Here is a 288,358-nt window from a genome sequence, read left to right on the forward strand (position 1 = left end):
TTCAGTTAGATTGTAATTGAGAATCAAGTGAGACCCAGAAAAGTAAAACTTCAGATGATGATTACCAAATTAAAGCAGAGAAAACAGTACAAAGAAACGCAATACTTAGATATAAAGTCAAGGAAGAAGGCTCGGGAGGACAAAATTGAAAGTACAAAAAGAAATGGCCACCAAAAATATTCGTTACTTTTGTTTTTCAAATTTTAAAGTGACTAAGTCACATGTTATAATCCAGGGAAAGAAAAGGAAAACGTGTGAGTAATAAAATATAAAATGCAGATGAGGACCAAGAAAGATTACAGAATGAGGCTAAAACAGAATAAAATGATAATAAAAGCTACACCAGCAAAAGTAAATATCATTGCACACGAAGCTAACATAAATAAAGTAAAACTTTTTTCAGGATTCTAACATATAAAATTTCAGAGATAATTTCAACTAGCCCTAGAAGAATGGCAAGGAAAAGCCACGGGTAGAAGAGGTAGCTACAACTTATATGAGGTACTTAGAATAGTCAAATTCATAGAGTCAGAAAGTACATTGGTAGATGCCAGGGGCTGGGGGGTGGCAGAGGAATGGGGAGTTAGTGTTTGATGGGAACAGAGTTTCAGTTTAGGAAGGTGAAAAATTCGGGAGATGGATGATGGTGAGAGTTGCACAACAATGTGAATGTACTTAGTGCCACTGAACTGTACAGTTAAATATGGTTAAAATAGTATGTTTTATATAATGTGACTTTTACCACAATAAAAAAAATTAAAAAAAAAGAGAAGTGGTAGATACATTGTTAAAATAGGAAAAGAATTTTTAAGTTAAATTGACAGCAAATATAGCTTAACCTGCCCTCTTAGCTTTGAGGATACAAGTAGTTATTCTACCTAGGGGTAGGATAAAGACCAGGCTTTATTTGAGCTTTATGGAGATTCTGTGTAGAGCATCACATTTAAATTAACCTGTTACTGAGCTGGAGGACTGTGCAACTTGGCACAAGGAAGTGGTGCTTTCCTTTGGCAGAACTGACATAGTGGAGAAAGTGCTGGCTTTGGAGTCAGTAGACAGGGTCCAGGAGTCCAGGTCTGCCACTTAGAAATGGTATGAATTTAGACAAATCATATTAATTATGGGGTTTAGTTTCTTCAAGGTTTTTAGTTAGATAAGACCATTTCTCCATTCCTTTTAAATTGAAGTTGATGGAAAAAGAACATATAAAAATAAAACACAAACTGCCCTTTCTCCTGTTCCTGGATCTGTACAACAGAAGTCAGGGGCTTAGTAAAGGGAAGTCTCCTAATTTCTCTTTTTTTCCCTTGACCTCTGATCCTAGTATTGACTCCAAGGCTAAATGCCAGGCGGGGAATTTCATAACAATTTGAAGGAATATTTTGTGAGATTCTGAGAGTCTTGCAATTCTGTTGAATCCTTCCTTAGAGATACGGCTGGGAAGCTTTGATACCAATGTGATTTATGCGCAATAATTATATTCACTCATTCATTCAGCAGAGGTCTTTTGAGAGCCTACCATATGCTGGGTGTGTGCTAGAGTGTATGGATACCAAGTAATAAAGCATCACTCTTGCTCCTGAAGAACTCATTATAATGAATTGAATATCATGTACTGCATTAGTGGAAATAAATATGATATCGTTGAACAACAACTTGGATGTTTTTATGAAGGACACTAAAAAATTAGTTACTTGACATCAACGTACTTGTTTTTCAATAACCACCACTTGCTGCATCTTTATGAATGTAATATGGCTTTTCATCAACTTTAAGATATCATTAGTTATTAGACACATCACCAGTGTAACAACTACTTTGTGGGCTAAGAAGAAACTGCCACATTTATATACACATTGATTTTCAGACATGTCTCAGTTTCTGAACTCTTAAAATATGAGAGAAATCTGATTTATAATTCAAGAAATAGAATGGGCCAACAAGTAATAAAATAGTTAACTCCTGTTTACTGTTTTGGAGATGAATAGGGCCCCAGATAACAAAAAAATAGCAAATTATCCTAAACCAGAAATAATAAATAATGCATTCCACCACCTACAGTAGTATAAGAAGGTATTTGACAATCATGACATATGCAGCCTCCCAAACAAATTACAAAACATTTGCAGAGATCTCATTTGTGAGGAGCTAGAAAGCAATGCAGCTTCCCCATGTCCACCTGTATAATTTATCACGGATACACATTCCCCACTGAATAGGCCAAAAGGTTATTGAACAGGCCAAGCTGAATTACTCCCCTTTCTACTCTAAATGAGAACTCAGATTTCTGAGAGTAGAAAGGGGAAGTATGGTGGGAGAAGATAGAACAAATATTGTTTCTTTTTAATGTATTATCTACACATTAAAGGTAATCGCAAGTCATAGGTGTAAGTAATTGAACTGAGGATGGTGGCAAGCTGCATAAGCAGCTGCAACTGTAAACAAGTCAGGGAAGTACATTTCCAAGCTGTTGCTTTGGAAATATTCACATCACTCCATGTACAGGTTGGTTAGATGTATTTGTTTTTTGTTTTTTTGTGTGTGTTTTACATAAATCACATTTCTTGCTCCTCTAAGAGTATAGCACACATGCAGTTACACATATTTACCTATCATGGGACTAAAGTGCATGCTCATACAATTTTTAAAACATGATAATTTCTTGAAAAACTAGGTTTCAAGTGATAGATGCAGTAAGCTTTGGGCCAAGTAGATGTAGAGATGGATCTTGGGTGCCAAACCTGATCTGGATAGCAAATTGTCTAGAGAAATTGCTGCCAAAAATATTTGTAGTAGGTCAGAATTTCTTCCTGTATAAACTTAAGGAAAAATTTTCTATATCAGGTATATTGTGTGCCATATGACTAAAATCATCTTGAAATAAGCTAATTTGTTTTAAAATATGTACATACTTAACATATTTTAACTTAATCAAAAGCCTGTGGGCTAGAATTATACTGTATCTGATTCTGTAGGATTTTTCTTGTATAAATCATTCATCCATTCATTCAGCTAAAATTTATGAAACATGGCAGGAAATAGGTGAGTAAAAACAATAAAGTATTATAATGAGTGCTCTTACTGTTATAAGCACATTAGTGCAAAGGGCTCTCCCAACTCAGCGTAGGGGAAGAGGTGCAGGGCAAGCTCCACAGAGGGGTGAGAACCATATAGCTTGATCTGGCCAGTGCATGATCAGATTAGAATGTGAAATTCTTTCAGGGAGGGTGTAGCTTCAGCAGATTCTCAAAGCAGCTAGCTGGTCCATGAACTGTTCGTTACAAGTCCCCAAAAAGATGAGCTTGCGCCAGCATTCAGAGCAATGCTTTGCTTCCTTCATTGAGCAAGAATGGCTACCCAAAAAAAGCCAGCTGAACTAAGCAGTATATTTAGTGACTTTCTGGTGCAAGCTCCTTATCTCCTTGTGGACAAGAAACAATTTGCAGACTGTCACCAGACTGGTGGCCACAATTTGAGTACCATTTGAGTAAGAAATACACTGGAAAATGGAAAGACTGGCTTCAGGGATTTAAGTGGGAGGTCATTAAATAGACTAAACTGAATTGGTGGGGTAGTATCAGGAGGAATGGGAAGAATGGAACTAATTCCTGAAATATTTAGGGGACAAATATACAGAACTTGGGGAATAATTGGAAAAGGGGTTGAAGGTAAGCTAGATAATGGTTGAGTATTTCAAAATTTCTGGCGTAGGCAACTGGTATTCATCAACATGGGTATACATGAAAACAATTTGGTGGCAAGATGATGGGTTCAGTTCTAAACATGCTGTGTATGAGATAAATGACTGTGGAAAACCTGGTAGATATTTGGAAATATGCATCAAGATCTCAAGCAAAAGGTCTTGACTGATAGATTTAAAAGCCAATTAATAGTATTAATAGTAAGTGAAGTCTTAGTTGTATATGAGATTACCCAGGGAGAATAAATAAAGTCAAAAGAGAAAAGAAGCCAGGATTGTATTTGGGGGACAACACTGATGGGTAGTCTGAAGAGGAAGAATCTTCAAGGACCAAGAAGAAGGAATGAAAAAGGTTAGAGAAAAATTAGGAGAGTGTTATTGGAGCCAGTGCTAGAAAGAGTTTCAAGAAGGAGAGAGCAACACAGTCAAACTCTTTGGGTAATGATTGCAAAGGTCATTGGATTTGAGAATTGTTCACTTATTCAACAGATATTTACTGAGTACCCATTTGGAATGTGCTAGATGCTAGAGATTCAATAATGAAGAACAAAAAATGGATCTGTTCTTTCATGGAATTTATAATCTTGTGGGGGAGAGAGACATTAATCAAAGAACTACTAAAATAAGTGTAAAATCATGACTCATACCTTAAAATTTTTTAATAGTTTATTTGAGCAAAAATTGATTTGAATTGGGCAGCATGAAACCAGAAGTGGTTAGGAGCACTCCACCAACAGGAGCTGTGAAAGAGGATTTTATAGAGAATAGGAAGAGGCAAAGTAAGGCAACTATTGATTGGTTAAAGCTTAAAGTCAGGTTGGCTGTTTGTGATTGTTTGCCCTTAGTGTTATGATTTCATAACCTTGAGGCATTTACAGGCTTAGAATTTGTTTTGCTTACAATTTGCTTTGTAGGCTGTCATGACATTAGAGCCACATCAGTCTAATGACCTCCTGGTTGAATTAATTTAACAATTCCTCCCTTTTGGTCATCCTCTCATATGTGAGAGATTGGCCAAAAATTTGGTATTAGTGTCAGTCTCAGTCACCATCAGAGTTAAATTGCTCGTCTCATTGTGAAACTCATAGGTTATGATGTCAGATCCCTGGAAGAATTATTTTTGCTGTTCATTTTGTTGCTCACTTTGTTTCTGTTTCTCCAAGTACAGTGAGACCATCTGATGTACTGCTGATGGCTGTGACATTTAAGACCACTGAGAAAACACAGTGCATCAGGGAGACTACAATGATAACTGTTAGGAAGATAATACCGAAAGGCTGAAGTGTACTTCTTAGCCAGGGCCGCTGTGAACCAAACCAGTTGGTATCAAATAAATCAAAGAATGTACCAGAAGGGGCATCAGCCTGTTTTAGCCAGGTAGCTTGTTTGTTGATTTCTTGTATTTGCTGCAATACCAGAAATGTTGATCCAGGTACAGCAGGAGGTATTGCTATAGCACAGACTCCTTCTTGTTCAGCCAATAAGTAATCTAAAGCAATTCTATTATCTAAAACCACCTTTGTAAGAAAATGAAGGACCTTGTTGTGTAGCTATAGCCTAAGCAGTAGATTCAGCTATAGTTGCCAGTATTAAGGAACATTTTCTTTCCATGTATTAACAGAGAGAAAAGGCAAAAAGAATAAAGGTTTCATACTGGAGATGAAGATCTTGATCTGTGATCCTGAGACAGCTGTCTACCACAAGATGCCATCTGATTTTGGGGAGGAACTTCCCCAATCAGTTTTAATTTTAGATCTTCAGCTGGTGTGCAATTCCGGGAGTCTGAATGAGCCTTTTGTAGTTGGGGGATGTGGACCCAAAGTTCAAGTCTGAGTAGTGAGGAAGACTTGGTATGGTTCCTTCCAAGGGAGTTCAAGGGAAGTCTTTGTTCTTAGTGATTCCAAATCAGAAGGGTGGGAGAAAATTGGAAACATTAGTTTGGAGAGTTTTCGCCAGATATTTGAGGAAACTAGAAGAATTCAGGATCCAGTATGGTTTACAGTTATGTAATAAAACCTCAAAGACAATGAACAGGACAAAAGATATGTTGTGTTATAATTTTATACTGAACATAATTTTTTCCTCTGTAATCACCCACATTGTCTTTCTTTTTTTAAAAAATTGGAGTATAATTGCTTCACAATGTTGTGTTAGTTTCCGCTGCACAGTGAAGTGAATCAGCCATACGCATACACACATCACCTCCCTCTTGGACCTCCCTCCCCCCACCATCCCACCCAACTAGGTCATCTCAGAGCATGGAGCTGAGCTCCCTGTGCTGTACAGCAGGTTCCCACTAGCTATCTATTTTACACATGGTGGTGTATTTATGTCAAACCTAATCTCTCAATTCATCCCACCCTCCCCTTTCACCCCCCACCCCCCATGTCCACACGTCCATTCTCTACATCTGCCTTTCTATTCCTGCCTTGCAAATAGGTTCATCTGTACCATTTTTCTAGATTCCACATATATGCGTTAATATGTGATATTTGTTTTTCTCTTTCTGACTTACTTCACTCTGTATGACAGACTCTAGGTCCATCTACATCTCTACAAATGACCCAATTTCATTTCTTTTTATGGCTGAGTAATATTCCATTATGTATATGTACCACATCTTCTTTATCCATTCATCTGTCGATGGACATTTAGGTTGTTTCCATGTCCTGGCTATTGTAAATAGTGCTGCAATGGACACTGGGGTACATGTGTCTTTTTGAATTATGTTTTTCTCAGGGTATATGCCCAGCAGTGGGATTGCTGGCTCATATGGTAGGTTTATTTTTAGTTTTTTAAGGAAGGAAACCATAAACAAGATGAAAAGACAACCCACAGAATGGGAGAAAATATTTGCGAATGAAGCAACAGACAAAGGATTAATCTCCAGAATATACAAACAGCTCATGCAGCTCAATATCAAAAAAGTAAACAACCCTCATTGTCTTTCAAAGATAATCACAGTGGGTCTAATTTCTTTGCAAAATAAGTCTAGTCTCTTTAAGTGGCCTGATTATTTACCTAAGTATCCAAGAACAGTGATTGATCATACAGGGTTTTTAAAAACCTGCTTTGCTGGAACTTTTCATAAGGAATCTTTAAGTTGAACTTTTAAAAGCCTTCCTAGGCTAAGAAACCAAGCCAAGAACTCACCATCAGACTTCACCTGGAATACCTATATTTTGGGGGTGAATTCCTCTCTTCTTGAGGTCTCCTAGGATATCCTGAGGTTCCTGGGCCTGCCAGGAAATGACCTTTCTTACTTACTTAGTAAGACTGCTAGGAACCCTGAAATTGAGGTACAAGGCTGGTTTTTCCAAGGAGCTTTTATTGGCTCCATAAAGTCAACTTTACTTCCTTAAAACTGTCTAGTCATATCTGATTTTATGCATAATTTCAAATGTGACAGTCAAAGCCTTGGTAATATAACCAATGTTTCCAACTGTGTCCTATTATAAGGAGAAGAGATTCTTACTGAACTTATAAAATTGCTATATTGCCATGAAAATAAGAATAATAAGTTTCTGAATTCTGGAGGGATCAAGTAGGGAGAAAATGTATGTTTCAATTCTGTTTAGAGATATATTTTATAAAATTAGTGTAAGTCATAGATAATTTAAGAGAAAAAGTTTTCCTTAAATCTAGAAAAATAAAACATTAAGGAACCAATAGTGTTTCAGAGAAAAAATTGTAAAAAAAATTATAATTATCATCATTCATTTATTCAATCCCGTATTATTAATTCTTGCTCTGCTTGAATCCAGTTTTCCCATTAGTTCTGGGAATTCTTACCCAGTTCAGTTTAATGATATTAAACTTATCAGAAGCCTATATTCTAGAGTACTTGTCACAGTCCTTTCCATGAATCTCTCTAAAGATGAATCACCTTTGCAAAAGCATCAGAGTAAAACAATAACTGTCTGTAAATGACAAAAAGACTTTAAAAAAGTGGCCACAGTCAAAAATCTGATGAGAATTCATTGATAAGGAAAATGTAGTTATTTCTATGACATACAATAATTTAGGATAATAATTGGACAAGGGGAGTATTGACAAATTTCTAGAAACTTTATAAACAATTTCTGGAATACAGAAAGTCCCCTACATATGAACCTTCAAGTTGCAAACTTTCAAAGATGCGAACGTGCATTCACATGTCCAACATATAAGTTAGTTCACGTGTCTGGCGTACGTTGTCATGTGCGTGCATCCTCTACAAGTGGTTGTGCTTTTGTGTACTTTATTGTACAGTACTGTATAGAGTACAGTAGTACAGTATCTTTATTTCAAGCCCAGGATCTCCAGAAGCAAGCGTGAAAGCAGTGGTGATGTAGCTGGTACTGCTAAGAAGCACCAAGCAATAATGATGGAGACAAAAGTGAAAATAATTGAGAGAGTGGAGTGAGGCAAAAAGACAGTAGATGTTGCTCATTCTTATAACATGAATCGTTCAACCATCAGCACGATTCTAAAGAAAAAGGACAAGATCATGGAACATGTGAAGTCTACTGTGCTGATGATGTGGACAGTAGTATCGAAGAAGCATGGAAAAGTGATAGAGGAGATGGAGAAACTTCTCAGTGTATGGATACAGGATCAGCATCAGCTTTGAGTCCCTCTCAGCTTAATGCTGATTCAAGAGAAAGTTAAAAGCCTTTATGAAGACTTGAAGAAGAAACATGGGGAAGAATCAGAGGATGCATCTTTTTTTTTTTTTTTTTTTTTTTTTTGCGGTACGCGGGCCTCTCACTGTTGTGGCCTCTCCCGTTGCGGAGCACAGGCTCCGGACGCGCAGGCTCAGCGGCCATGGCTCACGGGCCCAGCCGCTCCACGGCATGTGGGATCTTCCTGGACCGGGGCACGAACCCGTGTCCCCTGCATCGGCAGGCGGACTCCCAACCACTGCGCCACCAGGGAAGCCCAGGATGCATCTTTTAATGCCAGCCATGGCTGTTGTCATCGGTTCAAGGCTAGAGTTAACCTTCACAACATAAAAGTAAGTGGTGAGGCAGTGAGTGCAGATACGGTAGCTGCCCGGGAATTTCCTGAAACACTTTGAGAAATTACTGATGAAGGCGTGTATTTACCTGAGCTGGTTTTTAATGTGGATGAGACAGGACTGAACTGGAAGAGGATGCCGGACCGAAGTTACATCATTAAGGAGGAATAGATGATGCCAGGCTATAAAGCAGCAAAGAATAGTCTAACATAGTCTAACTCTGTTGTTTGGTGGCAATGCTTCCAGCGATATGAAGCTGAAGCCTTGCTTAGTTTATTATTCAGAGAACCCAAGAGCCCTTAAAAACATAGCCAAGGGCTCACTCCTTGTTTTGTGGAAGAGTAACCCCAAAGCCTGGGTTACACAGACAATTTTCCAGGACTGGTTTTTCCACCACTTTATTCCAGAGGTAGAGAAGTATTGCTTGGAGAAGGATGTCCCATTCAACATTTTTTGCTGCTCGAAAATGCTCTGGGCCACCCCCCATTCACCCATTCATGGATAACTTTCATCCCAACATCAAAGTAGTGTATCTGCTACCGAATATACATGGCTCATCCAACCTATGGACCAGGGAGTCATAGCGACTTCCAAGAAATATTATTTACGTCACACTTTTCATCAGACAGTAAAGGTGAGTGATGAATCAGGAACAACCTTGTGACAATTTTGGAAGAATTATAACATCTACAAGACCATAAAAAACATTGACTTTGCTTGGCATGAGGTTACGGCTGTCACCATGAATGGGGTTTGGAAGAACCTTTGCCTGCAGTTTGTTCACGATTTTTGTGGATTTGAGAAGGTGGATGAGGAGTCCAAAGAGGTTCTCAGCAACTTAGTGACCCTCAGCAAGAAGCTGGAGCTAGATCTGCAAGAGGACGACTTCATTGAACACCTTGCTGTGCAACACGAGGAGCTTGCTAATGAAGACCTGATGGAACTGGAGGCCGAGAGAAAGGACGAAGAGACACAAGAGGAAGAAGTAACTGAAGAACCAAAGAGATTCATGATGCAGGAAATGGCAAGGGAATTTTCTTTATTTGAGGGGGAACTGTTTTGAGGCACAGAACCCAAATGTAGTACAGTACACAAAGGTTGCAGCAGTCATTCAGAATGCAATCCAGTGCTTCTGTGTCATCTATGACAAGAAAAGAAGAGCCACTACCCAGACATCACTGGATCACTTTTTCAAGAGGGTAGATAGAATTGAATCCAGCAAGGAGACAGAAGCTATGCCATTGATGTCAGGCGTGAGTGAAATGGCAGCTTGCCCTCCAATTCCTATTGCTGATGATCCTTCAGCTCTACCATTTCCCACCTCTTCTCCCTCCTCCATTCAGTACCTCTTCTTGCCTGTTCACTCAACGCCAGCTCCTGTATGCCAGCTGTTGTACTGTATTACTGTACTTTTCAAGGTACTGTACTGTAAGATTAAAAATGTTTTCTTTATGTATTATTTGTGTGAGAAGTATTATAAACCTATTACAGTGCAGTACTGGATAGCCAATTGTGTTAGTTGGGTACCTAGGCTAACTTTGGTGGACTTACAAACGTGCTCTCGGAATGGGACTCGTTCGTAAGTAGGGGACTTACTGTATCTATATTAGGTACATATATCCATACACATAACCTAAGAAGGTTTATCATCACTTCTTATTTGACAGTGCTTCCCAAGTAATTTAACATACCAAATAAACTAATTAACATCTCTTTTTTACAAGGTGATAGACAAATCCTTTGAGATTTTCCAGGGGACCTCTGGGAAATCTCAGTTACTTTGAGATCAAAATGACTCCATTTAGAATTTGACTTGGGGAAGTTGTCAAAATGTCAAAATGTTTGAACATTTGACTAAATAGGATGTCAGATCATTATGAATGTACCTAATTATTTAACCAAAGTAACAGTAGAAGACTTTAAAGTCAAACAAAGAAGATTACATAGTTGTGAGCAAAACTTAGCTCTTTTAATATTGAGAAGACTAGATTTTCTTAAGTAATCAAAGACTTGACAAAGACAATGTGAAGCACAGTAAATTATTTTGGTAAGACACAAAATCTTTGCTTTCCAGGTGTATTACCCAAAAGATAAAAAAATGCCTTTCACAGTCTCTTACCAAGAGCAGACCGATAGTCCAAAATGACTTTGTCCTTTTAACAGAGAGAGAGAAAACCAAATTCTAATTTTGTACCAGTGTATTTTTGATATTAAAACTCATTCTTTAAAACTTAAATAAATTCATTCCAATTTTAGTTTGCTTGACCACAGATGAATTCTTTTTCCTAGATTCCTTTTCCATAAACCTTCTGAAACTTTAAAAATATCCATTCTTTTGTCCTATGTTTTTTCCTCTTTCTCATTCTGGAATAACTGATCATTCTACTTCCTTACCTACATTTCGTACACAGTTTCCTTTCACCCTTATTATTTCTAAGCAGTTTTAATTACATATATAGATTAGAATTCCTAACCCTTAGAATCCTTTATTCCTAGTGAAAACTAAGAAGTAAGCAATGGTGGACAGTCTGTTTCCCTAGCATTCTGTGGGTTGGCAAATTTATAAATGTATTTCACAATTTCTGGAAGTATATTCTTCCTCATAGTAAATTTTTTTTTTTTTTTTTTTTTTGCGGTACACGGGCCTCTCACTGTTGTGGCCTCTCCCATTGCAGAGCACAGGCTCCGGACGCGCAGGCTCAGTGGCCATGGCTCACGGGCCCAGCCGCTCCGTGGCATGTGGGATCCTCCCGGACTGGGGCACGAACCCATGTCCCCTGCATCGGCAGGCGGACTCTCAACCACTGCACCACCAGGGAAGCCCCTTATGGTAAAATTTTTAATGTGGCACAAAACATTTACTAATAGACCAAATAGAAAGTCAAAAGTAGAAAAACCTATTTTCAATCATTAATGTTTTAGTATTTTATCTTATTTAGAAATGATCTGAATATTCAATGAATATTGAATATTCATTTAGTTTATCTCAGTGTAACTTTAAGGTTTCAAAGTACCAAAAAGATTTTGGAAAATTTTAAAGTAAACATAACATAAAGCATAATTATTGTTGAAAAATTTATTTATAAACTTTTATCTTACATCTATTTAATTCACTTGTTCTTAACAATTATGTTTAGATTACTGTAAAAATTTCACAAGGCATTAAACAACTATCAATCATTTTAAGTTTTCATTCTTGCTGACAAATTCTGTGACAGAGGTGACATGAGCTTATTTGACTGTTAGTAAACCTTGGTAGAATAAAGTATTATATTTAATGCCACTGACTCTAAAGACATGCCTGTTTTAATTACACTAAGAAACTTAAACTAGCTTTTAGTTACTGAATATTATCCTAAATCACAGAACTTGAAAAACATTTGGGTTAGTTCCCATATTTCTGAGAGTATACTCAATTTATATAAATGCTTGTTTGTCTTTAAGCCAATTAAATAGAGCTCTTTACAAATTAATTTTGGCAATACCAAAATATAGCTGCAAATACGGTGCAACACACATTTCTGCCCAGCCATATTTTTGGGGCCCCCAACCTAATAGTTGCCAAACCAAGTTCTCAGGATACAAAACAAGACAAACAGGGAGGCAATAGCTGTCCCTGGGAGAGAAAGGATTGCTAATCAATGTTTTTGCCTGCCAGTCTGAATTTGGAAAGGAAGGGACAATGTGAAATTTTACCTTGCTTTTTTGACCAGGCACCACAGATAGAGATCTGGGAAAGCTGACTTTGGTAAGTATTCTTACCTTCTTCTGGCTTCTGCCAATTTTCCCAGGATCCCATCTGTAGGCTCTGGAGTGAGTGGGTTTGTCTCAGCAGGTCTCATTATGGTCACCAGAAACTGTAGGGGAGGAAAAATAATTTTCCCTCTACCCTTGATGGTGAGTACTTGGCTGAGACCCCTTTTTCTCTAGGATACCTCATAAATAGATAAGCTTATCTAGGTTAAAAGTTCTCCCCTGTAATTCAAGATTATCTTTGGTAAGGTTAACCTACTTGTTCAGCTTTAAAACAAAATTTTATTCACCTGTGGCCTCACACTGGATCCAGTCCAGCTTAAGTCAGACCCAGGCTGATCCTGGACCCAGACTGGTTTTATAAGCTGGACCCAGTCAGACTCAGGCTGATTCTGGACCAATCTGGAAAAAGAAATGCTCAATTAAAGTCTAAAAGCACATAACACAAAAGCTGTGGAGCTAGGTTCTAGGATCCAAGAGGGACTTACCCACAACCTCCAGAGGCAGCAAGAAAACAGTGAGGTCAAGGGGCTCCACAGATACCTATGTTTGGTTGCTGGTTGCTCCTGGCAGCTGTTGGTGGTGGGGAGGAGGAGGGGTCTCCTTTGGTTTCTCCTTCTAATACCAGAACTGTTAAAAGATACACTGAGGCATATTAAAAAAGATTGAGTTTATTTGAGCAAAAATTGATTTGAATCTGGGAGTGCCAAACCAGAATTGGTTTGGAGTGCTCCCACTCTGATAACTTCTATGAAGCAAAGATATATGGCGACTCTGATAAGAATAGGTTCAGGGGCTTCCCTGGTGGCACAGTGGTTGAGAGTCTGCCTGCAGATGCAGGGGACGCGGGTTCATGTGTTCCCACATGCCACGGAGCGGCTGGGCCCGTGAGCCATGGCCACTGAGCCTGCGCGTCCGGAGCCTGTGCCCCGCAACGGTAGAGGCCACGACAGTGAGAGGCCTGTGTACCGCAAAAAAAAAAAAAAAAGAATAGGTTCAGTGAAGAGGTAAAGAGAAAATTCAGATCAGTTAGTCCCTTCATTTATCTCCAGTTTTTTTATTGTTTGATAACTTCATTCCCAATTTTCCCTCAAGGATTTAAATTCCTTTGTAAGCAGAAATCTATAGCTTTTACTAGAAAAATAATGTTTTAACAAAAAGATCAGCCTCCTAAGATATCTTGAGTCTGTGATTCACCGCTTAACTAGTCAAGCAAACTTGGGATAACTGAGTCTTAAATTTTTGTTTATGGTTTTCATAGGGATTGATACAAATAATGCATTTGTAAGATAAATAGAACAGAACAAGTGTTGGTAGTTATTATTTTTGGAAGGTATTATTTTTGGAATTTATTATTTCCATGTGGTGTATGGAAATTTCACTGGACTTGGGTGTTAGGCTGAGTTATTTTGTTCTTGGTTCTATCACTAATGATACAAACTTCAGTAGTTTTTAAACTTCTTTTGCTCTTAATTTACTCTGTGAAATGGGAATAGCAGTACTTACCTAATAAACATGTAGAAAGTAGGAAAATGCTTGGTGATGCATCAAATATGGATTGGTAAATCGTACGCCAGCGTTAGCTTTTTCAGATTCTGGGTTCATAATTTGTAGGTGGTTGTTTCGGTTTAAAGAATGACAGATAACAGTTTGCACACCTTGCAGTGGACCTAAACTATCTAGGCAGGTAGCAGTTAAGGATCAAATCCTTGCTCACCTTTCCAATCTTGTTCTGGGCAATTTCCATAGTAGTTCCCTGGTTCCAGCTATAAGCAACTAGTTGTATTTTTCTTAATATTGCACCTGTGCTTCTGAATGTGCTATATATTCTGTGCAAAATGACTTTTCCTCTTTATTGCCCTGAATAACTCCTACTCATTCTTTACATTAAATTTAAAAGTCACTTCCTCAGGTATAACTAGGTGTGCCTCCTCGCAGCATTTACCATGTTGATATGAATTGTTGGTACCATTATCTCCTATACACAGGTGGTAACAAATACCTATTGTTTTAATGATTGTTTCATATTTAAACTGACCTCACCAGTAAGGTATGAAGGAGAAATAGTTTCTGTTTTGACTTTTCTATTTAAAATATGTCTGAGTTCTTATAATTACGAAATGTTATCAATTTGCATTACATAAGGAGCTTGCCAGTCTTGACTTTCTGACCTTTGGAAAATTTGGCACTTTCCATTTATTTAAGCAGACAAAGGGTCAGTCCTACCCTTTAGGGGTGAGCTTATTCCACAGTGGAGGAAATACCATTTATATTGAGAGCTGCATGGCTTGTTGGATACTTGGCTGGAATCATAAAAAAGGAGAATTCCTTAAGTGTCATTAAGCCCTGTAACTCTCTGTTATTGTTATCATCAGGTTTTCTGCCGAATGAGGAGATAACATTTGTATAGAAACATAAGGAAAAGGGACTCTTGACTAGGAGCCATCTGGAAATAAATAAGCAGACTTTGTTGCATGATTACAGTAGTGTAATGTCCTGTTTCTGCTCTGCAAGAAAATCTGAGTTGGATTTCCTGATGATGGCATGTGGCAGGGAGGATCCTACTGCAAATCTCTGCCCTGCATGGCTGTATCCAGAGTGGGCAGGGTGAAGTGCAAAAAGAACATGGAACTCAGCATCAGAGTTCGAATTCTGGGAGTTTGAATTCTCCTTCAGCCTGTAACAAAATATATGACTTGACTTTCTCAACCTCAGTTTCCTTATTTTGAAATGAGGTCAATGATGTCTGCTTCACTGGTTTGGGGTCAGGATTAAACACAATTATTTTACACAAATCAAGTGGTATGCAAGTGAAATAATTTTAATAGGGATCTCTTGAAAATGCAGTCATTTTAAGCTAAAGAAATTAATTTCTTGTGGTGAAATATTGGATTTTATTCCAGTTGGTGATAGTGGAGGGGGCTATGTTTGAGCAGACAATGCTTTCTCTCTACATTAAATCATACTACATGAGCAACATGATATAGTCAGTATAATGTTGTAGCAATGATGAGGATATAAGGTTGATTTGATTTATCATTAGATGTATACTATTTTTTCCTCTCTTCATTTTATAATTATTTTACTCCCAAAACTTTTGACATTTACATATAAAGATTAGACAATAAGAAAAAATATACAAATGTTTTTACATTATTATTTATAGCTTCTTTCATTGACTCTGTTTTTTGCCTTTGTGAAAAGATCAATTAATTTTAAAAAAGGACTAATGGGTTTTTTTAAGGAGTGGTAATAGCTAGAAATATCAATTTCATGAACTGATTCTCTAATCTCATTCTGCCTGTCGCTTATCTCTCAGCAAATGATTTGAATTGAGATAATAGAAGTATTGAGAGAAAGATAAGCAAGCAAAGTAAGCAGGTGAAAGAAGTTACAGATAGACAAGGATAGTTCCAACTAGACTTTAGCAGATGCAGGGAAAATCTTCCAAACATCTGGTAGTGAGTCTGGCAATGGGTATGGGGGTGGGTCACACGCAACCTGTGCCCTGGCAGCAGTTACCACAATGCATATGTAAATAAGCTTCAGAGAGCCAGTGGTGGCCTGGGGTGGGATAGATTTATGGGGCTTTGCTCTTTGGCTTAAATCAGAAAGACTTTTTTCCCCAATGCCTCATGTCTGAAATAAGCGTGTAGCTGGAATCTCAGTTTAGGCAAGGTGCAAGGATAAAGAGGAAGGGGGAAGAGGGGGTGGATGACCAAAATGAACTGGAGGCAGATGGATTGCTTAAGGGCCTTGAGGCATTTGAAAGAGTAAAATAGGAGGGAGGAGTGAAATAGGAGGGAGGATTAAAATGTGAGCTTGGAGAGCAGACTGGGATGGTGGTACGTTTGACAAACTATTCTGATGACAAAGTTCAGCTATAAGCTAAGCATATGGTTGATTTGGGCGGGACTGAACAAAAATTGCAGTAGATGAACTTTTTCTTTGCTGCTCTGTATTTCTTTTCCCCTGAATCTACATTTCTTTTTCTCCTTTCTTAACTTTCTTCTGGGCACAGCCCTATTGGTTAGGAAGAATTTATGTGGCAATTTCTTGTTGTGTCACTCTTCCGAGAAATACTCACCAGTTAAATATATTAATTAGTAGAACATATTGCTTAGATATTGGTTAGTTGCTTGTAATGGAGGTTGAAAACAACAAGGCTTTAAACAAGATAAAAATGTCCTTCTCTTTCTCCTAAAAGTCTGGGAAGGTATGGTAACTCTGCATACAGAGGCATCAGGGGTCTGTTTTTATCTATGTTGTTATTCCATTCTGAATGTTGCTCTCATTTGCTCAACACCTTGTCCACTTCCTGCCGGTGTGAAGAAGAAAAAAGAGGAAGATGAGGGCCTACTTTTTCCCCCTTTAAAGTCATGACCAGGAGGTTGCATTTGTATCCCATTGGTCCAGACTGGCTCATGTGGTTCCACTGGGATGCAAGGGAGACTGGAAAGAAGGTTTTGTTTTGTTTTTTTTCCTGAGTGCCTGTCTTAGCACCATAGCCACTTATTTCTTACAGTTCTAGAGGCTGGGAAGTCCAAGATCAAGGTACTGGAAGATTTAGCTCCTGGTGAGAGCTTTCTTCCTGGTTTGCAGGCAGTTACCATCTCCTGCATCCTCACAAAGTAGGGAAAGAGAGAGTAAGCTCTGGTTTCACTTCCTCTTCTTAGAAGGACACTAATCCTGTCATGAGAGCCCTGCCTTCATGACCTCATCTAAACTAATTACCTCCTAAATATCACATTTCCACATACCATCACACTGGGAATTAGGGCTTCAATATATTAATTTTGGGGGACATAAACATTCAGGCCATAAATGGTGCCTACTCTAGGCTAAAAATTGGGGATTCTATTTCAATAGAAAGGGAGAAGAGAGATTGAGTATAATTATCAGTTTCTGTAGCATTAGTTGAGAAGCCTAATGCTTAATGTAGGGTTTTTATGGAATTTTATTGAATTTAATTTCTAGAGTGGAGTAATATTCTAGGGTTTATTCCTTTATTCAACAAATATTTACTGAGTCTGGCAAGTACTAGGTATTGGAGATACATTGATGAGCAAAACACATTTTTTTTCCTTACGTTCATGAAACTTGCATTTGTAGTGGGGGTGAGAGAAATCTATAAAATAACCACACATATAAATATGTGTTGCAAGTGGTGGTAAGCGTTATAAAGGGAAAAATACTGAGAAATTGTATGAAGTTGTATAACAGGACAATCATCCAGCAGTTAGAAAAGAATTCCCTGGGTGAAATTTAAGCTGAGCTTCAAAGAATACAAACAGAGGGAAGAGCATTTTAGGCAAAGGAGACAGTGTATGCAAAGGCCCTGAGGTGGAAAAGAGCATGGATTATTTGAGGAATTTAAGGAGGAACATGACAACCGATGGAAAGAGGGATATGTGGTGAGGCTATAGACTTAGAAAAAGGCTAGGTTAGGCAGAGTTTCGTGGAAGCTATAGTAAAGATGTTGATTTTTATCTTAAGAACAATGTGAAACCATTATAATGTCTTTAGCTAGAATTGACATAATGAGATTTGCATTTGGGAAAGCCCACTCTGGTGGCCTGGGGAAGAATGGATCCCAGTGGATACAAAGACCAATTAGGAGGTTATTGGAGGGATCCAGGTGAGAGATAATGGCAGCTTGGAATTAAGCAGTGGCCGTGGTGATGGAGAGAAGTGGTATGTACGCAAGACATATTTAGGACATTAAAAAAAATCAACACATCTAGTGATACATTGGATACAGAGGATGTTGGAGAGTAGGAGTCAGATTTGACTTTTTGGTTTTAGGTTTAAGCAATTGGATGAATGGTGGTGCCATTCACTGACATCGGGATCATTGGAAAGGACTAGGTTTCAAGGGGAAGTTCATGAGTTTTGTTATGTTGAGCTTGAGGGCCTTTGAGATATTCACACAGATATCAGGAAAGCAGTTACGTGGCCATGAGTTCAGAGAGTGGTTTAGCTGGAGATATAAGTATATTTGGACAATATTAAAAAATGAGAGGTAATTGAGTCCCCTATCTTGTATGGTCCAGAGAAAGAAGAATGTCTAGGGAAGGACCTGGGGGAGCTAGAACATTTAAAGGCTGATTAGGAAGTGGATGAAACAGCAAAAGCAACTGAAATAGAAAGTGAGCAGAGAGGTAGGGGGCAAACTAGGAGCCTATGGTGTTGAGGAAGGCAAAGTAAGTGTTTTGAGAAGAAAGCGTTTGATGCTGGTGAGAAGTCTAATAAAGCAAGAGTTGAACATGGATGAACTTGGAGGACGTTACACTAAGTGAAATAAGTCAGGCAGAGAAAGACAAATACTGTATGATCTTGCTTATATGTGGAATCTTAAAAAAGGAAAAAAAGTTGAACGTATAGAAGCAGAGAATAGAAATATAGTTACCAGGGGCAGTGTGTGTGTGTGTGTGTGTGTGTGTGTGTGTGTGTGTGGAAATGGGGGAGAGATTGGTTAAAGGATACAAGTTTGCTGTTGCGTAGGATGAGTAAGTCCAGAGATCTAATGTGCAGGCATGATGAGTGTACTTAATAATACCTTACTGAACACTAAGAATATACTAAGAGAGTAGATTGCAGGTGCACTGAGCGCACACAAAAAGTGGTAATCATGTGAGGAGATGATATGTTAATTAGCTTGATTGTAGTCATCATTTCTGTCTGCATATGTGTGTCAGATCATCATGTTGCATACCTTAAATGTATACAATTTTTATTAAAAAAACCCCAAGAACTGAAAATGTCCTTTAGCAAAATAATTGTTAGTGACATTAGGGAGGAGTCCTTTTTGCATGAAAGCCACTGGATTGAGAAGTACCTTGAGGCGAGGAAAGAGAGACAGCAAGTTGGTACTCTAGGAGCAAATTGGGTTGATTTTTTAGCTTTAGGTCATGGTATCACCTATATTTGTGTACCTTTGTTTCCCTGATCTCAAACTCACTTCCCTTTTCTCTCATTGGTACCCATTTGTGTGAATTTGACTTTCAGCATTTATTCCAATTTTTGTACTTTTAATTACCAGTATGTTTATTCATGAAAAATATATTATTTTGAGGTTTTTTTTTTTTTTTGCATTACGCGGGCCTCTCACTGTTGTGGCCTCTCCCGTCGCAGAGCACAGGCTCAGGACGCGCAGACTCAGCGGCCGTGGCTCACGGGCCCAGCTGCTCTGCGGCATGTGGGATCTTCCCGGACCGGGGCACGAACCCGTGTCCCCTGCATCGGCAGGCGGACTCTCAACCACTGTGCCACCAGGGTAGCCCTATTTTGAGTTTTTTAAAAATTATCAAAATGCTGTTGTATTTTGTATATTTCTGTTTCTTGAATTTTTTTGCTCAGCCACTCAACATTATATTTTTCAACTCTATATATGTAGACTTAGTTTGCTTCTTTTCTTGGTGTATTATAGTCTATTTTGTGCATTATAGTCTATTTTATTTCAGTTTTTATTTTAAAGATGGAACTTTAGGTTGTTCTCAAGACTTTGATATCATAAATGATGATGTAGTAAACACTATTGTATGTGTTTATTGAATTATAGAGTATGCACTCAGTTTCATAAGATGTTGTTGAGTTACTCAGTAGAATGCCTGGCCAGGAGGTAGGGATCCAGCTGTGCGGGAGGATCCCTATTTCCTTATATGCTCTCCAAAATTTGATTCTGATATTTTGATTTGGGGTATTTAGTTTCTTTGATTTGTGGTGATATTATAATGGTGAATATCATGGAAGTAAATGACTAGATCTATATAGTGAAATTTAAGGAAAAAAGGAATATATGTGTTGTGATTCATTCCCAAGTATTTTAAAACAAAATTATTAAATTCTGACCAATTTTCCATGGTAACCTACATCTCTTTTTTTAAAAAAAAATTTTTTATTAAAAAATTTTTTTTATTGGAGTATAGTTGTCTTACAATGTTGTGTTATTTTCAGATGTACAGCAAAGTGAATCAGTTATACATACACATATATCCACTATTTTTCTTTATAGATTCTTTTCCCATATTGGCCACTACAGAGTATTGAGTGGAGTTCCCTGTGCTATACAGCATGTTCTTATTAGTTATCTATTTTATATATAGTAGTGTGTATACGTCAGTCCCAATCTCCCAATTTATCCCGCCCCACCCCCCTTATCCCCTGGTAACCATAAGTTTGTTTTCTACATCCGTGCCTCTACTTCTGTTTTGTAAATAAGTTCATTTGTACCCCCCCTTTTTTTAGATTCTACATACATGATATCATATGATCTTTGTCTTTCTGTATCTGACTTACTTCACTCAGTATGACAATCTCTAGGTCCATCCATGTTGCTGCAAATGGCATTCTTTCTTTTTTATTGCTGAGTAATATTTCCTTATATGCTCTCCAAAATTTGATTCTGATGTTTTGATTTGGGGCATTAATTTCTTTGATTTATGGTGATATTATAATGGTGAATATCATGGAAATAAATGATTAAATCTATATAGTGAGATTTAAGGAAAAAAGGAATATACATGTAATTAATTCCCAAGTATTTTATAACAAAATTATTAAATTCTGGCCAATTTTCCATGGTAACCTACATCTCTTTTTGCTTGGATTACTGTTCCCCCTTATTTAGTTTATGTGCTTAAAGAATCTAAGAACTATATAAAATATTTATAGAGAAATTAATAAAAAACCTATTCTTTAGAACGTAAATAAAATGAGCAATTACAAGTTAATAGTAGACTTTATCAAACTGTAAGAGTTATATTAAACTCTTAGTGAAAAGCTGCTCTTAGGAACTGTTTCCCAATTGTCTTTCTTTCAGCATTTTGAGTTGGCTGAGAAAACGTCTTGATATTTCTGAGAGCACTTTGAAGTGACAATAAACGTGTCACACAGTTCGCAGAAGTTTTAGAACTAAGAAAAATGAATAGGTAGATTATATTCTTTGTGTATCTTATATTTGGGTATCTTATATTTATTTTGCAGTAATACAAAATATTTAGTTGGTAATTGTATTGGCATTCATATAATTCTATAACTCCATCTCCCTGTCTTCCCAAATATGGATGGACATATTTCAAATCAAAGTACTTCAGTCCTGCTTAAATTCCACATTATCTATCAGAAGGTTGTTGCAGTTTACCGGGTCAAATTCAGGTTTCCACTACAAACAAATTTTTTTCCTTTTCCATTATGGTTTATTACAGTCTGGCACGGTGGTATGCCTGTAGTCCCAGCTACTCAGGAGGCTGAGGCAGGAGGATTGCTTGAGCCCAGTAGTTCTGGGCTGTAGTGCACTATGCCCTTCGGGTATCCGCACTAAGTTCAGCATCATTATGGTGACCTCCCAGGAGCGAGGGACCACCAGGTTGCCTAAGGAGGGGTGAACCAGCCCAGATCAGAAATGGGGCAGGTCAGAACTCCTGTGCTGATCCATTATGGTTTATTACAGGATATTAAATATAGTTCCCTGTGTTATACAGTAGGACCTTGTTTATCTATTTTATATATAGTAGTTTGCATCTGCTAATCCCAAACTCCTAATTTATCTCTCCCCCTTCCCCTTTGGTAACTGTAAGTTTATTTTCTGTGTTTGTGAGGCTGTTCTGTTTGTAACTAAGTTCCATTTGTGTCACATTTTAGATTCCACATATAACTGAGATCATGTGGTGTTTTTCATTTTCTTTCTGACTTCCTTCAATTAGTATGATATTCTCTGTGTCCATCCATGTTGCTGAAAATAGCATTATTTCATTCTTTTTTATGGCTGAGTAGTATTTCACTGTGTATATATACCACATCTTCTTTTTCCATTCATCTCTCGATGGACATTTAGGTTGCTTCCATGTCTTAGCTATTGTAAATAGTGCTGCTATGAACAGTGGGGTGCACGTATCTTTTTTTTTTTGAAGATAAAAAATATATTTTAAAAGAACAACAGTCAGGGTGGTACAAATAAAGCAAAGACTAAGATGATCATTAAACCTAATTATTCCAGTAAATATGTTAAAAATTGAGCAAACATTTCAATTATCAAAGAAAAATTGTCAGAGTGAATTTTCTTTTTAGGGTGCATGTATCTTTTTGAATTATAATTTTCTCCAGATATATGCCTAGGAATGGGATTGCTGGATCATATGGCAATTCTATTTTTAGTTTTTTAAGGAATCTCCATACTGTTCTCCATAGTAGCTACACCAATTTACATTCCCGCCAACAGTGTAGGAGTGTTCCCTTTTCTCCAGCTTTTGTTATTTGTAGACTTTTTAATCTCATGGCTATTCTGACCAGTGTGAGGTGGTACCTCATCTTTTCTTTAAACAGAATTTTAAAGAACTCTTCAAAAAGAAAATTTAGTCTTCAAGTGATTATTAAAAATAGCCAAACAAGCACATATAACTCATAGAGACAACTCTAAATAACTCAAAAGACTGTGGGTTGCTTGGCCACCAATCTTCCTTTACTAGAGGTTTGGGATACTATGATAGCCTAAGGACTTGATGCATATCTCAGCTTTTTTTTTCTTCTTCTGACTTTTTGGTCTTGATTCTTACTTTTTATTCCATTAGTTGACTGAGGAAATAATTATCTTTTAGGTTCTTTTAATGTCTAAGAAACAGAGACATTCTCAGATTACCTTACTTAATGGGGTTTATTGTAATGATACCCTGGGAAACAAGGATACAAGAAACAATTTTAACCAGCAAACATTCAGGCCTCAAGGAGACCACAATGTACTTTAGGATACAGTTCTTAGTAGCTGTGTCACCCTGAGGCTCAGAAACCCCAGAAACCTATTGCTCCGTATTCTGCACGTCACCATTAGGTTAACATTACTTGCTGTTTCTGCATCTACTACTCCTGACACTTCTCCCTGCCACCCTCTTTGTAAACACTAAGTTCAAACCTCCCCCCCAAATGGTGGTATAGTTAATCACCATCTATTTTAGAGTGCTTTCCTAGCCCCCACAGTGAGCTGAGTTCTCACGGAGATTACCTCCCAGTCTGTTAACCAGCCTCTAAATGGCACCCTCTGGGTCAGCTGCTCATTCCTTGTCCAGACATTGAGACCAAGGTATCAGGATACCTTATTTGTGAGTATGTGGACATGGAAGAACTTGAAGATTTCCTTGAGGTCGACAATATAATTAGAAGTACCTTACTCGACCAGACAAATAAAAATGATGTCTATTTTGTTAAACATATAGGAGAGACTTATACACTACATCTGCAGGCATTTCCATAGCCGAGATGACTATTCTAAGGGTTTCCTTCAAAGCTAGTGTGGCCAACTTGTCTTGTGTTTCTTGAGTGTTTCTGGGTTTGAGCACTGAAAGTTCCTCATCCTGAAATTCCTCTGTCCCAGGCAAACTGGGAGGTTGGTTACTCTAAAGTCAATTCCTTTTCCTTTTCTTTTTCCTTTACCTTCCTCTCTCCCTCCCTTTCTCCCTTCTTTCCTTCCTTCCACAAATATTTATTGAGTGCATGTTATGTCAATATCTGTGCTGGGTGGTGCAGAAATAGTGGTGAATGGAACAGATATATTTCATTTTCTTTTTGAATTTACAGTCTATGGTCGTAGATGGAACCTGACACACAGAATGCTGTGTGATGAAAGGCAAAGTGCAGGGTATCTTGGGAGGAGTAATGGGACCTGGGGGCATCTCCATTTGGTTTAGTGGGTACTGAGGAAACAACTGAGAACAAAACAGACAAGCTCTCCCTCTCGTGGATTGCATTCAAATCTGTGTATGTGTGAGTGTGTGGGTGGGGTGTTTGGGGAAGACAGTCAACAGGTAAACAAAGTGAGTTTTCTGAGAAAATAGAACCAGATGATGAGATCGTGACTTGGCAAGAGGTCAGGTGGCAAGGAAATTCTCTTTTAGAAGGTGACATTTTGGCTGAGACTTGCATGGCAAGAAGGAGGTAGCCATCCATAGTATGGGAATGGAAAGGAGGCTAGTGTCACTGGGGTTAGAGTAATGAGTGTTAGAAGATAAGGCCAAAGAAACAGGCAGAATCCATATCATTTAGGGTCTTGGGCTTTGTAGGCCATGGTAAGGAATTTTATTCTAGGGGTGATAGGGTAGGTTTTATGTAACCTGATCTCAATTCCAGGAATAGTTCCCTTCTTGAGTAAGAAGATTAAAGATTGAAGTAAGGTCCACTATAATATTTGAGCTAGAGGGATTAGGAGGTTGGTAGTGTCATTCAAGGTCACAGAGAATTTAAGAAGCGATAATTTATGGAGAAAGAAATTGTGTCATATTCAAGACGTGAAGTTTAAGAGAGGCAGTGAAGAATAAAAATTGCTGGCTAATAATTTTACTTTAAGACTGGTCTTTAAACTAATATTTGGAAGCCATTGTGCACTTGTACCAGTGGTTGAAGAGACGTGATCATATTTGTTTCCCAGAGCAGACAGTACAGAAAGAGGAAATCAAAGAACCTAGGATCATGTGAGAAGACAAGTCCAATTTTACTGTGTCAAATGTTTGTACTTTGTTTTTGAGACATACATAATGGCAAAAATATCTTGAGCTAAGTAAATAAATGCCCAATAACAACAGTTCACTTACTAAAACAGATTTTCAACCCCTATATAGACTAACTATAAACAATCCTTGCCTTATGGAACATGACTCGATTCTCAAACTTTTAAAGTAATGTTAATTGTCCATAGGAGCACACACTCCAGTTTTAACTTGGGCACTTACACAAAGTAGATGACTAGGGAGCATTTCAGAATGGGAAAGTTTTGGATGAGTCATTAAAGAAAACATGCAGGCTATGAATTTTATGGGAACATTGTAGACGGAAAACATGAGTCTAGTCTGGGTTAATTTGCTGCTTTTCTTTGAGCAGCCTATTTTTGGTAAAAAATTAAGTCTCTTAGCCAGAAAAATAAAACAGTTGGCGATATCTTCCATTTCATGTGCCCATGAATCAGAAGGACCCAGCTGATGCTCAACTCATCCTTGAGAAGGAGACTGACAAGGAAACAAATGAAGGAGAGAAAGTGGTAAGGGAAGAAAGAGGAGGGATCAGGGAAGAGACAAAGAATACGGATCCAAGGGTATGCAAAACTCATCGAAGATAGTCTTTACATGTTACTTTGAGAGGTAGGGTGAAGAGTAATGGACTAATTTTTGCCAGTATAAGCTAGGACAGTTGCAGAAAGGAATAAGAGGAAACCCTCACTTCCTGTGTTATGGTAACTGGTGCTCTGGGTCCAGTAAGGTGGATATGTTTTCCACTGTACAGATGAGATAGAGGAATGGTGGCATAACCTGTACAAAATTTCAGAGATAGTAAATATGAGAACCTGAATGAGTGCTACAGCAATCATGTGTTCCTAATTTTCCGGCAGGGTCATGATTTCAGATTTCTGCTCAGTGTTACCCTTAGGACATTTTTATTTGTGAAACCATGCGTGTCATCCTACTAGAAGCCATGTATTTTGGGTTCCCGTCCAGCACTCTTTCCTTTCACTTATTGCTGAAACCAAGAGCACAATTCCCACTAAGAGAAGAATCTCTGTGCTGTAAACTAAAACAAATCGTGCATTCCTTCTGGGACCATTGTCTTTGTTTTTCTTTTTTTTTTTTTTACTGTACTTACCACATTATCTCCCAGAGGGAGTCTGTCAGATTCTGTAACTTTGACACAAATTATTCCATAAGAGATTTACCCAAATGATATCTAAGAGAGAAGTGAAATTCTTTAACTGTTGGGGCGATTTACCCTTAAATTATGGGTGACCACTGGGCAACCTATTTGAGATAGCAACTTCTGTAATATGACTAAGCTATGGTCTTTAGAGAGGCATTTGTTTTACTAAAGCAATAAATATCATGGAAAAACAAATCAATGGTTTTGTATGGAAAAATAAGAGGAAGCATTTTATTTTACTGACTAAAACATTAGAACATTTTGGTGATGTAGATGAGAAAGATATGAGAAAATTTTAAGATTGGTGAAAAATTCAAATAGGTATAGACCATATTTGTGAATAGTAGGAAGTACCTTGTTTTGGATGTAGATAATAAGCAAAGTGAAGATCCTGAGTTATGAATAGTAAAAGGATTTGAAAGTTTAATAACTTCTAAATAAAGAGTGGACTAGTGGACAGATTCTCCACTCTTAAAAATAAGTCTTGCAGAGAATGTTTTATCTAATAAACTTTCCATTGGAAGCACAGGATGTCATGTAAGTTGGGGACAACTAAAAAGAGGTCTTATAGAGAATCTCTGATTCATAGAACTTTTTTGCTAGACAATGGCTGATTGGGTCTCACTTAGAGAACACTTCTTGAAGATCTTACTAGATAATGTAGGGAGTTGAAAATAATCTCAGAGGTGCCTCTGCCTTCATGAACTTTATAGTTAATGAGATACATATAAATATGAAGAGCTGATCAGTCTCTCTTTTACTCTTATCTCCCTCTACTTCCTGATTTCTATGTCATTTAGGCAAACTGTATTGTAGGCATATCTGTTTTACTGCACTTTGCTTTATTGCTCTTCACAGATATTGCATTTTTTTACAAATTGAAGGTTTGTGGCAACTCCGCATTGAACAAGTCTATCAGTGCCATTTTTCTAACAGCATTTGTTTACTTCATGCCTCTGTGCCACATTTTGGTAATTTTTGCAGTATTTCATTTTTTTCATTAATATTATATTTGTTATGGTGATCTGTGATTAGTGATCTTTGATGTCACTCTTGTAATTGTTTTTGGTGCTGTGAACTGTGCCCATATAAGTTGGTGAACTTAATCAATAAACGTGTGTTTTCTGACTGCTCCACCAATCAGCCCTTCCCTTCATCTCTCTCCCTCTTCTCTGGCCTCCCTATTACCTGAGACACAACAGTATTGAAATTAGGCCAATTAATAATCCTATAATGGCATCTAAGTGTTAAAGTGAAAGGAAGAGCTACATGTCTCTCATTTTAAATCAAAAGCTAGATATGATTAGGCTTACTGAGGAAGGCATGTCAAAAGCTGAGATAGGTCAAATGCTAGCCTCTTGCACCAAACAGTTAGCTAACTTGTGAATTCAAAGGAAAAGTTCTTGAAACTTAAATGTGCTATTCCAGTGAACACATGAATGATAAGAAAACAACACAGTTTTACTGCTGATATGGAGAAAGTTTCAGTGGTCTGGACAGAAGATCAAACCAGCCACAACATTGCTTAAGCCAAAACCTAATCCAGAGCTAGGCCCTAACTCTCTTCAATACTATGAAAGCTGAGAGAGGTGAGGAAGCTGAGAGAGGTGAGGAAGCTGTAGAAGAAAAGTTTGAAGCTAGCAGAAGGAAGTTGAATGAAGTAGAATGAAATTGAAGGAAAGAAGCCATCTTTATAACATAAAAGTGCAAGGTGCAGTAGGAAGTGCTGATGAAGAAGCTGCAGCAAGTTATCCAGAAGATCTAGCTAAGATCATTAATGAAGGTGCCTACACTAAACAATGAACTTTCAATGTAGACAAAACAGCCTTATATTGGAAGAAGATGCCATCTAAGACTTTCATAGCTAGAGAAGAGAAGGCAATGCCTGGCTTCAAAGCTTCAAAGGATAGGCTGACTCTCTTGTTAGGGGCTAATGCAGCTGGTGACTTTAAGTTGAAGCCAATGCTCATTTACCATTCTGAAAATCCTTGGGCCCTTAAAAATTATGCTAAATCTACTCTGCCTGTGCTCTATAAATGGAACTACAAAGCTTAGATGAGAGCCCATCTGTTTCCAACATGGTTTAAGAAATATTTTAAGCCCACTGTTGAGACGTACTGCTAAGAAAAAAAAAGATTCCTTTCACAACATTATTGCTCATTGACAATGCACCTGTTTACCCAAGAGCTCTGATGGAACTGTACAACAGGTTAATATTTTCATGCTTAATACAACATCCATTCTATAGCCCATAGATCAGTGAAAAATTTCAACTTTCAAATCTTATTATTGAAAAAATGCATTTTGTAAGGTTATAGTTGCCATTGATAGTGATTCCTCTGATGGATCTGGGCAAAGTAAGTTGAAAACCTGGAAAGGATTTATCATTCTAGATGCCATCAAGAACATTCATCATTCATGGAAAGTCAAAATATTACCATTAATAGGAGTTTGGAAGAAGTTGATTCCAACCCTCACAGATGACTTGGAAGTGTTCAGGACTTCAGTAGAAGTATCTGCAGATGTGGTGAAAATTGCCAAAGAACTAGAATTAAAAGTGGAACCTGAAGTGTGACTGAATTGCTGTACTATCATGATGAAACTTTAATGGATGAGGAGTTGCTTCTTATGGATGAGTAAAGAGGGTGGTATCTTGAGATGAAATTTATTCCTTGTGAAGATGCTTTGAAGATTTTTGAAATGACAACAAAGAATTTAGAATATTACATAAACTTAGTTAATAAAGCAGTGGCAGCTTTTGGGAGGACTGACTCCAATTTTGAAAGAAGTTCTGCTGTGGATAAGATGCTATCAAACAGCATCGTATACTACAGAGAAATTGTTCACAAAAGGAAGAGTCAGTTGATGGGGCAAACTCATTGCTGTCTTGTTTTAAGAAATCGTCACGGCCACCCTAACCTTCAGCCACCACCACCCTGATCAGTCAGCAGCCATCAACATCGAGGCAAGACCCTCCACTGGAAAAAAGATTATGACTTCCTCAAGGCTCAGATGATGATTAGCACTTTTTTTTTTCTTTTGCGGTACGCGGGCCTCTCTCTGTTGTGGCCTTTCCTGTTGCGGAGCACAGGCTCTGGACGCGCAGGCTCAGCGGCCATGGCTCACAGGCCCAGCCGCTCCGTGGCATGTGGGATCTTCCCAGACCGGGGCACGAACCCATGTCCCCTGCATCGGCAGGCGGACTCTCAACCACTGCGCCACCAGGGAAGCCCGATTAGACTTTTTAGCAATAAAGTACTTTAAACTAAAGTATGTACATTGTTTCTTTAGACATAATGCTATTTCACAATTAATAGACTACAGCATAGTCTAAATATGACTTTCATATACAATGGGAAACAAAAAATTTGTGTGATTTGCCTTTTATGATATTTGCTTTATTGTGGCAGTCTGGAACTGAACCTGCAATATCTCTGAGGTATGCCTGTATTCCCATTTCTACCAGATTCTAAACAGACTTGAACCTCCTTGTCTTTTCTCACACAGTTCTCACTTCTTAGAACACAGCTGCTTCCCTTGAGCTCTTTGTATCTAAATATTACCAGTCTTTCTAGAAATTAGACATTGGGGCACTGGAATCATTATCAGCCATTTTGTTAGTCACTAAGAACGATAACTGATGGAAGGGTGGAAAGGAGGATATGAGCAAGTGGTAGATATAACAAAAGAGACAACAGTGTTCTAGAAACTGATATTTGATGGAAAAGAGGGTGAGGAAAAGGTAGTGGAAATGGAAGATTTCCCTTTAGAAGAGGAAAGGCAATTGACAGGGAATTGCAGAAAAGTGGTTTGGGAACAATGTTTGGGAGGAAATGGGAACTTTTATAACAAGCCCCAGAATGGAGTATTTGATACTTGCTATATATAGCCATTGCCCTTGTGGTATCACTGGAAGGTGGCCTGGGTACATTTAAAGGTAGGTGGTGGTGGGCAGAAGACCTAAATAGACATTTCTCCAAAGAAGACATACAGATTGCCAACAAACACGTGAAGGATGCTCAACCTCACTAATCATTAGAGAAATGCAAATCAAAACTACAAGAGGTATCACCTCACACCGGTCAGAATGGCCATCAGCAAAAAAATCTACAGGGAGGAGCTTCAAGGTGGCGGAAGAGTAAGACTCGGAGATCACCTTCCTCTCCACAAATACATCAGAAATACATCTACACGCGAAACTACTCCTATAGAACACGTACTGAATGCTGGCAGAAGACCTCAGACCTCCCAAAAGGCAAGAAACTCCCCACGTATCTGGGTAGGCCATAAGAAAATCGAAAAAACAGAGACAAAAGAATAGGGATGGGACCTGCACCAGTGGGAGGGAGCTGTGAAGGAGGAAAGGTTTCCACACACTAGGAAGCCCCTTCGTGGGCGGAGACTGTGGGTGGCGGTGGGGGGAAGCTTTGGAGCCGCGGAAGAGAGCGCAGCAACAGGGGTGCAGAGGGCAAAGCAGGGAGATTCCCGCACAGAAGATTGGTGCCTACCAGTACTCACCAGCCTGAGAGGCTTGTCTGCTCACCCGCCGGGGCGTGCGGGGGCTGGGAACTGAGGCTCGGGCTTCGGAGGTCGGATCCCAGGGAGAGGACTGGGGTTGGCGGTGTGAACGCAGCCTGAAGGGGGCTAGTGCGCCACGGCTAGCTGGGAGGGAGTCTGGGAAAAGGTCTGGAGCTGCCGAAGAGGCAAGAGACTTTTTCTTGTCTGTTTCCTGGTGTGCGAGGAGAGGGGATTAAGAGCGCCGCTTAAAGGAGCTCCAGAGACAGGTGTGCGCCGCGGCTATCGGCGCAGACCCCAGAGATGGGCATGAGATGCTAAGGCTGCTGCTGCTGCCGCTAAGAAGCCTGTGTGCAAGCACAGGTCACTATCCACATCTCACCTCCCGGGAGCCTGTGCAGCCTGCCCCTGCCAGGGTCACGTGATCCAGGGACAACTTCCCCGGGAGAACGCACGGTGGCCTCAGGCTGGTGCAACGTCACACTGGCCTCTGCCTCCACAGTCTCGCCCCACATCCGTAGCCCTCCCTCCCCCCGCATGAGTTAGCCAGAGCCCCTGAATCAGCTGCTACTTTACCCCGTCCTGGCTGAGCGAAGAACAGATGCCCTCAGGTGACCTACACGCAGAGGCGTGTCCAAATCTGAAGCTGAACCCCGGGAGCTGTGCGAACAAAGAAGAGAAACGGGAATTTCTCCCAGCAGCCTCAGGAGCAGCGGATAAATCTCCACAATCAACTTGATGTACCTTGTATCAGTGGAATACCTGAGTAGAAAACGAATCGTCCCAAATTGAGGAGGTGGACTTTGGGAACAAAGATACATATATATTTTTTTCCCTTTTTCTCTTTTTATGTGTATGTGTGTGGTTCCCTGTGTGATTTTGTCTGTATAGCTTTGCTTTTACCATTTGTGCTAGGGTTCTGTATGTCTGGTTTTCTTTTTACTTAAAAATTTTTTTCTTCATAATTATTTTTTATTTTAATAACTTCATTTTATTTTATTTTACTTTATTTTATCTCCTTCCTTCCTTTCTTCCTCCCTCCCTCCCTCCCTTCCTTCCTTCCTTTCTATTTTTTCTCCCTTTTATTCTGAGCCGTGTGGATGAAAGGCTCTTGGTGCTCCAGCCAGGCATCAGGGCTGTGCCTCTGAGGTGGGAGAGCCAACTTCAGGACACTGGTCCACAAGAGACCTCCCAGCTCCACGTAATATCAAATGGCAAAAATCTCCCAGAGATCTCCATCTCAACGCCAAGACCCAGCTCCACTCAACGACCAGCAAGCTACAGTGCTGGACATCCTATGCCAAACAACTAGCAAGACAGGAACACAACCCCACCCATTAGCAGAGCGGCTGCCTAAAATCATAATAAGTCTACAGACACTCCAAAACACACCACCAGACGTGGACCTGCCCACCAGAAAGACAAGATCCAGCCTCATCCACCAGAACACAGGCACTAGTCCTCTCCAACAAGAAGCCTACACAACCCACTGACCAACCTTAGCCACTGGGGACAGACACCAAAAACAATGGGGATTACGAACCTGCAGCCTGCGAAAAGGAGACCCCAAACACAGTAAGTTAAGCAAAATGAGAAGACAGAAAAATGCACAGCAGATGAAGGAGCAAGGTAAAAACCCACCAGACCTAACAAATGAAGAGGAAAAAGGCAGTCTACCTGAAAAAGAATTCAGAATAATGATTGTAAACATGATCCAAAATCTTGGAAATAGAATAGAGAAAATACAAGAAATGTTTATCAAGGACCTAGAAGAACGAAAGAGCAAACAAACAATGATGAACAGCACAATAAATGAAATTTAAAATTCTCTAGAAGGGATCAATAGCAGAATAACTGAGGCAGAAGAATGGCTAAGTGACCTGGAAGATAAAATAGTGGAAATAACTACTGCAGAGCAGAATAAAGAAAAAAGAATGAAAAGAACTGAGGACAGTCTCAGAGACTTCTGGGACAACAGTAAAGGCACCAACATTCAAATTATAGGGGTCCGAGGAGAAGAAGAAGAGAAAAAGAAAGGGACTGAGAAAATATTTGAAGAGATTATAGTTGAAAACCTCCCTAATATGGGAAAGGAAATAGTTAATCAAGTCCAGGAAGCACAGAGAGTCCCATACAGGATAAAGCCAAGGAGAAACATGCCAATACACATATTAATCAAACTATCAAAAATTAAATACAAAGAAAAAATATTTAAAGCAGCAAGGGAAGAACAACAAATAACACACAAGGGAATCCCTATAAGGTTAACAGCTGATCTTTCAGCAGAAACTCTGCAAGCCATAAAGGAGTGGCAGGACATATTTAAAGTGATGAAGGAGAACAACCTACAACCAAGATTACTCTACCCAGCAAGGATCTCATTCAGATTTGATGGAGAAATTAAAACCTTTACAGACAAGCAAAAGCTAAGAGAATTCACCACCAAACCAGCTTTACAACAAATGCTAAAGGAACTTCTCTAGGGAGGAAACAGAAGAGAAGGAAAAGACCTACAATAACAAACCCAAAACAATTAAGAAAATTGGAATAGGAACATACATATTGATAATTACCTTAAATGTAAATGGATTAAATGCTCCAATCAAAAGATATAGACTGGCTGAATGGATACAAAAACAAGACCTGTATATATGCTGTCTACAAGAGACCCACTTCAGACCTAGGGACACATACAGACTGAAAGTGAGGGGATGGAAAAAGATATTGCATGTGAATGGAAATCAAAAGAAAGCTGGAGTAGCAATTCTCATATCAGACAAAGTAGACTTTAAAATAAAGACTATTACAAGAGACAAAGAAGGACACTACGTAATGATCAAGGGATCAATCCAAGAAGAAGATATAACAATTGTAAATATCAATGCACCCAACATAGGAGCACGTCAATACATAAGGTTAACGCTAACAGCCATAAAAGGGGAAATTGACAGTAACACAATCACAGTGGGAGACTTTAACACCCCACTTTCACCAATGGACAGATCATCCAAAATGAAAATGAATAAGGAAGCACAAGCTTTAAATGATACATTAAGCAAGATGGACTTAATGGATATTTATAGGACATTCCATCCCAAAACAACAGAATACACATTCTTCACAAGTGCTCATGGAACATTCTCTAGGATAGATCATATCTTGGGTAACAAATCAAGCCATGGTAAATTTAAGAAAATTGAAATCGTATCAAGTATCTTTTCCGACCACAACACTATGAGACTAGATATTACAGGAAAAAATCTGTAAAAAATACAAGCACATGGAGGCTAAACAATACACTACTTAATAACCAAGATATTACTGAAGAAATCAAAGAGGAAATCAAAAAATACCTAGAAACAAATGACAATGAAAACACGATGACCCAAAACCTATGGGATGCAGCAAAAGCAGTTCTAAAAGGGAAGTTTATAGCAATACAATCCTACCTTAAGAAGCAAGAAACAACTCAAATAAACAACCTAACCTTACATCTAAAGTAATTAGAGAAAGAACAAAAGAACCCCAATGTTAGCAGAAGGAAAGAAATCATAAAGATCAGATCAGAAATAAATGAAAAAGAAATGAAGGAAACAATACCAAAGATCAATAATATTTAAAGCTGGTTCTTTGAGAAGAGAAACAAAATTGATAAACCATTAGCCAGACTCATCAAGAAAGAAAGGGAGAAGACTCAAATCAATAGAATTAGAAATGAAAAAGGAGAAGTAACAACTGACACTGAAGAAATACAAAGGATCATGAGAGATTACTACAAGCAACTCTATGCCAATAAAATGGACAACCTGGAAGAAATGGACAAATTCTTAGAAATGCACAACCTTCCGAGACTGAACCAGGAAGAAATAGAAAATATGAAGAGACCAATCACAAGCACTGAATTTGAAACTGTGATTAGAAATCTTCCAACAGACAAAAGCCCAGGACCAGATGGCTTCACAGGCGAATTCTATCAAACATTTAGAGAAGAGCTAACACTAATCCTTCTCAAACTCTTCCAAAATATAGCAGAGGGAGGAACACTCCCAAACTCATTCTACGAGGCCACCATCACCCTGATACCAACACCAGACGAAGATGTCACAAAGGAAGAAAATTACAGGCCAATATCACTGATGAACATAGATGCAAAAATCCTTAACAAATACTAGCAAACAGAATCCAACAGCACATTAAAAGGATCATACACCATGATCAAGTGGAGTTTATCCCAGAAATGCAAGAATTCTTCAATATATGCAAATCAATCAATGTGATACACCATATTAACAGATTGAAGGAGAAAAACCATATGATCATCTCAGTCGATGCAGAGAAAGCTTTTGACAAAATTCAGCACCCATTTATGATGAAAAACCTGCAGAAAGTAGGCATAGAGTGAACTTTCCTCAACATAATAAAGGCCATATATGACAAACTCAGAGCCAACGTCGTCCTCAATTGTGAAAAACTGAAAGCATTTCCATTAAGATCAGGAACAAGACCAGGTTGCCCACTCTCACCACCATTATTCAACATAGTTATGGAAGTTTTAGCCACAGCAATTAGAGAAGAAAAAGAAATAAAAGGAATCCAAGTTGGAAAGGAAGAAGTAAAGCTGTCACTGTTTGAAGATGACATGATACTATACATAGAGAATCCCAATGATGCTACCAGAAAACTACTAGAGCTAATCAATGAATTTGGTAAAGTAGCAGGATACAAAATTAAGGCACAGAAATCTCTTGCATTCCTATACATTAATGATGAAAAATCTGAAAGTGAAATTAAGAAAACAGTCCCATTTACCATTGCATCAAAAGGAATAAAATATCTAGGAATAAACCTACCAAAGGAGACAAAAGACCTGTATGCAGAAAACTATAAGACACTGATGAAAGAAATTAAAGATGATACAAACAGATGGAGAGATATACCATGTTCGTGGATTGGAAGAATCAACATTGTGAAAATAGCTCTACTACCCAAAGCAATCTACAGATTCAATACAATCCCTATGAAACTAGCACTGGCATTTTTCATAGAACTAGAACAAAAAATGTCACAATTTATATGGAAATACAAAAGACCCCGAATAGCCAAAACAATCTTGAGAAAGAAAAACGGAGCTGGAGGAATCTGGCTCCCTGACTTCAGACTATACTACAAAGCTACAGTAATCAAGACAGTATGGTACTGGTACAAAAACAGAAATATAGATAAATGGAACAGGATAGAAAGCCCAGAGATAAACCCACACACATATGGTCACCTTATCTTTGATAAAGGATGCAAGAATATAAAATGGAGAAAAGACAGCCTCTTCAATAAGTGGTGCTGGGAAAACTGGACAGGTACATGTAAAAGTATGAAATTAGAGCACTCCCTAACACCATACACAAAAATAAACTCAAAATGGATTAAAGAGCTAAATGTAAGGCCAGACACTATCAAACTCTTAGAGGAAAACATAGGCAGAACACTCTATGACATCAATCACAGAAACATCCTTTTTGACCCACCTCCTAGAGAAATGGAAATAAAAACAAAAATAAACAAATGGGACCTAATGAAACTTAAAAGCTTTTTTTTTGCACAACAAAGGAAACCATAAACAAGACAAAAAGACAACCCTCAGAATGGGAGAAAATATTTGCAAATGAGGCAACTGACAAAGAATTAATCTCCAAAATTTACAAGCAGCTCATGCAGCTCAATATCAAAAAAACAAAGAACCCAATCCAAAAATGGGCAGAAGACCTAAATAGACATTTCTCCAAAGAAGATATACAGATTGCGAACAAACACGTGAAAGAATGCTCAACATCATTAATCATTGGAGTAATGCAAATCAAAACTACAATGAGATATCATCTCACACTGGTCAGAATGGCCGTCATCAAAAAATCTACAAACGATAAATGCTGGAGAGGGTGTGGAGATAAGGGAACACTCTTGCACTGTTGATGGGAATGTAAATTGATACAGCCACTGTGGAGAACAGTATGGATGATCCTTCAAAAACTAAAAACAGAACTACAGTACAACCCAGCAATCCCACTACTGGGCATATACCCTGAGAAAACCATAATTCAAAAAGAGTCATGTACCAAAATGTTCATTGCAGCTCTATTTACAATAGCCAGGACATGGAAGCAGCCTAAGTGTCCATTGAGAGATGAATGGATAAAGAAGATGTGGCACATATATACAATGGAATATTACTCAGCCATAAAAAGAAACGAAATTGAGTTATTTGTAGTGAGGTAGATGGATCTAGAGTCTGTCATACAGAGTGAAGTAAGTCAGAAAGAGAAAAACAAATACCGTATGCTGACACATATATATTGAATCTAAGAAAAAAAAAGGTCATGATAAGCTAGGGGCAAGAAGGGAATAAAGACACAGACCTACTAGAGAATGGACTTGAGGATATGGGGAGGCGGAAGGGTAAGCTGTGACAAAGTGAGAGAGTGGCATAGACATATATACACTACCAAATGTGAAATAGATAGCTAGTGGGAAGCAGACGCATAGCACAGGGAGATCAGCTTGGTGCTTTGTGACCACCTAGAGGGGTGGGATATGGAGGGTGGGAGGGAGGGAGATGCAAGAGGGAAGAGATATGGGAACATATGTATATGTATAACTGATTCACTTTGTTATAAAGCAGAAACTAACATGCCATTGTAAAGCAATTATACTCCAATAAAGATATTAAAAAAAAAAGGAGGTTAATATGAAAGAAGTTGTGACTGTGTTTTTAAGTATGAATATTTACTGGATTTGAAATCAGTGGGTTGTGAATTTCAGTACTGGCCCTGTCAGCTCATAGAGGTTCAGGGGTAGAAATTAAGATGTTAAAGTTTATTTCTTAATCTGTAAAATGAGGATAATGACACTTGCCAGACATTTCTCACTCTGTTGTCTTGATAGTCACATAATATGGTCATATTATGTATATATATATATGTTTCTTTAGAGTAAGGAATCATTAAAGTTAATGTAAACGTTGTTTAAATTCAACAATTACAATAAGTTTTTCTTAGAGAAGCTAGACTTTATCAGCACTAGAGTTCCAAGTGGAATGATGATATGCCTCCAAAGGAATGACCTCCTCCACTCAGGAAATCAGTGTTCCCTTCTCATATGAACTACTCTAGGTGAAATGGGTTTCAACAAAGTTGCCACAGGGAATTGAACCTTGGAATCCAATGAAAGATGGAAGGAGATTAAAATTAGTGGGGCCTTATGAGTTGTAATTGTTTCTAGACCTTGGGGTTTTCTTGTAACTGAACAAAAGAAAGAAAGAAAGAAAGAAAGAAAGAAAGAAAACAAAGACTTCTTTGTCTTTTTTTCTGTCAGTCATTAGATACCTGCTTCATTGTCCCATATTCAGACTGGTTATTTTATTGAGAATTGTTGCCAATGCTGTGTGCTGTGTTTAGGAAAAGGGTGCTAGAGGGGAGTAATTACAAGTACTTCTGGCCTTTCATCAAAACCCGGGAATCTTAAGTGACAGCTGTTTGAAGGACTTGTCATTCAATTCAGTGGTTTGAAATTCTGCCAGTGGTTAAAAAACCTGTGGTTCAAGAGTTTGCAGCCACTGCGGGCTGCAGAGCCTTACCAGAGCACTCACATTTCATCGGAAACCACCGTTTTGTTGAGCCACAAGGATGCAGGGCAGACATCCTGACCACGATGTTTATTTCTGGAGGGCAAAAATCACAATGGAAATTGGACCTGAGTCAAGCAGAAAATGATGTTTTCCCCTAAAATGTATAACATGCAGTTAGAAATGAAATGCCTGTATGTGTTTTTAGTCCACTGAGAAGATGTGGAAAGAGTTAGCACTGGAGGAGAGTGAGATATTCCTATATTACTCTTTCTTTCCTTCCTATTAGGTAGAGACGTCATTTCTACCTCAACCAATAATAATTAAATTTCTCTTTCATAGTGTTGCAGTAGATGCATGAGGGTTGAAAAGAAAGTAGGAAGTAAAGTACTTTCTAGCATTTGCAAATTAGTTGAGGAGTTACAGTAGATAAGGTACAAATTTGAGGCGATTCATAAGCCCCAGTGAGACTTGTAAGTATTGATTGAGTTCAGGAGAGCCTGAGAGTTAGGGAATGAACTCCCTCTAGTGAGATTCCTAATGAGTGGGTTTCTGGGAGAGAATGAGAATGTCACCAAACCCAAGCTGCAAGAGGTGGAGATAGCACCTCCCTGAACTAGTCCTTTAGAATCAGTCTGGTCCATCTCTCTTGTTTCCTTTATTTTGGTTGGCCTCTGCTTGGCTTTTTTTCTTGTTAGAATTGTAGTGCTCTCTGTATTAGAGGGCAAATATTTACTTATTATCCATTTTCCATGGATATAGTATTGCCTTTTGCTCTGGAAAATGGTTAAGATTATCTCGATGAGGTCTCTTTCATAGATAAATCTCTAATTTTAAAAAGTTTTAGAATATTATGCTAAAACCTCTTAAAACCATGATAGATAGATTTATTTATAATATATAAATTAAATAGAAATAAATAGTAAATAAAGAGATTGTTTCTTAGAACCTGTCCTATAGGCTAGGAGAAATTATGTGAAGTGTTCTTACCTCAATTTTATGCTATTGCAATTAAAACAAACATCAGATGGGTGTTGTGGAACTAATGTAAGATAAAAATATTTAAATATGAAAAAGCAAAATGCGTTAACCTATCTCATGTTTTATATCCTTCCTTGATGTCATCCAAATTTCCTATTGACAGGATTACATTGCCTTTATTTTAAACTTGGTGGTCAAGCAGAAAGCCTTTCCTATCAATGTCTGTCCTTGCTCCACCAATTTAAGAAGCCTGTTCTCTGAGAACAAAGGACATCCCGTTCAAAAAGTTGCCCCCTGTAACCCTAACCTGATACCTGTTTGCCTTTAAACCTTCCACAGTAGATCATTCCTCAAGCACACAAAGGCATCCCCTCTCCCAGCTCCACATTTATCAGCAGGAGAAAAGCAAACACCACCATTTCTCAGGTACACAGTGTCTCCACACCTATTACAGTTGAGGGCAGTGGTGACCTCACACTGGCCCAAACCACCCACGAGTAGCCTTTGATGTTACTGGAGCCTCATGTTTTTATACAGTCTAAACACCCTACGTTTGAACTGCAAGAGTCCTGTTTCCAACCATATTAGAAGTGATATCAAAGATGGTCACATTTTAATGGTCTTTCACTCTCAGAGAGAGCAACAGGCAAGGGAAAACTTGGTGAGGCTGTGTTTCTTCCCTTTTTTTTAACTCTCCTGCCCATCCATTCTCCACCTTTCCTTCCCCACAGTATCCATAGGCCACACGACTGTCATTGGAGGGATTGACTGGTTCTGGGAAAAGAAAAAGCCCTCAGGGAAAATGAACCCACTTCTTTTTACAAGTTAAAAAACCCTAAACTCCATGAGAGATAACTTTATGTGAACTTTTCCCAGCAGAGTAGGTAACAATCATTTTTGGGGTTAGGCACTTGGTGGATTTATATCAATAGCCCATTGGGAAAGTAGTCACAAGAGGATAATAATTAGCCAGTGGGCCAAGGAAGTCAGGAGTTCCAGATATAAGGCTGATGATCATTTGAGCAAGAAGAAAGTTTAGCAGTCATATTGTACAAGAAATTCATTTTATAGATGAGGATATTCTTGGTGTGATCAAATTATTTCAAGTGTAAGATGGTGTTGAAAGGCTCTGAGGAGCTATCTTTGATTATTATACACACACATAGGGGAATTAAATCTTATGTTCAGACACTTAACCATCATATTTGTTTACGGAATTATAATAGTAATAACACACACTTCCTATGTGATTATGTGTCTCATACTCTTCTAAGCACTTGATTTAATTCATTTTACCCTCATTAACTATGAGTTAGGTACTATTGTTATCATTTCAGTTTTTCAGATGGGATAACTGAGGCATAGAGAAGTTAAGTAACTAGCTCAAGGTCACCCAGGTAGGAAGTGGCAGAGACAGAATCCAAAGCCAGGCTTTGGGCTGCTGAGTCCATACACGTTATACTATGTCTCTGACAGTATCTTCCTGAGAAAGTCAAAAATAGAATTTTTTTTTGTTTCTCACCAGTTTTAAAATTGAAATGATTAGATTAATTTTTTTGAAAGAAAATGACACTTCTGTATTTGTGTTGCTCTTACTGTGTCAGCACGATATATATTCAGTTGATCAACCTCTATGTTTGCCTGCCAAGCAACAGTGCTCACTAGGAAGAAAACCCTTATGAAGCTTTGATTAAATTGTCCCATTTGTATACCTCTCTGGATGGAAAAATGGCTTTGGAAATTACTTTCTTTGAAATTGTTAGAACCTTTTGTTTACCAAACAGTGTACACTGTTAAAAGTAAAACTTGCTCTGTGTTCTAAAGTTTGGCCCAGTTGGTTAATCTTTCAGGAGTGTTGAAAACAGGGCTTTAATTAGCAATTTTATCAGTTAACCCAGTCACTCATCTCCAGTTCTTATCTGAATCCTTGGTAGTGCAGGCACTTAGGGACATCAGAAAAAGGCCGACTTGTCAGTGTGACAGTTGAGAGGACTTCTGTGGAGGGAAAAAGAAAGATCTCAGAAATGGACAGTATTAAATGGAATCTGATACCAATCCAAAAGAAATTATTTCACCAAAGGAAGTTATAATAGGAGTTGGTTTCTCTTGTATTTCTCTGTAATTCTCTATGGCATATCACCTTTGTTGTCAAGACAGAGTCAGTGGTCTTGTGTGATGTGAAGATGGGACCTAGAAAAGGAAATTTCTAAGTCAGTTAGTCACTGAGTTGAACATCACCCTGGAGTGGTTCTTCACTTTGCAGCACCAAAGGATTGTTGGGAAAATTAGCTCAGGGCTTGGAGAACTCAGTTTCCTGGTGAAAGTGAGAAAAATACCAATGACATGAAGTATATAAAAAGAATAATACATTGTGCCTTCTCTAATATAATCCAATCAAGGAGGCTTAGATCTTTTCTTAAACTCAACTTATTTTTCCTTGTGGTATTGTCTATTGATTGTGTTCCTGATTTACTGAACATCTTGTTTTTCCTGTATTTGCACTATATTAAAATGTATCACTACCTGGAAATAAATCTCTATTTCATAAGAAATGAAAAGCACTTAAGCTATAAAAAGAAGATCCATAATTTTATCATCCCAGCATGGGCCTGCTATCATTGCAACAGCAGAGCAAGTAACACACAAAAAAAATTCCATAAGGGATACACTGGAGCCAGGAGATATTTATGCTTGCCTAAGCAGTTCTGATGATTTGATAGTTGAAATGTTTATGCTTTTGTTCACTTAGATAACGTACTTAGGACATCTTTTTTAAACAACAGATAATCATAGTGGTGTACTAAGGGGGCTGACATAGTGGAAGTGGGTATCTGAGAATTATTAAAACAAACTTAGATGGTTGTAGTATAGGGTGACTATTTTTGGTGAAACAATTACTTAGCATTTCATGCTAAAAATGATAGTGTTTTAGATTTATTATAAAACTACAGAAAAACACATTTTTCTTCAGAAGCAGAAGGGTGGAACATTAGTTAGAACTTAAGGAAAATGTACTTTGTTCTTATTTTTCTTTTAGCCATGCTGAAAAGGTAAAATTGGTATATGACCTTATTTTATCTTTTGTTCTGTATTCTTTTTTCCTCTTTATTGTTTGATTTAATTTCAAAGTAGCTAAAAGTGCCAAAATCAAAGACCAGGTTAAATTTTCCCTGAAGGATATTGAATATCATGGTCATTATTCTAATAAAGAGAGGTTTGTTGAGCTGCTTTGATTTAAACAAGCTTGATAGCCCCTTTTCTGAGAAAGATGCCTCTTGCTTAAAGTTTTCTCACAGCGAAGCAAGAGAAATATCATGCCAATCTTTGAACTTGTAGCAAGCTGGAATCCTGCTGCCTTCACTTATTTATTGAGAATTATTAGCAAATAAAAAGCAAAACTTGGCTTAATAGGCTTTATTAGGCTGTTTTCTATAAGTAAACTCTAAAGGATATTTGAATTTCATACTTTATTAATTCCACTAATGGGACATTTGCAACACAATTCCTGACTATTCATGGGGCTAAAGATTTCTCAGAATTATAGGATAACTACAATAATTATATCATATATATATTATAGATACTATATATCATATAGTAATGTGTATATATGATTAATAATAACTTTAAGTAGTTAAATAAGTGAGTTCCAAGCATCTCTCTCCCTGACCATTAATTACCTCATAATTTCTCAGTTCATACCCTCTGGTACTCAGATACCTACATCTAACTGGGATCTATAATATGTTGTTCCATCATCTTTCATTGTTCCTCCCTAGTCTCATATCCCTCCTTTCCTCTTTAGCTGACTTACATTCTATCATTATAATCACTTACTTGCATATTACCTTCAACTCTTTGCCCCTTTCTTTGTTCTACTAACTTCTTGCCTGCTCTGATCCTGAGCAGCTGAACATAGCTGGAAAAACACTCATAAGCCAGCTGACTGGCCTCATTTGAAATCTATGACCACTAACCTCAAGTGAATCTCAGATGACCACAGTCTGTTTGCATGACCACAGTCTGTTTGCATTTCCCTAATCCATTCACTCTCTCCATCTCTTAGTAGAATTAGTGGTTCTCAACCAGGGGCGGTTTTGCCACCAGAGGACATTGGCAATATCTGGAGATATTTTTGGTTGTCATAACCTGGAAGAGGGAGTGCTACTGGCATCTCGTGGGTAGAGATAAGGGATGCTGCTAAACATCCTATGATACACAGACAACCCTCCCTGCCCCACAAAGAATTATCAACCGCTAAATATCTGTAGTGCTAAGGTTGAGAATCCCTGTGTAAAGCATTTAATATCTTTTCTCTCTTTAAACTTCCCGACACTCCCTCTAATCTGTACTTGCAACTGATTTTCCTTTTTCATCTGAGAAGAGCAATTTTAAGAGACTTGCTTAAGCACACACTGGCACATTTGCCCACCTTCCTGTATCTGTGCTTTCCTCCCTGTTACTAAGGATGGCTATCTCTGATCTTAGATAAGGCCAACCCCTCTAAATGTGTACTGGATCCCATTCCCTCTCCTCTTTTGAGGGACAGAGTGCCAGTAATTTTCCATTTTACGTCTTGACTTACCAATATCCCCCCTTGCAGTGGATCATTCCCATCAGCAAAATAATATGCTGATAGTATCTTCTATCTTAAAAATAACAAACCCCCCTAAATCTCTCTTGATTTCACATTCTCTTTTAGGGGCAGCATGGTCCCTAATTTTTCTTCTCTCATTCTCTCTCAAACCTGCTCCAACCAGATTTTCATCCCCTCCACTCCAGACAAACAGTTCTTATAAAAGTTACCAATCATGTGTCCACTGTTTAATCCAGTGATCATTTGTCTTCAGCTTTCTTGTGCCATCAATCAATGACTTTTTACACAGTCAATCATCCCTCTTTCTTGAAACCCTTTCTTCACTTGGCTTCAGGACACCACAGTCTCCTACTTTTCTTCCTCCTTCATGTATCTTTCCCCTCAGCTTCCTTTTTAGCAAATTATTGAACCTGAGGGGGTGGTTTGTGGGAACCTCTGACTTTGTAGCCAAGTTGGACAAAAGTATGGTAAGCTGAGGACTTGATATTGACCGCTGGTGCCTGAAGTGACGGTAGTCCTGTGGGACTGAGCTCTTAAACCTGTGGTATCTGACACTATCTCTGTATAGTTAATGTTAAATTGTAGGACACTTGGTTGGTGTCAGAGAGTTGGAGAATTGGTTGGTGTGAGGAAAAAGCCAATCATTTGGTATCAGGAGTGGGATTTTCTAGAACAGCCCTGGCTCATGGATGATGTTGAAGAAGCACTCTAATGGAGAGGACAGGGCCCAGAAGGGTTCCACAATAAGATGGAAACGGTTTATACCAGATTGAGCTACCAAAGGAATGCAAGGAGGATATAGGCATGAGTAGGGATCCTCTTTTTTCTAAGTATGAATTTGGAATTGTGTGAGGAGCAGCTGGATTCTATTGCCACTTGGATAGTGCCCTATAAACAACTCCCGACTGACCAACAGAGAGCTGTTTGGCTTATGGATGGTGGTTCCAAGGTGAATGGAAAACATCCCATTTAGAAGGCCACCACTCTGATAGAGGAAGGGAAAAATAAATCAGCTCAGTGGGATGCATTGCCTGGTCTTTTCTTAGCAGTGATGGAACAATTGAACAATGACAAAAGCCCCTACGTTTTGGTTTTTATTGACTCATGGGTGATGACCAATGGCTTGGCCTTATGGTCAGGCAAGAGGGAAGTGGACACCTGGTCTACTAAAGGAATGCTTTTATAGGACACAGCTCTATGGAAGTCACTATGGGAATTTGAGGGTTGTATTAAAGTAGGACATGTTGATACCCATCAGAAGAATCTTCTTCCAGGTTCAGAAGGTAGTTGGAAACACCAAGTAGACTTTTTGGTTCATTCTACTGAAGTGGTTCATTCTACTTGGATCCATAAACTGAGCAGACATGGTGGGGGAGACTGCAGTAATGCAGAGATAGGCTGAATCTGGGCATATTCCTCTTGCACCCTCTGAGGCACAAAGTGCCAACAAGAACTGTGCTGTTAGAGACTGCAGAGAGACAGAGATTGCAGATGGCTACGGGGAAGATTCCTAGGGGGAAGGCCTTGCACATAGCTGGCAAGTGTATTATCTTAGACCCATGCTGGTAGCCCCAGGAGGCTATAAATGGATCGTGACAGGAATAGACACTTACCCTATACCAGGCTTTGCATACTTTGTGATAGATGCAAATGCTCATTATACCATTAAAGGATTGGAATAGAAGGTACTGTACCAATTTGGGCTGCTGAGTTATATTTCTTCAGACTAAGCAACACATTTTACATCCCATAGTATCCAACAGTGTTCAAAGAGCTATCAAATCAAGTGGACATATCCTGTTGCATTTCATCCTCAGAATAATGATCTAATAGAGAATTGAAATAGGCCTTTGAAACATTTGCTGTCCTAAGTTAGGAGAGATATAGGCATAAAGGGCTGGTTCATATGCTTTCATGAGTCTGTGTTTACATTCATATGAGAGGGCCAAGGGTGAGTCCCCACTGGATAGATTCCCCTGGTTTTCTGAGGGATCTGAAGAAGATGAGGGTGAAGGAGGATGGTAGTGCGACTATACAGTTCTTCCCTTTATCACCTCAGCTTTCTCTTTTTTCTACCTGCTGCGGTGGTCCCAGGACCAGGGAAGCAAGCATAGATGATTGCAGGTGCCAGAAGCAGAGATGATTCCTAAGCAAGAGACTTGTAACTATACCTTTAAACTTTTATTCCAGAATTTCCAAGGGCTTGTTAGGATGGATTGTGCGTTCATCCCATCTGATAAAGTTGGGGCTGACAGGTGAATTCTACTATTATGTCTAAGGTTGGGACAGATCATTGGTTCTGTATCTGTGTATCCCTGCCCTATCTGAATGGGAGTGATCTGAGGGGAAAACACTTGCTAGACTAGTATTGCTGCCATATATCTGGACCAGCACTGTGGATGAACTTAATGTCCCTTCCAAAGGTGGAAATATTAGGGTAAACATAAATGACAAATGGAGAGAAGGAGAAATAATAGCTGTGGGTAAAGGAATGAATAAGTGGGTAATGCAATGAGGGAAGTCCAACATTATATTAATGCTTTGAAGGAAGCTCAGAACAAGGGAGTAATATCATTTCTTCGCACAATTGTACCTGTTGCCTGGAAGGGTAAAGCTATGTGTTTGCTGAGACCAGCCTTGCTTTGGAAAATTGAATGGTGCCATACAAACCTGAGAGGCATTGCTCTGGGAAACATTCTGGTCATATGAGATGATGATGAACTGGACCAAATGTTAATAACTAAGTGCATCTAATAATGTGCCAGTATCTTTTTTTTTTTTTTTTTTTGCGGTACGCGGGCCTCTCACCGCCGTGGCCTCTCCCGCTGCGGAGCACAGGCTCCAGACGCGCAGGCTCAGCGGCCATGGCTCACGGGCCCAGCCGCTCCGCGGCACGTGGGATCCCCCCTGGACCAGGGCACGAACCCGTGCTCCCTGCATCGGCAGGCGGACCCCCAACCACTGCGCCACCAGGGAAGCCCCTGTGCCAGTATCTTTTAACTTTCATTTTCAGGTTATATCTACTACAGAGGATATCATCTGGGAAGGAATTTCTGAGAACTGCTTTCTGTTGACACCTCAAAATGTGTAGAGTGTGGTTCCCAGCAAACTGATCCCTGCGTAACTATAAACAATGATGATCAAATGCTTAGAAAGGTCCCTGGCTATGATGGATAAAATACAATGGCAGCATGCCCAACACGCTACAGTATGCCAGGCACAAATACATGTCACCCTTGTTTTTGTGGATGGAAAGTGCAAAATAGGGAAAAACAGTGGGGACCTGATGGGATTAAAACAATGGCCGTCAAGTAGTAGATCTGCGTTCTCCTGGGCAATGGCCCCACGCTGAGGTGAAGAAGGCTGTGAGAGGTCTTATGGCATACTCAAACTAAGTTGCATCTAGCTGTGCCTACCACTCAACTAACTCTAGTGTGAGGGACCAAACATTCTGGAGTGCAAAACATGTATACTAACTGCACTTAGGCGTTTGGCACATAATGGCTACACGAGCATGATAGATTAAACAACACTGGCTCATAAGACAGAAAGAACCTTAGTGGAGATAGGTGCCGGTCTAGGTATCCTGGAACAAACTGAATTTGTTTTTAATGAGGAGCACCATTCAAAGGAAAAGGATTTATTAACTAGGATAAGCCTATCAGAGGGTGTTCTCTTTCGGAGGAAGGCAAAGGCTAGAAGTCAGCCTGGAAAGATGGGGATTTAGCAAAGTGGATCAATCAAACTCAGCATATAATGCTGAATGATTCTAGAACCCAGCATTGGGAAAAGGCCTGTATTTGACTATTTTAATACAAATGGAGGCTGAAGAGGCCATGGGACAATGGCCCTCAGTGCTAGCCAAATTTATATATATAGTCTTCCTCAGAGTAAACTTTTCAGTGTGGTATAAAACATGTTTACTAATAAACTCAAATATCTCTAGTTCTACTGTAAAAAAGAAGCCCAAGTGAATAAACCTATGCTCAATAATTAACATTTCAGTATTTTATTTTATTTGGAACTGATCTAGATAGTCAATGAATATCTATCATTTAACTGATCTCAGTAGAACTTTAAGGTTTCAAGCTACCAATAAGATTTTGGAAACTTTTTAAAGTTTATTTTTATTTATTTTTAACATCTTTATTGGAGTATAATTGCTTTACAATGGTGTGTTAGTTTCTGCTGTATAACAAAGTGAATCAGCTATACATATACATATATCCCCATATCTCCTCCCTATTGCATCTCCCTCCCACCCTCCCTATCCCACCCCTCTAGGTGGTCACAAAGCACTGAGCTGATCTCCCTGTGCTACGTGGCTGCTTCCCACTAGCTATCTATTTTACATTTGGTAGTATATATAAGTCCATGCCACTCTCTCACTTCATCCCAGCTTCACCTTCCCCCTCCCCGTGTCCTCAAGTCCATTCTCTAGGTCTGCGTCTTTATTCCTGTCCTGCCCCTAGGTTCTTCAGAACCATTTTTTTTTTTTGATTCCATTATATGTGTTAGCATACGGTATTTATTTTTCTTTCTGACTTACTTCATTCTATATGACACTCTCTAGGTCCATCCACCTCACTACAAATAAGTCAATTTTGTGGAAACTATTTTGAAGTAGACATACCATAAACCATAATTGTAATTGAAAATTTCATTTATAAATTTTATCTTACATCTATTTAATTCACTTGTTCTTAACAATTATGTTTAGATTAGTCATGAAAATTTCATGAGACATTAAACAGTTCATTATCATTTTAAGTTATCATTCTTGTTGACAAATTCTCTGACAGAGGTGACATGAGCTTATTTGACTGTTAGTAAATGTAGGTATAATAAAAGTATTATATTTAATGCTGATAACTCTAAAGGCATGCCTGTTTTAATTAAACCAACAAACATAAACTAGCTTTTATTTACTGAAGAATATCCTAGATCATGTGAACTTAATAAAACATTTGTGTTAGTTTTTATATTTCTGAGAGTACACTTGATTTATATAAATGCTTGTTTGTCTTTAATTCAATTAAATAGAACTCTTTATAAATTAATTTTGACAATACTGTTTGGAGGTAGAAAAAAATCACATTTATAATATACATACATAGACATACATAAACATACAGACAGGTGCAAACAGATCTTATAGCTTTTGTTTTAAAATTTTAGCCACAAGACAGGTATAATAATTCATAACTTACTAGTTTATAAAAGAACAGCTGGATCAAAATCATGTTTCTAGCAGATGGAATAAGTTTACCTTCTCAGATGGTGAAAGCTTTTACTAACATTTGTGGAAGAGACTTTTACGATTTTTTTAAGGCCTAGTTTTCAAAATAGGCTTTCCTTTTTTTTTTCTTTTCTCTCTTTCTGATAAGAATTAACTTGGTTCCTGGAGAAGACTGTGTAGAAAACTTACATCTCAAAAGATACAGAGAAAGAATGCAAATTCCACCAAGAGAGACTTTTGTTCCATAAGCCTAGATCTTTACAATAATTGCAAGCCTTTAAAATGAATAGGAAGGTTTTGAGATTGGTTAAAAAATAGGTGAATTTTGAAGTGTTTTTAGAGCCACACTTCTGTTCTTATAAAGATTAGATTTGTAAGATAAGTACGGTTGTTTTTAATTCCTCAAAGAATTGGGTTGCAAACTGCATGATTAAAGAGGCTGCTCCACCCATCCAACTACATTATTCAGTTTGCTTCTTTATATCAGGGAGAAGATCTTCAACTAAAATGGAAATCAGAAATTTCCCATGTTCTAGATTTAGAACTGTGTGTCTTTGGAATGTTTTAGTAAATCCTTCCATAAAGCCTCGAGAATGTTTTTCCTTCCCTCTGGGTACATGGGTTCATTTTAGCTTAGGGGAGAAAGCCTCAAAAAAAGTTCTTATCGGACTTTGAATATAAGCTTCTAATTTGGCCAACCTCTGACCATAGAACTACTTAAAAAAACCCAAAAATCTCATACATCTTGTCGGGTTTCAGCGGGGCCAAGCAGTAAATATTCCTGGCAGTGTTGAACACCACCTTGGCCACAAGAGGCATCCCCCCAAAAGGTGCAAAACATATCACCCTCCCAAAATCCAGAGTCACTCCCAAGGATAACTTAAAAAAAGAGACCCAGATCATTCCCCTTGAGAGCTGGCAACAGTCAGCAAGACACTAGCTGCAAATGGGAGTACTTTTCTAGCCACAAATGGGGTGCAACCCACATTTATGTCCAGCCATATTTTGGGGGCTCTCAACCTTATGGTTGCCAAGCCAAGTTCTCAGGACACAAAATGAGACAAACAAGAAGGCAGTAGCTGTTCCTGGTAGAGAAAGACTTGACAACCAGTGGGTACCTGAAAGCAAGTTCGCGAGTCACAATTCAAAGATTTAATTCTTAAAATTTTTTTTTTGCCTGCCAGTTTGAATTTGGAAAGAAAGGGACAATGTGAAATTTTACCTTTCTCTCTCAGCCAGGCACCACAGATGGAAATCTAGGACAGCTGACTTGGGTAAGAATTCTCACCCTTTACAGGTTTCTGCCAGTTTTCCCAGGATTCTGTCTGCAGGTTTCTGCCAGTTTTCCCAGGATTCTGTCCGCAGGTTCTGGAGCAAGTGGGGTGTCCCAGCAGGTCTTATCTTGGTACCAGAAATTATAGAGGAGGAAAAATAATTTTTCCTCTACGCTTTGTGGTGAATGCTTGGCTGAGACCCCTTTTTCTCTAGGGCGTCTCATGAATAGATAAACTTATTTGGCTTAAAAGTTCTCCACTGTGGCCACTTTAATTCAAGATTATTTTGGTAAGGTTAAACTGCTTGTTCAGCCTTAAAACAAAATTTTATTCACCTGAGGCCTCACACTGGACCCAGTCCAGCTTAAGTTGGACCTAGTCTGACCCTGGACCCAGTCCAACCCCAGACCCAATCTGGTTTTTAAGGCAGACCCAGTCTGGAAAAAGAAATGCTCAAATAAATTCTGAAAGCTCATAATGCAAAATCTGTAGAGCTAGGATCTGAGAGGAACTTTCCCATGACCTCCAGAAGCACCAAGAAACCCGCAGGCTTGAGGGGCTCAAAAGGTACCCACGCCTTTTCACTTATTGTTCTGGGAACCATGGGTCTCCTTCAATTCCCTCTTTTGACGCCGTTAAAGGATTAAACTGAGGCATATTAAAGTTTTTTTTTTTTTTACATCTTTATTGGAGTGTAATTGCTTTACAATGGTGTGTTAGTTTCTGCTTTATAACAAAGTGAATCAGTTATACATATACATATGTTCCCATATCTCTTCCCTCTTGCGTCTCCCTCCCTCCCACCCTCCTTATCCCACCCCTCCAGGCGGTCACAAAGTACCCAGCTGATCTCCCTGTGCTATGCGGCTGCTTCCCACTAGCTATCTACCTTACGTTTGGTAGGGTATTTATGTCCATGCCTCTCTCTCGCTTTGTCACAGCTTACCCTTCCCCCTCCCCATATCCTCAAGTCCATTCTCTAGTAGGTCTGTGTCTTTATTCCTGTCTTACCCCTAGGTTCTTCATGACATTTTTTTTTCTTAAATTCCATATATATGTGTTAGCATACGGTGTTTGTCTTTCTCTTTCTGACTTACTTCACTCTGTATGACAGACTCTAGGTCTATCCACCTCACTACAAATAACTCAATTTCGTTTCTTTTTATGGCTGAGTAATATTCCATTGTATATATGTGCCACATCTTCTTTATCCATTCATCCGATGATGGACACCCAGGTTGCTTCCATCTCCGGGCTACTGCAAATAGAGCTGCAATGAACATTTTGGTACATGACTCTTCCCGAATTATGGTTTTCTCAGGGTATATGCCCAGTAGTGGGATTGCTGGGTCACATGGTAGCTCTGTTTGTAATATTAAAGTTTTAAAGTTTATTTGAGCAAAGGTCAATTCGAATTATGCTGCAATCCATCTAGCAGGTGGAAAGGAGCTTTGAGGAGTTGTACAAAATGACTTTTATAGGCAGAAGGGAGTGGGAACAAGGAAGTTATACTAGGCAAAAGAGTGGGTTAGTTATAGCAAAGTGACTTTCCTTTGGGGGATGGCAAGAGTCTGTCAGGTAGACTACCTAACTAGTGCTGATCAGGTGATTCCTGATTGACGGGTTTAAGATTCCATTTCTGGGAGAGTCAAACTGTAATTAAGTCAAGTCTTGGTTTGGTGATATGGGGCTTAGCATAAGTGATTCCATTTTGGGCCTGTTGTCTTGTTTCTAACATTGACAACCGGTATCTGATGTGGGACAGTCTTGTGGGACTGAACCATCAAACCTGTGGAGTTTGATGCTAACTCTTGGTAGTTAGTGTCAGAATTGAATTGTAGGACACATACTTGGTGTTGGAAAGTAGGAGAACTGATTGGTGTGAGAAAAAAACCACTCACTCTGTGTCTGCCCAAACTCTAAACACTGACTGCTTCAGGCCTCAGCCCTAGATCTCTTCTCTGCCCTGTCTACACTGGCTCCTGATTAGAGAATACATTCAGTTTCATGACTTTAAATACATTCTTGAATCCCAGGTTTTGATTACCAGCCTGAATTTTATCGTCAATTTCAGACTCTTTTGTCCAGGTGTCTTCTTTATATGTTCACTTAGATGTCTAGTGCATATCTCAAACTTAGCATTTGTAAAACCAAACTCCTGTTCTTTCCTCCCCAAACTTCTCCTTTCATACTTTTTCTCACTAAATGATAAGTTCATTCTTCCTGCTGCCACAGCCAAAAACCTAGGTGTTATCCTTGTCTCCTTTTTTGTGATCTCACATTCTGCATCCAATCTATAAACAATTCCAATTAGCTCTGCCTTTAAAAACATCAGAATTTGGCAATGCCTCACCATCTTCATGGTACCATCCTGATCAAGCCACCATTATCTTTTACTTGGAATATGGCAAAATGCACAATATCGTTCACCTTTCTTTCACTCTTGCTGCCATCTATACAACAGTATAAACTTGAGGGGGCAGATAAATTAGGAGCTTGAGATTAACAGATATACACTACTATATATAAAATAAACAACAAGGTCCTACTGTATAGCACAAGGAATTATATTCAATATCTATAATAACATATAATGGAAAAAAATCTGAAAAAGAAATATATATATGTAACTGAATCACTTTGCTGTGCACCAGATTCTAACACAACACTGTAAATCAACTATACTTCAATAAAAAAGTAAAACCTTGAAATGATTTTCCCAGCAAGAGATCCTAAAATAAACAATGTAATATAATTATGACACAATGTTGGTTAAACACTTGATAATTATGTTTCTATACATATTATCCAGATCCTTATATGTGATTATTTTTAGATATGAGTATTTTTAAAAGACTATGAAAAATAAATATCAAAATTCAATTATGTCCATCAGAGGAAGCTATGGCACTAATAACCCATCTTAGTGTCTTTCTCTGCCTCTTTGTGAGAAGTGTGATTAACATGGAAAGCTTATGATATTTGGAATCAGTATTAGCTTTGAAATCTGTCTCTTCCACTTACTAACCATGTGATCTTCATCTATTCATTTTACTCCTCTTAGTTACTGTTTTTATAAAATGACTTGGCAGCATTTTTTTTGAAACTAGAAAAAATTTATCTTCCCGATTTAAATTACATCACCTTAAACGTTTTGAGATAGCTTCTATTTTCTCTCCTATTGCAGTTATGCACTATGCAAAATATAGTGCAACATTATCCACTTTCTTTTGAATTTATTGCGTGTGTCCATGGAGACGTTTACTAATCCCTACTCTCAAAAACTCCAAAAGGAGATTATGTTTACACTTTTAATAGAGAAAGTGAAAAAATAGATAGGGTTCAGTTAACTCAGTTGACTATATAGACGTTTTCTTTTGGAAGGGGGAAATTAAATAAACCTCACAATAAATAGATTTATATTTTATTTTTGACTTTACCATCATCAATTTAGGACAACGGAATGAATCATTTTGTATGCTAATAGAGGTCATAGAACAGTCATTGATTTGATACCAATGTCTGATGATTCACACCAGTCCTTTTATTCTGTAACCTTTTAAAGGACATTTATTAACTTTTGTAGGATATCTTTCTATGGGATGTGAGAAAGGTTTATCACATGGAACAAACTCAAAGAAAGATATTAACTTGTATGAGATTGAACAGCACAAAATCAGTGGTCCATTACTCAGAATGGCAGCTGTAGGTCAGCAAATAATTATAATGAAGAAATGATCTTTTTTATGATAATAGGATCTCACAAGTCTTTGGATCATATACTTGCAAAATTGAAAAATTGAAGTTATAAAAAATTAAAAATGGGAAGCGTCTTCGTTCAGCCTGATGTGAAAGGATGGTTGGTGTTTTCCTGCATTGTACCTTTTCTTACTGTTTCTTTAATAAATGAGACGAGAGGGCAAAAAAAAAAAAAAAGCGTGGTATAATCACAACTTGGAACACTATAGAGTCATTAAAAACTGTAATGTTGAAGGATTCTGTGAATACGGGAAATTGTTCACAATATGGTGGCAGATAAAAAGATTACATGACAATTTGTCGAATAGGGTATACTTTTTGTACATATATATCCTTATTTGTACATAAAAATGTTGAGAGCTTATTCTTGAGAGATGATGTATTTCTTAAGGTCATTGTAATTACCTCACTAATTTTACTGAATCAATTGTTGGCTAGGAGGCGTTCAGGGAAGTGTGGGGCTATTCTACATAGTCATTCAAGGATTCAGGCTGACATAGGTTCCACCATCTTTAACTCAGAGTTTCCAGTGTCCCCTGGACATTGACAGTCAATTGGCAGATGAGAAAAGAGGGAAAGTGGAAGATCTCTGGAGAGTTTTATGGGCCAGGCTAACAGTGGAGCAAATCACTTCTCCCACATTGGCCAGAACTCAGTTCTGTGGCCTCATCTGATTGTAAGAACGGTAGGCAATGTGGTCTGCCTGTATGCTCAGGAGAAAAAGGGTTTTGGTATATACAGAGCAGTCTTTGTCTCAGGTAAGATCCTGCGTAATCTGTATAGTCATTCCCATGCTTTACTCTGTTTTTAAGTGGTCACTGGCTTTCCATGACTCTGCTTAAGTCAGAGAGCAACACAGATCATCACTTGATTTTGTACTAATTTTCATTACTCTTTCCACCACCAGAACTTGAGGCTTGCAGCAGGGTTCTGTATGAAGGGACCTAGGGTCAACTTATTAATATTGCATTGGCCAACTCATACTCTGTTGTGTCAACCATTATTGCAATTTGAGTCAGTTTTGACAACTTACCACCAATCCCCTGAGCCTCATAAACTACAAGTCATCATAACAAATGACCACAAAAATAAAATGGCTAATTGCAGCCGCACAAGTTTTATATACTTGGCATTTAGTGCATAGTATCAATAGGTGTTAGTGGAATGCTCCTTGACTGACTGATAGTCTTCCTACATTTTTCAGAGTAGCGTACTTTCCTGTCCATAAGCTGAGAGCCCCTGGAAGGCAGAGACAATGCTCTTATTCTGTAAATCTGCTGGTATGTGTTTGTTTAATTAGTTTTTAGTCTCCTTCTGCCATACAGTGGGGAATATACCAGCTTTTATGGTTAAGGCCAAGTGGGAAGATCTCTAGGTTTAGAGGTAGAAGCTAAGCTTGGGAAATAATTGGCTCTCTGACAGGTCCATGGACTCAGTGTTCTTCACTACATCTTTTTTGGGTGATTTAGGCAAGTAATTTATCTTCTCTGTCCACGACTTCTTCATCTGTAAAATGAGGGTAATACTAATAACACCCTCTCTATCTCTGGTATCCCTGTAAAGATCAAATTATTCTTAGTTTTCACTTATAATTTTAAAGGATGTATGTGACATATTTAGACTTTAGATATATATGGGCTTTTACAGTATTCAATTAAATTCTGCTGGATAGTCTCCATTTATCTTTCTAGATCCATTCTCTAGTCTTCTCCATTTTTCCCTGTTACCTAGAAGGCTGATCGCTATGGATTATTGTCAGCTAGGCACTCCTGACCTATGGATTAAGCCAAAGGGAAGTGCCAACTAGAGATCGGACGGGTGGAAGAAAAAGAATTTGGAGTATTTACTCCACAGCTTCTTCTCTGCCGGGTTGTGGGTTGGCAGTGACTGTGTTCTTTCGCCAAAGGCCACAACTCCTGCCTGGTAGGTCTATTCTGCAGTTATAGCTTTCTCCATGTTCCTTTGATGGCTTTTCTCCCTTGCCTTTTCAAGCGTATGGGTGGTAGTGGTCTCAGGATTACTAACCTTTGGGTGTTTTTATCATCCCTTATAGTTGCCTTTACTCTGCCCACACCTTTGTTAAGTGGCCCTTCATTAATCTCAGATCATTCACACCTTTTGAGTGTGCCATCTGTATGCTGTTGTGGCTCTGACCTACATGTAATCCAAAGACATCTGTGCTGCATCACCACACTTAAGGAAATGATGGTGGTTAATCCATGAGCTGTAACAAGAGATTTCTTCGGAGATGGAAGTAATCTTCATGTTCCCCTGTATGCATTATGCAGAATCAACACAGGCCAAGCATATAAACAGAAAATTGAAACAAAATTCCTGACATTTAGGGCCTTGAAATTTCAGAGATGTCATCAACTGAGAAAAAAACAATGAAAGGGCATATACACACTGAGAAATTTCAGACACAAATTATTTACAAGTTGTGCAAATGTTGTGTATGCCCAATAATATAGGACATTACACATGCAACCACATTCACCTAGGTCAGCAACTAAGCAGAAGACCCTCTAATTCTCTCCTGCTTGGGAAACTTGTGGCCCCCTCCTCAAAGAAGTTGTGTTTTTCCTCTGAAGATTTCACCTCTGGTGTCCTTCAAGTGTTTCTCTGGTATAACACAGGGGTTTAATATATAATTAGGTTGACCCTACATCTCAGTTTGACTGAGACAGTTTCAGTTTAATTACGTACCAGCTTAATTATTAGTGGCACCCTTTTACATCTTAAAAGTGTTCCAGTTTGAATGATAAATTATATGGTCCCCCATGTATAATGATCCTTTACTGCTGTTTGTGGAGATCCTGGATATAAGCTGTGTGTAACCTGTGTAAATTTCAAATTCGCAGCCTCATTCTGCTGTACTGCTTCATTTACACGGACTCTTCTATGAGCATATGTGGCTCTTGGTTTGTTTCTGTTACTGGCTACCTAGATACGGTAGATTTAATTCTCTGCCCACTTAGTTTTGCTTTCTTGGCCTCCTGGTTTAGCTTTCAATTATAGGTTGAAATAGGCATTCTCTGTAGGTATTTCAACCTTATTTAAGTCCTGCATTCCTTTCTGAAGCAGCAAAGTTCTTTGTCTTTCTTAACAATAAGTCCTTTTCTGATAGTTTGAATAGCAGTAATTTTTTTTTTTCTTTTGTGGAAGTCATTCTGAATTGTTTTATTTCTTTGCTTTCTCCAACTCATTCTCTTCGACTTTAAATGAATCATGATACTTCTGGATATCTCTATGTACCAAGTAGAATTTCAGTTTCTTAGTTTTCAAGTTCTTCATGTTTTTGAACTCTATTTCTCTCTAAAAGGTCAACATTTCACTTTATTATTACATTCCCTGTGTCAAATCATAAGTATAGTTCTCCCACATTTTGCTCAGTATAAACATTCATAAATTAAACGCCCACATTACGTCATAATTGTGTCAACTCTGGGAGACGGTAGAATTTTTATTTTCCTTGGAACTTTGAGGAGAAGAGTTTTCCTCATGATACATCATTGAAGATTTCTGAAATATAAAACCATAGGCAGAATTTTATCTTTTGCAGTCACCACCACATAATCAGAGATAGGAAGCTTATTAAGGCTCTGAGATAGGATGCACAAAAGTTAAATAACCTGGCGACTGCATGGAATTTTCCCTCTAGCAAATAGTATTTGTTAAATAACCATCTAATTGTGAAACATTTATTATCTATAAAATGTTTCATGTTTTTAAAGATGGTGAATAGCATTAAAATATTTGCTGCTGTCATTTACTCTGGTTTGTATTTTTAAAATAGTTTAAGTCAAAACATTTATTTTGTCATTTGTTTATTCGTGTACTCATTCAGTCAAGAATTATTTATTGGGCACTTACTGTATATCAGGTATTGTGTTGGGCACTGAGGATGAAATGATGAATGAGAAAGCCACGGTCATTGCTCTCAGGGAGCTTACAGATGTGTGGAAAACAGTCCCTAATGAAAAGTGTGATAAGGGAAGTACATGTGTAAAAGTGCACCTAACTGAGAACTAGTGATCTATCAGACGAGGCTTCCTTCAGAAAAGTCTAGTCCAAGCTGGGCCTGAGAAATGAGTGTAAATTAGCCAGGACAGAAAAGGAGGGGGCTGGGAGAAGGAAAAGGGTGGAAAGTGTTAGAAGAAGAGAGGATAGCATGTGTCCATTGGTCAGGGAGAATAGGACACCTTCAGGGAACCAAATAGTCTGGCTGGAATGTAGAGTGTGAGAGGTGGCGAGAGGTAAGAATGAGGCTGGCGTGGAAGCAGGGGGCTCATAGGTTGTAAGCCAGAGGAGGAGTTAGGGCCTAATGGTGAGGGTAATGGGGACATATGAATAGTTTGACATCCAGAACCTTTGAGGATCTGGCCCAACATACTTTTCTGGGATATATTCCTACCATTTATCAATATGTGCTCCAGGGTTCAGACAAGTGGATCGTGGACTGTTGCTGTTTCGGGAAAATCCTCTTCCATCCATTTGCAGAGACTGTCTTCTCCATTCAACTTTCTTTGATTTCCACAGCTGGGAAATGCCTTCTTCCTGTTTTGAACTCCCAAAGCTCTGTGTACTTGTCTTATGAGGCTTACCCTATAGCTTTTCTTACGTTTATGGCATATCTTAGCTCTCTGCTAGATGATGTCTTGAGGATAAGGATTCATCGTATTCATCTGTCTGTATTTCTGAGAGTGACTGTCTAAGAATTACTGTGAATTTGTTTGGTCCATATTCATCTCCAGTGAATCCATTGCAGTTGGCAACATTCTAACTCACACAATCCGGATATTGGCCTTTTGGAATCTTCCTCCTCTTCTTCATCCTAGGTGTACTTGTAGCATCCTTGGTGTACAGGGAGCTAGTATGAACACTGCTACTCTGACCGCAGCGGAACAAAGGACAGACACCAGTGGCAATGATGCCTTTGGGGGACTGTGGCAGCAGATTGCTCTTCTGCTATTGCAGTGACTGGCCACATCACCTCCTTGAAATGGAACAGGAGGAGGAAAAATTGATGTAACATACAGACAGCAGGACTAGCAGGCAGCCCGCTAGATGAGGTCTGTGGACTCCTAGATTTTGGGAGGTGCTGGAAGGAGGTGCTGGAAGGAGATTAAAGTTTTTGTGGAACAGGTGGGAGTTAAGCTAGAGAAATATTTTTGTAGGGCTGCCTTTGTGTTTCACTTTTTACCCCAGGCTGGTATGAGTGGTAAACGTAAGTCACCTACATTATATTTCATTTGTTTCCTCAGATGTACATATAAACATCTTCTAGGAGTGGGGATCCTAATCCTGTGGGACTATTGAGCTGCATGGCTAGAGAAGTACAGGCACCATCCCTGGTGTGATTAGGAGCTGGGGGTACCTAGCAATATGCCATTGTAGACCTGCAGCTGGTCTGCAGCTCTAAACTGCCACCTCACATTAGGGGCCGTTGGAGGGTGGCACGAGTCTCTCTCCAGGGGTGATCTGGGTTCTGGGGTCCACGCAGTGTATTTGCAGCTCATGAAGTGGCAGACTCAGCCAGATTAGCCTCATTAGCGTTGAAGGGAGCACCAGTCATTTTCCAGACCTGATGGGGAGCTGGGGTCCAAATCGTTCAGTTGACCAGTTTTTATTGTTTTAAGCCCTTTGCCATTGCCAGTTTCCATTGAGCTTTGCAGGAGGCCAACCTTCCCTCTGGGAGGTAACCTGTAGGAGATGGATTTTTCACAAGTTTTCCCTTACTTCTCTCTCTTTCCAAACATGTGAAATTAAAGATGTTGAAAATGTTTTTTATTACCTTTTAATGTATGATTTAATTATTTTATTCTGCTGCACAATGCTTAGCTCTGTAGGAAGCACAATTGAGTTCTTAGTGTTTAACTTAAAAAACTTGTATTTTTTATGATGACAGAAAAAATGTTTTGTAGAAAAATTCAGATAATATAAAAGAAGAAAAACAGGGGCAATATTTTTCCATAGCTTTTTTTCCTCTCTCTAGAGAAAAGCATTAAAAAACTAAAAACAGAATTACCATATGACCCAGCAATCCCACTACTGGCATATACCCAGAAAAAAACATAATTCAAAAAGACACATGCACCCCAGTGTTCATTGCAGCACTATTTACAATAGCCAGGTCATGGAAGCAACCTAAATGCCCATCGACAGATGAATGGATAAAGAAGATGTGGCACATATATACAATGGAATATTACTCAGCCATAAAAAGGAATGAAATTGGTTCATTTGTAGAGATGTGGATGCATCTAGAGACTGTCATACAGAGTGAACTAAGTCAGAAAGAGAAAAACAAATATCGTATATTAATGCATATATGTGGAACCTAGAAAATGGTACAGATGAACCGGTTTGCAGGGCAGAAATTGAGACACAGAAGTAGAGAAAAAACGTATGGACACCAGCGGGGGAAGTGGCGGGTGGTGGTGGTGGTGGTGTGATGAATTGGGAGATTGGGATTGACATGTATACACTGATGTGTATAAAACAGATGACTAATAAGAACCTGCTGTATAAAAAAAAAGTGCAAATATATGGGTAACTTTGGAGAATATTAGGAGTTACTTTGATTAGATTAGTGAATTAGATTATTTATGGAATTAGATAAAAATTGTTCATAACCCCAAGCAAAGAAGGCTTACAGAAGTTATAGAACAGTTTTGGTGACAATAAGCTAAATGTTAACAGAATTGTAATGCACCTTAGAGAATTCTATCAAATGATAAACTTATTAACTAAGAAATGGTGTCTAAAGATCCAGAAAGCCCATATTGTCTGAGAAGTAATCATGTGACAAAGGTCACCATGAGATAATGACTCAGATCATGCTGGTAGTTTACCTGATGTAGTGCCCATTTTTATCTATGTTGGCTAAGGCTCTTCCCAGATAGGTCAGCTTAGCTGTAAAGAACCTCAGACTGAGGTTTTGATGTTCCATTTGGGGAGAAAGCACTTCACTGGGCACAAATGCTAAGTTAGCTTGTTGAGTCTTAATATTATTAATTAATGCTCCAAGGAGTTAATTCTCTTGTTTGAGTCAAGGAATTTTGGGGCAATTTGTGTTGGATACAATATATTGTTTGATAAAGTCGAATTAAAATAAATTTTAATATTTCTCTCTCCCATCACTGAGAGTTTTTAAGAAAACTGTAAGCCACAGAAAAAATACTGACTCCCAACTACCTAAAAGGAAAAATACATGAACGCAGGGAAGGAGTAGTTTGTTGGGAGAAGATGAGACGATTCTTCCGTAATATGTAGAGATATCAAAGCAGTGTTTTTGGATGGTAAAACTTGGTGATTGCCAAGCTTGTATGGCATATCACTGAGATGTAACATTTATTATTACCAACATTTTGCATGGGTTCTGGATAAACACATTGCCTTCAGAACTTGAAATCTAAATGAAACCACTTCCAAACACTGAAGAAATGATGGCTTTTAGGAGTGTCAAACTGATTCAAGATGAAGTGCCTGCAAAGAGCTTGTAATGAGCAATTTCAAAGTCACCTTCAAGATAAAAGTTTGTAATGGATAGGTAAGATATTTTAGATGCACAGTTTATTTTCTGAGAGGTTGACATCTGGTATGTGAATAGCTTCTTTTATGGAATGCAATATACAGAATTGAGTCAGTGTTCCATAAAAGATAATTTTAATATATCAGTGCCTTCAATTTTAGGCATTTTTATTATTATGCATCACATGCCTAACTAGGGATTGTAACTACAAAATATTTGAAGGATGATTTAGTTCTTTTTCATCACTTGGAGTCACAAGTGTGAATAGCAAATATTACTCTAGTATAGAACCAATAATGTCCTGAGAAACTGCTGAAGTAGGTAGTACTTAAAAAAAAAAAAAACTTCCTGGAAAAATTAGAATTTACAGCCCTTTTCTCTCATGTGTGTTACCGATGTGATTTCTCACTGTTGTCGTGGTTATAGTACTACTTCGAAATAACAGTTTTTCTGTGAGTCCTTTTTTTTTCCTGAAAGAACCCGAGAGTAATTCTGCCTCTTTTGAAGAACAAAATGTGTGTTTTTTGGCAATCGAAAAATGGGCAGAAGACCTTAATAGACATTTCTCCAAAGAAGACATACAGATGGCCAGTAAACACATGAAAAGATGCTCAACATCACTAATTATTAGAGAAATGCAAATCAAAACTACAATGAGGTACCACCTCACATCAGTCAGAAGGGCCATCATTAAAAAGTCTACAAATAACAAATGCTAGAGAGGGTGCAGAGAAAAGGGAACCCTCCTACACTGTTGGTGGGAATGTAAGTTGGTACAGTCACTATGGAAAATGGTATGGAGGTTCCTCAGAAAACTAAAAATAGAACTACCATATGACCCAGCAATCCAACTCCTGGGAGTATACCTGGAGATAACTATAGTTCAAAAAGATACATGCACCTCTATGTTCATAGCAGCACTGTTCATAATAGCCAAACCATGGAAATAACCTAATTGTCCATCGACAGATGAGTGGATAAAGAAGATGTGGTGTATATACGCAATGGAATACTACTCAGCCATAAAAGAGAATGGAATAATGCCATTTACAGCAACATGGATGCAACTAGAGACTATCATGATAAATGAAGTAAGTCAGGAAGAGAAAGACAAATACCATATGGTATCACTTATATGGGCATCTAAAATATGGCACAAATGAATCTACCTGAAAAACAGAAACAGACTCATAGACATAGAGAACAGACTAGTGGTTGCATGGGGGTGGGAGAGGGATGGACTGGGAGTTTGGGGTTGGTAGATGCAAACTATTACATTTAGAATGGATAAACAACAAGGTCCTAATCTATAGCACAGGGAACTATACTCAATATCCTGTGATAAACCATAATGGAAAAGCATATTAAAAGAAGAATGTCTGTTGTGTATAACTGAGTCACTTTGCTGTACAGCAGACATTGGCACAGCATCGTAAATCAACTTTACTTCAGTAAAAAAATGCATAGGTTTTTGGTACGTTTTGCTGTTTGAGGCCTTCCAAGTTCATGCATGTGTTCTGGTCAACTAAAGAGCAGCATGACATTAAAATAAATGAGTGTTTTCTTATTTACCTTTTCCAGGAAGAGCTTTTCTATAATTGCTTAGAAAATCTTAAAGAGGTTCTGTGCCTGCAATCCAACTGTTGATTTTTTGGCCATTTTCAGGTAAGTCCACAGAAAAGCGAAGATATTATTTGAACACTAAACTTATAATCTATTTCCAGTTTGTTGACATTGACAACTAGAAAGATTATTTGGAATTTTTGCTAAGTTGGTGGTATAAACAAACACAACTAACTGCTCTTAAACGTTATTTACATGGTAGTCTGTAAATCGCTGTCCCCTGTGATCATCAAATACTGTTAGATATCACTGGTACTTGCTTTATCTATGGTGTCTGAATAACATCATGACCAAATCTATTATTTCTCTTTTCTATATGGTGCAAATGCAATAATGGGTTTGAACCGAAATGTTTTGTTTCTTATTTCTCCTTGAGCAAGTAGTTCTGTTTAATTTTTTGCTTAGTAAAATGAATTTATTCTGGGTTCTTGAGTAACAGGTGATATCTGGGCCATGAAATTTGCTGGCTGTCACAGATCTGTCAATTCCAGTGTATCTTCCCTGCTGACACTCACCAAATCTCTGTAATGCCGTTATCAGCTCATTTTGATGTCTCTACATTACAAGTATTGTACCTGTAAGCGTTAATAACTCTTCTACTTCTGAAAAGTGCTGGTTTTGTTAGTGGGCATAGGCCCAAGGAAATGGATGGGAGGACAATTATATTTTAATAGAGGTTACAAGTGGGAAGTAATTTGAGCTTAAGTGACTGCCCAGGAGAGCTGGCTATGATGCTACATTTGCAGTGACACACAATCTGTTTGTGCCCTTCTATGATTCCATCCCTTTTCTTCTCTCAGGTAATTGTATTCCTGAATTTTGTGTTTCTTATTTTCATAAGAATTATACAGTTTATTGTATTTGTTTTGTGTGCTTCTGGATTTTGAATAGATGGAGTTATACTTTTGTAACTTGCTTTTATCAGTCAATATTATGTTCCTTGGATTCATGAATGATGATACAAGTAATCATAGTTTATTCATTTTTATTGCTGTATAATATTGTATTATATGAATATACAATTTGTAAATATATTTTGATTGATCTATTATATAAATTGGGTTGTTTCCTGCTTTTATTATTGTAAATAATGCTGCTATGAGTATTCTTGTACATATCTTCTGTTGTGTGCTAGTTTTACATGTGTGCTAGTTTCACATGTGTGCTAGTTTCACTAGGGCAGCATATTGTTGGGTCTTTTTTTTTTTAAATCCATTCAATCACTCTATGCCTTTTGATTGGAGACTTTAATTCATTCGCATTTCAAATAATTATTGATAGGTAAAGACTTACCAGTACCATTTTGTTAATTGTTTTCTTGCTATTTTGTAGTTCCTTTGTTCCTTTCCTTTGCGAATTGATGATTTTCTGATAGTAGTATACTTCGATTCCTTTATCTTGTGTGTATCTACTATAGCTTTTTGTTTTGTGGTACCTTGAAGTTACTTGAAATATCTTACTGATATAGCAGTCTATTTGAAGCTGATACCAACTTTGATTGCATACAAAAACTCTACCCTTTTGCCCTCCTCCCTGCATTTTATGTTTTTGGTGCCAAAATTTACATCTTTTTAGATTGTGTATCCATTAACAAATCATTGTAGCTACAGCTATTTTTAGTACTTTTGTCCTTTAACCTTTATACTAGAGTTAAGTGGTTAATAGACCGCCATTTTATAGTATTAGAGTATTCTAAATCTATTTACTTTGCCAGCGTGTTGTATATTTTCTATTTTCATACAATTTTATTTTTACTAATTAGCATCCTTTCATTTCAGCTTGGACAACTCCTTTCAGCATTTCTTGTATAGGCTGGTCTAGTGGTAATGAACCTCCTCAGCTTTTGTTTGTTTGGAAGTCTTTATCTTGCCTTCCTTCTTTATCTACCTCTTCCAGACTTTATGGACTGATCCCTAGGAAAAGACCTTCGCCAGCAGGTGGGGACATGCTGGAGTGTGCTGTGAGTCTTGTGGTGCTGGGCACCAAGTGCAAGAGTGTGTGGCGGCTCTGGTCCGGGGAGGAGTGATGTTCAGGCCACTGAACAACTGAGTGGTCCTTGGCACATGCTGTAGGGGTCCACAGTGGCTCTAAAGGCTGTTGGGGTCCTCACAGCACTTCCAGGTTCAGTGGCCAAGGATCAGGGCAGGCAGAAGTGGTAGTCAGTGCTGGTGGTGGGAAAACACTTGGCTGCAGGTACCAGCTCTGTATGGCAGGGGTTGTTGTAGACATACACATAGTAGTGGGGTCCAGGGCCAGCAGCAAGGGCCAGGGCCAGCTGCAGGTGCTATGGGGGCCCTTGTCATTGGCATGTACTTTTGTGGCTGCAGGGTCTCACCTCGTGCGCATGCATAGTAGTGCAGGCCTTTGATAGGAGACAGGGTCAGAGCTGAGCCCAGGGCAGGTGTGGGGACTCTGGCTGTCCATGTGCATTTCTGTGGCTGCAGGCTCTCACAGTGGAGGCTGGTGAGAGGAGTCAGGGAAGTGGCGTGCAAGTGCACAGTTGGAGGGGCTAGCCCCAAGCGTATGTATGGCAGTGGGGATCAGCCTTAGGGATCTAGGCTGGTGTCTTGTACTCACGCAGCTGCAGAGGCCTGAGCAAGCTGGTGTGGATTCCAGGATGCAGCAGAGGAGGGAGTAGGGAGGGACTCATGCAGTTAGCTGGCATCTTGTCTGCAAATACCTGTGGGGTGAAAATCGGTAAAACCTGCAGGGGGTCTGTGGTGACTTCTTCAGTGGTAAAAGCTGCTGGGGTCCTCTGCACAGCAAGCCACTGGGAATCTTGGTCACTCTTGCTGTATGGCTGATACCAGTATTCTCTGCTCTTTCTTCCTTGTTCCCAGTCATCTCGATAGTCTCAACTTTGCCAGTCTCTGCGTGGTGTGAAACCAAAGTGGGTCCTTTGCGTGGTGCCTTGAAAGGCTGGGGAAGCTGCTTGCTCACCCTGCTTGCTCTTTCCCAGCCAGGAGAAATCTTTCTAGTTGGGGAGTTCCCTCTTGGCTCTGAGCAGTGCCTGCCTGGGGAATGAGATGATATAGGCAGAATGAAGTTATTTTTCTTCCCCTTTTTGTGGGATTATTCTCAGTTTTGTTTTGTTGTTGTTGTTGCTGCTGAAATTTCTTAAGTGGACTTCTGAGCTGTCCCAGAGCTGCTTCTGTTTGTGGATAGATGTTTGTTGATCTTCGTGGGAGGACAGTGGCTAGGGTCTGCTACTTCACCATTTGGTGATGTCACTCCTTTCTGATTCTTGAATATGTCAGATTAGAGACACATTTCCATGGATAGTTGAAGTGATGTCCTCAGTATATTTATGTGGCAGTCTCAGTTTGCACTGAGGTAAGATCTGTCACACCTTACATTGTTGCTCACATCTTTCTAGCCTCTAGGAGTGGGTGATTCTCTTAGGAGAAATTATAGTCCAATATGCTTTCATTTGGCAGTTAATAGCTCATCAGCTACAGAATAAAAATTATTTGGTGTTAAGCCTTCCCAAATCAAAGCCATTTAGGCAGATTTTTCTTGGTCTTTGGCCATGCTTCAGTAGTTCTTAACTGCTAGAACTCCCTTATTGGATACTCCATTTCTTGGAAGGAGGAGAGAGAGAGAGAGTTAATTCTTCTTGTATATAAATGACTTTCAAGTCTGCCTTATATGTTCTGGCAGCCAATTTCTATATGAAAAAACCACAACTCTTAGTGTATCTATATACTCCAGTTGTTACCTTTATGTTGTTATAATTTGTCCCAGTATCTTAAAACAGGCTTTTAAATTTCTATAAAATCTCTTCAGCATTTGTTCTATAAAATATCAAAACTTCAATAGAAATTCTTCACATGGAATCGGGGCACATATATTTTAAATCATCTCAGGATTAAAAATCACTGTTCTTATGTGAAATATACAAGTTATTAAATGAAGGAATCACACCTTGGACATAGTCTGGATGATCGAAATCACAGCATCTCATATGCAGTTTTATAAAGTTGTAGGTTCATTGGATCAGATTGATATCTTGCTTTCAAATTGCAGACATGAGAAGTGGTTTTAAAAGTAAGAAAATATTTACTGTAAATATAGAAATAAAGGAATAAGAAAACCCCAGGCAGCTGCCGTGGCTCCTCACCTGGTCCCTCTTGAGAAACACAGGAAAAAGAAAAATGAGAGATGAGGACAGAGACTGGACGCAGCCCTAGGCTAGGATTTCCTAGTAAGTAAACAGCTTCTGACCTGAACTTGAAATTCTAGCATCTGTCTCTTGGAGAGAGACAAAAATATTAGAGTTCTGTAACATTTCCTTAGAGTTTCCCTAAATAGGCAGGCTCGCTCTAGTTTCAGGACCTCTGCACTAGTCAGTTCTCTGCCTTCCCACAGCTTGCCCACCTGGCACCTCCCTCTTACTCTTTATGTCTCACTTCAGACACCACTTCCTCCATGAGGCATTCCCTGATTACTGAAGAAAGTCTCCGTGTCCGTTCACCTAGGCTCCCAGTTCACGTTATATATACATCTAGTAACCGAATGCATTATTTCCATAGTGTTTTGCAGAGCTCTCTTTCCTTGAGTTTCTCCTCAAAATACAACAAAACAAACAAACCCCAAATCTGTTTTGTGGTCAAATAATTTTGGGAAACTCTGTGTTCTAGGCTCCTCTTACATATTTATTATACTCATTTGAGTACTGGTGGTCCTGAGAAGATATTCAGGGAAGAAATGTATTTTTATCTAACGTTTCCAGAATTAATTGACCATAAAACCTCTCTTTTGAGAAATATCTGCCTGCAGATTTCTCTGGAACGAGGTTGGGAAATGCTTTCTTATTGTCTTGTTATTTGTTTTCTTTGAACTGCCTCTCCACTAGATCATAATTAATGGTATCACCAGTGCTTGGTACAGTGCCTGGCACATAGTAGACTCTTAATGGAATTATTTTTGTTAGTTAAAAACATGGGAGAGAGAAAGGTAATGACTCCCATGTTTGAAGCTTGGGCAGCTAATACAGTTGTTTATTGTTATATAACAAACCACCCCAAAATTTAGTGGCATAAAACAATCTTTTTTTAAAAAAAATCCTCATGGTTTTTGTGGGTTTGTAATTCAGAAAGAGCACAGCGAGGACAACTCGCTTTTGCTTTTCAACGTCTGGGATCTTTGCTGGGACGATGCAAATAGCAAGGGGTGCCTCGAATGGCTGGGGGCTGGAAGGGCTATGCTGGAGGACCCACCTCTAAGATGACCTCTTCACTCACATGAGTGGCCAGAGCACCTACATGAGACCTCTCAAGCGTGATGGTCTTAGCATCATGGCTCAGCGTTCCAAGAACAAGTGTTTCCAGGAGCTAAGGCAGAAGCTGCAAGTTTTTTTTAGGACTCCCACTCAGAAATCTCAGGTATGTCAAAGAATTTACAGCCGTGCTTCAAACTGGCACAGCAACTGTGAGGATAGTGATGCCACTAATTGCCATAAGGGATTAGGGAGAAGAGAGTTTGCTGGGTACAAGAGAGTGTAAAACAATGTGTTTAAGTGTGAGGCACAGGTCAGCATCCAGGTGCAGATGTCTAGGGGAAGCCAGGGGGATGTATGTGGAGCTCAGGAGAGAGGTGGGAGTTGAAAATGAGGGTTAGGGTTTAGACCATGTAGGTTGATGCTGCAAGCGCAAATAAGATTCTTTAGGGAAAATTTTCAGCTTGGACATAGACCTGGTATTATGGACTGAATGTGTCTCTCCTCAAATTTGTGTTGAAATCCTAAAACACCCCCTAATGTGATGGTATTAGGATGGTATTAGCAGATGGGGCCTTTGGGAGGTGATTAGGTCATGAGGTGAAGCCTTCATAAATGGGATTAGTGTCCTTTTAAAGGAGACCCCAGAGAGCTCTCTTCTCTTCTTTTGGCCATGTGAGGATACAGTGAGAAGATGGCAGTCTGCAACAAAAAGAAGTCCTCACCAGAATTTGACCATGTTGGCACCCTGATCTTGACTTGTAGCTCCAGAACTGTGAGGAATAAATTTGTTGTTCATAAGCTATGCAGTCCATGGTATTTTGTTATAGAAGCCTGAACTCATGAAGGCACGTGGGTAATGCCAACATTTAAGGGAAAATTAGAGGAAAGTAAGCAGGGAAGGGAACTGAGAAGCTGCAGTGGAGGGAAGAGTAAAACAGCATGATCCTGGGAAGCCCAGAGAAGACAGAGTTCCAAGGGCAGGATGGTCAACAGGCCTCAGAGAAGTCAAGTAAGGAGGTCCAAGAAGTGGCTACTGGACTTGGTAATTACATAATTTGGTAAGACAGCGTTCAGTGAAGAGGGACGTGGGCCAGAGTTGGCAGTGGAGGGCAGCTGTTGAGTTGGGATGGGAGTTGGTGGTGGGAAGCTGGAGTGGGTGCCAGGGAGGATGCTCTGTTTTCACAGTTGGGCTGCATTCAGGTGGTGAGAGAGCTCCTTTCCGTACCCACAAAAGCCTTCCCTTGTGATTGCACTATGGAGTCACATGGCGCCTCATTCACAATTGTTAGAAATGTGTAAAAGTCATTGAATTGGGAAAAGCTTTCAGGAGTATAAGGCAGCCAGGGTGGATCACATAACAGCCCAAACATATGACACATCCCTAGATAAGCCTGAAGCCACAGCCAATAACAGTTCTGGAATCTGCCAGGGAGTAGCTGATGCAAGGAGCAAATACACTTCCTCTGTTTGGCCTCTGCTGGCTGCTGAGAAGGGCAGTTAGCCAAGTCCATTTTCCCAAAGGGTTAAGAGTCGTGTGGGCTCTGTTATTATGAAGATACATCTACATATGGGGAGTGAATAAGGACTGTTGGGACAGGGAAGTGTTTTGTCATCTTACACATTCTATTAGTCCTCTTGACATTTCCCTTTTAGGAATAGGCAAATACAGGCCTACCAGAGAAACAATTTTGATGTTCGATTTTTTTGATTCTGTGGGACTTGAATGTGACTGTTGGAAAAAATTTGTTACAACTGATAAATTGTGATTAAATGATTTAATATACCTAAAGCTCTTAGAATAGTGCCTGTTCTAAGAACAAACACCATATAAGTGTAAAATATTATTATTAATAATTTTTTATTACTTTATTATTGTGTTGCAGCATTTCATTATTATGTTGTAGCTTTAAATACAGGATTACAGTTTGAAGGAAATTCTTCTTCTCCTTTATCTTACATTTCATAGATAAGATAAATTTCATATTTTGGACTTTTTCAGGAAACATTATAAAGATGGAAGTAAAATTTCTTTAGCCCTAAGTGAAAGCAACATTACCAGAGAACGAAGTGATATGACGATCCACGTGTACTCAAAATAGAGTCCAAAATTGACAACTGAGTGGATATATTTAACCTAAGTGGATATTCTTTGTGGTTGGTGGGCTTTGATGCCAGTGACTTGTTTTTTGACCCTGAATATCGTACTTGAGAGGGAGTCCTTTTGGGAAAATCGGTGTGCTCAAGTGATACAATGTACAGATGTAAAGTGATCCGACTTGAAGGCCTATTGAAAATTAGGAGCCCCATTGTACACCTCCTATCTCTTTTGCTCTCTCATAGTGCGAGAATGCTAGAAGTTCAGGTCAGAAGCTGTTTACTTACTAGCAAATCCTAGCCTAGGGCCATGCCCAGGCTCTGTCCTGAGCTCTCATTTTTCTTTTTCCTGTGTTTCCCAAGAGGGGCCAGGTGAGGAGTCACGGCAGCTGGCTGGGGAGATACAGAGTGGGATCTATGGGGATTACTTTATTCCTTTATTCGTACTCTGAAAATGAAATCTTATCTACCAAAATCATCTCATGCTTGCACTTTTGAAAGCAGGATTCCAGTTTGATTCAATGCCTGCAAAATTTGATAGAAATCCACATTAAGCTGTGGATTAGATAGAAAAAAAGTGGAAGATGTGATTTCTGACTTCAAGAATTTCACAATATATTTTAGATATGAATGAAATTCATAGCCAACTATCTACATAAAACATATATACACTTAGAAACATGAAGTGTTTATTTTGAAATATAAGTTTTCTGATCAGAAAACAGTGGGACAATTTATATGAGTTTAGAAGGATGTTTTAGGAAGATGGAATAGACTATGGTGGAGTAAATGTGATGAATTAGTGACAAAGACTTGTTTTTATTTTCATTTATTTTTTTGAGGCAAGGAATAGTAACTTTATTCAGAAAGCTGGGTGTCAAAGAAGATAGTGGGCTAGTGCCCTAGAGTACCATCTTATTGGGGTCTGGAGACCAGTTTCTTTTATATTACAGAGAGGGGAAGAGGTGAGGAAGTAAAGTAAAAAGGCCATTAGTCTTGCAAAATATCTCCTCCCTTGGCCTGCATTGGGGAGGGGATGTGTTAATTTCTTCTTTTCTGTTGCTATTCACAGGTGGGCAGGGTCAGAATGTCTCCCTGTGAGCTGAACAAAGGCACTTTAGTTTAACATTCAGGCAGAGGGGCAGGGTTCCCTGTGGCAAGCCATTATGTATGCTTACAGCTATAGACAGCATCCTTTTAGTGATTATAATAACAAAAGCAACAAAAAGCAAAGGTAAAAGAAACAGATCCAACATGGAGTCAGATTTTGCTCTTCCCTGTTACAATTCCATACTGTTAATGACCATTCCCCAATCTTGTGGGGAAAAGACTTGTATTAAAAAATTGTCCCATTAGATAGAAATAGACTTCCAAAGTACTGTAGACAGAAGTAGTTGTGGGCAAACTGAAAAGGAGCATAAGTATGATTAGTCATCCCATAAGTGGGATCATTGGGCTTTTCTAGCACTTTTCTGAACCAAGGACTAGGTTGAAAGTGGTTATCAACTATAATAAGAAGGAATGCTGTGGCCTGACAGATATATGGACTTGTGCTTCTAGAGAACACAAGTAGGGTAGTCTCTGATGCTTAAGTAGAGAGGATTTAATTTATTCACAGGGAGAAGCACTGTGTTTTGCACACAGCAGGTGTCCTGTGAACGCTTATTGTTCACAGTGCAGTTCATGTCTGAATTTGCGAGGGTTTCATGGATCCTAAATTCCTGAAATGCTTTTTTTTTTCTTTTGCTGTTATTGCACTCTGACATTCAGTCACGTCTTGGATTTTCTTCAGACTGCACATGCATGCTTGAAAACCTCCTGGAGCTATAATGCTATGCCCAGATTGGGAAAATGTCATAGATATGTCTATTTCCTGTAGGCTGCTTAGGATAATATTGTCTGCAACAGGATTTTTGGGGCCTTAAATATCCATTCAGGTGATATGTCTATGAATATTGGTCCTCAGTAATTTTCAAAACTAGTGTCCCTTACCCTCTTTAGTGTTATGTCTAAAGTCAACTGTTTCTAAGCTCAGTTTTGTGGAATTTGGAACATAGTTAGTTTCTATGCAATTTTTATGTCTCTGGAACTCACATCCTTGTTGGTCTGGAGGCTAGAGTTTCTTTAGGAAATGAGGCAAGACCTATTGATGGTCAGAAAGCATTAATAGTAAACCCATCTGCTCAAGTCAAGTTTTGCCTGACAAGTCAAGTTTTGTCTGTAGTAAGATCAAATAAAATGCCAGATTATTTCTAATTTAATTTTTGATTATCTAAATCAATGGAGATGCACTAAGAGGTCAAGAAATGTTATGGGGGAAAATAAGCCCTCTCTCTTTCACACACACACTTACACATGTATATATACATTTGGAATTTGGTGACTCGACAATAATGGTTCATATTGAACTTCACATGTAAAACGTTCATTTAAATTAGCTAACACTAATGGTAACAATATTTTATGGGGGCAAAAAATTGTTTGGTGACCAATTAGATAATTTTTATTATCATAACAAACCACATACAAGATAGTAATATAAGATGCTGTATTCAGTTAATGGTCTTAAAAAAGGAATAAGTCTTTGATGTTCAGTGTAGTAGTTACTAGCTAATGTGGCTACTTAGCACTTGAAACATGGCAAGAATTTAAAATTTTGTTTGATTTTAATTATTTTAAATATAAATTAAAAAACTCATACACATTTCAGTCATTGGAAAACTTTTGTGAATGTTTGAAACAACTTGGGTATGTCAATTTACTTTTTGAATAAGTTCTATGAAGTCTAAATACAGAGCAAGTATTTCCTATAAAAATTTAGTATCTGAATTGAGATATGTTATATGTGTAAAATACATACTGGATTTTAGAAATGATACAAAAAGAATGTAAAATACCTCATTAATAACTGTATTGTATTGATTACTTATTGAAATGATAATATTTTACATAGTTGATTAGGGAAGCTTTCTCTGATAAGGTGAGAGTTGAGTAGAGATCTGAGAGGAAGGAGGGGGCAAGGCATACAGTTCTCTGCAAGAAGAGTGTTCCAGGGAAAGAGAACACCAAATGCAAAGTTGTGAGGTAGGACCATGCTTGGTATGCTCAAGGAATAGCAAGAGCCTCAGTCCACCATTAACTGGAGCAGAGTAAGTACAGAGGATCTGTACAAGAGATAAGTTCAGAAATGAAGCTATGCCAGGCCATGTAACATGCCATTATATAATTTAGGATTTTACTTTGAGTGAGATGGTAAGATACTGGAGGAATTTTAATAAAGCATTGACTTAATCTGACTTATATTTTAAAAGGATCACTCTGACTAGTATTTGAGATTTGATTTTATGGGACAAAGATGAATGCCGTTTAGGAGGATACAGCAATAATCCAGGTGAGAGATGATGCTGGCTAGGATCAGCATGATAGGGGTAGAGGTGATAAGAAGTGTTTGCATTCTGATAATTAAAACTAACAGGATTTGCTGATGTATTGAATATGAGGTGTGAGAGAAATAAAGGAGTCTAGGAAGACTTCAAGAATTTTGGCTTGAGCAACTGGAAAGATGGAGTTATAATTTACTGAGATGAGGAAGAATATGATCAGAACAGATTTTTTTGGGAGACAGAAATCAGGAGTTCTGTTTGGAGTATTTAGAGATTCCTGTTAGCCACCTATGGTGAGAAGTCAAGTAGACAGTAGACTATATGAGTCTGTAGTTCAGGGCACATATTCAGGCTGGAAGTAGATGGTGTCATTAGTAATATAGTTAGTATATAAAGCAAGGAACTGGATGAAGTTGCTAGGACATGAGTCTAGACAGAAAAGTAATTTGAGATCTGAGCTATGGGATGCACCAACATCTAACATTTACCGGCTGGGGAAATGAGTAACAAGCAAAGAGACTGAAAAGGAGTTGCCAGTGAGGTAGGAGGAAGACCAACAAAGGCGGCGTCCTGGGAGCCAAGTGCAAACAGTGTTTCAGGGAGGAGAGAGTGATCAAGAATTTAAAATACTGCTGTTAGGTCAGTAAGATGACTTGGCAAATGTTCATTTGATTTAGCAACCTGGAGGACACTAGTGGCTTTGACAAGAGTTATTTCTCTGGAGTTTTGAGGAAGGAAGACTAATTACAAAGTTCAGAAGGCAGTTTTGAGAAAAGAAAAGAAGATGGTGAGTATAGATACTTCCTTTGAGTTTTGCTGTAAAGGAAACAGAAAAATGAGATGAAATCTGGAAGAAGAAGATGTGGGGTCAGGGAAGATTTTGATTTTGTTTTGTTTTAAAGAGGAAGTGTAGGGCACCTGTGTGCAAATGCCAGTGACTCTCTGTGGCGTAGGAGAGAGGGGAGAATTGGGAGAATTGCTGGAGCAATATCACTGAGAAGCTGAGAGAGGATGGCATCTTGTGCACAAGTGGAAGAGATGGCCTTTGGGAGGAACAACTGTAGTACAGGAATAATATTAGATTCAATAAATTGATAGTATTGAATTGTTAGTAACCAATTTACCAAATTGTACCTCAGATTTTTTTCTTTTAAAAAGCATCCTTCAACACATCTTAACTCTCATTCTCACTCAGAGTAAGAAAAATGGAAAAATGAAACTGCAGTGAGATACCATTTTTCACCCATCAGGCTGGCAAAGATAAAAAAAAAGTTTGGTAGTATACTGTGTTGGACAAGTGTGGAGAAATTGTTACTCCCATACACTGGTGGTGGGAGCATAATTGGTACAGCCTATAAGGAGGGAAATTTGGTGATTATTTATCAAATTTACAAATGCAAAATACTTCTTGTAGAAATTGCACTGATAGCTTTTTCTGTAGATATACTTACCTACGTGGGAGATGGCACTTAATAGGAAAGGGTGGTGAATTAATATATTTATCAGTAGTGGATGATGTATGAATTGTGGTGTACCCATACAATGGAATTGGATACAGCTGTAAAACAGAAATATGGAAGTCCTTTATCTATTGATACAAAAAGATCTCTGGGAAGCCAGTTATGGAGCAGTATGTCCATTTGTGGAGCAGTATGTCCAGTTTGCTATCATTTGTGAAAAAATAATATACATATATGATTCATATACATGTATTTCCATATGTCTAAATATCTCTGGAAAGATCTGTAAAATATAGAAAATAATATTACATGGAAGATGCTGGCTAGTTCATTGTTCATATGATAATCCATTTTTAATGATGAGGTCTATTTTTGTAAAAGCAAAAGAAAAAAAAGGAAAGTATGAAAATTTTGAAAAGTCAACAATTTTATGACTTTAGCACTTTTGACCAACCAGTAGCTAAATATTTTGACTGTATACAGCTACCAATTTAAATCTGAAAAATCGAGAAATGAAAATACATATTATAATTAATGAATCAAAACAATCGATTTCACAGTTATTTTAAACAATACTAAGAATATTGTCATTTTTAGCTTTTGAGTAAAATATAATAAATTATAATTTTTTATAATAGATGGTATGCCCTTTAAAATATTTTAACAAATTATATATTAACCTAATTTATTATATCTAAATAACAGTGTATTCAAATACATTATTCTAAATATAATGTTAATAAAATATTAAATGCATTGGTGGATTTAGCATAGTTATTTAAACAATTTTAATATTTCTAAATTATCTAGAATTTCATTTTTTACAAGTACAATATTTTTCATTATTACTGCAGCATTACATCAAAAACAGGCTATATCATTGCTTGAAGAAAGTACAGTGTAATTCTTCCAACTTAACTCTCTTTTTTTAGTTCAGTTCTATTTCTTTCCGTTTCTAGGTGATTAAGACCTTGCTTTATTTTGTATATTTGACCTACATAAATACAAGGAAGTTATTGCCATTTAGTTTTTCCTGCAATTACTTAATTTGCCCCAATTTTTTTGCCTCCTTTTGTCTGGGGAATAGAGGCTGTACTATATAATGAATATGTCATAACAAATGCATGTTGAAATCATACCTGAGAATAATCCTTTTAGATTCCTTAAAGTGATATTATATAAACCTATGCTAAATATTTACACATTCTGGAATGTAGGATTCTGTTTTTCAGTGTTATTGACTGTACTTTCTAACACTTGTCAAGTAAACTCACTTCTAATGATCAACAAATGGTGTTAATTTCGAGATTTCTAACATAAAGTCTTGAAACACTAGAGTGTCTTTTGTTGGAACAAATACTAGTTGACAATTCAAAGACATATCTTTTTCTGAATGGTGTACTGTTAAGAGGAAATACTTGTGAACAAAAGGTGGAAATAACCGAACTGGGAATCAGGTATCACAGGTTGAGAACAAGAATATCGAATAGAATATATGGTCAAAGTCTAAGGACTTGAATGACAGCTCAAAGACAAGATGGGATTTCACCCACTTTCAAAACATTACTTTTGTGCTCAACTTTAAAGCACCGGCTGCTTTTTTTGAATTCATGTGATAGTCAATATTCAATACTCAAGCATATATATGAGCTTCCATTTACTCAAGGGTGGTAGAAGTATTCGTATTTTATTGGACTTCATTTAGCAACTAGATCCTTTTAAAAGATTCACATTTTCAGACGTATTTTAAAGATTAGTTCTTTATATATGTGTTATAAATATAATTTTATTTTTCCTCATTGAAAATACTATGATTATAAAATAGAACTATTATAGTCACATGTAATTAAAAAAAGTAATTAATCTACCTCTAAAAGCTAAGGTCAAGAAATACAAGCACCTGTTAATATGTTAATGCATGTAAATAATTCTAGCTGTGTAAGTTTGAAAATAGTCATAGGAATATTTTGTGCTCCTAGTTTATAATGGTGCTCTTCTAGCAAACTCATCTGTAATCATCTAAGTGATATTAATTAGGGCAATCTAGAGACCTGGGACACCCTTGCAATATTACTAGCAAAAAAATCTACTAGGCATTTCAAAGACATGAGTATTCTGAGTGGTGTTTTTGTGAAAGATAAATTATCACGTTATTTGGAAGCAAGTACCCAAGGAAATGATAAGATAAAATAATGTGAAATAGGGCAAAAGACTACAAGTTTGAAAGATATCTGAAAGGCACAATGTGGGGTAATTATGCCTTTTTAATTCTTTATTTTTTAAGAGTGGCAAATCAAACTAATCCATGATCTGGTAAGTAAAATGAGATGGCATGGGTTTGGGGTAGAAGCTGGCATAGGATTTTGGAGCTAAGGTCATTTTTAAAATAGGAATTTTATGTTCTAATATTAATAATGAGAATATCTGATCTATTTATGCTATAATGTATTTTGTTGGGTAAAGTTCCTTAGTTCCTTAGCCAGGAACATTTTGATTAGTTAAAAATCGTTTAAGGAGTGTGAATTTTATTTTTGGTATTTTGTTGAATAATTAGACTGTGAGAAAAGTTGGCTTAAATATAGTTTACCACAAAATTTTAAGAGAGAAAATGAAATAGGAAACTAATATAATCAGAGGTGTACTCAAAGTATTTATGCAAAGAGCTTTTTGGGGTTTCTTTTAAGGTGTATTAAAGTGAAAACAACCTTCTGTGACAAACTAGAAAATCCTAGCCATTACTTTATCTGAGTACATAAATTTCCATTTTAGCTTCTTAACATTCTCCTTGAAGAGAATTAGAATGGAATTGATTCAGGAAGAGAAACTCGTATTCAGTCTATAGGCTTACCAAAAAAGGCTACTGCTCCACTGGCTTTTGGAAGATATGACTTTTGGTATATATGTGTTTGTGAATTTTAGAGGGGAAAGGAAGAACCTTTGAGATCTTAGAGTCATTGGCTGTGAGAAGTAAACTTGTTAAACATTTACTATGCCTCATTTTGATAGGAGAAGTGAATGGAGTCCAGAGGGATTAAATCATTTTCTCATGGTCATGTAGCTAGTTAATGGAAGAGCTGGATTGTAACTTGGGCCTTCTAACTGCCTCCTGAGGTCGCGGTTCCTTCAGAGGATCACTCACATCTGCCTGCACCCTTGCATTCATGGGCCGTCACCAGTCTTGTGTCTTCACCATTTCCCATGTGGTCTGTTGCCTCAGTGAAATTTCTAGGATGTGTGTTTCAGACTTTGGGGTCCTGCCCTGTTGTGCCCTAAGTAAACTCAGTAAGCTGGCAGTGAGGTAGGAGGGTGAGGATAGATGGTCCTCTCGGCACCAATCTCCATCTATCCATTTGTAAATGAGAGTTCTTCCTTCCTGTTCCTACACCCTTCCCTCCAGTGGCTTGCATTGCACGCTCTTTTTTCCATTTTAAGACTGCTCCCACTCTTCATTTTAACTTGATGTCTTCTAGTAAAATGCGCCAGGTATTTTTTGGAGCAGGGGACTACAGAGTGATCATAGTTGAAATATGTCCTAGGACCCATATCTTACAAGTTTGCCCTATCTGTGAGACCAATATTTGCTTACATCCCATGCCCAAACTACCCCCACACATCTGTCAGGCTAATCTTCTTAAAGCACAGATTTCTCCAATGTTATTCTAATCCTTAAGAATATGAGTTTACTCTCTTTACTTATATAAGTAATTCCTTAGTTGGATGTTTAAGATTTTCCCCAATCTTTCTCCTAAGTTTTCAGTGTCATCTCTAGCCATTCATATTAATAAACACTCTACTGCAGTACCAGTGGTATTATTACTCACTGCCCATTCAATGAACTATGTTTTTCTTGCTCCTTTTATTAGGGCAAATTGGTGCCTGATGTTGAGAATGCCATGACAGGTGACTATTACTTACTAAAGTGGGCAATTAAGAAACCTGTCAGTATTACTAACACTATCGCCATTACTCTTATCATTTACCATCACAGGGTCATAAATATAACTCATAACTTACAGGTGCAGAGAAATATAATTTATTAATTTTTATCAGTAATTAATCTGGCTTCCTACTCAACTCTCCCCTAGGTAGCAGGGACCTCTGTCCTTGAGATCTCCTCCCCTCAAAATAACTACACTAAATGTTCAATTGTGTTTAAACCTTAGACCAGTTCTAATTTAACTACTTTATGTAGGTAATGTTCAATCTCTCTAAGATCAAATGCTCAGTCTGTTAGATGTTTTAATCTTCTACTATCCCTCCTGGCTCTTAAGATGGTATCTGATGGTATCTGGTGGGGGGTAGGGTGGTGGTGGAGAAGGGATGGATATGTCTGAGTGGAAAACTAGGGGTCCTTAAGCAAGGTATCCCTTGCTTCTCTGGTCTCTGTGTCAATGTCCCTTGCCCATATGGTTTGGTGCTTATTCTGCTTGAATTTGCAGCTAAAGTCAGCGACTGGTGTACTCCTTGGTACTTCCAGGCAAATTTAGTCATATCCATCTTATGATGGTGCCACAGACCTCTTTAGGCCCTTTCTGGGTATTGTACTTTGCAGCTGTTGATTCAGGGCTTTCTAATCCCCTAGTCTAAGAAAATTCCTTACTCAGATTCACCTCTCTTGGGTCCTGTCCCATCTATGCTACATGGAAAGATTGCTGAGGAAAACCACACTTCAGGATTTCCCTCTGTCTGACCAGAATATTTCATTTTCTTAACTTTTCAGGCCTTCTCTCTTGTGGTGGGACTTCCTGTACAGAGTCCCAGTTGGGAGTGTGGGCAAGAGGGCTTCCTGAGCTTCTCACAGGGCTAACTTCCTTATCTAATGCATCTTGCCTTTCTGGAGTAAAATTGGGGCCATGTCTCATCTAATGCTATATCTCTCCTACTGCTCTCTCTTTTTTCATACTGTGTATTTGTGCCCAGAGAGATTAGCCTTCCTCATGTCTTCTGACTTGTATGCATTTGTTGTCAACCACAGAGTAGCATGCCCTGTGACCTAGCCACTCTGCATTGTGGCTAGGCTCTATGAACCTGGCCCCAAGTTTGGTCCTGATATGGACTAGAGGAACTGTGATTATCTTTTCATACGTGGTCATCTCTCATTTCAGTTTCAACGTGTTTAAAAGAGAATGACCAGCTTTTCTTACCTCAAACTTGATTTATTTTCTTCATGCCCTATTTCTCTTGAGGACATTATAATTATACCTTGTAAGAAGCCTTTAGGTCCTTATTGTTCTCTAAATTACTCTGTACAAAATTAGCCTCTAGATTCACCTAGCTCTTTCTTTAAAATTCCATCTTTTCAATTTCCTTTATTGTACACAATCCTATTTTTGAACCTCAGGCCTCTTTCCCCTGCATATTTATTCTAGTTTCTTAATTAATTTTGCCACCTTCAGAATTCCTGTCTCTTAACCACCATCATCCAAACTGCCACACTGTCACACTGTCAGAATTATGAAATACAAATTTCCATTCTCAAGAATATTTGGTTGCCCATGGCCTGGGGATAAATCCATTTATTCGAAAAATATTTATTCAGGGTGTTTTATGTTGTAGCTGCCTTTTCAATAGCTGTTGTGTCTGTTACTTTCCTCTGCACCCGCAGTCACTGCTACTCTAATTGACACTAAATCATCTTCTGTCTGGATTACGACACTAGCCTCCTCTCTGGCTTCTCTGCTTTCCTCTTGCTCATCTCCAGTTGAGCAGCTATGGTAATTCTCCAAACAGCAGCTGTGGTAATCTTTTATTTGTTTAGCTTTCCTACATTATATTTCCTCAAGAAGTTGTCAAGAATTGGTTATCATTTATAGGTAGCTAATTTCCAAGTGTTAACAACTATAATAATATTTTCATTTTAAATACTTTAATTAAACTAATGAGTAATTTCAGGAAGTAGCATCTGTCATACAAATGGACTGGATGCGAGGAGGGGAATTTGTGGATGACTTTCTGGTTAAATGTTTAATATAGTGTTCTGTACTCACTCAGTTTGATTTAAAGTAGCACCATTCCAGGCACATTTCCTCCTAGACCGTCTCTCATATTCATATATTACACCTTGCCACTCTGTTACTGCTCCTTAGTGAACACTAGAAACTTTTTCATGCCACATTTGATTTGTGTTATTCACTAAACCTGGAATGCCCTACTAATTGCCACTGTTGAAATCAAACTAATATTTCAAGGTTTGAAAGGAATATTCTTCAAGACTTTCTTCTTCCTTTAAGTTGAAATTAATCACTTCTTCCATGGTGGCTCACAGTGCCTTAAAAAAAAAAACAACACTAGATTTTTGGAAACTTATATGATAGATTATGCGATGGTTAGATTGAAAGTCTGTATGTTGCCCTAGATTTGTAAGTTTAATCATTGAGGGAAGGCATCCTATCTTATCTTTGTGTCCTCCCCAAATCCCAGTTTCCTTTACTGAGTGCATTGCATGTTGCAGTGTTCAATAAACATTTGCTGTTTCTTCCATCTATTACCTATACAGAGGACCAGACATTTCATAATGGTGTCCAAATGTCCATCCGGTGGCTTCATATTTTGAGATCAGTTTTCTGGGTCATGATGATAAATGGCATAGAGGTGATTAAATATATGCTTGTTTTTCTTATTTGCTATTTTTTTCTCTTGGCTGACTGCTCATTTGTCTTTAATTTTAGGAAAGATGCTTTGTTAATTTTTCAGAAGTTCAACTTTCTGGAAAGCAAATCATAAAAAGGTTAGGTACGGAAAGTTTACAGCCATACGATCATCAACTGTAGTTTAATTGGTTTTGAAAAATGATTGCAGCACTTTTAATTTCCATAAAACCTTATGTAAAAAATAATTGTGCAGTCTAACCCATTTAATTGTAATTTTTAGGAATGAAGGCTCTTTTTGGTTTGTGATGATTACTGTTCATCTGTCTTGGCTCTTTAAGACTTGAAACAAAATTCAGAGCAGATCACACTCTGCAATTGGAATAGGAACTCAATGAATTGGTGTGATTTTAGGCGTGTCCAAAGGCTCCACTTTCCTTTATTGTTCCTAAAGTAACTCATTAGTTTAAGTTAAGATGTTTAAAATGCAAATATTATTATAGTTGTTAACACTTGAAAATTAGCTAACGAGAAATAATAACCAATCCTGTACAACTTCTTGAGGAAGTATAACATAAGGAAGATAAAATTTGAAGTAAAGTGAGAGTATTGTCTCAGAGAGGAATGCCCATCATTCTTTTTTAAAAAAATTTTATTTATTTATTTATTTATTTTTGGCTGCGTTGGGTCTGTTGCTGTGCACAGACTTTCTCTAGTTGTGGTGAGCGGGGCCTACTCTTTGTTGCAGTATGCAGGTTTCTCATTGCAGTGGCTTCTCTTGTTGCGGAGCACGGGCTCTAGGCTCGTGGGCTCAGTAGTTGTGACTTGCAGGCTCTAGTGTACAAGCTCAGTAGCGGTGGCACACGGGCTTAGTTGCTCCATAGCATGTGGGATCTTCCTGGACCAGGGCTCTAACACCATGTCAGCTACACTGGCAGGCGGATTCTTAACCACTGCGCCAACCAGGGAAGCCCATGTCCATCATTCTTAGTATGAGGCTTATAGGGAATGGGAGAAGGTAGTGTTGAAATAGAAAGCTAAGTAAAAAGGAAAAGAAAACAAAGAAGAAAAAGGGGAAGAGGAAGGGAACTGATATTTACTGAGTGCTTACAATATGCCTGAACTTGTCTGTGAGAGGAATGTGACATGCACATGGAGAAGAGCTGAGGCCAGCTAAACCCAAAGATATAAAAGAATAGTGAGGGATAATTCAAAAAGAGTCATGTGCCACAATGTTCACTGCAGCACTATTTACAATAGCCAGGTCATGGAAGCAACCTAAGTGTCCATTGATAGATGAATGGATAAAGAAGATGTGGCACATATATACAGTGGAATATTAGTCGTAAAAAGAAATGAAACTGAGTTATTTGTAGTGAAGTGGATGGACCTAGAGTCTGTCATACAGAGTGAAGTAAGTCAGAAAGAGAGAAAGAAATACCGTATGCTAACCCATATATATGGAATCTAAAAAAAAAAAGTGGTTTTGAAGAACCTAGGGGCAGGACAGGAATAAAGACACAGATGTAGAGAATGGACTTGAGGACAAGGGGAGGGGGAAGGGTAAGCTGAGACAAAGTGAGAGAGTGGCATGGACATGTATACACTACCAAATGTAAAATAGATAGCTAGTGGGAAGTAGCCACATAGCACAGGGAGATCAGCTCTGTGCTTTGTGACCACCTAGAGGGGTGGGATAGGGAGGGTGGGAGGGAGATGCAAGAGGGAGGGGATATGGGGATATATGTATACATATAGCTGATTCACTTTGTTATACAGCAGCAACTAACACAACAATGTAAAGCAATTATATCCACTAAAGATGTTAAAAAAAAAAAGTAAATTTTAATTAAAAAAAAAAAAAGTCAGGGAACAGCAGACCCTATCCAATTGACTGCTCCTGGCAGGTGGAAGAGTGAACCCAGTTGTGACCCAAGAAACCACTCAGTTGACCTGCTGACTTGTGAGCAATAATAAATGGTTGTTGTTTAATCCACTGAGTTTTGGGGTGATTTGTAACACAGCATTATTTTGGCAATAGATAACTTGCTACACACCAGACACTGTGATATGCACTGGAAATACAAAGATAAATAATAAATGGCACTGTCCTCAAGTTGTTCATTTTCTGGTGAGGGAGCCAACATCAATGAGATCACTGCTTAATAATAATAGTAATAATAGTGCTGTGAGAGTCAAGAAGGGATCACCCAGCCACCCAAGAGAGTGTGGAAAAAGAGGTGACATTTAAGCATGTTCTTGAAGAATGGGCAAGAATTTCCCATAAGGGGAAGAGAGGAGAACACTTGATGGAGGGCAAAGTATGTACAAAGAGCAGGAAGTATATCAAAGAAAAAGGCAAGAGGAGTTGTAGGAGACAGAGCTAGAGAGGTTGGTTGGACCCAAAGGGGATGTGTCTTGGGCACTTTTGGTATTCGGCTTACCGAGAAGTAAGCTTACCGAGTATCCAGGACACACATTTGTTTGTAATTGTTTCTAATTGTTCATAATAAATCCACTATGTATGTCCTTGAGTAAGCTGTGGTGAATTTGTCGCTTCTATGAATGCATCATTATTGATAGTAATAACAACAAATGAATATTATAAATAGTAATTATAACCAAAATCAATAGTATTAGGGTTATGGATTTACATATGAAGCAAAGAACAGATGGCCGTTAGTACTTGTACACAAATACATGTGACTTAAGAGGAAGAATTTAGTGAAAACCAGAAGGTGATACAGCAGTGGCTGACACTGCTGCTTTTGAGGACTACCTCTACCAGTTTGGCTTGAAAGTCCTCATAGGAAGGTAAAGTAAAGATTCTTTTGGATAGAGTACTAGTGTGCTTTTCCTACAATAAAATGCAGTCTTTCAGGATATATTAGGCCCTGAGGCAGGGGTCACAAAACAGTTCGTTGCATATTTTTCAGCAGTAGAACATCTCCCATTAATTATCCTTAAAAAGTTACAACAAAATTATTACAGGACAGCTTGAATGGTAGGAAGGAGCACTGCATAAAGATGTAGGCTGCTCAAACCACAAGTAAGTGGCTTTGGTTTTTCTCTTTTAAACACAGACCCAATTAAGTGAATTAATTCTAAAGAAACGTTGAAAACTAAAAGTGGCTTTAAAGTGGAAATATCTTTTGGTTTACTCATTTCACTTAACCTTCCTGTGGACAACAAATGCTAGTCTTTCATAAGCAGTTGTTAATTTTGGAATTTTACTAACTGTTTGTTCCCTTACTTAAAAAAGAAAAACTCTACAAATTCATAGTCTTATGTTTTTCACTTCTGTGTACTTCTTTCATTTGTTTCATTTTTTCTCTTTTTTTTCTAAAAACGTACAACTTTTGGTATAAGAATTTTTGTCTTTTGTTTTTGGTATCCTAGGATTCATATTTTTAAAGATTTATTTGCTTTTTGTTAGGTGGCTGGGTACAGTGGCGATGTTTTAGTCCAGGAGATGATGTATTTATTTGTTTTATCTATGTTTTTCCAAGAACTCAGGATACAAAGAACTTAAACACATAGCACTCCTTTAACACAACAAACAGTAGCAACAGAGGCAGGACTGGGGATAGGAAAGAAGAGAGAGATCATTTTAGCTTTCTTCATAGCACTTTGTTCTGTATTTTAATGTGGTAGCTGTTTAATTCTGTGGAGAGTTTAAAAATGCAATATATCTGGAGAATGCATAGAAGTTCAAGTCGTTCAATATTATTTATGTCTTTTTAAAAATAATAGTAGCAGCATGTACTTCAGACTCAAATTTTGACTTCTGTAGAATAAATTTAGTAAACTCATTGCTTTGCTTCCTTTTAAAAAACTTATCTTTTTTCTTTATATTTTGAGGAGACTTCTGGAGCAGCATATCAATGATAGAACCTAATAAAATCTTACCTTCAGGCAAACTTCTTGTATACAAAATCAGAGACCATAGTGCCAGGGCTTTCTATTAGTACCATCCATTTTGTTAGCATTTTTCCAATTTATCTTGCGTTACTAACTCTCAGCGTACTATGCCTATTGTAAATATTTAAGCATTACTGTTGACATAAAGATAATACTGACAAATTGAGTTAACATTTCTGTTGAGGATTACTGACCATGTGTAGCCCAGAACAACTTTAACACCCACACCAAATCCTATACTCAGGCCAAACTGTGTTTAGTCTACAATACAGTGCTGTTCCTCAAATGAATTTTTAGCTTTGATTTACACAAAACATGAAACAACCTTTCTTGCATCAATTAATTGTTTGACTTTCCTAATACATTTCCATTTTAACTAGATTATGTCTATATCAAAGGAAAAGGAACGTGTGCAAGATGTCAGTGTCTTGAGCACACATACCCCACCCATCATGGGGTCTTGTAACTTTCTGAGATCTGAATAAAAGGAATCTGGTTTCTCAGCAGTCTCACCTGAGGACTGTACCTCAGCTTTCACATTTGACTAGCTTGAACATTATTTAACTGGCTTTAATATCTTACTTGAAAGGAAAATAATTTGGAAAATTTTGTCTTGTGGAAGAATCCATGACTCATCAATAAAAACTAACCAAGTGAAGAAAAAAGACTAGCAAAAGATGAAATTCCTCTCATATCTATTGATATATTTCTGATACCTATTAAGAGATTTATTTCTCCAATTGCCTAATTTATTTCTCCTATTTGCTCCTATTGCCAGAAAATGGCCATTGTGAGGTTTAGTTGATAGTATATTACTCTTCATGTCAATCTGGGCTCCATATTTATAAGATACTCATCACTGTAAATGTATTTAGTGGGAAAGTTTTATAAAAAGAAATGCGATGGCATTCTCACATATCAGTTAATTATGGAAGCATTTTGGAATCCTGGCCTCTTCAGATGACAGTATGTTAATAAATTAGCATGAACAATTCTCTTTTCTGTTTTGATTAAATTCAGCTTTCCATAGAAAAGCATACTAATAGCAAATTGATGGAGATCAAAACATTAATTTGAGTCATTTCCTTTTTAATTCACTGGCTTATTTGAGGAAGTAGTAACAAAAGCCTGGTGACATCAGGAAGGCAAAATTATAATTTGGTTAAATTGCATCTTTCTTAATTACTTTGCAATTTAACGTCCCTCATTGCTTCAGTTCAGAGCCCCAGGACTCTATTTATAATTATAGCTTACTCTAAGAAGGAGAAAAGCTATACTCTTCAGCTTATTCTTATGAAATTATTTCTGCATCTACTAGTTTATATTTATTTCTTAGAAATTTCCCAAATGGCTGTTTAGGCAAAGGAAGCCCTCTCGTTATTGTTACCTTTTAATTTCTATATATTATAAGATATTTTCCTCAAAAGCCTATTTTAAGATCTGTTGTGTGAGGAAACATTTTTTTTTCTTAGCAAAATGTCATTGTTACAGAATTAAAATAAAAAATTTAAATACTTATCACAAGGATTTTATTTCCCGTGATAGAATGTTCCCTATCTGTGACACAGTGATCAAAATTAAAATGTACTGAGAAGATAAATACGAGCAAGATACCACATTTTGAAGTGTCTGATTAATGAAGCTGTTGGGAGCAATTTCCTATTGAGATGCTCTTCATAAAAGGAAACTCAATTTGAGAGAAACTCTAGAAATGTGATAGAGGTCTGTGAGGTCTAAGATGCCTAAGGTTCTAGTTTCATTAATTCCTTGGAGAGATCTGTAACCTTCTATTGGGAAGCAAATGGCTTTGTTGAGACTCAGGCTTCATGACATCAAATAGCTCTTACAAAACAACGGCGTTTTGAAGAAGCAGAAACAGATGGATTGAATTGCCTTTGAAACACAATAGGGTTTAAAAATGATGGGGAGAAAAAAATAACGCCAAATCCTCAACTTTTGTAAAAGAGTTTGAAACATTTCCCAGCCTCAGAGTGCTTGTCGTGTTCACTTATCAGAGTACATTGACAGAGGATCCTGCAGAACCCTACCTGTCTGTGAAAATGCCATACTTGAATCAGTTACTCAGATCCCATGATCTGCCTGACTAGGCCATAGATGTCACATTCCAAAAGAAATTATACTTGCACCTGATACTGAACTCCAGTTTTTCAAAGTCAAAAGTGAATGACTTTAGTAAATTTTTTATGGCTTTGTTTAATACAAAATGTGTGAATGGTTGATGTTTCTTTTTTTGGCTTTGAATTAGAGGAAGGACCAAAAAAGGATAATTTCCAAGGTACTTGGAGTTATTGATGACAAAGTAGAGAGACATCTCATATGGTGTTTTCAACAGTATCATAAGTAAGAAATGCTGTAAATGCAAATAAAAGAGTTGCAGGAGCAAAAAATTTGATAAATAATTTCTGATTATTTAGGTGGCTGATAAATGGAATTTCAGCAAGGCAGTGTCATGATTTAAGTTTAATTAAAGATTAGCTTAGCTATAATATATGACACATTGAATCTGGGTGAGGTAATGATGATGCCAGCAGCTAAAATTTACTGAGTTCTTATTAGTTGCTAATTATGGTGCTATGTCTTTTTATATGTGCATTATATCATCTCAACCTCTTGACAGTACTATGAAGAATTATTATTATTATTCCTACTTTACAGATGAGAAAATTGGAGTTTAAGAAGTTAAACTTGCTTAAGGCTACACAGTTTGGACAGTGCCAGTTCTGGAATTCAAGGCAGTATTTTCAACATTTTGCTATGGAGGAGTGTCTAGTATAATATATACAACTAAGATATTATAGTTATTAATCAAGACATGAAGGCACTAGAGATGAATAATGATGCACATTTGTAAGGAAATATTTATAGGAATGAATGAAATAAAGGAGTGGAAAAAAGATAATGTCAATATTTCAAGGTTGGATGACTGGGTGGAATGTGGTGCTTTAAATGCAGTGATGATGGTGGGGTGAATTGATTCAGACATAGAAGAGAAAAGATGATGGATTCTGATTTAGATTTGTAGATTTTTTTTTTTTTTTAGATTTTTAAAAGATTCTTACATTGAGTTTGAGGCAGTTGCAAGACATCACATGGAATGTCCAGTAGACAGAAAGAGAAAAGGGGGTTTCAGTTTAGAAGAGATGGTAGGCTTTGAGCTACAGAATATTGAGAAGGTAATGAAACTGTGGAAATAGATGAGCTCTGAGATGGAGGGAACATGAAAAGGGAAGAGTCAAGGACTAAAAACTGAACCTTACGGGATGCTGAGATACATATCTTTGATTTTTGTTTTAGGATATTCCTCAGGATTCAACATGGAGAAATAAATGGTAGAGGAGGAGTTTTAAGAGTTTCTTCATTGCATATAAGTGATCTTCTGCTAGAGTAGAGACATTGCTGTTCAACCTTTGTAAATACTTTTGTTTTTAATAATGATTGATACTATTATAACAACCTCTCCCATATGACATCAATTTATCTTGTATTTGTATAATTATGTTACTTTCTGTTTCCTTGTTTTAAAAGCTGAAGGAACATTTCCTACTTTTTCTCATTCATTTTCAAAGAGAGTTTACAGAGAAAGTGAAATGTGATGGAATCATGTTGAGCCATGATTATAGCTTCACTTATTCATTACAAAGCTTCCAATGTTTTCCTTATTGTCTGATGTAAGACAGAAAAACCACACCACGTTCTTTCTAACAGAATGATGACCACCATGATATTTCATTGAAACAAACGGCTTTCAGAAACTCTTCTAAAATGGAGCAATAGTGGGTCAAATGAACGTTTGGTTAATTATTTCTAAGTAGAATATATGCCAGTAATTTACACAGAACAGTGGTATGGGGTAGGAGAAAAAGTCAATAAATCTGAGCTGAGACTAAAGCTATCTGGGTTAACAACTATGTAACCCACAGCAATCTACCAAAATATTTCTGTCCTTCAACATTACTGCTAGAATTAATGAGCTGTCTCCATTTATTTTTCAGTTTTTGCAGTCTGTTGTGTTTATTTCTTCATTTTTGTGCCCATTATTTTAGTCTTTTGTTGGGGCTATTGTAATCTTATGCCTGGTCTTCTTTCCTCTTCTTTCAGTATTCTTTAATTCATTGGTTTATTGTTCCAGAGTAATATTTCTAAAATTTAGACCTGATCAGTTCACTCTCCTGTTTAAAGATCTATTATTTCCTAACAATTTATACCCAAATAAATTAGTATGGCATTCAACACTTTCCATTACCTGGTTTCAGCTAAATCCTCAGTCCTGTCTTTCTACTATTCTCCCTCATGTACCTGAATTCCTGCCAAGCTCTCTAAACACCAGTAATTTACAGCCTCTGGACTATAATTATCACAGAGCCAGCCTTCTTCATTCCCTTCTTCACACATGGGTTGTTTTTATGTGGAGAAACATCTATGAGAAGGTTTCTGGGAGGTTTTTAGCTTAGAGATGGTATACTTACCCAGTAGAATGTGAGATCCCTGAGAGAGCAGGAGCAATATCTTCTACATCTCTATCTTTCCAGTTCCTAGCACAGTTCTGGTTACATAGTAGATGCTTAATAAATACTGGTTAATATGAGCTTGTTTGTTTGTTTGTTTTTTACTAACCTAAGTCCCCAGAATCAGTGTGACAGCACAATACCAACAACAAGGACAGCGAGAGGCAAAGGACAAAACGGTCCTGATGGTTCAGAAGGATTTTAAGATTTTATCCTTTCAATAGGATTCTGGTCTGTTTTTGATCAGAGGTCAGGTATAGAATCAGTCAGGATCTCAGCAGAAAACAGATGTCGCAGTCAAAATGGCTTAATTGGAAAGAATTGGAGGGGACTGTGAACAGAGGTATGGATAGGGTTAAGGAAACCAACAAGGGATGAAGACATACCCAAAGACCAGCTATAGCAGGAAGCTGTTATTCCCTTTCAATTTATCAGAAGGAAGGATATGCCACAATGGGACTTGCCAGCATAATCCCTTGCAATGAAGTAATACTTGAACAGCTTTAGGGACTCTCCCGTCAACACTTACGTGCACTTGATAATTTCAAAGAAAACATTCAGAGAAGTCATGCTTTTGAGTGATGATTGTGGCAACTTTTCTTGCAGAAATGTTATTGTACAACAAAAGGCCTGCAGAAAGATTAAGAAAAAACATTCATTGGCCTGCAAAAAAGTTTCTATGATCTTTAAATTTTCATCAAATCTCCTAACCCCACTTTAACAGCTCCTAAGACATGTCAAGTCCTCTGAGCTCTTCTCGAGATTACGAGGTTTAAGAAGCTGTAGCTATACAGAAGTTTCTCTAAAAGTCTAACACAAGATAATGGAGAGGCAGAGGTTAATGGGTTGACTTTCAAGATTGACTTCTTTTAAGCTTCTGATCTCTGGGCTGAAAAACAGGAGATGGTGTTTATTTGACTTGTCTGTGCTGTGAGGTCAGTAAAACACCTAAATACATCTTATTTTTATTTATGAATTCCATTTCCTAAAAGCAATAAGATACTCATTCCCTACTGTGTGTTGGTAGGATATGACTGAATAGTTCAAGTGGCTAAATTGAGTTGGTTTGGAGCTTAGTGACTTATAACACTCATACCATCCATCAATTAAAGCAGGCCTGCCTGTCTGCTTGTAATTTGGCAAACAGCATTTTGTCTTCCAGAAGCACTTAGAAAAATTCTTCCCTCAAAACTAACAGATGAGGAAAAGTGTTTGATGGAATCAGCAAGGCAAGATACTTGCTCTGATTAGACAGCAGACACAAACTTGCTACTGGGGTGCATATTCCATGGTGATGGTCATTATTACATGTTGGGAGTGAAAAATGAAATAATCTACTCTGTCTCAGTTCCTGGCTGTAAAATGAATAAAAGATGTATGCTGGGAGAATAAAATAGATGGTGATTTCTACAGCATATTGAGTTTCTATGGGAGAAAGCTACTTCATAAATCCAAGCAAGGGTTTACATTCATTGTAATTCTATTTTTGTACCCAAGAATAAATTGTTTAATTGTTTAAACAATGTGATGGGGCCTAATCTTCTCTGTAGTATAAATCAGGTCACATCATTCCCCTGCTTACTTCTACCCTTGCTTCCTCTTGCAATTCACATAAAATCTAAAGGTCTTCATAGTGTCAACAAAACACTGAGTTGACTCTCCTACCTCTCCAGCACTGTTTCCTTCCCTGTCTTCCTCTGCTTGCAACACTTTAGTCATACTGGCCTCCCCCCTTTTCCTTGAGCTGGTTAAGGTCCTTTCCATCTTAGAGCCTTTGCTTGCATCACTTCTTACACCTGAAATCCTCTTCCCCCAGATCTTCATGAGCCTGACTCCTTATTTTCATTCAATTCCAGGTTCAAAGATCATCATCTCAAAGTAATTTTCCTTAACCACTTACTTTAATGTTGCTCTTGAGATACTCTTTCTTACGTTAGCTTCTTTTAGTACCTTCATAGTTCTTAAAATTACCTTACTGATTGATTAGTGTAATTGTTTATTGACCCCACTCTGTTGGAGGGTAAGCGCTGGAGAGCAGGAATCTTATTTGTCTTGCTCACTGCTATATCCCTGGTACCCAGAAGAATGGCTAGCATGTAGTTGGTGCTCAGTAAATAGTTTAGTTATTGAATGAATTACTGAAGGAATAGCTATCTCCCAGGAATTTAGCAAGTATGTAAAAATATTTTCTCCACTGACAACAACAAAAAAAGAGAATCACAATTCGGTAGTCCCTAACCAGTGTACACAAAGAAATAGAGCATTTAATAAGTTGGGTTATATTTTAAATTTGTAGGTTACTGTGAGTTGATTAAAAGATAAGCTTCTCAATTTTTAATAAGGTAACTTTATTTTAACCATAGTTCTATTAAGTCCTTAGATATATCAGTGAAGTCCATTTCATTAAAATAGAAAACATATTTCTAAATATTTTCTAGTAACATTGTAAAGTGGTTAATTTCTGAAATTAGATTAGCATTTTTCATATATATATATATATATATATCATCCAAGTTGACATAAGTGGCAATACTTGTGAAATGTTCCTTATACAATTACTTTTATTTTCAGTGAATTTTAAGGCTTGATTATTTTTGGGTTGAAAACTTCTGAAATCATATTTTAAAATGTCACTCTCATGAAATGTGAAACTCAGACTGACTGAAGTTTGCAATCTGTAGGTGTTTTATTTATTTTTTATACATCAGGTTCTTACTAGTTATCTATTTTATACATATTAGTATATATATGTCAGTCCCAATCTCTCAGGTCATCCCACCAGCCCCCCTTCCCCCCTTGGTGTCCATACATTTGTTCTCTGCATCTGTGTCTCTATTTCTGCCTTGCAAACCAGTTCATCTGTACCACTTTTCTAGATTACACATATATGCATTAGTATACGATATTTGTTTTTCTCTTTTTGACTCACTTCACTCTGTATGACAGTCTCTACATCTGTCCACATCTCTAAAAATGACCTGATTTCGTTCCTTTTTATGGCTGAGTAATATTCCATTGTATATATGTACCACATCTTCTTTATCTGTTGATGGGCATTTAGGTAGCTTCCATGACCTGGCTATTGTAAATAGTGCTGCAGTGAAATTTGAGGTACATGTGTCTTTTTGAATTATGGTTTTCTTTGGGTATATGCCCCATAGTGAGATTGCTGGCTCATATGGTAATTGTATTTTTAGTTTTTTAAGGAACCTCCATACTGGTCTCCATAGTGGGTATATCAATATCAATATATATTCCCACCAACAGTTCAAGAGGGTTCCCTTTTCTCCACATCCACTCCAGCATTTATTGTTTGTAGATTTTTTGATGATGGCCATTCTGACTGGTGTGAGGTGATACCTCATAGTAGTTTTGATTTGCATTCTCTAATAATTAGTGATGTTGAGCAGCTTTTCATGTGCTTCTTGGCCATCTGTATGTCTTCTTTGGAGAAATGTCTATTTAGGTCTTCTGCCCACTTTTGATTGGGTGGTTTGTTTTTTTAATATTGATCTGCATGAGCTGATTATATATTTTGGAGATTAATCCTTTGTCCATTGATTTGTTTGCAAATATTTTCTCCCATTCTGAGGGTTGATTTTTCATCTTGTTTATAGTTTCCTTTGCTATGCAAAAGCTTTTAAGTTTCATTAGATCCCATTTGTTTATTTTTGTTTTTATTTCCATTACTATAGGAGGTGGGTCAAAAAGGATCTTGCTGTGATTTATGTCATAGAGTGTTCTGCTTATGTTTTCCTTATGTCTGGCCTTACATTTAGGTCTCTAATCCATTTTGAGTTTACTTTTGTGTATGGTGTTAGGGAGTGTTCTAATTTCATTCTTTTACACGTAGCTGCCCAGTTTTCCCAGCACCAATTATTGAAGAGACTGTCTTTTTTCCATTGTATATTCTTGCCTCCTTTATCATAAATAAGGTGTCCATATGTGCGTGGGTTTATCTCTGGGCTTTTTATCCTGTTCCATTGATCTATATTTCTGTTTTTGTGCCGGTACCATACTGTCTTGATTACTGTAGCTTTGTAGTATAGTCTGAAGTTGGAGGCCTGATTCCTCCAGCTCCGTTTTTCTTTCTCAAGATTGCTTTGGCTATTCGGGATCTTTTGTGTTGCCATACAAATTGTGAAATTTTTTGTTCTAGTTCTGTGAAAAATGCCATTGGTAGTTTGATAGGGATTGCATTGAATCTGTGGATTGCTTTGTGTAGTATAGTCATTTTCACAATGTTGATTCTTCCAATCCACGAACATGGTATATTTCTCCATCTTTTTGTATCATCTTTAATTTCCTTCATCAGTGCCTTATAGTTTTCTGCATACAGGTCTTTTATCTCCTTAGGTAGATTTATTCCTAGGTATTTTATTCTTTTTGTTGCAGTGGTAAATGGGAGTGTTCCCTTAATTTATCTTTCAGATCTTTCATCATCAGTGTATAGGAATGCAAGTTGTATCCTGCAACTTTACCAAGTTGCAATGCAAGTTGTATCCTGCAACTTTACCAAGTTGCAATGCAAGTTGTATCCTGCAACTTTACCAAGTTCATTGATTAGCTCTAGTAGTTTTCTGGTAGCATCTTTAGGTTTCTCTATGTATAGTGTCATGTCATCTGCAAACAGTGACAGCTTTACTTCTTCTTTTCTGATTTGGATTCCTTTTATTTCTTTTTCTTCTCTGATTGCTGTGGCTAAAACTTCCAAATCTATGTTGAATAATAGTGGTGAGAGTGGACAACCTTGTCTTGTTCCTGATCTTAGAGGAAATGGTTTCAGTTTTTCACCAGTGAGAATGATGTTTGCTGTGGGTTTGTCATATATGGCCTTTATTATGTTGAGGTAAGTTCCCTCTATGCCTACTTTTGGAGAGTTTTTATCATAAATGGGTGTTGAATTTTGTAGAAAGCTTTTTCTGCATCTATTGAGATGATTGTATGGTTTTTCTCCTTCAATTTGTTAATATGGTGTATCACATTGATTGATTTGCATATATTGAAGAATCCTTGCATTCCTGGATAAACCCCACTTGATCACAGTGTATGTTGCTTTTAATGTGTGGTTGGATTCTGTTTGCTAGTATTTTTTTTTTATTCATTTATTTATTTATTTTTGGGTGTGTTGGGTCTTCATTTCTGTGCAAGGCCTTTCTCTAATTGCGGCGAGCTGGGGCCACTCTTCATCGCGGTGTGGATGCCTCTCACTGTTGCGGTCTCTCTTGTTGCGGAGCAAAGGCTCCAGACACACAGGCTCAGTAGTTGTGGCTCACGGGTCTAGCTGCTCTGTGGCATGTGGGATCTTCCCAGTCCAGGGCTCTAACGCATGTCCCCTGCCTTGGCAGGCAGATTCTCAACCACTCTGCCACCAGGGAACCCCTGTTTGTTAGTATTTTGTTGAGGATTTTTGCATCTGTGTTCATCAGTGATATTGGCTTGTAGTTTTCTTCTTTGTGACATCTTGGTCTACTTTTGGTATCAAGGTGATGGTAGCATTGTAGAATGAGTTTGGGAGTGTTCCTCCCTCTTCTATATTTTGGTAGAATTTGAGAAGGATAGGTGTTAACTTTCTCTAAATATCTGATTTCACATGTGAAGCCATCTGGTCCTGGACTTCTGTTTGTTGGAAGATTTTTAATCATAGTTTCAATTTCATTACTTGTGATTGGTCTGTTAATATTTTCTATTTCTTCCTGGTTCAGTGTCAGAGGTTGTGCTTTTTTCTAAGAATTTGTCCATTTCTTCCAGTTTGTCCATTTTATTGGCATAGAGTTGCTTGTAGTAATCTCTCATGATCCTTTGTATTTCTGTAGTATCAGTTGTTACTTCTCCTTTTTTATTTCTGATTCTATTGATTTGAGTCTTCTCACTTTTTTCTTGATGAGTCTGACTAATGGTTTATGAATTTTGTTTATCTTCTCAAGGAGCCAGCTTTCAGTTTTTTTGATCTTTGGTATTGTTTCCTTCATTTGTTTTTCATTTATTTCTGATCTTATGTTTATGCTTTCTTTCCTTCTGCAAACTTTGGGGTTTTTTGTCATTCTTTCTCTAATTGCTTTAGGTCTAAGGTTAGGTTGTATATTTGAGATGTTTCTTGTTTCTTGAGGTAGGATATTATTGCTATGTACTTCCCTCTTAGAACTGCTTTTGCTGCCTCCCATAGGTTTTGGGTCATCATGTTTTCATTGTCATTTGTTTCTAGGTATGTTTTGATTTCCTCTTTGATTTATTCAGTGATCTCTTCGTTATTTAGTAGTGTATTGTTTAGCCTCCATGTGTTTGTATTTTTTACAGATTTTTTTTCTTGTAATTGATATCTAGTCTCATAGTGTTGTGGTCGGAAAAGATACTTTATACTATTTCAATTTTGTCATATTTACCAAGGCTTAATTTGTGACCCAACATATGATCTCTCCTGGAGAATGTTCCATGAACCCTTGAGAAGAAAGTGTGTTCTGTTGTTTTTGGCTAGAATGTCCTATAAATGTCAATTAAATCCCATATTCTTTAATGTATCATTTAAAGCTTGTGTTTCCTTTTTATTTTCATTTTGGATGATCTGTCCATTGGTGAAAGTGGGGTGTTAAAGTCTCCCACTGTGATTGTGTTACTGTCAATTTCCCCTTTTATGGCTGTTAGCATTAACCTTATGTATTGAGGTGCTCCTATGTTGGATGCATTGATATTTACAATTGTTATATCTTCTTCTTGGATTGATCCCTTGATCATTACGTAGTGTCCTTCTTTGTCTCTTGTAATAGTCTTTATTTTAAAGTCTACTTTGTCTGATATGAGAATTGCTACTCCAGCTTTCTTTTGATTTCCATTTGCATGGAATATCTTTTTCTATCCTCTCACTTCCAGTCTGTATGTGACCCTATGTCTGAAGAGGGTCTCTTGTAGATAGCATTTATACAGGTCTTGTTTTTGTATCCATTCAGCCAGTTTATGTCTTTTGGTTGGAGCATTTAATCCATTTACATTTAAGGTAATTATCGATATGTATGTTCCTATTCCCATTTTCTTAATTGTTTTGGGTTTGTTATTGTAGGTGTTTTCCTTCTTTTGTGTTTCCTGCCTAGAGAAGTTCCTTTAGCATTTGTTGTAAAGCTGGTTTGGTGGTGCTGATTTCTCCTAGCTTTTCTGTGTCTGTAAAACTTTTAATTTCTCTGTCGAATCTGAATGAGATCCTTGCTGGGTAGAGTAATCTTGGTTATAGGTTTTTCCCTTTCATCACTTTAAATATGTCCTGCCACTCCTTTCTTCCTTGCAGAGTTTCTGCTGAAAGATCAGCTGTTAACCTTATGGGGATTCCCTTGTATGTTATTTGTCATTTTTCCCTTGCTGCTTTTAATATTTTTGCTTTGTATTTAATTTTTGATAGTTTGCTTAATATGTGTCTTGGTGTGTTTCTCCTTGGATTTTTCCTCTATGGGACTCTCTGCACTTTCTGGACTTGATTGACTATTTCCTTTCCCATATTAGGGAAGTGTTCAACTATAATCTCTTCAAAATTTTCTCAGTCCCTTTCTTTTTCTCTTCTTCTCTTGAGACCTCTATGATTTGAATGTTGGTGTATTTAATGTTGTCCCAGAAGTCTCTGAGAGTGTCCTCAATTGTTTTCATTTTTTTTCTTTATTCTGCTCAGTGGTAGTTATTTCCACTATTTTATCTTCCAGCTCACTTATCTGTTCTTCTTCCTCAGTTATTCTGCTATTGATTCCTCCTAGAGAATTTTTAGTTTTATTTATTGTGTTGTTCATGATTGTTTGTTTGCTGTTTAGTTCTTCTAGGTCCTTGTTAAACGTTTCTTGTATTTTCTCCATTCTATTTCTAAGATTTCTGATCATCTTTACTATCATTACTCTGAATTCTTTTTCAGGTAGACTGCCTATTTCCTCTTCATTTGTTTGGTGTTGTGGGTTTTAACCTTGCCCCTTCATCTGCTATGTGTTTCTCTGTCTTCTCATTTTGCTTAACGTACTGTGTTTGGGATCTCCTTTTCACAGGCTGCAGGTTCATAGTTCCCATTATTTTTGGTTTCTGCCCCCAGTGGGTAAGGTTGGTTCAGTGGGTTGTGTAGGCTTCCTGGTGGAGGGGGCAGGTGCCTGTGTTTTGGTGGATGAGGCTGGATCTTCTTTTTCTCGTTGGCAAGACTGTCTGGTGGTGTGTTTTGGGGTGTCTGTGACCTTCTTATGATTTTAAGCAGCCTCTTTGCTACTGAGTGGGGTTGTGTTCCTGTCTTGCCAGTTTTTTGGCATAGGGTGTCCAGCATTGTAGCTTGCTGGTCGTTGAGTGGAGCTGGGTCTTAGAGTTGAGATGGAAATCTCATAGGAGAGCTTTCACTGTTTGATATTACATGGAGCTGGGAGATCTCTTGTGGATGTCCTGAACTTGGCTCTCCTACCTCAGAGGCACAGGCTGGACACCTGGCCAGAGCACCAAGACCTTGTCAGCAACATGGCTCAGAATAAAAGGGAGAAAAAAAGAAAGAAAAAAAGTGTTATTAAAATAAAAAATGAAAAAATATTAAAAATAGAAAACAATTTTAAGAAAAAAAAAGATAGAAAGAAAGAGCAGCCAAACCAAAAAACAAATCTACCAGTGATAATCACAGCTAAAAACTACACTAAAAAAAACAACAGCAACAAAAAAACTGGACAGGCTGAACCCTAGGACAAATGGTAAAAGCAAAGCTATACAGACAAAATCACAGAAAGAAACGTACACATACACACTCACAAAAAGAGAAAAAAGAAAAGAAAAAAAAATATCTATATATATTAAAAAAAAGCAAGAGAGCAACCAAATTAATAAACAAATATACCAATGATAATAAAGTATAAATACTAAACTAAGATAAACATAAAACCAAAACCAAATTAGATGCAGAAAGCAAACCCCAAGTGTACAGTTGTTCCCAAAGTCCACTGCCTCGATTTTGGGATGATTCATTGTGTGTTTAAGTATTCCACAGATGCAGGTACATCAAGTTGACTGGAGATTTATTCAGCTGCTCCTGAGGCTGCTGGGAGAATTTTCCGTTTCTCTTCTTTGTTCGTACACCTCCTGGAATTCAGCTTTGGATTTGGCCCTGCCTCTGTGTGTAGGTCGCCTGAGGGCGTCTGTTCCCGCCCAGACAGGATGGGGTTAAAGGCGCAGCTGAGTAGGGGTGTCTGTCTTACTTAGGCCGCGGGGGAGGGAGGGGTATGGAATGCATGGTAAGCCTGCGCTGTGGCAGAGGCTGGTGTGACATTGCAACGGTCTGAGGGCTGCCGTGTATTCTCCTGGGGAAGTTGTCCCTGGATCACGGGACCCTGGCAGTGGCGCGCTGCACAGGCTCCCAGCAGGGGAGGTGTGGATAATGACCTGTGCTTGCACACAGGCTTCTTGGTGGCGGCAGCAGCGGCCTTAGCGTCTCATGCTCGTCTCTGGTGTCCGTGCTGATAGCCGCAGCTTGCGCCCGTCTCTGGAGCCCGTTTAGGCGGTGCTCTGAATCCCCTCTCCTCACAAACCCCGAAACAATGGTCTCTTGACTCTTAGGCAAGTCCCGAATTTTTCCCGGACTCCTTCCCGGCTAGCTGTGGCGCACTAACCCCTTCAGGCTGTGTTCATGCCGCCAACCCCAGTCCTCTCCCTGCGCTCCGAACGAAGCCCGAGCCTCAGCTCCCAGCCCCCGCCCACCCAGGCGGGTGAGCAGCCAAACCTCTCGGGCTGGTGAGTGCCGGTCGGCGCCGATCCTATGTGCGGGAATCTCTCCACTTTGCCCTCCGCACCCCTGTTGCTGCGCTCTCCTCCAAGGCTCCGAAGCTTACCCCGTCTGCCACCCGCAGTCTCCTCCCGCCAAGGGGCTTCCTAGGGTGTGGAAACTTTTCCTCCTTCACAGCTCCCTCCCACTGGTGCAGGTCTCGTTCCTATTCTTTTGTCTCTGTTTTTTCTTTTTTCTTTTCCCTACCCGGGTACATGGGGAGTTTCTTGCCTTTTGGGAGGTCTGAGGTCTTCTGCCAGCGTTCAGTAGGTGTTCTGTAGGAGTTGTTCCACATGTAGATGTATTTCTGATGTATTTGTGGGGAGGAAGGTGATCTCCATGTCTTACTCCTCTGCTGTCTTGAAGGTCTCCCCAGGAAACAATTTTCCATGTAGAGTTTGTGAGTCTGTTAGTCGCACTTATGAGTTAAAACAGTTTCTTTTTATAGTCATCATATACAACAATATATGGTATTTGGTTTTTAAAGATTTCCCTATTGCATTCATTCAACAAGTAATTTTAAGAAATTTTTTTGTTGTTCAAAATTTATTTGTGAGTAAAGCATAAATAAGCCATGTATGCTCATACAACAGTAAGAAAGATAAGACTTCTTTAAGAGTAATTATATTTTTATATATATATATTCAAGAGTAAGATACAGTCATTGATAAAAAACTGAGTTTGGTGCAGAATGCTATTTGCGTTTAGAAAAAGAAGAAAGGTATGTGTATGGAAATTTTAATGGAAGACGTGCTATTAAGCTGAGAGATGTGAAGTAGGACCCCTAGGAGAAAAGAATGACATAAATAAAAATGGAATAGACTTATATATACAACCAAACGTAAAATAGATAGCTAGTGGGAAGCAGCCGCATAGCACAGGGAGACCAGCTAGGTGCTTTGTGACCACCTAGAGGGGTGGGATAGGGAGGGTGGGAGGGAGACGCAAGAGGGAGGATATATGGGGACATATGTACATGTATAGCTGATTCACTATGTTATAAAGGAGAAACTAACACACCATTGTAAAGCAATTATACCCTAATAAAGATGTTAAAAAAATGGAATAGTGATAAAAAGAAAGATCCGCTTGGTGAAACATGGTTTCAGATTTGGGTAGGCTTAGGGAAATCCTGAGGGATAACTCAGAGGGCACTGAAATAAAGACAAGGAACCTTTACCTTTTAATAGCCAAAGGGAGCTCTTACTGCCTGTTCTCAGTCAGGAAGTGATAAATCCCAGTAGCAATGTGAAAGATAGGACATTATGAAGAAAATTCAGGCAGAAGGAGCCACTGACAGCCAATTTTAGTAGTCCAGGCATAAGGTGGTAAAGCACTAAATCAACTGGGGTGAAGTGAAGTAATCAGTGATTTGGTGTTTGATTGAATAGATAGATGAGGAAATGATGTGGTTCAAGAAGAGCCTGAGGAATCAAGCTTCTACAACAAGGAAAATTGTTCTACAATTACTAGTAATAAGGAAATCAAGGCCTGAGTTTGGACTGAGAGTGTATATGATAAGATGAACCAAGGTGTTAGCCAAATAATCTTCAGCATAAGTACTGAGTAAAGGTTTCTTTCTTTCCTTTTTCTTTTGGTGAGTGCTGTGGACAGTGGTGAAACTGTCTGTTATTTGGAACTTAGTCTTTGGGCTGAGACCCAGCTGGTCTGGAACTTTGTCTCAGAACCAGCCACTTCTTGCCTTAGAGCTTTTCTCTTAGTAGACTCAGAGTTGCATATTTTCCTAGACACCCACATCTGGGAGGTTAAATGGTATTGGTTTATCTGTTATTACAGAAAACTCCAGGTTTTTATTGACCAAGTTTTATCTTTATTTCTGTCTATATCTCAAATATCTATTTCATTACTATGGTTATCTTTCACTTAGTATAATTATTAGTGATATAAAGTCTATGCATGAATATATCTAGTATTTTGGATCATTTGATCAGTGTTTGTGAACATAGAATTGGCATTTATGAATTCACATGGATCTCTTAGAATTACCTTTTAGGGCAGGAAATTTCCATTCTTTTTCTTAACTCAAATAGGAATTTTTTTTTTTTTTTGCGGTACACGGGCCTCTCACTGTTGTGGCCTCTCCCATTGTGGAGCACAGGCTCAGCGACCATGGCTTATGGGCCTAGCCGCTCCGCGGCATGTGGGCTCTTCCTGGACCGGGGCATGAACCTGTGTCCCCTGCATCAGCAGGTGGACTCTCAACCACTGCACCACCAGGGAAGCCCTCAAATAGGAATTTTTAAAGTTAGATTTCTTGATCTGAAGCAATGTAATCCTTTTGGCTTATTGAGAACTAAGAAATGGGAGCAACTTAAAAACTGTAACTTTCCATGAGGTTTGTGCTCACTGAGAAAGAATCTGTTGGCTAATTTGGGAGAAAAGAATGTTTAAATAAGGAAGTTAGAAGTGAATCAAAAATAGCATTTGAATATGAGAAGCCAGAAATGCCCACTTTCTTTAGTTATGAAACTACTTCTATTGACTATAAAGAATTGTAAGCATGAATTATCATCATCAGTTGCATTGTATAGTCTATGCTAATAGTTTGTCAGTCTCCATATTTGGACCCGTTTTCTGCAGCAGTGTAAGTGTTCTGTAAATGCTGGAGAAATAGAAATCATTTCCCTTTCTCCTTCTATTCCTTTCCCTTCCTTCTTCTGTATCTAAGTGGAATGGTGAATAGTATTAACATCACTTATTGAGTTATTTAAATCAGATTAGATAGGGCTGGAATGAATACAATGATTATTTTCTTCTTTTAGTTGCTACTGAGTTTTGTATAGGGCTTTTATTTAAGGGAGCGCAGTTTATTCTTGATTGAAATACTGGAAGCATATCACATCTTACATGAAGTCTTGAAAAGGATTGAATTCTAGTGAGTCACAGCATTTTACTGCAAATCTCCAATTATATTGCTGTAGTAACATTATCATGAATGGTGTCATTTCCTAAGGAATTTTATGAATGCTTTAGTCTACATAGTGTTCAAAGACAAGCTGAGACCTTTCTTTCTCCATGAGGCCTTACTTAATAATTCCCGTCTATTCTATATTCTTTAGGTACTTTGAAAACCAGTGGTCTATATCATACCATTTCCCTTTTGATCATATATTTTATTTTATTCCTCTTTGAGCCCATGGCAGATTATCTCTAGGGGGACCCCCCCGTGATATGGGCCTCCTGATGTTCATGTCCTTGTATAATTTCCTCCTTTTGAGGGCAGGTAGAAATTGTGTCTTGCTAGTAACCAGTACAATATTATACAGGTGATCGGATGTTACTCCCTTGATTATGTTATACCACATCAAGCTCCGTCTGGCTTGCAGACTTCCTCTAGAGACTCTCTCTCTCTCCCTTTTTTTTTTTTTTTTTTGCGGTACGCGGGCCTCTCACTGTTGTGGCCTCTCCCGTTGCGGAGCGCAGGCTCAGCGGCCATGGCTAACGGGCCCAGCCCCTCCGCGGCATGTGGGATCTTCCTGGAACGGGGTACGAACCCATGTCCCCTGCATCCGCAGGCGGACTCTCAACCACTGCACCACCAGGGAAGCCCGAGACTCTCTCTTTTTAGCTGGCATTGAGGAAGTAAGTGGTCATGCTGGGAGGCACAGAGCTAGAGTAGCCTTTAAGAGCTGAGAGAGGCCTCCAGATGCTAGACAAGAAGCTAGTACCCTCACTCCTAGAACCACCAAAAAAATAAATACATTCTACTAACAGCCTGAGTGAGCCTGGGAAGAGATTCTTTCCCAGTCGAGATGAGAAGACAGTTAATTAACACCTTTGCAGTTGTGTGACCCTAGGCCAGAGGACCGAGTTAAACCATGAATGAACTCCTGACCCACAGAAACTGTGAGATAATAAATGTGTGTTTTTCTAAGTTGCTTAGTTTGTGGTAACTTGTTACACAGCAGTAGGTAACTGGATATGGGCATGACTTGTCTCCGAAACAAGGCTGAGAAAGATTTAAGGAGTAAAGCTATTGGTATCTCACACAATATCATGCCAAGTATCTAGTAGAGGACAGGCAAATACTTGTTAAATTTTTATTACAGAAAACTATTGAATGTATATAGACCTTTTGAGGACAGATAACCTGTAATATTCATCTTTGTGTCTTCTTTGCCTGGCAGGGATCTGAAACATAGTTGGCACTGAATATATATTGTGTCATAGTTCAGTCAGTGAGACATAACCACTATGAGTTATTGAATAAATCAGCAAATTATGACCCCTGTGGTTAAATATGACCCACTACCTATTTCTGTACAGATTTTAAGCTGAGTGTTTTTACATTTTTAAATGGTGGAAAAAATCAAAAGAATAGTATTTTATGGTATGGAAATGATATGAAATTCAAGTTTTAGTGTCTGTAAGTAAAGTGTTATTGGAATACAGCCACCCTCTTCATGAATGTGTCATCCATGAGTGTGTTCATGCTAAAAAGGCAGAGTTGTAGCTGCAAGACTGTCTGTGGTGCTTTTATCACTTCGCCCTGCTGCATAACACACTACAAATGGCAGTGATGCAGCTATAACTGCAGTGTTTCAACTGCCATGCATATTGCCAGACTGTGACATTTTACCTGTTTACTTATTTTTTATTATCAGTGCATACCTATTGTGTCAAAACAAGAAAGGTAGACTTTGAATGTTGCTCTTTCAAGGCACGGTGAAGTGTGAATTATTTTGTTGTTTCAGTAGATGGCCAAGCATTTTGTTTTCGTGAAATAACATGATAGCTGTGCTGGAAGAGCACAGTATATGTCAGCATTACCAGACTAAGTACTTATCACAATATTTCCAACTCCTAGAAATGCAAAGGAAAGAAAAATCAGATAATTTAAAATGGAATATCCATCACAGAAGAATTTGTTCACAAAAATAAAAAGTGAAAATGAGACTACAACCAAAGTAAGTTTCTGGGTTTCTCATTTGTTAGCAAAGCAAGGAAAGCTGTTTAAGAATAATGAGTTAATTAAACTGTGCTTGACTGTGGCAACCAAAGAAATGCATTCAGAGAAAATAAACTCATTTAAGACTATTAACCATTTGGTGAGAACAGTTGTTTGAAGAGTCGACGATATTGGAAGTAACATCAACAGCCAATTAAAAAACAAGGCAAATGAATAATTTTCCCTTGATGAATCAATAGATGTTACTGATACTACTCAGTTGTTGTTTCTTTTGAGGCAATGATGAATTTGAATTGACTGAAGAATTAGCCCCTATGAATAGTGTGTGTGGAACAACTACAAATGAGAATATTTTCAAAGAAGTTCAGAAAAAAATGAATTTAGTACAAGCTGAAGTGGAATCTGCTAAGATGTATTACTACTTATGGTGGTAAAATATGTGTGGAGCAGAAAAAGAATTAGTTGGACAAATGGGCAAAACCTATGAAAATTAAAGTTGTTTAAAGTCTATGGCTATTTATTCTATTATTCACCAGAGGCACTTTTGAATTTATTATGTGTCTTTGAACTGGTGTCATCAGTGGTAAACTTCATTAGCTCTTATAAACTTAACCATTATCAGTTCCATGAATTTTTGCCAGAAATGGAAGCTGAATATTCTAACTTTCCCTACCACAAAGCAATATAATGGCTTAGCAGTGGTAAAGTTTTACTGTGATTTTTCTGACCTCATGGAAGAGAGTGAAATTTTTCTGAAGAATTGCCCTCACCCAGTATTTTTTGCACACTGCATAGCTTTGAAAATTAGCCTTTGCTGAAGACTTGATAATGTTTCTTAATGAATTCAACCTAAAATTACAAAGGCAAAACAGCACTTATAAACTTATACTTCGGGTAAGACATTTGAATGTCAACTAATATTTTTTTCAATAATGAGTAATGTTAAACTACTTTATACACATAGGTGCTGTCAAAAGACAAGAATTGAGATCTTCATTCTTACACAACTTTGTAGCGGATGTATTTTCTAAGCCCAAACTATAGTTCTAGCAGCTCTTAAATTTCTTTTCCTGTGGTAAAATATATATACATAAAATTTATCATTTTAACCACTTTAAGTGTCCAATTCAGTGGCATTACATACATTCACAATGTTGTGCAACCATCATCACTGTCCATTTCTAGAATGTTTTTATCATCCCAAACAAACTGTTAAGAAAGAGCTCCCCATTTACTTCTCTCTCCAGCCCCTGACAACCTCTATTCTATTTTCTGCCTCTAAGAATTTGCCTATTCTAGGTACCTCATATACGTGGAATCATACAATATTTGTCCTTTTTTATCTGGTTCCTTTCACTTAACATAATGTTGTCAAGATTCATCCATGTTAGCACATATTAGAATTTCATTTCTTTTAAAAGATAAATAATATCTTATTGTTTATATATATATACCACATTTTGTTTATCCATCCATCTATAGACGTTTGGGCTGTTTCTACCTTTTGGTTATTGTGAAAAATGCTATTATGAACATTGGTGTACAAGTATCTGTTTGAGTCCCTACTTTTGCTTCCTTTGGATATACCAAAGGAAGTGAAATTGCTGGAGCATATGGTAATTCTATGCTTAACTTTTTGAGGAACTGCTGAACTGTTTTCTACAGTGGCTACATCATTTTATATTCCCACCAGCAGTAATAAACAAGGGATCCGATTTTGCCATATCCTTGCCAGTATTGTGTGTGTGTGTGTGTGTTTGTGTGTATATGGGTGTGAAGTAGTATCATATTGTGGTTTTGATTTGAATTTCCCTAATGGTTAGTGATGCTGAACATCTTTTCATGTACTTTTTATCCATTTGCATATCTTCTTGGGAGAATATCAAGTCCTTTGCTCATTTTTGAATTTGGATTGCGTTTTTCTGTTGTTGAGTTGTAGTTCTTTATATTAAATATTCCTTTCTCAGATATATGCCTTGCAAATACTTCCTCCCATTCCTTGCAAGCACATTTAGACCTTAATTCAAATGTAAAGGAAATTTCCATATTTCAAAATCCATTTAACCCAGCAAACCCAGGGGCTTCCATCTGTTCTTCAGCTGGAAGTAATTAATCTGCAATTTAATGACATGCTAAAGGGCAAATATCAAGAATAGACTTCTAGTAGACTCTTATAAATGCCTTATAAGTGTTGTAAGTGTTGGATATGCTCAAGTAATATTGTGTGCTCAGGGGGTAAGGAACAGTAACTTTGAATCCCAATTAAAAATAATGTTTTCCCCCACCAAAAAAAAAGAAATTTCATTCTTCTAATTAGTAGATAGGTATTATAAAAATTGTACTCAATTATGATTTTACTTTGTTATCAATAAAAATTGTGGAAATTTGTTTCTCTCTTGTTATATGAGTACCTATACAATATCCTTGATTTCATCTTTTGGCTTGCAAAGCCTAAAATATATGTTCTATAGCCCTTTACAGAAAAAATTTGCTAACGCCTGTCATAATAGATTTATTATAGGTATTAGGCCTTATATGATTGTTGGAAGAATTGGGAAAGTTAAGGTCTATGAGCGAAATTGGATGATCAGAGAAGAAAGCATCAGTTCATCTGAGAAATCAAACATGTTCAGATACTGAAATCATATTGCAAGGGAAGTCAAAACTATGTGGGGAGGAGGGAATGGTGCGTCTATGTAGATACCACTTCTGTGGTCCTACAGCAAGTATCTCGTGGTGTATCTGAGCTATAGTGTCAGTTGGGAGTGTAGTTGGGAGAGAAGCTGGATATCGGATGGAAAAGGGCAAAGACAATTTAGAAACCATGGGTACCTCTGAGTCCATCACTACATCTAACCACAGTGACCTTCAGAAAGTAAGGCTGCTGCCTCACTTCTGCCTTCTAAGTCTCATGCAGATTCCTTTTTTAGCCAATTGTAACTCAGGACCATATAGTTAAAAGGATTCTGGGACAAAAATTCCAGCTTAATCAAATTGACATTTATAAACATTTATATACCACATTATATACCACATTTATAAATGTGGTTTATAAACATTTATAAACCACAATATTGAATGATATTCAATATTGGAGAATGATCTAAGTTTTCAGTTAGACTATTTGAGTTAATATTCAGATCTCTTTATGATTCAGGCATTTTATTTTATTATTTATGTATAGAATAAATATTTTCCTTTAAAAATCAACCTTACTGAGATATATACAATAAATGAACTAATTTTACATGTATGTTTAGACGAGTTTGACCATATCTGTGTAACCACAACTCCACTCAAAATTTATAATGTTTCCATTAGTGCCAAAATTGTTTCTCATTCCCTTTGTAGTCAATTACTACTCCAGTAGATCTAGACAACTAGTGATGTATTTTATAGAACTACAGATAAGATTTTCTTCTTTTACAGTTTCATTCAAGTAGAATCATAGAGTATGTACACTTTTGTCTCTCTTCTTTTGCTAAGCATTTTGTTTTGGAGATATTACATCCATGTTACATGTATTTGTAGTTTGTTTCCTTTATGGCTGAATAATATTCCATGGTTTGAATAGACTACATTTTATCTATCCATTCACATGTTGTTGGACATTTGGATTGCTTCCAGTTTTGGACTATGAATATATGTTCAAGTCTTTTAGTAGATGTATGCTTTAATTTCTCTTGCTAAATATCGGGAGGGGAGTGTTTCATTCATATGGTTAACTTTTACTCTATAATCAACTGCCAAAATGTTCTCCAAAGTGAATATACCATTCTACATTTTATCATCAGTGTATGAGAGTTTCAGGTGCTCTATTTTCTTGGCACCACTTGTTGCTATCACTTAAAAATTTTTTTAACCTTCTAATGAGTGTGTAATGTTAGCTCACTGTGATTTTAATGTACAGCTTTCTGATGACCAATGATGATGAGGCATCTTTTCACATGGTTGTTGGCCATTTATATATATTTTCTAATGAAGAGTTTGTTCAAGTCTTTTGCCAAATGAAAATAAATTAGGCTGTCTATTTAACATTGAGTTATAAGAGTTCTTTTTTTTTTCTGGATACATATTCTTTGTCAGAAACACTGGAAGTATTTTTTCCCAGTTTTTGGCCTGCCTTTTCATAACGGCATATTTTGAAGAGTACGAGCTTTTTATTTGATAAAGCCCAGACTTTTGCTTTTTTTTTTCCCTATGGTTCATAGTGTGTCTTTGTGTGTGTGTGTGTGTGTGCGTGTGCGCATGCATGTGCATGCGCTTTTTGTTTTGTTTAAGAAATCTTTGATTACCTTAATATTTAAGAATATTTCCCCTTTTGGATTATTTTAGAAGTGTTATGATGTTTGGACTTTTATGCTTAGGTCAATGATCCGTTTTTTTAAACCTAATTTTTATGTATGGTATGAAGTAATGGTCAAGCTTCTCTCTTTTTTTTTTTTAATATGGCTATTCTATTGCTTTGGTATCAATTGTTGAAGAGAATACCTTCCCCCATTGAATTATTTTTGTATTTATTTGAAAATCCATTAGTCACATATCTGTAGATCTATTTATGAACTCTTTATTTAATGATCTATATGCCTATCTTTATGCCAATATTGAATTGCTCTGATTACTGTAGCGTGATAGTAACTCTTGAAATCAGGTAATGTAAACCTTCATCTTGGTTCTTTTTCAAAAATGCTTTGGTTTTTTAATTTCTTCTTTGCTTTCTTCAGTGATCCCTTGGTTATTTAGTAGCACATGTTTAGCCTCCATGTATTTGTTTTAAAATTTAAAAAAAAATTTTACTTTTAATTTAATTAATTAATTTATTTAACACCTTTATTGGAGTATAATTGCTTTACCATGTTGTGTTAGTTTCTGCTGTATAACGAAGTGAATCAGCTATATGTATACATATATCCTCATAAGCCCTCCCTCTTGTGTCTCCCTACCACCCTCCCTATCCCACCCCTCTAAGTGGTCACATAGCACACAGCTGACCTCCCTGTGCTAGGCGGCTGTTTCCCACTAGCTATCTATTTTACATTTGGTAGTGTATATATGTCCATGCCACTCTCTCATTTCGTCCCAGCTTACCCTTCTCCCTCCCCATGTCCTCAAGTCCATTCTCTATGTCTGCGTCTTTATTCCTGTCCTGCCCCTAGGTTCTTCAGAATCTTTTTTTTTTAAGATTCCATATATATGTGTCAGCATACGGTATATGTTTTTCTCTTTCTGACTTACTTCACTCTGTATGACAGACTCTAGGTCCATCCACCTCACTACAAATAACTCAATTTCATTTCTTTTTATGGCTAATATTCCATTGTATATATGTGCCACATCTTCTTTAACCATTCATCTGTTGATGGACACTTAGGTTGCTTCCATGTCCTGGCTATTGTAAATAGAGCTGCAATGAACATTGTGGTACAAGACTCTTTTTGAATTGTGGATTTTTCAGGCTATATGACCAGTTGTGGGATTGCTGGGCCATATGGTAGTTCTATTTTTAGTTTTTTAAGGAACTCCCCATACTGTTCTCCATAGTGGCTGTATCAATTTACTTCTCACCAACAGTGCAAGAGGGTTCCCTTTTCTGCACACCCTCTCCAGCATTTATTGTTTGTAGATTTTTTGATGATGGCCATTCTGACCGGTGTGAGGTGCTATCTCATTGTACTTTTTTTTTAATTTAAAAAATGTTTTAATTTAATTTTTTATTTTATATTCAAGGGATAGATATAATTCATTTTTTATTGAATTATAAAAATTATACAATTGACGTCTAACATTAGGTGTACAACATAACAATGATTTGATATCTGTATACAGTGGAAATGATCATCACAATAGGTCTAGTTAACATCTGTCACTATGAAACAGGCTGGGACCTGGGACCCTTTACTGTAGTGCTTGCACCTGGACAAACATCTCCTCAACTCCTCCAGCAACTGAATACAAAGAAACTATAAGGGACTAAAAATAACCACATGCATGAGCAGTTGGGGCAAGTTATAAGCAAGATACATAAAGGCCAAAACACAACTGCCACTTCTGAGGTTCCGGGAGCAAAAGCAGGGTAGAGCCCAAGGACCCTGATCGGTAACAACTACACATAGTTCCAAAGAACTTCTTTTTCTTGTAATGAGAACTTTTAAGGTCTACCCTCTTAGCAAATTTCAAATAATCAATACCATATTATTAACTAGTTGCCATGCTGTACATTACATCCCATGTCTTACTTATTTTACAACTGGAAGTTTGTATCTTTTGACCACCTTCATAGGCACCCATCTTCATGCTGTACTGTAATTATTTGTTACTTGTCTGAATCCCTTACTAAATTGTAACTTTCTAGAAAACAGAGACTGCCTTGTTCATCTTCATATCTCCTAACACCTTGAACAGTGGCTGGCACATACTTGGTATTTAATATTTGTCTGTGGAAGGGAGAAGGCTTGGAAGGAAGAGCAGAACAGGGGAGACACACGCACACACAACCAAATGAGAGGAGCAGTTGTGTAATGCAAATGGTGCTGGAGATCTGGGACCTAATTATGACTCTCCTGTGAGAATGAAAGTGGGCAGGACATCTGAACTTCCTGGGCCTCTGTATTATCATCTAGAAGACAAGGAATTTATAGCTTTAGGATTGTATGAGCTTTGAAGGAGGAAAATGCGTAGTTTAGGATTTGGGATTTTGTTATTTTTAATGTTTCTATGCAAAAAATAAAGCTAAAACTGGAGCAAAGATTAGATTATGTCAAAGGATGGAAAGAGGGGAAAAAGCAAGGAAGGAAGCAAGGCAGGAGGGAGGGAAGGAAGGAAGGAAGGAAGTAAGGAGGAGAGGGAGAGGGGAAGGAGGGAGGGGAAAGAGAGGGAGGAAAGAGGGAGAGAGGTTCATTACACAGTATTACCCAAATTTTCCAGTTAATTGAAACCTGGTTAAAAAGAATGTATGGTGTGAGGTGATTTTTTCTTGAGGTCATTAGCTCTAGCTTAATTTTGAACATGTAAATGAAAAATAATATAACTAACTTTATAAAACACTACTCATAAAAAAACAGAAAATTTGAGGACCCAGAGATTATATTCATGAGAATGCATAAGTAACTATACATCAAAGAAAGAATAAAGTCCATACTACATGGATTCCAAAACATTAACAGAAATGCGGGTGGGGGGATTCTGACTTATTATTGTTTTTTCCTTTTTTTTCCATCTTGATCTTTTGTTAGCACTTTTATGAATTCATCAGTTTTCCATTAGAGTTCTGAAAATGCTTATTCATTCACTTCAGCAGTATAGTCAGTTACCAGAAACCTGTACTTGTCAGAGTCTTTTCCATGAATTCCTTGAAGATGAAACCCTTTTATAGGAACATTTTTGCAAAAGCATCAGAGTACACCCAGAACTGTCTGTAAATGACAAAAGACTTAAAAATGACCACGGTTAAAGATTTGATGAAAGTTCATAATAATGCAATTGACAAGGAAATTTAGTTATTTCTGAGATATACATTTTAAAGTAATAACTAGAATTTTGACTTATAACATTATACCAGAACATATAAGATTTTTAAGAATTTCATGTAATGTCTGAAACATTTATATTAACATATTTCCATACAAATAACCCAAAGAAAGTTTAGTATTAGTTGTTTTGTTTGTTTGTTTGTTTTTTTATACTGCATGTTCTTATTAGTCATCAATTTTATACACATCAGTGTATACATGTCAATCCCAATTGCCCAATTCAGGACACCACCATCCCCACCCCACTGCGGATTTCCCCCCTTGGTGTCCATACGTCTGTTCTCTACATCAGTGTCTCAATTTCTGCCCTGCAAACCGGTTCACGTGTACCATTTTTCTAGGTTCCACATACATGCGTTAATATACGATATTTGTTTTTCTATTTCTGACTTACTTCACTCTCTATGACAGTCTCTACATCCATCCACATCTCAACAAATGACTCAATTTCATTCCTTTTTATGGTTGAGTAATATTCCATTGTATATATGTACCACATCTTCTTTATCCATTCGTCTGTCGGTGGGCATTTAGGTTGCTTCCATGACCTGGCTATTGAAAATAGTGCTTCAATGAACATTGGGGTGCGTGTGTCTTTTTTAATTGTGGTTTTCTCTGGGTATATGCCCAGTAGTGGGATTGCTGGATCATATGGTAATTCTATTTTTAGTTTTCTAAGGAACCTCCATACTGTTCTCCATAGTGGCTGTATCAATTTACATTCCCACCAACAGTGCAAGAGAGTTCCCTTTTCTCCACACCCTCTCCAGCATTTGTTGTTAGTAGATTTTCTGATGATGCCCATTCTAACTGGTGTGAGGTGATACCTCATGGTAGTTTTGATTTGCATTTCTCTAATAATTAGTGACGTTGAACAGCTTTTCATGTGCCTCTTGGCTATCTCTATGTCTTCTTTGGAGAAATGTCTATTTAGGTCTTCTGCCCATTGTTAGATTGGGTTGTTTGTTTCTTTAATATTGAGCTGCATGAGCTGTTTATATATTTTGGAGATAAATCCTTTGTCAGTTGATTCTTTTGCAAATATTTTCTCCCATTCTGAGGGTTGTCTTTTCGTCTTGTTTATGGTTTCCATTGCTGTGCAAAAGCTTTGAAGTTACATTAGGTCCCATTTGTTTATTTTTGTTTTTATTTCCATTACTCTAGGAGGTGGATCAAGAAAGATCATGCTGTGATTTATTGTCAAAGAGTGTTCTTCCTTTGTTTTCCTCTAAGAGTTTTATAGTGTCTGGTCTTACATTTAGGTCTCGAATCCATTTTGAGTTTATTTTTATGTATGATGTTAGGGAGTGTTCTAATTTCATTCTTTTGTATGTAGCTGTCCAGTTTTCCCAGCACCACTTATTGAAGAGACTTGCTTTTCTCCATTGTATATCTTTACCCCCATTGTCATAGATTAGTTGACCATAGGTGCGTGGGTTTATCTCTGGGCTTTCTATCTTGTTCCATTGATCTGTGTTTCTGTTTTTGTGCCAGTACCATATTATCTTGTTACTGTAGCTTTGTAGTATAGTCTGAAGTCAGGGAGTCTGATTCCTTCAGATCTGTTTTTTTACCTCAAGACTGCTTTGGCTATTCGGGGTCTTTGGTGTCTCCATACAAATTTTAAGATTTTTTGTTCTAGTTCTGTAAAAAATGCTATTGGTAATCTGATAGGGATTGCATTGAATCTGTGGATTGCTTTGGGTGGTATAGTCATTTTCACAATGTTGATTCTTCCAATCCAAGAACATTGTATATCTCTCCATCCGTTGGTATCATCTTTAATTTCTTTCATCAGTGTCTTATAGTTTTCTGCATACAGGTCTTTTGCCTCCCTAGGTAGGTTTATTCCTAGGTATTTTATTCTCTTTGTTGCAATGGTAATGGGAGTGTTTCCTTAATTTCTCTTTCAGATTTTTCATCATTAGTGTATAGGAATGCAAGAGATTTCTGTCCATTAATTTTGTATCCTGCAACTTTACCAAATTCATTGATTAGCTCTAGTAGTTTTCTGGTGGCATTTTTAGGATTCTCTATGTATAGTATCATGTCATCAGCATATAGTGGCAGTTTTATGTCTTGTTTTCCAATTTGTATTCCTTTTATTTCTTTTTCTTCTCGGATTGCCATGGCTAGCACTTCCAAAACTATGTTGAATAATAGTGGTGAGAGTGGACATCCTTTTCTCTTTCCTGATCTTAGAGGAAATGCTTTCAGTTTTTCACCATTGAGAATGATGTTTGCTGTGGGTTTGTCGTATATGGCCTTTATTATGTTGAGGTAGGTTCCCTCTTTGCCCACTTCTGGAAAGTTTTTATCATCAATGGGTGTTGAATTTTGTCAAAAGCTTTTTCTGCATGTATTGAGATGATCATATGGTTTTTATTCTTCAATTTGTTAATCTGGTGTATCACATTGATTGATTTGCGTATATGGAAGAATCCTTGCATTCCTGGGATAAATCCCACTTGATCGTGGTGTATGATCCTTTTAATGTGTTGTTGGATTCTGTTTGCTAGCATTTTGTTGAGGATTTTTGCATCTATATTCATCAGTGATACTGGTCTGTAGTTTTCTTTTTTTTGTAGTATCTTTATCTGGTTTTGGTATCAGGCTGATGGAGGCCTCATATAATGAGTTTGGGAGTGTTCCTTCCTCTGCAAGTTTTTGGAAGGGTTTGAGAAGGATGGGTGTTAGCTCTTCTCTAAATATTTGATAGAATTCATCTGTGAAGCCATCTGGTCCTGGACTTTTGTTTGTTGGAAGATGGTTAATCACACTTTCAATTTCATCACTTGTGATTGGTCTGTTCATATTTTCTGTTTCTTCCTGGTTCAGTCTTGGAAGGTAATACCTTTCTAAGAATTTGTCCATTTCTTCCAGGTTGTCTATTTTATTGGCATAGAGTTGCTTGTAGTAGTCTCGTAGGATGCTTTGTATTTCTGCGGTGTCTGTTGTAACTTCTCCTTTTTCATTTCTAATTTTATTGATTTGTGTCCTCTCCCTCTTTTTCTTGATGAGTCTGGCTAAAGGTTTATCAATTTTGTTTATCTTCTCAAAGAACCAGGTTTTAGTTTTATTGATTTTTGCTATTGTTTTCTTTGTTTCTATTTCATTTATTTCTGCTCTTTTTGATTTCTTTCCTTCTGCTAAATTTGGGTTTTGTTTGTTCTTCTTTTTCTAGTTCCTTTAGGTGTAAGGTTAGATTGTTTATTTGAGATTTTTCTTGTTTCTTGAGGTAGGCTTGTATAGCTATAAACTTCCCACTTAGAAGTGATTTTGCTTCATCCCATAGGTTTAGGATCGTCGTGTTTTCATTGAAATTTGTCTCTAGGTATTTTTTGATTTCCTCTTTGATTTCTTCAGTGATCTCTTGGTTATCTAGTAAAGTACTGTTTAGCCTCCATGTGTTTGTGTTTTTTTACGTTTTTTCCCTGTAATTCATTTCTAATCTCATAGCGTTGTGGTCAGAAAAGATGCTTGATCTGATTTCAATTTTCTTAAATTTACTGAGGCTTGATTTGTGACCCAAGATGTGATCTATCCTGGAGAATGTTCCATGCGCACTTGAGAAGAAAGTGTAGTTTGCTGTTTTTGGATGGAATGTCCTATAAATATCAATTAAATCTATCTGGTCTACTGTGTCATTTAAAGCTTGTTTCCTTATTTATTTTCATTTTGGATTATCTGTCCATTGGTGTAAGTGAGGTGTTAAAGTCCCGCACTATTATTGTGTTACCGTCTATTTCCTCTTTTATAGCTGTTAGCAGTTGCCTTATGTATTGAGGTGCTCCTTTGTTGGCTGCATATTTATTTATAGTTGTTATATCTTCTTTTTGGATTGATCCCTTGATCATTATGTAGTGTCCTTCCATGTCTCTTGTAACATTCTTTGTTTTAAAGTCTATTTTATCTGATATGAGTATTGCTACTCCAGGCTTCTTTTGATTTCCATTTGCATGGAATATCTTTTTCCATCCCCTTACTTTCAGTTGTATGTGTCCCTAGGTCTGATGGGTCTCTTGTAGATAGCATATATATGGGTCATATTTTTGTATCCATTCAGATAGTCTTTGTCTTTTGGTTGGATCATTTAATCCATTTACATTCAAGGTTATTATTGATATGTATGTTCCTATTACCATTTTCTTAATTGTTTTGGGTTTGTTTTGTGTGTCTTTTTGTTCTCTTGTGTTTCGCCCCTAGAAAAGTTTCTTTAGCATTTGTTGTAAAGTTGGTTTGGTGGTGCTGAATTCTCTTAGCTTTTGATTGTCTGAAAAGCTTTTGATTTCTCCACCAAATCTGAATGAGATCCTTGCTCGGTTGAGTAATCTTGGTTGTAGTTTTTTCCCTTTCATCACTTTAAGTATATTGCCTCTCCCTTCTGGCCTGCAGAGTTTCTGCTGAAAAATCAGCTGATAACCTTATGGGGATTCAAACAAATGACAAAGAAAACATGAAGACCCAAAACCTATGGGATGCAGCAAAAGCAGTTCTAAGAGGGATGTTTATAGCAATTCAATGTCACTTCAAGAAACAAGAAAAATCTCAAATAAACAATCTAACCCTACACTTAAAGCAACTAGAGAAAGAACAACAAAGAAAACCGAAAGTCAGTAGAAGGAAAGAAATCATAAAAATCAGAGCAGAATAAATGAAAAAGAAATGAAGGAAACGATAGCAAAGAACAATCAAACTAAAAGCTGGTTCTTTGAGAAAAGAAACAAAATTGATAATCCATTAGCCAGACTCATCAAGAAAAAGAGGGAGAGGACTCATATCAATAAAATTAGAAATGAAAAAGAAATTACAACAGACACTGCAGAAATACAAAGCATCCTACGAGACTACTACAAGCAACTCTATGCCAATAAAATGGACAACCTGGAAGAAACTGACAAATTCTTAGAAATGCACAACCTGCCAAGACTGAATCAGGAAGAAATAGAAAATATGAACAGACCAATCACAAGCACTGAATTTGAAACTGTGATTAAAAATCTTCCAACAAACAAAAGCCCAGGACCAGACGGTCTCACAGCCGAATTCTGTCAAACATTTAGAGAAGAGCTAACACCTATCCTTCTCAAACTCTTCCAAAATATAGCAGATGGAGGAACACTCCCAAACTCCTTCTATGAGGCCACCATCACCCTGATACCAAAACCAGACAAGGATGTCACAAAGAAAGAAAACTACAGGCCAATATCACTGATGAACATAGATGCAAAAATCCTCAACAAAATGCTAGAAAACAGAATCCAACAGCAGATTAAAAGGATCATACACCATGATCAATTGGGGTTTATTCCAGGAATGCAAGGATTCTTCAATATACGCAAATCAATCAACGTGATACACCATATTAACAAATTGAAGGAGAAAAACCATATGATCATCTCAATAGACGCAGAGAAAGCTTTTGACAAAATTCAACACCCATTTTTGATAAAAACCCTGCAGAAAGTACGCATAGAGGGAACGTTCCTCAACGTAATAAAGGCCATATATGACAAACCCACAGCCAACATCATCCTCAATGGTGAAAAACTGAAAGCATTTCCATTAAGATCAGGAACAAGACCAGGTTGCCCACTCTCACCACCATTATTCAACACAGTTATGGAAGTTTTAGCCACAGCAATCAGAGAAGAAAAAGAAATAAAAGGAATCCAAGTTGGAAAAGAAGAAATAAAGCTGTCACTGTTTGCAGATGACATGATACTATACATAGAGAACCCTAAGATGCTACCAGAGAACTACTAGAGCTAATTAATGAACTTGGTAAAGTAGCAGGATACAAAATTAAGGCACAGAAATCTCTTGCATTCCTATACACTAATGATGAAAAATCTGAAAGTGAAATTAAGAAAACAGCCCCATTTACCATTGCAACAAAAGGAATAAAATATCTAAGGATAAACCTACCAGAGGAGACAAAAGACCTGTATGCAGAAAACTATAAGACATTGATGAAAGAAATTAAAGGTGATACAAACAGATGGAGAGATATACCATGTTCGTGGATTGGAAGAATCAACATTGTGAAAATAACTCTACTACCCAAAGCCATCTACAGATTCAATGCAATCCCTATCAAACTACCATTGGCATTTTTCAGAGAAGTAGAACAAAAAATTTCAAAATTTGTATGGAAACACAAAAGACCCCGTATAGCCAAAGCAATCTTAGAACGAAAAACGGAGCTGGAGGAATCAGCCTCCCTGACTTCAGACTATACTACAAAGCTACAGTAATCAAAAGACGTATGGTACCGGCACAAAAACAGAAATTTAGATCAATGGAACAGAATAGAAAGCTGAGAGATAAACCCACGCACATATGGTCACCTTGTCTTTGATAAAGGAGGCAGGAATGTACAGTCGAGAAAGGACAGCCTCTTCATTACGTCGTACTGTGAAAACTGGACAGGTACATGTAAAAGTATGAGATTAGATCACTACCTAACACCATACAGAAAAATAAACTCAAAATGGATTAAAGACATAAATGTAAGGCCAGAAACTATCCAACTCTTAGAGGAAAACATAGGCAGAACACTCTATGACATAAATCACAGCAAGATCCTTTTTGACCCACCTCCTAGAGAAATGGAAATAAAATCAAAAATAAACAAATGGGACCTAATGAAACTTCAAAGATTTTGCACAGCAAAGAAAACCATAAACAAGACCAAAAGACAAGCCTCAGAATGGGAGAAAAAATTTGCAAATGAAGCAACTGGCAGAGGATTAATCTCCAAAATATACAAGCAGCTCATGCAGCTCAATAACAAAAAAACAAACAACCGAATCCAAAAATGGGCAGAAGACCCAAATAGACATTTCTCCAAAGAAGATATACAGACTGCCAACAAACACATGAAAGAATGCTCAACATCATTAATCATTAGAGAAATGCAAATCAAAACTACAATGAGATATCATCTCACACCAGTCAGAGTGGCCATCATCAAAAAATATATAAACAATAAATGCTGGAGAGGGTGTGGAGAAAAGGGAACACTCTTGCACTGCTGGTGGGAATGTGAATTGTTACAGCCCCTAAGGAGAACAGTATGGAGGTTCCTTAAAAAGCTACAAATAGAACTACCATATGACCCAGCAATCCCACTACTGGGCATATACCCTGAGAAAACCATAATTCAAAAAGAGTCATGTACCAAAATGTTCATTGCAGCTGTATTTACAATAGCTCGGAGATGGAAGCAACCTAAGTGTCCATCATCGGATGAATGGATAAAGATGTGGCACATATATACAATGGAATATTACTCAGCCATAAAAAGAAACAAAATTGAGCTATTTGTAATGAGGTGGATGGACCTAGAGTCTGTCATACAGAGTGAAGTAAGTCAGATAGAGAAAGACGAATACCATACGCTAACACAGGTATATGGAATTTAAGAAAAAAAAATGTCATGAAGAACCTAGGGGTAAGACAGGAATAAAGACACAGACCTACTAGAGAATGGACTTGAGGATATGGGGAGGGGGAAGGGTAAGGTGTGACAATGCGAGAGAGTGGCATGGACGTATATACACTACCAAACGTAAAATAGATAGCTATTGGGAAGCAGCCGCATAGCACAGGGAGATCAGCTCAGTGCTTTGTGATCACCTTGATGGGTGGGATAGGGAGGATGGGAAGGAGGGAGACGCAAGAGGGAAGAGATATGGGAACATGTGTGTATGTATACCTGATTCACTTTGTTGTAAAGCAGAAGCTAACACACCATTGTGGAGCAATTATTCTCCAATAAAGATGTAACGAAAAAAATCAAATAAAATAATGAACTATTAAAAAAAAACGAAAGAGAAAACAAATACTGTGTGATAATGCATAAATATGGAATCTAAAAATAAAATGGTACTGATGAACTTAATTGCAGGCCAGGAATAAAGATGTAGACATAGAGAATGGACTTGGTGATGTGGGGAGGGAGGGGGAAGCTGGGGTAAAGTGAGAGTAGCATCAACAGGTATACATTACCAAATGTAAAATATTTAGGTAGTGGGGAGCAGCAGCATAGCACAGGGAGATCAGTTCAGTGCTTTGTTATGACCTAGAGGGGTGGGGTAGGGAGGATGGGAGGGAGGCTCAAGAGGGAGGAGATATGTGGACATATGTATGCACATGGCTGATTCACTTTGGTGTAAACAGAAGCTAACACAGTATTGTGAAGCAAGTATACTCCAATAAAGACCTATTAAAAAAAAGACCGAATTGCTGTAACACATACACACACACAAATGCGTTGGTTGATTTAGGTATATTGCATTTGTATATAAATTATAGAATCAACTTTTAATTAGTATCAAAAAAACCCAACTATGGGGCTTCCCTGGTGGTGCAGTGGTTGACAGTCGGCCTGCCAATGCAGGGGACACAGGTTCGTGCCCCGGTCCGGGAAGATCCCACATGCCGCAGAGCGGCTGGGCCCGTGAGCCATGGCCGCTGAGCCTGCGCGTCGGGAGCCTGTGCTCCGCAACGGGAGAGGCCACAACAGTGAGAGGCCTGTGTACCGCAAAACGAAACAAAACAAAACAAAAAATTCCCAACTAAAACAAGTACTTACACCCCTCCAAAAAACCCAGCCAACTTTCCTGGAATGTTGAATGAGACTGTGCTGAATCTTCAGATCAATTTGTGAACTGACATCTTAACAGGCTTCAGTATTTAAATTCATGAACATGGTATATCTCTCCATTTATTTAGGTCTTCTTTAAGTTCTCTCAACAGTGTTTTGTCATTGTCAGTGTGCAGTTCTTGCACATATTTTCTGAAATTTGTACCTAAATATTTCAGGCATTTATGTGCTATTTTATATATATATTTCAAATTTTATTTCTCTATTTTTCTTTGTTAGTGTATGGAAACAAGTGATTTTTCTAGGTCGACCATGTATTCTGCCACCTTGCTAACTTTACTTATTAGTGCTAAGAACTCTTGTGAAGTTCTTTATAATTTTTGATGTATATGATCATGTCTCTGAATGGAGACAGTTATTAATTATTAAATGCAAATATTCAATTTACTTTTAATATAATTTTTTAATATTTTTAGGTTCAAATCTACAGTTTTCTTATTTTTTCTGTTGTTCTAAATGTTGTTTTTTTGTCTCTCTTTTCCTCCTTTACTGTCTTTTTATGGATTGAGTATACTTTCAGTTTTCCATTTTATCTCCTTTGTTGGCTAATTTAGATATACTTCTTTGTTCTTCTAATTTAATGGTTACTATAGGGTTTACATTGTGCATTTTTTAGTTATCACAATTTTCCAAATAATATTATACTATTTCTTAGGCATATGTTTTACAAATTATTTCTTTTAACATTATGTTTTACTTAACCATTTTTATTACTTTAATTAAAAAAGTTAAATATTAATTCTCTTTTTTAAATGAATTGCTCAGTCTTGCAGTGTTTTGCTTTTTTTTCGCTATTTGTCTTTGTGTGTGTATCTTGTATACATAATCACCTCTTGCTGTGGGTCTCTGTATTTTCTAGGATGAGTCACCATCATTCCTACCAGGCTTTGTCTAATCTCTTCCTGAAGGTCTGCAGATGTTAACTTGACCATCTTCTTTAGCAAGCTTATTTCATCATCTGCTTAGACTGTGAGGAAGTGGTATGCTAAGGATAATCTTCAGGCAGCCTGTATTTACTCCTTTTTATATAGAGGGTACCTACCCATTTTTATATTATATTATTTGTCTGCTCAATTGATTACCAATGAAGATGCTACTGGTTTCATTGATGGGGAGACCCTTGCAGGTTGGGCTACTTGTTTGAACTTGGTCCCTAAGGAACCTTGAGAAGGTTTCTCAAACTTTTTTAATGTTGGTCACAACACTATAAAATATTAGTTTTACCATATTCACTTCTGCTTAAGGAAAACCTTTCAGCTGATATAATCTTCAAAACAAAATGCCCCCATTCTCTTCCAAGGTAGCAACATAGGAGATTTTTCTGTTCTAACAGAAAAGTGTAATTTGTTTATGTGTAATTTGTTATTATGTGAATAGTGGTAATTTGGAAGAAGATAATGCTGGGTTAAATTAGTTCAACATTGTTGGAAAGTTGTTTTTCCTATAGACAACTTTTTTTTGGCTGCATTGGGTCTTCATTGCTGCATGTGGCCTTTCTCTAGTTGCAGTGAGCGGGGGCTACTCTTCATTGTGGTGCGTGCAATTCCCATTGCCGTGGCTTCTCTTGTTGTGGAGCATGGGCTCTAGGTGTGTGGGCTTCATTAGTTATGGTGCGTGGGCTCAGTAGTTGTGGCCTGTGGGCTCTAGAGCGCAGGCTCAGTAATTGTGGCGTATGGGCTTAGTTGCTCTGTGGCACATGGGAACTTCCAGGACCAGTGCTCCATCCCACGTTCTCTGTATTGGAAAGCAGATTCCTAACCACTGCACCACCAGAGAAACCCTCCTGTAGACATAACTTTTGCATTTTTGTATTTTACGTATTCTTTTCATCATGTGGTGAATAATTAATCTGCATGGTGTTTTTGTATTACTGTATTTGAATTTTAACACATTAGCTGGATAACCTTGGGATATAACTTAAATCCTCTGTGCCTTAGTTTCTTCATCACTAAAATGGGGGTGATGATAGCACCTACCCCTATCAGGTTGCTCTGGGGTTAAATGAATTATTATATATAATGTGTCTGAAAGAATGCCTGACCTACAATTACCACTCAATATGTGTTCATTGTTATTATCTACCTATTATTATTTTAGAAATATTATTTAATGTGCAAGAGAAGAGAAAATAGGGAAAAAAGACTAATCTACTGAGTTAAGGGAATAAAAATTATCAATAAAGGAATTTGGTGCATTATTTACCAGAAAGCACAGGAATTAAGAACATAATATTGTTTTGCTTAATGAAGAAAGTCTGTCACACCACATTTTAGACAACAATAACAACAACAACAACAGTGACCTAAAAACAAAGAATCCCTTTGGGAAGCTCCAGTTATTAATAGTTGAAAGTTAAGTTTGCTTTTTTTGAAACAACCCCTTTAGAAATATTTGATGTTCACTCATTTTCATTACAGTTACACAATTCGACATTTATTTGCTTTTTACAAACAATAGGAAAATAAGGTCTATTCAGTTTATACTTCTCTCTGTTTTGTATCAGTTCTTTCCTGTTTTCCTTTATTTGGAGTTTATAGTAAACTCATCAAATAACATCTTTATTGGTTTGCCACCACTTGTTTTGTTACATTTGTTCTTATTTTTCATATAAGAAGAGTTTTAGGCTACACATTTTAAGTTCATTCATTATAATAAATTTCCTCTTGTCTGGAGGATGTCTTTCTGGGTTTTACAACATTAACCTCTCATGATGAAGATGATGTAAATTCTCCTTTCCTCGTTACCAAATAAGAGATAATCTCAATATGAGACCGCCCAGTGTAATGACCAGATAATTAGTATAGTCTACTTGCATTTAATATTTTCATTTAATACGTTAAAGTTGTTTACTTGGATGTAATGATTAGTAGATTTTTGCTTAAAAATTATTACTCATAAAGAATGTACTTAAAATACCTACCTATAAATTTGGATTATAATTGATCATTAATTTATCCTCACTACTCTCAAGTGTAGATTTTTATACCTCTACAAATTGCAAAAAGTTTTGAGGATGCTAGCTGCTTGGACAGACCTGAATATAATGGAAACATTAAAAAAATGGGTTATGGTGGTGGTGTGATGAATTGGGCAATTGGGATTGACGTGTATATACTGATGTGTATAAAATTGATGACTAATAAGAATCTGCTGTATAAAAATAAATAAATAAATAAAATTCCCCCCCCCCCCAAAAAAAAAAGACAGTATGGTACTGACACAAAAGCAGAAATATAGAGCAATGGAACAGGATAGAAAGCCCAGAGATAAACCCACGCACATATGGTCCCCTTATCTTTCCTAAGGAGGCAAGAATATACAATGGAGAAAAGACAGCCCCTTCAATAAGTGGTGCTGGGAAAACTGTACAGCTTCATGGAAAAGAATGAAATTAGAACACTCCCTAACACCATACACAAAAGTAAACTCAAAATGGATTAAAGACTTAAATGTAAGGTCAGACACTATAAAACTCTTAGAGGAAAACATAGGCAGAACACTCCATGACATAAATCACAGCAAGATCCTTTTTGACCCACCTCCAAGGGAAATGGAAATAAAAACAAAAATAAACAAAGGAGACCTAATGAAACCTAAAAGCTTTTGCACAGCAAAGGAAACCATAAACAAGATGAAAAGACAACCCTCAGAATGGGAGAAAATATTTGCAAATGAAGCAAGTGACAAAGGATTAATCTCCGAAATTTACAAGCAGCTCATGCAGCTCAATATCAGAAAAAACAAACCAATCCAAAAATAGGCAGAAGACCTAAATAGACATTTCTCCAAAGAAGATATACAGATTGCCAAGGAACACATGAAAGAATGCTCAACATCATTAATCATTAGAGAAATGCAAATCAAAGCTACAGTGAGGTATCACCTCACACCGGTCAGAATGGCCATCATCCAAAGATCTACAAACATTAAATGTTGGAGAGGGTGTGGAGAAAAGGGAACCCTCTTGAACTGTTGGTGGGAATGTAAATTGATACAGCCACTATGGAGATTCCTTAAAAAACTAAAAGTAGAACTACCATATGACCCAGCAATCCCACTACTGGGCGTATACCCTGAGAAAACCATAATTCAAAAAGAGTCATGTATCACAATATTCATTGTAGCTCTATTTACAATAGCCAGGACATGGAAGCAACCTAAGTGCCCATCGACAGATGAATGGATAAAGAAGATGTGGCACATATGTACAATGGAATATTACTCAGCCATAAAAAGAAATGTAATTGAGTTATTTGTAGTGAAGTGGATGGACCTAGAGTCTGTCATACAGAGTGAAGTAAGTCAGAAAGAGAAAAACAAATACTGTATGCTAACACATATATATGGAATCTAAAAAAAAAAAAAGGTTCTGAAGAACCTAGGGGCAGGACAGGAATAAAGACACAGGTGAAGAGAATGGACTTGAGGACACCGGGAGGGGGAAGGTAAGCTGGGATGAAGTGAGAGAGTGGCATGGACATATATACACTACCAAAGGTAAAATAGATAGCTAGTGGGAAGTAGCCACATAGCACAGGGAGATCAGCTTGGTGCTTTGTGACCACCTAGAGGGGTGGGATAGCGAGGGTGGGAGGGAGAAGCAAGAGGGACTAGATATGGGTATATATGTATATGTATAGCTGATTCACTTTGTTATAAGGCAGAAACCAACACACCTTGTAAAGCAATTATACTCCAATAAAGGTGTAAAAAAAATGGGTTAAAGGATGTAATATAAATATTGAATTTGAGAGTTAGAAATGCTGAAAATTTTTACTGCATTGAGGTGTTCCATGTCAGCTCTGAACTTCCTAATAAATGAAATGTAAAGGTATTTATGAGAGACAAATATTTTTTCTGATGACATAGTCTAAGAGAAATTTACTACATGAAGTTATTTAGAGGCATTGATATTAGCAGAAATTTTGCTGAAGACAGAGAAATATTCATCATATCCATACATCATATTCCTACATCTCTCCCTACCTCCTGCTTGTTTGATAAAGTTTTAATAAAATGTAATCTATATATGGAAAAATATGTATGCACAAATCATAAGCATTAATAAGCTCAGTGAATTATTACAAAGTGAACACACCAGGTAATCAGCCCCAAGACCATCAAAAACCAGAATATTAACCAGTAGACCCCCACAGTTCCTATTGTGCCCCCTTGCATTCATGGTCCTCCTTCTCAAAATAATCACTCTTCTGAATTCTAATGGTATATATTAGTTTTTCCTGTGTGAACTTTCTATAAAAGGAATCAGGAAGTATGTAACCTCTGTGTCTGACATCTTCCTCTCAATATTATGTTTGTGAGATTCATCCATGTTTTTGAGTGTAGTTGTAGATCATTAATTGTCATTGCTGTGTAGTTTTCCATTATATGAATAAAACAGAATTCATTGGTGCATTTTACTGTTATTGGACCTATGGGTGGGTAGTTTCCAGTTTTTGGCTATTATGAGTAGTGCTGTTATGAACATTTCTGTAGGTGTCTTCTTGTGATACATGTATACATTTTTGTTGGGTATATATTTAAGAGTGGAATTGCTTTAATATAGCATATAATACCTTCAGTTTTAATACATACTGCCAAGGAGTTTTTCAATTTCCATTTCTGCCTGCAGTGTATAAAAGTTCCATTTGCTTCTCGTCCTTGCAAACCCTTGGTACTGACAGTCTTTAGCCCTTTTGGTAGGTATAAAGTAGTATCTTATGGTGATTTTAGTTTCTATTTCCCTGGTGACTAATAAAGTTGAATGTCTTTTTATACGTTTGTAAGCCATTTGGATGTTATCTTTTGTTAAGTGTCTGTTCAAATCTTGTACGTTTTTCTATTAAGTTATCTGATGTGGTCCTTTATTAGCAGTCAATTTGAGTCTAGGGCCACTGAAGGATCTTGAAGTATAGAAGGTCTATGTTCTTGATTGCAAAGCAAGACATATAGTTTAGATATGAGGCATAAATGCAGAAAAGTTAATATTTTATTTTGAATATTAAAGAGACTTATATAAGTTATTACCTAGTAGAGGGTCCATGTTACCTGGCACAGACTTGGACTGGAGAAATAACCATTCATAAGGACAACTCCATGCCAACAAGAATAGGTTGAGGCTTGGAAGAGGTAACTTCTCAAAGGGCTGCAAAATATGCTCCCCCAAGCAAATGAATTGGCTGTTGAGCGGAGTTTTCTTTTTTGCTATTTGTCTCAATACTGAAAATTGTCTGCCAAATGATGATTTTGGCAGAGATGACATGTAGGTATTGAAGTAGATTGAGACCAAGCCATGCAGTTTATTGAGGTTAAAAATGGCCTGAAGAGATAATCAGTTTTGATGCCATACAGCTTCCTGCTCTTAGCCTACAAATGGCTCTCATCTTTTTTACATTAAATGAATTAACATATGTTAAATGTGTAAAAGAGTACTTGGCACCTAGTAATCACTCAGTAAATTTTGATTGTTGTCATTATTATTATTACATTCTGCTATATTCTTCTATTGCACCTTTTGCTCTTTGGGAATAGTTTATATAACTTAACCTTCTAGTGCTGCTTTTGACATCTTGTAGGAAAGCATCTCTGATTGTGAGATGATGCGAGTCCCTCTTATCTTGCATCTGTTCCAGATCACATTTTCAAGACTCCCCACTATATAGGCAGGGATGGCATCTGCCTCTTCACTCTTGTACATGTAGCATTGAGCACAGTGCCTGGCCCTAACAGGGATCTGATACACGCTTGCTGAAGGTTTGCTACACTGCATCTCTTACTGTGATACCTGTTGCACTTGACATGTGCATGCATCTCATGGATTCAAGGCCCACATGGAGTGGGTTTGGAGAAACTTGGCAGAGTTGAAAAACTGTGGGTTTTTCAGGTGCATCTGACTTGAATCCCAGTTTATCCACTTTCCCTAGCTGTGAAACTTCAGAAAGATTACTTAAACCCTTGAAGCTTTGGTTTCTTCATCAGTTAGATATAAGTAAAGAATTGCAAACTCTAAAAGTTGCTATAAGGATTAGACATGACCTACCTAAAGGACCTAGTAAGTGCACACTCCTCAATAATTGGTACTTGTTACTATCTAATAACTGTCATTTTTGAATAACTCTAACCTCTGCTTTGATTTCCTTAGTTTCCTTTCTATTCCATACCCTTAAAATTTTTTTTCTGTGTTACTTCATTAAGGACTTGAAGCTCAAATGGCCACAATATATTATATGCAATGAAACCCTTTGGTTCTCTCTTTCTTATACAATTGTGCACCAGGAAATGGGACAATATTCATTAACATGACTGTACTGTCCTATCCTACAGGTCCCCCTCCCTATCTACCTAAGAGAGTCTTTTCTTGGCCAGTCAGGTCCCTGGATCTTTTGATGCAGAATCAGGACAACTGGTGATGAGGATGGGAAGGTGGCTGTAAATTACCCTGAATGTTACTTATTATATATATATATTAAGAACTTCTTTGTTGTGCTTTTAATAGTTTCATATATTTATAAATCTTGTTTCCTTAACAAAATTGTGAGAGTCTCATGAATCCAGTGACTATAATATATACATATACATATACATGGGTGTTAGTATATATACACACGTATACATATACATATACATATATTTGTATCATTCTCAGAGCTTGGAATCTTTGTAACAAGCATTCAAAAATACTTGCTAATTTAAAGTATTTAGAAATACACTTAGAGATTCTTTTCAGTAGAATGAAAAAATGTTGACCCTTACTTAGGGAGATAGTTTATCTCATGTAGAACTCACCGGATACCATTTTTCAGAATGTTTCAAACACTCTTTGGTTACTGTCAAGGATTCCAGAGCTAGATCTGAACACGGGAGGACAACTGCCAATCCTTTTTCCTACTTTCACTCTCCTGCCTTATTTAAAAAATACCCACCCCTGGGGAAATGTGCTTTTCAACTAGCAGGATGGAAGAAAACAATTTTGTATTTTTAGGTGTTTTTCCTATAGAAACTTGAATGAGATGGAAACATATTTCATTCGTTTATGACAAACCATTGAAAAAAACTTTTTTGGGGGTATGGGTATAACTGGAAATTTTATATTTTAAGTTGGACTAAGTAGTCATTTTGAATGAATGCCCCAAAAAACTCCCACCGAAAAACTACACAAAAGTCAATTAAACAACTGTGTAGTCCTTTCCTGCCTGAGGAGTCAGCTGTCTTGTGTTCTGTGGCTGACCTGTGCTGTTGTCCTGCTTTTCACAGTCACACACACTCTTTGCACAGTCAGCTGGCAGTGAGAAGAACAAGGCTACATCCCAAAGAAGGAAAACTACTAAGCAGGCTACTTAAGTTCCAGATTTTACTGCAAACCATGTGGTGATGTAATTCAGGGTCAGAATATCTCCCCAGAACCTGGGAGAAATCCAGGTAGCATGAAAGAGGACAGGGGTAGTAAATGACGCCCATCTGAGGGACCTCTCAGTTTGTCCCTATATAAAATTATAAAATTAGACCAAGAGCCATGGTAGTTGTGTAACTGTACAACCGTAGGGATTTTGTGGAAGGAGTGTTTACATTTTTACAATGTGGTCCTAATAATGGTATTTTCAGGATCCCCAGAGTCTTAGACATAATAATTCATTAGTACGGCTTGAACATGTCAATATTCTGGAGCCACTCCTCATAAAGTGCAAATATCTAGGACACAGTTTTAGATTACTATTTACTTTTCAAATTATAGAAGACAGTGCTAGAGGAAGAGAGTTACAGTTCTCACTTTGTCACTATTTTCAGTTGAGCAGGTAGTTTAGGAAATGGCATTCCAAATGAAATCTTCCATCACTTATTCTGCCAGCAATTGCTATTAGCAATTTGACTGACTGATATTCATGTTTTTCTAGCTTAAGCAGAAAAATTTAACAGTTCATATTATGGTAGGAAAAAAGGAGAATGAGCCCTGGTGAATCAGACTCCATAGGCCTTTGGAAGAAACACAGTGACTGGTGGAAGACACACCAAAAAGCCTAGGGGGCTACACAGAGGCACGAACCACGGACAGCCAAGCCATTTAAGGGAATGTACTAGCCACACTTTAAAATTAATTTTAAAATAAGGTGGATGCCAGCAGGCTTAACTTACATGAGATGAAGAATTTATGCATTTCAGTGACAGAAATCATATTAAGATGTATATAGAATTTTTTTTCCTATTTTTTTCTTGTATCATTTCTATATATGTATTACAGACATTTAGCTACTTCAGAAGTATAATTCCAAAATAATACCTTAAATGAAATCTAAAAATTTATTGCATTACATAGTTTGTGTACTCCCTTCCCCGCCCCCCCGCCCCGGAATTTTAGCCATCAATGCCTATGCTAGCACTGTAGATTTCTAATTATAGGGCATATATTATCTCAGAGTGACTAAAAACAGAGCCATCTAGTGGCAAGTAATCTGACTTATAGTCACGTGAATTCAATCTGCAGAAGCTGGGGCCAAGGATTTCAACTCATTATTCAGTTACTTGAATGTCATAGAAAACTGTATGTTAATATGGTATTTGAGCACTGTTTGGAGATATTTCCTATGAAATAAGATGTGGGAGCAATAAAAACATTGTTGCTGTGTTATACATGAGCTCTCTATAGGCTATTGGGAAATATTTGCTCAGTGTTGTTTATTTTGGAAATATTCATTTCAGTTAAAGGTTATGTTCTTAATCACTGTTGTATCTGGATTTTTTTCCTCATGACATAATAAGCCATTAGGCTCAATGAGGTTTATTTTTAATTTAAGTAGACAGAGACTTCAAAGAAAAGAGGGCAGGGTTGCAAGTGAGAAAAGATGGCCAAGTTGATACAAAAAGTAGCAAAACAGTGTAGGAAAATATCAACATGTTTTGCATAATCAATCACAGAAAATGTGTCAATAAGAGTGAGATCATCTTGAATAGGTACAAATGTAGCTGAAATAAATAATATAAGAAAATGCAGTATAACTCCTAAACTCAACCTATCTCTTAAAAGAAAACATTAAGAGGTAAACCTCTAGTGTCTGAAATTTTCTACAAAATACAATAAAGCAAAAATATTTATTATAGTAGGATATTTGCAATCCTAATATTTAGCCATCTGGAATTATTTTTAAAGGACCATACTATTAAATCTTTTGAAATAGAGAATTTTCCTTTTAATGGGAAATCTGTATTTGATTGTAAAGATGGAACACTGTGTCCTTGGCCCGGCTGTTCTTGAATTGTAGGCTTAACGTATAGTAGAGGCTGGGATTCCAGTAAATTTATTTCAGGCGTGAAAGCCTGGAGAAATAAATGCATACATGTGAATAGAGGAGTGTAACAATGTGATATCCACTTCTATTGTAATGAATTCCGTATAAGTGATGCCATTAGACTCCTCGTTTTGCTGTTACAATGCTGTGAGAATGGAGTTAAGTCAATGATGACTGTGATTACCTATTGGCAAATCAGACTGCGTAATGAGATGCAAAATAGCTCAGTGGCAAGTTTACACAATAAGACGGTCTGCCAAGGGACAGCATTTTGATTTTTTCAAGGAAAGAAAATCATGTACTATACTAAGATAACACGAATCTGTAATACATGGAACAGCTTTGAAAGGAGAATCAGAAGTTCAAATATAACTCTAATATTTTTTAAAGGAGACTCTATTTTTCTATTGAGAAGCTATTCAAGAGGTTAGTAAGTGATGGTCAATGCTGGTATATCTTCAGCTAAGCTTGACAGTTTTCAAGATAAATCAGAAAGGTGGCATAGGATTTATGAAAACTGTTAAGATGAATATTTGGTCTCTGGTCATTGAAAGTGTGGATATTCCCAGCTGTACCCACAGATAGTGCTTCTCCTCATAGCTTATGGCTGAAGTTCTGGGAAGGCTGAAGACTTCAGAGAAGATGCAATGGAAAGATGAAAAGTTGTGGATGAATTGTTGTTCGCATTTTCTCTGCCAGAAATCTCTAGAGATTTCATTCTTTTTCCCCTAGGATCCTTAACCTTCTAAATGACAGGTCTAAGTCTCTTCAGTTTTTATTTTATCAGTAACGTTAAACACTTGAAAAATCCTGGGGTAGCAGTTGAGACAATAGGAAGAATTTAAGGGATGGTATTTTAGGGGAGTCATGCATCTCTATGGTATGTGTGGAAATGAAGTTGAGCATTTCCTAATGACTGTCTGATTGATATTGGTAATTAAATTTTGATAGCTGTAATTTTAAGTTGGATTTTAACAAACTTAAGCTTGTTAAACTAAAGCTTGATGTTAACAAGCTTAACATTTTAAGCTTGTCTGTGGATAGGAAATGTTTGTAATGCTTTTCTAGTCCTCACCATTCTTACCAAACTTCTATGCACATTTTTTTTCTTTTCTTTTTTTTTTGGTATGCGGGCCTCTCACTGTTGTGGCCTCTCCCGTTGCGGAGCACAGGCTCCGGATGCGCAGGCTCAGCGGCCATGGCTCACGGGCCCAGCCACTCCGCGGCATGCGGGATCTTCCCGGACCAGGGCACGAACCCGCGTCCCCTGCATCGGCAGGCGGACTCTCAACCACTGCGCCACCAGGGAAGCCCCTATGCACATTTTAAAGTCATAGTATTATAGAATCATAAATAATCTTGTCTTACACACTGAGGTGCAGGAGCTAAGTAGCTTGTCTAATATCACACACATAGAAGATATAAATGTTTCTGACTAGAGGAGAAAAGTAGAAAAATAGCTATAGAGTTCCAAAAAATTTCAACATTCAAATAGTAGTTTTGTCAGAGACTTTACCTAGCATGATTTTAAAACTTCATTCACATAATCCAAATATTACTGGCTTAACTTTAAAAGTTCTGTTGTGTGGAAACCAGTCTGATATTTCAGAAATTCCAATATCGTGTTTAGGATTAAAACAGTCCCATCAAAAAGAATATAAGAGTAAATTAGAGAAGAGAATATCAGGGCTATTTTAGAATGAAATGTACATCTATAGTAATTATTTCAAATGTTTAATGCTTTAATTATTTAGAAATTTTAATGCTTATGATAACATTTCCTTACATGATGAAGCTATTTAGACAATGTAATATCTAGATGATAATCAAAATATTTTTAAATGTAAGATTTTTAAATATAATTTTTGCCATAAGAAGATAATCATCTCAAAATTCTGAAGTCTGAAATGGGTTTCACTGTGTGTCAGCAGGGCTGTATTCCTTCTGGAGGCCCTAGGGGAGAATCTGTTTCCTTGCCTTTTCCAGCTTCTAGAGGCTGCCCCACATTTCTTGACTTGAGGCTGGTCCCTTTCTCCCTCTTCAGAGCCAGCAATGACAGGATGAGTCCTTCTCACATTGAATGACTCTGACTCCTCTTCCTTCTTCCTGTCTCCTTCCAAGACCTTGTGATCATATTGAGCCCACGTGGAAAATACAGAATAATCTCCCTACTTCAAAGTCAGGTAATTAGCTACTAAACAACAAATGGATCACTGAGGAAGTCAAAGAGGAAATAAAAAAATACCTACAGACAAATGAAAACAAAAACATGATGATCCAAAACCTATGGGATGCAGCAAAAACAGTTTTAAGAGGGACGTTTATAGCAATACAACCTTACCTCAGAAAACAAGAAAAATCTCCAATAAATAACCTAACTTTACACCTAAAGGAACTAGAGAAAGAAGAACAAGGAAAACCCAAAGTTGGTAGAGGGAAAGAAATCGTAAAGATCAGAGCAGAAATCAGTGAAAAAGAGACTAAAAAACAATAGAAAAGATCAATGAAACTAAAAGCTGGTTCTTAAAAAAAAAAAAAAAAAGATAAACCTTTAGCCAGACTTAACAAGAGAAAAAAAAGAGAGAGGGCCCAAATCAGTAAAATCAGAAATGAAGAAGGAGGAGTTACAACTAACACCACAGAAAAACAAATGATCATATGAGACTACTGCAAGCAACTATAGGCCAATAAAATGGACAACCTAGAAGAAATGGACAAATTCTTAGAAAGGTACTATCTCCCAAGACTGAACCAGGAAGAAATAGAAAATGTTAACAGACCAGTACTGAATTTGAATCAATAATTTAAAAACTCCCAACAAACAAAAGTCCAGGACTATATGCCTTCACTGGTGAATTCTACCAAACATTCAAAGAAGAGATAACACCTATTCTTCTGAAACTCTTCCGAAAAATTGCAGAGGAAAGAACACTACTGAACTCATTCTATGAGGTCACCATCATCCTGATATCAAAATCAGACAAAGATATCACACAAAAAAGAAAATTATAGGCCAATATCACTGATGAACATAGATGCAAAAATCCTCAGCGAAATATTAGCAAATTGAATCTGACACTACATTAAAAGGATCATAACCATGAACAAGTGGGATTGATTCCAGGGTTGCAAGATTCAAAATTTGCAAATCAATCAATGTATTACACCACAGTAACACACTGAAGAATAAAAACCATATGATCATCTCAGTAGATGCAGAAAACGCTTTTAATAAAATTCAACATCCATTTATGAAAAAAACTCTCCAGAAAGTGGGCATAGAGGGAACTTAACTCAACACAATAAAGGTCATACATGACAAACCCACAGCTAACGTCATACTCAATGGTGTAAAGCTGAAAGTATTCCCTCTAAGATCACGAACAAAACAAGGATGTCTACTCTTGTCACTTTTATTCAACATATCAATAGTTTTGGAAGTCCTAGCCACAGTAATCAGAGAAGAAAAAGAAATAAAAGGAATCCAAATTGGAAAGGAAGAGGTAAAACTGTCACTCTTTGCAACTGACATGATACTATATGCAGAAAATCCTAAAGACACTACCAGAAAACTACTAGAGCTCATCAATGAATTTAGTAAAGTTGCAGGATATGAAATTAATATATAGAAATGTGTTGCATTTCTACACACTAACAATGAAATATCAGAAAGAGAAATTAAGGAAACAATCCCGTTTACCATAACATTAAAAAAAATACCTAGGAATAAACTTACCTCAGGAGGCAAAAGACCTGTACTCTGAAAATAATAAGACACTGATGAAAGAAATTGAAGACAACACAAATAGATGGAAAGATATACCATATTCTTGGATTGGAGGAATTGATATTGTTAAAATACTACTTAAGGCAATCTACAGATTCAATGCAGTTCCTATCAAAATACCAATGACATTTTTCACAGAACTAGAGCAAATAATTTAAAAATTTGTATGGAAACACAGAAGACCCTGAATAGCTAAAATAATCTTGAGAAAGAAGAACAGAGCTGGAGGAATCACACTCCCTGACTTCAGACCATACTACAAAGCTACAGTAATCAAAACAGTGTGGTACTGGCACAAAACCAGGCACATAGATCAATGGAACAGGACAGAGAGCCCCGAAATAAACCCACACATTTATGGTCAATTAATCTATGACAATGGAGGCAAGAATATATGAGGGAGGAAGACAGTCTCTTCAAAAAGTGGTGCTGGGAAAACTGGACAGCTACATGTAAAAGGATGAACTTAGAACATTCTCTAACGTCATATACAAAAATAAACTCAAAATGGATTAAAGAGCTAAATGTAAGACCAGATACTTTTAACACTCCTAGAGGACAACATAGGCAGAATACTCTGACATAAATCGAAGCAACAGTTTTTTGGATGTGTCTCTTAAAGTAAAGGAAATAAAAGCAAATATAAGCAAATGGGACCTAATTAAACTTAAAAGTTTTTGCACAGCAAAGGAAGCCACCCACAAAACAAAAAGACAACATACTGAATGGGAGAAAATATTTGCAAATGATATGACTGATAAGGGGTTAATATCCAAAATACATAAACAGCTCGTATAACTCAACATCAAAAAACCCCCAAAAATACCAATTAAAAAAATGGACAGAAGACTTGAATAGACATTTTTCCAAAGAACACATACAGATGGCCAAAAGGCACATGAAAAGATATTCAACATCACTAATCATCAGAGAAATGCAAATCAAAACCACAATGAGATATCACCTCACGCCTGTCAGAATAGCTATCATCAAAAAGTCTACAAATAACAAGTGTTGGTGAGGATGTGGAGAAAAAGGAACCCTTGTACACTGTGAGGGGAAATGTAAATTGGTGCAGCCACTGTGGAAAACAGTATGGCAGTTTCTGAAAAAACTGAGAATAGAACTACAATATGACCCAGCAATTCCAATCCTGGGTATATATCTGAAAAAACCAAAAACAGTAATTCAAAAGATACATGCACCTCAAATGTTCATAGCAGCATTATTTACAACTGCCAAGACATGGAAACAACCTAAGTGTCTGTCAACAGATGAATGGATAAAGAAGATGTGGTATGTATACAATGGAATACTACTCAGCCATAAAAAAATGAAATTGTGAAATTTGCAGGATGGACTTGGAGGGCATTATGCTAATTGAAATGAGTCGGACAGAGAAAGGCAAATACTGTATGATATCAGTTATATGTGGAATCTAAAAAATACAACAAACTAGTGAGTATGACAAAACAGAAACATACTCATAGATACAGAGGACAAACTAGTGGTTACCAGTGGGAGGGAGAGGGGCAACATAGGCTTGGGGGAATTGGAGGTACATACTATTATTGGGTGTAAGATAGACCCAAGGATGTATTGTACAACATGAGGAATATAGCCAATATTTTGTAATATTGTAATGGAAATATTATAATATTATAAATGGAAAGTAACCTTAAAAGTTGTAACCTTAAAAGTAGAAAATTAAAAAAATTATTATTATCAACTTAAGCTTTTCTAGTTAATGAGACACTATAAATTTCATTTGGGGAGCTGAGATGATGAAATATATGGTGAAAGGCTGTGTGTAGCTGGGTCAGTTATTAATTCAGAGGCATGTCAAATAAGAAATACTAATAAGGTAGGAGAAGAGATGAGTTGGGCTGGGTTCTGCTTGTGCTCCTAGGGGCAAATTGATCTGTTTGATCCATTGGGCCACTGCTAAGACTGGCCAGTATATTGCAAATCTGAATTACATCGCAAAGTTCATATTTTTTCTAAATCAATAGTTATAAAAATGCTACCTAAACATCATAAAATAGTTTTTTAAATGGAAGTAAAATTTTCTCTCATTTTGATAAGTGATATTGGTACTAACCCTTTTTTCTCCCTAGATGCTATAGATAAAAGGTAGAATGAAAGTGTGCAGTTGTATGATTTCAGTACTTCTTAACTTTGTAATTCAGTAGCTAACATGAGATCCTAGACTTGAATGTTGTCTCTTCTGCTTCTTCTGCCCAATTTACTTGATTATTTAACAAACTGACAGAGAGCCCAAGGCTTGATCACATCATGGAAAAGTGATAGGACTATAGTTGTATTTCAAAGTGGCATGAGACTTGCATTTACCAGGGCAGGAGAGAAAGTAGGAATTTAAAAAGTGATGGAAACTAAAAGAGGAAAAGGAAAACAAGATATATATATATATATATATATATATATATATATATATATATATATATATATATATATATGGCATATATTTTAAAAAGTGAGTAAAAACAAAAATGTGAAGATACTGCAAGCTGATATAGGTCAACAAAAACAATGGAGCAGAGAAAAAAGTCACAGAGGAAAATGAAAGTTAAACAGAAGTGCAGAAACTTAAGAGTTTGAGGAAAAACAGATGTAGGAGAAAAAAAAGTACAAACGCTCAACACTGGGCAATGCAAGAGTAAGTCCAGTAAAATGGTGGAGTAACTGTGAGCCAGAAACACAAGAAAGGTTAAAATAATGTTTGCTTTGCTTAGCCTTAATAACAGGAAAGGGACTTACTGCCTTCTTATAGTTTTTAATCCAAAAATAAAAATGTGTGACCAGTTCTACAAAGCCTAAGACAATAACAACCACTTGCCCTTAAAAATTTCTACTTACTCAAAAAAAACAGATAGTAAATATCGTCATTTGGAAGAGTTCTTTTGCAGTTATTACTATGATTATATGTTAATTACTATGTTAATATGAGTATGTTTTTTAAATGAGTAGAGATGAAAAATTTCAAATATGCAAAATTACCATGCAGTGTAATAACCCTGTTAAGAGATGGACACATATAGTTTGTCATGAAACTTGGTGAAGCACATTAATTGAGATGGATGCGAAGCAATGAGCCCTGTCTGCCTGGGCAAAGTAGAGATGTATCCTGCTTGCAGGAAGAGAGATGGATTAAATGACATTTTTGGGTCCCTTCTGGTCTTTAAGTGACCATTAAGATTACAATCTGCAAACACTCCATTTCCCAGCTGGTGGACCAATTAGTTCTTCTCTGCTTTGAAAATAAAGTTAACTTTCAATTATCTGCACTAATTAGGGAGAAGTGGTGTGGGATAGCTGAACCAAAATGGTGGAAAGTCCAAAAATAATTTTATTTTTCTTTGAAGGGGTTTTGTAGTTACATGTAAAGTGGTGTTTAGGAAGTTCTGAATATACACAGCTTTTCAGACAAAATGAAGTCTTTGGTATCAGTGACCTTCTATAACTTTATCCTCTTTTAGAGGCTAGTAGAGTGTTGCATGTATTTAAGAAATGTTTGTTGAGTTGAAATTGAAAACGCACTGCCAGACCTGACCACAGAGCTTCCCAATCTTGCATCATGATCAGTCTCTCTCCTGCTTCCCATTCCAAGTGGGGAATGAACTACAGTTGACCTTTGAAAGACATGGGGGTTGGGGTGCTGACCCTTCACAATGGAACATCCTAGTATAACTTTATAATTGGCCCCCCGAACCCACAGTTCCATATCTTTCAATTCAACCAACATGGATAATGTTTTACCATAGTATTTAGTTTTGAAAAATGTATAAGTGGACCTGCACAGTTCAAACCTGTGTTGTTCAAGGGTCAACTGTGTATTATTGCTCATGGATAGAACAGTGGTGGCTGAAAGTACAGTAATCTTCACTACCAGCATTTGGGCTTAAAAAAGTGACTTCTCCAGCTTTTGCTGTTCTTCAAACATGACAAACATGTACCTTCTTCAGTGTTTTTCTACTTATCACTCCTTCATTCTGGAAGGTTCTTTCCTTGGATATGTATATGGCTTTCAATTAACTCTTTAGGAATCTGTTCAAATGTCACCTTCTTTAAACTTCTTATATAATAGAATTATACACACCCCAGTCATTATCTCTTCATTTTATCTTTCTTTGTAACAAGTGTCATCTTCTGATTATCTGACATGCTGTTTACTGATTTGTTTGTTGTCTGTCTCCATACATTAGTATATGTTTTCTGAAGGCGAGAACTCTATTTTGATCACCTGTGTATCTTTAGTATGTAGAACAATATATGTACGTAATAGGTAATCAAATATCTGTATATATGAAGCAGAAGTGAAAAAGGTACCATTTATTAAACATGCTGCCTGCTTCCCACTTGCAAGGGACATGGGTGAGTCAATTAGGAGTGCTGCCCGTTATCTCCATGTTACAGCTGAGTAAACTGTGTACCAAAGACATTAAGGTTGAAGGCCATCTAGCTGAATTAGAAACCCCAAATCATATCTGTCTGGCTCCTAGGTGATAGGACATACTGTATAAATTTACTTTCTTGAAGGCTTTGGAGGGCATAAAAGTTTGGTGACGGAATCTGAGGAGCAGAGTGGGCAGAATGGCCCTAGGATGGTGTGAGGTAGCACGGCGAGAGGGAGAACCTTTGTGAAGCAGACATGCAAAAGTCATAGCCTAGGACATAGCAATGTTCATCATTCAGCAGGCTGAAGATAGAGGCAAAGCCATAACAAGGAAGTCTAATTATACAGTCCCAAGCCTGAGGTATCAGGTGAGGTCAAGATGCCTAGGGTAAAATAGGGCAATTCTAAGGCTGAAAATGATGCCAAGATACTAGGGGCCAGCTTCTCTGTGATGTGTGTGGCCTGTTGGTGAATTTGAAGGCTTATGGATGGCTTACAGCCAGATATAGAACTGTCAAAACACTCCTTTGTAGTATTAGCTCCCCATTCACTCAATGATTACTCCTATGGCCATCTGCCCGTCATGTAAACATATTGTTCTTTCATGTTGCTCTGCTGGCAGTAAAGGCCTATGCAACCCGTCTACCTGTGATTCCTAATGTGCAGAGTGGTGTTGCATCACTAAGTCTCATCTTGTTTACTTCTGGTTACCTGGCAGGGCTATATTATGACTGAGAACCTTTGCCTTTGTGGGCCCCTTCCTCCATAAAATATTAAAAATTATATTTTATGACTGTGTTGGTCTAAAGATGAATAAATTAATATTATATAGCAAAATTTTCTTTAACCTAAAAGTTTATTTTTTTTTTCTTCTGATTTTAAAAGAAATTAAAACATTTTTGTGGGGCCCTAAAAAGTGTTGTGGGTCTTAGGCACTGTGTCTACAGTGGGTAAGTAGTAAGGCAGCCTTGGTTTATGAGCTGCCTAGTTGCTTTAAATATAAAATAATCATGTGACATCCTTAGTTATGGTAACCCTTGGACTTTAAATGACCTGATCATGATTGAAACAAGTGCATATGGCGTTATCCTATCTAGCTACAGTCAATTTTTGTCAGCATAGGGTATCTAAAAATACCTACCGTGGTTCTCTCAGCTTTCTTAGAAAAAGGTGAAATATTAGTGCTTATTCCTGAAACCCATTAGATTGTGTAATACAATTTTAGTTCTCCTTATGTTTATGGCCCTACAGTGCCAGCAGAGTGATTGATAATTCCATGCAGGAAAACTAAGAAATTAAAGCTAAAAGATACTTTTTTTCCTGGAAAAGCTGGGAACCACCAAAATAAAGATTACTTAAGAAGATGTTCGAATTTCCTGAAATTGCTGGAAAGAGGTAGTATAGTTGTAGTAATAACAATAATGATAATTAATCGTCAGCATCATCCAACCACCATATGTTGAGTTCCTAATATGTTTCAAGCACTAAACTATTTAATGTATATTTTTTGTTTTAAAACAAATCAATCCTAACTGGTGGTTACTATTATCAATCCTCATTTGTGGGTGAGGATTATAGAGGTTAAATAACTTTTTCATTGTCTATGTTTGGGAAAACCAGGACTCAACTAATTTTATGTAATGCAAGCAACTATGCTTTTAGCCTCATTTATCTATTATTTCTCTATAGCTTCTTAGAGTTATAAGAGAGTTCCTTGGAACTTTGATAATTTTGATGCAGCCATGATGAGTTTGGTGGGAAAAACACCAACTAGAAGGGGTGCTTAATCGAGTAGATGCTTGGGAGCACTGAGGGGACTTGCTAAAAATGTGATTATTTGATTTGACCTCTGTCAAATAATTGTGGGTTCTCTGAGAAAGAGGAGGAATAAAATGTTTTCATTTCTCTCATTGCCTGAACTGTCTCCAAAACAATCTTTCTGGTAAAAAAGAAACTCATTTTTAAATTATTTTTTTTGGAAAGTATCACAAGAAACATTTGCCCTAATACATGGACAATTTTTATTTAGACAACATGTATTCACTGAGAGTCAATTATGAGCATGATGCTGTGCTAAACACGAAGGGGAATGCCTCCATTGCAGTAATATTATTATGCTCTAAATCTGCATTATTCAACAGACATATAATGTGAGCCACAAATGTAATTTAAAAATTCCTAGTAATCGCATAAAAAATGAAAAGAAACAAATGAAATTATTTTAATAATAAATTTAACCTAATATGCTATAATTTTGACATGTAATTAACATGAAAATTATTGATATATTTTACATTCTTTTTTTTGTATGAAGTCATCAAATTTTAGTGAATATTTTACATTCAGATCACATCACAATCAGAATGACAAATTTTCATTAGAAATACTTAAGATAAACTTGTATTTCATAAAATCAATACTTGCAAAAGTAGATTCATGTGCCAACATTGTTTCAAACATACTTGAAAGGTTTCTAATAGTTAAATTATCAATTAAAATTTAATTTAGATTAATTAAAATTAAATGAAAAACTTACTTTCTCAGTTGAACCAGTCACATTCCAAGTATTCGATACTCATTTGTTGTCAGTGGCTATTGCATTAGACAATGCACACCTTAGAAGTTCTATACAACATATGTAGTTTCAGTGAATCCCACTTACAGGGCTTATTCCATTTATTGATTGGCAATTTGCACACCAAAGCCATGTTCTGTATTCAGGGTTCCGACTATTCCAACCATTTGGTGTAAACTAGTTAGATAATTTTGTCCAATGTTTTATTTTGTGTCTGATTAGATAGCAAAAGATAGTTCAAAACAAACGCATCCATACTTAAAAACTATTACGTTTGTTTATTTATTTATTGTCTGAGTAGCTTGTGGGATCTTAGTTCCCTGAACAGGGATTGAACCTGGGCCACGGCAGTGAAAACATCAAGTCTTAACCCCTGGACTGCCAGGGATTTCCCTATTAAGTTTATTTTAACCTTACTTGAATCCTCTACATTTCCCCTCTCTTATCAGTCCTTATTGTTGCTACTTTCCACATTTAGAAACAGGAGAACATAGGTAGGGTTATGAATCAAAATAATTTTAGATACTTTTTTAATCACCCTCAGAATACTTTAAATGCCATTGGCAATCTCCAGTTATTAGCAGCATAAATATTATCCATTATTAGAAAGTGAAATAAGTGAAAACATTGTTTTCTTAGATATTATTCTTTTGGGCTTTGACAAATGCTATTTGTGGGTTCTTTGAGATGATGTTACTTATGAATGTGTTTGCCTTTTGATTAGTGCTTTTAATGACTAAAACTCCTGGATGGTATTCAAGATGGGAGGGATTCAAGGTTGTTGGAGGCTGAACATGGAATGCTGTGGTGTATAGGACGTCAGGCACTGGAAGGATAGTAACTGAATACGCAATATCAGTGTGCTGTATGGAACATTATATGTTGTACAATACTATAAATACAGGGGACAATAATGCAATGCTAATAGCATGAATAAACAATCTGAGACTAGTGTATGACTGATATGGTTTTCACTAGCTTCATTCATTAGCTCCAGTCAATCATTGACTTGACTTTAGTGTCTGATATTAGTTTACCCTTCGTTGGGAAGATTCTGTGTATTTGGATTGGTTGTAAGACATTTCAGCTTCCCAGTTAGGTCAAGGCATCCTGAAGTCATCCCAATTTATTGGAGGACTGCTAGAGGGATTACAGAATCAGTTCTATATTTTGCAGGAGCTGAATAAGACCAACAACAAATAAAAAAATTAAGACCAAGGACAAAAGAGCCTGATGACTTAGGCCTATGTGGTCTGAAACTTTGTGAATTTGGGTGGTACTCTGGGAAAAAAAAATGGCTGTGCCTTGCTGCTTTATATTCCTTGTCTTTTCAAGAATGGCAAATCTCAAACTAGGTAATTGGGGACATTTTTTCAGATAGAATTGGTATAGTATTATTGTTCCCACCACTCCCCCTTACCCTACTGCCTGACTATTGATGTCACTGTTGTGAGCACTATGAAACTTCTTAAATTACTCCCTGAAAGATCCACCTATTTATCTTGAAAGCCTAGCCTGAGTTTTCTGTCTTTGCTGGATGAAGGTATTTAACCTCTACCATAAGTCTTCTCTTTTTCTAAGCATTCCCTGGATAGCTTCAGTGTTTCTTGAGGGATTTGGAAGATCAGACTGCTTAGTGACCTAGCGTGTGTGTCATTCGCTTCTCCTATGAGAACTTTCAACTACTTCAGTTGTTTCACAGTCTTTGTTGATTTTAATATTATACTTTAATTTTTATATTAATGCATTCCTTGTAATAAGAGGTCTTTATTTTAATGGAAATAAGCAGAAAAAGCCAGAAAACATGGTGGTGGGAGTAGTTTCACTGCCTTTGGACACTCTGTGTCTCCATATCTAGAAAATGCAATGTTATCTGATTTTTAAGGATATAAAACTTTAATTTTCACTACTTTTTGGTAGAGGTGTTGGTTGATTGACACTCTACTATTAGTGCAAGACTTAAAGTTGTCCCTAAAATTGAGAAAGCGTGTAAGAGCAATGGTACCCAATGCATAAAGTCACAGAGGAATTCTCAGTATAACAGGATGCTACTAGATTTCTATAATTATAACATGAAATTTTAATTCTGGTTTCATGCACCCTTGTATAAATACCAGGAGGGTATCGTTATATAACATGCCCATGTACAAGTTATCAGAATACTAATATTTCTTAAAGGCTTGAAAATTAAATTTATTTAATTAAAAAAATTCCAAGTAGCAGAATATATCACCAAACCAAAAAAAAAAGACATATAATTAAGAAATTAAATGTGAAAAATTTCAATAAATTTGATATATAGATGCTATATCAACAAAGATACCAAGAATGTGAAATTAAGAAAAAGATGGAAGACTAAGTGAATGGATATTTATGAAGTGTAAGTTTTTCTTAATACCAAACCTGGAGAACCTATTAGAAAAGATTTTGAACATTACCTAAAGTCTATGAAAGTGCACTCTAATATAGAGATGCAAAGCAGAAAGTGAAAATATACTGACTGAAGTAAAGAGGAGGGAGTGCCAGTTTGTTTCATTTTGAGGAGGGTTATTCTTTTGAGCACTGAATTTTTATGCAGGAATTTTATCCAGTTTAAGCTATCTGTGATGGTAGGTTGCTCATGAGATTTCATCTGGATTTCCAAGAAAAAAAAGTACTTAACTTTTATGAGCATGGGCAGAGTGGAAATCTCTGTTCTTTATAAATTGAGTGAAGGGGCACAGACATCACTGTGGTTTAATTTTACCACATGACCATAACAACTACTGATGGGAGGGAAAGATTCTAGTAGAATTGGAAAAACCCACTGTAGCATTCCCAGCATCTGATAAGCTAATCATCATGGGGGATATTACCTCACATGCTGGCAGTGATGCTGAAATGTGCAGAAATATCATCAGAATTCATAGAATTGCAGAATAAAATTGAAGTGGTCTTTTTGTGTTTAGGAAATGTGCCCAAATCAATTTGAATTAACACCATCTTTAGCTTACACGTGAGAAAGAAAGGCTGTTTAAAGGCTTTTCAGTATGGCCTTTAAAAAATTGGGTGTTACTGTTTTATAATGGAGTGGGAAAGCAGTCTATATGTGACACTGAATATGAGATTGACCACTGCTTGATGTACCAAGTTCTTAGGTGTATGGGATGGAAGAACTGAATCAAGAGCAGATTTCTAAGACGTAGAGAAAACATTTTGTGAACATCCTGGAGGATAAAGACTTGGACAAAGCGATCTGAAATAACACTGTGAGTGGTATGTCACCATGAGAATATGTTTCTTTGAAAGATCTACCAAAAGATTACACACTATAAAGGCATTCAAATGAATGACTGTTGAGAATGTTTCTTCACCTGCTAAAGCAATGAGCTCTTTGGCAACATGTCATATCAGATCCAGATAGAAGGGACTCTTATGGCAGTCTGTATCGTACAAAAAAAAAAAAATCAAGGTGGTACCAAAGTTGAAGGGAAGCGATTTAGGAGAATGAAGATTATGAAGATTCTTGTGTTTTTTTAAATAAATTTATTTAGTTAGTTAGTTTTGGATGCGTTGTGTACTTTGTTGCTGCGTGTGCAGTTTCTCTAGTTGTGGTGAGCGGGGACTACTCTTCCTTGCGTTGCGCAGGCTTCTCATCGTGGTGGCTTCTCTTGTTGCGGAGCACGGGTTCTAGGCACGCGAGCTCCAGTAGTTGTGGCACACAGGCTTAATTGCTCCGTGACATGTGGGATCTTCCCGGAACAGGGCTCGAACCCATGTCCCCTGCATTGGCAGGCGGATTCTTAACCACTGCACCACCAGGGAAGTCCCTATGAAGATTCTTAATATTCAACTATATTAAGAGAGAAATAAAGGGCATTCATCAATCAATAAAGAGTGCAGATTGAGTCACCCTTATGAATAAGAAGTTCTGAGGAATGTCTTGATTTTCTCTGACATAAGAAGTTCTAAGAAAATGCCCCCAGATTTCAAGATAACAGATATCATTCAACACCAGATTTGAGAAAGTTGATTATATAATTTTTCAAAATTGTGGTAAAAAACACATAATATGAGATTTACCCTCTTAAGAAATTTTTAAGTGTACATTACAGCATCGTTAACTATAAGCATAATGTTATATAGCAGATCTCTAAAAATTTCTTATCTTGCATGACTGAAACTTTATACCCATTGAACAGCAACTCCTCTTTTCCCCCTCCCCTTAGCCTCTGGCAGAGACCATTCTACTCTTAGCTTCCATGAGTTTGACTATTTTAGATATCTCAAATAAGAAGAATTATGCAGTGTTATACTTCTATGACTGGCTTATTTTATTTAGCATAATGTCCTCAAGATTCATCTATGTTGTAGCGTATGACAGGATTTCCTACCTTGTATGGCTGAATTCCATATTGCCATCATATACGTACATATTCCCTTGTATGTATATACCACATTTTCTTTATCCATTCATATGTCGATGGCCATCTAGGTGGTTGTGAATAGTGCTACAATGTGAATAGTGCTGCAGTGAACATGGTTAAACACATATGTCTTTGAGGTCCTAATTTCAATTCTTTTGTATAAATACCCAGAAGTGGGATTGTTGGATCATATGATAGTTCTCTTTTTAATTTTTCAAGGAAACTCCATATTATTTTCCATAGAGACTGCACCATTTTACGTGTCCACCAACAGCACAAGGATTCCAGTTTCTCCAAATCCTCACCAACACTTGTTATTTTCTCTCTCTGTGTGCATGTGTTTAACTAATAGGCATCCTAACTTAGCTAATAGGCATCCTTCAAATACGCATTTGAAGAAATGTTTATTCAAGTCTTTTGCTCAGTTTTAATTGGGTCATTTGTTTTTCTGCTATTGCGTTGTAGGAGTTCCTTATATATTTTGGATATTAACCCTTTATTAGATATATGGTTTGCAAATATTTTCTCCCGTTCTGAAGATTGCATTTTTACTCTGTTGATTGTTTCTCTTGCTATGCAGAAGCTTTTTAGTTTGATGCAGTTGCACTTGTCTATTTTTGCTTTTGTCGACTGTGCTTTTGGTGTCATATCCAAGAAATCATTATCAAGATCAGTGTTGTGAAGATTTTCCCCTATGTTTTCATCTGGGAGTTTTATAGTTTCATTTTATAGTCTTACATTTAAATTTTTGAACTGCTTTTTGCATATGGTATAAGACAAGGGTTCAATTACATTGCTTTGCATGGGGATATCCAGTTTTCTCAAAATCATTTATTGAAGAGATTATCTTTTCTCCGTTGTGAATTCTTGACACCCTTGTTGAAGATCAGTTGACTGAATATGCATAGGTTTATTTCTGAGCTCTTTATAGTGTTCCATTGGTCTATATGTCTGTCTCTATGCCAGTATAATACTGTTTTAATTATTGTAGCTTTGAAATATGTTTTGAAATAAGGAAGTGTGATATTCTCAGCTTTGCTTTTCCATGTGGTTCCATGTGAATTCTCTGATGTTTTTAATTTCTGGAAAAGATGCTGTTGGGATTTTGATAGGGATTGTATTGAATCTGTAAATTACTTTAGGTAATGTGAACATTTTGACAATGTAAAATCTTCCAACCATGAACACAGGATGACTTTCCATTTATTTACATCTTCTTTAATTTCTTTCAGTAGTGTTCTTTTAGTTTTCAGTGTGCAAGTCCTTTGCTTCCTTATTAACTTTATTCCTATGTATGTTATTTTTTTGATGCTGTTGTAAATGAGGTTATTTTCTTGATTTCCTTTATAGATCATTTTTTATTAGTGTATAAAAATACAACTCATTTTGGTATGTTGATTTTGTATCCTAAAACTTTGCTGAATTCCTTTATTAGTTCTAACAGTGGTTTTTGTTTTTGTTTTTGGTGTGGAGTCTTTAGAGTTTTCTACATACAAAATTATGACGTCTTTGAACAGAAATAACTTTACTTCTTCCTTTCTGATTTGGATGGCTTTATTTCCTCTTCTTGCCTAATTGCTTTGGCTAGTATATTAAGTACTATATTGAATAGAAATGGCCTTATTCCTGATATTAGAGGAAAAGCATTTAGTTTTTCACTATTGAGTATGATGTTAGCTGTGGGCATTTCATATATAGCCTTTGTTATGTTGAGGTAATTTTCTTTTATTCCTAGTTTGTTGAGCATTTTTGTTATGAAAGGGTGTTGAATTTTTTCAAATGCTTTTTCTGCATCTGTTGAGATGATTATATAATTTTTATCCATTGTTCTGTTAATGTGGTTCATTAAATTGATTGATTTGTGTATGTTGAACCATCCTTGCCTCCCAGGGATAAATCCCACTTGATCAGGGTTTATAATCCTTTTAATGTGCTATTGAGATCAGTTTGCTAGTATTTTGTTAATGATTTTTGCATCTGTGTTCATCAGGGGTATTGTGAGCAGTTTTTTTTTTTAAATAAATTTACTTATTTATTTATTTATTTTTGGCTGCGTTGGTTCTTTGTTGCTGTGCGTGTGTTTTCTCTAGTTGTGGCAAGCGGGGGCTATTTTTCATTGTGGTGCACAGGCTTCTCATTGCGGTGGCTTCTCTTGTTGTGGAGCATGGGCTCCAGGCATGTGAGCTTCAGTAGTTGTGCCACATGGGCTCAGTAGTTGTGGCTCATGGGCTTAGTTGCTCCATGGCATGCAGGATCTTCCTGCACCAGGGCTTGAACCCGAGTCCTCTGCATTGACAGGTGGATTCTTAACCACTGTGCCACCAGGGAAGTCCCCAGTTCTTTTCTTATAGTGTCTTTGGCTTTCATACAGGGTAATGCTGGCCTCATAAAATGAGTTTGGGACTGTTCCTTCCTATATATTTTTTGGCAAAAGTTTGAAGATTGGCATTAATCCTTTTTTGAATGTTTGGTAGAGTATACTAATGAAACCATCTGATCCTGGGCTTTTCTTTGTTGGGAATTTTATGATTACTGATTAAATCCCCATACTAATTATAGGTCTATTCAGACTTTATATTCTTAACAATTTAGTTTTGGTAGGTTGTATGTTTCTAGGAATGTATCCATTTCTTTTAGGTTATCCAGTTTGTTGGCATATAGTTGTTCATAGTAGTCTTTTATAATCCCTTTTATTTCTGTGGCATCAGGTGTTATGTCTCTTCTTTCATTTCTGAATTCATTTATTTGAATCTTCTCTCTTTTTTCTTAGTCTAGCTAAGGTTTTGTCAGTTTTATTAATCTTTTAAAAAATCCAGCTTTTAGTTTTGTTAGTGTTTTTCTTTTTCCCTCTAATTTCTAGTCTTTTTATTTCTGCTTTAATCTGTTATTGCCTTCCTTCTGCTAACTTTGGGCTAATTTTGTTCTTTATCTTCCTCCTTGAGGTGTAAAGTTAGGCTGATTATTTGAGAACTTGCTTCTTTTTTAACTATGGGAATTTATTGCTGTAAACTTGCCTCTTATTACTGTCCCATAAGTTTTGGTATGTTGTATTTTTGTTTTCATTTTTCTCAAGATATTTTCTAATTTTCCTTTTGGTTTCTTCTTTGACTAACTGGTTATTCAAGCTTATGTTGTTTAATTTCTACATATTTGTGAATTTTCCACATTTCTTTCTGCTATTAATTTCTAGTTTCATTCTATTGTGATCAGAAAAGATACTTCATATGATTTCAATCTTCTTAAATTTGTTAAGACTTGTTTTGTGACCTAACATGTGATGTATCCTGGAAATTGTTCTGCATACACTTGAAAAGAATGTATATTCTCCTTCTGGGGGTGGAATGTTATATATATATCTGTTAGGTCCATTTGAGCTATAGTGGTGTTCAGGTCTTCTATTTTCTTATTGATCTTTTGTCTGGATGTTCTATTCATTAGTTAAAGTATAATTTGAAATCTTCTACTATTATTGTGTTTTTGTCTTTTTCTCCTTTGAGTTATGTCAATGTTTGCTTCATATATTTAGGCTGTCTGTTGTTGAGTGTTTCTATATAATTGTTCTATTTTCCTGGTGAATCAACACTTTTTATCATATAATGTCCTTTATCTCTTGTGACAGTTTTTGACCTAAGTCTATTTTGTTTGATGTAAGTATGACCAGCCCTGCTCTCTTTGGTTAATACTTGCATGGAATATCTTTTTCCATCTGTTTACTTTAGTCCCTTGCAAGCAGCATATTTTTGATCTTTTTTTTTAATCGATTCAGTTACCTGTGTCTTTTGATTGGAGAGATTAATAATTTACCTTTAAAGTAATTACTGATAGGGAATATTGCAAATTTCTTAATTGCTTTGTGTTCGCTATAGCTCTTTTGTTTCTTTTCATCTCTTGCTGTCTTTGTGTTTTGCTGATTTTTTGTGGTGATATACTTTGATTCCATTCTCATTTTCTTTTGTGTATCATCTGTAGGTGTTTTCTTTTTGGTTACCATGGGGCTTATATAAAACATCTTATAGGTACTACAGTGTATTTAAGCTGTTAACAACTTAAATTCAATTGCATATGTAACCCCTACACTTTTACCACTCCTCCTTTATATTATTTGTGTCACAAGCTACATATTTTCATATTGTGTATCTACTAACACATTTTTGTAGTTATAATAATATACCAGAATTAAAAGTGATTTACACACCATCATTGCAGTATTAGAGTAGTCTGTGTGTGTCTATAAATATTTACCTTTACCAGTGGGCTTTATACTTTCATATAATTTCATGTTGTTTACCATCTCTTTGTTTCAACTTGAAGGACTGCCTTTAGCATTTCCTATAAGGCAGATCTGGTGGTCATTAACTCCCTCAGCTTTCATTTATCTGAGAAAGTCTTTATCTTTCATTCATTTTAATGGACAGTTTTGCAGGATAGGTTATTTTTGGTTGGCAGTTTTTTCTTTTAGCACTTTGAGTATATCATCCCACTCCTTCTGGTCTCTAAGCCTTCTGCTGAGAAATCTGTTTATAGTGTTATTGGATTCCCCACCCCCCACCCCGGAGATGATTAGTTGCTGTTATGTTACTTCTTTGTTTTTGACTTCTGACAGTGTGATGCTAGGGTATCTTAGTGTAGGCTTATTTGAACTCCTTGTATTTGAGTCTGTTGTGCCCATTATCTTCCCCAGATTTGGGATGTTTTCAACCACTGTTTCTTTCAATAAGCTCTCTGCCTCTTTTCTATTTCTCTTTTTTTCCTTCTGGGGCCCCCATAATGTATATATTCATCCTCTTGATAGTGTCTCATAAGACCCTTAGACTTTCTTTATTCCTTTTCATTCTTTTCTCTTTTTGCTCCTCTGACTGGATAATTTCAGATGACTTGTCTTTGAATTCACTGATTCTTTCTTCTGTTTGATCCAGTTTGATACTCTATCTCCCTAGTGAAATTGTCAGTTCATTTATTGAATTCTTCAGCTCCTTGATTCTTTTTTACATTTTCTATCTCTTTGTTGAAATTCTAATTTTGTTCATGCATCATTTTCTTGAGCTCATTTAACATCTTTATGATGGTTATTTAAAATTCTTTGTTAAGAAATTCATATACCTCCATTTCTTTTGGGCCAGTTTCTGGATATTTATTTTGTACGTTTGATTGGCATTTCCCCCTGGTTTTTCATGTTCCATGTAATTCTGTGTTTGTATTCCTGAATTTAAATAAAGCCTCCTTTCCTAGTCTTTATGAACTGCCTTTTACCAGGGAAAGACCACAACCAACCAGCCTGGCTAGGCATTTTGGGACCTTTCAAACATTTTCTGTTGTTGTGTCTTTTCTAGACTTGTACATGTAGATACCTAATTAGAAATATTTGCCATTTTTTTCTAGACTTGTACATGTAGATACCTAATTAGAGATATTTGCCATTTTTTTCAGGGACTTGCAATCTCTTGTTCCTTTTGGTGTATGTCTAATATACCATGGGTCGTCTGGAGCAGTAGTACTCCACCCAGGTCTTCTTTATTCTCAAAAGCTTCAAGTTATTTAGAATATGCTGGATGCTAGTGCTCTGAGAAAGGTGAGACAGAAGCCAGTCCCGCAGATAGCCTCCTTGAAAAGTCAGAACATAATAAAAGCCATATATGACAAACCCACAGGCAATATCATTCTCAATGATGAAAAACTGAAACCATTTCCTCTAAGATCAAGAACAAGACAAGATTGCCCACTCTCACCACTATTATTCAACACAGTTGTGGAAGTTTTAGCCACAGAAATCAGAGAAGAAAAAGAAATAAAAGGAATCCAAATTGGAAAAGAAGAAGTAAAACTGTCACTGTTTGCAGATGACATGATACTGTACATAGAGAATCCAAAAGATGCTACCAGAAAACTACTAGAGCTAATCAATGATTTCGGTAAAGTAGCAGGATACAAAATTAATGCACAGAAATCCCTTGCATTCCTATACACTAATGATGAAAAACGTGAAAATCAAGGAAACACTCCCATTTACCACTGCAACCAAAAAGAATAAAATACCTAGGAATAAACCTACCTAAGGAGACAAAACACCTGTATGCAGAAAACTATAAGACATTGATGAAAGAAATTAAAGATGATACAAACAGATGGAGAGATATACCATGTTCTTGGGTTGGAAGAATCAACATTGTGAAAATGACTATACTACCCAAAACAATCTACAGATTCAATGCAATCCCTATCAAACTACTAATGGCATTTTTCACAGAACTAGAACAAAAAATTTCACAATTTGTATGGCAACACAGAAGACCCCGAATAACCAAAGCAATCGTGAAGAAGAAAAACAGAGCTGGAGGAATCAGGCTCCTGGACTTCAGACTATAGTACAAAGCTACAGTAAACAAGACAGTATGCTACTGGCACAAAAACAGAAATATAGATCAATAGAAAAGGATAGAATGCCCAGAGATAAACCCACGCACATATGGTCACCTTATTTTTGATAAAGGAGGCAAGAATATACAATAGAGAAAAGACAGTCTCTTCAATAAGTGTTGCTGGGAAAACTGGACAGCTGCATGTAAAAGAATGAAATTAGAACACTCCCTAACACCATACAGAAAAATAAACTCAAAATGGATTAAAGACCTAAATGTAAGGCCAGACACTATAAAACTTTTAGAGGAAAACATAGGCAGAACACTCTATGACATAAATCACAGCAAGATCCTTTTTGACCCACCTCTGAGAGAAATGGAAATAAAAACAAAAATAAAGAAATGGGACCTAATGAAACTTAAAAGCTTTTGCACAGCAAAGAAAACCATAAACAAGATGAAAAGACAACCCTCAGAATAGGAGAAAATATTTGCAAATGAAGCAACTGACAAAGGATTAATCTCCAAAATATACAAGCAGCTCATGCAGCTCAATATCAAAAAAACAAACAATCCAATCCAACAATGGGCAGAAGACCTAAATAGACATTTCTCCAAAGAAGTTAGATTGCCAACAAACACATGAAAGAATGCTCAACATCATTAATCATTAGAGAAATGCAAATCAAAAGTACAATGAGGTATCACCTCACACCGGTCAGAATGGCCATCATCCTAAAATCTAGAAACAATAAATGCTGGAGAGGGTGTGGAGATAAGGGAACTCTCTTGCACTGTTGGTGGGAATGTAAATTGATACAGCCACCATGGAGAACAGTATGGAGGTTCCTTAAAAAGCTAAAAATAGAACTACCATAGGACCCAACAATCCCACTACTGGGCATATACCCTGAGAAAACCATACTTCAAAAAGAGTCATTGTACCACAATGTTCATTGCAGCTCTATTTACAATAGCCAGGACATGGAAGCAACCTAAGTGTCCATTGCCAGATGAATGGATAAAGAAGATGTGGCACATATATACAATGGAATATTACTCAGCCATAAAAAGAAATGAAATTGAGTTATTTGTAGTGAGGTGGCTGGACCTAGAGTCTGTCATACAGAGTGAAGTAAGTCAGAAAGAGAAAAACAAATACTGTATGCTAACACATATATATGGAATCTAAAAAAAAAAAAAATGGTTCTGAAGAACGTAGGGAAAGGACAGGAATAAAGATGCAGACGTAGAGAATGGACTTGAGTACACGGAGATGGGTAAGGGTAAGCTGGGACGAAGTGAGATAGTGGCATGGACTTACATATACTACCAAATGTAAAATAGCTAGCTAGTGGGAAGGAGCCACATAGCACATGGAGATCAGCTCAGTGTTTTGTGACCACATAGAAGGGTGGCATAAGGAGGGTGGGAGGGAGATGTAAGAGGGAGGAGATATGGGGATATATGTATATGTATAGCTGATTCACTTTGTTATAAAGCAGAAACTAACACACCACTGTAAAACAATTATACTCCAATAAAGATGTTAAAAAAATACTGATTTCTTTTTCTGATTATAAAAGTAGAATGTATAGAAAAGTGTAAAGACAGAAACAGAAATCACCGAGATCCTATATTCTTGAGGTATACTGCCCAATACTGTAGTTGCTAGCTACGCGTGGGTATTGAGCGCTTGGAATGTGGCTAGTCTGAAATGAGAAGTGCTCTAAATGTAAAATATACATTAAATTTCAAAGACTTAGTATGAAATAAAAGCCCATTAATAGTTTTTTACACTGATTACATAGTACTGAAATACTTTGAATATTTTGGGTTAAAGTATATTATGAAAATTAATTTAACCTATTTCTTTTTACTTTTTAATGTGGATATTAGAAAATTAAAAATCACATATGTGGCTTGCACCATACTTCTACTGGGCAGTACTGATCTACAGGATATATGCCGAGCCCTTTTCCTATACATTTACAGAAATTAAAAATTGTGATTGTATCATACTTACTTTTTTATAACCTAATTTTTCATTTAATGAAATATCAAGACCATTTCTAATGCTGTTAAATGTTTTTCTATGACATCATTTTAAACTACTAAGCAGTATTCTATCACATTGGACATAGTATATTTATTTAACAAATTTCTTATTTTTGGACATCAAGGTTATTTCCAGTATTAACTCCACAATGAATACTACTGTATATAACTCTACTGCATCTCAGTTTACTTATTAGGAGATATTCCTAGAGGTGGAATCATTGTAAAGGTTTTAAACATGTTTAAGGCTTTTGATAACTATTGCTAAATTGCTCTACAGAAAAGCTGTATTTTATACGCCCAGTACCAATGTTTAAGAGAGCTCATTTCTCTTAGCTGTCTACTTCATTTTTGTTAAGGATTTCACTTAATTTCCGAGAAAGTGCTACATAATTTCATTTGAAAAACAAAGGTCTATTCTTTGTAAATAATTTTTATTTTCTGTGAAACTTTTAACCTACCTGAGGTTTAATTATTCTTAATTATTATGTTGTTGCTTAAAATTATTCTTGAGCTGCATCTTCTAAATGAATAATGAGTTAACTGTATACTTTTTAGGAGAACAACCAAGTATAATCTTGTAGAAAGGATTCCATCTGATGGTCACTAAAAAAATTTAAAATAACTGATTTTTCAGAGATAAAGTTTTGGCATCAAGCAACTACTTTCTTTGCTTTTTGTATCAGATCCAATCAGTGGTTAAGTTTTTTCTGTGCAGTTCAAAGCAAAAATGTCAGAAAAATCTTCTTCTGTTACGTGCAAAATAAGCAGATCTCCACTGGAGTTCATGGGCTGCTTGAGTGGTATTTACACCAGTGGGTTCATTGAATAGCAGAACATGCTGTTTATGTCATATCAAGCTTTGGCCAATCTGATAAACATGCCTAACAGTTCTGCTGTTTTAGTGACTCTGAGTTACTCTGGTCAACATTTCTCATACTCAAGACCAGAAGATACATCACAGGTGTGACTTGGCTTTCCAGTCCACTTTTCCTTATTGGTTTGCTTAGAGTTCCAGGCTTACAACTTGAGTACTGTGAGCCTCAGCTGGCAAACACCACAAGGTGGTGGTGGTACAGGCTGAACTCAATCATTACAGGATGAGAAGGGCAGGTGTGTGACAATCATTATTCTTGTTGGTTTTGATTTGTTTCTGACTGCCTTTATCAGTTCAGTGTTCCTGTTTATCTGGGGCACTTGGAATTGAAATTGCCCTTTTAAGGTAGGGATATGGGAAAAGGGATAATCTTTCTAAAACAAAGCACTGATGATGAAGTGGATTTTTAAAAAACATTGTGTTAACGTGTGTGTGTGTTTGTGCATGTGTATGATTTCAATGCACCAAGCTGTAATAGACTTAACTGGTTTGGGGTTTCCCAATGATTTTGTTGTGATTAGATGAGATGAACAAATATTTTAAAATACATTTTGGCCTCAGTGAAATTTTGCGATAGTAAACTTTAACAGGGAACTGAAGACTACGTGTGAAGAAAATTTTTGTTTATTTAAATCCCAGACACTGGCTGAAGATCCAGTACACAGAACAAGGCTGTCATATGCTTGCTTACCTAATTTGTAGTCCTTCATTGTCTTGTGACTTCTTTCTCCTACGAATTAATCTTGTCCATCTAGCTATGATTTTTCTCCATGTACGTTCCTTTCAAATGTGAGCTGATAACCAAAATCCAAGAGGGAAAAATGTGTGTCTAGTCTCCTTAGCTATTAGCATAGGAAAAACTAATTGAGGTTATGTGTAGGATAAAATTGGTGTTTATGTAGTAAAGAGCAGAGGGGTGGTAGAGTTTAATTAGCAAATAAGAAAACTTTCCATATGCTAGTAGAAGAGGACTCTTGTTGGTGATGTTGCAAGACTCATAATGTCAGAGCCTCTTGTTTTCTCCTTTTGCTTGTAAGTTGTTAACTATTTCTCCAGTTGAATCTTATGATGTAAGCACTTTTCTGGTATGATAAACATTGAAAATGTCTGGCCACAGGAGCCAATAATATTGGTAAAATCCATAAATGTATTAATTCTTGTATCCAATGCCCTTAAGAGTTTTTCTTTAGTATATATGTGGTAGGGAATGAGTAAACACAGTGGATATTTTTCACAAAGATGGCCAATAAATTTACACTAGCTGTGCTGAATTAAGTTTTAATAGAACAGAAAAATGTGATTACTTACATCATTTTAAATGGTGGAACAATTATAGAGTTAAGCATTTCTATATTAATTAATAAAATAGAGCAAAGACCCAAGAAACACTAGAAAATAAGTACATGAATGCGGACGAGGAAGATAGAGAATTTCTTCCCACTTTTATGAAAAAAATATAACAACAAATATTTTTTATGTCAATTGATTTATTTCATTGTATATCTTTAAGATTTTCAGATGAAATATATAACTTTTGTGATTCTGTCAAAACAGGGATATTATAGGGATTTTAAAGTGGAAATATTTTTCCTACTGCTTAACAAATGTAGTCTGGGCAACTTTTTGGTCTAATAACTAGATCCTGCTTTCTAGAAATCAGTGTTTCTCTTGGCTTACTTTTGTGATTCATCCATAACAATAGTAACTGGTCAATTAACCCAATACTTACTAAGTGCCAAACATTCACTCATTCATACATTTATCCAAAAAACACACACAGACATCCACCTTGTGCATAACACTCTTTTAACTTCAGTAAGGGATGCAATTAAAAACAAGTTATTTTGTGTCTCAGGGGAATTTATAGTCTCAGAGAGAGAGAAGACATTACAGCAAATGAATAACACTGAGCTAAGTGAAGCATTAGATCAGTGAGGGAGTTTAATGAGTATTCTGTAGAGGGAAGAGGGAGAAACCACTATGAGTTGTGTTAGTCTGAAAAAACTAGGTGAAAATGGAGGTGTGGTAATCATGAGCAGGTTTGCACAGCTTCCATACGTCTATAAATACTTTGGTTCTAGAATTCCTCTACTCCAGCTCTTTTATTTAACTGATGAAGAAATTGAGGCCCAAAGCACATAAGCTCAGCTGAGGTGCAGTTCGGTGGTGGCTGAGGTGGGGCTGGAACCCAGTTTCCCAGCCTGTTAGTCCAAGGTGCTTTCTATTAGAGCAGTTTAAGAGATGGGCTAGTGGACCACAACAGACCTTTGTTGTTAACTTCTCTTGTTGACAATCCTTTTGTCAGATTTTCAAAATTTTAGGTTTGAAGTTTATATTTTTGACTTATTCAAAACTGTGTTAGTATTTACTGGGAAGACATGATTATTTATGTGCCATTTTTCTGTACTAGGAAAGTGGTTTTCACTGAATGAATTTGCAACTTAGAGTAGCAATATGTGAAAGAAAATGTTTTGGGGTTTGTCAGCCCCCACCTTTATTCTTTACCTCTCATGGCCCTAGTGGCCTCCTTTTTTATTTCCTTCCATAAAGAAATCTTTCAACAGCTCTTACACATGCTGTATTTTCTTGACAAAGCCTACCAGGAAAGCAGTGTTTGAAAGGTTCAGTACTGCTTCCAATCTTAGGCTTTATCTTTGAAATTTTGCACACTAAGTTAAAATATTGCTACATTTGTGGCCTGGGATCCTCCCTGCTAATTCCATATGAAGCAAGAGTGCCAAAGAACTATTAGAACTCCCCTTGTGAATTTGCTTCGTGAGCAGTTCTGAACTTGGCGTTTTAATCTCTCCATCAGGATCAACGTGATCCTGTGTTAAAGCCAAGGTCAAGTGGGATAAGCAGTTGAACTTTCTCTGTCTTGCGTGGCTCGTTGAAACATGTAACCTTTATAGGCTTGGTTTCTGCTTTGGAGGGGAATCTGAAGTCCAGATGTTTCTTTCCTTCTTTTGAAAACCCTTTTCATTTTACTAGGCTTGGTGTCAGAAAAGCAATTGGGGGTAGATTAGGTAGGAGGTGGAAGGTCAGTGTTTCCTTTGCTAGTATTGCAAAATAAGAGGTTTTTGTGTTTGTTTATTTCTGTTTTCCTCCAGTTGGGCCACTGAGAGTAAGTCACTGACTCTGAAGACATAGATTTCCCTCATGTGTCAGCAGTGGCTAAGGAGTCAAGGTAAGTGAAGAAAAGATGGGCAGCAGCCATCTGATCCCTTTTGGTTGGCAGAAAATAAACCCTTAAGTAACCAGCTCCCACCTTTTAAGACTTTTTTCTCCAATGCAGTCAATGTAAATGACTCCCTTCTTCCACAAAATGCTCTAATTTTTTTGTTACTAAAAACCTATGAATAAAACAGTAGCTAAGCTGCTTTTCTCCTTCTAATGCAGTCCTATATTTTCTTAGATGAACCAACATGCATGCATTATCTTTAATTACAAGTGACATTTATGGCCAACTTTATAGGTCCTGTCATTTCACGTGGCTTACTAACAAGTCCCTTCAAATAACTGTCCTTTAACAACTTCAAGTGGTTGGGCTTCTGCTTCAGAACAGTGCATGGAACAGCCTATCCACTGGCCATATATTCAATTCTGACTATTTCTGCCTGAAGGTAGTAGTCTAAACCTCCAATTCATATGTTCTGTGAAGTCTATGAATAATGGTAAATAATTCCCTGGCTAATTTCATGAGCACAAAATAACTAAAAGAAACACAAACAAAAACTCAAAGAATGGAGGACACATATAAATATTCTAGAATTTTATGGTCAGGAAGTGACCCTTGCAATAAAATTACAAATTGTTGTTGGGTTCCATGACTAAGAATCACTGCCACATTTGGGGATAAAAATAAGTATGTGTGAATTCTTCTGTTAATCATTTCTTTTGTTTTGTCCTTGTCTAGTAGCCAAAATTAACTTTCTGTCCTTTTGTCACTAACTGGGGAGTACCGCTAACTCCTTGACAGAGTAGGTGGTATAATGTAGGTACTAGACAGAAGATGGGTTTTCAATTCTCATTGCACATTAGAATCACATGGTGAGCATTTAAGAAATATTGTTGTCTAGACTCCTCTTCCCAGGCTTCTGACTGAATTGGTCTGGTGCTGAGGGGGAAGGAAGGTGACACTGATTTCTTTTTAAAATATTTCCAAATGACTCTAATGGACCAAGGCTGAAAACCATGAGAGCTAAATGACAGAAAGGCTACTACCTATGTTAGGGCATTTCAACTGGAAAAGATAGATTCTCCTTTCAGAAAAAAACAAAGGAAAACAGTCATTCCTTTTTCATTATATATTCATAGTGAAATTTTCAACCTCCATAGTTACAGGTTGAAAATTTTTGATGGAATTAAAATTAAGCCTGTGTTTTATTCTTCATAACAAAAAGTGAATAGTGACATAGATAACTATTTCCATTAAGAGAGACTTTGCTTCTTAGGTCAAGTTTGCAAGTTATGATGAATTTATAGAAAATTTTTGTAAATGTGAACCAATAATCTTGCTTTTTATGCCTAATCTAATTTGAGCATTTACACTTTTTAAGTGTTCTTGAGTTGAGCATATAAATGTTTTCTGCTGTCATTTGAAATCGTGCATTTCTAGCTGGACTGTAAGCTCCTTGGAGGTGGTTTACTGTCTTTTTTTGTTTGTTTTTACTCTGCAATGTGTAGCACAGTTCTTGGTCCACAGTAAGCACTTAATATATACTTCTCAGTTGACTTTTCACACTGATGAAAAGAAGAATTAAATAGTCACTTGATACAAGATGGAGAACTAGTTCAGCTGATATTAGTTGAATATAGTCTTCATAAGACTGAAGACAAAGAAAAAGCTATGCTGAAATCTCATGGTAGATCTAAGTGCAGAGAGACAAAAAAGTCTAGGATAAGGTAATGAGCTGAAAAAGGTGCTAAAGAAGTACAAGAAATTCTGGAAGACACAATGGTGGAATTCACTGCTATGGAACAGAATAAAGAAAAAAGAATGAAAAGAAATGAAGACAGCCTAAGAGATCTCTGGGACAATATTAAACACAACAGCATTTGCATTGTAGGGGTACCAGAAGAAGAAGAAGAGAGAGAAAGGACCAGAGAAAATATTTGAGGAGATTATAGTCAAAAACTTCCCTAACATAGGGAAGGAAATAGCCACCCAAGTCCAGGAAATGCAGAGAGTCCCATACAGAATAAACCCAAGGAGAAACACACCAAGACACATAGTACTCAAATTGGCAAAAATTAAAGACAAAGAAAAATTATGAAAAGAAGCAAGGGAAAAATGACAAATAACATACAAGGGAACTCCCATAAGGTTAACAGCTGATTTCTCAGCAGAAACTCTACAAGCCAGAAGGGAGTGGCGTGATATACTTAAAGTGATGAAAGGGAAGAACCTACAACCAAGATTACTATATCTGGCAAGGATCTCATTCAGATTCGATGGAGAAATCAAAAGCTTTACAGACAAGCAAAAGCTAAAAGAATTCAGCACCACCAAACCAGCTCTACAACAAATGCTAAAGGAACTTCTCTAAGTAGGAAACACAAGAGAAGTAAAGGACCTACAAAAACAAATCCAAAACAATTAACAAAATGGTAATAGGAACATACGTATCGATAATTACACTAAACGTGAATGGATTAAATGCTCCAACCAAAAGACACAGGCTTGCTGAATGGATACAAAAACAAGATCCATATATATGCTGTAAACAAGAGACCCACTTCAGACCTAGGGACACATTCAGACTGAAAGTGAGGGGATGGAAAAAGATATTCCATGCAAATGGAAATCAAAAGAAATCTGGAGTAGCTATACTCATATCAGATAAAATAGACTTTAAAATAAAGAATGTTACAAAAGACAAGGAAGGACACTACATAATGATCAAGGGATCAATCCAAAAAGAAGATATAACAATTATAAATATATATGCAGCCAACATAGGAGCACCTCAATACATAAGGCAAATGCTAACAGCTATAAAAGAGGAAATCGACAGTAACACAATAATAGTGGGGGACTTTAACACCTCACTTATACCAATGGACAGATCATCCTAAATGAAAATAAATAAAGAAACAGAAGCTTTAAATGACACAATAGACCAGATAGATTTAATTGATATTTATAGGACATTCCATCCCAAAACAGCAGACTACACTTTCTTCTCAAGTGCGCACGGAACATTCTCCAGGATAGATCACATCTTGGGTCACAAATCAAGCCTCAGTAAATTTAAGAAAATTGAAGTCGTATCAAGCATCTTTTCTGATCACAGTGCTATGAGATTAGACATGAATTACAGGGAAAAAAACGTAAAAAACACAAACACACGGGGGCTTGGTTATTAAATAACCAAGAGATCACTGAAGAAATCAAAGAGGAAATAAAAAATACCTAGGGATAAATGACAACGAAAACATGACAATCCAAAAGCTATGGGATGCAGCAAAAGCAGTTCTAAGAGGGAAGTTTATAGCTATACAAGCCTACCTCAAGAAACAAGAAAAATCTCAAACAGTGTAACCTTACACTTAAAGGAACTAGAGAAAGACGAACAAACAAAATTCAAAGTTACTAGAAAGAAAGAAATCATAAGGATCAGAGCAGAAATAAATGAAACAGAAACAAAGAAAACAATAGCAAAGATCAATAAAACTAAAACCTGGTTCTTTGAGAAGATAAACAAAATTGATAAACCTTTAGCCAGACTCATCAAGAAAAAGAGGGAGAGGACTCAAATCAATAAAATTAGCAATGAAAAAGGAGAAGTTACAACAGACACCACAGAAATGCAAAGCATCCTACGAGAGTACTACAGGCAACTCTATGACAATAAAATGGACAACCTGGAAGAAATGGACAAATTCTTAGAAAGATATAACCTTCCAAGACTGAACCAGGAAGAAATAGAAAATATGAACAGACCAATCACAAGTAATGAAATTGAAACTGTGATTAAAAATCTTCCAACAAACAAAAGTCCAGGACCAGATGTCTTCACAGATGAATTCTATCAAACATTTAGAGAAGAGCTAACACCCATCCTTCTCAAAGTCTTCCAAAAAATTGCAGAGGAAGGAACACTCCCAACCTCATTCTATGAGGCCACTCTGACACCAAAACCAGACAAAGATACTACAAAAAAAAGAAAATTACAGACCAATATCACTGATGAATATAGATGCAAAAATCCTCAACAAAATACTAGCAAACAGAATCAAAGAACACATTAAAAGCATCATACACCATGGCCAAGTGGGATTTATCCCAGGGATGCAAGGATTTTTCAATATACACAAATCAATCAATGTGATACACCATATTGACAAATTGAAGAATAAAAACCATATGATCATCTCAATAGATGCAGAAAAAGCTTTTGACAAAATTCAGCATGGATTTATGATAAAAACTCTCCAGAAAGTGGGCATAGAGGGAAACTACCTCAACATAATAAAGGCCATATATGACAAACCCACAGCAAACATCATTCTTAATGGTGAAAAACTGAAAGCATTTCCTCTAAGATAAGGAACGAGACAAGGATATCCACTCTCGCCACTATTATTCAACATAGTTTTGGAAGTGCTAGCCATGGCAATCAGAGAAGAAAAAGAAATAAAAGGAATCCAAATTGGAATAGAAGAAGTAAAACTGTCACTGTTTGCAGATGACATGATACTATACATAGAGAGAGAATCCTAAAGATGCCACCAGAAAACTACTACAGCTAATCAATGAATTTGGTAAAGTTGCAGGACACAAAATTAATGGACAGAAATCTCTTGCATTCCTATACACTAATGATGAAAAATCTGAAAGAGAAATTAAGGAAACACTCCCATTTACCATTGCACTAAAAAGAATAAAATACCTAGGAATAAACCTACCTAGGGAGACAAAAGACCTGTATGCAGAAAACTATAAAACACTGATGTAATAAATTAAAGATGATACCAACAGATGGAGAGATATACCATGTTCTTGGATTGGAAGAATCAATGTTGTAAAAATGACTCTACTACCCAAAACAATCTACAGATTCAATGCAATCCTTATCAAATTACCAATGGCATTTTTTACGGAACTAGGACAAAAAATCTTAAAATTTGTATGGAGACACCAAAGACCCCGAATAACCAAAGCAGTCTTGAGGGAAAAAAATGGAGCTGGAGGAATCAGACTCCCTGGCTTCAGACTATACTATAAAGCTACAGTAATCAAGATAATATGGTACTGGCACAAAAACAGAAACATAGATCAATGGAACAAGATAGAAAGCCCAGAGATAAATCCACACACCTATGGTCAACTAATCTATGACAAGGGAGGCAAGGATATACAATGTAGAAAAGACAGTCTCTTCAATAAGTGGTGCTGGGAAAACTGGACAGCTACATGTAAAAGTAAGAAATTAGAACACTTCTTGACACCACTACACAAAAATAAACTCAAAATGGATTAGAGACCTAAACATAAGACCAGACACTATAAAACTCTTAGAGGAAAACATAGGAAGAACACTCTTTGACATAAATCACAGCAAGATCCTTTTTGACCCACCTCCTAGAGTAATGGAAATAAAAGCAATAATAAACAAATGGGACCTAATGAAACTCCAAAGCTTTTCACAGCAAAGGAAACCATAAAGAAGAGTAAAAGACAACCCTCAGAATGGGAGAAAATATTTGCAAACGAATGAACAGATAAAGGATTAATTTCCGAAATATATAAACAGCTCATGCAGCTCAATACTAAAAAAAAAAACCGTATCCGAAAAATGGGCAGAAGACCTAAATATACATTTCTCCAAAGAAGACATACAGATGGCCAAGAAGCACATGAAAAGCTGCTCAACATCACTAATTATTAGAGAAATGCAAATCAAAACTACAATGAGGTATCACCTCACAATAGTTAGAATGGGCATCATCAGAAAATCTACAAACAACAAATGCTGGAGAGGGTGTGGAGAAAAGGGAACCCTCTTGCACTGGTGATGGGAATGTAAATTGATACAGCCACTGTGGAGAACAGTATGGAGGTTCCTTAGAAAACTGAAAATAGAATTACCATATGATCCAGCAGTCCCACTACTGGGCATATACCCTGAGAAAAACATAATTCAAAAAGACACATGCACCCCAATGTTCATTGCAGCACTATTTACAATAGCCAGGTCATGGAAGCAACCTAAATGCTCATCAACAGACGAATGGATACAGAAGATGTGGTACATATATACAATGGAATATTACTCAGCCATAAAAAGGAATGAAATTGGGTCATTTGTTGAGATGTGGCTGTATCTAGAGACTGTCATACAGAGTGAAGTAAGTCAGAAAGAGAAAAACAAATATCGTATATTAATGCATATATGTGGAACCTAGAAAAATGGTACAGATGAACTGGTTTGCAGGGCAGAAATTGAGACACAGATGTAGAGAACAGACGTATGGACACCAAGGCGGGGAAAGCTGTGGGGGGTGGGGATGGTGGTGTGATGAATTGGGCGATTGAGATTGACATGATGTGTATAAAATTGATGACTAATAAGAACATGCTGTTTAAAATAAATAAATAAAATAAAATTAAAAAAAAACCTAATACTATCTTTTGGTTATTTGTATGGAACTATGTTAATATAAATGTTTCAGACATTACATGAAATTCTTAAAAATCTTATATGTTCTGGTATAATGTTATAAGTCATAATTCTAGTTATTACTTTAAAATGTATATCTCAGAAATAACTAAATTTCCTTGTCAATTGCATTATTATGAACTTTCATCAAATCTTTAACCGTGGTCATTTTTAAGTCTTTTGTCATTTACAGGCAGTTCTGGGTGTACTCTGATGCTTTTGCAAAAATGTTCCTATAAAAGGGTTTCATCTTCAAGGAATTCATGGAAAAGACTCTGACAAATACAGGTTTCTGGTAACTGACTATACTGCTGAACTGAATGAATAAGCATTTTCAGAACTCTAATGGGAAACTGATGAATTCATAAAAGTGCTAACAAAAGATCAAGATGAAAACAAAATTAATTACATGGGACTGAGTGAACTGATGAGGATGATTATAATTTTTGTGACTTTCTGTTTGAATAAAAAAAGAACCAACATACTATATATATATATATATATATATATATATATATATATATATATATATAAAAGAAATTCTAATAATTTCTTATTTACTTAGCCAGTTTTAAATGCAAACCTGTAGTCTTTGGCTGACTGTGAGCTATGGCAGTGTAGTCTGATGCCAAAAGCATGGGTTTTTGGATTCAGACACACTCAGGTTCAAATGCCATCCCTGCCATTCCCTAGCAATAGGATCTTGAACAAATTATTTAGTTTTTTTCAGATTCCATTTTATCATGTATAAATGAAGAACACAATCATACTGACCTTTTAGGACTATCAAGTGTTTTGAGGAGATAATGTACAGTACACATCCTAGGTGCCTAATATTATTTGGCCAAGATCACAGATTTCTAGAAAAGGCCATTGTGTGAAGGATCCAAGTGAACAGTTTTTTATGCATTTTCTGGGCATGCTCTGGCCACTCCCTCTCCCTGGGAAGGCTACATAGGTCAAAGCAGTAATTATTATAATTCAGCTTCTTATATTTGTACAGCAATAGCATGGTGTAGTGGAAAGAATGCAGGGATTAGTATCTGATACCCTAGGTTCAAGTCCCAGCTCTGACACTTATTGTTTCCTGTTCCCTTATCCGCCAAATAAGGGGTCCTAATTCTCTGTTGGTCCATCTCTTGAGGTTGCTATGGGCAATAGTGACAGAGCCAATGAGAAAGTAATTTCGCAATTGTACAGAGTTGCCCAAATGTAATTATAAAAAACAGAAAGCATTCCTATTCTTACAACTTAGAAAATCTATAAATAGAAGGGGTTACAGCCTAATCATTTAGTTTCAGTCCAGTGATGGTAAGCATTCCATTGAAGATACAGATGAGTAAGTGCCATTCAGTTTACTCTATTTTTAATCATGGAATTGGCCCTGGGAATAAACATGAAGCTCAAAAGTATCTTTAGCTGCATAAAACTAGATTCTACAAAAAATTAAAAAAATAATGTATGATCTTATAGATGTTAAAATTCTCACTTGGGCACAGTGACCCAGCAAATAATTTCTTTATTTGAAGGGCAATTACCTACCTTGTGGCTGACATGTTTATAAAGAAAACCCAAAGCATTTAGTTTCTGTTTGTTTTTGTTTAGGTTGGTTTTTCCATTGTCTTGCCCTGGGTCTAAAGAAAGCCTGCACATAATAGGAATGGCATGGAGCTATTTTAAAAAATGTGGCCAGAGGAGGAGCTAAAGCCTAAGAACTGCCACCGCAGAAATAAACAGTATCTACTTTTATGACTTGACTTTAGTAACAATGGGACCCACAGAACGCCTGCCACCCGCTACAGGCAGGGCATTACCACCCTTTGTTCCACTTTCTGCATTTATCCACCCACCAAACGTACCTATTGCCACATCTATTTCCCATGCCAGGAGCATTTACTTTTCTCCCAGTGTTCAAGTTTGGATATACTTCCTTTCTGGAGATATATCAAAGTCAGTCTCTAGCCTGACGTCTAGAGTACAGGAGAGTTTAGTCATAGCTTGGTCCAACTTCTGAACGACGATATTAAGCTTATGATTTCTGAAATGTTTACATTAGCTCTAGCCATGCCGTCTACTGCAATTGTTGACTCTAATACTGTTCCCTCCAGATGAGGGAACAAGTTCAGCAGCTGAGATTGTTTTGTGTTCTACTTGCAGATGTCCTTAAACTAATGAAAGCCAGAGTGTATTTCTTTCTCTGATCACATGATCAGAAAGCCAGGGTTGTTGGGGACATTCAGGAAAGCTTTACTTCTCAAGGTCAACAAATTACTGGGGGAAAATAATATGAGGCTTCGTTAGACATTGCCTCAGAAGATTTATGAGGCAACCTGCTTCCTTGGGTATATTTCAGAGGCCCCTCAAAGCCTTCTATGTGGAAAAGAGTGCTGTGTTTTAATAGCATCTGCTTTGCCATTACTTTTTAAACTGCAGTTTTCGGTATGTAAAACAAGCATCGAATTCAAGTAATTTTCAATCAGCTAAAAAGCTGCTTTATTTTCACAACAATTTTGGCTTTGTAGACATGGTTTTGGAACATACCCTGCCTGGTCTTAGAAATATGCATAGAAAGAACCTTGCTTCGTTTTTCCTTTTGTTTTCATTTGTTTAATATTATACTAATGGACAAGTTGGGGCAACTAAAGAGACAGAAAAAGCAGCAAATTAAGGGAAGGGTGATTTTAATTAACTAACTCTTTTTAAAGCTGCTGAAATCTGCCCCTTGGATTGGCAATGCTTCACCATTAGAACCAGACAGACCCTGAAAAAACTTTTTTTCTTTAGATTTTTTTTTTAAAGGAATGATCTTTTTACAAGGTTTTCCACATTGCCCTTGAGAGACAGGTATAGTTTCAGATCTTTACTTGAAGAAAAATATGTGAAGATATTTTTACATCTGCATGGGCCTTATTCCATGATAGAAAAAAATAATGCAATGGGAACCCTATGCATACAACAAAAACTATTTTTGACTTGTACACCATGGAAGCTGTGTGCTTTACTACAGGAGGATAATGCAGCTAAGGAATTTAGACAACAGTCTGAGGTTTGCTGTAATGTTCTTTGAAATGCAACTATCTAAAGATTTTTTTCTAATCTGCTAAGCTTGGATCTTTGAACATTCGAAGCCTGAGAAAAACCCATTTGATTCTTTTTACCATAGTATTATTAAAGAATATACATAGTATTATTAAAGAATATACAGTAGTCTTCTGTTTAGAACCCTATTTGGTATATCCAGCCATTAGATGTATTAAGCTTTTTCTATAAAACACTTTACTATTGTATTTTAATTTTGAACATATATGAGCTTCTCTTAGCCGTATAATAAATATATAGATAAATATGTATTCACCTGCCCTGCCAATGAAGCTATTGTTTCCCAAACTAAATGTCTTCACTTAAGAGAAACTTTATTAATAGTGGTGATAGCTGACATTTATTGAATACTTATTACAAGACAGAAGAGTGCTAGGCATTTTACATGCGGCAAAGAATGGCTGTTTTCTCCCATCCTGTTTCCTCTTCTTCCTGCCAAACCAACTAGTACATTTCCACCCTCATTTGTAATTAGGTGTGGCCATGTGAGTTAGTTCTTGCCAAGGGACTGTGAATAACAGTGGTGTGTCCCACTTCCGGGTCTACTCCATAAAATAGTCTCACATGTGATACTCTGTGCTCTTTCCTTTTCTGCTGGCTTGATGCAGAGAAGAACGATAATGTTAGAAGTGATGTGTTGAAAAGGGTATGGTTACAAGATGAAAAGAGCTTTGGTTCCAATACCCCTGTTTGAAATAGAGCCCCCTGATAATCAGGAATACCCTTTTGGGATTGTATGTGTGTGAGAAATAAATTTTTCTCATGTTAGAGTCATTATGTATTTGGACATTTATTTGTTGTAACAGCTAGCATTACTTTAACACATATATATTATTTAATTCTTTGCCCTTTGGGATAGGAATATTATTTTACCCATTTTATGGATGAAGAAGCTGGCTCATAGAGATTTTTAAAAATGACGACTCATTTAAAAATGATTTTTTAAAATGGAACATAGTTCCTAAATGGTAGAGCTAGGACTTGATCCAGATTCTGTTTATAGACGTCTCTTTCTTATGTTATAATTACCAGTAAGAAATAAGACAGTTCTGTAAGCTCCAAATCTTATACTTTGCACTACACAGTTACACGCACTTTAGGATTAAAAAAAATATTGTTTGCATACTAAGATTTCAATAAATTCCTGTATTCATCAACCTGTGTCTTTAGTTTGTAGGTTGTACTCAGCAAAATTTTTGTGATGATAATTGGGATAGTTTTTTCCAATGACAATTAAGATTTATTTAAGTTATATAACACTAATATTTTAGAGTAAAAAAAGTTAAAAGAAATTATATCACTAGAGTGTCATTATATGAAGGTTCATAATCAATACTATCAAATAATATGTCTATAGTGTGCATTTTTCAAAACACTTTTTTTAGTTTAAATTGTTAAAATCATTAACAGTAACTTTTGTTACTGCTTAATATTTTACTCAAGTTATTTTCACTGAACTATTTCATGGTTTCAATCATAGGAAATTTTCACAGTCATTTTAAATCTGATGAGGTCTGTAGTTTTAGATCCCTGTGTCTCATTGTCATTCAAGTGACTGGGCTCTCCCATATCTATCAAGGGATAGCATTGTAACTGCATCATGATGTTTGGATCATTGGAAAGGATGTTTTGAGCTGTTGCCATAATATATGCACAATCAAGTTAATAAGCACAGTAAATGCATCATAGGATAATATGGCTTTAAATGTAGAGACTTTGCATGTTTATTAAAAAAAAAAAAAAAAAAAAGAAGACAGAAGAACCAGTATCTGAAGTCTTGAAAGTTAAGCAAGTACATGCCCAAAGAGAAAAAGCCTACTGGTTAGTGGAAAAACTTGAACATCAATTATATTAACAGAAAGCATTCTCAAGGTCCAAAACAAGTAGCGAAGTACATGAAGGCATTGCAGAAGCTCACAATTTGTATAACAAAATACTTGAAATACCAGAGGAAATACACTTTTGCTATTGTTTTATAAAATAACATATTTATTCATGGTTAATAACTAATTACAACATTCCATGCGAAGGACCAAAATCCTTCATTTTCTTGTTGAAACCTGGGAATGGTTTCCATAATAAAAAATGAAAACAAAAATTACTTCTCAGTAACAGAATGATCAGTTTGTTTCACTGGAGAGTGTTGTTTGGCAGTTTTCTCTTTATCTAACTAAAGGACCCTGCTAATTCTCAACATTACCTGTTACTCTTGACCTCATCCCTGTAGGAGTAGAGTCTAGTTTTGGGGCCAAACCTCCTAGAGGAACACAGGTCCTACTCTTTTTACATAGAAAGTTCCATTTAGTTCTGGCAATGCAAGGCTTTCTGGTTCAAAGAGAAGAGTCTTATAAGACTTCTTGGACACCAAATAACTCTTACAAAACAGTATTTTGATGAATTAAGTGTAAATGAATCAGAAACATATGGATTAAATTTCCTTTGAAATATGCGTGCCTTTTCTGAATTAAGGGGGGAAATGTTTGGCAAAATGTATTTTGCTGAACCCAAAACACTAGGATAAAGCTCAGTGTTTTCCTGGACCCCCAAATTATGCTGGAGTCTCTTTTCTTTTAAAATTAATTCATGTTTAGGCTTAATACAGCTTATTTTTCAAAAATTGAAAATGGCTTTACGTTGACCTCTAATTACTTCTCTGGATTTGTGCTTTCTCTTGTTCTTGATAAAACCCCTGACACTTAGAAGTATGCATCCAACTATATGTTCATGTGTCATCAGACTTTCCATAGAAGAAATGCATTTTGCTTTCCTGTCAATAATTGTGTAATCTTTTGTTTTTCATTATTATTACTTTATGGCTCTTCACTTTTTTCCAAATTTTTATTTTTAAAATTTCCAAACATACACAAAAGCTGAAAGAACAGTGCAATTAATATCCATACTTCATTTATGTAAATACAGTATTTATGCTGCCACAGATACTTTCTCTCTCTCCCTTTTTTTATGAATTTTATTTTATTTTTTATACAGCAGGTTCTTATTAGTTATCTATTTTATGCATATTAGTGTATATATGTCAATCCCAATCTCCCAATTCATCCCACCACCCCCAACGTTTTCCCCCTTGGTGTCCATACATTTGTTCTCTACATCTGTGTCTGTATTTCTGCCTTGCAGACCAGTTCATCTGTACCATTTTTCTGGGTTCCACATATATGTGTTAATATATGATATTTGTTTTTATGACTTCACTCTGTATGACAGTCTCTAGGTCCATCCACATCTTATAATTGTGTAATCTTAAGTTTACATCTTATTCAAACTTAAAATTACTATGTAAGTTGTTTAGAATTTTCACCCATGCTATGGTCACTTGGAAAAGGCACAAACTAGAAAGACTTTTGAAGATGAAGAGTAAAGAGACGTCGGGCTCCCATTTTACAGAGATAAATGTAGTGACACCCAATGAGGAAGCTTGTGTGGTGAGGGTGGTTCTATACCTGTTCTGCTGCTGTGAAGAGTATGTCCACTCCTTTTCCACCTTCCTCATTTTGCCATGGTGATAGAGGAGGAAATGAGCTTAGTTTTTATTCCCTAAATTTCAGTATCCTTTTTACATCTTTGACTTAATTTACCTCTTTGAGTGAGCTTATGCTAAGAAGGGGCAGAAGAGTAAACACTTACACAGCTGAGCTGTGTGCATTGGCAGACAGCTATTCTTTTATCTGAGAATTCTAGATAAGGAATGCAGGACTTCTGACTTCCCCAGTCTGCTCTAGACACTCATTCTTTTCTTCACTAAACTATAAGCAAGAAAGTCTTCTTCATTTTCTCACTTAAACCAAACTTTCTCCCCTCAGGGTATTTGTTTGAATGACCCAGAAGTAAATTCAGTCAAAAACATGAAGGAGTTTAAGATAGTTAGCTGTTCTAGTTTTGAAAATTCCTGTTGCAAATACTTGTAAAAAATTGGAAAATTTTGATCTCAACACTTTTCCCATCATTTTCAAGGATGCAATAAATTAGAATTAGTTAACTATATAAGTTTCTAATTCATTTTCATGTTATACTTTTATTTTATAGGCTTTTAACTTCAGGACAAGTTTTAAGAGATTGTTTATTTTTTCTTAAAGACCATATCTGGAATTAGGTAAGCTGCCACTTGGTTAGTATTTTCCGAAGTGTGTTCTATAGAACATTATTTCTGTGAGATATTATGGATGTTAGGAGGAAAATTATGGTCAAATTATTTTAGGAAACTCTGGAGTAAACAAATTTGATCAGATTTCTTTTTGGAAGAATTCTTAGCAACTTTAATATGTTAATTTGTCTTGTAATTTTAAGAATAGGATGCAAGATGCAGAGTTTCTAGCATTTGTTTTTATTAAGGCAATTTTTTTAAGAGCAGTTTTATGCTCACAGCAAAATTGAGGGAAAGGTACAGAGATTTCTCATATACCCCCTGTTCCCAAAAAATACACAGCGTTTCCCATTATCAACCTCCCCCACCAGAGTGGTACGTTTGTTACAGTTGACGAACCTGCATTGACACATTATAAACACCCAAAGTCCATAGCTTACATTACGGTTACATTATGGTTTACATATGGTTGTATATTGTATGGGTTTGGAAAAATGTATAATGATATGTATCCATCATTATGGTACCATATAGAGTACTTTTCACTGCTCTAAAAATCCTCTATGCTCTACCTATTCATCTCTCCCCTACAATTCCTAGAAACCACTGATCTTTTTACTGTTTCCATGGTTTTGCCTTTTTCAGAATGTCATATAGTTGGAATCATGTTTTTTTATCCACTCTGACAATCTCTGTCTTTCAGCAGGTGCATTTGGACCATTGATCTGTAAGATGATTATTGATATAGTTGGATTAATATTTACCAGGTTTGTTACTACTTTCTATTTGTTCCCCTTGTTCTATTTTGGCCTTGCATTCTTTTTCTGTCTTTTGTGGTTTTAATTGAACATTTTAAATGATTCCATTTTCTCTCCTTTCTTACATATCAGTTATACCTTTTTTTCTTTTTTAAACTTTAATTGTTGCCCTAGTTTGCAATATAAAATTCCAACATCTCTGCTGTGTCTGGTTCTGACGCTTGCTCTCTCTCTTCAGGTTGTGATTTTGCCTTTCGCTATGCTTTGTGATTTTTCTTGATAGTCAGACAGGATGTGTCAGGTAAAAGGAACTGCTGTAAATAGGCCTTCAGTAACGTGATAGTGAGTTTGAGAGGAGGGCAAGTGTTCTATAGACCTGTGATTAGGTCTCAGTCTTTTAGTGACCCTATGTCTCTGAAATGTGAAATTTACAAGTGATTTTTTCTCCTCCCTTGGGTGAGACAGGATGGCAGAATGGGTGGTGGTGGGCGTTTTTCTTCTCCCACTTAGAAGGCTAGTGGAAGCTGGAGTCAGGTATTTCCCTTCTCTTAGGTCGTTTAGGCTCTGATAATACCCCAGCTGTGGTTAATTCTGGCTCTGGTTAACTGGTTTCCCCTGTGCGCAGGCCTTATTTAGAAGAACAGAGTGCTCTCACGTATCTCAGAAGTGGTTCTTTCTCTCTTCTGCTGGAAGCACAGGGAATTTTTCTCTGTGGAGAAGCGGTCGGTCTGGAGGTGATTCTCACAATATCATGGCTGCCTTCCTATGACTGGGTCTCCCTGAAGTTCTTAACTCTCAGAGTTGTCCACACGGAACCTCCAGCAACTCGTGAATTACATTTCGGATTTTTGTTCCTGTGGAGGTTTCTGCTCACGAATTTCTGCTCTGGTAAGTTGTGACTCCCCGTATTTGCTTGTCTCTCCAATACTGGGGCCAGCTGGTTTGCTCTGTGTCTTCCTCTCTTTTATGAATCTAAGAAGAGTTGTTGATTTTTCAGTCTGTTTAGCTTCTTACTTGTTGTTAGGATGGAGGGTTTCCAAAGTCCTTACATGCAGAACTGGGAACATTTGTAGCACTTTTTGAAAGATAGGCATTTGCTTTAAAAAAAAAAATCAAAAAAATTGGAAGTGGATCCTGAGATGACGTTAGGAGAACAAAAGATGTATTTATACCTGTGAAAGAAAAGGAGCAAAAATAGGATTGGGCAATGGGAACTCTCGGAATGTTAGGTATATCTGACAAAGTCTCTGCTAGCCCCATGGGAATTGGGGAGCAAGCCTTGCCCCTCAGCTTTTGTTTATAGTGTAAGAGTTGATATTCTTTATTTTGCATATGGTAACTGAATTGTTTCAACACCATTTGTTGAAAAGTTCATATATAGCCATTTGGCCTTGCCGTTTGTCATGTTGATTTCAACCCCAGCTTCTGGTGGTTAAGTACTCTCACTTGGCCTTAATTGCATGAGCCCCATCATCTCCATTGCTATCAACGAGCCAAATTCTGTTGTGGCGTCTCCTATCAACTCTGATGTGTAGAGGAGAGCCACTGTAAACTTCTTAATAATGATGGTGCCCCTCTAATTGGTGTATTCCTGATGGCTTTGATGAATAGTGTGCCCTCTGGGTCTTGTGGCATAGAATCCTCAGGTGGGTTGTCGGGCCTTATATAATATTAGACGTGGCCAATATGCCTGGTTCCCTAAGCCTTTTATTCCTTTCCTATACCATCTGCTATGGCAGTTCAGGCATTTTAACCTTGCTCAGCATGAGTTATCAGTTTCTCCAGGCTCCTGGAAACCACCCTTGCTGCTAATTTACACTACTTCCTAGGGCCCTTTCCAGAGCATTAAACCTGTATCCTGAGAGAGTGCGTTACATTAATTAACACTCAATGAATCCAGGCCTATTGTCCAGCCTCCTTGGTCAAACCTCCTCAAAACCCAGTCAAAGTTATTATTTCAGTCCCTGTTAGTACATGCTGGCTAATTCTTGCATGTCTTTTTGGAAATAGTCCCCTTTTCTCTCTTATCAGGTCCAGTTTGCCCAAACTGGATTATTGCTGCCACTTAATCCTATGTATTGGGGACTTGATGTAAGAAGAGGTGAGGAAAGATCCTCTGTTAGTAGGGCAGGGGCTTCTGCAGGTTATTCTTACTTTGGAGAAGTGCTAAATCTTGATAGGGAGGGCTAGGTTGCCACTGCAGGTTCTGGACTTAAGAGTAGTCTAGGGAAATAAAATCTTCACAAGCTTCCACCCAGCTGCTCACATTTCATGTGTCAGGGTCCCAGGTTTTCCCAATCAGGGTCCTCATTTAGGCATAACTGTTCTAGTTCACCTGAGCATTCAATCTTCTTTCAAACTGGTAGACTTACTATTAAAAATGTTTTTTGTTGTTGAATTATAGTTGATTTACAATGTTGTGTTAGTCTGGTGTACAGCAAAGTGATTCAGTTACATATGTGTGTATAGATGTGTATATGTGTGTATATATATTCTTTTTCATATTCTTTTATATTATGGTTTATTGGTTTATTATAGGATATTGGGTATAGTTCCCTGTGCTGTATATAGTAGGACCTTGTTTGTATCTGCTAATCCCAAACTCCTAATTTATCCCTCCCCCATCACCTTTCCTCTTTGGTAACCATAAGTTTGTTTTCTATCTGTAGCTCTTGCTGTTAAATCCCAAGTTTGGTCCTTTAGCTTTTCCTGTCCTCCCACTTCAGGAAAGAAGGGAATAAAGCCTTTGTAAGCTGCTAAAGATGCCCTATGGCCTTCCCATTCTGCTTTCAGTTGCTTGTTAATTGTCTTCAGCTTGTCATAATCTCTTACAGGAGTCAATGTAATTTAATAACTACTAGCCACTTCCATTGACTTTATGTGCATTCTGTCCCTATACTTTTCAAACCTCTGAATCATATCACACTGGCCAAAATGCTCTTGTTCAGAGAGTACATCTTCTCCACAGGTACACTTTTCCAAGTTTTAGCCATTGGGCCAATGCTTCGAGATGGGCGTACCTGTGCCATGCATATCACCTGGGCTGGGCCCTTATTGCTATCCGGTTAGTAAGTTTGCTATCCCATTAGTAAGTTATCTAGTCCCAAAGCCTCATTTTACTGACTGCTTTCTTGGACCACTAACTGTCTACTGTGTTACTTGGATTCTCTGAGAAACAGATGCTGAGCCGGACTTGGGATGTAACAAGTTTATTGGGGATTAATAGCTCTGAAAGTAAAAGGGAGAAAATAGCACTGGGCAGGGACAAATAGGATTACAATGCAAATTTGACAAGTCTCTCAGCCCAATGAAGCCTAAAGCAAAGATTGCTAGTTTTACAGGAGTCTTGCATTGCATATTACCATGGGTCCTTTACCATGGTCTTGCTCAGAATTTGTCTAATGCCACCTTGAGAAGGACATGACCTGGGTGCAAAAGCTGAGGCAGACATGAAGGAGCTGACTCCCTTAGACTGGCAGCTAACTGTATCCTTTTGTGCTGGATAAAGTGTTCCTTCTTGAAAAGGAGTGTGAGTAGCACATCTCCATGCCTCTCGTAAGATGTCTTGGTGGTCTAGCATTCTATAGGACACACTTTCATCCTGAACTCTAGGAATTCTAATTCTGCTAATTATAACAGTAAAAGCAACTTAGTAATGGAAAAGCATAATTACTGACAAATATTAGCACAATCTAGCAATATTTAGGTGCACAAGTTTAGGTACAACTAGATACTTTATCCCTACACTAAACTACTGTTTCCTATTCGAATTTCATAGCTGAAAGAAAACTGTCTCTCTCCCCCAACTTTGGAACTTAATGAGTCAAGAATCCTAGGTTTACTTGTGACTTCTGAAGATTCTCCATGTGGATGTTCTTAAATAGTGGTGTTTTTTACTCAGCTTTGTCTTTTCCTCACTTAAATGCTGGGGTAATTCTCTGTATTTATTACAGTACTTTCTTTTCTCTTCTGGCTTTGCAGAGAGAAATCATAATTGCTAGGTAATGATTGCGGGGGTTTGGTCATATTCCGTGGTATCTCACCAGGGACCCTCCAGAGAGTGCAGGACGATGGGAATTCTCTCCCATCCCAGCTAGGAGCCTGCAGGGGAACTTCCTCCTGACCATTCATTCTTTCAGCAGACATTGCTGAACATTTTGCCTCCCTAGCTTTTACCCCCCTCCCCCACTTTTAATGAAGAGCTTTTTTAACACTAATTTATATTTAATATACAGTTTCTTTCATAGAATGTTAAATTTTGCAACTTTCGTTTTCTGACATAGTTACTTTTAAAGCAATTATGACCTCTTTATAGGGAAAAATAAGCATCTAAAAGAAATCTAATTAGCATTTAGATTTTTGGGTTTCTTTTATTAAAACTGATGATTTTTGAACCTTTGAATTAATGACATCTTTGTGACCAGAAAAGGGCTGTACAAGGAAATAAGGAGCAATTCTGGATTTGGGCGGTGATTAGAAAGAAGAATGAAAATAAATACGAATTACAACATTTTGTTTTTCTCTTTGTACATGGATGTTTTCTAAGACAATAAAAAATAATGACTTCATAGCCAAAGGCAGAGTTTGATACCAAGTTGAGAATCATAAATACAGATGGGAATTTTGAAATGGGAATTGAGAATATTAAAGGAACTCGATAGTGTGTGCATGTATGTGATAACTTCTACCTTTGAACCTGCATTTTTAGAACTTCTTATCAAAGGGCATTTATTACAGCATTGGATTAGGTCATTGCAACTACTGGATCATTTTGTTTTCAATAAACGTCATCCATGTCAAAACAATTACTGTCCCACTTTTAAATTACTTTTAAAATGATTGGGAACAAAATTATTTTTCATGAAACCCTAGTAAAAAAGCTGATATGTATAGTTTTGTCCCACAGTTAAGAAAAATAAAAGATTAAGTACTGTACCGAATAACTATAGGAGAATTAGGATTAATAATAATTTCCTAGTTTGTATTTTTCCAAATAATCATGCTGCCTTTTAGAATTCTCATTGTATGTTCATTAATTTTTTCTAATTATTATTAAATAATTTCAGCTGTTGCAGATGTATTTAAATACTCAACATAATTTAAAGGGTAAGATGGAAGTTATTAACTAGTGATAGCTTGCTAGAGAAATACATATTTAACTTCTGTTTTTAAAAACACCTTTTTTGACCTGTTTAGACTTTGTGTAAAAATCACAAATACGGGTATTTAAATTTTAACCCTAACCTTAACGTAACCCTTAATATGATGTTATTGAAAATGTACCTTAATTGGTTATTCTATCCCATAAGTATTGACCTTTAGGTGTATAAAACATAATTTACCTCCTGTGCTTAAAGCGAGTGATCTAAATTATGGAATTCTATCTACTAGACATTAGAGAAAGGGGAAAAACTATGAGAGATTTTGGGGAATTCATAGCTTTCATTGTTATGGGAGTGTTCTATTTATCAAGGAAAACTATCACGCTCTTAGTATCCTAACAATTACCTTAATGCTGGATTTCTCAAAGCAACTGTGGAGATTGCTCTTTTCTGACGTTTTTGTGGGAACACATAATCTTCTAGGATATGAAGAAATGTAAATGTTTTTTATCATTGCATCCCCCTTTTCAGAGATAATGAATGTCATGGTAACTTATTTTCTAGAGAGCCCTCGATTAATATTTGAATAAATGGATTATTAGGTATCAATTTCTCTTTCCACACTTTTCCAGAATTTAAGGACTAAACATAGATAACTCAAACACCTCTGGTCTATAGATTTTTTTTTTATAGGTATAGGATAATTTCCTTGTCATTTTTATTAAGAGGAAATGCAGGATTTTGGGAAGATAGTGGAGGCTTTTTTTTGTTCATACTTTTTCTATTTTGCTTTTCTTGCCAGGGTCTGTGAGGCACTTCATGAGTTGTCATTTTACCATTAAACCAGAGACCAAGGAGGTACATATTTTATATGAACATGTTATGTCTAAAATTTATGTGGGTGGTATGAGTATTTCTGATGCCTAATTTATAGCTGAACTTTGAATCACACAATCCATAGCTTTTCACCATTGGTGGCTAACGGCTAAGGCTGTTTTCCCTATTTAGTACTTAATAATGAATAAGACTATCGCAAACAAATTTATTTGTGATGACGTTGCTGCCAAGAAGGTTGTTAATGACTACAGTGAAAGTATTTTTTGAAACCATTTTGTTTTTCAATAAAACACGAATGTAGTTTTGTACAGATTATCACTGTCTAATAGAACACAAATAATGATTCAACTTTTAATTTATGAAGTGGTAATTTATAAACTTTTACTACAAAAAATAGAAAATCAAAGGTTATAAGACACTAATAAACAGAATTTTGCATGGTTAGTAGTATGTGTGATGTATGTTGAAAATTTTAAAATAAAGGCTTAACTATTAATATTTTTACTTGGTGACATTTAATACTAGTACATAATTTTGCTTACTGTCTTAGGTGTCAATATGTTTATTAAATTTAACTTGAACCACAACAAATATAAAACACTTTGGATTTATCTTAACTTTTCCCATCATTTAAAATGTTGTCTTATAAAGCAGATTATATTGTGATTTATAATTTCTTTCTCCTCAGTATAACATTAATTGTATAATTCAATTTACATGAAATATGTTGCATTCATTCAAAAACTTTCTCTAATCTCTTTTTCTGCTTAGTAAGATCTCTGTAAATATTTATGAGTTTGCCCTTTAAAACAAAACAAAAAAGAAATTTTAAAATTCAAAGCAAAACACAACAAAAGAAACAAATTAGCAAAGTATTTTTTTATTGGCAAGAGATCTTTTTGTGAATATTTGGCTTAGGACACTATTGAAAGTTGCAACATTTTATTCTTCTGGGGCAAGGGCTTCCCTCTTCCTTCCTCCAAAGTAATTCTGGGTGCTGGTTCTGCTGTCTGTTTATTTTTATGCAGTGATGATAGCACATCTTTATGTTGACCAATCATTGACAAAAACCATTTTTAGGTAAACAGTGACAGTTGTGTTAGCAAATCTGTGTCTGTAAATTTAATCTATAATGGCAGTTTTTCTTTGTTACTATCTTCCAAATATCCCATGTGCTTTTTACTTTGTCCCACTCCCAAAGTGTAAATTACTTTAGTTCCTGAAATGACTGTAACCCTCTTGAGATGTGTTTATTCCATCAAATGCTAGGAGACAGGAATTCTTAGCTACTGTCCACTTATCCTATCCTCCAAGCTCCCAATTCTCACCTAACTTGATATTACCAATGTCTTTTTATACATGGCATTGCAACATACTGTCCCTTTTGGGAAAAATCAATTTAATCAATATCTCTGCTGATGTGTTAGCTTTATGTTGCATCAAGTCTAGAAATTATTTGGAGGTTTATTGACATGTTTAGTGATGTTGGCGTTTTGAAGGTGTATGTACGAAGTGCATGCTCAGTAGTAAAGAGATTTGCAAAAAGGAAGGAGCACATAAACATTTTGACTTTTACATTGTGCTTATTTAGGTTAGCATGAAAGACCAGAAACTGCAGTCATGTTGTTGACTAAGACCTGCTCTTTTAGAGTGGGGAACCTAAAATTGTTATGACTTAGGAGTAGTATATAGGCATTTGCCATTTATAAAAGATTTTCAACTTCATGAAGTGCTCTACCAATAGTTATTAAGCATTAAGAAGACTCCTGTAAGCAGTATTTTAGAATAGATGGGTTTTTCTCCTTTCTGAAACTCTTCAAGAATGTAAAAATGTAGAAGATAGAAAGATTTTAGATGTTTACCATATTTTAACTGATAGATAGTAACATTTATTTTTCATACATCATTATGTCCATTTTGAGCCGTCTCATCTCACTGGTATTATAAACATAGACTTTTTTTCCTACACCTATTGTAGTCTCTTAACTCCCTCTGCATTTTCTGGTATGTGTTGGCTCCTTTAATGATGTCCCATTTTGATTCCACAAAGTTTGACTTAATTTCAGGGCCTGAAGAATTGAGAACTCTTCTGATTCAGAGCTTCCTTCCTCTTCCACTCTGTCCCACAGTCATGCTCAGTGCAAGCTACACTAGTGGCTTGGGGTGCCTGTGCTTTTTCACAATGTGTAACCTTGCCCCCGTAACCTGCCCTACGTCTTTCCTGGCTTGTGTTTGTGGAGTGGGAGGAGAGGGACAGTTTTCTCCTTATGGGCTTTTGCTTGGTAATACCATTTATTTTCTTTGGTGGGTTGTGGCTGCTCTTTGGCATTTCTATCAGGCTGCTTGTGGCTTGATGTGACTGGACGGCAGTACCTCCAGCTCCGCTAATAAGGCACTCAACCTTGAGCAGCTTTGTAGATTTCATCGTCTTCGGTTACATCTTCCTATTAGCCCCCAGCTAGTGTTTCTGATTCAGGCACTGCTTTCCCCACCTTCAAAGTATACTGTCAGGCTTCAAGACTACAAAATCTGATTTACCCACTGGGCTCCAAGGCTGGGGTGTGGATGTATGCTGGCCATCTGTCCTCTATCAACATTGAAGGAATTACTAGTAACATTTTCCTAATAGTGTGCTGTAATGCCTGCATTATTTGACTAGGAAAAGTTATCAATCAGCACTTCACCCCTTTAATACTCTAAGATAAGGTAGGCACTAGAGAAGAGAGAGTGGCTACCTTAGAAAGTAATCACTTTAAAGAAAAGTACAGGAAAGGCAGTTAAGTATTCATTCTAACATATTCCTTTACTCCCTTTTGTTTTTTCCTGAAGTGATTTAAAAAAAAAAAATTCTATTTGAGCACTGTTTCCCAGAACTTTCCCAGTTTTTGTTCTCCACCCTGCTGAATTTGGCTTTTGCCTGATCTCTATAAGGTAGACAAGATCAGTTCTAAGAAAGTAGGGTCTATAAAAATGGCCACAGATTTTTTTATTAGCTCTTCTAAGCCAAATTCATCTTTATATAGATATCCAAACTTAGGTTTGCAAAGACATTAAGATTTGGAAAATATTACTAAATATGTGTGTCAGTAGGTATTATAGATGATGTAGGACTCATGAAGGATTCAGGTGTCTTTATTTTAATGCCTTTTTTTCCCCCTGAGTAAAAAACTTGAGAGATGATTGAACAGAGGAGTATTCAAGTCCACATAAATCCTATCTTACTAGAGACAACTTGTATTAACAACTCAAAATACATGGGGTTTTCTGTATGGAGGATGCATTTTTTTTCCCCTTATTGAGTTTTGTGGCATGAGGGCAAAAAAATAAAAGCTGGATGACTCAACGCTAGAATTCACCAAACCCAGCTATAGAGAAAGGTTCTATCCAGAGGAATCACATAGCCCAAGGCATATCCTTGGGGCTCACTTAGCAAGTTCATGGAAGTCTAGGACTAGGAGGCTGAGCATAAAGAATTAAAGGTGTGGTCTTCATCCAGAAATAGGATGGGAAGATGGCCATGGGCAGAAGTCATTGTATGGTAGGAAGTCTGCCAGGGTGGTCCAGCCCTAGAGAAGATTTAAACAGTGTGAAGGGTTCAGTTTTGCAGGGGGACCTGGGTAACAGGCATGCTAACTGAGGTCACCATGGAAGAGAAAAGAAAGCCAAAGTCCAATGGGACAATGAGTGAGTGAAGAGCACTTGTTCTGGGCCCATATATATGCCCAGGTAAGCCTTGGCCATGACATTTCCTCTGGGTCTGGTGAACAGGTATAAAGAGACCCCAGCGGTTCAAGTCTGTGAAATGTGACCTCATTCCTAGCCTGACTGGTATGTTGGACAACAGGTGGTAATATTATCCCTGTCCTTTTCATTATGGCCCTGAGACAAGGTTAGACCTAAGCCTACAGATGGGCTCATGGGGAAATCTAGATGAGAGGTAGGGAAGGCAGAGGGAGGAAAACAACCTGAGTTAAAAGGTGAAATTCTCTTCTTAGATTTTGGTTTCAGGGAATATAATTTTAGGATAAAAATGTTCACAGATGTCTGAAGTTGACCAAGGAGGTAAAACTTTATTTGGCCTTAGGATATAAGCTTAAATATTTCCTCATGGGAAAACAACTTCAGGTGAATACTCCTCGGTAACTGGAAGACAGTGGAAAGCAATAATTTAAAGCAATTACTCTGGTAGGAGTTCCTGTCACAACAATGAAGTTAGAAAAATGACATAATACATTGTTATCCAGTTATTGGTGGGTGAGGTCTGAGATGCATGGGCTATGCAAGAGTGAGCATACATAAGTAGGATTTTCTTAGTAACCATTTTAGCTGACTTTCATTTGTTTTCATCTTTAGTTGGTCAGTTCTTGGCTATAGATTTGTTAGAAAAATTTCCCTACAATTCAGTAGTATCAGTGTTCATCTATGTCATGAGAATCACAGATACATACTCTCTCCTTGTCTGTTTCATTAAATAACTATTTAACAATTTTTTCTATTTCCTTTAATTTTGTATCTATGAGATCATTGATGTTCACTAAACTTAATATGATAATCACTATGATGTATGTAAAGCAAATCATTATGCTGTACACAGTATACAGTGCTGTTTGTCAATTATATCAGTAAAACTGGAAGAAAAAATATTTAGATAACATGCATTTAGAGTGTTAATCCAGTATTAGTGTTATTATTCAAAGAAAATGATGAGGAAACTAAGTTAAAACTTAGTTTCAACATGAGCAATTTTTTAAGAAAAATAGGATGATGAATTTGAGGATGGTAATAAGAATATTTTTTAGTGTGTCCTGTCTGAAGAAATGGCTTTTAGATTTATAAGTGACAAATTGTTTTACTAATAAGTGTGTTTCGTTTGGTTTTAAAAAGAACAGGTACAGTCATCAAAATATTATTTCTGCCTTTTTGAAAAAAGTATGTTTGAACTTCCCCACCTTAAAAAACAAACCCAAATCTTGTAAACTACCAGATATTAACTATTTTAGGAGATTTGCAACATCTCCAATTTCATGCCATTATTTGAAGTCTTTTCTTCCCCCTAGATCCTACTTTATTTCACAGCACTGGGCTGTGAAAACTGCTTAAAACCAACAGGTTCACTTAATTGTTTTTGCCCACCTAAATTATCATTTGGAAAACCCTCAAACCAAAAGATTTGTTAGCTAATCCCTAGTTCCTTGTGATGATGGAGTCTTTCAAGTTTTAGAACATTACGTTAAATTTTGTAAGATAAATGGAAGGCAGATGTATATGTATTTGCCATCATGTTAATTAAGAAGGACGAACTAGAATTAAGAAATTCAGTTTTCTCAACCAATAATTGTTTTCTAAATTTAAAGAATTAATTAAAGAATTAATTTAATTTAAAGAATTAATTTAAAGAATTAATTTTATACCAACAAAATTCATGAGATCATGATGAAATATGAAATGGTGAACACCAAAGGTTAGGAAAAAGTTCCATTACATTAAGTTTGGAAGCAGAATTCTTGAATTAAAAACAAACAAAAAAGACTTTGCTCAGTGCCTGTTACCTCACAATGCCTAATTGCTCCTTGATCTGACTTCTGGAGGCTCTCAGGGAAGAGAAAGAACAAGGATTCAGAGATGGTGTGAGAGAGTTATACTGAACAATGTTTGGGGTTATAGGAGATAAGTCTTAATGGGTAGAAAAAGTTAAAATCTGTATTTGCTGATTTTTGCTAACTTAATTCAGTACTAGGTACAAGTAAACTTCAAAGTAAGCTTTTGGGTAGCTAGAAAAATCAGCATCTCTCTTTGATTAAAAAAACAAAAAACAAAAACTGTCATCAGAAAGAACGATAATAGTTTTAAGATTCAACTTAATTCACTAGAAAGCTTTTGTCTGTGATGTTTTATTATTAACTCAAGTGCTCAATACATGTTGTTGGGTAATAATTGGAAATTGAGAAATATTAGAAAATAATAAAATGTTCAAATTGTGGTTGTTCTTTAAAGTCTTCTGCCAAATACCTTTAGATTATATTGACTAGAGTTTAGAATTTCAAGTGGCCTCTTACGGGTTTTGTTGTTTTTGTTTGCTTGCTTTTTTTCTCTATAACAAAATTATTTAATTTTCCAATTATGTAATTATATTTATAGGATTCAAAATTCAGACTACAAAGTTCAGAAAACATTTACCTCTTCCTCCTGAACCTCAACCATTTCTCCTCTTCCCACAGGCAACCACTGTATTTCCTTTGATATATTTTGTGTATGTTATATACCATATACACACACTTTTCCCCCCCCTCATTTTTAGGTGAAATTGGTAGGATTCTATACTCTTATTAAGCTTAAAAAAATCTTGGAGATCTTTCCATATAAGAGCACCCTTATTAATTCTTATGGATGCCTATTATTCCATTGTATAAATATATAATTTATTTAACCAGTTTCTTATTTTTGTACATTTAGATTATTTCTAAACTTTTGCTGTCACAAAACATATAGCAGCAAATAATCTGCATATCATTTTTTTCTTTCTGTGTATACCTGTGAGATGTTCTTACAAGAAAAATTTCTGGTTTAAAAGATATGTACATTATAATATAATACATATTGCCTGTAGATGTACAAATTTACACTCCTATCCACAATTTTTGAGAGTAACTATTTGTGATAGTGTCTGAACTCAGTGAGGAAATGAAGTATTAATAATGTTGAGAAAACTGGGAAGCTTATGAAAAAAATTGGATGTAGATCTGGACTTTGAATTGTATGTCATTTATGTATTTGCTATTCATGGGTCTATGATCATGCACTTTAAATTATTTACATTATTTTATGTCTTAAATCTGATAGAGCTACTACCCTCTCCTAACTCTCCTTTTTCTGATTTTTCCAGACACTGTGTTTTTTAAAAATTTAAATTAACTTTAAAATCAGCTTGTCTATTCCCCCACACAAAATGTTGATGCTTTTATTTGAATTGCATTAGATTTATCAATTAGCAGAATTTGACATTTTATATGCTTGTTCAGGTATCCTGTGTTTTCAAGGAAATTTAATGTATCCTCATGGATATCTGTATGTTCCTTAAATTTTTTAAAGCTATTTTCTGTTGCTATTATAAATATGCCTTAACTTGCATTTTTCTTTTTTCATATAAACACTATGTGTATATACTAGTTTTGTACCATACAATCTTACTAATTGCCCATATCACCTGTGGTAGTTTTCAGCCACAGTAGTTTCAGTTTTTCAAGCCTGAATCTCTCAGGTTTTCAAGTTATCCAATGTCATCCACAATGGCAATCTTTTTAGTTGTTTCTGACTTTTTTTTTTAACTTGATGTTTTTCCATTAATTCAGTCAAACAATGATGAGAGTGGATATCATTCTTATTTCTGCCTTTAGTGGGAAAACATACTATTTCTCTATTAGATATGGTGCTGGTTTTGAGGTTGAGGTATAAAATCTTTCCATTCCTATTTTATTGATATCTAAAATATTTAATGATGTTGGATATATCAAATGCTTTTCCAGAATCTATAATGATAAGTATGTAATTTCCCCTGATATCTAATATTGAAACATCCTTACATTCTCCTTGGCTGTGTTTTATTTAATGTATGCAGGTTTTTGTTTCCTATTTTTAATTTACTTTTCATCAATATTTATATGATATTAGTCTGTAGCTTTGTGTGTGTGTGCATCTTTTGAGCTTTGACAGAGTTATTATTCACAATCTAATATGTTTTTCTTATTTTCTTGTGCTCTAAGTTTAAATGGCTTTGGAATTACTGGCTTTTTAAATGCTTCATGGACTACCCCAATGAAACCATGTGGAAATTAGTTCATTGAAGTTTTCTGTATTTTTCCATTGATAATTTGTCTATTTAGATTTACTGTGTTTTCTGGTGTCAGTTATTATAAATGGTATAATATTTTTTTTTGCAGAAAATCATCCATTTCATGCAGGCTTAAAAATATATTTACAACCACAAGGACATATCTCTTCACACCCATTAGGATGACTATTCTAAAACAGAAAATAAGAGTGTTGGAGAGGATATGGAGGAATTGGAACTCCATGCAATTTTGAACTGTTTCTTGATTCTCCCAATCCTTTATTCCTACCTTCTACCTGATATTATGTGCCCTTTCTCGATTGATTGATTTTTGCCTCACTGACTCCTATTAAATCTTTACACAACTTGGCTTAATTGTTATTCCCTTCAGGGAAATATCTGACTATCACCCATACCTGCTCTTGCTGCTTTTCTTTCTTTCTTTCTTTTTTTTTTTTTTTGCTGTACGCGGGCCTCTCCCGTTGCGGAGCACAGGCTCCGGACGTGTAGGCTTAGTGGCCATGGATCACGGGCCCAGCCGCTCCGCGGCATGTGGGATCTTCCCGGACCAGGGCACAAACCCGTGTCCTCTGCATCGGCAGGCGGACTCTCAACCACTGCGCCACAAGGGAAGCCCTGCTTTTCTTTATTTCTCTAATACTCAAGCATTACTTGCTATCAATGGACTTACCACCTTGCATAATAATAATTATTGTCACCAGGGGCTCTTCAGAGGCTAGATTCATGTTAGGAGTAACTTTTTACACCTAAATTTTAGAAAGTTCTTAATAAAATTTGTTAAAATAAACTCAGGCTTTTAATTCTTTATTATCCCCTTAAACTTAGGTTAGGAATGCTCCCAAGTTATGACTACTTGTGTCAACTCCTTTCTTATCCTGTGGGTACCACCTGAGGTTGAGTACTTATTACATTTCATTTGGACTCTTCAGAGCTCCATGCTCCAGCCTTCAGTCATTACCATAATCATACCTTCGTGCCGCATTAAAAAAAAAAAAATACAGTTCTTACTTTAAAAACCTTTACTACCTCCCTGTATGTAATGAAATGTGAACTCTGTAGCCTTATTTCAGGACAATTCCTCATTTGACCTGAATTTTGCAGCTCTATTTCCAAAGGATTTCTCCTCATTGATTCTATATCCCCATGCAACTTGAACTATTGTTTCCTTTAATGAATCCTGAACAACCCCACACTGCCCTACATTTGTATAAACTTTTCCCTTTCCTTAGGATGCCTTTGCAGTCATCTGTACTGACCAGTATCCCATCTATACTTCAAGCTCCAGTCCCAACACTATCCCCTATGTGTAACATCAATAAAGTCAGTAAGTGTCCCCAGCTTCCTTCCCAGTTCTCCTAATTTGCTCTTTTCTGAACATCTGCAGGGCTTTGTATTACTAGCATGGCATTTACTTCATTTCACCATGTATCATAGTTCATCATGTAAATGTCCATGTATCCTTTTGAACTGCTAATTCCTTAAGGACAGGAATTATTTTTCTCCTCATGTCACAAAAGATAATCAATATGTATTGGTTGTATCAATGAATAAAAATGATTAACAACTTTCCATTTTAGATTTATGTCCTATGTTTTTTCTTACCAACCTGAAGACAAAGTAGATTCTTTAACCCAGTATTTCCTTTTTTTCATCGCTGTCTAATTTCCTTAATAGAAGGTGGCTTGAACATAAGTGAGTATGAGTGTCCTTTTAAGGAAGAAATTTTTCAAATCATATCCTTTGCATCTAGGTCTTTTTGATTTTCTTAGTTTAAGTATTATATACATGTGAAATTTTCTGTTCTTTAGAAAGGTGAAGCCATGATTTTAGATACAAAGGGGTCTTTTCTCTATTTTTTCCAGATTTTCTATTTAAAATTTCTTTTAAAGTCCATTTCATCTGTTCCAAAAAATTTACTCAATTTGTTTGTTATAAAAATATTTCCCCAATATTGAACTTTGCTTTTGGACCAAAGTTACAAAATAGTCTGGAGAATGTGGGAAAGGAAATTCTTTAATTTCAGTGTTATTACTGTAAGCATGGTAGTAGAGTTAAAATGATCTGTTTCTTGGAATTTAAAAAATATTTTCCATGTATTTTTATGACTCTGTTATTCATTTAAAAATCCTTACATGTACTGATAGTCTCTATCAGCCAATAAGTATCTCTTTCTCCACAATCTGCCTAATCCCATTTGAGAGAAAAATAATTTTTCCAATGGGGTCAGTGATGAAATCAAATAACATGTTCTTGGTTATATGTAGAACCTCATCTTGGACTACTTATTCCTGTTCTTGGAATAGTTACTGAGGAATTATTTCCAGGTGAAACATTAAGGAATTACTTGTTTATCCATGCCCTTTATTTAAAGTGACTGAGTTTCCATCAGATCAATATACTAGATCCTTTTGACTTTAACACTGTAACATTAATTCCAACATTAAAATCAAAGTAATTTTATATATAGAATCTGTCTGCACCTGAAAAGTTTTCTGGAATCTCCTCCAGGAAAAGTAATGTAACTACTATCAATTGAATGCTTACCGTGTGCCGTGTTTAAGCCAACTGTCTTACACGTAATTAAATTAATTCTTAGATAGTAGTTCCTCCTTATCCATGGTTTTGCTTTCTTTGGTTTCAGTTACCTGTGGTCAGCCACAGTCTGTAAAACTATTGAATTGAAAACTACAGAAATAATTCAGAAGTTTTACATTGTGCGCCATTGTTAGTGGCATGATGAAATCATGCACCTTCCTGCCTCCATCCTGCTTGGGACAGACATCGTCTCTTTGATTAACTGAGATGGCCTCTGTCACAGTATCTCATGCAGTGCTTGGGTTCAAGGAACCCTTAATTTATATAATAATGGCCCCAAAGCACAAGAGTAGTGATAGTGGCAATTCAGATACACCAAAGAGAAGCCATAGAGTGCTTTATTTAAGTGAAAAGGTGAAAGTTCTCTACTTCATAAGAAGAAAAATTGTATGCCGATGTTGCTAAGATCTATGGTAAGAATGAATCTTCAATCCCTGAAAGTGTGTAAAAGGAAAAAAGAAATTCGTGCTAGTTTTGCTGTCTCACCTCAAACTGCAAAAGTTATGGCTATAGTGGGTGATAAGTGCTTTTGTTCAGATGCAAAAGGCATTACAGCTTTAAAATAAGATATTTTTATTTTGTGTTGAAGTGTAGTTGATCTACAATATTGTATTAGTTTCAGGTATCAGCAAAGTGATTCAGTTATACACATATAAATATTTTTTCCTGATTCTTCTTTGTTATAGGTTTTTATAAGATATTGAATATAGTTCCCTATGCTATAGTGTAAATCTTTGTTGTTTATTTTATATATAGTGGTGTGTATCTGTTAATCCCATACTCCTAATTCATTCCTCCCCCACTTTCCCCTTTGGTAACTATAAGTTTGTTTTCTTTGTCTATGAGTCTGTTTCTGTTTTGTAAATAAGTTCATTTGTATTTTCTAGATTCCACATGTAACTGATATCATATTATAGTCGTCTTTCTGGTGGACTTACTTCACTTAGTATGATAATTTCTAGGTTCACCCATGTTGCTGCAAATGGCAATATTTCATTCTTTTTATGGCTGAGTAATATTCCATGGTATATATATACCACATATTTTTCCTTTCATCTGTTGATGGACACTTAGGTTGCTTCCGTGTGTTGGCTAACACAATAATATATTTTGAGAGAGAGGCAGATTACATTCACATAACTTTTCTTACAGTGATTTGTTATAATTGTTCTATTATATTATCATTAATCTCTTGCTTTGCTTAATCTATAAATTTAAACTTCATCATAGGTATGTTTGTATAGGAAAAAACACAGCATATACAGGGTATAGGTCAAATAGGAAAGAACTGAAATAATTAGTGATATTCAGTCTTCCAAACCACAATACATCTGTTTATTTAGGCCTTCTTTAGTTTATCTTGGCAACGTTTTGTGGTTTTTAATGTACAGATTTTGTACATTAAATACTTTGTTAAAATGCATCCCTAAATATGTCATATTTTTAATGCTATTGGCAATAATTTTAAAATTTCAGTTGTTTGCTGCTAATATGTAAAAATACAATTGACTTTTGGTAGATTGACCTTTTTATACTGTGACCTTGCTAAATTCACGTATTAACTTTAGAATCTTTTCTGTAGGTTCCTTAGGATTTTCTGTGTTAGGCGTTGGCAAACTGTAGCCTACAGGTCAAATCCAACCTACTGTCTAATTTTGTTAAGTAAAGTTTTATTGGAACACAGCCATGCCCATTCATTTACATATCGTCTAGAATGTTAGAGTTCTGACTACAGTAATGGAATAGAATAGTCACAAAAGAAATCTGTGACCTATGGACATATTCATAGGGAATCTAGGGATTAGGGTATGGATTCTTAGGGGCTTACTTTTAGAATTTGGTTACCATAGATAGGATTGTGTTTAAATCTACTGTCTTGCTAGTTGCTGTTTATTTGTGCCATCTTTGTGTGTGCATTTCCATGTGTGCACATGTACACTTGTGTGTTTAACAGACTTTATATTTTATAGTAGTTTTAGGTTCACAGAAAAATTGAGCTGAAGGTACAGAGATTACTCCTTTATCTCCTGCACCCACACATGCATAGTCTCCCCATTATCAACATCCCTTACCAGAGTGGTAGATTCTTATAATTCACGAAGCTCCACTAATACTGATTAGTTACACTAATACTCTGGATAATTATCATCCAGAGTTCATAGTTTTACAGTAGGGTTCATTCTCGGTTTGTTAGGGTTCACTCTGGGTGCTTACTCAAGAATTTGCAGTATGTGACTTTAACTTATCACAGCCTACCTTCAAATAGTATGCTTTATGCAGAACACAAGAACCTAAGAACAATACATGTCCCGTGAATTTTATGTTAGGTGCTGGATTTCTTTGTATTTCTCTGATATTTTCAGGCTTTGTTGTGGGATGTTACTGGGTTGGTTGGAATCCCTTTTACCTTTTCAAGGCTTATTTTTATTATTTTCCAAAACATATTTGTCTAGAACAGACATTAGTTGAAGTTTAATTTGGTTCCATCCTAAGTCTTGAATTTCTTTTTGTGTGGTTTTCTTTTTGCACTTTCATTGAGATATTTTTCTATTGATTTGTCTTCAAATTCACTAATATAGTTTTCTGTTGTTTCTAGTTTGGTGTTAAGACTATATAATGCTTTCTTAAGTTCAGATAATATATTTTGTAATTCCAGAATGTCCATTTTACTTTTTTATAGATTTAAATCCACTATTAAAAATCTGTATTCTCTTATCCGTTTTGTCCATCTCTCAAATACATTAATCATAGTTATTTTACATTCTTCATCTGTTAACTACTTTCTGATTCTATTTTATCTGTCAATTATTAGACTTTAAAAATTCTTAACATTTAGTAATTTTTGATTGTATAACTAACATTGTGTGTATGTTCAAGATGCTCAGAATTATGTTCTAAAAAATGCTACATTTTGTTGTAGCAGGGAGTAAAATTGCTTTTGGATCACCTTTATTTTGCCAAGGTAGTTTTCAGCTTTGCAAGGGCAAGTCTGTTTCAGTTTTGCTCATGGCCCTTGTACCTAGGGGGAGATTTTTACTCCACATCCTAGAAAGTGGCGTATCTGGAATCTCAGTTGAATGCTCCAGTCTCTAACTCTTGTACCTGAACTCCATGGCCTTGGAAATCTTTGCTCTGATTGCCAGCATCCCAGTGACTATCTTGCTTGGGTTTCCAAAGCTTTTCCTTCCATAAGTGCATCTTAGAGGGTAACTAAGGGCAAGAGGGGAAATTTTACACACATTATTAGGGCTCCTTCTCTTTAGTTTTTTCTCTCCAGAACTCAGCCACTCCATTCCAGTTTTCTTGGCTGCCCTGAACTCTGTTTCTTCTGTCCAACAAGACTGTTGTCTTTACTTAGGCTCTATTTCCCTCAGCTGTGGTTTGGAAAATGCCCCGAGGAAGAAATCTGGGGTTTATGTGACGTTTATTTTGTTTGCCTCTTTTCTCTCAAGGACCATAGCCCTGCAGTGGCTGCTGTCCAGTGCCTGCAAACAGTTGTTATATATGTTTTGTCTAGATTTTCTACTTGTTTATAGCAAGAAGTTAAGTCCAATAATAGCTACTCCATTATGGATGAAACTAGACCATGACCATGTTATTTCTTTTTATTTCTCTTTGTACCATCTCTTGCTTTTAAGATACCTTTGTTCTACCATTTCAATGATCAAGACCTAATCAGGCCTTTATTTTCCCTTCAGTCATTCTTTGACTAGCTGCAAATGCTTTCTCCAAGTTTAGCTTCTGAGGCTACACTTTTTGTATGTAAGAAGTGTAAAAGGGATCACCTAACAAAGAACCTCTGTTTCATGGAAAAAGCTTGTGTTCTAGACTTGTGAGAATAGCCAGCTTTGATTTTTACTATTTCCGGCTACTTCTCCTTGTTAATCTACTGGCTTCTATTGGCTATGTTGAAGTCACTGGCTTCCTGGTTCCTACTTGAATTCCTAGCTTGCCAGATCTTATGTTATTAAACAGCAACTGAATCTTGTACAGAAACTGCCTCATCTTAGACTCGCACCTCTTCTGTCACCCTGTAGTGACCTCTGCTCTAATGTTAAACAGAAAATGAATACAGTTGGCGCTCCATATCTCTGGGTTCTGCATCTGCAGATTCACCAACTGAGAATCGAAAATGTTTAAAAAAATTTCTAGAAAATTCCAAAAAGTAAAACTTGATTGCTACACACCAACAACTATTTACATAGCATTTACATTGTAGTAGATATTATAAGTAATCTGGAGATGATTTGAAGCATGTATGGAAGGAAATGTGTAGCTTATATGCAAATACTACGCTCTGTCATATAAGCGACTTGAGCATCCTCAGATTTTGGTATATAAGGGCCATCCTGGAACTAATAACCTGTGGATACCGAGGGACAACTGTATTAGGTTGGAATTCATGTTGTAAATTGTACTCTTATCAGGTTATATATTTTTAAAAACAATATTTGCTTAGGCAATTTGGGCTATTAGAACAAAAATACCATAGATTGGGTGGCTTAAACAACAAACATTTATTGTCTCATAGTTCTAGTGGCTGGGAAGTCCAAGATCCATACGGGCAGATTCGGTGTCTGGTGAGAGCTCTGACTGTTTTGCAGACAACCATCTGTCATGTGTTTGCAGACAACCATCTGTCATGTGTCCTTACATGACAGATTTGTTTTCACTTGTGTCCCTTCTTACAAGGGCACTAATCCTCTTCATGAAGGCTCCATCCTCATGACCGAATCACTTCCTGAAGCCCCCACCCCCAAATACCATCACATTAGGGATTAGGGCTTCAACAACTGAATTTTGAACATTCAGTTCAGAGCTATATTTAAAATATATAAAAAATTAATCTTTTTTTTGCCTTGGTCATGGGTCTAGAATTCTACTTTTCTATTAACAAATTGTGGGGTGGGAGGGAGAAGCAAGAGGGAGGAGATATGGGGATATATGTATACATATAGCTGATTCACTTTGTTATACAGCAGAAGCTAACACACCTTTGTAAAGCAATTATACTCCAATAAAGACGTTAAAAAAAACAAAAAAAAACCCCACAAAAGAACAACAAAAAAACAACAAAAACCCCCAAATTGTGTAGATGAGTATTGAAAAATCATCTAAACTACTTGATGCTATGTAATTGCTAATATTTAGAAGAATATATGAAGATATAAATAGGAAAATAAATTTTTGTCTAATAGTGGATAGATGAGGGAAAATTATGGCTATTTACTATGTCATAGGAGAAATAAAACTAACAGGATGCATTCTAATTCAGCTACAACTATCTTAAAGGACAGATTACTTTAAATATTTAGTCATAAAGCCTGTGTCTATGTAATTTTTCTATTTCATTAAATCACCCTAAATAAATATAAATATGGGAAAATATGGGAAAGTTTCCAAATACAAAGGATGACAAGATTTTGGGGAAAGAGGAGCCATTCAAGAATGATGGTTCAAGGATATTTTTGGAACGTTTGATTCAAAACAACTTTCAACTTGTTTATTTTGTCTTTAGGTATTTTTCCACTAGTGCATTATAGAAGATGATGGATTCTAACAGAATTTAGATTGTGGTTCTTCTATCAACTTAAACAAATGTTTTCGAGTCATTTAACTTCTGTCACTTTGTTGGACATTTTTGACAAAGTTACAGAGAGAAATTCTGATTTCTCAAAACCCTTCTGAAATACAATATGGCTAAATTTTTACACTAAGTAAGAACAGTGTTTTTCCTTACTTTTTTTGATTTTGGACATGCATACTTAGAGTTTAGGTGTATGTTTAAAGACCCTGCCCTAACCAGAATTGAATGCTATTTTCTCTCCTCTCTGTTGTAATTTTTTTGTGTATTATGAAATGATAATTACATTTGTGAACTACAGTTCCAAATGTCCCAGTAGGGTGTTCCTTGCATTTTATTTTACATTAGAATAAAAAATAAATCCCTTTAATTTGGGAATATACATTCTTAGCATAATTAGATTGAGGTTCAGTTGAGCAGTTGTCTCTATTTTTGTAAAAGCATTAAAAATTGTTAATTAAAATTTCTCCCACTTAGAATTTTGTCTACCACCATATTCCTTCTATGTATGATTTGTCAAATTTTAAAGAAGGACTAGAAATATTTGGTTTCAGAAGATGTAGTAATTTGCTATAGCAAAGTACCACAAACTTGGTGGCTTAAAAAGAGAAATTTTATTAGTTCTGTGGGCGGGAAATCTTAGATCAAGGTGTCAGCAGAGTTGGTTCCTTTTGAGGGCTGTCAGAGAATATGTTTCATGCTTCTTTCCTAGTTTCTGGTGGTTTTCTGGTAATCGTTGGCATTCCTTGGCGTTTAGAAGCATCCCCCAATATGTGACACCTGTCACATTGGTTTACAGTCACTTTAATAACCTCATTTTAACTTAATTACCTCAGTAAAGACCCTACTTCCCAATAACCTCACATTTTGAGGTACTGAGGTTTAGGACTGTTGCATACAAATTTTGGTGGAACATAATTCAACTCATACCAGAAGGAATTTTAGAATATAGTTAATAACAGTATAGGCTTTGCTGAACAGTTTTCATTTTTTTCTTGTTCAGATATCAGGATACCATTTTGTGAATAGAGAGAACTCTGTAATGCTGTGTTCTTGAAAGACATATTGCTTCATCTAAAAGTTTAAGTATGTGAGGGCAGGGATGACACTTGTTTTCTTCTGTGCTCTATTTTTTTTTTTTAACATCTTCATTGGGGTATAATTGCTTTACAATGGTCTGTTAGTTTCTGGTTTATAACAAAGTGAATCAGTTATACGTATACATATGTTCCCGTATCTCTTCCCTCTTGCATCTCCCTCCCTCCCACCCTCTCTATCCCACCCCTCCAGGCGGTCACAAAGCACCGAGCTGATCTCCCTGTGCTATGCGTCTGCTTCCCACTAGCTATCTACCTTACGTTTGGTAGTGCATATATGTCCATGCCTCTCTCTCACTTTGTCACAGCTCACCCTTCCCCCTCCCCATATCCTCAAGTCCGTTTTCCAGTAGGTCTGTGTCTTTATTCCTGTCTTACCCTTAGGTTCTTCATGACATTTTTTCCCCCTCAAATTCCATATATATGTGTTAGCATACGGTATTTGTCTTTCTCTTTCTGACTTACTTCACTCTGTATGACAGACTCTAGGTCTATCCACCTCTTTACATATAGCTCTGTGCTCTATTTCTAAGACCTGACAAAGTCATAGTAAGTGCTTAATAAAAATTTGCTTAGTAACTAATTTTTTAAATACACAAAGAGGTATAGGGATGGAGGAGCTGTTATAAAATGTGAACTACCACAGAATGATTTAAAAAATGGATTGTTCTGTGGCATAATTAAAATTACCTTACTCCAGAAATTCTATCAACCAATTTTAATTGTCCAAAGTTTGACTTGTTTTAATTTTTTTAAAGAGAGAAATTATAACTTCAGTAAAGCACTAAGTACATTGTGGAATATTTGTATGTAGACTTCAATGCGAAAAAAAAGATAAAAAAGGAAACTGCCCTACAAATACTCATACAGATGTATACACAGAACTAGCCTACTCTCCCTCCCTCTCTCTTCTCTGTCTTCCTCCCTCTCTCTCCCTCCTCCCCCTCTCCCTCCCTCCCTTTCTCTCTCTCTCTCTCTCTCTCTCTCAGGTTGCCAGAAATCTTACTCACTGAATCTATTTGGGTGTATGGACCAATTCAAATGTCCTGTGCTCCTCTAGTTGGAATACTCTTTTCAGAAGGCTGTCCATCTACCACCAATCTGCTCTGCACTTTGATCTCTTGTCTGTGCTTCTAGCTTGGGAGAAGGGAAGGATTTATGAGGGATCTCCTATCTGGCTCCCTGTCATTGCAGCCACCATGGTTTAAGTAGTAGCAGTGACCAGAGGAAGCTATGCCAGAGTTAGGAGTCTGACAAGCACACAGAGGTCTAAATTAATAGGCACATGTGCCATGAGGCAGGGCTAGGAGGCCTGAACCCTAATTTGACATATGGCAGCTGTTGCACTTGCTTGCATATGTGTACATACACACTGCCTCTGTGTAAAGCCTAGAGTGTGTCTGCAAACTGGACTTTTAAAAATTAACAGCAACCTCATATCTATCTATGAGAGAAATGAGTCTTTGGTTTTGATTTGTTTTAAGGAAAAAAACCCTGACTTCAGTGAACCATTGGCAGAGAAAGATGATGCCATGAATGTGTGAATGAAGATAGGATGGTCTTCAATTGACATGCTGTTAAAAATGCATCAGCCTTGACCTGTTGGGCTGTTTGTGAACAATCTAGAAATTTCTGGGTTGTAACTGTATGTTTAACTCTGTGATTCATGAGAAAGCCAGATGGGAATCTGGTAACTCCTGATGACAATGGGTAGTTCTTCTGTTTCATTTTATAGTAGTGGGCTCTTTAGTAACCTACAAGTTGTTTTGTCTGTGAGATCCAAGCAACATAGAGCAAAAAGATGGATACACATACTCAAAAGCTTAATACTAAACAATGCTTACGGTCCTAATGTTTATGGGAAGCTCAAAAGGAAGGAAAGAAAATCTTAAATTTTTTTTAAAGATTGGCATCCAGGGTATAGGGGTATGAGTAGAGAAGTCTTTTTAAAGGGCAGCACAGTTTTAGACTCTGTGCTTAAATTTTCATGGCAGACTGGTTGAAAATGTAGCACTGCTCTTTATTTAACTATGGATATTTGACATTTTAAAGGACTGGGTGACAGAAGATTATTTTTTATGTAAAAATTGCCTCATTAAATGTGAACACTTTGCTAAGTGGCTTATCATGAAATTTGCCAAACCTCTGAAAAAGCAACAGTTCAAAATGAGGTTGAGAGAGACTAATTCTGACCAGGATGTCCTATTTTGTTGGTTCGGCTGCTTTGATTAAAACCTTCTGTGAGGCGATGGCCCTTGCGTGATAGGCCCAGATGCAAATTAAGACGACGACAGTTTGTTGACCTAATAAACAAAAAGCACAACAGCTCGGTAACTATAAACAGATACGGTTACTTCACTGCTTAGTTGAAACTGCACACACACACCCCCGCCCCCACCACCAACCAAGGAAAAAAAAACCTATTTCAGCAGTGGCTTCTTTTGGGCATATGTGAATCCCTTCATGGAAAGTTACAAAACCCCAGGCAATCCCACCTGTGAATGATTGTAGTATTTAACCCTGAGGTTAGTTCCTATAATGCTCATTTCATGAAAAGCCTCCCCCACCCCCATTTTTAGTGGTTAGTTTGCATAAAGCAAGCTCAAGACTGTAAGCCTGAAAAACCACAATTTTCCCAAACAGGCAGGATTTCCAGTGAAATAGTGTGAAAGCGACAGGGTTAACAGGTTAAACTCATTATTCAGACAAGCTGAAAGTCTCTGAGTATGATGGTATAGGCCACGATAACCTTGGAGTCCTCTGAGTTTTTGCACGTGACACATAATTGTATATGTGATTAGCATAGTCATTAATCTGTTTTTGGTATGCATATTCTACATTTATGTTTTAAAGCCCCCAATACCACCTTTGTCTCTGCATGAGACAATTTAAGTGAATTGCTGGTATGAGGACACTGTGGCATTCTCGGGGTCACAAGCTTGGCAATTTACTCAAGAAAAGTTGAACACAATGTTTTTTTCATTACCCTGTTTTTTTAAAACCATAGTTTTATACAAAACTGTTTAATTTGTCTTCTGATGGTATAATATTTACACCAGAAAGGTTGTAACGTTAAATGGTTGACTTTTCTAGCAACTTAAACACCTGGTTAGCATAAATCTTTTAATAGTAATGCCACTCCCTTAACTCCTTTGTTACCAGAAATTCTGAAAATCCCTTTGCTAAAGAGTTGGAGAGTGACTGGCCACATAAACCCCAAATATTGGATAGCCATGAGAATTAAGCAATACTGTTCATATTAGTACGCGACACTTTATAAGGAAGAAAATCAAGTTGTTTCTGGGCTTCAGGTTATTAATCTCATTGTCAAATAGTATGTTTAGCTTATGACTTCGTTTTCCTGTTTCTGAATCCCATATCCTAGTGCATTAATGATTTACATTCTTGGATGGAAGAAAATAGCTTTTTCTATTATCAAAAAAAAAAAAAAAAATCCAAAATAGTAAATATGGAAATGCAAGGAACAGGTAACACCTTGAAAAATCTTGCCTAGGGAAATAGTTACCTTGTGTGTAATGAATGCAAATGTATACAGAGTAGGTTGGAGTATGAATGTATTTTTTGTGTAGTCTGTATATAATGTTAATAAAATGCAATCAGTAGTTTTAGTATCTTAATGATGCTTATGTGCTCTATTGTAGAAATCACTTTTGGTTATAAAAGTTAAAAGGAATGAATGTTAATTGCATTCTGATAAAGGAGTTTAATGTTATGATTTTAAGCAGAATTACACTATGCAAGTGTATATAAAATATATATTGGCATAAATACTATCCAAGTATATATAAAACTGATAGACTATGCTATCATAGCATCCATAGTTTGATACATTTGTTCATCCATTCATTCATCTATTATACAAACGTTTAATGAGTATCTATTTTGTTTCCAGCACAGTCTGGGTTCTAGAGATGCCAGATACCTATCAAAGAGAGGTGGTCCAGTATACAACACAGAGAGCCTATTTGAAACTATGTAAGCCAACAACCCCAATCAAATGACCAAGAGAATCACCTCTTTTTGATTGATTCCCAATGCATATCTTAACGCTGACATAATTCCTAAGTGAAAACTTTCTCACACTTTTAGTTGCTGTATGTATTTTGTAAAAGATTTTAGTTGATTTAAACAACATATATTCAGAGCTTTCTCTATGCCAAGTATCATGGTGAGTGTTACAGTTCTTGGCCACAGGCTAAATTGAATATATCTTGTTAAAATCAACTTCCTTGGTCAGAAATATGCAGTTCTTTAAGTTTGCAGTTCTTGAAATAATTTGCTTGGTTAGACATTTGCAGTGTAATGAGGGCCATGAACATGTAAACAAATAGTTACAGTGTGATGTGAAAAGAGCTGTGACTGCTCTGTGAGCTTATGCCTGAAGGATATGGTAACCAGCTCTGTCTGAGGCTATTAAGGAAGACTTTAAACAGAAGGTGATTTTTGACCTGGGCTTTGAAAGCTGAGTGGAGGGCACGCGAGGCCAGAAGGGTTGGCAAGTACCAAGGCCCAAAGGCATGAAAGTAAGCAGCCAGTTTGGGCAGTTGTGGGTAGTTTGGTGTGATCTTAGTGGAGGTGGTATCCAAGAGAAGCGGGTGGGCAGCTATACTATTTCCCCCTGATAGTTAAGGGGCTGTCTCCTCAACCCACACTGTAATTCAATTTTTCCGAGTGCACCCAGTGCTATAAAGGGCCAGTAATGGTTAGATGGTACTCTCAGCTTCTAAATCAATGGAACTTTTGTCATGCTCCCTGTTCCCTGTTGGAAGTACTATTTTAAGTATCAACACTTTTTTTCATACTTGTAAATCTTTAAAGAGATGAAAAAACATAAAAAATTACAAATTTGTCATCTGATTGTTGAGAAGCATCACTCTCACTTCTATCTCTTGGTTTCCAGAGTCAAACAAGCTTGTTATGAGAGAATAATATTGGTGATTGGTCCAGATCATCTGTCTTATCCTACAGGGCCATATTCCAGCCTTGCAAGGCCATGTTTTCAGGCTGAAACCATAACCGAATCTTGTCCACCTGATTATTAAGAACTTTCTCTTCAAGGATTTTTTTTTTTGGGGGGGGGATATTCACCTAGCACACACTTTTATGCTTATTCTAAGAAATCCACCCACATAACACATTCTCAAACCTTCTTGTCAATAGTCTTCCAATGTTGTTTCTTTCATATCCTTGACTATTTTTTTAAACCTTTAGCTCCCAGCCAGAAATCCATGTAGACATGCTCTTCAAATTGTGTTGCTCTAAGTTCTGCCTTTCTCGGAGCCAGTTTTCAGCGGCACTATATCTCCACAGCAAGCCACTTGCAGCATCACAGATGCCTGGAAACTAGGTTTGAGAGTGTCCTCAGTTAATTGGTTATATGGGTCACCCTTTGAGGCTTTAAGTGTGAGCTGAATAATTGTGTTGCAGCGTTGGGCATATGGAGGGTATCAATGACCTGCTCCTAAAACCTACATCTAGCTGATTTAGTACATCTATTTGATGAAAGAATATTGTTGTACATACCTGATTTTGTGCTTAGGTTGTTCAGAAAAGACTGCTAGTTGTCTTCCCAGATTCATTCTCTCCCTTTTCCATATTATCAGTGTGTATCTGGGCACAAGGCTCCTTTTAACTAGGGAATATATTTCTTAGTGTCCTTTGCAGCTAATACAGCTGTGTGTCTAGGTTCTTGCTAATGGAATGTGAGTGAAAGTAATGTTTTATTTCACTTGCTTAAAAAGAAGTTGTTCGTCCTGGACTTTCTTTGCCACTTTTCATAGGCTGGCATGTGGGTATGTTGTTGAGCCAATTTTTGATGTAAATATGAGTATTTATACTTTGAGATAATAGAGAAACAAGATAGAACCTTCTAGAACAGAGCTACCTCTTGGATGTGGATCACTTCTAGGTGCCTCTGGACACCACTGGATAATTAAATGTAAGAGAAAATAAGCCACTTAATGTTAGGTTTCTTTGTTATAGCAGCTTGTACTGTACTGCACTGGATACATCATCCAACTTATTTTTGGCAGCTCTAATCCCCTGATCACTTAGTGTCTCATAGTAAGGCATTTGTATCCATCAGGGCCGAATGGTAAGTCAGAAGATGTTCTCAAAGGGAGACTACACAGTTGCTGAAATAATCACATTCTGAAGATGGCATGACTTTGCTCTAAAACCTTTAGAGACGTTGCTTCAGCTCAGGGTTTGCCACAGGCAGCAGTCACCATCTGATCTTCATCACACTGTAAGCACCGTTGGATAAGGAATCTGGGTTCTTTGTTGCAAGCCAGAAAAACTAGCACTGGCTAAGTTAAGTAGAAAATGAATGTATTTGAAAGATACTGGGTGAATCATGCAGAATTAAAGGGAAAATAAGGCTTGGAAAATGGGTAGGTGAGGCAGCAGATATCAAAACTGATATAGCTGTAGGAACACACTGGTTACAATGCCACTGTTTTCACTTCTGTTGCTGGACACTATTGGACATTTGATACTCTCACTGGCACTGAAGGCCACCACAGTGAGTCATCTTAAAAACTGTCCCAGCATCTTGGGTATCTGCCCATATCCTTTTATTTCCTGGGTTTGCTCAGACTGACCTCTGCCTGCTGGTATCTGCATCTTTTTGCCTAAGAGCTTTCTTTGAATCTACAAAGGCTGTTCAATTTGCAAGTGGCAGGCTGAAAGCACTAGTGAGTTAATATCCCTCAGCCCTCAAGCAAAGACTGATGAGAACTGGTGTACACACAAGCTTCCTCTCTTTTCAGGTTGAATTACTCTAATGTTTATTTTATACCGCTTGCCCAAGGAAATTGGCTCTGGTCACCATACAGTGGTAGCTGGCTTGATAATGCCCCATCACTGACTGCCTCTCCTTCCTTTGTTTCACCTCCCCTCTCTCCTACTGGTGTTCTTAAATTTTCCAAACAAACTATTGGCTCTTGAATCCTTGTCTCAGAGCCTGCTTCTGGTGGAACCCAACCTAAGATAGCACCACTCACTCAAAATTCAAATCCAAGGTAAGAATTTTTTACTAGCTGAACTCAAGCCAGATTTGGGAGGTGGGGCAGAATCAGATATGTATCAGATATAGGAGTTTCTGATACTTTTTGGCTTCCATAGAATGAGGTGGGTCCTTGTCTTATCCTATGACTCATAAAATGGAGAAATCTTCAAAATTTGGAAGGGACATGCGATACTGGGGATCAGAACCACTAGCTGTTTCAAACCTTACTATTTCTGGAATATTGCGGTATGCTTCTAATTTGTTTTGCTTTTTTCTTAAAGTAGAAGGAAGAGAGAAAGGGAAGGTTGAATTATGGAGAAAGGAGCCCCCAAATTAGATAACTAGCCACAACACCCAGTGCCAGCCCTTTGGCCAAACAACACCTTACCACACAATTATTTCAATTCAGTCACCTTAACTGAGAACAAGAAAGCCATTCCTTTGATCAGTTAATTTCCAAATATTGGACTACTAACATTTTTGTACTCTGATCAGAACAGCAAATTTCACAGATTGAGACAAATATGGCAAGTTTTTGAGAAAGTTGCTTAGAATTTTATGTGCCAAACAAGTCTTAGGAAATGCAGCGTTGGCATAAACACGGTTGACCCTTGAACAACAGGAATTTGAGCTGCACAGGTCCACTTATACATGTATTTTCTTCAATAGTGAATACCATAGTACTACACAATCTGAGGTTGGTTGGGCCAGCAGATGTGGAGGGCCCGCGGATTTTCAATTGTATGAAAGATTGGCCCCCCCCAACCCCTGAATTGTTCAAGGGTAAACTGTAGGTAAAATCTCCTCAAATTAATTTTAATGTTAGAACAAGCCTAATATTTCTCGTACATTTATCTATTTTTTTCTTTATCTTCCGTCATTTTTATTTGATTTAAGGCAATATCTGTTTATTTTATACCGCTGTGGTGTGAGTGTGTACAACTCTACTGCCAGGGAAGGGCAGGGGAAAGGCATCTGCCAGGGAAGGGTGACACCTTCTGACTGCCACATTATTTCCTCATCAGAGTCATAACAAATGTTCTATTCTCAATTCATGCCTTTCTTTGTCTTCTTTGCGGGGCAGTGGTAGGAAAGCTGCTCTAGCAAACTCCTTAAGCTAAATCTAGATTAAAATGGATGACTCGTTGGTATTACAGGAAGCAGTCTTCACCAATCCTTGTTATTTGGAATCTGCCCTAAGAAAATTGTTTGTGGGAGGTCTCAATGTGTGGGAGCTTCTAGCACCTCAAAAAATCACTTCCAGAACTTTATTTAGGCACCATCTTTCACCTGGTATTTATCTAAAACTGTTCCCTTCAGGAAAAGCAAGTCATTAAGAAGAAGATGGGAGTGGGAGGCACATACAGAGAACCATATGTGGGATGCATGTGTTTGGCATTCCTTTTGAACCAGGAGGAGCCAGAAACTCTAGCAAGCCTTACTTGTTTTTGATAGTTCTGTGTCTAAAATGTCATTAATTTATTCATTCATTCACTTTTATTTATTATAGAATGCCTGCCATGGCTTAGTCACTGTGTTAATTACTAAAAATACAAATAACAACAATAATCATCAGGTCATCCAGTTTTTCTCACATGAAACATCCACAGTGAGAGACAATAGTTTTTAAAGGTAATGTTATTATGTTTACATAATACTAGGTAAATGTTATTCTTAACATTCACATAGTAGAATGATCTTATTTTACATTTTTCAAACACTATTTCAACACTTTCCATGTTGACTAATAAATCATATAAATTTGAGGTGAGGAAAAAGAAATTAGAATTCTTTTCTCTCATTCTTCCACAACCTCCATCAACCCTAAAACCAATATCTTCTAATCTTTGTTTGCTTCACAATAGTAAGAAGAGAAGCAAAGGCAGGCAAGATGAAAGGGGAAGCAGAAGAGTCTTCCAAGAGGAATTTTCACGTGATGAGAGCAAGAACAAAAATACATTTGCCAAAGAAGATTAGCAATAGCACTCTCATTTCTATTTGGCCTCCAGTGAAGGAAGGCCATACTTAACATTACATAATTTTGGTAAATCTTTTGTGTTAGCTTAATAGGATTCAGTCTTTAATGAATGCTGCTCAAAATCTTGTAGAGATCTCTTTTCCCTCTGGCTTTCCTAAATATTGAACCCATTGCAAATGCCAGAGTTAATGCATGATTGCTGTTAGAGATTGAGGAACACATCCAAGTCTTCTCCAGTTGATTGAAAGAAGTAGATGGCTTCCACCTATGTGTTTGGAGGATAACTATACTCTTTGGTTAGTGATAATTCCTCTTCCTACTTGTTTTAATTTCTCATTTTGAAATAGTGAACCTCAGGTTGGCCTTGTAGAACTCATAGTGGAACAGAGTACACATAAATATTTACTTTTGTGCTATGCTATGGGCTCAGTGTTGGTGAGATTTTGGCAAGGTAGCTCTTGCTTATGAAGCCAATGAAAGACTTACGGAACATGTGCAAGAGCAAAGTCACGGGCTGAGTTCACTTTTGTCTTTCATACGAAATTTCCCTTTGGACTCTGAGAAGCTCAGGAAACTTGGGTTTATGGAGTTGGGCTACTGTGTGGAACTCAATTCCTCCTTGGAGTTTGTAGAAAAATTAAAAATTTGCCTCTGTGTAGAGAAAGCCATGTACCAAAATAAATCCATTTGGAAGCTTGATGCTACGTAGTTCCCTTTGGTTGCAAAAGATTTAAATCTGTGGCACCCTATTGTTTGTTTTCCTGTTTGGCATATCTTTTCCCTATTATGTCTGGTTTCTTAGATACATAATAACATGAGATAAAAATGATCCCTTCCAATCTGATTTTAATGAATAGAAAGGCACCTGCTTTGCATGTGTTTGTGTGGTGGCAAGGGGTGGGTATAAATTCTTTACTATGACTGTGGTCTCCAGTTACATCACATTTAACAAATAAAAACAATCTGCATCCTTGGCTCCTCCTGTTGGATGGCTGAGCAGATTCAATGGTGTTACACATTCAAAATTAACTGATCACAGTAAGTTGTTGTTATAAATTTTTAAAATTGAGTGATGGGGAGAAGTTTTGGAAAAGAGTTTTGAACTTGAACTAAGGCTTGATTATTCTTGAAAGTTTTTACTTCCTACTCCAGACAGTTGTATATTTTGATAAGATTTGAAAATGCCCTTGATTTCTTTGGGTAAAATACAATATAATTTTAACATCATTTTCTATTTTGCAATTGTTCTGTGAATTTTTGTGAATTCTATTGTCTTTATTTTGAAAAAAGTTGAAGTGAAAGGGTAAACCTCTGATTAAAGAATACATGATTAATACCAACTCAGATGTTCTAAGATAACAAATCTTGATTCTTTCCCCTACAAGTTACTTTGAATCACTTAATTTATTGATATTGATGCTATATATTTTATATTTTTAAAGGGAAGGTTGAAAATGCTCTATTTATAAATATGTCTCCAAGTGAACCAAGTCTGGGGAAATTTACTTTTAAAATCTTGGACAGGTGTATCTGACCTAAACTCAGCTAATTTCTATTTCTTATTAAATGTTATATTTAGGGTTGTTAGTGGTATTTGTTAGAATTTATAATCTAATAAAGGATCGGTTTTACCTTCCCTAAGTAATTCAACTTACCTCTGTCTTTATGTGCTTCATGTCACCAGCAGCTGAGTTTTCACAAACGTAGATAGATATTTTAAATCGTGTGATTTACCAATTTTGAAAAAAAGGAAAATATTTCTCATAAATCCTATAATAGTCATGAACTCAAATCTAAATGATGAGTTAATCATTTATGTATTACTGTTTATCAATATCATTCATTTTATAATAAAAATATTTGATAGAAATTCATGTAGGGCTAAGTTTTGTGGACTACACAAACACAGGTTTATATTTAAGAGTCCAGGCACGAATATAATTGGGTGGATCTGAAACAGAATAATTGTGTGTCTACTTCCTTTTACTTGTTTTAAAATTAGCTTATATTAAGTTGTATAAAAGCCTACAGTCTAAGTTGGAAAATAGGATGTATGATATAAAAATAGTTGTGGTTTGTTTTTCCAAACATATATAGCATGATGATGAAATTTTAGTTTAATATGAATATGATTTTTTTTTAGATAGATTTCTAGAGTTAACTTCTTTGGTTTAAAGGAAAGTATATTATCAGGGAAATATGTGGAAATGACTGTAGATTCAGCTGCATATATTAAGATATGTGCTAGGATCAGAGCAAATTGCTTTTCATAGTATTTGTCTTACTGCCTCAATAACCCAGTGGAGATGATAGCCCTGTTCTACAAATAATAAAACTGAGGCACGGTGAGGTCAAATCTCTCAAATGTTTTCCACTTCTCCATAGAAGCAAGTAGAGTGGTTGGAGGTAGGAAAATCCAAGTAGTGTTAAAAGGACCAGTACTTGATTAAAAAGATAAACACTAAGAGGTAATAGAAAGCTGATAACCCTCCATTAGGGTTTCAATTAGTCTCAGTGAGAACTAGCCATTCTCACTTCTGGTTGATTTTGGGACTCTTTGAAGAATCAGTAACTGTTTTGGATTCTCTTGATCCAGAGAAGCCTTCCAGAGTTCCTGGCCATAATCCCTGAAGTCCTTTTCTTGTTCTGGCCTAGAACACTGGACTAGGGATCTGCATCCCAGAGTGGGGAGGTCAAAGTCGTATTTCAAGTAGTGTTTGTGGATATATGACCTGCTGAGTGGGGACGTGTGAACCCAGATATCCAGGGCAGGTATCTGAATGGCTTGGAAACTTTTATGTGCTTTTTTTGACACAGCTTTTCCTCCCCATGATGTGCGTACAGTGTCTGGCCCTTGCTTACTTCTCTATCCTTCCAATTTACTGTTTGTTGGTTTCTCTTTGGGAAGTTGAATTTACTTGAATTCTGAGGAAAACCAACAATAATTTCCTGGCTGCTGTTGCCTGATAAATACTGTAGTTTTTGAGCTTTCACTTCACTGCATATTTCTGGGACAGTCTGCAAAAAGGACTCCTTTCTATGTTGCCATATATATATCTTTTAAATTAATTAATTTTTGGCTGCGTTGGGTCTTCATTGCTGCTCGCGGGCTTTCTCTAGTTGCAGTGAGCAGGGGCTACTCTTCGTTGCAGTGTGCGGGCTTCTCACTGTGGTGGCTTCTCTTGTTGTGGAGCATGGGCTCTGGGCAGGTGGGCTCAGTAGTTGTGGCTCGCAGGCTCCAGAGCACAGGCTCAGTAGTTGTGGTGCACGGGTTTAGATGCTCTGTGGCATATGGGATCTTCCTGGACCAGGACTAGAACCCGTGTCCCCTGCATTGGCAGGTGGATTCTTAACCACTGTGCCACCAAGGAAGTCCTAAGTTGCCATATTAAGAGAACTGCCTACATTCTTTTGCCATAAGGAAAGAATCACCAGAATGGGTTAGGCGAAACTTCCTTCAAAATAAACGCAATGTTGGTACTTTAAAAGATCCAATGGGGGTTCAACAATATACATAGCTTCAGTAAATTTTATACAAGGCAACGATTTCTGACTTTTATTATTGGTTCCTCTTTGCTATGTCGTCACTGTGCCAGATAAGAGGAGATGTGAACTCATCACACAAAACTTATTAGGAAGCTGAGTACTGTGTGAAATGCTTACACAGATTTTTCTCTTTAAATCTTTATTTAAAAACCATAAACATATTTACTATCTCCATTTTATAGATTAAAAAAATAAAACCTACAGAGGTTAAATATCTTTTCAAATCCCAATTTACATAGTGAATGAATAAATGTACCAGAAAATGAACCTAATTCTCTTTGTGGAAAAATTCATGATTTTCCCACTAAATTATACTACTGCTTTCTTATATCATTTATTCAAGAATACATATTCATTATTCTATGCCAGACACTATGCGGAATTGTAAGGATAGAGAAATGTTCAGTTATATATTTTTGAATGATAGATGAAAATTAAAAATTAATATAAACTATTATGACTGAAGGGAGGAGAGATCTTTTCTCATATAATAATACTCTGTCCAAATATAAGAATTTTACTATGCATTAAAACTTAATTGAGGCTTCCCTGGTAGCGCAGTGGCTGAGAGTCCGCCTGCCGATGCAGGGGACACAGGTTCGTGCCCGGTCCGGGAAGATCCCACATGCCGTGGAGCGGCTGCGCCCGTGAGCCATGGCCGCTGAGCCTGCGCGTCCGGAGCCTGTGCTCCGCAACGGGAGAGGCCACAACAGTGAGAGGCCCGAGTACCGCAAAAAAAAAAAAAAAAAAAAAAACTTAATTGATAGTAATGATTTGTGATGGATCACAAACGCTTCTCGCTGCACTCTTGTGGGCTAAGAGTATTTGATGTAGACTGCAATATAAGTAAGGATCTAGTTCATGTTAGAGATATTCATTTTCCAGACTATAATTATTTAAAATTAGAACTTCTGGGAGAGTTATATTCAAACTTGCTGCAAACAGGTTTGCATTCTGGTTAGGCAGAGAAACCCCATTCTTAATGGAGAGAGGGGTTGGGAAGTAGAACTCTAGGTGCTAGCTCCACACCAGTGGTTCTCATCTTTGAGCATGTCTCAGAATCCTACAGAGGGGTTGTTAAGACACAGATTTCTGGGCCCAACTCCTGAGATTTCTGATTCAATAAGTCTAGAGTGGGGCCTGAGAATTTACATTTCTAACAAGCTCCTGGGTGATACTGATGCCACTGCCCTGAGGACATACTTTGAGAACTACTGCTGTACATGAAAATATTGTCTTATTTTTTTCATACAGAATGGGCCAAAAAAAAAAAAAAAGGAATATTTGATATATTCCATGGGTCAGCTTATTCTGGAAACCATCAATTATTGCCTTGGCCTCACCTAAGAGAGCTGGTGATCTGTCAGCATAGGAATGAGGAGCTAGAGGACCCACAAGATGAATATCGATTATCTGTACAAAATTATTTTTAAATTAATTAGTTGAATTTTTAAATTTAATTTAGAGTTTGTTCATTTATGTGTTGACTAAAATAAAAGTAAACTGTAGAGGCCCTTGTTACATGAGAAAATGTAGAGAGTTAAATAAAAGTTATCCCTGTATTTTTTCATCACTTCTGAGTGATAGCTGATTGCATTAAAAATACTTTGAGGAAAGCAGGTGTCTTTGGGGTGATTTGGCGTGCATCTGTTGTGCAAAGGACATCTCATTTATCTTAAACAAAAGTGAACTCCAGAAAGAGAGAGACCTCTTCGTGTTGTAGAGGAGCAAATTGTGTTTTCTTGTACCTGGCATTTAATCCAACCATCAAGCCCAATGGGCGTGGGTTTCTCTAACTTGAGTGAAGTGATAACTAAACATTTCATCTTCAGACTTGAGTGTTTTGGTGTAACATAAAATGCACTCAGCCGAGACTCTAATCTATAGCATTCTGGTTTTTTTCCCCTTGATTTATGTTTAGTACTTTGTTAGAAGGTTCCCTTTTCATCTGATTCCACATGGATGCAATGTTTCCTGTCTCACAGCCAAAGTCAACCTTTTAAGGCCTACAGGGGTGTTGCAGGCATATAAGTTAACAAAGCAGAGAGAAGGCTGGAATCCAGGACCACCTGGATTGCCAGCAGCAGCTCTAGAACCACACAGGTTGGTCAGGGCCCAGAAGGTCAAATGAGGAGTACAAGGAGAAGAGCCTACAACACCCGAGAGCAGCAAAGCTTGTGGAAATAGCATTCCTTTAATGAAAGGCAAAAGGAGACTCAGTGTAATCAGTGTAGGTTAAACAGACCTGGAATATATTAGTCATGGATCTTTAAAAACAAAAAAATGGAGTGATTACACTACTTGGAAAAGATATTTCTGCAACTTCTAAAGCTTGGCGGCCTTAGGAGGTAAAGGGGCTAGTTCTTAAGACCAGAAATTTTATGCAAGTTTTTCTAAAAATTGTTACCTGTGCTAAGTGAGACTGGGATATTAAAACAGTGTTACGGGAGAGAGAGCCATGTATGAATCGGATTCAATCAAGTGGCCCTCTGGGTTTCTGTAATCATTTTCCTCTTATCGTTATGAAAGTTTATTGATAAAAAGCTAAATTATAAAAACCCTTCTGGCTTTTTGATTATGCTTATTAGATCTTTCCAACGTATCCAAAATTTCCAATGTGTGCTATGTATAATAGTTTATAAACAAAGTCTGTTATTGTTGATAAAGAATGAGACAGCAGATGCGTTCGATAAACAATTTTAACACTTTTGAGAAGAGAAAAGAACTTTCTGCAACAATAAAAATTAACAGCAACCAAAGAACAAAATTTTTGGATTCAATGGAAGTTGTGTGTAATTCATAAATTGTTTTGAGTCTACGTAATTTCCCCTAAAGAGTCACTTAATATTAAAAGAGAGATAATGCCTTCTCCTAATTTGTGTCACCACCCCTTCCCTACCCCAATCAAGAATCTTGGGATCAAAAAAGGAAAAAGAGAAAACTGGAATGTTTACTAAAATACAGTCCAAGAATTTGTAGGGTTTTACCAAAGGCAATGAAACTGTCAGCATGGTTCCTTATAAGTTTATTATGTATCTATGCACTGGCATGTGTTGTACATTTGTTGGAAAAAGTTCTCTAATATTCACTTTCAGGGTTCATTTGCTGTAAACATATGACCAGATGAAAAGTCAAAGTTTCATTAGCTGAACTGGACTTCTTGTTGGTCATCAGGTGTCAAGACTTTGCTCTTGACACCTTTAAGACTTTGCTCCCTCAACTGGTCATACAATTAGTGTTTTAAAAATTTCCAGACCATATGTATTTGTTTTTTTGTTTCCTCAAAGTCTCAAACTCCTTTTTAAGATGTCAGAATTTATGCTTAAGAATAAAGGATGTAACAGAATATAAGTGATTTTATTTTTTGAGCACTGCCAGGCTTAATCTACATTCCCTGCTCTGAGTTTCACTTTCTCTACCAGTCCAGTAGTCACTGAGGGAGTTGATATCTTCCCCAGAGATAACAGTTATAATGACAGTGGTCTTTAAACTCTGAATATTTATTAGTTTAAATATATCTTACTCTAGGCAAAAGTGGCAAGTAGGGGCTGTTCTTCCAGCAATCTTTTCTCCCCTCAGATATGTTTATACTACTTTATCACCAACTATTCCTTTTTTGTCTTCTAGGCTCATTACCTGGGTTTGATCTCCCTGGCCTAATACACTTAATAGACCAGGTCTTAGTTTTCATTTGGCCAAATCTATTGGCTTCATGCTGTTCTGTTCCCCTGTGTTGTTCCTTCTTGGCCTAGCCCTTCTCCTGGGACATGTGGGTGTCTAGGGTGCCATTCTCTTTTATTAATGTGCTACAGAGAGAAGGCTGGAGGATAGACACACTCTTAGTGTGTTCTCTGTAAAATATAAACTCTAGGAGAATAGGCTCCATAATATTAAAAAAATCACTCTCAGTGGAGAGAGAGCAAAGTATAACATGTTGTAGTTGTCCAAAAATATTAAATAAAATATCCTACTTGCTTGAGATAATGCAACTTACCTTTATATCTAATTCAGATGGCTATTTCAGTCTATTCAGACAGGATGGGGAGTGCCATGGAAGTGGCTTTCAGGTGGGATGAGGAGTAAATCAGACTGCCTAGCATCTTTTCCAAAGTATTTTAACTGTAGCCTGCTGATGATACCTAGAAATTATGCTGAGTTAGTGACTTTTTTTGGATTAAGGCACCCAATTCCTGTTCTTAGGAAGTCAAAAACTATGCTATGTTAACAAACACTAGAAGTAAAGCAAAAGAGAACATATGAGGTGCTATAGGTACGGGTAGTAGAGGGATCTCATCTAAGGGTCACGAAGGCCTCCTGGTGAAGACATGTCCAGACTGAGACCTGAAACATGAGCAGAAATTAACCAAGGGACTCAAAGAAACCCTGTACTCGTGAATCATAGAGGTCAAGGGGGCATACAGTTTGAGATGAAGCTGAAGAGTCCAAGATACACCAGCCTTGTGCAGGAGTCTATTTATCCTAAGGGAAATGGGGGAACAATTAAACTTCCAGCAGGGCTGTGGCATGATTAGATTTGCCTTTTTAAAAGCTATAGAATAGAGACAAGCCAATACATTGGTGCTGGCAGTCATAAACACTTTAATGCCAGTTAACAATTCTCTTCTATTAATATATACATTGAATTACTAAGAGGTAGCAACTACTGGGCATTGAGTGAAACTTACCTGAATGGTTGACTATGGGCTGACAGGGAACATCACAAGATATAAGATACATGGAAAGGAGAAGACATAGAATGATGTATTTGGAAGGAGAGAAAGAAGACCAAAGAAGATGCTTTCACATGCATGTGAAAATTTATTTCTCACATTCCATTTTGCAAAAAAGAAAACTGAAATTCAGAACAGTTGAGAGGGTAATTTGCCCAAGAGCATACAGCAAGTGGCAGAGTTGGAATTTTATTTTTTATTATTTTTTTACCATCTTTATTGGAGTATAATTGCTTTACAATGGTGTGTTAGTTTCTGCTTTATAACAAAGTGAATCAGTTATACATATACATATATCCCCATATCTCTTGCGTCTCCCACCCTCCCTATCCTACCCCTCTAGCTGGTCACAAAGCACCGAGCTGATCTCCGTGTGCTATGCGGCTGCTTCCCACTAGCTATCTATTTTACATTTGGTAATGTATATATGTCCATGCTATAGAGTTGGAATTTTAACTCAGATTCCCCTATTGTATGTTCAACTCTCTTTCCAATAGAAAAAAATCTTCTAACAGAGCATCTTGTTCTTAAGGAAGGAAATGTGTTAAAGTGAGTGGAGGTATACTTTAGTACGTCCTAAAGTATGATAGATGATAGAATTTACTTTTTATCATAATTCTGCCAATGACTAATCCTCAGTGAATGACAGGTGTCCAAAATCAAATGCTTCCATCCTAATGGGAAATCATGATATTCTCCAGTGGTTAGATGTTTGTATGATTTTCAAGCTAGGAAATACTTAACATTTCAGTGTTTTCCCCTTCCAGGGATCTTCCTATATAATACTAATGTACACTGCCAGCTGCTGAAACACATCCAAATTTTCTTTCTGTATTCAGCAAGGCTTTGTTTCTGAATTTATTTAAAAACTTGATTAGTCATTCATTATTTTGTTACTCATTTCACAAATATTTATTGAGTCTAATAAGTTCCAGGCACTGTTCAAAGTGCTGGAAAGTAGGAGTGAACAAAAAGAAAATTTTCTTTGCTCTCATTTGTCTAGTGAATATATATGTGATATATATATGTGTGTGTGTGTGTTTCTAACACATCTTTGCCAAACAATAGCAACCTTCAAATTGATTCAGACTTTCCACTTTTAAATTTCAAGGGTCTGCGTCCACCCTCCATTATTTGTCTCCAACTCCAGTTCTAGAATGTTGAGATTGGTAAACGAGTATATGCTATCAATGCATTTGGAATTGTAAATATTTTGATTCTTCCTTCATAGACTTTATTATTCCAAAGAGAAAAGTGAAGCTCTTTTTATTGATCAAGCACGCTATGGCCCTCTACACATATTTACCCTCTTGCTCTTCTTTGTGCAGTATTGTTCCCATACCCTTATTCTTTTTAAGCAACATTGGAGATATTTTCCTGTCCTATTTTTGTCTTTTTTATATGTGTTACTGACTCTGCATTTGTGGCATCGGTGATAAGGAATTCAAGCCAAATCTTGGAATTTGATGAAACATCTACTTTCTAAACCTCCTGAGTTCATTTTCAGGGAGCCAATATAATAATCTCAAATACCTGTGATTTAGATCAGAGGTTAAATATTCTTAAAGTATACTTATTATAGCCAAGATACTTTCAGTTAACCAAGATTGTGCTAGCTTGTAATGGTTTCAACCATTCTCTCACACCTAATTATCCACAGTGTGACATTTACCTCATTGTTATCAATTAGTCCATCAAACACCTATATTACATCCAGAAAAGAATGTTCAGATGTTGGGATAATGTTGAATTGACATATTTTATAGTACCTGACTCCAGCTACCTAAACAGTTTATTTTGGGGGGATCGGATTATGGTTTTTGTAGAAATAGGAGGCAACAAACAGAAATGATCCCTTGCCTTGTATTCATCGGTCAGTCACGTTTGTGATAGAGTGGTTTCTTCAAGTGCTAGTAAGCAAGGAGGGGATCACACAGATAACTAATGACTAGATTTCAGGCTGTCGGGAAAGTTCTAGATTGCTTGCTCCCATCGCTTCCATTGGTTGCTGATTGCTGCATTGATTGACATAACAAATGGGCAGGGAAGTCAGAAAGATTACCAGAGAATATTTTGGAAGAATGATACTTCCTTGCTTTCTACTTTTGCAGAAAAATTGTGCTAATATTTTGTTGGACTGGAAATTGAGGCCATATTCCTGATTACAGATTAAGAAAGGAAGTATCATCCAAGGCATTTAGAATGGCACCTATGTGGAAAGCAGAGCTTACAGACCCCTATATGGTGACCTGAGTTGCACATGATAATCTTGGCAAGTCTGCATCACGGTTTTATATAAGGGTAAGAAAATGTGTTTTATTTTTTTTCTTATTTCATTTCCCAAATTGAGCATTATCAACATTTTTATTTTTGATTTGCCTGTAGCAACACATTGGCCATGTATCCCTGAGGAATGCATGTCCTTGTACCAAGGTCTTTTTCCTGATATTAGAGAGTTCAATACATTTTACATGGAGTTGAGATTTTTTATTCCAGAGACACATTGTTTTAAATATATAGTTACAGAAGTTTATCTGCTTGTTTTCTAAAGATTTATGAAGTTTCCTAAAATTAATTTACAGAGTTCCCCTTCTACATACTGGGGGAAGGAGGAAGGGAAAGAATGAACATAACATTTTAAGAATGGAAACTTTCAGAGATGATCAAGATTTATTCCCATGAAGACTGACAATTGAACCTTTCATTAAGACTTGAGAGAGGGAGTGGTGGCATTTAAATCAAATTCAGCTTCCATGCCACTCTCTGGTAGCAAAATCCATAAGATCTCATGTAGAATACTGTGGCTGAATTGATGCGCCTGTCAGGGTGGGTCCTTTCTACTTCCACCACTCTTAATGAGCCTGGATCTCAGAGACAACGCTGCTAGGAAGGGCATAGCACTTTTGTGGTCTAGCACCTGTTCAGAGATGGGAAAGATCCTATGGCCAAGGCAGCTGTCCCAGAAGTAGGATCCCCAGGAAAACTTCTAGGGGACTACATCTAACTGATAAGCTTGGATTGTCTACATTTACTAGTATGGTCAATGGCCAGTGAAAAGGTTGCCGAGGGGACTGAAGCTTGGTCAATGAAAGTCTCTTTGAGGAGATTACTTAGGGTTTGTTTTCATAGAAGTGGGCAGTAAAAATTCGCTAAAACCCTGTTGACATAGTAAGGATATTTGTGTGATTCTTTACCTAGTGTTTACATATTTAAACTATCCTCTTCAGTTTCGGAATTAGTTGAGGTCAGTGCTCTTAGGTTTTTTTTTTTTTTAATATTTTAAGTAGGGAAATCTAGCAAATCTTATTACTGTCACATTGTATATACCTCTGTTCATTAAAATTTTCATGAATATTTCCATGTAGTTATATTTATGGAATGTTGCCAGTTGCATATTCCCCTTTTTTGGCACTCACAGAAACATTTGAATTAGGGGACAAGAGTTCAAGGCAAAACAACTCTGCTGGGAATTGAATTATCATAAAAGCTATAGTACACATATGTTAAACCTAAGTGCGACACTGCAGAAATATTGAGATTTCCTGGGTAAGGGCAGACTGAAAAACAATTCATCCCCTGGCAATTGCTGATCCTATATATCTTTTTCCACATAGACAGGCGAATCCTGGAGTTTCCCTTGTTTCTATATTTAGCTTGTTAGTTTACCCAGGACTCAAGAATGGGTGGTGAGTCTTGGAAAAGGTCAAGAAATCTCTCAGTCTCATCTTGGTTGAGTTGGTCTCTCTCCTTTATGCCACTGTTGTTCCTCCTTTTCTTGTAGCTCGATCTGGCTTATCTCTTGGAAACCATACATAGTTCATACAGTGGCCATGGCTTGATTAGCCTACTCGTAATAGGCTAATTTTGAAGCACAAAATCCTCTTCTATGGGATAGGAATTTTAATTACTAGAATGTCATTGTGGTCTTTATTATTATTGTTTTATTTTGTGTATGTAACCTAAAATAAGTGAAGTAATCATTCTGATATGGTTGCCTCAAACTCCAAGAAAGTTGTATTTTCTTTAAGAGGGATGGGCAAACTGGAGTGGGCACAGAGGATACCAGCGAAGATGGGCAGAGAACATGGCATCTTCTTTTGAGAACAGTGGAGGGAACAGGATGCAACTAGATGTTCACTTGCATTTATTTGAATGGTTTTCATGGAGAGATGCAACAAAAAGGTGACAAAGTGTGATTTGAATGTACATACAGAAGATATTTCTATTGGTTTGAATTGTTGAAGAATGGAAAAAATTGTCTTGAGAGAATGGCCTTAAATGAGTGGACACCTTCATTCATGCACATGCTGGGAAGCTGGCTGACCACTTGGCCAGATGCTACCAGTGAAATTGGTACATCCATTTGAGGTGGGGGGGACTAGATAACATCAAAGGTCCTTTCCAACTCTGAGATTGTATGGGATGATGATTCTGATGCTAGTAACTGAAACAAGGTATTAAGGGACCTGAAATATTTATTTTGTGAATGCTTAAAAGGTGCTCGGATGAACAGAACATCTAAGGCATTCATGAGTACCTGTCTGGAGCCAAATATTAGACAAACGGATCTTAAGGTTTCCTTGAAGAATATGATTGTGTCCTCTACTTAAAGGTGATTCTTTGGGTCAATATTTGTAAAATAAAAAGTTAGTCTTCAGACAGTACTTTTCACTCATGGTCATGAACAGCTTTCTTTTTGTCTAATGATGCTAGCTCATTCCTGTAGTTATGAGTCTTGCATTGCAGTCAACAGGATCATGAAATAAGCTCTTCCATATTTAGAAACTTCACACTACAGATTCACCTGTTCCTTCTTACCTAAACTACAGTAGTCCTATGGCTTGCAGTTGTGGTCTCTATTGCTAATTCATTCCTAAGAGAGATTGGTTGCCCATATATGTTTAATAGCCCTCATGATCATTCTGTACTCTATGTTGACTTCTAAGAATTATACAGTTCTCTCCAATTAAAAAAAATTTTTTTCTGGTAGCCATTCAAGCTAACTGTATTTTCTTAATTTCCAGATAAATTAAATATAATAAGTTCTTTTCATTTTTTGTAGGCATCTATATATTTTTAGGTAATTGGTATCTCCTTGCATTCTTTGTGAAACAAGATGCATTCTCCTTATGGTGTCCCAATGGAAAAATTAAAGCCAAATATTTAGGCAGTTAAAATACTCCCTCTAGTTGAGTTGTGACATTAAAAAATGCACATATATGAAAAAAATAAAAGTGCCTTGTAATAAAATGAATTCTCCATCTCTGTGCAAATGGCACTAGAGGAAACAACCCGACACAATCTATTTTCTTTGCTTACTGGTTTGTGAGCAGTTACAGTACCTTTGGAGAATTTCTTTTTTCTCTTTTCTCTTGATGTTTTACACTGTAACCATTTTTAATTTGCTAGATGTAGATCACATTTTGCATGGTTTTCAGTGGTCTTTTCAACCATTGGGAAGACTTCCTCAGTGATTGTACATTTTATTCAATTGTTTGCTTGATTATGTCTTCCTCTCCATTCTTCATGGGGAATTCCTATTAAATGGATGATGTTTAGACTTAGAGATCGCTGTAATCTCTCTCATATTTTCTATCTCTTGCTCTTTTAATGATATATTCTGGGAAAATCTATGTATGTGTAATAAGTACATATATGTGTATTAATGCTTAGAAATGAAAGAGGGAATCACAGCAATATGTTAGCAATAATTTGGAGTTATGGGAATGAAGAGGGACTTCAAATTTTACTCTATATTGTTTTATTTGAAATTGAAAAATAATGCATTTATGAATTGTCTATAACAAAAATTAGAAATATTTTAAAATATATACCAAAGAAACTAAGGAAAAAAGTCAAACCTACTGATTTTGTTGTTAAGATTATTTCTGATCTTATGTTTTTTTACTTAATATGACCATTTATGAAAAAGGTGCCTTAAAGTCTAATACAATGTATCTCTAATGTACTTGCTTTAAATAATTTAATGATATTTTGTTTGGATATATGTTTATAACATATATTCTTGGTATATTACATGCCCAGTGCTTAAAATGGTGTCTAGTATATATTAGGTGTCAATATATTTTTTACTGAATGTATGAGTAAATGGGTGAGATATCCAGAAATTTTCTATTTCTAAATCTTAAAATACATTGGGTTTCTTTTGTATTCTCTTTTATTTGGAGATTTGTTTAGAAGATTTTGACCTGAGGTAAAAATATGGGCCTAGGTACTCTGAAGGGTGTGGGTTCAACTGTTCCATAGTCCCTTCGTTAACAACTTTGCCAGCTCAAAACTTTGTAGCCTAATCTTACTCCTAGTTCTCATTGCCACTGATCTTGGCATCTTGGTCTGCTCATATGAGAATACTCATATTTGCCTGTCTTCAGCTTTTCCATCAATCTTGTTTCATCTGCTTTATATTTTCCAAACATTTCTCCATATTCTTGACTGTTGGTGGCATCCTTCTTGAGTGAACTCTATCAGTTGACTTGAATCAGAAATCCTGTTGAATCCTTTTCATCTGTACATTTAGGTTTTCCTTCACGTTAGGTGAAGCTTTTTTCTATTTGAATATTTTCTTCTATATGTTCTATTCAAGAAGAAAACTATCTGCATATTTCAACTCCACTGAGTATTTTCCATATAGATTATTTATTCTCACTTTATTTTTTTGTTCTTTTCTCTGCAATTTGAGTTTTTTCTCAAGTCTTTGGCACTGAATCTGACACCCATTCACTTTTCTCTTGTATTTTTTCTGCTATTTTCTAAAGGTTTAAAATTTTGCTCTTGCTTTACTCTTTCACTTAAATCTTTAATTATTACATTTTAGTTTGTATTATGTTATTTCTCATCTCTTATCTAGTTTTAAGAGTACAGTGCTGTTGTGATCTAAAATTTTCTTCTCTTTCTGGGGGCAAAGATACTTCAATGTATGACCAGATCTAACTTTTGCATGCTATCTGCCTTTCTTTATTTGATTGTAGATTTTTGTTTTTGCATGTCCTATAGTTTTTTGGGTTTTCTTTTTTTCTGCTTTGTTATGAGGAAAGCCTTTATGGGCTTGCTACTTTCCCCAGAATCATGTACTGAGTTTTCATTGGCTCCCTGGACTATTCCTGTGGGTTAGGGCCAACTTTGTGGATATATGACCAGTGCCATAGTCTCATGTTCAGGAGAGTCTAAGATTTAATTCTCTACAGTTGTCATTTTGAAATTCTTAATAATTTTATGTTTAATTTTGTGTTTTGTATGTGAATAATGAACGCAGTGGAAAATGAAGCATGCATGAAACCTCAGCTCACAGGTCTGGGCCTCCCAATGTTGGTCACCTGCTCCCTCACTCCTTGGCACTCATTCTCCACTTTCCTCACTTTTTCTTCACCTTTGTTCAGTAAACACTGCTGCCTGTTGCCTTTAGTGGGTGCCTGGGCAAGAGCATGAGGGAGGTGAGGGTCAGGCTATGGTCAGGTGGTATACAACATGTGGTCTCTGGGCATGGGGAATGGAAGTGCCTGACCCTTCTCAATATGGCAGTCCCACATTTGGGGAGCCACTGAGCAGGGGTCCTCTTGACCAACTCCAATCTAGATAACTAGTACATCCTCACGTGGAGGTTGCAATTCCTCAAAATTACTACCATGTGATGGGTTAGGTTGGTAGGGCTTTGTGATGTGGAGATTGACTTGTCCACAATAGCCTGGGGCACAGCATGTTGGTTGGAAAACTGGCAGAGGGAGAAATTCAGCAGTAAATTCATGAGGAGTCATGGGTCTGTCCCCTCCGGTGCTGTGAGAGTCTGAGCTAGCTTAGATACTATCCTTGTACTCCAGGAAGCATGATATTAAATAGCAAATAAAAAACACCATGATACAGTTTGAGAGAACACAAAAGAAGAAATATTTTACATTTTAGTACCTTTAACGGAGCTTTCTTTCTGGATTTTTGAACACAGCCCCCATTTTTATTTTGTACTGGGCTTTGCAATTTATGTACCTGGCTCTTCAGATCCCTTCTTTTAGAACCTATACCCTAGAGGGCTGGTGGTATAGGTTAAATTTATCATTGTAGTCATTCATCTGCCTAATTTGTGCGGATAACAGGAGTAACTCCAGGGATCTTTGTTTCTGTACAACTGATTCTTTTTGACTGTTGAATCCACAGTAGTGTGGACAAACTCCACTTCGTAAATTCACGGAATTTTACTAAGCAATGACTTAAGGAGACAGCGATGCCTTCATTAAAGATTTGTGATTGCTCTTTTTTGGCGTGAGTTTGTCATGATAATATAAACTCCAGTTAGGAAAAGCCCACCACTATCCTGCTTTGGGTGGTGAGAAAAAGTACTTTTTTTCTTGAAGCTACTTTTGATACTGTTAGTATCAAACGTGTCCATAGGTCTAAATAGACAGTTTTCTGCCTCATCCATCTTTTCACTGCCCTCCAGACCACACGTTTTCAGATTATGGGTAGCTTTTCTGTCCTGTAGGAGGAGCCGAAACAACTCATCAGAAGTTGGGTCAAAGAAATTCAGGGAATTTTGACTCCTGCTTTCTTTTCCAAATATGCTTTGTGGTTCTGCTGTTATTCACCCAGTCTCTCATCCTTTCTTTCTCTAATTGAGGGAAGTTAATGAACTTTGATACATTTCCCTTCACATATTTTCAATAGCACATTACTCTTGAGAATGTAAATTTGATCAAACGAGCCTAGATATGGAAAAAAAATCACTCCAAGGTTAAAATATATGGGTGTCATAATTCATTATCCCTTGTGATGTAGTTTTTACTTTTTCTTTCTCAAAATTTTGTTTTGGATTTTCAGTTTCTGTTAGGCAGGTGTTATAAGCCTTAGTTTGTTGCTGTCTTTCCTAGTAGGTTCTAGCTTTCTCAAGTTATGTAACTTTATAAACATTAAGCTAAATGGCTGTGTAACATTCCGATATACCTTATTATATTTAAGTAATTTATAGTTAGACAATAGTTTGTGGATAATTTGCCATTCCAATTAATGTTGTAATAAACATCTTTGAAAAAAATATATGTTTATTGCATTCCAGATTATTTTTCAGAATTGGTCCCTAAATAGGAAATATGCTCATTTATGGAGCCCTTGGTGTGTATTTCAAATTGGCTTACTAGAACGGTTAATACCAATTTAGATTTCTCTACGCAATCTAAAGTTTGCCTGTCCGATTAGCTTTGGATATTATCACTTAGTTGATGAAAAATGCTATCCTGTTTTGATTTGCATTTCTTTGACTACTAGTGAGATAGGAAGTTTGTTCAAACACTTCTCAGCCCTCTGTATTTCCTTTTTCAGGCTCTTATTTGAAATGAAAAAAAAAAATCTTCAGAGCATAATTGATTTTAGAAAACAGATTGTTAGTGATTTCCATTATAAGTCTTTTATTTGGGTTAAGTTGCACAAACGGAACAAAAGTATCTTAATAAGGATGTCTTTCATGGTTGTCTGCAACAGTTACAGCTTACTAATTCTGTTGAGGGCAAATGGCTGAGACTAGCCAGCTGCCTAAGAGAGAGATTTAACCAAAGATAGACAAGAGAGTGTGTGCAGCTTCATTTGTAACTTCATCCACTTCTGCTACTGTCCTAGAGGTTTTCAGAAATTGTTTAAGGGTTTATATTTCCCTGGAGGGGAGGAATTTACTTTTCATCAAAGGTTCATTTAGTAATTCATATTTCCTTTATGATCTACATACAATGTCAGTTATAGCTTTTACTCAGTGTATCCTTTTTAAGATGGAAATTTAATTAGGTGTGCATTTGTGATTAGATGTTTAAATGACTTAGGAATGTGTATTACCACATGCACCTGATATTTAATCAAAAGTATAAAAGAGGTAGAATTTAGAAACAGTAGTCTTAGTGCTAGCTAAGACTGAACGTTACTTATTTTCAGTTGAGCAAAGAAAATTAAACTACTTATACTATGCTGTTATTTGCCCTGGTGATTTAATCCTAAAAATATTTTACAAAAAAATATAAATAGAAGCATATGTTAAGTGTGGGCAGTTGGAACCATGTCACATCCTCTAAATAACCATGCATTGATGAATAATAAATCTTTTATGTTTATAATCTCTAAAAATGTAATTATATTTTGCTTAAACCAAGAAACAACTCTTTTGGCAATAGAATTTCTCTTTATTGAATCAAATGAGTTCATGTGCATAAAAGTGTGTTAAAAGCTATAAATTGCTAGACAAATGTTAGTTGTCACCATTACAAATGTTTAATAAGAATTGCCAAAGAGGGAATGAGTGTGACTCAGCAAAACAATTCCTGGGAGGAGTAGATTCAGAAGCTGGAGGGATCCTCTTCATATAGGATTTTAAGTACCGTACGAGATTAGGGAAAAGAGAGATTTTCATGGTGAATAATTACAAAACCTTGTTAAAAGGTTGAGCTAATAAATGACAAAAACTTTATGCAAACAAAAAATCATTTTATGGGGCTTCCCTGGTGGCGCAGTGGTTGAGAGTCTGCCTGCCGATGCAGGGGACACGGGTTCGTGCCCCGGTCCGGGAAGATCCCACATGCCGCGGAGTGGCTGGCCCGTGAGCCGTGGCCGCTGAGCCTGCGCATCCGGAGCCTGTGTTCAGCAACAGGAGAGGCCACATCAGTGAGAGGCCCGCGTACCGCAAAAAAAAAAAAATCATTTTATGCTTGTGTGCTCCTTTATTAAACAAATAATTATTGAGCCTTTCTGTGTTGGACACTGTCCTAGGTAATAAGAAAGATTTCTGCCATTGTTGTACTTGCATTCTGGTGAGGACAGAACATGAACAATAAACATGATTAATAAGTCAGTTGTAATGCAAATTAGAAAGTAAATGCTATGGACAGAATTGAAATTAGAAAAGCTAGAGAGGATTCGGAGCCTATGTGGGGGAAGGGGAGACATTTTCAGTATTAAATAGACCTTGTTGAGAAGGTAAGTTTTGAGCAAAGACTCAAGAGGTGAGTTAGTAAGAGTCATCTGAGTCAAGAATATTGTAAGCAGAAGGAATAGCTAGAGAGAAGTCTACTGTGGGAGCATGTTAGAAACAGCCTATAATGAAGTGATCAGAGAACAATGGAGAAGCAGGTAATTCAGAGAGCCAGTGGAGAAGGGGAGCAAATCACATAGGGTCTTATCAGCTACCACAACGACTTTGGATTTTATTCTGAGTGAGATTGGGTACCAGTGCAGAGTTTTGAGCAGAGGTGTGACTTGAGCTGAGTTGCATTCTAGCTTCTGTGTTGAGATTACACTGTAGGGGATAAGGTTGAAAATCCAGGCAATAAATGACAGAGGCTTGGATCGTGGTGAATGTGGTAAATAGTGGCCAGATTCTGAATATGTTCTGTAGAACCAACAAGACTTGCCAGCTTGTAGCATAGGATGGGTGAGGAGTGTTTTCAGGTTGCTAGACAGTTCTTTGGAACCTATGCTGCTAATTTTGTTCTTGGTGTTGAGGCCTCCTGGCATCCTCTTCGGTTTGATGAGTCTTTGTGCCTGGTCATCCTCAGTTTCAAAGACTCATACTTGTCTGCTTGGTACCGATGCACCTTCCTTCTGTACTGCTTTCCAGATTTCGGATGTCCAGATCCATTATTTGAATCCTTACATAGATCCAGCCCTCCATCATGCCCATTATTTGCCCTGATTCCTGTTCATGTTTCAGCCACTTTGGCCCGAGATCCTTATCCTGGAATCTGTTATTAGCTGCTACCTATGGTACAAGTGCTAACTATAGTTGCAATTATTACTAATTTATCAATTTAGCCACAATGAAGGGTTATTCAGGCTTTTTAAAAAAAGGGAATTTAGATTTTATGAATCCCTAGCCAAACAAGAACCTATGTTGGCATCACTTTAAACTGAATAAATTGTCCTTGCAGAATATATATATTCAAGAAGGTTTTCAATATTTATGACATCTTTTCTCTGACACAGGACTAAAATGTCCGCTTGGCTATGGAAATGATAATGAGTTAAAAACCTTAAATCAAAAGCATTTTGAAATTCAGTTGTTGTAATTTAGTGGATAATTGAGATATATAACAGTTACAAGTGAAATAAAATTAATAAGCTATTTATGAAAAATAGCTTTTGTGTAACAATGTCTTGTTACCGTGAAGCAGAAGTTTTGGGTTTGCTCCATTCACACAGTTTACTGGTACAGTCTCATCTGAACTCCATTTGACCTCATCTTACTTGAAATGGACTGTATAGGAAAGAAGCAAAATACTTGCAAATAAACATCTCCTAAAATGCATTTTAACCTTGGATCTGGAAATCTATAAAAGAATACTTTTTTTCAGTACATTGATAACATGGAGAGAATTCCTTACAGCTGAAAATTATGGTATTTAAAGGTTTCAAGATGTCTTTCCAGGTTTTGAGTTGGCAGTGAGCCAGTGACTGTATGGCTATATTTTAAAAGCCCATCTTGCCTCCATTTCTCTGGGTTTTCTAATTTTTCACAGCTTCCTCCCAGAAAATATTTATTACTTTCTTTAAAGTTGGTTCACTTTTCTATCTCTCTAGATTTAAACTTTCCCTCAAAAAAAAATCTTCAAGAAATACATAAAAGATATAACAAAATCCCTGCAAATCCTAGAGAACCTGACCATCCTTAAATGTATAAGCACCATGTTTCGACTTACTTCCTTATAAAACTTAAATAAATGTTTATGTAAGAATCTTAGTGTGGTATCATTATTTTCAGATCAACTTCTAAACTGGTTTGTAACAAATATATTTTTTGTGTGTGTGTGGCTTGCTAAGCAATCTTAGTGGTTTAAAGCATCTGAGTTACATGTAATTTAAATACTTCTGAATTCTCCTTCCATAAACCATTGATTGACCACATAATGGGGGACTTCCAAACCCCATTCTTTTGGCCAGTGCTCCATATCCTATTGTATGAACTGAAATGTGGCATATCCTCTCCAGTAGAGGATTTCACTGGGTAGCCACAGGAAAGACTCAATGTAAAACTTTGAGAATTTTATCAAGGATTTGTAACATTTCACAAAATTGCTCTTTTCATTGTTTGAATAATGCTCTTCCAGAATCGCTGATTTTTTAAAATTTTACTGTCAGCCCTTGGAAAAGAAAAAAAAAATACTTGATTTTTTGTTTCTTAGACTGCCCACGAATTTTAATGACTGTGGAAGAACTTGCCTCCTATGATCATTGGCAAATGAACTCTGTTTTAGAGGATATGTGTATGAACCTGCCTGCGGACCATTTATATGAAAGTTAATAAAGTCTATTAACTGGCCTTATGGCCTTAAACAAACAGAATCAAAAGTTACTGAAGAAGATTTAAAAATGAGGAAAAGTGGAATAGTAAGAAGAACCAATACTATCAGGTGCTTTGGAAATAGAGATCATCCTAATATACAGGAAAATTTAGATACAAAATAAAGAGAATGTAAATCCAAGAAACCTAGTACTTGTGTGTTGTGTTGGATTTAGTTTATATTTACAGATAGTTATCACACTCCTATCACACTCATTATGTTAACGACCTAAGGGCTGGACTTGATGTCTTCTTGTTTTCACATGATTTCTTCCTTTGCTTATGAAAGCCCTCTCTCCTCATATATGCTAATTCATGCCCTCTTTTAATTTTGGCTTAAGTTTTTCATTTTGACAAAATCTCCGCAAGCTATTAACTTCTGTAACAGCACATGCTTTTTTAATGTGGCATAGCTCTGCATTTGTTGACCTAGCCTCTTTAGTTATTGCATGTTTGTATAATTTAGCTGGTAGATCAAGTTCACTGGGGGCAGAAAGTATTTTTTTTTCTATTCCTTTTATATAACCCAGTTAAATAACCTCCCCATAGTAGGAATATTCACCTGTGGTGTTTTGTTAGATAATTCAACCAGGCATATTATTTCTCAGTGGAATACTGTTGGCACTTTGGATATGATAGATCTTTGTTTTGTGGGACTTTGACCCCTGTACTGCTATACTGCAAGATTTGTAACATCCTTGGCTTTAATACTCAACGCCAGTAATCCCTGAAGTCATTTGACAATCCATGATGCCACCTAGGGAGTTGTTACTGCCCCAGTAGAGATTCAGTTCCTTCTGATATATTTAGAACAGTTTGGAATTGTTTATTGATTGCTTTATTTGTCCATGTGCCACACTAAAATGAAAGTTCAAGAGCACAAGTACTGGTTCTTTCTCGGTCATCCATTGTATCCCCAGTGTTTAGCACACTGCCTGGCACATTGTAACGTGCTCAATAATTTATAGAATAAATGTGTGCCCAAGCCATGCCACACCTATGAATCTTTGTAAACTATTTTTTTTGGCAGCAGATAATTGTAGCAACAATTTAATAAATAGTCTGTTGATAGGCTGAGTTAAAACAGCATCCCCTAGTTCCGAATAGAGATTAGTTTACGTATTGACAGAATGTGGCTTTCATTAAATTTTACCACTAAACTTACTAGGAAAACTTGGAAAAGTCAGGTTCTTTTTATACCTGGTTTCCCTTACTATGTAATAAGATAATTAGTAACACTTGCCTTTTACTTGTGATAGTGACTCTTAGGCCAACAGTAATAACTTTTGTCAAGACACCAGAAAGAGAAGCATTGTGTATGTAATAAAGAAAATCTTAGATAGTCAGTACCATTTAACAATGTTCAGTTTTGCCATCTTTTGCTTTTGGAACAATGGAGACATCCATGTCATCTTCAATGGTTCAACCGAGTTGAGTTCCCAGCTAGTTAAGGCTGGAGCTTACAGAGGAAAGATTATAAGCAGAATGTCTTAGGATCACCAACCAAGTATAGTTGATGGTTATCAATCTTGCACATGTTATAGTTGGCCCTGATTTTTTTCTTTGTAATCAGTTTCTCCAATACCTAGAATCTATGCTGAGGAGTTAAATCAACATTATCCTTTGTCTTTATCACTTCTGTCACTTTGAAGCATAAGAAAGTTTTGTCCTATGGGTACTTTTCAAAGATTTATTCAAATATAAATCTTTCTTTTGATATTTTTCTGAAGCAGGACTCAAAAACTTGCCCAAGGTCAGAATTCATTCAAGATGCTTTGGTCTCTTTTCAAGCATTAGTTTAATTTCCACCAGTTGTGCAGATTCTAGGAGTAGTAGCTGTTTGAGTTTCCTGGTGGCTTGGCAGTGTTATTTTCAGTGTTTTATTGGGCATACTATTTTGCTGAAGGCTTAACAGGCTCATTTTCAGATTCTTAATCAAGAACAAGTTTAATGATTGAAAGTAAATATCTCCCAGATTAGAGGGCTTTAAAAAATTTATCAGCATTCCAAAATTTAACAAAAGGCTCTCTGATAATCTAATTAAAATCCTACTTTTTTTTTTTTTTTAACATCATTGTTGGAGTATAATTGCTTTAAATGGTGTGTTAGTTTCTGCTGGATAACAAAGTTGAATCAGCTATACATATACATATATCCCCATAGCCCCTCCCTCTTGCGGCTCCCTCCCACCCTCCCTATCCCACCCTTCTAGGTGGTCACAAAGCACCAAGCTGATCTCCTTGTGCTATGTGGCTGTTTCCCACTAGGTAGCTATTTTACAATTGGTAGTGTATATATGTGCATGCCACTCTCTCATTTCATCCCAGCTTACCCTTCCCCCTCCCCATGTTCTCAAGTCCATTCTTTATGTCTGCATCTTTATTCCTATCCTGCCCATAGGTTCTTCAGAACCTTTTTTTTTTTTTTTTTAGATTCCATATATATGTGTTAGCATATGGTATTTGTTTTCCTCTTTCTGACTTACTTCACTCTGTATGACAGACTCTGGGTCCCTCCACCTCACTACAAATAACTCAATTTTGTTTCTTTTTACGACTGAATAATATTCCATTGTATATATGTGCCACATCTTCTTTATCCATTCATCTGTTGATGGACACTTAGGTTGCTTCCATGTCCTGGCTATTGTAAATAGAGCTGCAATGAACATTGTGGTACATGACTCTTTTTGAATTATGGTTTTCTCAGGGTATATGCCCAGTAGTGGGATTGCTAGGTCCTATGGTAGTTCTATTTTTAGTTTTTTAAGGAACCTTCATACTGTTCTCCATAGTGGCTGTATCCATTTACATTCCCACCAACAGTGCAAGAAGGTTCCCTTTTCTCCACTCCCTCTCCCGCATTTATTGTTTGTAGCTTTTTTGATGATGGCCATTCTGACCTGTGTGAGGTGGTACCTCATTGTCATTTTGATTTGCATTTCTCTAATGATTAGTGATGTTGAGCATTCTTTCATGTGTTTGTTGGCAATCTGTATATCTTTTTTGGAGAAATGTCTATTTAGGTCTTCTGCCTAGTTTTTGATTGGGTTGTTTGTTTTTTTGATATTGAGTTGCATGAGCTGCTTATAAATTTTGGAAGGTAATCCTTTGTTAGTTGTTTCATTTGCGAATATTTTCTCCCATTCTGAGGGTTGTCTTTTCATCTTGTTTATGGTTTCCTTTGCTGTGCAAAAGCTTTTAAGTTGCATTAGGTCCCATTTGTTTATTTTTATTCTTATTTCCATTTCTCTAGGCAGTGGGTCAAGAAGGATCTTGCTGTGATTTATGTCAGAGTGTTCTACCTATGTTTTTCTCTAAGAGTTTTATAGTGTCTGGCCTTACATTTAGCTCTTTAATCCATTTTCAGTTTATTCTTGTGTATGATGTTAAGAAGTGTTCTAATTTCATTCTTTTACATGTAGCTGTCCAGTTTTCCCAGCACCACTTATTGAAGAGGCTGTCTTTTCTCCATTGTATATTCTTGCCTCCTTTATCAAAAATAAGGTGACCATATGTGTGTGGGTTTATCTCTGGGCTTTCTATCCTGTTCCATTGATCTATATTTCTGTTTTTGTACCAGTACCATAACTGTCTTGATTACTGTAGCTTTGTAGTATAGTCTGAAGTCTGGGAAGCCTGGGAAGCCTGATTCCTCCAGCTCCGTTTTTCTTTCTCAAGATTGTTTTGGCTATTCGGGGTCGTTTGGGTTTCCATACAAATTGTGAAATTTTTTATTCTAGTTCTGTGAAAAATGCCATTGGTAGTTTGATAGTGATTGCATTGAATATGTAGATTGTTTTGGGTAGTATAGTCATTTTCACAATGTTGATTCTTCCAATCCAAGAACATGGTATATCTCTCCATCTATTTGTATCATCTTTAATTTCTTTCATCAGTGTCTTATAATTTTCTGCATACAGGTCTTTTGTCTCCTTAGGTAGGTTTATTCCTAGGTATTTTATTCTTTTTGTTGCAGTGGTTAATGGGAGTGTTTCCCTGATATTCAGATTTTTCATCATTAGTGTATAGGAATGCAAGAGATTTCTGTGCATTAATTTGTTATCCTGGTACTTTACCAAATTCATTGATTAGCTCTAGTAGTTTCCTGGTAGCATGTTTAGGATTCTGTATGTATAGTATCATGTCATCTGCAAGCAATGTCAGGTTTACTTCTTTTCTGATTTGGATTGCTTTTATTTCTTTTTCTTCTCTGATTGCTGTGGCTAAAACTTCCAAAACTATGTTGAATAAAAGTGGTGAGCATGGACAACCTTGTCTTGTTCCTGATCTTAGAGGAAATGGTTTCAGTTTTTAATCATTGAGAATGATGTTGGCTGTGGGTTTGTCATATATGGCCTTTATTATGTTAAGGTAAGCTCCCTCTATTCTTATTGATTTTTTAAAGGGAGATTATATTAGTTTTTTCTAGTCATTAAGGGGCTATTTCTGTCATTCTGAAGTAGAGAGTCCATTGATTGTGTAATATACCTCTGTGTGCAGAAGAGACAAAATCGTTTTCATCAGCAAATCAGAATCAGCTACTTTACATCATAGTAAAAGGCCTTTCAGTTTCTGTTAGATTTGCACCTAAAATGATAATTAAGTTTAGGAACCCGTATTGTAAAGGAATTTGGTTTAGCTTAGAACTATGGAATTTTAATGGATAATTAAACACATACAAAAAACCACATACTGTTCATGGGAGTTTTTATATAAGCTGGGGGGCAAAATCATTTTTTCTTAGTTCTGAAAATAATTTGGACTTCTTAAATGAGCCTTGTTTACCCAAATGTGTACCTTAACCTGTTAGTAACTAACTGTTGTTTCAGAACTGACCTAAATATTGAATTCTAACAATGAGATTTTTATGACATCAACCAACCAGACAGATCTCAGTGATGGTTAAATGCAGAATCCAGAAGTACAATTTGTTAGGCAATCCATGTTATTTATTTTCATTTCTGTTGCTCCCCAGAAAGTTTTGTTAGTGTTTTCTTGCCCTTCATACTTTTCCAGGGGACTTGGTGGCAGCATTGAAAGTGAGTTAGGCTGTGAGACAGGCAGCATAAGTCGTGGCAGGAGTTTTGGACCTTGTCTGTGTAGATTTATGTGCTTCCAATTATCAGTGTGTGGGAGTTTTGTCAAAAAACCTGGGCTTGTGGTTCCTTTTGTTCTTCAGTGTCTGTTGTGGTTTAACTTTTAAATGGGATGCAAATGTGACTTATAGTGCATGGCATGATGCAATTAGAGAAGATTGGACTTTACAAGGCAATGCAAACTTGAGCAGGGAATGACTGCGCGTGAGTAACAGTAACACCCTTGTGGGTGACGAAGGAACAATCCAGCACGGCTTATGGTGAGACTGGAGAGTAAACACGTGAAAGTTTGCTCTGTATAAAGAAGGTGGCATCCTTCCCTGTGGTCTGGGGGAGCAGAACTAATGCCATGTCTTAAACATTTTAAAGAGCTGTTAAGTAGCATACCCATGCTGTTAAGAAAAAACATATCCAATAACAATTTTTCCCATTGGGCAGAACCGTATGCCCTGAGTCTTATCAGAGACCTAAAGAAGTTCATTTATCAACATTCCAGATAGCCACATGATTGCAGTATTTGTGCTAGCACTTTTTGATGTCATGTTCCCAAGGACTTTTAAAGTTCTGAGCAAAAGTCCATGTTGTATGATTAACAGATTTTGCAGGCGGAGCATCCTTAAAGAACAGATTCCAATAAATTCAAGTTTGCCAATTCAGAGTTCCTACAGTTACTTCATGACATGAAATCAAATTATTGAAGTATAATTCATTCAGTCACCCATCAAAACTATCTTGAACACTTTCCATAAGCCAGAAAATAAGTACACATCAATGGCAAAAAATGAAAACAATTAGCATATTTTTAATTTATAAAGTGGCATGGACCTGAAAAGAACTGGGTTTTAGTCTTTGCTCTTACACTCTTGTAAGCCTTGTTTTGACAATGCAGATATGTTGTAACTTCCAGTATTTGAACACACATTCAGCACATTTTAAATAGCTGTTTATTTGAACAGTTTTAAAAAATATGTTTAGGGTAGCAGTTTTTAAACTGTAAAGTGAGGAGATTGGATTAGTATTGGCTATTGGGGAAATAGTTGGGTTTCACATCCCACTACTGCCACTTAATCTTTGTGGGAGTTTTGAAAAATTTCTCTAATTTTCTTTGCCCATCTTCAAAGTAGCACTACTTTGCAGGGCTGTTGTACTGATGTTAATGCATGGGAACTGCTTAGAAAAGTGACGGCCACAAAGATGAACCTTACGCCATTGCTCCTCCCCACTGCTAAGTTAGTCTGATGCTGGATCCCCAGTGACTAAATGCTGCAGTTCCCAACATTCGAAGTCTGGATCTGGAGATTCTAAAAATATTCAAACTGAGAGAGGGCCTTGATCGTTTCTCAGGAATGAGAAGGGAGCATTTAATTTTTGGTTCATGGTTAGTCTAAGGACACGGGTCCTGCTCCATTGGATTCAGCATGCAGCAAGCCAGCACCTATCTGGAGGCTTTCTGTCATTTGGAAACAGCTGGAGCAGACCTAAGGGAAGAGGGAACAAGAATAAGGGAACTGAGGAACAGCAGGGGAAAAACAATTTTCAGAAAAGCGCAAAATCTAACATAGGCAAATCATTTTTGTAGGCACCAAGCGCTAAAGGGTCAAGATATCTGACAGTTGTCCAGGGAGAAGTGAGACGAGACTGGAACAAATCACTCTGCCATAGTGGCAGGGATGGAGACCATGAGAGTGTGGTGGAGAGGGCATGTCCCTGAGTGAGGAAGAGGCAGTGCCAAAAGAAAACTTCATCTATTTTCACACTCTGTCTCTGGTCCAATCCTTCCTAGAGATTTTTCTCAGTTCTGTTGTTTTTTTCCTTTCCATTGTTTGGAGAAATGAGGCAGGGGAGGGACAGCTTTAGTGAGCCAATTCTCTGAGGCAAAGAAGGGGCCAGGTTGGGGACTCGGCTGGGTTTTAGGTTACCTGTGCTAGACCTGTGCTTAGTTCATTGGGCACCCCAGAGATGGATTGGCAGGCAGAGGAGTTGAATGCAAGTGTTACCTGTCCATCTGGCTTCTGCCTCTGAGTCTGCTACTTTACCTTGGTGCAAAAGGCAGCCATTTATCCAACTTCATTAAAATTCTCTCATACCAAGTCCTGGTTGGTTTCAGGAGACTTTCACTAAAGTTTCATATTTGAGGGTAGGAGTGTGGGGTGCATTGTTGAGGTGAGCAGTGTGCATATTTGGGGGGTAGTTCACAAGAAGATATCACAGATATCACATGTGATCTCACTGTATTAGTGAGGGTTCTCCAGGGAAAAGAACCAAGAGGATGTAGATATATGTATAAAAGGAGATTTAGGATGAGGAATTGGTTCATGCAGTTACGGAGGCTGAGAAGTATTATGATCAGCCCTCTGGAAACTGGAAAGCTGGTGGTATACTTCAGTCTGAGTCTGAAGGCCTGAGAACCAGGGGAGTCAATGATGTAAATCCTAATCCAAGGACAAGTGAACTGAGGTGAGATGTCCTAGCTCAATCCATGAGGCAGGGAAAGGAACAAATTATTCCTTCCTCTACCTTTCATTCTATTCTGGCCCTCAATGGATTGGATGATGCCCAACCACACTGGGGAGGGCAGTCTACCAAGAGCACTGTTCCAAATGCTAATTTCATCCAGAAACACCTAGAAACAATGTTTAATCTGGGCACATGTGGCTCACTTAAATTGATGTATAAAATGAATCACACTCATCTTAATTGGTTTTTTTTCATGTATTTTTCTCCTCTCTCACTTAGAATGTACATTAAACTGCTAGTATTATTGCACAGTCATTTACCCACCATCTTTTGATATTTTATTGAATTACGTCTACCAAGTAAATACTGAATTTATTGGTTAGTTATTGAATTGTTTCTACCATATAAATATTTAGTTCTTGAAAAAGTATTTTTTAATATCTTTATTGGAGTATAATTGCTTTACAATGTTGTGTTAGTTTCTGCTGTACAACAAAGTGAATCAGCTATAAGTATACATATATCCCCATATCCCCTCCCTCTGAAGCCTCCCTCCCATACTCTTTGTCCCACCCCTTTAGGTCATCACAAAGCATCGAGCTGAACTTGTGCTGTACAGCAGCTTCCCACTAGCCATCGATTTTACATTTGGGAGTGTATCTATGTCAGTGCTACTCTCTCATTTCATCCCAGCTTCCCCTTCCCACCCTGCCGCCTCCATGTCCTCAAGTCCATTCTCTACATATGCATCTTTATTCCTGCCTTGCCTCTAGGTTCATCAGTACCGTTCTTTTAGATTCCATATATGTGTGTTAGCATACAGTATTTGTTTTTCTCTTTCTGACTTACTTCATGCTGTATGACAGACTCTAGGTCCATCCACCTCACTACAAATAACTCAATTTCATTTCTTTTTATGGCGAGTAATATTCCATTGTATATATGTGCCACATCTTCTTTATCCATTCATCTCTCAATGGACATTTAGGCTGCTTCCTTGTCCTGGCTAATGTAAATAGAGCTGCAATGAACATTGTGGTACATGACTCTTTTTGAAGTATGGTTTTCTCCGGATATATGCCCAGTAGTGGGATTGCTGGGTGGCAGGGTAGTTCTATTTTTAGTTTTTTAAGGAACCTCCATTCTGTTCTCCACAGTGGCTGTATCAATTTACGTTCCCACCAACAGTGCAGAAGGGTTCCTTTTTTTTTTTCCACACCCTCTCCAGCATTTATTGTTTGTAGATTTTTTTTTTAGATGTTGGGGGTAGGAGTTTATTAATTTATTTTATTTATTTTTGCTGTGTTGGTTCTTCGTTTCTGTGTGAGGGCTTTCTCTAGTTGTGGCAAGCAGGGGCCACTCTTCATCACGGTGCGCGGGCCTCTCACTGTCACGGCCTCTCTTCTAGTGGAGCACAGGCTCCAGACGCACAGGCTCAGTAGATGTGGCTCATGGGCCTAGTTGCTCTGCGGCATGTGGGATCCTCCCAGACCAGGGCTCGAACCCGTGTCCCCTGCATTAGCAGGCAGATTCTCAACCACTGCGCCACCAGGGAAGCCCTGTAGATTTTTTGATGATGGCCATTCTCACAGGTGTGAGGTGATACCTCATTGTGGATTTGATTTGCATTTCTCTAATGATTAGTGACGCTGAGCATCTTTTCATGTGTTTCTCGGCCATCTGTATGTCTTCTTTGGAGAAATGTCTATTTAGGTCCTCTACCCACTTTCGGATTGGGTTGTTTGTGGGTTTTTTTGATATTGAGCTGCATAAGCTGCTTGTATATTTTGGAGATTAATCCTTTGTTAGTTGTTTCGTTTGCAAATATTTTCTCCCATTCTGAGGGTTATCTTTTCGTCTTGTTTATGGTTTCCTTTGCTGGCTAAAGTTCTTTTAAGTAAAAATTTTTCTAGCCACTTACCTTTACAAAAAGATGGTATATCTTTTAACATACATATCACACAGAACGTATTTCAGATTAGTGACTCTTTGGCCGTAATCATAAGTTAAATTCAACTCCTATAAAATCTACGCTGAGTATAGGATGAATGACAAAAATGATGTAATAGTTGATTTCCTGATGGTGTTTTCTTAAGTATTCTGTAATTAAATGCTAGTATAAAATGATAGAAATGTTAGTTTGTTTCAAAAGAAAATAATAAGTTAGTCTTTTACTGGCTATTATAATGAGATTTTATTTATTGGGGTAACATTGGTTTATAACTTTATACAAGTTTCATGTGTACAACATCATAATTTGACTTCTGTATATACTACTAAAAGTCTAGTTTCCATTTGTTACCATACAGTTGACCTCTTTTACCCATTTTGCCTTCCCCCTTGCCTCCCTCCTTCCCCTCTGATAACCATTGATGTTTTCTGTATCTGTGTATTTTTGCTCGTTTCTTCATTTACTTCTTTTATATTCCACATGTGAGTGAAATCATACGATATTTGTTTTTCTCTGTCTGACTTGTTTCACTTAGCATAGTACCCTTAAAATCCATCCATGTTGTAGCAAATGGCAATATTTCATCTTATGGCTGAGTAATATTCCAGTGTTTGTGTGTATATGTGTATACTATGTCTTTATCCATTCATCCATCAGTGGCCACTGAGGTTATTTCCATATCTTGGCTATTGTAAATAATGCTGTAATCAATATGGGGATGCTTTTCGAATTAGTGTTGTGTTCTTTGGATACCCAGAGGTGGAATAGCTGGATCATTTGAAAGTTCCATCCTTAATTTTTTGAGGCATCTTCACATTGTTTTCCATAGTGGCTCCACTAATTTACATTCCCACCAAGCATGTACAGGTGTTCCCTTTTCTCCACATCCTCTTTCACAATTGTTATTTCTTATCTTTTTTGATAAGAGCAATTCTAACAGGTGTGAGGTGATAGCTCATCATGGTTTTGATTTGTATTTCCACGATGATTAGTGATGTTGAGCACCTTTTCATGTACCTGTTAGTCATCTGTAAGTCTTTGGAAAATTATCTATTCAGTTCCTCTGACCATTTTTAATCAGGTTTTTTTTTTTGTTGTTGTTGTTGTATAAATTCTTTATATATTTTGGATATTAATCCCTTATTGGATATGATTTGCAAATATCTTCTCCCATCCAGTAGGTTGTCTTTTTGTTTTGAGTTTCATTTGATGTGCGGAAGAGTTTTAGTTTGACATAGTTCCAATTTGTTTATTTTGCATGTGGCTATCCAGTTTTCCCAATGCCATTTACTGAAGGGACTTTTCATTCTGCATTATATCGTTCTTGGCTTTTTTGTTGTAAATTAGTTTTCCATATATGTGTGGGTTTATTTCTGGACTCTCAATTCTGTTCTGCCATATGTATGTTTTCTGCCAATACCATGCTATTTTTGTTACTATAGCTCTGTACTGTAATTCAAAATCAGAGATTGTGATACCTCCAGCTTTGTTTTTCTCAGGATTGTTTTGGCTATTTGGCGTCTTTTGTAGTTCCATATAAATTTTAGCATTTTTGTTCTATTTCTGTGAAAAATATTGTTGGGATTTTGGTACAAGATTGCAATGAATCTGTAGATTGCTTTAGGTAATGTGGATATTTTAAAAATATTAATTCTTCCAATCCGTGAACACAGACTATCTTTCCATTTCTTTGTTTTTTTAATTTCTTTCAACAGTGTCTTACAGTTTTTAGTGTACATGTTTTTCACTTCCTTTGTTAGATTTATTTCCAGGTATTCTTTTTGTTGCAGTTGTAAATGGGATCATTTTTCTTAGTTTCTCTTTCTGATAGGTCATTGTTAGTGTATAGAAACACAACAGATTTTTGCATATTTATTTTGTACCCTGCGACTTTACTGTATATATTAAGTTCCAGTAGTTTTTTTGTGGAGTCTTTAGACTTCTTTCTATTTAAAATCATGTTATCTGCAAGAATGGACAGTTTTTCTTCCTTTTCAATTTGAATGCTTTTTCTTTTTCTTACCTAATTTCTCTGGCTAGGACTTCAATGCTATGTTTAATAAGAGTGGTGAGAGTGGGCATCCTTATTTTGTTCCTCATCTTAGAGGGATAGCTTTCAGTTTTTCACCATTGAGTATGATGTTAGCTGAGGGTTTTTTCATATATGGTCTTTTTTTATGTTCAAGTATGTCCCTTCTATACCCATTTTTTTGAGAGTTCTTATCATAAATGGACGTTGAATATTGTCAAATGCTTTGTCCGCATTTATTGAGATGGTCATATAATTTTTATCCTTTGTTAATGCGGTATATCACATTGATTTATGGGTGTTGAACCATCTTTGCATCCTTGGAATGAATCTCGGTTGATCATGGTGTATAATCCTTTTAAAGTATTGTTGAATTCAGTTTGCTGATATTTTGTTGAGGATTTTTGCATTTATGTTCATCAGAGATACTGGCCTATAATTCCTTTTTTTGTTGTTGTTGTTTTGTCCTTGCCTGGTTTTGGTATTAGGATAAATGATGGCATTATAAAATGAGTTCAGAAGAGTTCCCTTATCTTCATTTTTTAGGAAGAATTTGAGAATAGGTATTAATTCTTCTTTGAATATTTGGTAGAACTTACCAGTGAAGCTGTCTGATCCTGGACTGTTGTTTTTTTGACAGGTTTCCATTAATGTTTCAATCTCCTTACTAGTGATCAGTCTATTCAGATTTTCTGTCTTGGAAGGTTGTATGATTCTAAGAATTTATCCATTTCTTCTAGATTGTCCAATTTGTTGGTGTATAGCTATTAATAGTCTCTTATAGTCCTTTGCGTTTCTGTTATATCCTACTTCTCGTCTTTCATTTTTTTTTTTTTTTTTTTTTTGTGGTACGCAGGCCTCTCACTGTTGTGGCCTCTCCTGCTGCGGAGCACAGGCTCTGGATGTGCAGGCCCAGCGGCCATGGCTTACGGGCCCAGTCGCTCCACGGCATGTGGGATCTTCCCGGACCAGGGCAAGAACCCGCGTCCCCTGCATCGGCAGGTGGACTGTCAACTACTGCGCCACCAGGGAAGCCCACCTCTTTCATTTTTGATTGTTTTATTTGAGTCTTCTCTCTCTTTTTCTTAGTCTAGGTAAAGGCTTGTCAATTTTGTTAAAATTTTCAAAGAACCAGTTCTTAGTTTTACTTATCTTTTCTATTGTCTTTTTAGGCTCTTTCATTTATTTCTGCTCTGATTTTTATTATTTCCTTCCTTCCTTCTGACTTTGGGTTTTATTCTTCTTTTTCTTGTTCCTTTAGTTGGAAAGTTAGATTGAGGTTTTTCTTGTTTCTTGAGTTGGCCTGTGTAGCTATAAACTTCACTCTTGGTACTGCTTTTGCTGCATTCCGTAGGTTTTAGTATGTCATATTTTCATTTTCTTTTGTCTTCAGGTATTTTTGGAGTTCTCCTTTGACTACTTTTTACCCAGTAGTTGTTCAGTAGCATGTTATTTAGTCTTCACATGTCTGTAATTTTTCCAGCTTTCTTGTAGTTGATTTCTAGTTTTATACCCTTGTGGTTAGAAAAGATGCTTGATATAATTTCAGTCTTAAATTTGAGACTTGTTTTGTGTCCCAAAATATGGTCTATCCTTGAGAATGTTCCACGTACACTTGAAGAATATGTATTCTACTGCTTTTGGATGGAATGTTCTGTAGATATCTGTTGAGACTATCTGATCTAATGTTTCATTTAAGGCTCATTTTTGTTGTTGACTTTCTGTCTGATCTATCCATTGATATAAGTGGGGTGTTAAAATCCTCTACTATTATTGTCTTGCTGATGATTTCTCACTTTAGGTCTGTTAAAAAGTCCTTTATATATTTTGGTGTTCCCATGTTAGGTGCATATATATTAACAAATGCTATGTTGTCTTATTGATGGATTGTTCCCCTTATCATTAAATAATGCCCATCTTTGTCTCTGTTACCTTTTTAGGGGGTTGAAATCTGTTTTGTCTAATAAGTATGGCTACACCCAATTTCTTTTGGCTGCCATTTGCCTGGAGTATCATCTTACATCCCTTCACTTTGAGCCTGTGTTTTCTTTAGAGCTGAGATGAATCTCCTGGTGACAGCGTATAGTTGGGTCTTGTTTTTAATCCATCCAGCCACTCTGTCTTTTGACTGGTGAAATCAATACACTTACATTTAGGGTGACTATTGATGTTTGAAGACTTAGTGCTGCCATTTTATATTTTGTTTTCTGGTCGCTATATCATTTCTTTTTCCTCGTGTTTCTCTCTACCATTTTAGTTTTGTGGTTTTCTATGATTTTTTTTTTCTCAGTTTCCTCTTTTGTGTTGCTGCTTTAGATTTTTGTTTTGTTATTATCATGGGCTTTGTATGAAATGTCTCATAGATAAAATAGTCCTTTTTCTGCTGATAGCATCTTTTCTTCATTTGCTTTACAGGTTCTCTTCTTTTCCCCTTCGCACCTCTATGTTTTTTTGGTCACCTTGTCTGTTTTTATGTTGTGAGTTTGTTACCGAATTAAAGTAGCTATAGTTATTCATAATGCTCCCCCCCCCCATTTAAGTTATAATTGTTTGACAATCTATTCTGATATGGAGTTGGAATTTTCTGATTCTGTGTACTTATCGCCCTAGTCAAAGTTTTGTGTACTTTTGTTTCTTCATTTCAGGTAGAAGGGCTCCTTTGAACATTTCTTGTAAGGCAGGTTTAGTGGTGGTAATCTCCTTCAGCTTTGGTTTTCTGAGAAAGCCTTTATTTCTCCTTTATATCTAATGGATAACTTTGCTGGGTATTCCTGGCTGACAGTTTTTATCTTTCAATATTATGAGTATGTCATTCACTCTCTCCTGGCCTATCAAGTTGATGCTGAGAAATCTGCTGATAGCCTAGTGGGGCTACCTTTGTAGGTTACTCTCTTTTTTCCCTAGCTGCCTTTAAAATTCTTTATCACTGAGTTTTGACAGTTTTAAAATAATGGGTCTTGGAGAAGGTTATTTTGCTTTGGGAGGTTTTCCTTTCCTGTAGATTCTTTCTTCTTTTTCACTTCAAGAAGCTCCTTTAACATTTCTTTTAGGGTAGGTTTATTATTGATGAACTCCTTCAGTTTTTGCTTGTCTGAGAAGTGCTTTTATCTCTCCTTCAATTCTAAGTGAATATCTTGCTGTGTAGAGCATCCTAGGTTTCAGGTTTTTCCCTTTCAACACTTTAAATATATCATACTACTCTCTTCTGGCCTGCAAAGTTTCTAAAGAAAAGATAGCTTTTGGGGGGTTCCCTTTTTTCTTTTGTTTTTGTTTTTTTTGTTTTTGCAGTACACAGGCCTCTCACTGCCACAGCCCCCCACCCCACCCTGCTGCGGAGCACAGGCTCCGGACGCACAGGCCCAGCAGCCATGGACCAAAGGCCCAGCCGCTCCGCGGCATGTGGGATCCTCCCGGACCGGGGCACGAACCCGCGTCCCCCGCACCGGCAGGTGGACTCCCAACCACTGCGCCACCAGGGAAGCCCTAGGGGGTTCCCTTTTATATGACTTTTTCTCTGGTTGCCTTTAGAATTCTCTTTATTTTTTAACGTTTGCTATTTTAATTAAATGCCTTGGGTTCATCTTGTTTGGGACCATCTGGGCTTCCTGTAGCCGGATATCTGTTTCCTACTTCAGGTTTGGAGAGTTTTCAGCCACAATTTCATAAAATACATTTTTGATGCTCTTCTCTCTCTTCTCCTTCTTGGACCCGATCTAACGTAAATGTTGATATGCTTAATGTTATTCCAGATATGTCTAAAAGAAGAACTCACTTTGGATTAGAACAAATCTCAAATACTGAAGTCAAAAACCATTCTTGTAAACAAGGACAATTTAATTAAATTGAGATCCAATTATATGCTATCTACAGGAGAAACCCTTTAGATTCAAAGATAAAAACAGATTAAAAGTAAAAGGAAGGGAAAAAGATTTATCATGCAAACTGTAACCATAAGAAGAGTGCGCTGGCTACCTTAATATCAGACAAAATAGGCTTTAGCGTTAAAAATGTTCCAAAGATGTGGTGGCAGTTCTACACATCTTGAATATACTAAAAAACCTTGTACAGTTTACAAATGTATGGATTGTATTTTTACTAGTCGCATATGATCCCTTTAAATGCATTAGGATTATATTGAAAATATTCACCCAAAGCAAAATAATTTAAATATCACCATAAGGCTATAAAGATGGCAACTGTCATCCACAGTCTAACATTTTTATATTCATCAAAACAACCCTATTATTTTACTCTTCTTTCTTCAGGTGAAGAAACTAAGTGATTTTCCTGAGATCAGTTGATAATGAGAGACTTAGGACTAGCATCTTAGAATTTGGACTTGGTTTATTTATATACTTAATTTTGACTTGACTGTCTACTATATGTAAAAAACTCTACTTGGAATTGAGGATTCAGTGGAAAATAAAAACAGAAATGGATCCTGTCTTCTTGGGTATTACAGTCCAGTGGGAATAAGGACAGTATTCTAATAACCACAACTGTGGTGAGTGTTATAAAGAGTGGACTGGCAGGGCTGTGATAGAGTGAAAGTAATTTGACAGCAGAGGGAAGTCATAGAAGGCTTTCTTGTGACAATGGCAAGTGAGCTGAGTTCTGATGGAAGACCAGGCACAGGTAGGGAGGGGTGGAGAGAGTATCTCATGGAGTAGCATAGCAGCAGATCTGTGGTTGGAGAGAGCAGAGTACACTTGACAAATAAAAAAGAGGCTTGTTTTGCTGGCCCATTGAGCTACCCAATAACTCAGAATGTAAGATTGTTTTTAAAATGCAAAATTTGGTTTCCTTGGATATGAACTTGTTATTATAATTTGTTATTTCTTTGTAAGTATTGCTTTTGGGTTTAAAGCTTTTGAAATAAATAATACTTGAATGATATCATATCTTCTTTGAAATCCCACAGATTTAGTGTGGAATGGTTTTTATGAAAATCTTAGACAATATTTCCATTTGTTATGGGAGATTACTATATTATATAAAAAGCATCAATGCAAAATCAGATATCCAAATTGTGAGAAAATTCTAGAGTTAGGCATTTTTATACTGCAAAATGGAGCAGCCCAAATTTTCATTCAATCTTTGATGTTCTTACCAGCATCTTATTTTAATATACATTTTCTTTATCTTTAGCCAGCAAATGTAGAGCAGCTAAAATATGTTAAAGACTCAGTGGTGCATATCTGATTGAATAAGCAATAAACAAAATACAGTGTTTCATTTTCCCTGAAACTGCAGGCCTTATTTTTTGCAAAGACAGATCATGAAGGCAAAAAACAGGTCTATCCTGAGAATTTGATTGTTTAATTTCTTTTTCCTGAATTTCTCTACTATCTTGTATGTTCCTGTCACTTTCTCTACCAAAAATAGGGTGAGTCTAATGAACAAATTGTGAAAGGACCTCTTCTGTGTATTCTATCAATATGGAACTGATTTGAAATGAGGGAAAATATAGAAAGTTTGTAAATGGATTACCTTATGTAGTCCATAAGCAGAAGAAACTAGACCTTTGTCTTTTGACATCTAACATGTAGACCAAGGTAGAAATATCCATGGCAGCATTGATCTATAGACCTATTTGTTGAGTCCACGACATGATTTAGAATTTTTAAAATTAGTTTATCAACATTTCAAACTTAGGTGTTACTTATATAAAAGGTTTGTCTTCTCATAAAAATATCAGACAATTGGGTAGCACTGGGTCCACAATAATAAATTGGAATGGCAATTGTGCCTTTTAAAAAGCAGTGAACTCTCTAGTTTGTCACCATCTCCATCTGGCATTCTTCATTTATTTACATCACTTGCTAAGCACCTTTAGGCATTTGATTATTTTAGCACCTGTATTACTGTTCTTTGTGTGCAAGAAAGTAGAACTGAACATGTTAAGAATTCTTAAGAGGATGATATTTTTACTCAACTTGCAAGCTAGCAAATTAGGCTTGCTGCAGTTTTACAAATGCTGGCAGAAGACATGAGACTCTTGGGTCAAAGACAAAGGACTTTATTAATAGCAGTAGCTAGAGTATCAGCATTTTCTTTTACCAATTCTATGAACCCAAATTTCTACAGGGTGATTTGTGTATGATATTGAATAAAATCTGACCTACATACAGATTCTGTTTTCATGCATTCCAGATCAGGAACAAATCTTTATGGCTGAAAGAAATTTTAGAATTTTGAGTGGTTAGGATGTTGAGGACTAATTGAATGTAGATTTGTTATTAGATTAGTATTTTATTAGGTATGTATATCTATGTGAAATTTATATGTATATTTTTATCAAATTAAGGTGATTTTAAATTTTGAGATAATTTTAGATTAATGGAAGAATTTCAAAAGTAATAGAGTTTCTGAAACTTTTCACCCAGCTTCCCCTTATGTTAACATCTTATATAATCACAAGACTCTATCAAAGATAAGAAATTAACCATGGTATGATATTATTAGATAAACTACAAAATTTATTCAGATTTCACCAGATATTTCATTTATTTTTGTTTTTCTGGTTCAGGATCCAACCCAGCATCTCATATTGCAAATAGTTATCATGTTTCCCTAGTCTCCTCCAATGTATAAGAGTTTCTCAGTCTTTCTTTGTATTTTATGGTCTTGACCCTTGTGAAGAGGATTGGTCATTATATTATAGAACATCTTTTCTTTTTTTCCTCCCCCCCCTCCCTCCCTCCCTCCCTTTCTTCCTTCTCTTTTTCTGCTTTTGGTATCAGGGTGATGCTGGCCTTGTAGAATAAGTTTGGACTTATTTGGATTTCTTCCTCTGCAGTTTTTTGGAATAGTTTGAGAAAAAGTATTTAAATAAGTCATCACATAAATATAAATGAGAGGAAGAAACTGCTTATGATCCAATGACAGATGCTGAAAATGCATTTAATAATCTTTAAGTTAACTAAATTGATTTAATTCCTAATTAAAACTCTTATTAACCTGGAAAGAAACTGTTGATGAAACCCTAGATTCTCAACATTACATATTTTACTCAATAGTTACTTGCAGATGAATTAATGTTAGGTACAAGTTATTAAATATAAAAATTTAAATCACAAAAGTACCAGAAATATGTAGTGAGATATTTTTATAATTTGGGAAAACATGATGTCAAAAGTAGTAACAAAAAAGTTTAAATGATTTTGACTATATGACAATTTAATTCTTTACCACCAAATATAAAGAAACAAAATATAGGTATTATCAAAGTAAGTTAACCACTGCACTGAAAAAAAAATGCTTGCAACATATATGGTAAGAATATCCATTAACAAAAAATGATTTCTTACAAACTAATGAACAAAAGATGAATTCAACAGCTGACTAGTAGAAATTTGTGAAAACACATTTAACAGGAATGTAAAAGTGTCCAAATAAGTATGGAAATATGTTCAAATTAATAGAATTAATCTTCAAATTAGAGCCACATTTTTGTCCATCAGGGCATATGAGAAAACATTCATTTCAATGTATAGATTTAGTAACAGTGTAGGGAAGCCACTTTCACGCACTGAAGTGGGAATGTTATTTTGTCTGACACTGAGTATATTTTGACAACTATCAAAACCTCTGAAACAACCTAACAAGTTCATTTCTAATTTTCCCCCCAAGCAAACAGTTGTACAAGTTTACCAAATTATATAAACAAATACCTTTATTGTAATGTCTTATTTATAATAACAAAAAGGGTGTGTGTATTGCTCTGTGAAACCACTTAAATACATATAGTATGAAGATTAGTAAAATAAACTATGTAAAATACCAGGTAACCATTAAACTATTTATTGATAGAAAGATACACAAGAAGTTAAGTGAAAATATCAGCTTATATCACTATATGCATATGTATGTATGTGTGTGTATATATATATATGTATATATATATATATAAACTAAATTTAAATGTCAAAATGTTGGCAGTAGTTTTCTTTGATGGTAGCATTATGAAAACTTTTGCATTTATTTTATTGTTTTAAAGTTATTTAAAACAATATTTTTTAAAGTTAATTTTCTTAAATTTTAGTGGTATGGTTGATTTACAATGTTGTGTTAGTTTCAGGTGTACAGTAAAGTGAGTTATACATATGCAAATATCCACTCTTTTTTTTTAAGATTCTTTTCCCATGTAGGCAAATACAGAGTATTGAGTAGAGTTCCTTGTGCTATACAGCAGGTTATTATTAGTTATTTATTTATATATAGTAGTGTGTATATGTCAGTCCCAGTCTCCCAATTTATCCCTCCCTCCCCCAATCCCCTCATAACCGTAAGTTTGTTTTCTACATCCATCACTCTACTTCTGTTTTGTAAATAAGTTCATTTGTATCCCCTCCTTTTTTAGATTCCACATATAAGTGATATCATGTGATACTTGTCTTTCTGTGTCTAACTTACTTCACTCAGGATGACAATCTCTAGGTCCATCCATGTTGCTGCAAATGGCATTATTTTGTTCTTTTTTATGGCTGAGTAATATTCCATTGTATATATGTACTACATCTTCTTTGTCTAGTTCTCTGTTGATGGACATTTAGGTTGTTTCCATGAACTGGCTATTGTAAATAGTGCTGCAATGAACGTTGGGGTGCATGTATCTTTTTTTGAATTGTGGTTTTCTCTGGTTATATGCACAGGGGTAGGATTTCTGGGTCATATGGTAGTTCTACTTTTAGTTTTTTAAGGAACCTCCATACTGTTCTCCATAGTGGCCATACCAGTTTACATTCCCACCAACAGTGTAGGAAGGTTCCCTTTTCTCCACAGCCTCTCCAGCATTTATTGTTTGTAGATTTTTGGTGGTGGCCATTCTGACCAGTGTGAGGTGATACCTTATTGTAATTTTGATTTGCATTTCTCTAATAATTAATGATGAGAATCTTTTCATGTGCTTTTTGGCCATCTGTGTGTCTTCTTTGGAGAAATGTCTATTTAGATCTCTCCCCAAGTTTTGATTGGGTTATTTGTTTTTTTTGTTTTTGTTTTTTGATATTGAACTGCATGAGTGTTTGTATATTCTAGAGATTAATCCCTTGTTGGTTGCTTCATTTGCAAATATTTTCTTCCATTCTGAGGGTTGTCTTTTTGTTTTGCTTATGGTTTCCTTTGCTGTACAAAAGCTTTTATTTATTTATTTATTTGCGGTATGCGGGCCTCTCACTGTTGTGGCCTCTCCCGTTGCGGAGCACAGGCTCCGGACGCACAGGCTCAGCAGCCATGGCTCACGGGCCCAGCCGCTCCGCAGCATGTGGGATCTTCCCAGACCGGGGCACGAACCCGTGTCCCCTGCATTGGCAGGCGGACTCTCAACCACTGTGCCACCAGGGAAGCCCTACAAAAGCTTTTAAGTTTAATTAGTTACCATTTGTTTTTTTTTGTTTTTATTTTCATTACTCTAGGAGGTGGATAAAAAAGCTCTTGCTGCGATTTATGTCAAAGAGTGTTCTGCCTATGTTTTTCTCTAAGAGTTTTATAGTGTCTGGCCTTACATTTATGTCTTTAATCCACTTTGAGTTTATTTTTGTGTATGGTGTTAGGGAATGTTCTAATTTCATTCTTTTACATGTAGCTGTCCAGTTTTCCCAGCACCACTTACTGACGAGACTGTCTTTTTTCTGTTGTATATTCTTGCCTACTTTGTCATAGATTAGGTTACGATAGGTGTGTGGGTTTATCTCTGGACTTTCTATCCTGTACCTGTGATCTATATTTCTGTTTTTGTGCCAGTGCCATACTGTCTTGATTACTTTAGCTTTGTAGTATAGTCTGAAGTCAGGGAGCCTGATTCCTCCAGGTCCATTCTTCTTTCTCAAGATTGGTTTGGCTATTCAAGGTCTTTTGTGCTTCCATACAAATTGTAAAAATTTTTTTTTCTAATTCTGTGAAAAATGCTATTGGTAATTTGATAGGGATTACATTGATTCTGTAGATTGCTTTGGGTAGTATAGTCATTTTCACAATATTGATTCTTCCAGTCTAAGAACATGGTATATCTCTCCATCTGTTTGTGTCATCTTTGATTTCTTTCATCAGTATCTTATAGTTTTCTGGGTACAGGTGTTTTGCCTCCTTAGGTAGGTTTATTCCTAGGTATTTTATTCTTTTTGTTGTGATGGTAAATGGGATTGTTTCCTTAATTTCTCTTTCTGATCTTTTGTTATTTGTCTCCATTTTAAATAATTTTTACTATAGGCATAATTTTATCATACAATAAAATAACAATATTTTAAAATAATTTTAGTTTCTATCAGCAGTTGACTAAGCCTTCTAGCATGAGAATAATTTTTACACTATTGTTATTTTTATTGTAATGGATATATTTACAGTTGATCTCATTATTTGCTGTGGTCATATTTTATAAAAAGTGTTTGCAAACACTGAATGAATACTCAATCATTGCTCCTAGGAGAAATATGGGAGTAAGTTCTTGTGAGCTTCTGCTCGCAACATTTTCATCAAATAATCAATACATATCATTGTTTTATGTATGTTTCTATATAAAAATACCTAATTTTTTAAAAAACATCTTTATTGGAGTATAATTGCTTTACAATGGTATGTTAGTTTTTGCTTTATAACAAAGTGAGTCAGCTATACATATACATATATCCCCATATCTCCTCCCTCTTGCGTCTACCTCCCACCCTCCCTATCCCAACTTTGTACTAGGTGGTCACAAAGTACCAAGCTGATCTCCCTGTGCTATGTGGTTGCTTCCCACTAGCTGTCTGTTTTACATTTGGTAGTGTATATATGTCCATGCCACTCTCTCACTTCGTCCCAGCTTACCTTTCCCCCTCCCCGTGTCCTCGAGTCCATTCTCTACATCTGCGTCTTTATTCCTGTCCTGTCCCTAATTTAATATATATTGTTGTTTCATTAACATTGAACTCCCTGGCTATAGAACTATAACTCATGTCTTTATGAAGCTTATTTAACACACTTATTTTCTCTGTAAGGCATATAAGAGCCTTCTTGTGCTTAGGAGCACCAGACGACACTTCAGCACATGCTTGGAAGGCATTTTAAGAAGCAGTATCAGGGTGTTTTGAGCAATGCTGCAGCTGGGAGACCTGACGCTGACACCAAGACGCTTGAATTAGCTTTAGCAGAAGATAAATGGAGGAACCACAGAACATTAAGGATGATTCAGGAAGACCCAAGACCATGGAGAACTTGCCTTCTCCCTATACTATTTTCCAAGGAGAGTTGCTATGGTGACAGACTATGGAGACTTTATCAAAATCCCAGGCTGTCGGGAGCAAGGTCTGGTCCATGGAGCTCACATGTCATCCTGTCACGTGGATAAGCCCTCTGAGAGAGTAGACGTTGGAGACAAAGTGTGGGTGAAGCTTATTGGCTGAGAGATGAAAAATGATAGCATAAACGTATTCCTCTCCATGAAAGTTGTCAACCAAGGGACTGGGAAGGACCGTGACCCCCAACAGTGTTATCACTGAGCAAGAAGAGAGGTGGCCTTCCAGGATTACACTGGGCAGAAGATCACCCTTGAGGCTGTCCTGAACACTACCTGCAAGAAGTGTGGCTGTAAAGGCCACTTTGCAAAGGATTATTTCATGGAACCAGGTGGGACCAAGTACTCTCTGATACCTGATGAGGAAGAGGAGAAGGTAGAGGCAAAGTTAGCACAGTTTGAAAAGCCTGACCCCATAAGAGATTCTTCTAGAAAAAGAGAGAAAAGCAAAAAAGAAACATATAGACAGAAAGTTATCTGACTGACAGCTCAGACTCTGAGAATGATACAGGCAAGAAGACAAGGCATGCGTCAAAAGACAGCAAGGCAGCAAAGAAGAAGAAAAAGAAGAAGAAGTACAGTGAGGGAGAGTGGAAAGAGTAGAGGGGTTGGTTGAGAGAAGGAACCAGGAGCCTTGTGCCTTGAAGCCCTGGCTCCTGGAAAGACTCAGTCGTGAGAATATGGCCTCCCACCCCATTGACTTCTCTCCCATGGGAGATGGCTTCCCTTCGTGCCACAGGCAGGTTTCAGAGATAGATATCAAAAGCATCTGCCTGAACGAGTTGTTTCCTTATCACTCCTCATCCCTTTGCAAGTGACCCCTGCAGCTCACCCATTCATTCATCCAACTTCCTTCATTCAGCAGAAGTCCTATTACCCTCTCTAGCTGCCACTGCCAGAGCCAGATTCCAATACAGGAGTCCAAGCTAGAGCCACAGGTACTGTTTTCGAGGTGAATCTGGCTGTAGTTGCAGAACAGAGTGATTAGGCCTTCCCTGTTGGCCTGCCCAGATGTTAGGGCTGATTGGTGGGTGATCTCTGCTGCATCCAACACAGGGACAGAGGGAGAACATGGGAAGAATTGGTGCTCACTTTTTCCATTCCCCCTAACATGATTCTACTATGTTAGAAGTGACAGCCAGAAAACATTGATTGCAGTGACTGAGCTTGTGTGTGACGTTCCTCCAGACCACTGAACCAGACAGCTCAAGCCAAGATCATTGCTTTGTTTTCTTTTTACTATAGTGTTAGTCAGTTGGTTCCACTTTAGGTCTCTGCTTAAATTTCTGGCACCAAAAAAAAAAAAAAAAGTAATATCACCAACAAAAAGGACAAAAATGCAAAGAAGTTGTACTAAATAGACAATGAAAGAGATATTTGTTTACATTGCACCTAAAACGAGAAGGCAGAGTATTGTCTTGTTGACCTCAGCTGAGAATGTGATGTAGGATGCCTCAAATTTTTCACAGCTCTGTGTATGTCCACAAAGTACTACAAAAGCATCACAGATATTGTTGTTGGGGTTTATAAGTACATTTTAGTGAGCAGGTGAATGTGCAGATATGGGATCCCCAAATAATGAGAATAAACTATACTATGAAAACTCCATGATACATCCTGTTATTCAGGTTTTTCTGGGGGCATCAACAGCTAAGCAAATTATAATCAGTGCAATTGTTATCATATTAGTCTTACTTGTTCTAAGAGTCATAATAAGCTATCTTATTCTTGGTATCCTTCTACTGCCCCAGTTACTTTCCTAGGATTCATCGTCTCTATCGTGTTACTATCATCAGCTCTATAGAGAATCTTATAATCTCTGGAAAAAAAATTCAAGTTTTTGCGATTGAAGCCTGGAAATTATACTAAGCTACACATGCGTACAATTGGAAGACAGTGTTAAGAATGCTTTTGAACCTCGTTTAAATTCTGAAGTAACACAGATTTTCCTTCCGCTGCCCACAGCCTTCAGGATGGGGAAAAGACAAAACAGTCCTTAAAGAAATTTGCTTTGAATGAGTTCCTGCTTTAGTAAGGTTTTTAGACATGTTTTTTGAATAAAGCAATGTATATTTGCAAAAGCCTCTAAAGTTAGTTATCCAAGAAAAGTTCCACGTAACACAAAGGAATAGAACTAGGATGTACTTAAAACAGTTCATCTTCCTAAGGTGGCTCTCAGTTATAATTCCATATTGTGATATATGAAATGGAAATATTTTATTTGGTGAGAATTCATTCTTCTTTGAGGTTAATTATGAGAAGACCCCCAAATATCTCCTTTTCAAAATAATTTTTATTGTTCAATGACTGCACTTAAGTGTAAATTAATTTGAAATACATCCTGCTTCAAGAACCATCAGATTTACTTGGCACATTTTGATCTAGTTTTGTGCCTCTCCATCATTTCTGCATCACAGCATTGAAATATGATCAGGTGTTTGTCTTGAGTTTTTCCATTCTCCTATTCGTTCTCATACATTTGGAGTCATTTTTAGATGTTAGGGTATACTCCAGAAAATGAAAGCTATTTTTACTACAAAACAGATGAATAGACAAACAAACAGCCCTTGCAGAAAATGATATATGTATTATTTATTACACTTAGAATGCCTCCAGGATGAATGTATGTGATTAGCAGAAAAATGTGAAATCCAGTCTTTGCCCTTTATGAAATCACTTTTGGATTTGCTTTAAAAATGTTCTTTATTCTTTAGTCATTAACCATGAATGCCTTAGGAATGAGAAGGTCCTGTTATTCCTTGGACTAAAAGGGCTCTGGGAGATGAGTGATAAATTATGTAGACTACCCAGGACAGTCCATTTTTGAAATGTACTAAAAAATGCCCTTGAGGAATGAATAAATTTGTGTCTTGTCTTCAGAACTCGGTGTACTTCTGTATTGGTTTCATATAGCTTTGGGAGGTGGGCAAGCTATCCCTTTTCCAATCTGTAGAAGACATTAGTATCTGATAAATGAGAAGAATAATCAGCATCTTATATAGTCATTCAGGACACTCAAACCTATTATTACTATTGGAAATTAAATGGCTAACCTAAAAAGAAAGGAGTTTTATTTAATGGTATTGTAACTTTTTTAAGCCTACAGGAATGCTTTTATTTAGAACATTGGTTGTTTGTTCCTTCTTGAGTGCTTGCTCAGATGAGTTGAAAAGGTTTTCCAAAGGACTGGGAACAGATCTTAATATCAGCTTCCAAGTCTTTTCTCGAATCTCTTAACAGGGTTACATACAAAGAATTAGGTATCCCTGGATCTCATTCATAGCCTTGCTTTACCAGCATTTGGGACGGGATCATATGAGATGCTGTCAACACTAGCATGACCAATATATCATTGTGTAATAGGCTTATGACCTTGGTAAGCTTTTCTTGGCAGCCCAACATTTTGAAATATCTGCCAGATTTCAGGTCTGCTGATGCTGCCAAATGTTTTCATTAGGTCACCGTAGAACTCTGGTGCTGTTCTTTGTATTAAGAAGCAGAACTCACATTTGGAGTTATATACAGAAAGTTAGAGCTGGAAGTAGCCTAAGAAATTACCTAGTCTGGTCCTCATATTACTGATGAGGAAGCAGAGGTCCAGAGGAAGTGACTTGCCCAAGATCACAAAACATGTTAGTGGCAAAGCCAGCACTTAATAATCTGTTCCCTTGGGCTTCAGTTCCCTCTTATTAATGTCTGTTCCACTGTGTAAAGGTTGTTCAAGTTTGCCAAATAGATGGAAGCAAAAGTGGTGAGCAGGTGGAAATAGGCCAAGTAGTGAGGTATAACTATTCATTATTCTCATTTAGATCATGGATTTAAAATCTTTTTTTTTGTTTTAGTATTTTTTTTACAAGCCTAGGTTTACTTAAAGTTCACTCTTCAGTAGTTTTTTCTGATTTTGTTGTTGTGGAGGGACAATGTAAATACAAAAATGCACAGATCTTAAGTATATATCTGAAATTTGTATAAATATATACATCCATGCATTCGTCAGCCAAATCAAGATATGAAACATACCCATCACCACAGAAGGTTTCCTGTGGCTCTTTGCAGTCAATCCACATCCTTTACCCCCACCAGAGGCCATCACTATTCTGATAGAAATCATTGCTTGTTTCTAGAATTCACATAAATGAACTCATACAGTATGTACTCTTTTGTTGCTGTTTTTGCTTGACAAAATACTTGGAAATTCTTCAAGTAGCAGTTGTATCAGTAGTTTTTTCCTTTTATTTTCTCCATAATATCCTTTTGTGTAAATTATACCACCATTTGTTTATCCATTCTCCTGCTGATAATGTGTGTTGTTTTCTGTGTTGTTTTCATTTTGGGCTTATTATGAATAAAGTTGCTGTGAATATTTTTGTATAAGGCTTATTACTGACATACACATTTTGATCTTGGGAATATACCTAGGAGTGGAATTGCTGAGTCATAAAATAGGTGATGCTTAACTTTCTTAGACACTGCCACACAGTTTTCCAAAGTGGTTGTACCTTTTTAAACTCCCACCAACAATGTATGAATGCTTCCATTGCTCCACATTTTTGCCCCAACTTGATATTGTTAGTCTTAATTTTGAACCTTCTGGTTGGTATGTAGTGAGATCTCACTGTGGTTTTGATTTGCATTTCCCTCATGACTAATGATGTTGGGTACCTTTTTATATGCTGATTGGCCATTTATTCATTTAGGTTTATCTGTGAATGTCTATTCAAGGTTTTGCCCATTTTGAAAAATTGGGTTTGCCTTTTTTTTTTTCTACTTACAGAAGGGTGAGATTTACTGAGTGTGGGTTTGTCTTTTTGTTATTAATTTATAAGAGCTCTTTGACAAGTGTATCTATTATAAATATTTTCATCAGTGTCTAGCTCACCATTTCATTTTATTAATAATAATTTTTGATGAATAGTTTTAAGCTTGGATAAAATGAAATGTATCCTTTTTTCTTTCATGGTTACTATTACTTGTGTTCTAATGTATTTTTCTCTAAGATTTTTTATCTCCTATGTTTTTAAAATAAATTTTACAATATTAGCTCTTACATTAAATGCTTGACTCACTCTCTGAATAGAATTCAATATTGCCACTTTCTTCTGAGCCCATGACCAGCAGAGAGAACAAAATGAAAAATTTCAGGTACAACTTCATGAATGTACAATGCATTGTAATATATTTGTTCTCTGATATATTGTATATATATCTATGCAGAAAGTCCTCTTTTCCTTACACTTCTTTCAAGTAACTAAGTAACCAGTGAGAAAGGCCTATTATCCTCAGAGGTATGATTTGCTCCTCCCCATATCATATAAGACCTCTAAGTTCTTAGAGGTCTATAATTTGATATTAAAGCTCATGTGGCCTTTCCTCTGTTCATTTCAAACTTATATTTGAATATGCTACTCTAGCTCATTTATGAAGTCTAATGGCGAGTATTTATTTTTGATAGCCGTACGTGGTGTTTCTCATTCCACATTTGCAAATGTGAATTTAATCTATTATAATTAGGCAAATTTCCCCACTCTGTATTCAGGAGGGCACAGCAGCAAGAATGGCCTTGTGCTACTGCACAGTTTATCATCACTTCCATCTCTTTTCTGATGTCATCTAACACCTTTCTATTGACTTTATAAAGTGCAAATCAAATTGCACTATTATTTTCTGTGTTCATAATTGAACAACCAAATCTATTCCACTTGGATTACTCTCAAGTCCATGTATGAACTCACTGTGCCCAGACTACATTCTTAGACCTGCCGTCTAAGCACAATAAGTATCCCATGATGCATTCTTCCAAACAAGAAGCAAGCAAACCAATTACTCTTCCTTCTTACATTCCAGAGCCTCTCAACAGGATGATCTTATTGTAACATCTATAACACATCTTTCTCGACTGACATATGCCTTTAGATATGCCTTAGATTTCATTGAAGTCTTTTAAAAGAAGACATGTATGGCTCCAGTCAACCTTTCCCTTTAATTTCTACTCAGCTCACTGTATATTGACAGTCATTAATAACATAATTTTCAAATGATGAAAATAAATGCCCATTATATACAACTTAGAATATAAAAAAGAAAATTTAAAATAAACACAATCCCACCCACCATTTGGAGACACCCACTGTGACTGTTTGATTGCAATTTCTTTAAATCTTTATTCTATAGGGTATTTACATTTACCTGAGAAAATTAGGAATTGGGTAAAATGAGGAAGAATTCCAGAATGAGGAAATAGAATAAAGCATACAAGAAGAAAAACTTAGGATGTAAATAAAACAATGCCTTTTCAAATTTACTTGGAAATTAGAATGTATAAATGAAAGCAGTAGGTGAGAAATTTTGCCATGTTGTTTGAGGACAGACTAAAGAGGGGTTTGAACAGCAAACAAGTCACTTCAGCCTCTACATGTTAGGGTTTAGAGAACAAAGCCAGTGGAGGGGATCAGCTGGAAGAAGATGAGATAGTCATAGAATGGATTGAAGATGTGCAGAGACTGGGGTCAACGAGACAGGAAACAGAACAATTTCAATTTCCAAGCATAGACGTAATAAGGATTTTTGAAGTGGGAGAATGATGGAGGAGGAAAGATACAACAGTTATTTCAGTTTACTGTTAGGGGAAGGAAATGACGCCAAGTATTTGAATGTGGTTGTCCAGGTAGCAGAAAAAGGAAGTCAGGGAAAAAGAACGTTTAGGGGGAGAATATTTAGTTTAGAAATGTGCTAGAGGAAGTGTTTGGGCTTGGTAGATGTGGCTGCAGTTCCAGTTCATCACTTAAGAGCTGTATGACATTGAGTACATTGTATAACCTCACCAAGTCTTTCTAAATTCACTAATCATATGTTAAAATGATGTTAATAGTACTTGTCTCAAAGAATTGTTCTGAGGATTATGATTTAGAATATATAAAAGTACTTAGTACTTTTGGGTATGAGGTGCAGTGGAATATTAGGTAGTTGAGTAGATAGTTTTCTCTGTATTATTGGCATTTTACAAGAGGTCAGAACTGGGGTACAGGCAGTTCAATGAGCTGTTATTGTCCTATGCTTACATTATTTCACTCTGTTGGGCATTGAATTTTTCCCAACTTTAGCTATTGCAGATAAATTAAAGTGAATATCTTTGTATACATAGTATCTTCCTTCTCTTAATTTAACTTCTCATTTTCCTCAGTACTTACTAGAGGGGAAAAAACCCAAATGGCAGAGTATCTGGTCAAATTTATGGGGTTTCATTTCCTGAAAAAATAACATTTGATTTTCTTACACATTCCAGAATTGTGCGTAGGCTCTCACTATACTAGTTAGATGAAAAGCTGAAATCCTAAATGTTCATCTTCCAACTTTTTCCAGCCTGTGGTTTGTCTTTGGATCAGCAGTAATTGCTGGGACAGCTATAATGGCTTCATTAATTTTTTGTTTGTGTTCTGTGTTCTTTATGCAGTGATGGAAGAAATGCATCTCCTGTGTCAAAATCTAAATGTGCTTGTCTGAACTGAACAACTGCATTTGATATAAACATTCCTGATCGAAAAAGCAAAATGCACTAATGCATTTCCGCATAATCATCAGGGCAACAAAACTGACATTTAGCCGAAACCATTATACCAGTTTCAAAATCAGGAATATTTATATGTAAATTTATTTTTTAAGCTGCATTGTCAACAATTTTTGTATTATCAGATGCCAAAAATTTGCATTTTTCAATACTACATACATATTCACAACTGACAGCTAATCCAAAGAACCAGTTAATTGTGCTTTATTAAATTGTAATTTCTAAAGGATAGTTAACATCTTAGAGATACTTTTTGAAGAATTTGTTCAGTCACTGTTGTATGTGTATTTCAAATTACCTCTGCTTTCAATCTTATGTCCCATATTCTGGTTTTAAGACAAAATTTCTAGTTTATGTCTTTGCAGTTAAATCTGTCAGTGTTCTGACATATATAAAATACGTCATGAAGGTTGGTGGCATCTTTAGGCTAGGCCATGCCAGTCTACTCTATATTGTTCCACTTTAGTAAATGTGCTGCCAGAGCCTGCTGAGTTGATTTTTAAAACATTTCGATGGCATGAGCCAAATTTCCTCCTTCTAACTTTCTGTATCTTGTGCTCTGCATGGAGTGGGTTTCAGTTGAGGATGATAATGATGGTAGTGGTGAATAATGTCACATTTATTAAAGTAGTATTTTATAAAGCACTCTATGAAAGTACTTTATTAATCTTATCTCCATAAGAACCTTATGATGTTAGTACTATCATCTCTGCATTAGAGTTGAGAAAACAGAATTAAAGGAGTTGAAGAGCTTCCTCAACATCACCTATTCAGTAAGTGGTAGAGCTCAGACTAGAGCAAGCTCTCTGGTTCCAAACCCCTCTGAATAAACAACTCACTTTATTGTTTATCATAATATACTATATTATACATATACTCAATTAACTGAATAGACATCATAAATATTCATGTATCATAAATATACACATCATAAATATACATACTATATGTATCATAAATATATTAACAGAAAACTAAGTTGTCCTCCAACAATCTACAAAAGATTAAAGCTTCCTATAGAGTTCTGTTGCTTCTAGCAAACATGTTCATGCTCAAAGGCTAAGCAATAACATAACTTTGAGGACTTTTATAACATTCATTGTCAATTTCTCAGTCCATTATAATTGCTTTATATTTGAACAGTGGGTTAATTAAACACACACATATACGTATACATGCCTCACAATGTCTTTTAACCTTGTCTTTGTAAAATTGAGTACATTTTAATTTGAAATTACAATTAACCCTTGAACAACATGGGTTTGAATTGCATGGGTTCACTTATACATGGATTTTTTCAGTAAGTACCTACTACTGTGCTACACAGTCTGCACTTGGTTGAATCCACGGATGCACAGTCATGAATATGGAGGGCTGACTGTAAAGTTATTGGCAGATTTTCAGCTGTTGGGTGGATGGGCACACCTAATCCCTGCATTATTCAAGGATCAACTGTACATATTGTCCAGAATTTAATTAAAATATACAATAGTTACCAAAAATGTGATATTGTTAAAAAATGAGTATTTGGTGTTATTTTCTCAGTGTTTATCTATTGTTTATTTTCAGACCTTACAGTAAAACTCTGTTCAAAATATATCCCTTGGGAACCTTCTAATTGCCTTATTATGTACTCCTTAAACTTAGAGCTTTCCTCTAGGTCTGTTAATATTTTCATTGTTCACAGCCTTACAAAATTTTAACTAGGATGTAACTGCTTTGCATATGGCCTAATCATTACAGTGTTCCCACCATAGACTATGGGAATTTAGGATCTGTTAAAGGGTTATTGAAAGAGCCCCTCCTGTTAGAGTATTTACGACCCCAGCAGGTTAAACTATGTCCCATTTCTGAGACATCGAAGAAGATTATAGAAATTAATTTTGCAAATCTATGATAGTTTGCAGATGTACTCTTCAATATCTATTTTCTGAATTGAAAGACATGTTATTAGTTATTTTTAAAGATTAACCTTAAGATTAGCAATTAGATATCAAAATTATTCTATAAATATACTTAACACATATCATACCTATACATCAGGATTTGACTGTACTCACTTTTAAAGTCAACAAACACTGCCTCTTGGACATATATACACTACCAAATGTAAAATAGGTAGCTAGTGGGAAGCAGCCACATAGCACAGGGAGATCAGCTTGGTGCTTTGTGACCACTTAGAGGGGTGGGATAGGGAGGTTGGGAGGCAGGGAGACACAAGAGGGAAGAGATATGGGGACATATGTATATGTGTAACTGATTCACTTTGTTATAAAGCAGAAACTAACACACTGTTGTAAAGCAATTATATTCCAATAAAGATGTTAAAAAACAAAAAACACTGCCTCAACAGACTAACCCAATTTATATCAGTTTGGGTAAAAATTATGTATTTACATTTGGCAAATTTCTCTAAAATTATTCTGCTGCATAAGTCATATGTTTATATGGATTTCAGCAGATTTTTATTTAAAGTATTTAATATTCCCCAACTCAAATAGAAAACCCCAAGCCCATTAATATTTTTCAATGTAACTGTTGGGTCTTTTATTTGATCTCTTTTTTGTATCATTGGAATGAATTGTATCAAGTGTTTCTTCTTCTCCAGTCCTCTTAGATTTATATAAAAAGGTGCTAGAAGACAAATTACAAATTGCAAATCTTTTCATGAACAATTCTTAGTTTTGTGGAGGTGGGTATATAATGGTAGTCTGAAAATTTTGGAGTAAGTTTTAGCTACTTCCCTACCACTCCCTCCCTGGTTTAATTAAAGTAAGTTTTAGGCAAAAATCTGCAACATATACAGAAGTTTATTAAGCTCACAGTTATTAGTAAGCAAGCAAAAAATAGTTTATACACCTTATTCCACAAGCTTGATGAAATTCTTGATTTCTGTCCTTTTTGGAGCTCTGCCTACCATCTTGCATGACAGATTATTTGAGGGAGACACAACTGAGTTCTGGCACTGAGAGCAAAAGTGCCCTGATACTGGTATGCTGAGAATAAAAGTTTAAAGGTGATGGCTTTATTTATAAATAATGCACTAACCATATTTCACATTGGAACAAAGATTAACAAAATTTCATTTTTGTAAAAATATAATCAAATTTAAAACTTCATGTAGAATTTGGAGAAAGGAATTTTGAACACATAACCCCAGTAATTTTCTTTAATTCCTCCTAATCCAAGCTTTTGTGATGTCTGTAAATTACATGTAAATGTCTCACCATAGTGTGGTGATATATATATATATATATATATGTATGAGTCTATATATATGAGTCTATACATAAATATATATTAAATACTATATATTAACTAGTTTAAACTTTAAGCATGAGGCTAAACTTAGAAGAGAGAGGTCAGTGCTATATCACGTGGTATAGTGAGGCCTTGTGAGCAGGAAAAGCAAGTCTATGGTAATAGGTGTTTATTCCATGATCATGAACCACCGAATGTCATCAAGTGGTAGGACACTTCTAGGAATAGTGCCATACCAAGGGTTCACATTGGTCTCTGTTGCTGGCAAGTTAGATCAACCTTGGTAAGTGGGAGTCATAGTCACTGGGCACATGCATAGCCTTCAGCTCTACCACTGAATAGCTGGTTCATGTGCTCATTGTATTGGCACTGGGTGGTTGTAGACAAAGGTTGGCCAACGTCAAATGGTCAAGACATTTTGTCTACTAGTATGCAGAGTGTATAGTGCCTCTTCCATGGTGAGTAGTTTCTGGTTGGCATTAATGTATAATACAAAGATCTTTTCCCTTTATGCCCATTTTTCAGATGTCGATCCACATGCCTCTACGCCAGACCTTCTTACCTCTAATCTTCCAGGCTTTTTGCTTCTAGGTTCCTGACTTTCTGGCCAGGTCACTTGCTGCTGCCCACATGCTTATATTTATTCTAACCCTACACAGTCTGATAGGGTAGCCACTAGTCCATATATCTAATTGCTATTGAGCTCTTGAAATGTGATTGTCCAAATTGAGATGTACTGTAAAAACAGAATACAGACCAGATGTAGAAAAGTTATTATGAAAATAAAGCATCTCACTAATTTAAAAATATTGATTATATGTTAAACGATAACATTTTAGATACATTGGGTTAAAGAAATATTTTTTACATGTGGGTATAGAAAATTGAAAACTACATTTGTGGCTCACATTAAATTTTTATTGGACAGCATTGTTTTATGCATTTAAAGGAGATGACCCAAATCTCTGCATATTAGGATTTTTCCCTAGCCACTGTCTTTCAAAACCACTCCTGAGGGACTTCCCTGGTGGTGCATTGGTTAAGAATCTGCCTGCCAATGCAGAGGACACGGGTTTGAGCTCTCTTCTGGAAAGATCCCACATGCCGCGAAGCAACTGAGCCCGTGCGCCACAACTACTGATCCTGCACTCTAGAGCCTGTGAGTCACAACTACTGAGCCCGCATGCCACAACTGCTGAAGCCCACATGCCTAGAGCCCGTGCTGTGCTACAAGAGAAGCCACCGCAATGAGAAGCCCACGCACCGCAACAAAGAGTGGCCCCCACTCACCGCAACTAGAGAAAGCCCACGCACAGCCAGGAAGACCCAACACAGCCAAAAATAAATAAAAATTAAAAAACAAAAAAACCCACTCCCAAGTGGGACCGTGATGCAGATTCTAATAATTTCTGGTCTTCACCTACTTACCAGACATATCCACCCATAATCCAAGTTTAGTTTTCCTCATGCTCCTTAGGGTGATTTCATAGTAGTCCCCCTTAGTCTATCACTGTGAACTGAGACAAAGGCGTTGATGCAACTGAGATGGGTGACATGGGGTCTGGACTACCCTACTCTTGCAGGGTCCTGCTCATGCTTGGTCCTGGATGTACCATTTCTGTATTATGATGGAATATTCTTGGCCTGCCTGACTTTATGACTTGGTCCATAGGACAGTTCCAGGTGCATGGTCACTTCTGTCCAGGTGTTCTAGCATTCCATCATTACTAGCATCCAGTAGCATGCCAGAGGCTATTTCTCTAATAGTGTGTAACTCTCCACTGCAGATGTCACGGACCTCCTCCAAAACCCCGGGAGCTTACTTTGTCATTCTCTCACTGGGGCTTGCCATAAAATCCACACTAAATTTTTTTTCCATCACTGCTGCCTCCAGCACCACAGTGTCTGCTGGATAGTATTGGTCCAAGTGGCAGTGCTGCTTTCATTGTAGTCAGACTTTGTGCAGAGCTCTTTCCTGCTACAGACCCCACTCAAAGCTAGTGGTCCTCTATGACACCCATATATGGGCTAGAGCAATATTTCTAAGTGTGGACGGTGCTGCCTCCAGGTCTTCTGCTTCCTTCTTCATGGTAGGGAATGGAAGATGAGGCAATTTTTTCTTTTACTTTGGAGGGGATATCATGGCATCCTTAAACAGTGGAGCCCTAAAATATATTGAAATTACAGAGGCCTAAATCTCCACAAAATTTGTCCCTACTATCTGGAATATGTGTATCTCATTAAGGCCTCGCTCACAACCTCACTGATATAATGGATCATTATAATCTGTGGGATTGACATGCTGATGGATATCTGTCTATAGGCTCCATATCTCTTTGGATAAAATTATGACAGAGGACAACATAGGCCAAACTGTAAATAAATAGTCTTGTTAATTACCTACATATGGAAACGATTTCTAATCCCCTTTCTTGATTTAGACAGAAAGAATGCATTCCTGATATCAGTGGCCACATACCATGTGCTGGGACCATATTAATTTGCCCTAGCAACAATATCATGTCTGCTTGGCAGCTGCAATCAGAACTAACTTCTACTTGGTTGAGCTTGCAGTAGCACAAAATCATTCTCCAGGACCTATCTTGTTTCTGCAGGGTCCAGACTGGTGAATTAAATGTGAATATTAAATGACTATTACTGTGCATCCTTTAGATATTTAAAGGTGGCATAAATCTTCACCATCTTCTTTGTGATACTGCTTTTGATTTACTATTTAAGCTCAAGTATGTGCATGGGCACATTCAAAAGCTTCTACTTGGCCTTATGCATAGTAATGACTCTCATCCCATAAGCTCAGGACCCAGTGCATTTTTTTTTTTTTAAGAAGATGTTGGGGGTATGAGTTTACTAATTAATTTATTTATTTTTGCTGTGTTGGGTCTTCGTTTCTGTGCGAGGGCTTTCTCTAGTTGTGGCAAGCGGGGGCCACTCTTCATCGCAGTACGTGGGCCTCTCACTATCGTGGCCTCTCTTGTTGCGGAGCCCAGGCTCCAGACGCACAGGCTCAGTAGTTGTGGCTCACGGGCCTAGTGGCTCCGCGGCATGTGGGATCCTCCCAGACCAGGGCTTGAACCCGTGTCCCCTGCATTAGCAGGCAGATTCTCAATCACTGCACCACCAGGGAAGCCCCCCAGTGCATTCTTGTACATCAATCTCAACTATGTATTTGGGGTTTGGAGAAATACCCCTGGGTGGGTCTGTGAACCCCAGTAGACCCACTGAATATCAGACTTTGGCCAGGATCCTATGTATTTCCTAGCTCCCCAAAGCCCCCACTCTACCAGATGCAAAATAATGATATTTTGGGTCTCCAGGTATCAATGTCACCTTGGACCCTGTGCCAAATGTCTTCTAAATGTCAGGGTATTACCCTTCTCAGTGTACAATCGCACAAATAAATGGCTCTAGGTCCCCTTGAAGAACTGGAAAAATCCATTGGTGTTTACTTGCCATGTTTACTTGCTATGACCCTTTCCCTTGGGGATCTGGGGATTGGATCTTTTATCAACGAATCCTGGGTTTGAAAACTAACTCAGGTCCAGAAATGGGGTAAGGAATTAAGAACTTTTATTGGGGCAACTGCTCATTGGCTCTTGGGTTCTTTGGATTATACATACTTAGTTCCTTTAATTATCCATCTAGTTAATTATCCATCTAGTTTGCCCCTAGAATGCTGTATTCTATTAACTCTATTATTTTCTACAGGTGAGGCCCTCTTGGCTGCCACTCAGAGTTGTTGGTCCTTACCATAATTACAACACACTGGTGGCTGGTAGTTAAGCCACTTTACTTGACTGCTGTTGCTTTGGGGTGCTGGTTGCTTCATGGCTATCAGTGATCCCAGTTCTGTGAAAGCCTTCCCTACCATTAGCCCTGGCCTACAGAGAAGAGCCACCACTCAGTTTCTTAGTGATATTGGTGCCTTTCTCACCAGTGCATTCATGTGGCCTTGGTGAATGGTGTGACCTCAGATTTATGGTTCCTCCTGTGGAATGTAATCCTCTGGTGAGTCTTTGGCCTTAAGAAACATGTCCACTCTAGCATGCTAACGTCCTTGATTCTTTTAAACCTGTCTACTGTCTGCCACAGTAATTCTGGCATTTCAACTTTTCCAGCATGGGCCATTGCTTTTTTCAGACTAGGAGACATCCTAGCAGAACATTTGTACCATCCCCTGAGGTTCTTACTATGGTGTTAAATCTTTTAATTGAGGAAACTACCACCATACCAATAAAATGTTCCTTATATAGTCTAATGTTCTGGCCCCCTTAATTTGGCAGGTCACCAAAAACAATTCTCTGGCTTTCATAGTTAATTCTCAATTGTCTGTTTATTCCTCTCAGCTTTTCAAGATCAAGCCTTTAACTTAGTAACAATCATCTTAGTATTCTTGGATTTATCATTTCGTCCATGTATTTCTAACTCCTTCATTTCAGCAACTTGCCACTGAATTCCCCTCCATAGGCAGGTCAACAACAATTGGATGGCCACCTCATGCAAGGGGTCAACAGCATAATTTACTCTTGGGGCTGGAGTTCTCATTATCAAGCAGATACTGAGTGAACTAGTCCGCAAATTCCGTTTTACCACCTGCTTTTCTGGATTTCCTCTGGTGCGAACTGTCACAGTTTTGAGTTCTCCTGGAAGCAGACTCTGAGATGGAGTTAGAAATGGAAAAAGTTCCATTAAAATGCAGACTTAAATGATATTTAAAAATAACTTTGGCCAGTTTTGGTTGTTTTACTAGGGAGAGGGTCAAAAGAGCTCCTTACACCATCATTATCAAAGTGGATCTTCCCTAGAATTTATTTGCTGTAATCCCTTTACAAGTACAGCTTATATTTTCCATCTTTCATTGTTCATATATGGTTTATAGATTAAAAAAAAGTGAGAATGAGAAAAAATATTTATCTTTGAACTCAAAAGTTAATGTTCTATATTGACTAAATATCATAACTTAGTATTTGCTCTATGGTACAAATAATTTATCATTTTTAAAATGTGAAAATGTTGAAAGTATTGCATGACTTGGTCCAAAACTTTTCCTTTTAGTGTAGTGGACATGCCTTTGGTGTTGAAAGGCATCAGACAAATAATTGTTTTTCTAGATATTTTCTAAGTTGAGTAAGACTAGTTCTGACCTATATTTCAAAATAAACATTATTTTGCTTTTGACAAAATCCAATTACCACCTTATTTTCTGAAGAGTTATTCCATGAATCATTAAATATGGTAATATATATGGTAAAGCATTCAGATATCTAAGAGAATTTTGTTATTTAATATTTTTCTTGCATAACTCATTTTTAATTTTTACTGGGAACAGAAGGTTTTGGAAAATAGCAGTAAGAAAATGCCAGTTTTCCTGAAACCGACCCTAGCCCTAAGCATTTACATACATAAAAGTGCCACAGTTTATGAAAATAGAAAATTCAGTCAATTTGCTTGGATTTCATCAAAACACTTTCTCCCCATTGAAGCATTTGAATATTGAAGACACTAATTTTCACTTAAAATGTATTCAATGTACTTTGACTACAACTCACTGGAAAGCCAAAATTTAAACCATATGTTAATGAATAGGAATACAGATCACAGAAAGGATATTGCTCGTAAACTAAAATTCAGTGGCTGTTCTTACTCCTCCTTTGTTTGCTAAATAGGTCTCCTGACTCCAAATATGTTGTAATTACTTAATATATTTTGCTAGATGAAATGATCCAAATGAAAAATATTATGTTTTGAAGATGAAGTGATGATGGTAGTCCTGTAATCCTCATTGTTTCAGAGTTGCTTTGATTGTGTCTGGTCGGAAAATCTTATTGTTTTTAAAAGTGAGAACTATAAAATTACATAATTCTAATTAGCAATGTGAACTGATCAGTTACTGGGGTCATACAACTTTGAACAAGTTACTTAAATTCTCTGAGCTTCAGTTTCCTCAGCTATAAAATTGTGAAAATTCTATGTATTTGGCACAATTAAATGTAAGAAAATATATGAAACCTGGCACAATATCTGGCAATTTGTATGAACTCAAAGTTCATGTCTTCTCTCCTTCCAGTTAAGCATGGCAAAATAATCTTGTTTAAAATATCATTCATTTTTTTTCACATTAAAACTTCAATAGTTTAGCAGTTGAATGTTAATTTTGGCAGATGCAATTATTTGTGTGTGTTTCTGATTTAATAGCATAATGTGTTATGTTTTTCTAGAGGGTTATGGCAGGTAAGTGAACAAGAAAATCATATGAATGTGTACATTCTGTAAATAAAGGAAGAGTTTGAAAAATATTTGGAGCAGTTGGCATCACTGGCATCTGTTGAGATGGAGACTTTCCTTCAGTTTTAATTTCTTCAGCAGATATTAATTGCATACCTAGTGTGTAGTAAGTCAAAGACCCAGTGGTGAAGAAACTAAACATGGTCCTTGCTCTAATGGAATTTACTGTAATAGTGAGAGAGATATTAACCAAATAGTCAAGAAATTAAATATAAAATTGCAATTGTGAGAAGCACCATTAATGACAGATGACTGGTGCTTTGAGTGCATACAATAGAAGGTTTTGACATAGGAAGGTGAGGAAAGTGAGGAGCTGATGATTGAGCTGATAAATGACAACTCAATAGGACCTATTTACATAAATAGACGTGGAAATGGAATGCTAATAGAACAACACGCATCAAGTCCTCAATGTGAGAGTCCATGCAACACATACATGAGACCTAAAATATACTAGTGTGGCCAAAGTATAGAGAGGAAGGAAAAGATGATGAAACTTTAGAAATAGTCATCCTCCTAGACTATGCTAAGAATGTTTATCCTTATTATAAGTGCAATAGGAAACAATTAAAATAATTGAAGCAAGGGAGCGGGTCAAGCATAAAGTAGATGACAATCAAATTACCATATTCTACAGATCACTCTGGATGGGTAAGAGTAGATTTATGTAAACCACTCAGCTGTCTCTCAGCAGAACAGGAGTGGAGGTGTCAGGGAAGATGAACTAGGTAGATGGCAATGGAGGGAGTGGATGGAATAGAGAAAGTGATGGCAAGGAGAGAGATTTAGAAGGTAAAATCATCAGGCCTTTGGGATATGTAGGGTGAGAAAAAGGAATCAAGGATCACTTTAGGTTTTTGAATGGGATAACATTTCATTTAATGTAGAATTTGTCATCTTTAAGGCTAATATGATATCTTGAATCATGACTTACTCTGTGGAGAAATTAATCATTGTTAGATCATGAGATTTCTGTATTAGTGATACATTTGATTTTTTTTTGGATAAGTATATTAGTATATTTTTCATTCTAAATTACTCATTTCTAGTTCTGTCAGTATTAACCTGTTTAAATTTGGTAGTATTAGATAATTACTAAAGCTATTTTCTTATATTCTGTGAAATTACGGCTGTTTGGAAATGTGCTCAGCAAAACGGAAAGTTGTTTACCTGCACTATGTTCATTAAAAAATTAAACATAATTTAAAAAGCAAAATCTTCATTGATGGCATCTCCTTCTCTGCCTTAATCCTAGAAAATTCACCTTTCTAAAAAAAGGTGCATCTATTGCAAAAAAGTTCGTATTTCTATGTATGGTGGTAATTTTATGATTTTGAGAGATTTTTCAGAACCCAGTCCAAGAGCATTTGCTGTGATCTCTGTTAAGTCGGTACTATTAGAAGAAAACCTAGAAGGTGGTCTGGTAATGGAATTAAGCAGCAGCATATGCTCCTCTGGAAAGAAAACACTGATAGGAAGAGTTAAAACTTTAATGCAAAGATCTGATTATTGCAAATTCAGCTAATCAGAATGGCTAGGGAATTGGATATCTTGATACTCGCATTTTTTGATTAATTGAGGAAAAAATGTTTTTTTAACTGTTTGATGCTGTACATTTTAATAAGATATAAAAACTTAAACAAACTTAATAAACAGAGCACAATGACCTTGGATTGAAATTTCCTTGATCCTACAGGATCCAGGGTCATTTCTATAAACTTCAGTTATCATTGCATATTTTGATATTATTGTGGATTTGGAAGTCATAAAGACTTGATTCAAACCTACATTGACTTCAGGATATACACTGAAAGTTACGTTAAAAAAAATAAAAAAGATATAAGCTTGTTTTCTTGTCTCTCTGATTTAAATGGGGAAAGCAAAAAATGTGGCTAATTGAAGATTCTGTTAAGTGAGACTTTTTTCTTATTTTCCCAGTTTTATTGAGATATAATGGACATATAACATTGTGTAAGTTTAAGGTGTACAACGTGATGATTTGATACATGTAGATGTGCTGTATGCCTAATATTGGAATAAGAAATCTCAATACAGAGATCCAGAAATTCCAATAACTAAAACATTTCTAATCATGTACGAGTGATTATTCGTTATGTGAATAGCATCAGAAATGTTGATTCCATACTTTCATTCTTAGATTGGGATTGATCTATATGGTATAGTAATAATTTATTCAGTGAGCACAAGTTCAGGGCCCGCTTCTAAGAACAGTGAAAATTTGTGTTTTTTTTTTAAATTGACGCTACACCCAGCTTAGCTACTTCAAATCTAGTCAAATCACACTTAAAAAAAAAAAGAAAAAAGATTTCTATTTTGAATGTCTGTTCCCACAGTCCTTTAAAATTAAAAGGAATCTCCCATGTTTGCTGTAACATATGGGTAGTCCTTCCATATTGTTTTAACAATGGCTCACAGGCAGTAATAGTTTTATCTTTTAGATATCTTCAGATAGCTATTTGACATCAAAGGCTTACTTTTTCATAGATATGAATTAATTCATGAATTTGAAATTTCTTAGCTACATATTCAACAAATATTTATTGGATGCCTGTTATATACCAAACATTGTTCTAGGTTAGTTGTGATCTATCATGATTAAATATATTCTAATGTTAAATATTTGTTTAGTATAATATGTTATTGATATATATATTTAGTAAATAATATAATATTTAATATCTGGTATTTCTTTATATTTATACATATCCAGTATAAATAATATGTTAAATATATATAAATGAAATGTAGATTTAAATCTATATATATGGTACATAGATATATTTCTGTAGCAGTAGGAAAATGGACTTTTGGCTGTTCAACTCAGGACTCATGAATTCCCTTGGCACTGTAAACTATTTTGTTCTTATCCTCTCAAATAAAATCATGTCAACATTTGAGGTACAGACTGAAGAATTTGGAAGGTGGGGGATAGTAAAGAGAAGGAGAAGATTATAAGAATTAGGGCTATAAATTCTGGCGAAAACTATTTCTATTTCAGGGGCTTTTTAGCCTCAAGGTTCAATGTATGAAATAACTCAAGGCAAGTTTCCTTTACATAGTACATGGGGGTTTAAAGGTAATTATGGATAATTCTATCAAATATGAACCAAGTATTTCACTACTTGGACATACTGCCGCTCTTGCAATATGCTACAGGATTAATAGGGCTAAATTCTAAGTGAATTTAGAACACCTGCCTGTAAAACATTAGTAGTTGCTCTAGAATTAATTACAAATTAGCCTATGAATTTTTCACATATTATTACATTTTGTTTCCCTTGTACCAGCAATACATCTCATATTCAATTATTCTAAAAGAGTAAGTAGTTTTCTCTAACTAAAATACTATTGATAGCCCATTTATACTATTTCATTCTTTAAGGAAATCTGATTTTTTCACAGGCAATTTATGTTCAGAAAATAGATAAACAATAAGAAAACAAAAAACTTGTATTGCTGGAGGCCAGTGTTTTGTTTGCAGAAGTTCTTTTAATGTATGTAAGTGTTGGAATCATTTAAAATATTGTGTCACATGTATATACTATTTAATAACTTATTGAACATTTACTTCATTATTCTTTAAGATTAAATATATTAACTTCCTTTAACATTAACATGAAATTTTCTAAATTCACAATTTCTTCTAGAGTTTTAAAAGATATTAGCCTTCAAAATTCACAGAATTTTAAAATACATTCTACCCATATGCAACTAAGAAATTGCCAAACCAATATGTATATTTTTAACCATGTGGTGAGAAAGCGTTGCCTTTGGCTGAAACTATTCTTGCCAGTTTTGAGGCCACAGAGTAAAGCTTTATGTTTACTAGCTGATAAAAATCAATTGAATTCAGGAGACTTAACAGGCCCTAAGCAATCCCTGGTGTTCCAGATCCACACCATAAAGATTATGAGGGCTACTACTTCTCCCTGGTTTTACCATATGTCATCTTAAGCAAGATGAAGAATTTGGTTCTTGTTTCCTTGTGGTTGTAAGAAACTATATGATGAGTTTCTTCCAACATAGTTAGTATTTGGGTGCTGTGATGGCTCCCCAAGGTGAATGATTATAGGTAGCCTTGCCTGAGTCTCTTATACTGTCCTAGCCTGTGTGTTTTTCTCTCCCATCCCGTGTGGCTATTCATCATGAATAGAATAAAGTCAGCACTAATTGTTTTGTTTGTGATGGTGAGTTCTACCAAACCTTCGTTCTTTCTCTTCTGCCACATCTTTCTCACCATTGCACAAACTATACACACTATGTTTATCCATTCAGACAGGCTATATAGATTACTCTGTAGTAACAAACACCCACATCTCACAGCTTTAAACAACAAAAGTTATTCTTGCTCATGTTATGTGTCCATCATGGATTGACTGGAGATGCTGATCCGTGTTATTCTCACTCGGATCGTAGACCGAGAGAGTAAATCTCTGGAAACTGGCCAGTTGGTGTGGCACAGCAAAGCAAGAGCATGGTGAATCATGTACTAGTTCATATAGACACCCAGACTGCCATTTGTCACATTTCATTTGCTGAGGTAAGTCATATGGCCACACACAACTGTAAGGAAGCAGATAATTGCAATCCTCCATGTTTCTGGAAGGAGAGACATAAGTATTTGGTGACCAGCACTAAAGACTACCTCAGTCCCCCTTCACCCTCCCAACACCCTGCATGAAGGGATATAAATGTATGAAAGATTTGAAACTTAAAAATATCCTATGGTTTTATCATATAGAGATATGATAAGAAAAACAAAGAATAATACGCTGAAATAGCCATTTGTCTTTTTAGTCAATAAAATAGCAATATCAGTTTCTCAAGTCATTCCAAGTATTCCATTATTTGGATGATATTCTGGAAGCTTTTGGAACTAAAAGGTAGATTATATTTACAATTAATTTGAGGTATTAGCATACAATATCTTTTGGAGAGAAAATATGTGATATTTGGACCTGGATGACCCTCAGCATGGAATGGGATAAACTGGTCTTGAAGCTGTGTCTTAATGTACTCCCTTCATGGAGCTTTCCTTCAATAGTGTAACCTGTGGTTCTGTTGCTCTGGAGAAAGGTTTCCATCTCTGAAGAATCAGTAATAGCTACACAAATAACCTTGACTTTGAGAAGGAAATTTTCCTGAATACTATGTGACAGGGATAATTACAAGTACTTTTAGCATTTCTTTTGCTTAATGCTTTCTAATCAGCCCCATGGGAAGTAGATTTTGTTATGAGCTTTCCATTTGGTCCTTATTACGATAGACCACTCTGCATCATTTAACACTCTTGGCCACTCCCACTGTCTTGAATCGTTGTCCCCTCATGGGTTCCATGATATTGTTCTTTCCTGTCTTGCTAGACACTCTTACTCAAATTCTTTCATTTGCTTGTCTTCCTGTCCCTGCCCCATTGGTGTTAACATTTCACCCACTTTCCGTTGCTTCCCTTTACTTCCAAAATCTCCAAATCTTTCCCCCCGCTTCAATTGCCCCATGGCAGTGGCTTTACTTCAGACATTCACATTGCTCCCTGAGACTATAACTCACTTGCCTCCTAAGTTTCTCTGCTTTGAATCTCTGTCCATCTTGCTGTCACTTTCCAGGGAGATCTTGTATAGTACAAGTGCAGACTACTAGTGTAATTATCAAAGTTGTTCTAAAAGTGACCCACTTTTACTTCCTAGTTTAACTTTCTGCTGTACTCATCAAAGCCAAGTGTGCAATTATATAAATGTGTATCAGGTTCTTTCAAGGCTCCAAAGAATCAGCACGGAGCAGTGGAAAGGCACAGATTTGGGGGATCAGGTATATTTAGATTCAAATCCTGTATTTGACAATTATGAGCTACTTGACCTTGAACAAGCTACCTAAACTCTCTGAACATCTGTTTTATCCTCTATTCAATGAGAATGATAGTCATGATTCACATAATTATTTTGAGTATTAGGCTGGATATATGTAAAGTACTTATCACAGTAACTGGAGCATAGTAGAGTTTTCATAAGGGGTAGTTATCATCATTGTCATTGTATTTCATATCCATATAAACAATGTTGCTTAGACATGACATTTCTAACCTTATTTACCGGGCAAATTCATATTCATACTTTGGAATTACACAGTTCTCAATGCCTACTCTCTTCAACTTGCCCTTCTTGAAAAATTACCTTGTTCCTTAGTACTTTACTCACTGATACAATATGAATGGTTCTTGTATAGGTTATTACTATTGACTGGATCAAGGGTGGACTAAAATCCAAAACAATCCATCTTCAGATTGGCTAATGATTATGAAGTGGACTTGTGTGAAGGGTTCTGTCCAATACTCTGGTGGCTTCTAGGATCTGACTAGAAAATATGGATAGGATTGACTGTCAGTAGTAAGTGGTCAATCTATAGTAAAAGAACTGAGAGTATGGAGATGGCCATGAAGCAGAAATACAAAGCAAAGTCCTCAGGCTACGAATCCCTTGGAAAAGGACAGAGAAGATAGTTGGCACCTGGGCCTTTTTTGGTTCCAGGTGACTTTCTAGTTATCCTTGTAGTTAATGTGCTCTGTACCAAAAAAAAAAAAAAAAAAAATCTCTCAGGCTCAACACAATACTGAGCCTCTGCTCCTTGCAACCAACTTGAAGATATGCCTCCTATGTTACCTTTCAGAGTGCTCTTCTGACTCTTCCTAGGAGTAGCTTCTTTGGGGTCCCAGAATACTTTGCATATATATCCCTTATAGAGCATATTCTAATAATCTCTATTATTTGTCCCAACATAATGAGAATTTCCGTCTTTCTTTATAGTTCTAGCACATAATCTATTCTCTGACATACTGCAGATGATGAATGACTACTGATTTATGAGTAATAAATGAATAAATGAATGAATTCTTGCTTTTCCTACGGAACTCAGAAAAGCACTGTCACAAGTTAAGTGACTTAAAAATAGTGCACCTATATTTTTAAATTGAATACTTTAACTTCTGTTCAGAATAAATGGCATTAGTTCACCTTGTTCAGGTTAAGAGAGAGAGTAGAAAAGTACATCGACAAAGCTTTTCTTTACCTTCCTTTCTAACCTGAAATCAACATGGGCATTATGTAATGCACTCCTGCTACATTCTGTAAAAGTGGAGAATTGTGAACTGCGCTGAAGCAAGAGCAAAACTTTGGTTAAGTGAATTATATAATTAAATTCTGCATCCTAACACTCCATGAATTTATAGGGTCTATTGTGTAATTAGTTTACAAAAGAAAGAGCATTGGAGTTATTTACGACAGATGTTCACCTAACTTAAAACAGGAAGAGTATATTTACTTCTATGTAGTTATTACAATATAATTAAAACCATAAAACCACCTTATCTGAATTTCAGAGCCCAAGCATATTTTTTCTTTTTTTGGCCTTATTGACTACATTACTCTTTACTGATCATGCAAAGATCATAGGAGAGGGCCACAGGTTGGCCACTGTCAGCTTGCCAGATATTTTAGTAAGGTTTTATTTTTTCTTTTGCTCCACTTTTCAGTGGATGATGAGATAAATCTCTGAAAAGTTGTATGTATGTTGGCAGAAACACATGTACAATATGGCTGATGACAAAAATCATTTTTGTGCCTATGTTCTGGGAGTGGTTGAGAAGGAGAAAGCACATGTTCAATCCGCATGTGCTAAAAGAAGACCTGAGTTTTATGTATGGGTAGTTAGTGTGTAAACCACTGCTATCATCTTCCAGACAGTGAAGAAGCAGGCATATAACTGTCGTTTGATCTTCAGATTGCCTGTATATGATTTTATAGACACTTTAAAAATGTGGATGTGGGAGAATTCACAGTGTGACTTTACCTTGTACCCTGCTGGATAGAGGTGGTCTTAGGCTGCCCACACTCCATGGTAAATCTGCTGGAGGGAAAGTTCTTGCAGGAAATAGTAGTTGGATTTTCAAAAAAACATGAACTATCTCTTTATTCAAGGCCTGGGGAAATATGCCCAGATGTCAAATGTCTACTTCAATCAATTCAGCTCATTCCACCCATAATCATTTGCTTGTTATAGGAGATTTCCCACTCCTCCATAATGGCTCACTTGGATCAGGGCAGTATTATTCAGGGATTTGACAACATGTGCAAACTCTTTTTGAATTAATTTTCAAAGTCTTTTGTGACTGGTGTCAATTTGGCAACAGTGTTCTTTCATATTCATAGGCTCAAGGTCTAGGGTTTGGGGGTGGTTAATTTTAAGAATTTCCTCTTCAACAACTCCCTTTTGCCTTCCAGAAGACAGACGTACTGCGAGCATCAGAATATTAGAGTTAAAATAAGGAGGGAGACATAGAGTTCGAGGTTATAAGGTTGACTTTTTGACTCTGAAAAGAATTTTTAATAGTAACATAGTTTGAGAGTAAGGCTGAAGCTTAGAATCTGCCTCATTCAAGGTCTCCAAATGGTCACAGAAAGAAACTTTTCACCTGTAAGTGTGGCACTTATTATAGAATGTATCATTTATACTCCAAAAATCACTTTACAACTGTATTATACAAAAAAGATAAATTAGTTTAAATGGAAACAATATCAGCTAAGGTTTTAAAATTTCTTCTAAAAATAATTTATGTATAAAAACTGAACTACAGAAGACAAAAAACATTTCACAACTTAATTTTGCTCACTGTTGCCCTGAACACATCATGAAACATCCTCAAGTCTGCAGCACTGGTTGGGCACATATATAAGAAAGCTGAAGAAAACAACCCTTTCTAAAAAGACTGCGGTTGTAACTAGTGGCCTTGTGAAACTCTGTCACCCAGTGTCCCCACGAGTCTTGCCTTTTTTAGTGGAGCCTATAACTAACTTTAAAACTTGTCAGAATAGAAAGAATGGCCAGCAAGATGGTACATCAGGTAGTGTATCTTTTCCACATTGGCATTTCATTTTATTGACCAGTTCATTTCAGGTACTTTCAGAGAGATCACTTATTTTATGTTGTGATCAGTAAATAACTCTTAACATCTTCTCCTGTTTTTTAAAAAATGTAATATTTAGGATGAAAAGACTTACACATTTTGTTATGTACCGTATCAAACTAGTATCCAGACATATTTGTGGGAATTTGCGATCCAAGTTTGGGCTCTAAGATTTCACTTCTGTTCTAAATGCATCTTTAACAAACTGATTCATTTAGTACAATTTGTAATTTTCTGTGTTAACAATTATTAAATCCTATCAATTTCACAGTGAAAGGAAGTTATTTCTTAGGTTCCTATTATCAAAGGAAAAAGTAACCATTTTCAATGACAGTTAACCTTATTTGCAGCATTATTATAAATTCCTTTACTCTCAGGTTTTTGTAACGTATTTTGGCTAACTGCTTTGTGTTTTCCAAGGCAAATGAGAATTTGGTTAGAAGAACTTCCATTAGCATATGATAGTTTTTTAATTTAAAAGACAGGCTTGGGGCTTCCCTGGTAGCGCAGTGGTTGAGAGTCCGCCTGCCGATGCAAGGGGACACGGGTTCGTGCCCCGGTCCGGGAAGATCCCACATGCCGCAGAGTGGCTGGGCCCGTGAGCCATGGCCGCTGAGCCTGCGCGTCCGGAGCCTGTGCTCCGCCACGGGAGAGGCCACAACAGTGAGAGGCCCGCGTACCGCAAAAAAAAAAATAAATAAAATAAAATAAATAAAAAATAAAAGACAGGCTTTAAAAAATTTAATTGGGGTAATAGCCATAGGGATACCATTTTGCTATTATGTTGGTGTTGCCTAAGCAAACATGCACAATTGTTTGCTGGCAAAATGTTGTCTGTAATCATGTAGATTTTACTGTAATGTCTTATTAGTTTTTCATTTTCTTTGATATAATAAGATTCAGGGCCAAACATAGCTCTATAAAATTAAGTTCTATTGTCTTCATGTTTGTTAGGTCAAAATTCCTTTCCTGGGAGGGAGGGAGATGCAAGAGGGAAGAGATATGGGGATATGTGTATATGTATAACTGATTCACTTTGTTATAAAGCAGAAACTAATACACCATTGTAAAGCAATTATACTCCAATAAAGATGTTAAAAAAAAAGTGGATGTATATATATGTATAACTGATTCACTTTGCTGTACACCTGAAACTAACACAACACTGTAAATCAATTATACTCCAATAAAAATTTTAAAAAATTCCTTTCCTTAACATTGCTTAAATACAATTAGGTTTTTGAGGTTTAAATTCCTTTCTTTAATAGGAATGGTAATGGAGTTTATGTTTTTCCAAATAAAAGATATAGCAGTGGTGATGATCCACACTTAAAACCATCCAAATTAATTACAAATTTTGCTAATAACTCCTATTTTCTTTAACAGTAAACCTATATTTTAATTGAAACTCTGAAGTTTACAGATAAAATATTTGTCATATGAAATACATGTGAAGGGCTCTGGTTTCTAAACATTGATATTGCTAGACTGGTTATAGATGAAAAGCCTGGTTTCTATTTCTGATCTTTCTTACTGGTTTGGTTTCCCTGATTTCTCACTGTCATCATATTTCTGTAGGATATTTAATCTATAGTGAACATACTGAAGACAGATTTGGGTCAGTGGCAATCTTGATTTCTAGGAAAGGCTTGTTTGTATTAAGAAATGGTGTGCTTACATGCTAAAGTCACACAGTTAAAAAAATATTTTAAAAAGTATTTACTTAATTAAATGTTTTTTATGCTCTTACAATGGGCTAGGCACTGCCTAGGTGATAGGGATACATGGATAAATTTTTTAAAGTTTTCTGACTTTAAGGAAAGCACAGTGTGACACAGACATGTAAAACACAAATTGCAATACCCAAGCATGAAGGGATGCAATAGATACATAAATTTTCCTTTTTTTGTGGTAAAACTGATTGGATATTGATAATATTATGTGAGCCAGCCAAATACAAAATAATGAAACAACACAGAAGAAGGTGAGAGAAAGTAGCATGAGGAAATTGATGAAGTTTCAGAGAGAATGTATTATTATTATGATAATTATTTTTTAACATCTTTATTGGAGTATAATTGCTTTATAATGGTGTGTTAGTTTCTGCTTTATAACAAAGTGAATCAGCTATATATATACATATATCCCCATATCTCCTCCCTCTTGCGTCTCCTTCCCATCCTCCCTATCCCACCACTCTAGGTGATCACAAAGCACTGAGCTGACCTTCCTGTGCTATGTGGCTGCTTCCCACTAGCTAGCTATTTTACATTTGGTAGTATATATAAGTCCATGCCACTCTCTCAGTTCGTCCCAGCTTACCCTTCCCCATCCCCATGTCCTCAAGTCCATTCTCTACGTCTGTGTCTTTATTCCTGTCCTGCTCCTAGGTTCTTCAGAACCATTTTTTTTTAGATTCCATATATATGTGTTAGCATATGGTATTTGTTTTTCTCTTTCTGACTTACTTCACTCTGTATGACAGACTCTAGGTCCATCCACCTCACTACAAATAACTCAGTTTCATTTCCTTTTATGGCTGAGTAATATTCCGTTGTATATATGTTCCACATCTTTATCCATTCATCTGCTGATGGACACTTAGGTTGCTTCCATGTCCTGGCTATTGTAAATAGAGCTGCAATGAACATTGTGGTACATGACTCTTTTTGAATTATGGTTTTCTTGGGGTATATGCCCAGTAGAGCGATTGCTGGGTCGTATGGTAGTTCTATTTTTAGTTTTTTAAGGAACCTTCATACTGTTCTCCATAGTGGCTGTATCAATTTACGTTCCCACCAACAGTGCAAGAGGGGTCCCTTTTCTCCACACCCACTTCGGCATTTATTGTCTGTAGATTTTTTGATGATGGCCATTCTGACTGGTGTTAGGTGATACCCCATTGTAGTTTTGATTTGCATTCTTCTAATGATTAGTAACGTTGAGCATCCTTTCATGTGTTTGTTGGCAATCTGTATATCTCTTTTGGAGAAATGTCTCTTTAGGTCTTCTGCCCACTTTTGGATTGGGTTGTTTGGTTTTTTTAATATTGAGCTGCAAGAGCTGCTTGGGAATTTTGGAGATTAATCCTTTGTCAGTTGCTTCATTTGCAAATATTTTCTCCCATTCTGAGGGTTGTCTTTTGGTCTTGTTTATGTTTTCCTTTGCTGTGCAAAAGCTTTTAAGTTTCATTAGGTCCCATTTGTTTATTTTTGTTTTTATTTCTATTTCTCTTGGAGGTGGGTCAGAAAGGGTCTTGCTGTGATTTATGTCATAGAATGTTCTGCCTATGTTTTCCTCTTAGAGTTCGATAGTGTCTGGCCTTACATTTATGTCTTTAATCCATTTTGAGTTTATTTTTGTGTATGGTGTTAGGGAGTGTTCTAATTTCATTCTTTTACATGTAGCTGTCCAGTTTTCCCAGCACCACTTATTGAAGAGGCTGTCTTCTCTACATTGTATATTCTTGCCTCCTTTATCAAAAATAAGGTGACCACATGTGCATGGGTTTATCTCTGGCCTTTCTATCCTGTTCCATTGACCTATATTTCTGTTTTTGTGCCAGTACCATATTATCTTGATTACTGTAGCTTTGTAGTGTAGTCTGAAGTCCAGGAGCCTGATTCCTCCAGCTCCGTTTTTCTTCCTCAAGATTGCTTTGGCTATTCGGGGTCTTTTGTGTTTCCATACAAATTGTGAAATTTTTTGTTCTAGTTTTGTGAAAAATGCCATTGGTAATTTGATAGGGATTGCATTGAATCTGTAGATTGCTTTGGGTAGTATAGTCATTTTCACACTGTTGATTCTTCCAATCCAAGATCATGGTATATCTTTCCATCTGTTTGCATCTTCTTTAATTTCTTTCATCAATGTCTTATAGTTTTCTGCATACAGGTCTTTTGTCTCCTTAGGCAGGTTTATTCCTAGATATTTTATTCTTTTTGTTGCAGTGGTAAATGGGAATGTTCCCTTGATTTCTCTTTCAGATTTTTCATCATTAGTGTATAGGAATGCAAGAGATTTCTGTGCATTAATTTTGTATCCTGGTACTTTACCAAATTCATTGATTAGCTCTAGTAGTTTTCTGGTAGCATCTTTGGAATTCTCTGTGTATAGTATCATGTCATCTGCAAACAGTGACAGCTTTACTTCTTTTCTGATTTGGATTCCTTTTATTTCTTTTTCTTCTCTGATTGATCTGGCTAAAACTTCCAAAACTATGTTGAATAATTGTGGTAAGAGTGGACAACCTTGTCTTGTTCCTGAGAGAATGTATTATTCAAGCAGTTATCTGTGTGACACTTTTTCCACTGTTCTCAACTAAGATTAGTCTGTTCTTATAGAAGTACCAGTTTACTCTAGTAATTGTACTTTTATGTTTTAAACCTGCTAAAGAAAATTCATCAAATCTCTTTTTAAAATAAAAGATTCATGGTTAGTCTTGTTTAATATTCTTTCAGAAGAATTTTAGAGTTATTTTGTCAAGTTCAGCCTCTTCCCATTCCCTGAATATTGATATTTTGTTTAGAACAGACTGTTATAATTTTGTTTATTTAAAAAAGTCACCTCTTTTATTCAGTACTCCATTTAGGAACACTGCATATTTCCCTTCTTAAAAGTTTTGTAGAATTTTTTTGTTTCTCTCACTAAGTAGGCCTATTTCTAACTATTTTATACACTTGGTTTCCCATAGCCCGTTTGGTCCTGTTCAAAACGTCTATAAGACATTTGGTCCAAAAGACATGTGGTCCACACCAAAAGGTCCTTGAAATTTGGTTCTTTCTAAGATGTCCATGAGCATATTTTGTCCATGCCAAATGGTTTTAGACAGGACCAAATATCAAGGACCTTATGGTGTGGGCCAAATGTCTTCATGGATGTTCTGGGCAGGACCAAATGGTCCTGCAAATATCAAGGACCTTTTGGTGTGGACGAATTGTCTTAGGGACCAAATTTCTTATGGTTGTTTTGTATAGGACCAAATATCAAGGACCTTTTGGTATGGACCAAATGTATGCTAACCGTTTGGTTTAAAGTATAAAATGAGTCCTTTCCCATATATTATCTGTTGTCATTGCTGATAAATATACTTGCATTTTTTTCAAGGTATTTATGTTACATTCAGCCATTTTGTTGAGTCTGTTACTGATTGTAATAGATTTTGAGCAGATTTTCCTTGCCTTTCTAGGATACAAATACATTAATTTCAGATAATGATAAACATTTATCCTTTATTTTAATATTTACACCTCATGTGTGTCTAGTGTTTTATTACATTGGCCATATATCCCAGACCAATAGTAAATAAATTATTTCTTAAAAATTTTTTCAAGGATCTGGCATTAGGGAGTTTGTTATGTTATCTGGAAAGGGTCTAGAATACAGATATTCTGTTTCTAATTAAATATGATTTGATTAAACTGAAACTGAGGATACGTTCTTTCCACATCTCATGTGAATATGTGATTATTTCTTATTTATTAGGCTATGAGCTGAGGGAGTACCAACAGATGAGGGCCAATAATTTTTTTATATAAAAACTTTGACTTAACTTAAGAATTTTTTTTAAATAAAAGATTTACTTATATGACTCAGTATGGATAATAAAAACATTTTGCATCTACACATCTTTTCCAAATTTAAAGGAGCTTTCCTACACACAGCCTCACTTAATTGCCAGAACAATTCTGACGAATAGGAAGAATGTTATGTTTATTACATAGATGAAAACTCAAGTTCAGGGGGGTTAGCGACGGAAAAAGACGGTATAACTTATTTGGACATTTCAATTCCAATTTAATTATTCCATCACATGGCTGAAGTCATGTGGCCACAGGTGATAGCCCTTAGAAAAATTGCAGTCTTTTATCCATCCTTAATCAATTTTCCTTCTATACATTTTGTTAAGTAAACTTAATGTTTGAAATAGGTTACAGATCTTTAAGGCATACGTATATCAGGTATATTTAGTTGTCAAACGCTTATCGAGCCCTTAAATTTTGCCATGTCCTAGAGGCATAGAGAAGCATTAGACTTCTAATGGCCTTAGAACTCATAGTCTAATGAAGAAGTCAGACATGTAAAGAAATGATTATAGTAAAATTAGGTAAGTGGAAAAAGGAATTTGGGAAAGACTATACCTAGAGACTCAGAAAGACTTCAGAGAGGAGTTGACTTTTAACAGAGTCTTGAAGGAGCAATAAGAAGTTTCCATATGGAGAAAAAAGGGAGAGGCACATTATTGAAATGTGAAATAGATTGTGAGTCAGTGTGCAGAAATGACTATAGACCAGGGAGAGCTATTGTCAATTATGGAAGGATTCAAATTCTTCAGGCCTTTTATATGTAGTTAATAAGCTTGAATTTTATCCTGATACTGATAGCAAGTCAAGAAAGTTTTTGAATAAGGAAAACACAGGATCTCTTTTGCATGTGTGAAAGATAACCATGGTATGAGTTACATATTGGGTGGGTGAGAGTGATGTGGAGAGAAGACAGAGCTCTTAGGAGATTGCTGCAATAAACCCTAAGCAGAGACAATGAGATTTTGAACATATAGTAGGGAAAGCATATTTAGACTACATTTGTAACGTAAAATTGTGATTTATGGATACAGAAGAGAATGAAGGTTATGCTGATGTTTCCAGCCATTGGGTAGGTGGTTTTGTCCTTAACTGAGCTACGAAAAAGGTGAATTCTTGGTGTTAGCAAAGCCAGGAAATAAACAAAGAGTAAGTGATTTGTAGCAAAAAAATAAGGTCTTCATTCTGTGACAGAGTTTGAAGAGAAGCTTAATAGAGAGTTGGAAATATGTTTAGAATTCAGTAAACCTGGGCTGGGGATACAGAAACTATAATAATGGTGAGCAAATACATAAAAAGGAAACCAAGCGTGGAATCCTTGCTAACACAGATAGCAAAAAGGAAAATGAAGAATGAAGAGCAAAAAAAAAAGGTACTGAGAAAGAATGGATTAAGAAATAGGAAGGAAAAAGGAGAGAGTGGAGTCATTGTAACCACAGGAGGAGAGAGTTTCAAGAAGGGAGACATTTGGTACAATTCAACATTTATTTCTGGTAAAAAATGTCTTAGCAAACTTGGAAGTAAAGATTAGAATGAAGCTTTTGTAACATAATAATGATATCTGTATCAAACCAAGAGTGACCAGAATTCATGCTCAAGAAAATATTTGAGTTAATCCTCTAAATCATTAATCATAGGAAGGTGCCTCATGTGCTGAATTATCTAAAAACAACTTGGCAGCTACCCCAACTCCCTTCTGAGGTCACTTTTGCACATTGCCAAGAAGTCAGGAACTACAAATCCCTGAACACCTTTTCCACATGGGTCTGCATTAGAAAACGCAAATGGGAAGCACTCAGGTGAGATTTGGAGGGTAGAAAGTAAGGAAAGACTATTTTTCCTTGGAGGAAATTGCAATCACAGACATATAAAAAGAAAAAAATGTCAATAAATGTTTTTGGATGAAAAGACAATATCATAAAGACATAAAATCTTCAGGATAGAACTTATGTAAAAAAATTTCTTAGGTATATTTGGAGGTGAGGGAAAGATAATTTTATAAAGTGAAGCTAATGTGGAAAAATAAATTGGTAAAAGTAGTCAACAAAGAATAAGAAGAAAAATGAGAGAAAACTCACTGTATGAGATCACAAAGAATACTTAGAGAATTACTTATTGTTTTACAACAGGGTAGTATTTGTCAAAAAATGGAATATAATAAAGTGCTCTCAAACAGACTCAGATATACTTAATGGATAAAATGGTGGAATTCCAAATTAGTGGAGCAGGGATAATTATTCTCTAGATAGTGTTGGGGTAGTTTGGACACCAAATAAAATTAGGTGAAATCTTTCCTTCAGAGCATATATCAAAATAATTGGACATGAATTTAAGACTGAATATAAAACACAAAACAATAAAATGATGGGAAGATAATCTAAATTCTTAAAAATATTGGAGGTAGAAGGCCCTTCTAGGCATAAAAGCAAAAAATAACAGCTATTGTTTATTTAGCAATATTTTTGTTCCAAACATTGTGTCAAGTTATCCACATGTAAAACTTATTTAATCCTCACAAGAATCCTACAGAATAATAGTAGTAGTTGTAATATTAGTACTGTAAACAAAATGAAACTTTACATGACAACCAGTGGATAATTTGTAATATATGTGGAAAAGGGATAATATCTTTAATAAATAAACAGCACTTTCAAGTTAGTGAGAAGTAAATGAACTCATCATTAGGAAAATGGGCAAAGAATATAAACCGACAATTCTAAAAAGTAGAAATTCAAGTGACCAATGATCACACAGAAACCTGTTCAATTGCACATGGTAGAACCTGTTTTGGTTGTCTTCATTCCTTTCGTTGAACTCTTCTAAGAGTTCCCTCCCAAATGCCCTTGCAGCAGTGTTTGAACAATGTATAGTCAACTGGGCCAGTGATGGGTGGGTATCTATCTAAACTGATCAAGGTCCTTCATCCACTAATTTACATTTAGGATATTTAGAAGTGCTTACCTAAAACTTTCAAAGTAGTTTCAGAATAGAGCTTCAATAAGTAATCAGTGTTATACATTAGAATATGTTTAAAATGGAAGTAATGGAAAATTACCTTAAATGTTTAAAATAGGTCATTTGTTAAAAAAATTATGGTATATGATTATGATATAATAGAATTCTATGGAGTCTTTAAAACCCCTATTTTGGAATAGGGACCAAAACTCCAATGCCTCTGTGGATCAGGCAGGATATATATATGAATGGAATAATTTTAGTACAAGCATATATGCATATATTCAGTGAGCTGTGGGGACCATGGTCAGCTAGAATGTTCATGTCCTTATCTAGAGGGCAAGTGACTATTCAGTTCCAGCCGTTTTTGCCTACCAAGGATGCAGACTGACTATTGCCTGATCTTTTGGTTTTCCAAGAAATGAAAATTTCTTAATTTTAAATGTGAAAATGTCTAAATTTAAATTATTAGCTCAATTTAAAAATAAGAGATTTTTGGCAAACAAATCCAAATGGTATGCTAAATTCATCAGAGGTCAATAGTTTGCAATTTCTGTTTAGAAAAATGTTCACTTCCCTAGTTGTGTGTTCATTATGCTTACTATTTGTTCTTAAGTTTGAGAAATCTGGTTAAAATAGGTATCAGGAGGGAGTTCTCCTAAAATCAGAAATAAGGCCAGCATGTCTGTTCACTCTACTGTTCTGAAGATTCTAGAAAAGTAATATCCAAAACTAAAGCAATAAGTAAAGAGAAACATAAATAAGCAATAAATATTGAGAGTATTCTTAGTTTTTACAGATGTTGTAACCCAGCAATTCCAGTTTTAAGAGTTATTCTTGAGGATATAGTGGGTAATTTGCAAAAAAGTGTGTTAATTCAGCTATATTTAACTAGAAAAAGTAGAAACAATCTAAGTATATAACCATGATTCGTGGGTTGAACAAATTTGGCACGTTCCTACATGAGATTTGCTACATTAAAATATAGATGTGTGTGCATATATTTCAAAAGGAATAAATATAACATTTTAAAGTAAAATTCTTTAAAAATAGAATACACACTGAGCTTTTAAATTGCTTTTCTCTAGTAGTGGGATTTGATTTTTCTGATTTATTTCTTACAGTGAGCACATATTCTCTGTATAGTCAAACGCTAACACTTTACATTTTATTTTTAAATCACAAGTTTTATTAATTTAATAGAATATAGATTTAACAAAATAGATTTGATTTTACTGAAGAATGAGTCTCCCACCTATTTAGTAAGCCATAATAAATCAAACCACTAAGAAATTTTTTGAGGAAAGGGGTGCTCAATAGTGTCAAATAACCCAGAGAAGTCAGGAAAGGTAACTACTGAGGAGTGTTTGTAGGATTTGGTCATTAGCAGGTCATTCATTATGACCCTTACAACTCTGCATTAAAAAGGGGGGATTTGTTTCATTTATAAAATCAAAGAGATGTCATTTTGCCCTTGTCCAAAGAAACTTGTTCAGTTTTCATGTTGCTTGACAACGTGAAGAAAAGGTGCTGGGAATTGTTTATGTTGGTTAGCCTAAATCGTATGTAAGAAGCAGCTAATCAAACTTTGAAAGCATTTATTATATACAGCCATTTTATAGGCAATATTGTCCATAAATTAGTAATAATGATCACAAAGCATGTTAAAATTAAATATCTTAAAATACTAATGCATTCCTTCATGTATTCATTCAACAAATATTAAATAGCTGCTGTGTTCCAGGTGTTGTTTAGGTGTTGTGGATATTATGTACTCCTGCAGCCTATATTCTAGTAGGGGAAAGACAATAAACAAAAGAGTAAAACAGAGAGTCAGGCTAATGGTGATAGTGCTCTCAGGAAAAATAAATCCTAGGAGGGCAAGCTGTTCAGGGATGGGCCTGGGGTTGAACTGTTAAACAGGGCAGTCCTGGTCTATCACACTGAAAAGGGGCCTTTGTACAAAGCCTTCACAGAAGTAAGGGAATGAGTTATTCTGAATCTGCAGGAAGAGCGATACTGGAGAACAGCAAGGGCCGACCTTTGTGAAGATTCTAGTTTTCCTCTTGATGCCACAGGAAGTCACTGGAGGATTTTAAGCAGAATAGTAGTTGACACCTCTGACTAAGGTTTGAAAAGGCTCACTCATACTGCCCTGTGAAGAACAGAGTTTACAGAAGCATGCCGGTCACCTTTCCTTGCCCCTCCATATCCATTCTCTGCCCTTCCCTGCCCTGTGTCCCTAGGGCTGCCTTGCCTTCTGCTTCCAAATGTATGTGTGCAGAAGGAGGTGTTTGCAGTAGATCTGTGAGAGGGTGAGAGAGGTTTGGGTATTTTTCTCTTCGGCTGCCCTCCCTGCCAAGTAATGGTTTTTGGTAGTATCTGTTTTAGCCACTGCTCATGTGATTTAAAATATTAAGTAACTATCATAGGTTTGTAAAGATTTAATGATGTTTAATGTTCGGTTATATGTAGGTCCAGTATCTCTTGGTATTACTTGTAATCAAAATTTTAAGTGCACTTTTTAAAAGCTGCCCCTCAATCCATTTCTTCTTTTATAAAGCTGCATGCCAGTGGCCATGGGACAGGTCCTATTTCTGCTGAAGTTTCTTTGGTTAGATATCTTCTTGATCATACCTTTAATGGTAGCAGAGGAAAGCCAGTCCGCTGCCCTTGCCATTTTGGGAGGTCTGCACAGCAGTATGCCGTGGCACTCCACCCACGTTTTTACCCATAAGAAAAATATACACAAATAATAAGAAACAGCTGCTGCTTTCCTACACTGGGGCAGTGACAAATTTAGCCCATAACTCCTGCTTGTGGACCTTGTGTTCCACACTAAAACTCGGGAAAAAACTGTGTTGGTGGGTCCAGTTGAGTATGTTCATTTCCCTTTTTACTATAGGGGAAAAGCAGTATTTTCCCTCTTTGGGCAAATTTCTCGTGCGGCTTGAATTTACTGGTGGCCTTTAAAAAAGACCAGTTCCACAGTTAACATTTCTTCTCCCCATCTGGGCTCAGTTATCATCCAGGTTCATTTTTTTTTTTTTTTTTTTCAAATTGGTTTTCTCATTCTTGGTCTGCGGCTGACTTCCCTTTGGGAGGCTGGCGATACCGCCCAGTAACTGGAATGAGTGCCTGATTAAAGATTGCAGCTAATGACGTTTGGGATGGACATGATGTTGTTATGCTTTCATGTCTCTTTTTTTTTCTTCTAATAGTTTCTTATTAGTTAAAACCTTAACTAATGCATGTGAGTTTCTTGGAAATGTTAAAACATTTCTTTTTATCTACTATACTTTAATGCCAGATTGTGTGTAGCCTAGTGACCCAGAAAAGCCATTTACTGATATATTGTGTGTAGTTTAGCCAAACTGGTTTGATTACATTGCTGGGTATGATTTAGGCCCATGGAAGAGTCAACCAGCAATTTGATTGAAGCCACACTCTGCCTTGTCATCCAAAGATCAGAACAGAAGCCTTAATTAGCCTGGTTGATTAAGCAAAAGTCTAGTTTTTTTTCTTTTTTGGTTACC

The 288,358-nt window shown here is 36.6% G+C and overlaps 1 long non-coding RNA gene and 1 pseudogene across 2 annotated transcripts; both read left to right on the plus strand.

Moving 5' to 3' along the window:
* The first annotated feature begins 24,709 nt into the window (after window positions 1–24,709).
* On the plus strand, window positions 24,710–172,958 carry LOC137220667 (uncharacterized). 2 transcript variants are annotated; one of them, XR_010941735.1, is made up of 5 exons: window positions 24,710–25,473; window positions 62,607–62,728; window positions 63,219–63,302; window positions 159,197–159,273; window positions 172,892–172,958. It is a non-coding gene; the product is annotated as an uncharacterized lncRNA (long non-coding RNA). The 2 variants fall into 2 exon arrangements; XR_010941734.1 differs by lacking the exon at window positions 172,892–172,958 and having other exon boundaries at window positions 159,197–159,363.
* A 77,119-nt stretch (window positions 172,959–250,077) lies between these two features.
* LOC137220668 (zinc finger CCHC domain-containing protein 17 pseudogene) lies at window positions 250,078–250,929 on the plus strand (annotated as a pseudogene).
* Window positions 250,930–288,358: the final 37,429 nt, after the last annotated feature.

The sequence above is a fragment of the Pseudorca crassidens genome, chromosome 3 (genome assembly GCF_039906515.1).
Source record: "Pseudorca crassidens isolate mPseCra1 chromosome 3, mPseCra1.hap1, whole genome shotgun sequence".
Taxonomy (NCBI): Eukaryota; Metazoa; Chordata; class Mammalia; order Artiodactyla; family Delphinidae; genus Pseudorca; species Pseudorca crassidens.